Source organism: Eschrichtius robustus, chromosome 2 (genome assembly GCF_028021215.1).
Source record: "Eschrichtius robustus isolate mEscRob2 chromosome 2, mEscRob2.pri, whole genome shotgun sequence".
In the NCBI taxonomy this organism is placed as follows: domain Eukaryota; kingdom Metazoa; phylum Chordata; class Mammalia; order Artiodactyla; family Eschrichtiidae; genus Eschrichtius; species Eschrichtius robustus.
Window position 1 is genome coordinate 100,699,381 of NC_090825.1, and position 245,194 is coordinate 100,944,574.

Here is a 245,194-nt window from a genome sequence, read left to right on the forward strand (position 1 = left end):
TGTTTATTTTGAATCACTGTTAAATGCAGGAATTTGTCCTATCACAGAGATTGCAAATGAACTGTGTCAAAAAGTGAGCTCAGTTGATTCCAAACAATTACAAACTTATTACTGAATAGGTGTCCCTAGGTCTACATGTGTCAGGGGCCTACTGCATAACTGGCAGTTCTCCAAACTTACTTTCATATAGAATACAATGTTTATTAAAGTTAATAAAACTTTACTAATTTTGAAGCCTACATATATAATTTTAAAACTTAACAGTAAAACTGAACTAATTATTTATACTTAGACTGATAAAATATTTGTTCAGGGAGGAGAATTTTTATCACTGAATTTTTTTTAGAATTTCTAATGCATGGTGATAATAAAACCAGATTGACTTTTAGTCAGGATTATAACTGGTTTAAAATTCTACACAGGGACTTCCCTGGCGGTCCAGTGGTTAAGACTTCACCTTCCAATGCAGGGGATGTGGGTTTGATCCCTGGTCAGGGAGCTAAGATCCCACATGCCTCATGGCCAAAAAACCAAAAAAACATAAACCAGAAGCAATATTGTACCAAATTCAGTAAAGACTTTAAAAATGGTCCACATCAAAAAATATTCTATACAGACCAATCCCAGCACCCTCCCTCATTTCTTGTACCCAGACCTGACCTCTCCCACAGCCTGGCCCTTGGTACTTCACCGCACTATAAAATGGATTGTTACAGACATGAACATAGATTAGCAGCTCTCAGTCTCAGCACTAGTGACATTTGGGCTGGGTAATTCTTTGTTGAATCAATAGTGTTCATATGGCTAGGGTCAGGTATAAAAAAGTCTGGTATGAAGTGCCACTACATAGGTAAATCTATCTGGCAAGATTTCTAGCTTGGACAATGATACATGTGGGGGGACGAAAGAGGAAAGGAGTCACTGGCTCAGCCAACACGTTCAGGTGAGTCAATGCTGGCAAAGAAAAGAGGTGATATCTTGTACCCCAAGGTCAGTTGAGTACCTGGGAGGTTACTGGTGACTCTGACCAGCAGAGCTTCAGTGGGTTTTAAAAGGGGATTCCAAAACTATGCAACAGCTAAAAAGTGAAGAAGCAGAGACAGCACTTTGAAGAACCTTGAGTATGAGTTGGGGAAAATAATGGAATTTCTTTCTTTAACCTTAATCCTTGCCAGAGAAAAGGCATTGAATTCCTTCTAGGAGAAGCTATATGACCTGCTAAATTTAACTCCCAAGCTACATATTTTCTCTCTCTCTTGGTCTTGATGGACATGTAACCAGAAATATTTGCTATAAATACCTTGCTCTTGATGGTATGTTCAATTAAAAACGTTTTCTCTGAACTGGCTTTTACATCATTCACTTCATTCTATCTCGAATTTCCATCTTTATGTTTAAATATAACTGCAGCAAAATTCCCTTTAAATATTACTCATTTACAAATCTGCAAATTCCCAGGTATTTTAAAACCCACCTCCTTCCAGTCTATTATGATTCATGAAGTTTGGTTTTTGCCTCAAAAGATTTTGCTTCACTTTTTAAAAATTTCAATAACTTAAGAGAGCTTTCTTTTTCAGAGATATGTGTAGGGGAGCTATATTTAAGAAACTTAAAAGGTTTTAATTTCTACGTCTGTCTAACAATGTTTTTGGAAACTTTAAGAGTATATAAAAAATCTTTTAGATGCTTTACATTATTTATGAAATAGAGTGCCTTTTATTACTTTGCTTTTATTTAACTAATTTCCTCTGCTGGGGAATTTTCTCCCTATTCTACAGCTGCCTATTGAAGTCCCACCCTTCTTTCAAAACAGAACTCAAAACCCACCTCCTCTAGGAAGCCTTCTAATCAAATTGCTCTCACTTCCCTGTAATATTCTTTCTCTGGCACTTAATGTATTGAGTTGGCCTTGGTGTTAGAATTATTAAAGTTATTACTCTGTAAGTCTATGGTGAACGTGGACAAGGACAATGTCTTAATCATTTTTCAAAATCTCCATGCTTTGCAAAACAGATGGTCAAAAATGTTGATTTAAGTGAATCAAAGCCAATCACTTTATTGAAAATGAATCCGAATTGGGCTTTAATAATGTTTTTATATTTTTTATTTGATATATTTTATATATATATAATATATATATTATATTTATATTATGTTTAATAATGTTTTCTGAACTTAGCTTTAAAATATTATAGGCTTTGTTGCATAATCTTGAGCCTACCTTGGGCTAATTGGCAAATAATTAAAAAAAATAAATCATATATATGTTAAGATTTATAGTTTATAAAGTACCTTAGCTCATTAATTGCTAAACAATCAATAAATAATTAGGTGAATGGGAAAGAATAGTGGTCATAAATTATGAATGTAATTTACACATTCATATCATAGAGTTGTTGTAAAACTGCCACCAGTGATTTTATGTCAAGATACTTGGATTGCCCTCTTATTACCTCTGTGACCTCAGGCATATTTGTTATTCGTAAGACATGCATCCTTCATATGTACCATGCCTATCTCCCAAAGTTACTGTCAAGATCAAATTAGATAATGGAAAATAATAGCAGATTAAATTATTGAGAGGTAAATATTCAAGAACTCTACATTGTGTTTTCATTTAATCATCACAACTATCCTATCAGGGTGATTACCATTCCCATTTTTATAAAAAAAAGAAGGCTTACCACGGAGAGTTAATATAATTTGCCCAAGGGCACATAGTTATTAAAAGATAGAATTAGAATTTGATATCCGTCTGATTCCAGAGCCAAAGCTCTAGGCCAAAATGCTAAATTGCTAAGTGTCAGCTCCATCCCTTCAGATTTTATAAAACTTGACTATGTAATATTAACTAGCTATTTCAAAAATTTTTAAGATCTAAAATTCCTACAATAGAAACTTTTCTTTAAATTTCCTAGAGATATAAAGTAACAAATCTAACCAAAACACTCCATAAACATTGACATGAAATTTAGGCAAAAAATAATCTGTTAGAAGATTGATTTAGGAAACATATTAGCCTAGTAACTTGCCAACTACTTGTCTCCTATACAGTAACTAGTTACACTCTTCGGTATGTTATATATATAAAACATTGAATCTTACATAAATCCATTAGTAGCTCAATTAGAGGGTTTATTATTGTTTAGGAATTCACTTCAAGTCAGAAATTGAAACCTGAGGAGTTAATCTTAGACATTAAAAATATAAAGTCTGTACACTGATGTGTATAAAACTGATGACTAATAAGAACCTGCTGTATAAAAAAATAAAAAGATAAAATTCAAAAATCAAAATAAAAAACTAATACTAAACTTTCTTTGGGTTATTTGTATGGAAATATGTTAATATAAATGTTTCAGACATTACATGAAATTCCTAAAAATCTTATATGTTCTGGTATAATGTTATAAGTCATAATTCTAGTTATTACTTTAAAATGTATATCTCAGAAATAACTAAATTTCCTTGTCAATTGCATTATTATGAACTTTCATCAAATCTTTAACCATGGTCATTTTCAAGTCTTTTGTCATTTACAGACAGTTCTGGGTGTACTCTGATGCTTTTGCAAAAATGTTCCTATAAAAGGGTTTCATGTTCAAGGAATTCATGGAAAAGACTCTGACAAGTACAGGTTTCTGGTAACTGACTATACTGCTGAACTGAATGAATAAGCACTTTCAGAACTCTAATCGAAAACTGATGAATTCATAAAAGTGCTAACAAAAGATCAAGATGAAAAAAAATTAATTACATGGGACTGAGTGAACTGATGAGGATGATTATAATTTTTGTGACTTTCTGTTTGAATTAAAAAAAATATATAAAGTCTGATAGATCCATCTATTTTCCTTCTAATTCAAAAATGCTATCGTAAGCCATTCATTCAGATTGATTTCTTTAAGATGCCAAGTTTCAACTGTAATGTGAAATGTGGAGAACAACACTGCCATCCAGGGGATAGAGGATTGAAAATGCAGAGCCAATGTATGGACACCAAGGAGGGAAAGAGGCTGGGCGTTGGTGGTGGGGGGGGGGGGGGGGTTGGCAGGGAGTGATGAATTGGGAGATTGGGATTGACATATGACATATATACACTAATATGTATAAAATGGATAACTAATAAGAACTTGCTGTATAAAAAAATAAATAAAATAAGATTCAAAAATTCAAAAAAGTATATATATAATAAAAAAAAAAAAAAGAAAGAAAATGCAGAGCCAGAATAACCGAGAAACTTAATGCAGTGGTTCTTAGCTGGGATTGAAAACAGTTGTGTTGGAATCTGTTGTGAGGTGAATTACTAATAATAGCTCAAGTACTAAAGATTGTAAATGACATGCTGAAAAAAAATGACAGGTTTGCCAATAATAATTTCTCCTTAGCACTTATTCAAGTATGAGAAAGGTGTAACATTTCTGTTTTTTTAAACCCCATAGCTTTCTTTTTAAAAAAAAAAAAAAACATTTTACTGTGGTATAATTGACATACAAAAAGCTGTAAATAATTAATATTTTCAACTTGATGACTTTGGAGATAAGCATACACCGTGAAACCATCACCACAATCTGTGCCATTAGCATATCCATCACCTCCAAAAGTTTCTTCCTGCCCCCTCTATCATTATTTGTGTGATGATATAAACACTTAAATGCTTTTAAGATTTGTCTTCTTAGCAAATTTTTAAGTATACAATAAAGCTTTGTTAACTATGAGAACTATGCTGTACAGTAAATCCATAGCACTTACTTATTTTGTATAACTAAAACTGTGCCTTTTGACAAATACTTTCCCATTTTCCCCTCCCTCGGGCCTCTGACAACCACCACTCTATTCTTTGCTTCTATGAGTTTGACAGCTTTTGATTCCTGATATAAGTGGTATCATGTAGTATTTGTCTGTCTGTGTCTGGCTTATTTCACTTAGCATAATGTCCTTCAGGTTCATTAATGTAGTTACAAATGGCAGAATTTCCTTCTTTTTAAAAGTTGAATAACAATCTATTGTTTGTGTATAACACATTTTCTTTATCCAGTCATCCACAGATGAACATTTAGATTGCTTCCATGTCTTGGATACTGTGAATAATGCTGCAGTGGGCTCAGTTACCAGGTGATCCTACCATTCTATATTCCCACAAATGATGCTTGAGAGTTCCAGTTGTTCCAAATCCTCACTAGCACTTGTTATGATCACTTTTTAACTATTCTAATAGGTGTGTAATTGTATCATATTGTGGTTTTAACTTGCTTTTCCCTGATGATGTTGAACATACTTTCATGTGCTTATTTGCTATCTACATATCTTTTTTTTTAATATACCATTTTAGCCATTTTAAACTATTTATTTATTTATTTATATTTGGCTGCATTGGGTCTTCATTGCTGCATGCAGGCTATCTCTAGTTGCGGTGAGCAGGGGCTACTCTTTGTTGTGGTGGGCGGGCTTCTCATTGCAGCGGCTTCTCTTGTTGTGGAGCACAGGCTCTAGGCGTGCAGGCTTCAGTAGTTGTGGCATGCAAGCTCAGTAGTTGTGGCTCACAGGCTCTAGAGTGCAGGCTCAGTAGTTGTGGTGCACAGACTTAGTTGCTCTGCGGTATGTGGGATCTTCCCGGACCAGGGCTCGAACGCTTGTCCCCTGCATTGGCAGGCAGATTCTTAACCACTGCACCACCAGGGAAGTCCCACATATCTTTTTAAGTGTATTTTATGTCCGGATCTTTTGGCCACTTATTTTATTGGGTTCTTTTTACCCTTATTGAGTTTGGAGAGTTCTTTACATATTCTAGATAAAAGTCCTTTATAAAATATGTTAGTTGCAAAATTTTCCTCTCCATGTAGAGCTTATCTTTTTACTATCTTAACAGTGCATTTTGAAGAGAAGTTTTAATGTTGATTCAGTCCAGTTTATCAGTGCATTTTTATATGGATTCTGCATTTGTTCTGATATCCAAGAAATATTTGCCTAACCCTAGGTCACAACGTCTTTGTCCTATCTTTTATTCTAGAAGTTTTACAGTTTTGTGCTTTACATTTAGGTGTATAATACATTTTACATTTTTTTTTTTTTTGTATTTGGTGTGAGATGTGGGTCAAAGTTAATTTTTTATATGAGTATCCAATTGTTTCAGCACAATTTTTGAAAAGGCTACCTTTCCTCCACTGAATTATCTTTACAACTTTGTTGAAAATCAGTTGTCCATATATGCATGGGTTTATTCCTCAATTCTATTCTGAATGCTAAACATCCATGAGTTTAGCTGTAATCTAGAAATGTATGATTATAATTTTTGAAAGTGCAAAATGATAGAAATGTCAGTCATCAGGCATGTTAGATAAAGAGACTATTACTTTTGAGGTAATTTCCTTTTTTCAAAGAACGTGGGTGTTATAGACTGAATTGTGTCTCCATATATTGAAACTCTAATCCCCAATATAATGATGTTTGGAGATAAAGTCTTTAGGAAGTCAATTAAGGTGAAATGAGGTCATAAGGGTGGAGCCCTAATACAATAGGATTGGCATCCTTATAAGAAGAGGGAAAGACATCAGAGAAGGTGCTTCCGGGTATGCACATTGGAAAGGCCATGTGAGGACACAGCAAGAAGGCTGTTTCTGCAAGCCAGGAAGAGAACTCTCAGGAGAAACAACCATGATAGAAACAACCATCAAGTCCAACTTTGATCTTGGACTTCTAGCCTCCAGAACTGTATGAAAATAAATTTCTGTTGTTTAAGCCACCCATTCTGTGGTATTTTGTTGTAGCCTGAGTAGACAAATACAGTGGGATTTGAGAAAGTCTTAAGAAGTTTGAATTTGGAAAACCTGAGTCCCCATTGTATATGCTTGTGAATCCTTACTTCCACTAAATGTAACACTGCAATAAAGAGGAAAAAGATCTTATACCAGTTGCTTTTAATGATAGTAGTTTTGTTGTTTCATATCTCTGACAGAAGAAGTTTGAATTTGGAAAACTTGAGTCCCCCATTGTATATGCTTGTGAATCCTTACTTCCACTAAATGTAACACTGCAATAAAGAGGAAAAAGATCTTATACCAGTTGCTTTTAATGATAATAGTTTTGTTGTTTCATATCTCTGACAGCATTTAAATGATCCAGGACCAGCCCTTCAGGAATAAAAGGGGCAGGTGTTGCTTTCTAGAGAAACTTGTAGCCTGATGAACACAAATGCATTATTATTACTAGAGGACATGTGTATAGCTTAATGAAAGCAGGTTAGTTAGTAGAATCACCTCTGTAAAGAATCAAAATGGGGCTTCCCTGGTGGCGCAGTGGTTGAGAGTCTGCCTGCCAATGCAGGGGACACGGGTTCGAGCCCTGGTCTGGGAAGATCCCACATGCCACGGAGCAACTGGGCCCGTGAGCCACAATTGCTGAGCCTGCACGTCTGGAGCCTGTGCTCTGCAACAAGAGAGGCCGCGATGGTGAGAGGCCCGCGCACCGCGATGAAGAGTGGCCCCCGCTTGCCACAACTGGAGAAAGCCCTCGCACAGAAACGAAGACCCAACACAGCCAAAAATAAATAAATAAATAAAATTAAAAAAAAAAAAAAAGTAATCAGCATAAAAAAAAAAAAAAAAAAGAATCAAAATGATTTTTGAGGTTGTAACATCAAAAGATAGAGATGGATTGATATTGAAGTGATATATCAGGTACAATGAAAAACTATGAGTCACTTTAAAAATGAATGTCTTAGGTTGCTGAGAGCTTATCATGTAAAAGAGTAGACAGTACATAAGAAATTTCAAGTTAAAGTAGAATATTGTAAATAATATAAGAATGAACTGCAGATGAGAAAAATTAACTTCTGTTGGGGGGCTATGAAAATAATTCTTAAAAAAGCATGTATAGGGCTTCCCTAGTGGCGCAGTGGTTGAGAATCTGCCTGCTAGTGCAAGGGACATGGGTTCGAGCCCTGGTCTGGGAGGATCCCACCTGCCGTGGAGCAACTGCGCCCATGAGCCACAACTACTAAGCCTGCGCGTCTGGAGCCTGTGCTCCGCAACAAGAGAGGCCGCGATGGTGAGAGGCCCGCGCACCGCGATGAAGAGTGGCCCCCGCTTGCCACAGCTAGAGAAAGCCCTCGCACAGAAACGAAGACCCAACACAGCCATAAAGAAAGAAAGAAAGAAAGAAAGAAAGAAAGAAAGAAAGAAAGAAAGAAAGAAAGAAGGAAGGAAGGAAGGAAGGAAGGAAGGAAGGAAGGAAGGAAGGAAGGAAAGAAAGAAAGAAAGAAAGAAAGAAAGAAAGAAAGAAAAAGAAAGTAGTAGTTACAGGGAAGTAGTAGTTACAGGTTTACCAGGGGGCGAGCCCAAGTCGGTCTGTTACTCTACACCTAGGAAGCATATTTAAAAAAAAAAAAAGCATGTATAGAATGTGAACCTGTCTTGAAAAGTAGCACTTGAGAAAACCGATCTGGCAGAGGGAGCATCATAAGCAAAGGAGAGAGCTTCTGCTAAGAGAAGGTAGAAAACAAATGCTGAGGCTGAAGAGACTGTGGTGGCTAGAGAAATGAGATGTTGGAGAACAAGAGGAGTGGTCAAGAGAAAACACTACAGAGACTTTAAGAGCTACAGACAAACTTCATATTAATACATTTTTTGAAGCATTATGGAATCATACTAACACCTCTCTCCTAAATTAGAAGACACATTTTCCATAAAGCTCTACATTTATCTTTAAAACAACCTTTCCTGAGTATTTATGTATGAAGTGCCTACTAGCCACCTGGGGTGAAAAACCCCTGCACTCCAGGAGATCAGTTTTGATGAGGAGAAGTAGCTGAATAAGGAGACAATTAAAATTCAGCATATGATTTATGAATGCAAAAACTACCTTTATGCAACGCTAGTCAAACAGGAAGTCACACATTAATCCGATTGTGCCCAAATCACACACTGAAGAATACCAATCCAAGCACAAGACTGAGTTATTGTAAATTGAGTACAGAATCAGGAGTCAAGAGCATTGGCCCTGCACAGGACTGTCTTCCTGGACAGAAGCTCAGAAGTGGGCCTGGCTTAAATTTTCTTTCAACACAGTCTTGAAATACTTAATAAGTTTATCTGTGAATTTGAGTTTTGTAAGTGAAACCCAGTGGGACAATGAAACATATGTCAAGGGCTTAGTCTCAGGTCAAGTGTGGTCTTCCCTGCCACATACTTCCATTTGGGTTCTCTGGCTTCCTACTTCCCTGTCTCTGCCCAGCAACTACTGCCATCTTGGTGCAGTACAGGCACTCCTCCCTGAGTCCTCAAGCATGGGTCCCAGGCACCTGTGAAGATGTGCACTAACCCCATGGCATCCCTGTGCTTGAGGGAGCATCACATTAAATACCAAATAGAAAGCACATGACAGGTCAAAAGACACCACGGAAGAAAAGGAGAAACTTTTTCCTACTTTTTGAATGGGGGGGGGGGGTCCGGCATTTTCATTTTGCACTGGGCCCCTTAAATTATGTAACCAGGCTTGGAATCCTGTAGCAGTGGTCGGCTCCAGCTGGGCAACTCTTGACAAGACACTTGGCTCCTCGAAAGTTCGTTTCCAAACCTGTAAAATAAGAATAATATTTCCTATCTCATTGGATTTGACTATTTTGGAGATAATTCACGCAAAGGGTTTGTCCCAGCACTTGACCCAATTTAAAGCTTTATACTACCAGGTGTTAACTATTAATATGTTATTTAACTCCGTCCCAGTCCCTCATGTGTCCTCTACACGCAGCCTAATACTTCAAAACAGCCAATCTCACAGGCAGCATGAAATGTGCATCCTGGTTTTGCTTTATAAGTTCATTAGACCTTCTTACAGTGTGCAGAAAAATATGTCCATGCTTGAGCTATAAAGTGAGGCTGGTAAAAAAGCTGAATCTAACAGATGTGTTTGTTAGAAGCGCAAAAATCTTCACAAACGCTAGATAAAAATTCGGAGCAAAATTGGTCGCTCAAGTGATCATTTCATAAAGGCTTTCACCCCCATTGAGACACGAAAAACAAGGTCCTTACACAGCTGGACCCACTCTGCGAACGAATATAAGAAAATCAGCATCTTGAAAAACTTCTAAACAAGGCAACGGCTTCTGGAGCGCCCTCTTTGCCACCGGCCCCAGCCTGGTTTCCATAGGAACGCGCAAATCAGACGAGGAGCCCTCCACGCAGGAAGTTGTTCTCCGTCACTTCCGTCCTTCACCTCAGAGTAGGTGTACCTTTTACTCGCGCTTCGGCTGAAGCAGTCGGCGGATGAATTTTGGGCCAACGAGGCCGCCGTTGGAGGGGCGTGGCAACGCACCAGCGTTCTGGCCGTTGCAGTTCACGTGCGGGCAGCAGGGGATCTTCTTGGAGCTACAATGGCCCAGCCGGGGACTTTGAACCTCAATAACGAGGTGAGCACCGAGTTCTAGAAACCTGTGGGACTGACCTTTAGGGCCCTCAGAACAGCTCTGCTGCGTCTTTTTGAAGGGCCTGGGCGAGGCGGGAGTCAGGCGAGTTTTCCGGAACTCCGAGACTGACAACCGTAACTTCCCACCCCCTTGTTTCTAGGTGAAGCGTCTCTGGCCCTCAGTCCTCGTGAGTTTTTATTTGTGGTACTTTGGGAAGATCATTTAATCTCTTTATTTAGTGTCCATCTGTAAAACGAAGCTCATGATAGTACCTTCCCCAACAAGGCTGGAGTGAGAATTAAATTAACTGCAGTATGTAGTGTTTGCACAGTGCCTGACAGTAAACTCTCAGTATATATTTCCTGCCTTTTGTTGACTGCAGAAAATTAAAGGGAGAGATTGAGAGCTGTAGCTTTTCCTAAGAAATTGTTCATCTTGAATGAGACCGTATCATTTATAAGGATGTACGCTCGCTCAGTACCTCATTTCTTCTTTCAGCTACTGTCCTATTTCTCTGCTTCCATTTACAGCAAAACTTTAATACTTGCTGTCCACAAGTTTTCATGTCTCCTTCTCTCTTAAGTCCAGTCTCATCAGACGTTTGCCCTCATCACCTCCACAATTACGTGTCACCAGGTTACCATTTCTGTCATTACCCCCTTTCTAGTTTCTATATCTATTCAAGGAAGTCGTAGTCATCAATGACTTAAAGTAAGCTGGAAAAGCGGGGATCAAATGAGGACCTCACAGCTACAGCAAAGGAAATTATTCGCCGTTTTTATTCAGTGGATATATGAGTCTGCTGTGAGCAAGCCACTGTTCATATTACACAGTTCTGTAAGCAACCTGTAGTCAGGTAGGAAAGGGCAAGCAACATCCATCAATGATACAGGATAATGCTCATCACAGAAAAAAGTTACGTAGTGCAGAAAAGTTTCCAAAGAGGGCAAGATGAAATGAGTGATACTTGTTCTTGGTCTTTAAGGGTCCTACACAGGATTGCATTCAGGAATTCAATGATGGAGAAAGAAGGTGTTCTAACCAGAGGGACCAGTATAAGGGAGGAAAGAATGGGAGTGGGAAGCCCCTTGGATTGTATAGGAGTAGATAACTCTCTACTGATGAGAACTTGTGAGATAAAGTAGGAAATAAAACTGAAATGTATTATTGCCTTACTACCAGGTTAGTAAGTCTGGATTTCACTTGACAGTGGAGAACGGGGTATATTGAAGAGAACTCTTCAAGGTGTTTATATTGATAAACATATGTTAAGCTTGTGCTAGTTACAGAAAGCATTTGGTGTGTTTTTTTTTCCATTAGATTCCCTAGGAGGTATAAAAGATCTTAATCGGAGTGATGTCCTTGGAAATTCACTGGAAATACTAGTGAACTTCCTGTTCAATTTCGAAATTACTGTGAAAGGAGTGGTGACGGTCATTTACCCCACTCTTCACTTAAGGCTCTTTCTTTTTCCACTTAGTTTCCAGGCCTCTTCAAAACAGTTAAAATTTGACCTTTAGGAAGTCTTCACTAATTCACCTCAGTCTGGGCTAGGTGTCTATTCTTTATGCCACCAGGATGCTTTCTACTCTGAAAACACTTGTTTACCTGTTTCTCTCTTTTGGTGTGTATGTCTGTCACCTGCAACATATGTGGTCTGTAACTGTTTGCTGGATGATTGAATGAACTTATCCAATTAGGAAGTTTATACATCCCACACTGAAGTAAACCTTACATGTTCTAATATGAAAGTAGGAAAAGACAGAAGAAAGTGGAGATGGTGGAAGAAAAGTGTTATAATTTAAAATTAATGGGAGAAACACTACTAAGGGGAAAACCTTTGTTTACATAAAATTTGAAAAACAAAGGGGGAAAAACGGGACAACCAATTAGAAAAAAAAATACAGCAAATATGACAGATAAATGGCTAATGTCATTGCTATAAAATAGCTCATGGAACTTAAGAAAAGTCATCTCATAGAAAATTGGTAAAAGAAATGAATTAAAACTTCTTCATGGAAGAAATATATATGAAAAAGAGTTTAAATTCACTGTTATCTCATATCTTTCCATTACTTTTCCATCATCACCCCATCTTAGTCCAAGTTATATCTCCCAGCAGAACTGCTATCCTAGCCTCCCAACTACTTTGACTTGTTTTCTCATCTCATCTCTCTAGTATAGCTGGAGTGCTCTCTTCAAAACAAATCTAATCATGTGTTTCCTTGCTTAGAACTGATTTGGTGGCTTCCTGTTGCTTTTGGTCAAGACCAATCTACACAAAGCCAGTCTCCACTGTTATACCACTACCCTCACCGCCCTCAGGCTGTGTACTTCAGCCACACTGGCTTTCCTCCACTATCTAGCATAGCCTTCTACAGATCTTTTGCACTTGCTGTTCCTTTTACCCACAGCTCCTTTTCCTCTCAGTACATTTTATACTTCTACTTAGTCACTTTCTCAGGGAAATGCTTCTTGACTTTCATTTACTCCTTTTGTAAGCTTTTGTAGCACTGTTTACTTCTTTTTAGCATGTGTAAGAATTGCTTAATGTGTGGGGCATGTGAATGTGAGAGAGAGATTTCTTGTGCCCTCAGCCTGACTAAATTTTCGCTCACCATCATATCCTCAGTGCCTGTCTGTTAAATGAGTAACTTGAGGCATCATTTTTATGATCCTTAATAACTTAAATTAGGTCTCCTTAACTGAGATTCAGGAATGAATTTCAGGGATCGTATAACTGCCTGAAATTATGTGTAATTTGTTGTATTTAGCCTGTCTCTGGGGGAGGGGGAAATATTTCATAGGTTTTATCACATTTGCAAAAATTTGTAAATCTCTGGTATTAGCTTTGGAATATTGGTACTCATATCTGTGATTAATTTGATTGGAATCCTTTTTCCATAATTTTTAATTATAGTCTTTTCTTTTAAAAAGTTATGTGGCCAGCTAATTTACAGTATATTTAATTTCCCAAAATGTCTTTTGTGAAAATAAAAGCGAGCTTGCAGACACAACTATTATATTATGCTAACTTTCAGTGTCTTCAGCTCTAATTCTATTTTTTTCAATAATTTTCCAGGGCTAAAGGCTGACATTTATAAAACACTTCCTGGCTGTAGGTTCTTAAAATACATGTAGTCTTCTGAGATAATGTAAAATTCTACCTTTACTTTTTTTTTAAATAAAGTATTACTTTTTACTTTACCTTATGTTTATTTATTGCATATTTTGTCTTCACAAGCACTCATGTGGACTTTGAAGAGAGAATATTTAATTGATTTATTATAGCAGCTTCCCTAATCTTTAACATAGTACCTTGTGTATAATAAGTACCATATACTTGCTGGGCATACAAAACTATGGCTAACTCAACTTGAATCACCTAATGTTCAGATGAGGGGGAGAAATCTGCTAAATGAAGACTTTTTTCTCCCTTTCCATTAGAACCAGAGAAGGGATGTACAATTGAAAACAACAGTAAGCGTTTAGTGAGTAAAGAATTTGCAAAACTAGAGCTGGGTTTCCTCCAGTCATTTGTTTCTTTAGGCAGCAGTGATATATAAAATCAGAATTAGGAGGTGAAACATTCTGATCTGGTACTCTAATTCCACAGTAGGGCCAACGGCTACTGTATGAAACTTACATTATTTTATTCTTGATAGCAAATTATTAAGAAGCTCATTAGAAAATTGCTTTCCATGTCCTGCAAGATAGTAAAGGTAGAAACTAAAATGCCAGAGAACAAAATGATTTGCCTTTACTTATTTGTAAAAGATAAGAATGTCAAGAATTGTGTTTGTATGTGCTTCTGAAGTTTCAAAGCTCCAGTTTCATAATTAAATATGTGATAGTTTTAATAATTCTTTACTGAACTAGTAAACTAGGGTCCATCCTTAAGAAGAGAACCATTTTCTGTTTGGTTGTTAAACAATTCTGGGAAGTTTTGCTAGGTGGCAGCATATACTCAAGTTGTAGATAATCACCAAGCACTCTAGAATTTTAAAATTGTTGCTCATCAGAAACAAAAAGTATAATTCAGTAGTAAATTATCATCCAAATGGCCAAATTAGAAGTCCTCTGTATAAAGCTGTAATTAATATTGTTAACTATACAATAGTTCAAACATATGGAAAATGATGTAACAAATGTCCTTATAATCTATTTTCTATATTAGCAAGTGTCAATATTTTGCCATATTGTAATGCTTAATTCCACCCATCTTCTTTTCCACCTTAGAAGTATTACTCATTCAGTGTGTTTTCTCATATGCATTTTTTATAATTTTCATAACATATACCCATATTCATACCCAGGGTATAGTATTGTGTTGTGTATTTTTACATTTTGCATGTGTGGTATTATACTGTATAAATGCAGTATCATACGTATCATTCTAAAAGTTACTTTTTTCACCAAACAGTATTTTCAGGGTTTGTCCATAATACATGCAGATTTCCTGCATTGATCTAAAATGGTACATTGCTTATGCTTTATTTATATACAATATTTTATCTCTTATGCAACATTTTGTAAAAATGCTGCATTGAATAGTCTTGTGCGTAGCCTTTTGCTATAGCTGGAGGTTGTCTTCTGGACAGATTCCTAGAAGTAGAATTTTTGTTAGGTGTTACCAGAGTTTCCTTCAGAAGGAGTATACCAATTTGCATTCCTACCAGCAATGTATGAGAGTGCCTGTTTCCTCACAGTCTCACAAACAGAATGTGTTGTCATATTTTTTTGTATTTGCCAGTCTGACAGGTGGGTAATGAATAAGCAGAAGTTTTAATATATTCTAAGAAAAAGAGATATACTCAGATTTTCCTTAGCACTGCAGGCTTCTCTAGAGCAACTAGCTCTTAGAATAATTGTTTTTAATAACCATGGGTTTTTGTTATAAGTTAATTCATATGTGTAGCAAAGTTAGTCCATTACCAAAAAAGGTTGGCTAATTGACTGGCTAGCAGATAGCCAACTACGAGTCATTTCAAGGTAACATTTATGTTTACTTTTGTCTGTGAACCAAAGTTTGCTCTCAGCTTTGTAGATCGGAAACTTGCTATTGTTGTCACCCCAAAAGTATTCTCAAAAAAGTATTCTCTCAAAAGCAAATTCACATCAACCATAAACTTACAAGAGACCATATAAATAACAAAGCTAGTTTATTGAGAAAAATATCTAATGCGGATACTAATGCTCACATTGTAAGACACATTCTTTTCCTGTCTACTGATCCACATCAGCTACTTGAAATACAGAACCACAAAAAGGGTTTCAGGTGCATGATTCAGTGTTGGGTTGTGATACATCTGTCCCCATAATTGAGTTATTCCAGTACAAATTGGAGTTCCCAGGTCTTTGAGCTGGGGAACCTTTCTTTGGAATCTTCTTGATTCGGACACTGCCAGCTTTTGCTCTTTGTGGTTCTTTGTGTGTTTAAGTTGACTCTTGCCCATATGTTCACATGGTCTTTTCCCAGTCAGGTATATTAGTTTTTTATTTATTTATGATTGTATTTTTGTACTGTCTACCTAAGAGTTGATCCAGGTTACATTACTGTGTTCAGATTTCACCAGGTTAACTGAGGGCATCTCTATGCCTAGGTTCTAGGCGACACCTCATTTTCAGTGCGTGTATTTTGTGTGGATGTGTGTGTCTTACCTCTTTTTCTTGTGCTCTTATAGATTATTAAATGCATTCTTTTGCAGCTTGGAAGCACTCAGCTTGGGCTTATCAGTCTTGGTAATGATGACCTACAGAGTTTTGTCCTTCAATTTTTGACTTCAAACTCTTCCCTTCCACTTCTTTTTCATTTTGACTTCAAACTCTTCCCTTCCACTTCTTTTTCATTTTGTCTCTTCTCTTTCAGCACTTTTCATTATTCTGCCTGTTTTGTCCTTGCTTACTTTATTTCTCTTTCCTTCTTTTCCTCCTGAACAATATTATACTCTTTTCACATTTCTAACAATGACAGTTCTATTTGCTTTTGGTTGAAGAATTCACCAAAGCATGTTTCCCTTAAGCAGTACATTGGCCTTCTGACAATACTGAGTGTTTTAGGCCTATTTGTTGACATCTGGGTTATCTGTCAACCAGCTTCATAATTCCTGGGTGACAAATGAATTGACAACCTTTTAAATCCTAACTAAAAGGCTACTGGTAGCTGTTTGTCAGTTTTACAAAAATAAATTTAAATGCTTGGAGAAAGCTAGGTGTTTGGGGCAGGCAGTGTGAGGAAAATAAAAGTAATAGTTCCATTTTTACATGAAGTGAATATACTTTTTTTTTAGTATATTAAACTTAACAAATACTGGAAAAGTTAATAAGCTAGAAAAGCATTTTTTAGCATTCACATGAAACTAAGTACATGGCGCATTCCCTTTGCTTTTCAGAATTCCCTTATGCAGTAATGACAAACATAGTACTTCTTAAATTGGAATTTTAAAATTGGAGTCTAGCTTTCCCAAGATTGAAATGTAACTGAGGACCAGTTCTGCCCACTGCAATTTATTAATTAAGTTTGGTTAAGAGCAGTTAGCAAATAGTATATAATCATCTCATGCACCTACAGGGAACAGCAATTAGCAATATTTGTTACTATATTTTAATGCATAATTTATTACTTGCTATTTATTTTATGAATGACTTAACTTTCAAAAAATGTATCATAACCCCCTATTATGCTGCTTATGAAATGTAGCAATTCTTTTTTCCACTTAAACCTGCTCTAAATGGCTTTTGTTTATGCAAGTATGATTTTTTTTCTAAATAGATCTAACTTTGAAACAAATTTCAGAGAGGTTAACATATCTAGTGGAAATCTGATTACATTCTGTTATTATATTATTCTTTTGAAACAGTGAATGAACAAGTGAGTATTGCTCCCTTTTTGGTCATTTACTTAACAAATATTTATTGAACATGCTTATTGTATGCCATCTACCATGCTGGGTGTTAAGATGCAATGTTGAATAAAACCAGATATTTGACCTTCGTGGAATTTATAACCTAGTGGGAGAAAAACACATTAAGCATAATCAGATTAAAAGTAAAATATTAAACTTAAAATAAGTGTCATGATAATTCTAGAAGCATTTTTGACCCCTGAGGGAGGCCAGGAGACACTTTACTGAGAAATGACAGTTGGGCCAAAATCAGAAAGATAAGATGTTAAGCTAACATGGAGAGAAAGCAGTCCTATCAGAGAAAACAGCAGGTGTAAAGATTTGGTGGTAGTTGTAAGCATGGTGAGGATGGAGTAAAAGATGGCCCATGTGGCCATTCTAAGAGCAATTGGAAACCAGTGAAGAGAGTTAAGTAAAGGTGTTACATCAGATCTAAGCGTTAAAAAATGTATTCTGATTGAGTTGTGGGTAACTGATTGGAGAAGGGCAGGAATGGATATTGAGAAAACAGTTGCCAGTAACTCAGCCAAGAGAGCCAAGAAGTCAAGATAGAAGAAAAATGGTACAATTTGAGAGGTAATTAGGAGATAAAATTATCAGGACTTGATAATAGATTCATTGTGAGGGATTTAGAAAAGAAAGCTACCTATAATGAGCCTAGGTTTATAACTGAAAGGATTGTTCTATTCCCTTAAATATGAAACACCAAAAAAGGGATCCAGTTGGGAGTGAAGAACATGGGTTCAGGTGTGAGTTGGAGGTGATTTTAAGCATACTTGAAATGTCAAGTAGGCAGTTACGGATTTAGGTCTGGAGCTAAAGTGGAGATCTCATGTGAAGGTAGGAATTTTCGAGTCATCTTTGTTTAGGTAGCAAATTAAAACTGTATACACACATAAGATCACTTAGGGCTAAAAAGTATATCTTGAAAAGAAGAGCTGGCCTAATCAGTTGAAGACTGATTAGAGGTGGATGTGCCTTCACAGAAGACCAAAGTGAAGTAGCTAGAGAGAAAGCAGGAAAACCAGGATAGTATTCTGTTACGGAAACCAAAGGGAGAGTATTTCAAGAAGGAGAAAGTGTTCAACAGTATCAAATGCTGCTGAGATTTCAAGCAAAATGAAGTCTGAAAAATTCTTGTTGGATTCAGGGAATTTTAGACATCATTGGTAACTTCTAGAAATCATTGTGACAGCTTTTAGTAGACTGATGAGAATGGAAATTAAACTGGAATTATGTGGCATGCAGATAAGGAGATGGTGAGTTTGAACATCTCTAAAAGCTTGACTCTGGGGCAGTTGAAGAGAGCGGGTGCTCCTAGTGAACTTTGTAGTGAGATGTTTTGTTTGTCTTTTCTTTAATGAAAATGACTCAAACATGATTAAAGATTAGTGGAAAACATCCATTTAAGAGATTGACAATGCTAGAGTAAATGGACAGTTTGTAGTAAGGGTTATAGGAAGGTAGAAGATGGGATCCAAAATACAGTTAAAAGATTAACCTCAGAGAAGTTCAGGGATATTTCTTATATTGTAACTTTATTAATAGAGGAGGATGGGTGATGCAAGTAAATTTACATTCATGGTAGTAGAAAGACGATGTTTCCCATCTGATGTTTATTTTCTCCATGAAATTGAAAAAGAGAGAAGAGAAAGGTTAGATGTTTTAGGAAAGCAGACACAGATTTAAAATAGTCATTATAAAGTGAATTGACCAAAATACATATGTATATTAGGATTGCTAGGAAGTGTAAGGACCCATTTGAGGTTAGTTATGATGAATATCTAGTAGATAGAATGCCTCAAATATTTCCTGGCTCTTGGGGTACTGTGATAAAAGAACTCAGAATGTTGTTTTTATCCAGGATTCACTAGAGGGATTGCTAACCAGAGGGATGAGTTTAAGGTATTGGCAAGTGTTGATTATGTACCTAAACTGGATAAGAGAAGGAAAATTAAAAAGAAAAGGACTAATCATTTGAGAGAATGTATAGGGGTCAGTGAACTAGTGGTTCCAGTAAAGTCGAAGACCATTTTGGTGGGTGGGGTTGAACAAGCAAGCTGAAAGAAGTTGTGATCTCAGTGCAGAGTATTTGAATTGATGGTTTTAGAAATGGAATAGTTAATGAGCAATGACTAGAACTACAGTGTGACCATGGAAGTGGGTGGCTATGATAGAATAGATTAGGTCATTAGAAAGGAGGAAGTCAAGAAGTGAGGATATAATATTGGGGTGGGTTATTCAAGTAGACACCTACATCACCCAGAATAATGGCAAAACTTAGGGTGGAGAGAAATCGTAAGTTGGTTGCCAATATTGTCAATGATAAGGGGGTGAAAGATATTAATGAAGGGTAAGAGGTAACAGCTAAATGCAAGAGCCTTGTAAAAACAGAATGATGTTGATACTGTTATTTTGGCAAGAAGAATTTGAGGATTATGTGTGCCAAGCACTCTTGCAAGGCACAGAAAACATGTAAATATTGCAAGGCCCCTGCCCTTCAGGAGATTATAGACAATAGAAAAAGACAGCCTCATGAGCAGTTAGTGACAGTACAGTGATAGGTGCTATCTACAGGTATAGTGGGAACTCCAAGGATGGAATGGTTATCTAACTGAAGAAGTCATTGAAGGTTTCACCGGAGCGATTATCTCTGAACTGAATTTCATGTAATTCCTGAAGTGGAGGAGGGGTGAAGGACATTACAGGACGAATTATAAGATGTATGCCTCTTAACAATGATAGATAAAACATAAACTCAATAGCATCCCATTGCACTAAGTATTATTATAACATGTAGTTCTTTATCATTGGAATATTTCTATCTCTTGGCCAATAATTCTATTTCTTTGTTCTTAGACCTCAGCATTGTTCTGTAATGGGGCGATTTAAAGTGTGTGCGTGTGTGTGTGTGTGTGCGCACCTGCGTGTGTGCCCTTGTGTTTTTTGAGTTATGCTTGAAATAATTTATTACTGAATATAAATGAAAGGGGTGTGCTAAAAACAAGTAAAATAAAATCACTTTCATGCATTTGCTTTTGTTAATACAAATGCCCATTCAGTAAATTAAATTCCTACGATTGTTGGTGAAGCTTTGTTTTAAACCACAAGGATTCAAAGATAAACGTGGTGGTCTCTGATGTCAGGGAGCTCACAATTTATTATGTTCCAAGCCCAACAAGATATAAGTGTAATTTAAAATACTAGCCACTGGGAATGCTGTGGTTTTTTTTTTTTTTTTTTTTTTAATAAGTTGTTTCTCCTAAGTCCTCAGACGCATATTTAGAATGTTGATTTCTTATTCCTTCACTGTTTATGGAAGAAGTTTGATTTCATCATACTATGAATATAGTTAAATAAAGCTTTGATTAAAGTGGTAAACTTATTCTATAATATTAATACTCAAAATAAGGTAAGTTTCTTCTTGAATTAAGAACCTCTCTAATTTTGGCTTTATTCCTTGAAGGTTGTGAAGATGAGAAAAGAAGTGAAGAGAATCCGAGTTTTGGTAATCCGAAAACTTGTCAGGAGTGTTGGCAGACTGAAGTCAAAAAAGTTAGTCATTTAAAGTAATGGTCCTATGACTAATAAAATGTCAAAAGTTGTCTTTATTCAGTATTTACAAAATTTGAGGGTAGGACCTAGAGGAGTAATTAAATGTCTTACTCATACAGCACTTTGTTTTATATGTAGATAGGATCTGAGTGAGATAAAATGTGCTCTGTCAGCATGTCCTTACATAGTTTGGACCATATTCAATTAAGATATATGATAAATTCTGTTTTTTCAAAACTCTTCTTGTGGCTTTTTCAAAGTGAAAATCCTTTGGGGTTACTTATGTATTTTATGTTATTAGAAGTTATTTTTTTAAGATGTTGATATAGTTTAACAAATCAAGTGATACCTTGAATCAGTTATAAAGATTTCATATCACCTTATTCCTTGAATTGATAATTAATTTGAAATCTTTAGTACCTTTTGGAAGTGTTTATCAAAACATTGTGTTCCATTTAATTTTTTTGAAAGAATAATGTTTTGTATTTTTGGTATCACTAGTATTAAAGAAAAAGTATGTTGTTTATAGTTCTTATGCTTTAAGCATGAATACTTACAAAGTCTTCAAATGTGTCTTGTTTCTGATTAATTTCTTGTTTTTTCTTTTGTAAATGTTTCATAAGATAGCCCTTCTCTCTGATATAATCGTGTATTTAACATCTTTATGTATTTATTTAATTCCAGAGAACAGTTGTCATTTAATAAAATTATATCCAACCTTGTAGCTTATGAAACTTAACTGTAGCTTATAAAACTTACATGAAATACAATGTGCTATTAATCGATTGATTAGAAAGTATTATTTGGCTTTCCCATTAAGGAATTAGAAGGCAAACTGTCTATCAGTGGTAATAATCATTAATATAATACCTGGACAGTGCTTATTTTTGCCAGAAGCTTGGGTTTGTTGATGGAATTGGGGTATGTGTTGGATGGGGGAGAGGGCAGTGCAGGATAACAGAATGTTTGTTACTTAGAGATTTATTAAGCTCTTCTAAAAAAAATGGAGAGACTTTTCATTATGATACTAGTCTAAAATAAATGGTTTTTCTGGCTACATATTGTAATGTGTCTTTTGCAGGGGTACCAAAGATGCACTGTTGAAAAACCAAAGACGAGCACAACGATTGCTCGAAGAAATTCATGCCATGAAGGTAAGAAATTGTGTGGATGTGTATATATGTGTGTTTCCATGTCTCCTGTCAGCCTGCATTCTGTGTGTGTTTGGTGTTACTTATTTGAATATAATTGTGAGTTTACCAAGACTTATTTGTGTGGGTCTGTTTGGTGAAGAATGTAGCACGTTTAGAAAATTGTAATATGTTTGTTTGCATTATTCTATGTTTTTTACTGAAGTTGTTAAAGTGCTAGACTAATTTGAGTCAAAACTATGCCAAACTAAACTCATCTATGTTTAATAATGCTTCATACCTAAGATTTTTATTTTTACTGTAACTTTAGGCATGAAGTCTAAGTTAAGATCAAGTCTAAGTTAAGTTCATGCTGTTTGGTAATGTGGATGGTGATATTGGTGGCTGACATCATGCTTTGCCTATTGCCAACTCAATAAATTTTTGTGTGGTGGTGTCAGCATTTTATTCAGCTCTGTAGTAACTTGAAATAAAATTAGTATTGGACCAAAATGATCCGTATTTTTGTTTTTCTTCAACCAGACTCTTCACTAGCATAATTTTTAGGTCTTCTCTCTGTTCTTACTTTGTGGAAACTTTCATTTACCAAATGACATACTATTAAATGTCTAGGAGACTGTTTTATTGCAGAACTGAAAAACAACATTTGGTACCAGCAATTACCTTAATTGCAGGGTCATTTTGCATGTATGTTTGACTATTACATTTTGGTAGAACTTCTAAGTTTTGAGATAGATAAAAGAGCAAGAGAAATCTCTAACAATATTTTAATTGAGTTAGATTATCAAAGCTTCTCACAATTTTTTCCTTTTGAAGGATGATAAAGTGTCCTATAAGACAAAGTTATCATAGTTAATCTGAATAGAAACCGATGTAGGACATGATTCTTTGGTGTGAGGTATGGTTTTTGTGGGGGTTTTTTAAATTTGTTTTATTTTCACAGGACTGTAAAATTCATGGAATCCATTTGATATGTCATAAGTTTTAATACCCTTGTTGCCCAGTCATTCATTCAAAATACTCTGTATTTGACTCTTAATTATTATTTGTATCACTTTGTATTACACATCATTTAGACTTTTTCTTTTTCCATAAAATTCCTGTGAGAAATAAAATCTTTAGAGATTTTTGTTTTTGAGGATAACACTAAGGTAGGAAGTTATGGTTTATGCCGTTGTCTTTCACTTTCTCTTAACCAAGCTCCTTACTAAATTACATTCCTTACCTAAATTTTTCCCTGTAATTTCTTCTGAATAGTCATTTTTGTAGTCCTAAATTATTCAGAGGCTTTGAGCTACTATATAATTGCTGATTTTATTTTACCATGGAAAGGATGGCTTATATATAATAAGTCTGTGTACAGTATATCAGGAGTTTGGTAACAAAAGGTATTCATTAATCTTTAAAATACTTCCCTCCCATAACTCTCAATAATGAATTTAATTTAGTTAATTAGAAAGAAAAGTTGTCCTATTTTATCTGTATGTGAAACTTATTTTCTGTAATTCGTAAACCTCATCAGCAATAGAAAATCAGACTCAGTGATAATTAAAGTTCATAGGTTTACAAGATTACTATGTCATGATCATAGTTTTTGTTTGTTTTGTTTCTGTTTTTCCTTGTGTTTATGAAAGACCACTATGGAATTGTTGCCTCATAGAAAGCTAAAATTCCTAACCTGCTATAGTCCTTGAATTCATAAAATTAATAGTATATATATTCCTTGAGTTAATGTCAGTGGTTAGCGTGGTTTAGTTTGGATACTCTGCCTTCAACTCCTTTTGTAATGGTATTTAAAAACTGGATTAAATCTAAGTATAAAAACCAGAAAAAGAGTAAGTCTATATGTTTGCTCTCCTTACACGTCAAATTTCGTTCTTCATCCATGGTTCTTTTACAAAATTGGTCTACTTTTCTAAAAGAAGCAAATACATAAAGCATTTTTTTAAATTGAAAGGTCATTTGTAATTTCTTAAGGGAGTGTTTATCGTGTACATGGGGGTATCAAAGAAATAGTCACAAAACAGAAAGCTCACAGTCTCAATTAAATTTGGTGAAAAACCTCTTCTTACTCATTTTTCCAAATGAATTTTTTCCTTGGCTCATATACCATTACATTTTTAGTCTTGTTCTTGACATACTGTCCTATACTTGCTTTATATGATAATAGGGTATTTTGTTTCAAGAGGACTTCCTTAAGAAGAAAACCTGATATATTTTTAGAAATAGGAGTTTGTTTTTTCTGGCCAAGGGGAAGAAAATGGCCTGATCTTTATGATACTATAAAATGATAGATTCCAGTTTTATAGACTGTAATGTATGAATACGAAAGAAATCTTTGCTACCTTTTCTAATAGTATTCACACTTTTAACTTTGATACTAGTATATACACTGGCTTTTGAAACAGTTCCTTTTTCTTTGGATATTAAAGTAGCTTATTGACTTTTACAGATCCCTAAGTTATTTAGCTAGAGAAGGAGATGGTAAAATTAAAGCATACAGTGAAATTAATCAAAATGTACAAGAAATCTTTTTCTCAACAATAAAGGTAATATAACTAGCTTTTATTATTTACTATGTGCCAGGCACTATACCGTATGTTTTATATTCACTATCTCATGAAATAGATATTATTACCCCTATCTTACAGAATAGGAAACTGAGGCTTAGAGAAGTTCAGCAGCTTGTTCAAAGTCAAATAGTTGTTAGGTGATGAACTAACTGTAACTAATTATAAAGCTGATACTGTTAGCCATTTCACTGTACTGCTTCATTAAGATGAGAACTTCTGAAATATATCCAGTCTCTACTCTCCTAAAGATTGGATTAAGTAATATAATAAGCATGAGACTTTCCCTCTAGGAAAAAAAAGCCCAAAGATGTGTAACAAGTTTTCAGATTCTTTAATTCCTCACAGCTAAATATACCCAGTTACCTCTTTTTTGTATTTTTTACTTTCTCCTCTCTGAGGCCATTAATTTTCCTTATGCTGAATATTCCTATGCAATGATCATTTGTATATCCTGTGAGATCTTGCTCTGCCTGCTACCTTTTACTTCTCTATTTTACACCTGTTTCACCTTTTGTTGCATTTTGTTTTTCTGTTTTTACATGTTCTACTCTCTGTTATTAAAAGCATCCTTTGAGCTTTATCAGCTGTTAGGATTGCCTTGTCTCATGCTCCATCATGGCCTGTTTCTAAGTGGTTGTCATTAGTGGATCACAGATAGGAAAATGGTGTAGATTATGATCTTTAGAAGCATTATGTAAAATAAAGTAAAGTAATACATTATCAAAATAATATGATAACTACAGTTGACCCTTGAACACATGGGGTTTGGGGCTCTGACCCTCTGTACAGTTGAAAATCTGGGTAATAATTGGGTATAACTTAGTATGGGACCTCAGTATCTGTGGTTCTGCATCTGCAGATTCAACCAACCTTGGATTGTGTAGTACTATAGTATTTACTCTTGAAAAAAATCCTCGTGTATGTGGACCCATGCAGTTCAAACCCATGTTGTTCAAGGGTCGACTATATATCATATCATTTGAACTTCACAACTCTAAAGTGGGCAAAATCTTAATTTAAAGGACATATTTAGACATGTTCTAGACTGCACACACCCCTTGGTTGCGTGTTTGTCATATATAGTCATATATTCGAATTTTATGGTATTTCAGGTTATATATGCTTTTTAAAAATTTATTGAGATTTTTCTCTGTAATTTCACATACTATGATTTTGTTAAGTTTTTTCCATTATGAATGCTTAAAAAGAAATTTGCCAAAGGGTAAAAGATGCCTTATTTGTCCTGAAAGTATACTGTGTTAATTATTTGTGTCAAATTAACATTTAATTCACTTATTCTACTAAAGTAATAGTATTAATACTATTGTTATTCTGAGATTGTAATTATTTTTGATAGTTTCATCTTTTATTTGTAAGCCAATCCAAAGAATCATATCATCAAATCAGACTCATATATTAGAGATCTTACCTAGAATCCAGCTTTACTAATAGTTTCAAAGATAGATGCAATCAGAAGGCATAGGTGAACATAGGAGAGATTTAGGACTCTCCGTGATTCCATAGGTCCTTCCTTTCTGCATCAGACATGTACTTTCTGGCACAGAGTAGATGAGATCTTTAAATGAGGAAGTTTAGGTATTACTTAATAGCAGCGAGCATTTAGATTTTGAAACTTATGCATTCTGTACCCCAAGGTTGTGTAGCTTACATGATATTCTCCAATGTGCCATCCCTCATAAATTCATAGATTCTGGGTTAGTTTACTGTAAGCATCCTTAACAACAGGACATCCCACTGAGAGCATTCATTAGATAAGGACTTTCCTCCTAACAAAAATCATTAGCATATTTACCAGGAGAACCAGTTATCAGCATATTAACAAGTAGATTAAACTCCATGACCTACTTTTCCCTGAGTTTCTTCCTTGTAAGGGACGTGAATAGATCCCAAGACAGCTGTTTTAATTCTTCCCCTCTCTGATTTATAATAGTATGCCTTTTGGCATTTTTTCCTTTTGTTTGTATTTCCCTCTAACTTTTTGGAAAATATTTCAAACCTATAGAAAAATTGTAATGTTACAGTATAATAATAATACATTGTATCACATACATGTTTGTCCCTTTACTGGTAATGGTGAGTTCCAGTCACTTGGTTTAGATGTTGTCTGCCAGATTCCTCCCTTTTAAAGGTACCTTTTTCTGTTTGCATTTGTTAAGTAATCTATGAGATGATAACTTTGAGACTATGTGAATATCCTGTGGTCTTTTCACGCAGTGACTGATGTTCTTTGGCTGAATCAGTTAAAAATTTTTTATTGTTTCTGTTTCTCTGCTGGGATTTTTTATTTCTCTGATAAGATTTTAATCCATTGAGAGGAATTTTTTTTTTTTAATATAATCGAGGATAGTGATAATAGCCCTTTTGTGCTTGTGGAGAAGAAAAGATATTTCTTTTTCTTGGTTCTTCATCTGCTGGGTAATTTTGTTTGTTTTTTTGTTTTTGGCCATGCCGCGCAGCATGTGGGATCTTAATTATTCCTCAACCAGAGATCGAACCTGTGCCCCCTGCAGTGGAAACACGGAATCCTAACCACTGGACTGCCAGGGAATTCCCATATGCTAGGTAATTTTGAATTGTGCTCTGGACATTATGAAGATTAAGCAGAGATTCTGTGTTTGGTTATTTTTCTCCAGTGAGTGGTGGCTTTATCAGTTAACTTTTGGAATAGGCTTTAATTTCAAACAATGTTTCTTGGACAGCACATCTGGCCTCAGTTCAGATCTTTTGCCTTTTAGTGAGATGCTTTGAATCTGTTCCTTGGATGAGTTATTTAAGTTTAGGGACTCCTTGTGTGGTTCTTTCCCTCCTGGGTTTCCCCTGCTCTCTAAGTGGATAATGGACCCAGGCTTCACTGTTCCATATGTTCCTCAGCCACTGCTCCTGAACCATGCCGACTGCAGTTAGTCTTAGGTTGCACTCTGAAGAGATGATGTCTTAGTTGTATAGCTTCCCATCTTTACTCCTAGTTTGCTTAGACTCTACATCAGAGCCTGTCTTCTTTCATTTACTCTGCTTTACCTTCAGGTAGGTTTTTTTGTAGTGTGTCCAGGTTTCATGTTTTGCTTTATTTTGTTTTTTTGGAGGAAGGGTTAATCATATTATCTGTTAGTACCTTAGTCTGTTATACCCAGAAATGGAAGTAGCGAAAGTTAAAAGTAATTGTAAATAGCTGAAAAAGAGGACTGAGCACCCACGACACTGACACTGTAAATTTAGGTCTTAGAGAGATGGAATAAGTAAAAGAGACTGAGAAAGTGTAGGCAGACAAAGAGAACCAAGAGAGTATGGTATCTAGGAAACCAAGTGAAGAGACTATTTCAAGAGGACGGAGTGATGAACTAGGTGTTTATGTTAATATTGTTGTTCTTGTTTTCAAAATTAGCAATATTATTTTTAAAGTGTAAACTCATTTATTAGATCATAATTATTGATGAATTTTTCAAGTTGTCGTTCTTCTGTGGTCTAGAATACTTTGCAGAACTGTGCTGATAGAATTAGAAACGGTTTTGCTCTTGCTCATGTGATCCTAAGCATGCCTTCTCTCCTTCTTCCCCTTCCCTGTCCTATTTCTTTCTGTTAAAGTATATTTAAATCTCAAAAGTCTGAAATTGTTTCCACATTCATATTTTCTTCCTTTACGTCTGAAACCTAAAAGCTGCAAACACTGTTCCAAGTATGAAAGAGGCATAATGTTTCTCTTTCTTGTTTGCTTCCCCATACTCATTGAGCATACCCACATTATGGTCTTTTATAGCTACAAGATCAGCACTATAACCTGTAATTCTCTTTTATAAATCTGCACTTTTAATTTAGATTATTTTTCTCTAATGCATTATAGAAATCAAGTAATAAAGAATTTCTTTAAACCTTTAGGTAACTTTAAAGATCCTCAATAAAAATTTTCAACTTAGGGTAGTATGTCTCGTTTGTTGGTTTTAAATTTAATTATCAGAAACAGAAGAATGAATAGGCTCTCCATTTTACAGCCAGCTTAGCCGGTGCTCTAAGAGCGGTTAACTTCTAATTCAGTTTTCTTTAAGGGAGAATTTTTATTGCCTCTGAAGGCAAAGCAAGATGCCCTGATTTAATATCCTTCTATACTCAACTTGTGACATTTGAAATGATAAACAGGAAGTCATAGTGGTGTTTTAAAAGGGCAAGGGGTCAGTATATACCGCTCTCTTCACACTCATGCAACAGTGTTTAGAAACAGATCATCACATTGGAATTCTAGTTTGCTTTCCTGGCATGTGGTTTCTGCAGCTTTAAGCCAGTGTTTTGAATAGCTCATAATCCTGAAATCCTTAGCAGTGTTGCACTTTTAATGTGTAGGGGTCATGATTTTCATTGTAAGCTGTGTTGATATAAAGATGTTATATCAAGTCTATGATGGCCTTAAAATATTTTTGTCTTTTAAATAAGAGCAGTGGTAGCAAATAAAAGTGGTATCCATTCTCTGCTTTTTAACCTTATTGCGTCTATTTGAAAACAAAGGAAAAGGTACAGGTCCTTGTTGGTAAAAGTGAAGTGCTATTACCATTTACTGAGTCATTATATACATTTAATTTTAAAATAAAAAACTGACTTTGGAATTGCTTCAGTCCAGATAAGCCTAGTTCAAAGGCTACTGAGTGTGTAAACAGGATTTAGGGGTAGGAAGGAAGGAGTATCACATGAGCCTTTTTTCCAAAAATTTTTTTTTTTATTGCTTTCTGTTTTGTTTTGATTTGATTTTTTAAGTTTTGTAATTTTGGAAATTTGAACTTACAACCTTGGCAGGACATTCCTACTAACTGTGAAAGTATCCAAAGCCCTTTTCAACTATTAATTTTAAAAAATTTGGACAACTAATAGTACTATCCTAATTCCAATATGGAATAATGTGGTGATTAAGAAAAGGGGCAAATATTACAACATATTTTGTTGGAAACACACAGTGGGAGACAAAGGGCCCCAAAGAAAAGCAGCAATAAGAACAGTAAATAACTTTTTTTTAAATGAGATTTTCTTTTTATTCAACTGCGATATCACCTGAATTTTGGGTTAAATGGAGACAGATTATTTTTAAACATTTACACTCCTTAACTTGAACATATGTTGTATGTTGTTAGATTTCTGTTGTAATGGAAACTCTGTATTCTTTATGTTTTTTTCCCCTATATGTTAGAATAACTCATGTTAGTGTTTTGCTACTCAATTAGTATTTTGTGACGAGAAAAACTCAGTAAATGTCCTGTTTTTTTCTTGGCTGTGAAGAATTTTATTTTTTTCTCTACCTGCCACTAAATTATGTAAACTATGTAGGCTTCTAAGAAATAAAAATAATCCCAAGGGTAGTGATTGCTCCAATTAAAAGTGCTTTTTTAGCAATTTACATTGAAAATGTGTAGTTCTTTTATTCTCCCCTTCTATAAAAACTGAACTCTTTACAAGGCATATTAATTTTATGTATGGGTGAGGTAGGGAGAGAAATTCTCACTTGTTTAATTCTTGATTTTTGTTGAAACTCAGTATATTAAAGTAGAACTTATGAGTTTTGGTGGTAGTGAATCAATAACTACAGTTATTCTTCTGTTCATCACAATCTAAGATAGCCTCCTAGTTTATTAATGATCATATATCTTCTAAGACCCATAAAATTTGCAACCAGAAAAGAAAAATGTACAAATAAAAAAATGATTAAGAATTTACAGTACAGCTATTATAAATTCATATCATATACTCAGGTTAGTTAAATACATTTTAAATTAGAACCTATTATGTATGTAAATTAATAGGTTTGTGCTGTCAGGGAACATACTGTTCTGTGGGAAACAAGCGTATGAGTCTCTGTATGATATATACCATACCGTGTTACAGTCAAAGATTTGTAGGAACCTCGAGAAGGGATCGATTTATTTCATTACTTATAGAATTTAGGGAAGATCTTGCAGAATGCGTGGCACTGAGTTGGAACTTGAAGAATAAATATGATTCTGTTTTAGAAAAGGTAGTCTAGGTAAATAGAGCACAAGAACAAAGCATACAGGTCTGCAAGTACATTGTGTGATTTGGAAGGGCTGCTTAGGACTCTGTTGCTATTATAGTATTCATTAGCACATTGAACTGTAATAATTTCTTTATATGACTCCTTTTTTACGGATAGAATATTATCTTTCTGTTTCCAGTGCTTAGTGCACTAATTGACATAAAACAGACATTCAGCAAGTATTTCATTAATGAATTGTAAGCTGGAATGTTGTGGCTGGAATATAGATTGAGAGGAAGAACAAATAGCTGAAGATAGTGGCTAGATAGTGGCTAGATGGAAGATGTGATTACAACTGAAAGCCTTTTGAGAAATGTGGGTAATCAAAGGTTTTTGAATAATCATATGTGTTTTCTTGAAAGAGAAATTTGGAGGAGAGTGGAAGATTGATTAAAAGGAAACAAGATTGGAGGTGAGATCCCTGATTAGAAAGCAATTACTGGCTTAATTTTTTCATTCATTAAGGAGACATTTATTAAGGTTATCTTTATGGAAGCTAATATGCCATGTGATTCATTGATCCTGCTCTGCAAAAATCGTACACTATCAGAGAAAGGAGCTGGTATGCGCAGTTTTAAAAACTGGGTAAGTTATGATAGGGTCTTTGAAAGTCTTAAAAGAGCAAAAGGTTGCTTCTAGCTAGTAATTAGGGAAGGTTTCTTGGAAAAGTTTAATAAAAAATTTTAATGTTACTGATTTATCAAATTGATATGATTTCCTTGATAGTATTTAATTGAATCCCAATTAGATAGCAAGGATACTGTGTCATGTAACAACTTTACTTCCCAGACTTAAATATTATTTATAGCACTAGGAAGCTCAATTTCAGATATAAGAACACTGCTCATAAATAACTTAATAATTTTAGTTTTTATGGAGCACCTACTCTATGTCATGTTCTTTGCTACAGCCTACATATATGATCTCTAATCTTCATAGTAGCTCTTCACGGTTCCTAATTAGCCGCGTTGTACTGAAGTGGAAACTGGGGATCTACGTGTTAATTGCCTTGCTCAGAGTTACAGTTACACTACTAGAGCATGGCAAAGCCAGGATTCAGTCCAAATCTATCTGAATCAATAACCCATGTTCTTAACACTCTACTAACCTAACCTCTCTTAAGAATTAAGTGCACAATTTTATCAGGAATAATTAGGTATGATCAATGTGCTTTTGCATTGTGCTTTTAATGATCACTATTAATTGAAAAGTGAAAATAATAGTGAAATAATATATCATCATTGCTTCTTTTGGAAAAAAATAGGATTTATTTTTAATTTGATATAATTAGAAAAGTTGGGCCTCCCTAAAGATACAGAGCGTCTTGTTATCCATAAAGGATTTTGTGTGTGCATTTAACATTTAGAAATAACATCTGGAAGCTAAATACCAAAATAATCAGTTCCCTTGGGACTGTGAATTGGTAACTGATTATATTTCAAAACATTTTTGTTCCTTACTCAGTTTGGCGCTATATTTTAAAAACATTTGAATGTAACGTTCTAGAATTACTTGATGCAGGTTCTTTAAATTATTAACACATAGAAATATATTTAAGAAATAAGTATGTATTTTATTATCATATATGCCCTTGAAAAAGATTACTGAAAACTTGAAGGTTCTAGAGAAAATACTTTGAAGGAATTAGAACTTATAATAACAAATAGTTTGACTTTCTTGAGACTTTGAAAGATTGTTCCTTATTCTTTCAGTTAAAGACTGCTCTCTTTTAACACATACCTATACCCTTTAGAGTACCTCCCTATATCTTAGTCATAATTCTAAAATTATAGGGAAAATCTGCCTCAGTCACCTAATACAATTTTCCTAAGGCCTTTTGATGAGTTTCCTAGGTACTACACTCTTGGGGGGAAAATGTGCTATGAGCTTATGTAATTGTTCATTAAATTTGAGATTTTGTTTCTTTTTTTGTTTCCTTAACTCTTTGTGGTTGGCTAAGGAAACCTAAACTTGCATGGGTATGTAGATATAAAAAATTCAGGAGTAAAAAAGTGAATATAATATATTCATACCAAGCGGTAATTTTTGTCATTTTTTAAATTTGATATACTAAATAATAAAAAATAATACCTATATATATCTCACCTCTTCTAATTATTCTTATTCTTAACACTTTATTCCAAATAAAGTGGTTTTAAGTATTTTATTTACTCCTTATAAATTTGCCACGAAATAATGCCCTTTTAAACAAATGTTTGGATTCCACTTCAAAATGGTTAACTTTTATCCCCAAAGCCAGCCATTTTGTTAGAAGAGAATCTCTAGAATGATGAAAGAATCTGTCCACTCTGACTTATTCCTTAGAGTGCAGAAGTGTTCTGTGTAGAATCTTTGGGTTGACATAATTGCTCTGTCTCATTTTCTCTGCCTGCCTCTTTGAACATGACAGAAGTGGGTCATTTTATGTGCCAAGAACAGTTTAGATCAGGGGAGGGGAGGATAAAAATGTTTTGTTCTGTTTTCTAAAAGGTATTTCTATTGTGAGAGATAGGAGTATATCGTGACAAGGTGGTTTTGGAGCTTCATTTGACCAAATTATTTGACGATGTTTATGCTTAGTTAATATCTATTTTTAAGTGAAATGTAAATCTTTGGACTATTGAATTATGCAAGTTGTTTTTAGCACACTGATATTGTAATTATTTTTGTGTCAGTAATTATTTTCATATCTTGATGAAAATAATTTATAGTTGAAAGATGAATTCCGTTTAGTTTTTAGAATATGAAGATTCAACTTTAAACATGAAAGTCAAGTTGGAAGTAAAATGAGACAGTATAGTAGTCCCTTATCTGCAGGCATGCCAAGACCCTCAGTGGATGCATAAAATGGCAGATAGTACTCAATCTTATAAGTACTATGTTTTATCCTAAATGTAAATACCTGTGATAAAGTTTAATTAATAAATTAGGCACAATAAGAGATTAATAATAAAATGGAACAATTTTAACAATATACTGTAATAAAAGTTATGTGAATGTGGTCTCTCTGTTTAATCAACCCCTTTAACTCTGCCAAAAATGTGGCAGAGGCTTCATCATTGGCAAATGCAGCTTTTCCAGTAATTTTTATATTTTTCAGTCCAAACCTATTACTGAATCTGTGTAGTCATCCCTTACTTGCAGTAAAGCTAGTGTCACTTGTTTCAGTGGATCCCTGGCTGCAGTCTTCCTATAGGCTCAGTGCTTTCTGGTGCAGCACGTGGCCGTCAGTTGGAACGCGTTTTGTGTTCATGTCTTCCATCCACAGATTTAATGCCTTTTCCATTTTAACTGAGCACTTATCCGTGATTTTTGCAGTTTGAGGTGCAGCAGCAAAACTAGCCTGAATTTCTTTTTCTTCTTTAGCACCCGCAGCTTAGGATTTTTTTCTTACTAAGTCGAGAACTTCCACCTTTTCACTTAAAGAAAGCACGTTATCGCTTCTTTTTGGCATATTCGAATTGCCAGTGTCACTACTCTGAGGCTCTGTGATACCTCAACAGTCAATTTGGTAGGAGATGGCTTCTGAGTGACTAACGGGCAAGAAACCTGGGCAAAGGGATGATTGATTTACCAGGCAGGACAGGTCAGAATGGCACAAGATTTCATCGCACTACCCAGAATGGTGGTGCACAATTTAAAACTTATGAATTGTTTATTTCTGGAATTTTTTATTTTCGATCTGCCATTTATCATGGGTAACTGAAACCACAGAGAGCAAAACTGCAGATAAGGGGAGACTACTGTACTATTTGTTGATATTTAGTAATTCTTTTAACTGGCTGCCAGCAAAAACCTGACACTGGTAAAATTTCCTAATAGTAAACCTACTTTGTTTTATTATATCATCCTCATAATCAGCAACCTAAGTTAGCTTTTCCTGTTGTCTGCCAGACCAGTTCTAATTCCTTGTGGGTATTAAAAGCTTTTTTATCAGTTGGCCTCTCTCTTCCTGACCATTTCTGTCTGCATGTTACAATCAATATTATATCCCCTCCACATACTTCGTGCGTTCCTGTTGTTAAGTTTCTGTAGCTTTATCTGATAACAAGGCAGAATTCACCACCTCGTACATGCTCTTAACAAAACCAGAGTGAATCATTTTCACAGCCTTCACCATCCTCCAAAACAGTGATTTTGTTGGGGGAGGCAGAGGATAAATGCGCGAAGATTCATGCCTGGAGACATATATCATAGTGAATGGGATGTTTGTGCGATTTGAGAAAGGTCCCCCAGTGATTCTGGGTATCGTTTTATTTTTCCCGCCATTGAGAGCGACAGCACTGAGGAGAAGTTGCCCTGCTACTTCATCTTCATATGTATAGTACTTGGGTGATCAGTTTTTAACAGTCTATTGCAGTGCTTGCTCCTTTGTGTTATGTCAAGTCATTTGTATGTTATTTTGAAAATTAAACTCTACTCTTTCTGGTTATTTGTATTTTTAAACAATGCCTGATATTCTGCACAATAGAAGACTCTCTGTACCATATTTCAAATATTAATGTGCACATCTATTATAAATAGATATTTAAAGAGGTTATAGCAAAGTACCATTAAATTTTTCTAATCAAAATGAAGATAAATCTCTATCAAAGTTGTTTGGTAATTTTTTTGTTTCTTTTTCTTATACTCCATCTAATACTAATGCTAGAGACTTTATTATTAGTTCATTTTTAATTTCAGATTTAAGAATTTGAGTTTCAAATAGTGAGTTTTTTGAACTAAAATCAACAGTATGTTGATAACTTTTAAGATGAGGAAGGGTATAATTACAACAGCAAAGAAGAATAAAGCCATTTGTGTTATTTCTTGAAATTTTTAACAAGTTGGGTTGATACTGTTTTTGTACCATTAACTAATTGTGTGTCGTTGAGTCTGTTTCTTCATTTTAAAACTGGAAATAATTCCTGTCTGACTTCTTTTCTGTGGGGATTAAATAAAATATGCAATATCAGTGTTCCTAGTATAGTACTCTTTTAATAAACTTTTTAAGATTTTGAATCTCTGTAGTCTTTCACTCCATATAAATAGCACAGATGAAATATTATTCAAGATAGCCATTGCCTTCAATACCATTTTTTTTAAGGTAGGCCAAAACTATTCAACGACAGAGTTCGTGAACAGAGATCTTTTGGAGATGTACTATACCACGCAGTCCATCATCATTGTCCGTGTTGCATTGTGAATTTAGACCAGTGCTGAAATCATTCTTATTATTTTAGTTTGTACTGTAGGATCCAAGAAATGAAAGTTTTACCTGATATTGTTTAGTTCTATACTTCGCCAGAAAAGTTTGCACATTTTTATAATGTCGTTTCAGAACCATCCTCATGACCAAAGTACTTTATTTCAGCTCAACAAAAATATACTAGGTCTGTACTTTGTATGACAAATACTGTGCTAGTTTATAGGTATATAGAAATTAATATGGCGATTGCCCTTGAGAAGCTTATAGTCTAATGAGAGACATGGACATGTAAACAGTTTCACTACAGTGTATAGTACACTGATAGATGTATTGGAGGAGCACCACTTAGTACTGCTTTGAGGATTCAAGGAAAGCTTCCCGTAGCATGAAGCTGAGTCTTAAAAAGTGACTGACTATAACTTCACAATGTAAGAATGTATCGTGTTTGTTTTGTAAAGGAAATACTAGCAGGATCAAGAGATACAAAGTTTGTAGATTATTTTACTAGTTTACCTAAATGAAGTTATGTGTTAGGTGTGATAGCAATTTAGATTCACATATCAACCTGGTCAAGGATAAAGATTAACAGGGTTTTTTGTTTGTTTTTAATTTAGAAAATTAAAAAATAATAAACTTGGATGAAAGACAGTTATTAAATGTACTCTCTTGTAGTTCATTCAGCTCCTGAACAGGAGCAGTGTTTACTGGCGGGTCTGATTTATGCTATACCCAATACTGAGATAACTGAGATACTCAGTTTAACAATTTATAATGTCTAACAAGTAAAAATAACTTCAGTATCTATTCTGTTAACAAGTATTTTTGAACATTTACCAAATGACATGTTCTTTTCTAGGCACTTAATGATACACCTGAGGGGGGAAAAATAGAATTTCCTGGTCTTTTGTAATTTATTTTTCTGGGGGATTGGGGAAGATGACATAATAAATAAGTTAATTATGTATTATGTTAGTGGATGATATACTGTGGAAAAAATAGAGCAGGGTACGAAGGGTTAGGAGAGATGATATGAAGTAGTTTGATATATAAGTCTGGAGTGCAGAAGAGAGGTTTCGTCTGGAAAGAGACTTCTGGGAGTTGTTGACATGTATGTGATCTTTAAAGTCATGAAACTGGATGAAATCACTAAATATTAGATAATAGTGAAGAGAAGAATACCAAGGACAGAATCGTGGTCTACTGTTAAGGTATTTAGTTAGAGGAGGAACTAGCAAAGAAAGCTAAGGAAGAACTAGCAAAGAAAGCTAAGAAAGAACAGCCAATAGCATGGGTCCTGTAAGTCAAATAAAGAAAGTATATCAAGGAAAAAGGAGCAGTTAACTTACTGAAAGTTGGTAATAGGCCAAGGAAGGTAAGAGTCAGATGTCGAGTAAGAGGAGCGCTGAGATCTGCTCATTAGATTTAGCAACGTGAAGATTGGTCAGTTTAACGAGAATAGCATTGGTGGGGTAAAAGCCTGCTTGAAGTGGCTTTAAGAGAAAATAAAGAGAATCTGGAGGTAGCAAGAATTGTCAAGTGTTATAATTAGGGTGACCATACGACTAGATTTCCCTGGTGTTGTGGTAATCATCACTTGTCCCAGCATTATTTTTAATAGAGCCTCATTTCACTCTCAAATGGGTCCTGGTTTGAACAACAAATGATATGGTCAGTGTGGTTATAATTTGCTGTCATTACTCTTTTGGACACCCAAATTTGACCAGTAGTATCCTTTCTAAGCCAGCTTTTATGACTTTTTGAGAGAACTCAATTAGTTCTTCCTTTTCTGGCATAACAAAATTTTGCAGGGATTATACTTTTTCTGCCTCAGATCCATAATCAGCCATTTCTCTAAGAAGCCTTGCTTCATTTTAGTGACATTCAGAAACCAAGAATTGAATAGATCTTGACTGGGGAGAAGGGGAGTGAGAAAGGTAGGTGACCAGTTAGAGAAAGGCATTTCACGATAAAAATTTTAAAAGCAGACGGCCAGCCAAAGATACTGAGGTGGGAGAGTAGGAAATTTATTCAGGGAATTCTGTGTAAAACTGAATGAATGGCATATGAGACTCCTAGAAAAAGTGTATTATGTAATATTAGAAAGAGGCATTGAGACCAGGTAATGAAAGACCAGACTTAAGTTCTTTGGCTTCATTCTGTATTCAAGACGGTGACATAATGGGCCTTGGAGTTAACTGGTTCTGGAAGCAGGAAACCCAGTTACGCTATTATAATCCACACAATCAATAATGAAGTTCTGAAGCTGTGGGTAGGATAATGGTAATCCAAAGGAGGGAACTAAATTCAACACACACTACAGCAGAGAAAGTGGAAAGGGGGATGGGAGCATAACAGAAGCATGACGAAGAGGCCCACAGTGTCAGATGACTCTGAGCTGTCTAACCTGAGTAGCAGAGGCTGGAGATGCCATTAATTACCATAGATAACACAGGAATAGGTGAAGGAGTAAGACAAAGATTTTATTTGGAAAAATCCCTTGGCAATATGATGACAGAGTATAACCTTATTGAAGTTCCATCTGGTACTGTATTTAGGAGACAGTAGAACAATATTTAGGAAATAAGGTTCTTGTTGTCACTGAAGGGTAACCATAATGAGATTCCCATCTGTGGAAAAGCATGAATTTGGATGTCAATAGGTCTCTCACGAGTTATTTCAGTTTCTTTATTTCAGAGAAGTGCATTTCTTGCCTCATTTCCAAATAGACAAGAAAAACCTCCAAGAATCCAGACTTTTCTTGTCACCTTGTAATTCCCTGGTATTGGGATTAACCCTTCATAATCTAAATATCATATTCCAATTTAAATCACATTTTGGAAACTACAAACATGTTTTATATTTTACTGCGTTAAAAGCCCAATCTTAGAGCCTCTTGGAATTAATGTCAGCTTGATTACTGCCTCCAAGTTACTTTTTGTCTTTACCCAGTGTCCCTTCCCACTGCCTGATATAGAATAGTTTGGTTGCAAACATACTTTACCCACTCAGCCAGAGACAGCATTACACTGGTTATATAGTTATGAGTCAGTATTTTCATTTGTTCAAACGAAAGCCTCTGGAGAGAAGAAAGACAAGGAGACAGCCAAATAATCAAAATTGGGATTAACTAATTTCAATTAAATTTGCTCTTTTGAATATAAGCAAAGCAATAGCATCTGGCACAATGTGAAATAAAGGAACTGAAATATTCTGATGGATCTGGTTATTAGTGAATGGCTATCTTTAATGCAGGAAACTTGAGCAATGTTAGTTTAACATGATGAAGAAGGAATTTCTACTTTATCACCACTGACAACAGGTTATGGCAAAAAGCAAAATGTGGGGATTCTAGTTTGAGCCCTGTTGTAATACCTTGAATGAGTCTCTTAAACTTTATTGGGTTATCATTTTCTCTTCTATAAAGTTGAGTGGTTGAGGGTCCCCAAGGTTAAGTGATTCACTAGAAGGATTCACAGGACTTAAGGAAAAGAAAAAACTTTTATACTCAGAGCAACAGTTTATTTCTGTTCAAGGATACAGATTAAAATCGGCAAAAGGAAAAGGCACATGGGGGGAAGTCCAGGAGAAATCAAGCGTAAGCTTGCAGATGCCCTCTCCCAGTATAGTCGCATGGACACACTCCTAGCAGTGATGTGTGACAACACTTGCAGAGTGTTGCCTACCAGGGAAGCTCAGTTGAGCCTTGGTGTCAGGGGTTTTTTCGGGAGCCAGTCACATGGCCATGAATCACCTACGTGACTCACCTTAACTACTCAGACTCCAGCTCCCCAGAGCAGAGACTTGATCACCATAAATCACATTGTTAGGGTAAACTGCCTCATCAAATTGGTAAGCCTGTGGCCCAAGGGCTCAGAACTTATTTCCTAGGAACTGGCCAAAGGTCAGTCCTGAAGATAGGCCTTCTCAGGAATGTGCAGAGTTTGAGCAGCCCAGGCCTGCTGAGTTAACCCTTTCCTACACAGGTGTAGAATTATGTGAGAGCTGAAGTCCCTTATAATTCTGATGTTTTATGAATGGATTAGTAACTCATAGCATATATATTGTAAAGAAGTTAATGCTTTATTTCATCTTTAAGATGGATTGGATAGTTATAAATTTGAAACCTTAAATAAAAGAAACGAGTTATACTGATGCTAGAAATAAAGCTGGATTGAATGTCTAAAATAAAAGAATGTATGTTTTATACAGGTCAGCACGGAGCCCTGCTCACTGATGAATAAGCTTGCAAGTGGGAAGATGAAGATTTTCAGACTTGAGTTATTTTAAGGAAATCTAAGGGAAAAAAACTACTTAAGCTCAGTTTCAGAAACTAAGTTCAGTTAGCATTTGATTGGTGGCAAATTAATGTTATTTTTAATTTCCCTTTGATGATAAATTTAAACATCTTTTTTCCTGAAAAATCTTTGCAGCATTTTTGTAAAATAGCTCGTTTTACTTGTCTAATGTGTCTCTCTTACACTCATTTTAAAGTTGTTTAGTGCAGTATTCCATATTTAGCATGTTACATAACTCAGGTATCTTCATTTTCCCATTTTTTTTTCTTGATCCGTGGTTTTCTAATTGAGAATGGTTTTGTGTTTTTACTTTTGTCATTTTACTCTCTGTCAAATTTTAAGTGTTTAAAATTTTCTTTTTTAAGTTGAAATCTAGGTAGGTATTTTTTTCCAAAGTCCATAACATATGACTTTGGTATAAAATTTGCAAATTACCATATGGAATAATGCATCTTATTCTGCATTAGAAATTGCAGAATTATTTGAAATGGTTAAATTCAATTTAAAGTACAGAAAACTCTAAAATTTAAGAGAAATATTTTATCTGAAAAAAGGCATTGGAATTAGTTTTGTATAAAAGAAAGCCAAGTGTTCCTGTCTTATTCATTTTACTTAGAATTAACCCCATATACTAGGAATAGCATAGTGTAAAATTATCATATAAGCACTGAACTGGTGTCTTTTCTTTCACATTTTTATTGGTATTTTCTTAACCATGTTTAAGTCTACCTTTCTGCATTGAGTATGTTTAATGTCTTTGGAATAGGAACAGAGCTGCTGTGTAAAAATGTCTTTTGCTGGGTCTAGAAGTGGATCTTAGTTTTCCAGTTGGTAATGAAATATTTTCTCAGAAAGAGCAGTCTTGTCTTTTATGGCACCTGCCTGGCTTATTAGCTAATGCGGTTTCCCAGCCATTCACAATATAATATCTACGTTTCAGTGAGTTCTTAAGTAGTATTTGGCCTTCTCCCACTATGAATAAAAATTATGGTAATGTAGAATACTTTTGAGCAGTTAAGTCTTCTGTTTTGCAACACTCTAGTAGTCCTAGCTATTTTTTCTAGTATTTTATCTCTTCATCTTCGCTTTTCTAAAGAAAAAACCCACATTGGCAACTAAAAATTCTTTGGAAATTCTGAATTTGACTTGTCTATTGGTAAGAGACTTTACTGACCTATCGCTAAGAAATAGGCATTTAAAATTTTTTCACTCTGGTCCATTTCTGTTGAACAAATGTATTGATACCATTATACTAGGATCAAATAGTCAAAGGTGGATAAGAGACCATTCTCACCCTTGAAGAACTTACACTCTGGGCTCTTCGTTCCATTTTCCCATCAAGAAAATGAAAGATTAAGCTTAGTATAAGCATAAATTATTCCCTGACTGTTTTATGTAGTTCCTCAGACCTTTTGACCAGATGGCTTACTACCTAACCATGTTCAAACTAGCTTAAGCAGAAGTGTTCCCAACAAGCTGGTTCCAACTACTTCCTCTTCTGAGTAGTTAGCCAGAAACCTGGCATTGTTGCAACTCTTTCTTGTCCAAGCCTCTAAATACCATTTGTCTTTTAGAGTTCTCTACGTTTTACCTAAATGAGGGCTTTTTGGAGTTTTATCCACAAAGCTTGCAATCTTATGTGCTTTTCAAGCTCTTGTGGGAAGCCATTCGTTTATAATGAAGAGAGTAGATGTATTGTCAGGTAAGGTACCGCAGCCTCAAATCCAGTAAAACATCCATCATCCAAGGCATTCTTTGAAAACTGTGAATTACTTCAGATCTTTAAAAAAAAAATAAATTCCCACTATCCCCTGCAGTTTATATTACTGATCTATTAGACCCTAGTGAATTTTGCTGTAGCAACCGACTTTCATAATCAGTTTGAAGGGTAATTTATTCTTACAATATGAGTAAATTAAATTTTGTGGCGAAATTATAACCTATCATTAGAACTACTAAATCCAATCCAAGAATAATGAAAATAGTTGTTTAAGACTTCTTCCTTTAAACGTGTATTAGATATTCTGAGTCAGAATGTATATAAATTTAGAATTTGGAGCAATTAAGAGATGATTTGAAAGTCCTGGCAATTTACCACGAACTTGTCAAGTAGACTGCATAGCAGACTCTTAGAAGGATTGAGAAAGGCTGTGGGTTAAATTTCGTCTTACCTGCTGAAGGGAATACTAACATTTGAGGTGCTGTCTATCCATTTGGAATAACACATCAAAGAGTCTTATTCTGAAAGGCAATTCCTGATCTCTTCTGAATAGAAGTGTAGGGAGGGAAGAATAACTTCATAATATATATTTTATTGCAATTTTTGCATTGTCTGATAAACTGCTTGATTTATTAAATTCCTCAGTGTCTAATTAGGATAGTTCTGAACCAAAATTCTAGTTATGGCACAGCATTCCTGTCCATACAGTTTTGTTATTTAAGCACCATTTAAAAATTTTATATGAACTATGTCATAGGAGATAGCATTCCCTTTTAATGACACATACGTTTATATTTAAAATTAAGGTAAAAATGAGTTGACCCAAAATACTGAAGTATGAGTGGGGTGATGAGGAAAGTTTAAGCCATCTAAATGCATCTAGATTTTACTTTTATAGTTTTAAGGTAAGTATTTAATTCTAGGCATTATTTATGGTATATGATGCTGTCCAAATAATATGGTGTAATGAATTATTTTATAATATGAAGATTGGTGGGAGATAAAACGTATGTATATTAGTTTTCTAGTGCTGTTGCAACAAGTTAACACAAACTTAGCGGCTAAAAACAACACAGATTTATTATCTTACAGTTCTGGAAGTCAGAAGTTTTAAACCAAGATGTTGACAGAATTGTATCCCTTGTGGAGACTCTTTCAGGTTTTAGAGGTCACCTGTGTTCATTGACTCATGGCCTCTTCCTCCATCTTCAAGGTCAACAGCACAGCATCTTTAGATCTCAGTACCTCAGTATCTCTCCCTTTTTCTCCTCTTTCTCTAACTCATACCCTTCTGCTTCCCTCTTAGGAGGAGCCTTGTGGTTACATTAGGCCCACTCTGGGTAATCCAGGATCTTCATTTTAGGATCCTTAACTTAAATACATAATAAAGTCTCTTTGGCCATGTAAGGTAACTTATTCACAGGCTCTGAGCATGAGGACAAAGTTTATGTGTTATTCTTTCTCCTGTGCCCCCACATTTCTTTTAATTCTAGCTCTGCAGATACATACTCACCATCAGTTCTTTTACCAAAATTATCTCTTGCTGGCTGAACTCCTTCCTCCTCTAGAAGATTCCTCTGGAGACAAACACATGTATACTGTATTTCCTGAATTCTTGCAAGTTCAAAACTATTTTCTCTAGACCTGATTCTTTAGAGCTATTTGACTGTAAAATTCTTGGCTTACACTTGCTTATATTGAAAATGCTGCTGCATACTTATGTTTATTTTGTTCTTGATATCTGATACCAGCTCAGTTTTTTCACCCTTATAACTAAATTGATCTTTTTGGCCACAAGCTCTGAAGATTTTTTCCTTTGTCTTTAAAATCTAATAGTTTTACCAGAATAAGTTTCATTATTGATTGTTCCAGGTCTCTTTAAGCTAGGTACGTAGTAAACCATTTTGTTAAATTTTTTGGTTGTTTTTTTCCAGAAAGTTGTTTTAGAACTATAGTTTTAAGTACTGGCTTTTGTCTATTGTTTTTCTTCTTCAGAGACTCCGATTACACGTATGTGGGATCATCCTTTGCCACTTTCTTTCTGTCCCTTTTTCTTTATCTTATTTTCATTTTCTTGGTAGTTTTCTTGACTTTCTTCAGTGTTCCTTATTGAATTTTTCTTTAAATCTGTTCTCTCTTTCTGAGATTGTTTTTCTTTTCTTGCATTTTATTTCCTAAGCTTTATCAACTGTTGATGCACTTCTGTGTTTTACCTATTTCTCTTCTTCAGTGTTTTAATTTCTCATTTTGCAAATTTTTTTGTATAGGCCCCAACTACTTGTTTGAGGCTCCCCAATGAAGTTTGCAGGGAGGGTTATGTTACAGTTGTCTTTTTGACGTTTAGTTTTTAGGAGAGAATCAGATAAAATATTTTGATTTACATTTTCCTTTTTATTCTTAAATAATTTTATAGGAATTTGACTTTTTTTCTTTTCCGAACTGTAGACGTTTCTTATACAGGGCCCACCTTATGTCAGTATGGCAAAGTGACATTTTTTTAGTGGATAATGAGAAGGAGGACTTGGTTTACATGTATTTTCTTTCGTCTCTGTAGGGTCCTTAATTTCTCTTTCTTTCCTTTACCTACACTGTCATCACTAAAGGGAAGTGCACAACCCCTGTTTATCTAATTCTCCTCAAAGCAGTGCTTCTTGAGGCTGTCGCCTTCAAATTCACTCGCTTTCAAGCCCTTCCTTCTCTGTAGTGCTGTGAATTACCAAATCTGAGACTTGTGTTCAATACTTTGACCTTTGGTAGTACTTTTTGCTTTCTTGTGGTGCTTTTTGTCTGTCATTAATGCATGTCCTTCACTCCACTCTCTTCTTTTCCTCCTAGTATCTTAGTCTTTCATTCTCTGGCTCTGTATATTCATAAGCTTGTAGCAGCAGTGAGAGCTGTTGAATTTGGTGTTAGTTTCTCTGCTTATAGGTATTTATCTACTAATAACGCTGAGGGCACGGTTCATGTTTGGTTTTATTTGTACTCCTTGTTGAATTTATTGTTTTGGAGGGAATATGTGGGTGGGTTGAGATTTAGGTAGTATCATTACCTTCTGCACTTACTTAAGTTCATTTTAGCAATAAAATTTAACCAATTCTCTCTTTAGGCTGATTTTTGTCTTACAGAGTAAAAAAAGGTGCTTGTAGCCAGCCATTGACAAACGTGGGGCAAGTCTTAAAATCTGGATTTTTAACTGTAATTTAAATAGCTTTATTAACTTGAAACTGCTTAAGGGAGGCCATCTCCTAAATTAGCTCATCAAACTTAAGACATTTTCAGCCAAAATATGTCACATAATGAATTTTTTTATATATACACACATATACAATTTAAAAGGAGTCCATTATTTATGTACTTTTTATATGGATTTGTTTTACGTACACATTTTTCACATTTATATTAGTGTACACAAAATGAAATTGAGTTTTTACTCTCAGAAACAGTGCTTTCTGATCTTTTTGACATTGGATCATCATTATCAATATTTGATTTTTTTTTCCCATTCTACTCTTCTTCCAAAACTCCAATATAGCTCTTTAATATAGAATCTGTGGTAATTTTTCAGAAGGAGTTACACAAACCAGTATGTACAAGGGTAGTCATCACATTCCTATTTATAAAAAGATCAAAAATCAGAAAATGTATTAATGTCCAGTAGTAAGAATTTGGTTAAATAAATAAGAGCAAAAAAACCAAAAATAGACATTTGCCCTGTTATTAAATAAAGCTAGTTTACAAAATACTATGGTCCTGTTTTTGTTTAAAGTATAATTTAAATATCATTTTCACTTAATGTTTGCACAGTTTTTGTCACATCACATATACAATACACCTTAGTGTCACTCAGTGTTGTTTTAAAATCAACTGATTTTTCTATTTAGCTTTCTTCTAGACAATAATAAAAAAAAAATGTTCATTTTTTTCATGCGTATTAGAATAACTTGATAACTATTAATGTAGAAAAATTGCATTTTCATATGATCTAAAGTCATCCTTCATTCCCTTAGTGGAATGCATATCAAACTTAAATTCTTTTAAAGAAGCTTGTAGAAGGGTGTATAATAAAATTATAACCATGTAAACATTGCTGGTAATTTTACTTATTTTTCTTTCTGTTTTTCTGTGTTTTTTAATTTTCTAAAATAAATCTGGATTAATTCCTTCCATAATAGAAAAGTGTTTAGTGGGTTAGATTTTTTTTTTTAATCGAGAATTAAGAGACTTCCCTGGTGGCGCAGTGGTTAGGAGTCCACCTGCCAATGCAGGGGACACGGGTTCAGGCCCTGGTCTGGGAGATCCCACAGGCTGCGGAGCAACTAAGCCCATGTGCCACAACTACTGAGCCTGCGCTCTGGAGCCTGCAAGCCACAACTACTGAGCCCACGTGCCACAACTGCTGAGGCCCACATGCCTAGAGCCCGTTCTCTGCAACAAGAGAAGCCACCGCAACGAGAAGCCCACACACTGCAACGAAGAGTGGCCCCCACTCATCACAACTAGAGAAAGCCCGCATGCAGCCATAAATAAATAAATATATATATTTTTTTTTTAAAGTAAGAATTAAAATTAAGTGTTTCTCTGTAAATCTCTACATTTCTTTATAAATTGATAGAATTGCCAATGTCCTGAAATGTCATTAAAATAAGTAGTAGTTTCTTTAAATAATGGATTTCTTAAAAGCAAAACATGGGAATTTCTCATATAATAATGACAGTTTAAAATAAAGCTCATAACTAAAATTAGTTTGTTTTATTCTTTTACAGGAGTTGAAACCTGATATAGTAACTAAATCTGCTCTTGGTGATGATATCAACTTTGAAAAAACCTGCAAAAAGGTACTTCTGCAAGGGGTTGTATTTCTTTTAGGAAAAGTTCCTTATTTGTATTGTTGACCTACTTTTTTCCTTTCACTTTTTTCCTTGAAGAGAAAACTTAGCAAAAGCCAGTTACTAAAAAATCAGTCAGTCAGTCAATCAATCACCTGGTGTGATTATTTTTTAAAAAAGCCAATTACTATTAGTGTACAATGATTTTTCCCCATTTGAGCTCTACTACTGCCAGCAAAAAATATTTTGATGGTAATTTATGAATTTTGCTTTGCTGTGATACCACACCCTCAAGGACCTTACAGGTATGTTGAAGTTAATGTGGCATTTGTGTGTTAGATAGCAGTTAGTCTGTTAATCTTACAAATTAGAATAAAGACTCTTTATTTTTATTCTTTCCAAATAGTTTTTATGAATATTTTATTTAATCCCTGCATTTACCCTGTGAAAATTATTTTTACCCCCTTTTTGTAAGTAAGGAAACTGAAGCTCAGAAAGAATGAAGTGAGCTAATTAAGGGTATGCCACTGTTAGGTGCACAGTTAGGACTTTTACCCAGATCTTCTGCTCCTTGCATTTGCGTCACTTGCTTCATCCTTAGTATTTCCTCTTTTTCATTTCTACCCACTTTGCTAAAGGCTACGTGACAGTTCCACCAGAGAACAGATTTTTGGATTAATTGATTTTTATAACTCTATTACATTTCTTTTTTCACTTTTATTCACATTTGCTCTAATCTGTATTATTTCTTCCTCTTGCATTTGTGCTTACTTTGCTCTTTCTCTAGTTTCTTAACGTGGAAGCTTAAATTACTGATTTAGACCTTTCTTTTTTCCTAATATAAGCATTTAATGCTATAAATATCCCTCTAAGCACTGCTTTAGCTACATCTTATAAATATGATATATTTTATTTTCTTTGAGTTTAAAATGTTTTAAATTTCCCTTGAAATTTCACCTTTAACCTATGGTTTAATTAGAAGTACATTGTTTAATTTCTGAACAATTGGGGGTTTCCAGGTATCTTTTTGTTAGTTTTCTTTATGATCCATGTGCACACTCTTTATGATTTTTATTCTTTTAACTTTATTATTTGTGTTATTTGTCCAGAGTATGGCTTATCTTGGTGAATATTTCATGTGCACCTGAAAACAATATTATTATATTGGGATCAGTGTCCTATAAATGTCATTTAGGTCAAACTGATTGATGGTGTTGTTCAGGTGATTTACATCTTTACTGACTTTCTACCTACTTGTTTTATTGTTGACTAAGAGACGTGTGTTGGAATCTCCAACTGTAAATATCAATTTTCCTATTCCAGCCTTAAGGAAAAAAATACTCTGATCCTACATTTATGTACACTAACACTCACCTCTCTGCAATTCACTGATTTTAGCCATGTTAAATTTTAAAGCATTTTATTGTAAGAAGGCCAGAACATGAACGTTTTTGTACGTTTGAGGGGAGGGAAGATTTGTTGTTGTCACGGTCCTTGTCAGGAAGGCAACACCAAAGTCATGAGCATAATTTTACAAACAGCTTCCTTATTTTATACTAACATGATTTTACAGTAAATATTCTTATTTCATAGCATTCATTCATAGAGAGGAAAAATTTTAGTTCTGTTATAGTTTTTAACTTGTGTCTTGGTCTATCTATATTTCTGACAAAATAATGACATGTTAAATAGAATAGTGGTAATTGTATAAAAATATGGTAGAACATATTTGTTTCCTCTTGAGAGTTTAAAAAAATAATAATTTAAGGTTTTTACCAGAAAAATTTTTTTGAATTTTCTGGTTGCTGCATTCTAAAAGTATTTCAATAATATTTAATTTGTGATGAGAATAAAAAGCAATTTATTTTTAGTTGGCTAATACTATGTTTCCATTTAAATTTCAACACTAAAACTTGACAGTATTATTTAATTTTAACTTGAAAATATCCAAAATAAAATATCCTTTCTTTTTTTTTAACTTTTCAGTCAGATTTTTTTCACTTTGGAAGGTTACTATTAGTTGATGTATGTGTAATATTTGTAGCATCAGGTTTTTTTAGGGTATCTTCTTTCATTTACAACCCTTTGTTAAACCTTCCATTGTGTGAAATGTCATCCTAAAAACAGGGAAATGTGTCTATATTCACTTATCCATTTTTATTTTGTAATAGTAAATTCATTTGCATATTACTATATTTGTAGTCATGAGATTTATAATATTCACATAGAAAGTTTAGGATCTAACTGAAATATTGTCAAGCGAAACCTGATTGCATTTCTGCCCTTTTGGTATCTTCCTCCAAACAGAAGGAAGGAAAGGGAGGTGGAGAAGGAGAAAAGGAAAACAGTTGTTTCATCAGAGTTCTTGATGGAACCCTTGAGGATTTAGAGCCAAGGGAAATTGTCTTGCTTAAAATGATTTCAGATTCCTCCCAAGCTATTTGATTTCAACTATTTTGCTACTGTTTTATGTCATTTGTGATATTCTTTGATTGGATTCATGTTCTGTATCAAAATATGTTAATAAATTAAACTTCTGGAATAAAAATGAGGCAAGTAGCAGTGTCATGGAGAGAAGACTGATTAGTTTGCCATAGGAAGGGAGGTTAGTGAAAGATGACCAAAGAGGAAATAAGGCTATTACACAGAGCTCTGTACATTTGAAGCTGTCTGACCATCAGAATAGAGCAGAACAAACTAATTTGTGTAACTTCTTAGAGCTTGCACAGTTCATGCATATACATTATTACCTCAATTGATCTTACAACAATGATCTCATATAGAAAACATTCATGTGTGCACATGTGTGTGTGTACATGTGTGTGTAGTAATACTAGTAGTGTCTTCATTTTCCAGATTCAGAAAGGGGTTAGAAAGATTAAGTAGCCAGTTAATATTTGTACGAGAGTTTTAAAGCTAGAGAGTTTGGGGACTAGAACTGTGACATTTCCAGACAATTATTGCCAGAATTTCAAGGGCTTCGCAATTCAAAACATCTGTTATATGCAGAGCAATCGGCTAAGCACTATGGAAGAAAGGAAGGAAATAGAACACAGTTATATTAAACAGCTACAGGATGAGAGGAAGCAAATTAATATTTGTTAACATCTACCAGTTGCCTGACTCGTTAGATGCTTTATATACGTTAGCTTTCTCCGGGAAGATGATGATAATCTCATTTAACAGATGAGACAACGGGCCTAGAAAGGTAAAATATACCTATGGTCATAGGTAGTCAGTAGGAAATGTCAGATCCAAGTTCTAAACCCAGGTCTCTGCCTACAAAATGAAAGTTTAGGACAAAAGGATGGAATAAGTCCCATATATGTAAGACTGCATTTTGGAAATCATGGTGTTGTAGGGATTTTAAGAGTTCATTGAATACAGAAAAGTCTCCCATTCTCTTAAATGTGGACTCTAAGCCGTATTTTGCTTTGTTTGCCACAGTTCTTCTGATCCAGCTGAATAGACTGTTTCTTATTATATCTCTAAATGTTTTTAATAAATACAAATATGAATGTGTTGGTTTATATCATTAGGTAAAACCTGGAATTGAATATAAGTCCAGTTAATGTTAAAAGTATGCTACTAGCATTCTACCTGTACTAGTTCATTTAGCGTCAGTTTGTTTTAAGGCAACATTTCAAAGGAATGAACATGGTGTGTAAGAGAGCTTTTTCATTTTTAGACTCTTGTTTATATTTACATGTACATTCTCAAAATTCTTTTCAAACTTGAACACCAAATGCTTTGTGTTCACAGTAAATACCCATATGCCAAAATAAAATGTGTCCATTAAAAAGTGAGGTGTTTTCCTTTTTTAATTTAATTTATTTGAAATGGAAGAAACTGGAGGTGTATGAAAACCACAGTTTCCTGAGAATTTTCCAAGGCAAACACTGTGTCAACTTCAAGTAATGAAAGCTGTGGTTTCCTTCATATCCCCCAATATTGTGAAGACTGTTCCATGCATGTGTAAAAACTATTTGTTAATCGTGATTACTTAGCCTTTTAAGCTTCAAAATAATTCTATTTAAATTTAAGAAGTGTGGCTGTATTTGAATTCTTTTATAAACCTCCACATTTTCAGTCTCTCCTATGAAGTTTATCACATTCTACCTTGGGTTAGTTATTTGTGCATTTGTTTTAACCTTTTAAATTAGTGCAAGATCATGAACCTCAAAAGATGGTGTTTGTGTCCTTATGTGTAAGACTGTGCCTTCACATAATAAGGCATATTTATGTAAATATAAATATCTGTAAATATAAAGAGGGAGAAACTAAGTGAGGAAGGAAGATGGACAGGAAAGAAGTAAGGAAGGATAAAGAATTTGAAGTCCCTCATGACAGGGACTGTCGTACTGACTCTTTGAGTTCCTACACTTAGGCTCAGTGCCTTAAGCAAAATGTAGACGTCTCACATTGCAGCAGAGACCCAAAACACTGCCAAAGGTATGAACCTGAGCCCTCTTGATTAACAAGCCTCTTTTCTTATGTTTATATTTAATTTCTTTACAAAAAGATTTGAGGGAGGCTTGGAGTTGGGTCACAAAATGAGGGAAAGTTATCTCAGATAGTTTAGAAGAAAACTTGTTGAGAATACTAGACTGAATTCAGAAACCTGACTTTGAATTCTAGCTTGTTCCTAACTGGCTAAGTGGTCTTGAGATCAAGTCAATACTGTTAGTCTAATTGTTAGATAAAATCTTTGGTCTATATTCCCTTTACCTCTTTAACCTCTTGTTAAAATTTGAACTTAAAAAATTAAATGAATGATTTCTAATTGCTTTCTTAAGAATAAAATTAAAGAAAGGTTTAAAGTGTTAAATTTGACAAATTTTTATTAGAGAAATTTAAACATTTATTTAAATGATTGCTGTAATTTATAAAATTTGGTATTTTTAACTAAGACTTTTTCCAAATCAAACATTTTAAGAACTACAGGCATACCTCAGAGATACCGGGGGCTCAATTTCAGACCACCTCAGTAAAGCAAATAACCGCAATAAAGCAAGTGATAAATTTTTGGTTTCTCAGTGCATATAAAAGTTATGTTTACACTGTACTGTAGACTGTTAAGTGTGCAATAGCATTATGTCTAAAAAAATGTACGTACCTAAATTTAAAAATACTTCATTGCCAACCGTCATGAGTCTTCAGCAAGTTGTATTCTTTTTGCTGGTGGAGGGTCTTGCCTTGAAGTTGATGGCTGCAGACGGATCAGGGTGGCGGTTGCTGAAGTTTGGGTGGCTGTGGTGATTTCTTAAAATAATACAACAATGAAGTGTGCTGCATCGATTGCCTCTTCCTTTCAGAAACGATTTCTCTGTAGCAGGCAGTGCTGTTTGATAGCATTTTACCCGCAATAGAACTTCTTTCAAAATTGGTGTCAGTCCTCTCAAACACTGCTGCTGTTTTATCAACTAAGTTTATATAATATTCTGAGTCCTTTGTGGTCATTTCAGCAATCTTCACAGCATCTGCACCAGGAGTAGTTTCCATCTCAGGAAACCACTTTCTTTGCTCATCCATAAGAAGCAATCCCCATATATTCAGCTTTTATCATGAGATTGCAACAATTCAGTCACATCTTCACTTCCAATTCTAGTTCTCTTGCTGGTTTCACCACATCTGCAGTTACTTCCTTCACTGAAGTCTTGAACCTCTCAAAGTCATTCATGAGGGTTAGAATCAACTTCTTCCAAACTCCTGTTACTGCTACTATTTTGACCTTTTCCCATGAATCATGAATGTTTTTAATGGCATGTAGAATGGTGAATTCTTTCCAGAAGGTTTTCAACTTACTTTGCCTAGTTCCATAGGAGGAATCGCTGGCTATGGCAACTATAGCCTTATGAAGTGTATTTCTTAAAGATGACTTGAAGGTTGAAATGACTCTTTGATCCGTGGGGCTGCAGAATGTGTGTTGTGTTAGGAGGCATGAGAACAACATGAATCTCGTTGTACCCCTCCATCAGAGCCCTGATGACCAGGTGCATTGTCAATGAGCAGTAATATTTTGAAAGGAATCTTTTTCTCTGAGCAGTAAGTCTCAACAATGGGCTTAAAATATTCAATTCAGCAAGCCCTGTTATAAACAGATGTGCTGTCTCCAGACTTTATTGTTCCATTTAGAGAGCCTGGGCAGAGTAGATTTAGCATAATTCTCAAGGGCCCTAGGGTTTTCGGAGTGGTAAATGAGTACTGGTTTTAGCTTCAGTCACCAGCTGCGTTAGCTTCTAACAAGAGTTGTCAGCCTGTCCTTTGAGGCCAGGCATTAACTTCTCCTCTCTAGCTATAAAAGGCATCTTCTTCCCAAAAAGGGTGTTTCTACATTGAAAATCTGTTGTTTAGTGTAGCCACCTGCATTGTTTATCTTAGCCAAATCTTCTGGATAATATGCTACAGCTTCTACATCAGCACTTGCTGCTTTACCTTGCCCTTTGATGTTGTGGAGACAGCTTCTGTCCTTAAACCTCATGAACCAAACTCTGCTAGCTTTCCTTCTGCAGCTTCCTCACCTCTCTCAGCCTTCAAAGAGCTGAAGAGAATTAGGGTCTTGCTCTGGATTAGGCTTTGGTTTAAGGAAATGTTGTGGCTTGGTTTAACCCTCTATCTAGACCACTATAGCTTTCTCTGTTAGCAGCAGTGAGGCTGTTTTGCTTTCTAATCATTTGTGTGCTCACTGGAGTAGCCCTTTTAGTTTCCTTCAAGAACTTTTCCTTTGCATTTACATCTTGGCTAACTGTTTGGGGCAAGAGGCCTAGCATTCAGCCTATCTTGGCTTTCAGCATACCTTCCCCACTAAGCTTAGTCCTTTCTAGCTTTTGATTTAAAGTTAGAGACATGTGACTCTTCCATTCACTTGAATACTTACAGGCCATTGTAGGGTTATTAATTGGCCTAATTTCAATATTGTTTTGTCTCAGGGAATAGGGAGGCCCAAAGAGAGAGAGAGACAGGGGAACATCTCAGTGTTCAGTGGAGCAGTCAGAACATCAGTTGTTTGTTTTCTTATATGAGCATGGTTTTTGGCGCCCCAAACAATTACAGTAGTAACATCAAAGATCAGTGGTCAGAGATTGCCATAACAAATATAATAATAATGAAAAAGTTGAAATATTGCAAGAATTACCAAAATGTGATACAGAGACACAAAGTGAGCAAATGCTGTTGGAAGAATGGTGCCAATAGACTTGATAGACACAGGGTTGCTACAAACCTTCAATTTGTAAAAAAAACATAATATCTGTGAAGTGCAATAAAACAAAGCACAATAAAACAAGGTATGCATGTACATGTATAACACCTTTTATTCGTCTTAAAAGAATGAAAATTTAAACCCTGAGTATTTATAAAGCATATAACTAATGTGTATGTCATTAACAGTTTTTCCATTTGCACAGTTTTTTCCCCATTAGAATATTTCTTCTACTCCCCAAATCATGAGCTACTCAGATTTGCAAATCAGTAACAGACCATCAAGAACAGATATGAATTAATTAAATACAGCTAGCAAATAAATAAAAGGAATTTTTTGTCTACCATGCTTCTATTTGCAAAGATTCCTTTACAAAGGGAAGAGGCTTACATTTTTAGGCGTTTTTGCATTCCAGCTATCATTGCCTGCCTCTAACTGCATGACTTCAGGCAGGTCACTTACCATCTCTGGCTTTTGTTTTTTCTCTTCCAGATCAAACATTCTGGTAATGCATTTCAGTCCCCCTTCAAAATTCTTACTGCATCAGATATGAAAATGACGGGGCTGTCCTCTCTGTGTGTGGTTTTGTTTTGCCAAAAAAAAAAAAAATTAAATATTTTGTATCCCTCACACAATCTTAGCAAGATTTTTGTGGTATTTCTGCACTGTATTATTTTTTTTTAAATATTCTTAAACAACTCTGACATTGTCATATTTCATTATAACAGGAATAGTTCATATTTCATTATAACAAGAATAGTTCATTCCCTAAGATATTTAGCAGTGGTGTCGTGTAGCTAGCTTTATCAAAATTCCACTTTATAAAAATTAGAAGCAGTAGGGACATATTGAAATGTTCATACACAAATACCATTGTGGTACAAAGTGGGTATGGCACATACCTACAAGACAACATTTTTGTTAAATAGATTCCAGCTAAGTGAGAACTTGAGAAACCATTTCTTTTTTCTTTCTCTTTTTTTTTCTTTTATTCTAAAGATGCTGATATATTTAAATATTTTGGTAAAAAAGTTTTTTGTTTCTAGCTTTATTGAGATATAAATTGACATAACATTGTATAAGTTTAAGGTAAACAACGTGATGGTTTGATATACATATATAGTATGAAATGATTACCATAATAAAGTTAGTTAATACATCCAACACCTTACGTAATTTGTGTGTGTGTGTGTGTGTGTGGTGAGAACATTTAAGATTGACTCTTAGCAACTTTCAAATATTTGATAAAGTATTGTTATCTGTAGTCACCATGCTGAATATTAGATCCCCATAACTTACTCATCTTGTAACTAAAAGTTCATACCTTTGACTAACTTCTCCCAGTCCCTGACAACCACCATTCCGCTCTCTGCTTCTATCAGTTTGGCTTTTTGTAGATTCCACATATAAGTGATACTGTGCTGGATTTGTCTTTCTGTATCTGACTTATTTCACTTAGCATAATGCCAGATCCATCCATGTTGTCACAAATGGAAGGATTTTCTTCTCTCACATGGCTGAATAATATTCTGTTGTATATATACTATACCTTCTTCATCCATTCATCCCTCAATTGGCACTCTGGAGGAATTTTGATAGGGATTGAGTTGAATCTTTAGATGGCTTTTGATAGTAGAGACATTTTAACCGTATTAATTCTTCCATTCCATGAACATGGGGTATCTTTGCATTTATTTGTGTCTTCCTCAATTTCTTTAATCAAAGTCTTATAGTTTTCAGTGTACAGATCATTTACCTCCTGGTATTTTGCTGTTTTCGATGGTAGTGTAAATAGGATTGTTTTCTTTATTTTTCTTTCAGATATTTTGTTGTTATTGTGTAGAAGTGCAGCTGATTTGTGTATGTTGGTTTTGTATCTTGTAACTTCACTGAATTTGTTTTATTATTTCTAACAATTTTCTAGTGGAGTATTTAGGGTTTGCTGTGTATAAGATCATGTCATGTGTATTCAGAGACCATTTTACTTCTTCCTTTCCAATTTGGATGCCTTTTATTTCTTCTTCTTTCCTAATTGCTCTGGCTAAGACTTCCAGTACCATGTTGAATAAAAGTGGTGAGAGTAGGCACCCTTGTCTTGTTCCTGACTTTAGAGGAAAACCTTTCAGCTTTTCATTGTTGAGAATGATGTCAGCTCTGTGTTTGTTATACATGATCTTTGTTAAACTGAGGTATGTTCCTTTTATACCCAATTTGTTGAGAGCTTTTATCATGAAAGGATGTTGAATTTTGTCTTTTTGTCCATCTATTGAGAGGATCATGTGATATTTCAGCCTTCATTCTATTAATGTGGTACATCATGTACATTAATTGGTGGATATTGAACCATCTTTGCATCCCATGGTTAAATCCCACTTGATTATGGTGTATTATCTTTTGAATGTGCTGTTGAATTTGATTTGCTAGAATTTTGTCTAGAATTTTGCATCTTTATTTATCAGGGGTAAATAGTTTATCCTGTAGTTTTCTTTTCCTGTAGTGTCCTTATATGGCTTTGATGTCAGGGCAATGCTGGCTCATAAAATGAGTTTAGTGATGTTCCCCCCTCTATGTTTTCTTTGGAAGAGTTTGAAAAGGATTGGCATTAATTAGAGAAGCCGTTTATTTTCAACCCATTCTTCTTCTTATGTTCTTTTAAACAGTTGCATTCCTACCAATGGAGTAGTGTCTATCCTAGCCACTGTTAAGGACAGGGATACTGCCTCATACTATAAACTGGATTTTGTATTTATAGCTATTCAAAACTTGCCCAGAGATATAAAATTGTTCTCTGGTACGGAGTGATTACAGGAAGTTAAATGCCCACACCTCTTAGATTTCCTAAGTAAGCCACACTGTCATCACATACTAGCTGTCAAGCTGAGAAGCATAAAGAATGAGAATATGTTTTATATCTTATGTTAAAGTACCTACTTTTATCAACAAAGTACGTTCAAGAGAATAATACTTTTATTTGCTGATACCGTTATCTGTTTTCTTTAAAAACACAAATTACTTATAATCACAGAACCTAAAGCTGTGGTATACATAATTCTGCTTATTAAATTGTTATGTAATCATACCTGATTAGTAACTACTTAATTTTATAGACCTATATAGCTTGTAGACTCAAGCCTTCATGTTCTTCTTTGAACTCACTGCTGTTACATATGAGTGCATAAGCAATATGCTGTACAACTCCAGGTGTGACAACTACAGTGTGAATGCCAACCCTGGGATTAGGCAACGCAATGGCTATTTTTTAACCAATCTCACTTCTTATTAACCTGTATTCTCCCCACATAAGTCCACCACAGTTATAGAGGATGACATGTAAGAATAACATCTTCATTTATTAGACTAATACATAATTGTACAATTTTAAATCTTATTCTAGAGCCCCCACCCCACCTCTTTTTTTTTTAAGAGAATTTACTGAAATTAGATCACTAAGTCACACTTAACTCTGGGATGTCTTCCAGGGCAGAGAAATAGCATTGCTAAGTAAATTCAAAGATAAAATGATTCCTATCAAAGCAGTATTACTTTGAGTCAACACTAGACACAACACACAAGTATTACCACTGTTCTTCTAAAACTTTATAACTAAGATGGAAAGATATAGCTAACTCTGGAAAGAAAAATACCCGGTTCATTAAAGCTTTTAGCAAGTTGTCAAAACAGGGATTTGGTAACAGTAGTAAATATGGTTTTGAACAATTATACATGAATACCTTCAGTCAAAATCTATTTCGTATTCCCAGAACTTCTTATCTAAAACGTGAAATTAACTCACATGATAAAAATAATTACTTTCTAGCTTATCTGCCTTACAGATACAGTTGTTCATATATCAGGAATTTTCTTTGAAGTGAATTGAATTTTTAGTAGCTACTCGGGAAATATACTGACAGAAACAGTTAAAGAAAAAACAGATGCTATTGGAATGTCTTTTTCCCTTGTAACCTGAGGAAAGATTCCTGGGGTGTGTATAACATTTGTCAGGACTAGTTGTTTTTGTCGTCACTGTTATTGTTTTTACATATAAATGTTCTAGAATTAGTCCTGAAGATTAAGACATACTGCTTCTGCACTGAATACCGAATTGTTTCTACTAAGCCGGAATCTCTTATTATGTCAGCGTTCAGGAAGCACATTTATTGCACTTAGTGCTATAACCTGTTGCCTCGATTTGGCAACAAAAGTCTGTCGTGGCAGTGTTTTTGTTTTAAATTCAACTTTTAAACATGATGAGCCTGCTAAAAAAAATTGTTTTTCTGTTTTCCTCAGTTTTTAGTTTACTTCCACTGAGGATTCTACTTGCATGTAATGTAGAGCAACATTACACTCTTTCTGTAAAGGACAGTACTGTACATATTTTAGGCTTTCTAGGCCTTACAGTCTTTGTCACAACTACTCAACAATGCCATTGTGACATAGTGCAGCCACAGATGGTATGTGAATGAATGAATTTGGCTGTATTCCCATAAAACTTTATTTTTAAAAACAGACAGCAGGTGAGAAGTTGGCCCATGGGCCAGTTTGAAAATCAAATAGTTCTACAAGATTTTTTTGTGAAAATGACAGTTCTCTCTCTTGGTCTTTCCCCACTTTCAAGTTCAGTTGATTCTGACAGGATTTACCCCCACATAAGTATGTTTCTATTAGTACACTTGAAGCATTAGTGACTTCCTGCTGTGGTTTATAAGGATTTAGATCTCTTTCCTCCTTCAGCCCCTGTGTCGTATATGTACCCTCCTTATCCCTTCTATCTTCCTAATATACTTGGGTTAGATTTAGATTAGATGAACATTTAGTGATTATGTTATTTTGGCTGTGAGTCATGTAGTGAGTGATTATTACTTTTCTTTTTCTGTATAATATTTCTACTTATAGTTTGTAATTATTATGTTTATTTTGTTGTTTTCTGTGTACTCTCTATATAACACCAAACTCCTCATCAGTTATTGAAATCTCCTCTCAAGATAGTTAATAACAGTAGGTATTGTAAATCTAAATCTAAATCTCCTGTTACCATACTGGGCATTCCTTTTGCCTGGATCTTCTGTTTCTTTTATCCCATGCCTACCTCATTCTTTGTTTCCTTCCTCATTTTAGTGGAGCCAGTAGCTTCTAGGGAGAAAGGTTCAAAGAATGTAAACTTTTAAAAACTTCCATGTCTGAAAGTATTTTTATTCTTCTCTAGTTTGGAAATCATTTTCCTACAAATTTATTGTCCTGACCTCTAATTCTGATTCTTGAATTTTGTGCGTGTGATTTCATTTTTTCTTTCTGAAAGTTGTAGACCCCAGCATTGTGATGTGACTCTATTTTCATCTATTGTGTTGAGCCTTTTCAGCCTGAAAAAGCATGTTCTTCATTGAGGTTTCTGTGTTAATAGCTTTTCTACAAAACTCAAGCCAGTGTGTTTGACCCATACTTTCAGCAGCCCAGCCGGTCACTGAGTAACACAGGATACCAGCAATAGGCTTTCTTGCCAGATTCTCTCATGTTTCTCCTAGGTAGATAACATGAGTAGGAAGTCCTGTATTACTTCAGGAAACCCAACAAGGAGTTAAAGAAGCAGAGATATACCATGTTTTTGGATTGGAATAATCAATATTGTCAAAATGACCATACTACCCAAGGCAATCTATAGATTCAGTGCAATCCCTATCAAATTACTAATGGCATTTTTCACAGAACTAGAACGAAAACATTTTTAATTTGTATGGAAACACAAGAGACCCTGAATAGCCAAAACAATCTTGAGAAAGAAGAATGGAGCTGGAGGAATCATGCTCCCTGACTTCAGACTATACTACAAAGCAACAGTAATCAAAACAGTATAGTACCGGTACCAAAACAGACATATAGATCAATGGAACAGTATAGAAAGCCCAGAAATAAACCCATGCACTTATGGTCAATTAATCTGTGACAAAGGAGGCAGGAATATACAATGGAGAAAAGACAGTCTCTTTTCAGTAAGTGGTGTTGGGGAAACTGGACAGCCTCATGTAAAAGACTGAAATTAGAGCATTCTCTAACACTCTATACAAAAATAAACTCAAAATGGATTAAAGGCCTAAATGTAAGACCAGGTACTATAAAACTCCTAGAGGAAAACATAAGCAGAACACTCTTTGATGTAAATCACAGTAATAATTTTTTGGATCTGTCTCCTAGAGTAATGGAAATAAAAATGAAAATAAACAAATGGGACCTAATTAAACTTAAAAGCTTTTACACAGCAAAGGAAACCATAAACAAAATTAAAAGACAACCTACTGACTGGGAGAAAATATTTGCAAACAGTGTGGTTAATTAACTAACAAGGGGTTAATTTCCAAAATATACAAATAGGTCATACAGCTCAATATCAAAAAAAACAAATAACCCAATTAAAAAATGGGCAGAAGAGCTAAGTAGACATTTCTCCAAAGAAGACATGCAGGTCACCAACAAGTACATGAAAAGATGCTCAGTATTGCTAATTATTAGAGAAATGGAAATCAAAACTACAATGGAGTATTGCCTCACACCAGTCAGAATGGCCATCATCAAAAAGTCAACAAATAATAAATGCTGGAGAGGTGTGGAGAAAAAGGAACCCTCCTACACTGTTGGTGGGAATGTAAATTGTTGTAGCCACTATGGAGAACGTGTAGAGCTTCCTTAAAAAACTAAAAACACATAGCATAGGTGACCTATGCTGTGTGGAATACAATATAGTTAGAACCTTTTAAGCTGAAAGAACACAGTATGTTGCTTATTGAACATTCTAGGGAAATGAGCATATCATTCTGAATATTCTCTTTTTTGCTCATTCATTATCTTATAGAGGAATAAACTGCTTGGACAACTTAAAGTAATGAGTTGTTATTTGTCATTTGAATAAGCAGTAAAGGTTTCTTCAAAGTAAAAAAAACAAAAAAACAAAAAAACTAAAAACAGAGTTATCATATGATCCTGCAATCCCACTCCTGGGCATATATCCAGGGAAAATTCTAATCCGAAAAGATACATGCACCCCCAGTGTTCATAACAGCACTATTTACAATAGCCAAGACATGGAAGCGTCCTAAATGTCCATTGACAGATGAATGGGTAAAGAAGATGTGATAAACACACACACACACACACACACACACACACACACACACACACACACAATGGAATATTACTCAGCCATAAAAAGGATGAAATAATGCCATTTTCAGTAACATGGATGGACCTAGAGATTATCGTATTAAGTGAAGTAGACAGAGAAGGATAAATATCAAATGATATCACTTATATGTGGAATCTAAAAAAATGATACAAATGAACTTATTTACAAACAGACTCACAGACATAGAAAACAAACTTATCGTTACCAAAGAGGGAAAAAAAAAAAGGAAACCCAGCAAGGAGTTGAAGAAACAGGATTGGCTTAACACCGTACTTAATGAATAGTCTCCAAATGGACTATATTTCTTGGAGAAGGCTGAACAGAGACAGTGTCTAAGAGTCAGAATCAAGGTGTATTAGTTTCCCTAAGGCTGCTGTAACAAAGTACCAAAAACTAGATGGTATATAACAACAGAAATTTATAACAAAATACCAAAAGTTAAATGTTATATGACAACAGAAGTTTATAATATTTTCTTGGCGTTTCAGGAGACTAGAAATCTGAAATCAAGGCATCAGTAGGGCTGTACTTCCTCAGAAGGTTCTAGGGAAGACCCCTTCCTTGCTTCTTCCAACTTGGCTTGTGGCAGGGTAATTGCAGCCTTTGCCTCAGTGGTGTTCCCTTTCTGTCTCCCTGTGCCTCTGTATCCAAGGGCCCTCCTTATAAAGACACCAGTCATATTAGATTTAGGGCCCACCCTAAACCAGTATGCTCTCCTCTTAATTAATTATATCTGCAATGACCTTGTTTCCAAGTAGGATCACATTCTCAGTTTCTAGTTGGATATAAAATTTGGGGAGGATACCATTTGACCCAGGACAGAAGGTAATTAGGCAGCAAATCGTCCTGGCACAGGATTTGCACCAGGTCTAATTTAAAGGAGTTGTTCTCTGAGGGACTCTACCTAGATAAGTTCTCCAAACAGAATAGATTTCAAACTGTTATCATCTTGCTTTTACTTAGGTACTCATAAGTGTTTATTACTGGGAAGGAAAAGGCCTTATTGGGCTGTTAACAATGAAGGGTAAATTTAAAGTAAAGATGTTTAAAGCTGATAGCTCTACTTTCACACACTAGTGAAATTTTTACTTGCTTCATGGAATATTTATTGAATGCCAACTATTATCAGTTATTGTCCTAGGCACTAGGTCTACAGGAATGTGGAAGACAAAAGTCCCTGCCTCACAGATATGAAAATATCTGCACTGGCGTGCCGTGTTGAGTGATGTGAAGTAAATAGTGATGGAAAGTGTTTTAGTTCAGATAACATTTGAGCAGAGACCTGAATACAATGAGATGATCAGCCCGTGTGTATTTGGGAGTAGAGTATTCCAAGTAGAGAAGAGCTTGCAAAGGAAGAGCCTAAGCATCAGAAGGCAGTGAAGCTTTAAAAAGAACAGATAGGGAAATAACATGATCTGGTTATGTTTAAAAGCTTGCTGTGACTGCTATATGAAAATTGACTGTGAGAGAACAAGAGGCAATGGAGAATGACCAGGTGTGAGCTTATTACATTGGTCCAGGTGAGAGGTATTGGTGATTTGGTCAAAGGTAGTAAGTAGAAATGGTGTAAGTGACTGGTTCATGGGATAGATTTTGCAGATGAAACCACAGGATTTGCTGAAGGATTTATTTGAGCTGTGAAGAAAGGAGAAATGTAATGGAAGAATCATTTGAGTTTTAGGCCTGAGCAACCAGAAAAATTAAAATTACATACAATAAGATGGGAAAGACTATAGCAGAAGTAGGTTTAAGAAGAAAGTTACAGCATTCTCTTTTAACATGTCAAGTAGGTGGTTGGATATATGAGTCTGGAACTCAAGTTAGAGCTTGAGGTAGAAATTTGGAAGTTTTCAGCCTACAGGTGATATTTAAAGCAGTCTGAATTATGAATTTTCTAAATGTATAAATATTAATGTATGTATGTGTATATATATATATATGTATATAGTCCCATTCAGTCATCATCAAACATCTATAAAGTGTTGGCTATAAGCCAGGCACTGGTGGAAGGTTGTGAGAATACAGTAATGGTACTAGTCATTCAAAATAAAAATATATAGCATTTGATAATTCTAGGTCTCTAGTAAATGGAACTTCAAGCATTATAGTAGTCATGGATTATATCACCCAGCTTAGTACTACTATGTTACTTGATTCTTTCATATTATTTTAGTTTTCTTAACTAGATCTTTTAAACTCTGAATACAGGAGCTATATTACTTTTTTTTTTTAATATCACACACGATGCTTACCACAATTCTGGAAAGATATTAAGTACCCAAAGAATATTTATTAATTGATTACATGATAATTTTAACTGTTAAGAACAGTAGTATTTTTGTCAGTGTGTTATCTTTAGCATGGATTACAGGTGAGTTGTCTAATTAGAATATTAACAAATTCCTGTTCCCTAACTCTTAACTTTTAAAAATTATAATGGATTGCATTTTATTCACTTCTTAGTAGTGTTACGTAGTTTTTATTCCCATGTGCTTGTTACTTCAATTTGCAGCCTGATTCTACTGCAACTGAAAGAGCAGTTGCCAGACTAGCAGTGCACCCTCTTCTGAAGAAAAAAATAGATGTGCTAAAAGGTATGAATTAAATGACTTTTAAGCCATTTATGGTACATGATTTGAATAAACGGCCATTCATTTATTTACTTTTATGGTGCTTTTCTCCTTTTGAGGATCTTTTATATTATAAATGTCTCTTTCAAATATTTCCAAATGTGGGAAGCTACCTGACAATATAGAAGTTATCTGATGTCTGAAAATATTTTGTATTTTTCCTAAATTCCTATTTCCTAAATTTCTAAAATATATATTCATGATAATATTGAATATAATTGATTTTCTAAATATTGGTATAATTCATATTATTACTTATGATATTGCCACTTAGTCACATAATTTCTATTTATGTATGTACATTTTAAAAGGTATTGAAGGAATTAAATGCTTCTGTCACAGATTAGAAGATACCTATTTTTATGTCTGAAAACACAATTTATGGTATTTACAATTGTATTAATACATTATTATTACAGATATTAATGTTGCCATTTTATTCTATTTATTTGTATTTAGTGACGTTTTTACTGTTCTTCTTAACATCCATACATGAAGGAATAAATTTTCTTTTAATTTTAGAGATTTAAAATGGATACCTCTGAGCATTTTGTATATGTTTGGTTTTGTAAAAGTCAATAGATTTCTTTGTAAATTCATACCCATTATATATATATGTAATATAGATTCCAGTCATTCTCTTAAGTATTTCCAAATAATTTAAGAAATACTGTACTAAAACAATAATGTTTTGTATTATTTGTTTCAATGCTGAAACAAGGCATATGCTGTTTCTCTTGCAGCTGCTGTCAAAGCCTTTAAAGATGCAAGACAAAATGTTGTTGAAGTTAAGTCATCAAAGAATGCTTCAGAAGAAAATGATTCCAAGGACACTTTGTGTTCAAACGACGATGCCAGTAAGTTACAGCATGAAGGAACTATTATCAGTGAGCAAAAAGAGAAAGAAGCCAAAATATTGGCAAAGAAACCAATAAATAATTCAAAAGAAAATATAGCCAAGATGGAACATGGACCCAAAACAGTGGACATTCCAAATTCTCTATCAAAGCCTTCTGAAAAAGATTCTGCAGTACCCTCTGAACCCCAGAAGATACCTGCTGACCCCAAAATGAAAACATTTAGTCAAACCAAAAAAGAGAAAGAGTCCAGTAGCTCACTTGGTGTTAACAGTGATGGAGAAGAATTACATGAAGAAGAGAAGGAATATTTTGATGATAGCACAGAAGAAAGGTTTTACAAACAGTCTTCCATGTCTGAGGATAGTGATAGTGGTGATGACTTCTTCATTGGGAAAGTCAAACGGACACGGAAGAAGGAAAGTAGTTGTCATTTTTCAGTTAAGGAACAAAACCCCCCCAAAAAATTGTTGCCTGAAGAAGATATACTTGAAACCCATCAGGATATGAGAAGTGATAAAAACAAGCCATGTACAGAAGCAAGGAAGTTTGAATCAGTGTTTTTCCATTCTTTATCTGGATCTAAAAGCTCTGGAAGGTAAGAGTATTTTTTCATCCTGAAAGAATTATTAGTTCTTAATTTTTCAAAAGATATGAAATAACCACACATCCTGACATTGAGATACTATCTCTCATACATAATTCTAGTTTGTACAATACATCCTATAAAGTTTAGACTTGGCCCTCTCCAAGTTTATATTGGATAATATATACAAATACACGTATGATAATGCCACATTTTTCCAAGCTCATCAGAAAATGAGACAATATAGATAAATAATTTGTCTAATTTAATTGTCTAGCTAATTTAAGTTTATTCCTTTGATTATCAAAGTTTTGAAACTTTTAGTTAGCTTTTGGTGAAAACTTTTGAAAATTTCTCACATATCTCACTTTTTAAACAGAGCTTTCTGAAAAGAATGTGGTGAGTTTTTTTGTTTTTTTTTTTTTTCTCTTGTTGACCCAGGGCATTATTGTAAAACTCAACCGTTTTATTATGTATTTCTGTTTCAGTAGATAAGGCTGCTTGCCCTAACTCTGAGTTTCTCCAGACTGCTTTGTATTTGGTGATGCTGTCATCCTTATCCCTTCTGTTAATCACTACTTTTCATAGCTGTTTTGTTATAAATCAATAAGTTTAACTTCATTTGTAATTCTAATCTGGTAGGGGATATCTTCACATTTTAGAATAAAAATCATGGTTAGCTATTTTCTTCCATAAACTTCTTCTATAATTTATAGGTCAGGCATAATTTTTAGTAGAATAGAAAAATATGATGTTGAAATTTTCCAAAAAAGTCAGAGTATGGAAAAGACACACAAACCATCTTTGGAGCCTTGAAAATTATTACATTATTTCATATATCTCCCAACTGTGCCTAAAAAAGCTACAGTTTTTCCCTCACTTGAAAATTAAGCACCACTATCCCTTCCCTCTCCCCGAAAAATGTTAATCTTAATTTTTGTTATATGTGATTGTTATATGGGACTCATTCCCCCTGTAAGATTTTTGAAATTCTTTGTCTAGATAGTTCTCAAAGGTACAAGGTAACCAAGACAGGATATTTTATGGCCAGAAATCCCTATACGGGTGGTGAGAGGAAAATTCCTACATGTTTCTGTAGTAATATTGGGGTCTAACAAACCGTTGATGTAGCTAAAACATGGGGTTTTCATAATTTTTTTATTCGTTTCTGGGGGGGTAAAGGAGTATGATGGTTTTTTTTAATGAGTTTTATCAACATTTTTATTATGTTATCTTCTTAAAGTCAGAGGATTTGTTTATCTTTTAAATGTCCTAATGGTATTTTTCTTCTTTTAGAAATTACAGAGAACAGGCTCCAAGAAGCAAAACCCCAGGTACGTATTAATGACTGTCTGACTTCCATATGCAGTTGAGCAATGCTTTGCCAAAGAGGGAAGATGAAAAATTCTGGTTGCTTAGTAGCCTGAATCAATTATGTACCCACAGAAATGTAAATAGAGCATCTTATAATTAATCAGAATAATTTTTAAATTTTAATTATTTTTTTTTACCCTCTATGTCCTGCCAGTAGGAAATGTGTTAGACAAAAGTTATCAGGAAATATCGGGTCTATTTAATTTATCTTGAACTAATCGACATATTCTTTAAGTATATTGCTATGTAAGTTCCATCTTAGTCAACGCCATGCCATTAAACATTCAGTACTAAGTATGTTACTTTCAGGGTTAAGAGTGAAACCAGATTTTCAGATTAATTCGTAACAAATCAAATTTAATATATTTGGGTGGTCTGACTTCTGTACATAATCCCAAACTCTCACTGATTTAAAATAATAAAAATTTATTTCTCACATTACAATCTACTATGAATCAGCACAGGGGCTGTGTTTCACATAGTCATTCAAGGATCAGGCTCCTTCCATCTTTGGCTCCTTTCTACTCCTGTTCCCAGGTATTCTCCATTTGACCAACAAAAGGGAATAGAGTACATGGAGAATTTTGTAAGAAGTTTTCATGGGCCAGGCCTGAAAGTGTTAGGGATCAGTTCTGCTCACATTTCATTAGCCAGAATTTAGTTACATGACCCCATCCTAGCCAAAAGGGAGCTAAGAAATGCAGTCTAACTATGCGGCTGGGTGGAAAAAGAAAGTGGAATTTCTTGAACACATAACTGTCTGCTGCTGACCATCCTTTTGATCATCAGATGGTAATTTCACTTTTTTCTCTGGTAATTTCTCAACACATAGAGCGCACTATGTGCTTCCTTCCTGAGGAAGCCAACCCAAAGTCCCATCCAGTCATTGTATCCAGTTGAAAGCCTAGAATCCCTGAGTGATGATGCAGTGCTTTCCATCAGATCTCATGATGCAACTGCTCAAAATTTGGTGACCTGTACACTAAAAAGACACACTGCCTGCCCACAACTCAGACCAGATATTTAGTGGCAGAGCAGGAACAAGGTAACCACAATAAAAACTCTCAATCAGTTAAGGGAAACATGGGAGGTGTGCAACATGTCTACTACCTGAGCAAAGATTGTGAAGAATCTATGAGGAATTTTCTTATCCACTGTTCTCCATGGTCTCTGACTGTGTTCTTGGGAGGGTCTTTGTTCCATGGCCACAGCTGAAGTAGACAGTTAGTATGATCTTCTTGGGAGTTGCCCCAAGTGATTAGTAAAAATATATGATCGTGAAGATGGTTTAAAGTTTTAACAGTCAGGTTTTTTCCAGCCTAGGTTTGTGATTTCTTTCACAATAAAAATTCCCTCCAAAACTTACTGGATTTCTGACCTCTTTATTTCCAATCAGTCCATCAATGAGCTAGTCACCGCACCAAAAATTCTTTCCTAGAGCTATTTTTCAAACTTGCCTTATTTATGTTGGTGAGTCATTCCCCGCCCCCCGCCCTCCGCCACTGTCCCAGTCATTCAGTGTCTGTTGCATTCAGATTCTCAGGTTTGGTTGAGATGGCCATACCTTTGCTCTTATCTCTGCTCCAGGGCTAAAATCTCTTCGGGCCTTTACTGCTTAAAATCTTTCTCAGTCTTATCTCTTACTGTTAGGAGTCCAAAGGCTTTTCTAAACCTTTAGGTCCCAAATATCTGAACCCTCTCTTCCCTTTTGATTCTGCTTGTGAGCTGGCCAGTTCTTTCCTGAACTTTTCTCTTTTTTTTGTAGTACTTTGCCAAAGAGCCATCAGTACACTAATCTTTTTATTCTTTCCAGCCACTTACCCTTGTGCTGCAATTCCATAGGCATGTAGCCTACTTCCCAAGTTTTCACTGGCAACAATTTTACCTTTTCCTTAACATATACATAGGATGCTCACTTTTCAGCCTCAGGTATCCATTTCCTTACTACCTACCACTGAACTGCAAAGCCCGTGCCAAATTTTTATGATATTTTAATGGCTGTATTAAAATACTAGGTTTGGCAAATACGTGGCCTTATATTCACAAATACAGAATAACTATAAATTTAAGACACTCCCACATTTTCCCGATGAGGAAACCCAAGTAAAACATGTTTTTGTTTTTAGTTTATAAATTTATAATACTTAATTTATCCATTTGTTTGCTCATGCAAATATGCTTTACATAATTATGTAAAATATGTATCAGTTTAGAAATATTGCCTTATTCAAATTTCAGTTTACATGAAACAATTTCATTTAACATTTAAATTCATCACTCTTTATCACTAGAGGCATTCTTTGAGTATTACAGATTTCTAGAGCACATGTGATTTGTACAAGATATGGGACATTTTGAATCTGTATGCAGTGATGTTTTGGAAATGTTATCCCAACTGTACACTTGCTTGTATAACATTATGACATTTGCTTTTTAAGATCTTTAAAAGGCTTCTGACAATGATGGCTAACTTGCAGTGGAGAAATTATACACCCCTAGGACTGATTAATAAATCTGTATTAAATTTTTTACCTCTCTTTTTCTTTCTGATTCTATAAATATGCATTGATTCAGTCTTTTCAGGCCAGCATGTCTCCCAGTACTTTGTTCAAAATAATATAATTGAAGTTTCTCATAATAAAAGAGGTTGTAAGGACTAGAATACAAGTTGCCACCCTCATATCTGGTGGATAACTTTATGGTTAAAAAAGAGCTTAGTCTTAAATTTGAGCAGATACGGCAGTTTACCTTGCAATCACAACTTTTTGTTCAATAACAGAAGGGAGTGGAATCAATTAACAGCCCTTACAACAGCTCACCCATCAACACTGTTGGATTCAATATTTTAGTTAAAACATGTGAATTTTCTGGCTGCATTTCTCCACACACAGGTATCATATGATAATGAATCATATTCCTTTAAAAATACAAAATGCCCCTCCTTTTTAAATTTTTTTGCCTTGTATGTTGTCTGGACTATGTTTCTTAATGTCAGTGTAAATAAGACAGCACAGCATGTACTAGGAGGCGTGCAACAGACATCTATTTACAACGATTAGAAAGCATGTGTCCCCAAATTGACTGCTCATATGTGTATTTCAACTTCAAACTTCCCTGTAGGACTTAGATTTTACACTGTGAGGTATTCCATTTAAGTAAAACTAAATTTCTTCCTTAAACACTGATTTGAGAAGATAAAATGTATTTGTTTTCTATGCTATTTATGTATAGACTTAGTTTTCATTAATTTTGCTTTCTCCTCCAGATTTTCAGCGAATTGAACCTCAGATCAATAATCAGTTTAATAAGAGTGCACAAAGAGGATCTGAAAATACAAAACAGAAATCACAGCTGCCTCTTCATCCTTCATGGGAAGCAAGCCGGAGGCGAAAAGAACAGCAATCCAAAATTGCTGTGTTTCAGGGGAAAAAAATTACCTTTGATGATTGATTAGTACTATTTTTTTGTGAACTTCTCTATCTAAAATTTGTTTTTCTTTTTTTAACTTTTCTTCTTTTTTTTTAACCAGCCCATTATTTAAATATGTATTTGAAGAAGTCTCTTTGAGTTTGGTTTTGTCTTTTTTTTTTTTTAAGTGTGTTCAAGTTATGTTTAAGCTTCCACAAATCAAGTGGATACTTAAATTAATTTTAAATATGTCTAGACTATTCCCTCTATAAAAGAATATTGAGATGTTGGCTGTCCCAGATTTTCTCATTTGTGCTAATCATGAAGCATATTTCACTAGTTTAGCTGTATGTTTCTTTACTTTGAAAATAAATGTTGAGGTATATTTAAAATAATAATGGAAAAATATGAGGAAATTGTAGCTATCTAAAATAGATCATTTTTGCTGAAAATTGTTCTTGTTAGCAAAACTAAGATGGTAACTTTTATTATGGGTATACAGATAATAAATTATATAAGTAAATATTAACTTGTTATAGTTTTAATTATTTGTAATTTTTTGGTTTTTAACTGTTTTAAAATAGGTTCCCAGGAAAATTTTGGATTTCTGAATTATGCTTCACTTAGTTGGACAACATTCATATTTAAATGTAGCAACACAACCAAAAATGTGTTTTATATTTTACTGCATATAAAATTTCTGTCAAATCAAGAATGTGTAATATCTTGACCATGTGTTCTTATTTTTTTTTCAGGCAGGGCTTTATTGGGATCCCTGCTGCAGCAGGGGGCAGCGAGAACCAACAACAGGTTCCCTTGCTTGCTCTCTCCCATGTGTTCTTACAGAAACCGTTTTTGAGGAATCATAGATTGGAATTTATAAGAACAAATTCTGAAGGAGATGTGATTAAAGGAGCATTTGTACTGATAGCTGAGCAGAGGTTATGAGATAACTCACTGAAGAAGGGTCTGCTTTATACTTCATAGTACTGTTATTTAAAAGGAAAACAGGACTTTAAAAATCCCTTCAAATGTTTCACTTTTTGCTGCTCTGAGAAATTAAGGTTCTTGGTTAACTAAGTAACGCTAACTAAATTCTCTGTTTTCTATGCATTGGTGCTGTTAATGACAGAAAAAACCTTCTGGTTAACAGGAATTCAGAAGCTCTGGAAAGTCATTTTTATCTTTTTCAAGAGCTTAAGAATTTAGATAACTAGAGCAATAGAATTCAAGAGATCATACAGAAAGAAAATTATTTCTGCTGTATTAAATGCAAAATTTGGTTTTTTCTCCTTTTTTAAATTTTTATTTTTACATAATTCCAATTATGTCAAATTGAAATTAATTTCAATTGAAATTTTAATTATGAAGAATTACTGCAGGAAAAGTTAAAAAATAATGTCTCTATCCCTACCCAGATTTAGCCGAACTGTGAGGTTGAGAGCACTGTCTGTCGGCTCAAGACGTCTAACCCCAACTTCAAGGAATTAGGGTTTGCCTACAAAGTTAGAGGAAAGAGCCCATACAAGACCACTCTCACTTCTGACACCAACTGCAGGTTCGGAGATTGCAGGGGAGGGTTCCCCAAATACACTCAGGTTCAAAAATTTGCTTGCAGAACTCACTGAAACCTATTATATTCCCAGTTATAGTTTATTACAGGGAAAGGGTACAGATTATAACCAGCCAAAGGAAGAGGATGCTTAGGGCAAAGTCTATGAGGGTTCTAAAAGCAAAGTTTCTGTTGTCCTCAGGTTGCATTACCATCGTGGCATCAATATGCACAGAGTATTGCCAATCAGAGAAACTCACTTGAGCTTTAGTGTCCCGAATTTTTATTGTGGCTTTGATTTGAAGACATGATCAGTTGATTGCCCGCATGATTGTTGCAGATGGATTAAGAATACCGAAGTCCCCATCCTAAATTACATGGTAGGTCTTTTTTAGTGCAGCCAGCTCCTGCCCTAAACAAAGACACTCCTATCAGGTATGACATAGAGTGCATCCACGAAGCTGAAGGCAAAGGCACTTTCTCTCTTTGGGCAAGGCCAGGTTCTTTACTACACAATATCCTTCACCCAAATTTCCCAAATATTAACATTTTCCTATATTTACTCTGTCCTTGGCTGTCATCCTCCCGTCTCTCCTCTCCTTTTTTCCTTCCTTTTCCCCTTTCTCTTCTTCCTTTTTTTATCTTTCTCCCTTTCTCTTGTCTCGTCTCTTCCCTTCTTCCCTCTCTCCCTCTCTGCCTACTCTCTACCTCTCACCCTTTTATCATTTCCATCTTTTTCTCTCTCCCGTTTATATTCTCTCTTTAAAAACAAAGTCATTCTCTATTCTTTTGTATTACCACACTCCAGTTATCAAATATTCGGATTTTGACAATTTCCCAATGTCTTTTTACAGCAACAGAAAGTGCAGCATCATGCCTTACATACAGTTGTCACCTTACATTCACTTGTCATCTCTTCGGTTGAGAACAGTACCTCAGTCTGTCTTAGGATTTCATGACATTGACGTTTTTCAAAAGTACAGATCTATTTTGCAGTGTCCCTTTATTTGGGTTTGTCTAATATTCCCATTATCAAATTCAAGTTCTGCACTTTTGGCAGGAATGTTAGAGAAGGAATGTTGTATTTGTCCTAGTGCATCATATCTGGAGTTAGGTGACAATGTTGATATGGCTGGCCCATCACTGGTAGTATTAACTTTACTTACTTGTTTCAAGTGGTATCTATAAGGTTTCTCCACTGCAAAGTTACTGTTTTTCTCTTTGTAATTAATAATTATCTTGTGAGGAGATACTTTGAGACTATGTTTAATTCTGTCCTGAAACGTTCATGCACTAGTTTTAACATTCATTCATAATTCTTACCTGAAACAACTATTGCTATAGTAATTGTAAATGATGATTTTTTAATTTCATCTTTTTACTACACTTTTTAGATGGCTTTTTAGAATAAGGAAGCGTCTTCCATTTTCTCCTGTTTATTGAGTTTTTAAATGTATTTCAGTATTATCTCATGGGGACCTCTTTTTTCTACTTTTCTATTTATTTTTTATTAATAAGGTATTTTTTATTACTTCATTTTATCTATTATTGGCTTAAGAGGTTTACTATAGTATACATCTTTAATTTATCACAGCCTAACCTCAGGTAGTATTTATACCACTTTACGTATGGTCCAAGTACCTTTTACTACAGTACACTTCAGTTTTTCCCCCCAGCTTTTGTACTGTTGTTTATATAGTTTTTGCTTCTACATTTAACCGTATAGTACATTGTTACTGATTTTGCTGTAATGTTCCACTTGTCTTTGTATCATGTCCATGTTTTTCTCTACTTCCTGGAACATACAGAACATTCATAGCTATTTTAATGATCTTGTCTGGAGCAGTTCCCAACTTGGGACAGTTTTTACCCACAAGGTATATTTGGCAATGTCTAGAGATATTTTCTGTGTCACAACTGGGGAGAAAGATGTTGCATCTAGTGGATATAGGCCAGAGATGCTGCTCAATATTCTACAATATATACAACAAAGAATTATCATGCCCAGAATTTCAGTAGTACTAAGGTTGTGAAATCTTGGTCTAGGACTCATTTGGCGCCACTACTGAGGCATTACAGTTCTAAGAACTCTGCCTAATTCTTTGTTAGGAAATGTTTCTGTTGTGTCTGGTGAGAACACAAACTATACCTGGACCTGTATTAGCTCCTAGGATGTTTCCGCTAACTCTTTTCTAGTGACTTTTTCCCCCCTGGCCTTGTTAGATTCTTTATATACGTTGCACAGATCAGTATAATACAGTTAACTTGAGGGGACCGTTGTACAGATCTCCAGAGCACTTTTTCCTCTTCTGTGCATCTCCTTCCTCTCTATTTTTTTACCTCACAAATTCTAGTCACATTAACCTATGTAAACTTTGAACTGTCTCTTCAGAAAGGCCATTGGGCTATTTTGGGTTTCCTTCCCCCGGCACTGTAATTTGGAAACTCTTCAAACAGTGAGCTGGTGTACTTATAGCACTCAACTCATTTGAGTTCTTTCTCTCAGGTATTAATATCCTGTACTGCTTTTTGTCCATTGTCTGAAACCTTTGTTTCATCCACTTTGTCCAGTTTTCTAGTCGTTTAATATAGAAGAACAAATCTAATCCCTGTTATTTCATAGTGGTGGGAAATAGAAGTTCTTTATTTTGATGGTCAAATTATCCTTAATTTGGTTGTGGAAGCCCCCCTCAAGCTGTCTCCTCTGTCCTTTTGGCATGTAAATCCTTTTCTGTAGTAGTGAGGAAGGTGGTTTCTTATTTTTCACAACATATTTACTTATTTTCTCAACCCCAGAGTACACAGAAGTTAACTTCAGAATTGCTGACTGATACCTTTGCAAAATACAAGTCTACCAACCAAACTTTAATTTATGTTTAGAGTTCTTTTTTCTTTAGCCTGAGGGCATATGGTCTCAAAACTAAGTTTGCAAGTTACCTGGGATAATGTCAGCAAAAATGGCTGAGTAAGGACATCCAGAAATTCTTTTTCTCCATTAAAAACAATGAGAAAACTGTCCATATTGTCAGAATCAGTGTTTTCAGAACTGTGGAATTAACCAAAAGCTTACCGCAATCCAGGGAATGTTATTTATTAAAAAATGGCTGAATCTTGATAGGAACAGTATCTTTGTGACACTCTAACTTGCCCTATTTTCATCCCCCACTCCCCAAATCCATGGTGTCTTGAAAATCAACAACCCACAGTCATGATGAAAACCTGCAGCCTGGCAGACACTGGAGGGGCCAGAACAGGGTTGGAGCTTATTCAAAGACACATTCCCCGAGAACTATCATTATTTGGCCAGTATGGTAGTTCACTGGGAGACCCCATGGCAATTCTGTTTTTATCTAACTTGACGAAGAGCTTTCCCAGTGTGAAAAGCGTTTTTCCTGAGATCACTTTTTGAAATCAATTAGAGGCAATTGTTAACATCACAGCTGCCTGAGGCAGTTGGGGAAAACAAGAAGTTAATCAAATTAAAAGGAAATCTGGAAAACTCAATATCTTTAGGGAATTTGATAAGTTTTGACAAATTTCCTGGAATTAAGGAAAAGTCACATGAATGACAGGGCTATGTGCATGTTCAGGAAAGTGCTGAGAAGGCCCTAAACCCTCACTTCTGGTTGACTTTGGGGGCTCTGCATAAGCAGGAAGTGAAGGCTGATGTGGAATTGTCAACTTCCTGGCCAAGTGTTGAAGGTGTACCGCAACACACATACCGACTCTCAGCAAAATGAGAGAAATATCAATTGCAAGCATTAAGGAAATCTTTGTCCAGTTATTAGTGTACCACTAAGCTAATGAAGCAGAGACTTTAGTGGCCATATACAACAAAGAATACAGACTTCACAAAGATAGTTCAAAGAAGTCACTGGACAACAACAAAAAACAGCAACAACAACAAGCCCTGAGGAGAAGAGAATATCTGATTTTGGAGTTGCAACATTATATTATTTAAAATGTCTAGTTTTCAACAGAATGTTGTAAGACATACACAGAAATAAATTGTGGCTCATATATAGGGTGGGGAAGCAATCAATAGAAACTGTCCCAAACAGGTCCAAACTTTGGATATATTTGACAAAAACATTAAGCTATTTTAAATGTGTTCAAAGAACAAAAGGAAACCATATCTAAAAAACTAAGAGAAAGTTTGAGAACAATGTCTCATCAAATAGAGAATATCAGTAATGAGAAAAATTATAAAGAAGTTTAGGAATTGAGAAGTACATTACTGTGAAACAAAACTTTCAACAGATGGGTTCAACAGTACGTTGGAGCAGACAGAAGAAAGATTGGGTAAACCTAACAATTGATCAATTGAGATTATCCAGTTAGAGGGAAAAAAAATAACAAAAATTTCAAAGACTTGTGGGGATACCATCAAATGTACCAACATAGGCATAATGGGAGTCTCATATGACCCCACATTTCCAATCATAGCTGTATACCTGCAAAAGAATTGAAAACTTGTTTAAAAAAAAAAAAACCTGAATATGAATTTCATAGGAGCATTATTCGTAATAGGTAAAAAGAAGAAAGAACCCAAATACCCATCAACTGATGACTAGATAATTAAAAGTGGTTTGTACATGCAATGGAATATTATTCAGCCGTAAAAAGGAATGAAGTATTGATACATATTGTGATATGGATGAACTTTGAAAACATCATGCTGGGCTTCCCTGGTGGTGCAGTGGTTGAGAATCTGCCTGCCAATGCAGGGGACATGGGTTCGAGCCGTGGTCTCGGAAGATCCCACATGCCGCGGAGCAACTAGGCCCGTGAGCCACAATTACTGAGCCTGCGCGTCTGGAGCCTGTGCTCTGCAACAAGAGAGGCCACGATAATGAGAGGCCCGCGCACCGCAACGAAGAGTGGCCCCCACTTGCCACAACTAGAGAAAGCCCTCGCACAGAAACGAAGACCCAACACAGCCATAAATAAATAAATAAATAAATAAATAAACCAACCCAAAAGTTTAAAAAAAAAAGACAAAACATCATGCTTAGAAAGAAGCCAAACATAAAACAGGGTTCCATTTATATGAAATGTCTAGAATACGTAAACCCATTGAGATCAAAAGTAGATTAGTGATTGCTAAGGGCTGGGAGAAGGAGGAATAGTGAATGACTGCTAATGGGTGTGGCATTTCTTTTAGGATTGAATGTGTTCTGGAATTGGATTGTAGTTTGGTTGCACAACTTTGTGAATACAAAAATCCACTGAATTGTGCACTTTATAAGGATGCACATTATTGTATGTGAATTGTATCTCAGTTTTTTTAAATAATAATAATAAAAAGTTACCTGGGTTAGTGGTTTTTTTTTTCCCCTCTCCTTCCTTCCATATAGTACTTCACTGGAAATGCATTTTAGTTCATATATTTATGATGGTATTTAATTTGAAGTATTCTTTTCTCCATCCTTGGTAATTTTATTGATTTTTTTCTTTATGTATGTGAAACGTTAACATTGTTCCATATGTTAGAGCTGCACAAAACAGTATACTCAGAGAAGTGCCAACTCTGCCCTTCCAATTGTTTCTTTCCTTTCCACCCCAATCCCACCCACCCCATGTAGCTAGTCAATCTCATTGGTCCTTGGTGTATTTTTCCTGTGTTTCTGTTTGCACAGATTAACAAACATGTATATATTCTTATTTCCCCTTCTTTCTTACATAAAAATTGACATTTCCTAGATACTTTTATGATCTTTGCTCTCTTCATTTAAAAATGTATTCTGGAAATCACTACAAATCTGTCAATAGAGATCTTCCTTGTTTAAAATAAAACAAATGAACGAATATAACAAAACAGAAATAGACACAGATACAGAGAACAAACTAGTGGTTACCAGAAGGGAGAGGCTTAGGGGGAGGGAATTAAGAGGTACAAACTACTAGGTATAAAAAAGTTATAAGGATGTAATATACAGCACAAGGAATATAGCCAATTTTATAACTTTATATGGAGTATAATCTATAAAAATAACAATTCACTATGTTGTACACCTGAAGTTAATGTTGTAAGTCAACTATGCTTCAATTAAAATTAAAAAAAAAAAATGTGTGAGAGGGACAGCACCCGCTATTGCTGGCTTCGAAGATAGAGAAAAAGGATCACAAGCCAAGCAATGCAGGTGGCCTCTAGAAGCCTTCAGTTTACATCCAGTAAGAAAATGGGTATCTCAGGCCTACCCCTTCAAGAAACTGAATTCTGCCAACAACCTGAACGACCAACGAAAAGGATCCTCCCCGAGAGCCTCTAGAGAGGAACACAGCCCTGCTGACACCCTGATTTTAGCCCAGTGAGACCCATGTCAGAACTACATGGGTCTAAACTACAGAACTATTAGATAATAAATTTTTGTTGTTTAAGCCATTACAGAATATAAATAAATAAAAAATGACATTGCACCTATCAATTTATTCACTCATCTATGTAGGAGCCTATAGATTATTTTTCATATTTTACAGCTACAAACAGTGTTTCAAACAAAATATGAACCAGCAGTATGTATTTTCATATTGTTGGAGGTATGCCTTTGGGGTAAGTTCCCAGAGGTAACACTGTTATGTCAGAAGGTAAATGTATATGTAGTTAAAAATTGCCAGATTTTTTTTCCATGAGGGTTGTAACAATTTGTATTTTCACCAGCAGCATATAAGACAGACTTGTTTCCAACACCTCTCCAGTAGAGTATGGTGTTTTACATTTTTAATTTTGCTAATTGGATAGGTGAGAAATGTCACTTCAGTGTAATTTTCCTATACATTTCTCTGATTATGGGCATAGTTGAGTACTTTTTTAAATTTTGGGGGACAATTTTATATGAATTTTTGTGAATATTTTCTGTCTTGCCCATTTTCCCATTGGTGAGGAGTTGGTTTTTCTTTTTGTCCTTTTCCCCAAATTTTTAAGATTTATTTATGTTTTAGGGATATTAGCCCTTTATCTGTTATATGTATTGCAAATATTTTTTCCTGTTTTGTCAATTGTCTTTTTATTTGCTTATAAGCTATTTTTGTTTTGTCTGCCTTTTTCTAATTGATTTTTTTATTTTTTATTTTATATTGGAGTATAGTTGATTTACAATGTTGTGTTAGTTTCAGGTGTACAGCTAAGTGATTCAGCTATACATATACATATATCTCTTCTTTTTCAAATTCCTTTCCCATTTAGGTTATTACAGAATATCGAGTAGAGTTCCCTGTGCTAAACAGTAGGTCCTTGTTGGTTATCTATTTTATATATAGAAGTTTGTATCTGCTAATCGCAAACTTTTAATTTATCCCTCTCTCACCCCTTTTCTCCTTTGGTAGCCATAAGTTTGTTTCCAAAGTATGTGAGTTTGTTTCTGTTTTGTAAATAAATTCATTTGTATCATTTTTTTAGATTCCACATATAAGTGATATCATATGATATTTGTCTTTTTCTCTCTGATTTACTTCACTTAGTATGATAATCTCTAGGTCCATCCATTGTCAGTTGTCTTTTGATTTTATTTATGTCATTTACATTTCTATCATGTTGTTTGTCTGCCACTTATATGTAATCAGATGTACTGGTTTCTCTTTTTATTTCCTATTATTTCATTTTTGCATATAGATTTGGGATCATAGTTAGAAAATCTTACCCTACTATTTGTTTTCTACTTGGATACAAATATTGCTGTCCCTGCTTTCTTTGTGTTTCCATTTGTCTGGAATACCTTTGACTATCCTTTCATTTTTAGTCTTTCTGAATCATTCTGTTTCAGATGTGTCTCTTGAATAGAGCATTTTGTTGGGTCTTTATGAGCCAGGTTGAAAATCTTTCCATATAATAAACCTTTTCACATTTGTTGATAAGATGATTATGATTGCTTTCAATTCTGTCAGATTATCTTATACTGTAATTATTATATTTATTTTGTTCCTCTTCATAATGTTTGCTGCGTTCTCTTTTTAAAAAAGAAATTCCTAAATTTGGCACTTAGGAAGGTTAGTATTTCTGGTGGTTATCTTTGTGCTTATACCTTTATTTAATGGCTTTAGTCCCTTATTCTTTTATTCACAATCTGTATTGTCCATTTTTAATGACATCCCTTAAGTATCGCTTGTTGCCTAAATCACAGCTAATGGGTTTATTCTACTTTCCTTCTTCCATCTGCATTCCCTTCCAATTTTTAATTGCATTAATATAACGTCATTGGAACATACAACACGTAACATTGAACATTATTATATAACATATTATTCTGCCCTTATCCCCACCTTAGTTTTAGCCTTAGATTTGCAGTTAAGTATATTAAAGCTAAATTGCTGAAGTTTTCCCAGTTATGTTTTGTTTGGATGAAGTTCATTTTCTAGTACATTCCTCAAAAAAGGACTCATGGAAGGAATTATTTGAGCTCTTGATATTTAAATATTTTTTCTGTAGTTTTCATACTTTAAAATTTTTTCTGTGGTTTTCATTATTAAACATTATGACTGGATCTTGGTATTGTGGCTTTCTGAACAAAGATCCTGCCCCTCTTCCTTGTGGCAGCTAAACTTTCATTGCATCCATGGTGAATCTTGTTTGGGAGAGTTTCTTGCTCCTTCCCAAGTTAGGAGATCTGGATGAAGGATGGCTTCTTGACCTTTCCCAGGGATACAGAGTTGTTTTTGTTTTTTGTTTTCCCTTTTACACTTCCAAGCCACAGTGAGTCTTTATACCTGTGTCCTGGCTAATTGTTTGATGACCTTACCGTGGCTTAAGGCTTTTTTCTTAGTAGGGAAGAAGGATCCTGGTGGGTATTTGTGTCCTTCCTGTAACAGTAACCTCTCCTCTTTCAGGTCTGCACCATCAAGGAAAGTTTTCTCTTATCTTTGCTCTGTCCCCCATCTTTCTCCTGAGTGCCCAGTGAAGGCCCATGGAACTCCCATACCCTTTTGAGTACTTGACAGCCCTAAATAATTCTACTATATTTTCCTCTAGTACTTGTATAGGTTTATGTTTACCTTTAGGCCTTAATCTTTCTGGAATTTACCCCAATTGGCAAACTGCTTAAACCAATTAGTTACAATGAATCTGCATTTCTCAGCCTCTCCTGAAGTTAGGTTGGTGTCATGTGACAAGAATTACTTATTGGAATATGGGTGAAAATTACGTAAACCACTTCCAGGTCTGGCCCATGAAATCCTCTTCTCTCCTCCACCCTTCTTTTGTCCCTCAGCTGGGTGTCAGTTCCCAGGGAGACAGTAGAGGACCCCGTTTTTAAGATGAAGAAAGAACCATCAATGTGGGAACGTCAATCACTGTGAAAACCATAGTTATCCACCTTTTCCTCCACTTAAGCCAACTGGACTTAAGTTATCATCAAACAAGCATCTATTGTGTAAAACCACTGAGAATTTGGGCTTTTTTGTTTGTTTGTTTGTTTTTTGATAGTACAAGGTATTACTCTGATGCAGAAATTGTTGCTAGAAGAAGGATGCTACTGTAACAAAAATCCAAAATTCTTGGCATTGGTCCACCATACAGTCAAGATGGAAACTAATATCCAGGGCTATAAAACTGGAGATTTCTGCATGCAGTAACAAAACAATATTTTAAATGGTCATTTACAATTACTTGGAAGGTGGACCACATGCTTACTGACATCATAGTACGGAGAGAGGCTGGAGAATGGAATGTTGGTAGTGAATGTTGATTGTTACTACCTGCATTTATCAAAGTGCTACAAAAAACAAGAAATGGGATGTAGCAAAAACTTGTTAGTTTGAAAGCAGAAAAAAAGAAAAAAAAGTAAAAGGATGAGAAAGCCATGGCTTCTAGCCCCAAATAATAAGAGATTATGGACAAATGCCCACTAAGACTTCTGGCTCCACACAGTTCTAAGTAAGGGTGTGGCATTTCCTCCTAAACATGATGACTTTAAGCCATGTTGGCAAATGAGGGAAAAAATAAGGCAGGCTTGAGAATTATATTTAGGAAAGACCTTTGGGGGTGCTATCAGCATATGTGACTGAATAGATACCTTTCCCTCAAAAACAGTAATCTGCTTTTTTTGTAATACCAAAGAAATTGCAAGACTGGACTTCAATAGCCTTCAAATGTTCTATCATTACTAGTATTTTGGGGCTCCCAAACTTGCTCAGGAAAGAAATGGGTTGCAAAAACTGTAAAGGCCCCCAGAGAGGGCAAGATCCCCATCATTTGTATCAAATGTAATAATGAACCAAAAAACCTCCAAAAAGGTAGATCCAGAGCTTTGAAGAACATTGAATAAGTAGTTTCTTCCAGATAGAAAAACTGAAATCAGGAAAATGTCCCACTGCCAGATAAGAGGGACCTCAAAACACCTGCCAGAAGGATGTCATAACTACTATAGACCATCGCCTTCTGTGTGTCTCCCATGTTCCCTTTACCAGATGGCAGTTTTTATTACAACTGTCCTGTCCTTGCTTCACCACGATAAATTGGGCCTGCTGGCAGTAGAGAGATTTCTAACATCTGTTGCTGGTGCAAGTGTCACTGGAACCTCAAGTGGCCATATCCGGAACTGGTGGAAAGAACCATGCATTATTCAGAGATCCTGGGCATTGAGCTGGTTGCAATAACTGGATGGAATTTTGGCTTGTCTCACTTAGGGAAGGAGGGAATGTGCTCTATGTGGTAGGGCACCTGGTAACCACAAGGACATACTATGTTAGAAATTGGCTATAAGGTGTTCACTTAATCTATTTCTTCTTTTACTTAGGTAACCAAATATGGCTAAAAGTGATTATATGATTTTCACATGCCCCACAGAACTTTCCAGGCAATCTCCACGTTTCTTTCTTTGTTTTCCAGCTAGATGTTGACATCTTGGGCAACGTTGCAAGATAGATTTTGAAGATGGTGAAATTTCTGTCAGCCAGGGTTCCTGCATGGTGGCATGGAACAGATCCCCACAACCCTACCCAGCCACCTGTTGAACTTCACATGAGTAAGAAATAAGTATTTGGTTATGTCACTGAGATTTAGAGTGTTATCTGTTACTGCAGCTAATAAGTATATGATATGTTGTTGGGATCTAACTATTCTAGTTTTTCTGAAATGAATATGGTTTTAATGCTATTTTTGAGTAGTTGGGTCATCCCTTCTCTACTGATTTGAAATGTCACCATATAAGCACAGCATTGTTCCTAGGCTCTCTCTCTTTTCTGCTTATCTGTTTCTCTGATCAGATATTACATTTTAAATTATTATAGCTTTGTATTTTCCTTAGATACCCAGTAGCCCTGTTTACGCATAATTTTTTTTCTCAGAATTTTCTTGGCAAGTCTTTTGTCTTTTCTTTAGAAACAAATTTTAAAATCAGCTTCTAAGTTTTATTTTAAAAAATTGTCTTGGGATATTAATTCTGATTATTCTTAGAATTTTTTTGTAACCTGGGAGGTATTTGTGTTTCAAACATGTTCTTACTGTTGTTCTCTAGTTGTATAAAATGATGGGTCTGCTTCTATGGATGGGCCTAAAATATAGAACTGTAGAAGAAATGATATGAACAGGAGCAAGTTCAGTAGTCTAAGTATGACATCATCATGCAGAAATTAAGTAGCCTTAAGTTGAATACTGGAATGTTGTTTGTACTTTGAACATGTGTTTCTCCTCAAGGGAAAACTTGTTTTGAAAGAAAGTCATTCTCCATGCTGTCTTCAGGATATAATTGAAAGGATGTTTTTCAGTAAAGACAGCCAAAACTTAGAGGGTCAATGAATGGAGGAGGATTATTTGTGTTTATTTTTAAACTAAACATGGTATGAATATTCAGTGTTTAGCTTAGCGCTCTCTGTAATGGACGGGAGTTCGTAGTCTTCACATATACCAACAACAACCAGTTTAACTTAGGTCTAAAATAGGTGTGAACTAGTTCTGATTTTGTTTTTGTTTTTTTTTGAATCATAGGTACCACCTGTGATAAAGGAGAGGTTTGCAAGCCCTATCAAATTTTTAAGGCCTGTAATGCTATAATTGCCTTATCAATGCTTAGAATTTTTTTACTTTAGTGAGTTCTATAATTACATTACTAATGCTTAGAATTTTCTTACTTTAGTGCTTGAATTTATTTTCTCCGCTTTGATATCTGCAAGGCTCCCTCCCTCAGTTTTGCAGGTCTCTGTTCAAATGTCAGCTTATTAGGGAGAGCTTCTCTGATTTCCCTTAGAAACCAAGTGATTATTCCTTCCTCTTTGCTTGGTTTTTCTTCTGTGACATTCATAGAAGTGCATGGTAGTGCTCAGTTAAATATTTGCTTTTAAAATACATATTCTATAAATATTTGAATAAATATTATTATTGAATAACTAATCATGGATATATACAAGTTTTTTCAGCATATCAATGACTCATATAGTTGAATACCTGAAGCTGCCAGTTAGGAGGCTATTAGAATAATCCAGGTAAGAGATAGAATGGCTTGGACTTGGATGGTAGCAGTGGAGATGAGAATGGGAGAGAAGGTAATGTTTGATTATAGAGGAGAAAGTATGAATTAATGCTGGAGAAAAAGTATGAAAATAATTGAAATAAGAAACAGTATGATTACTAGGCAGCATTAGAAGCTCATTTGAAGTTTACTGTAATTAATTTAAAATGAAAACAATTAGCACAGCCATTTGTATTTTCATTTTCTGTGACCTATTTTTTGACCATATTTATTTGGGGTTCTTAGTCTTTTTGCTACTGGTTTGTAGGAGTTCTTCATATGTTAGTGAAATAAGCCCTGTGCCTACCATGATTTGCAAAGAATTTCCATTTTGTCATTTGTCTTTTGACTTTGATTTTTTTTTTCCAAATAAGGTATTTGATTTTGTTCATGTTATAAATGATATCTAATTTTTAACCTCCTAACTGGTTATTGTTGGTATATATGAAGGCTAAAACTTTCTCAGCTACCTTACAAAACTCTCACTGTTTTTTTAATAGTTACTCCACTGTTTCTCCTCCATCTTCCCAGGTTCAGAATTATACCTTCTTCAGATAATGATCATTTTACTTGCTCCTAATTTTTGTAACTCTATTTCTCTTACCTAAGTAGAATGGCTAGTACCTCCAATACAACATAAAATAATAACACTGAAAGTGGACCTCTTTGTCTATTCCTGACATTAATGGAAATGCTTTTAGTGCTTTCACTTAAGCATGAAGTTGACTTTTAGATTTAGAAAGATATGTTTTATGAAGTTATGATCTATTCCTCTTATTAAAACATATTTTTTTTAAATCAAGAATGGATGTTGAGTTTTAACACATGCCTTTTAAGCATTTTTGAAAGTTACTATGTGATTTTTCTCTTTTGTTCTTTAAAGATTTAGTGGAATAATTCTAAAAAAACCATTTCTGCCTGGTGTATTTCTCTATTTTTTCTATATTAATTTATCTATTTAGATTTTCACCTGAACTCAATTTTATATTTTTCTTAAAAAGTAACCTTTTCAGGAATTACCTGGCGGTCCAGTGGTTAGGACTCAGTGCTGTCACTGCAGGGCCCTGGCTTCCATCTCTGGCTGGGGAACTAAGATCTGCAAGCCACACAGTGTGGCACCCACAAAAAAAAAAAGTAACCATTTCATCCATGATATATATTTTATTTGCAGAGCTAAACAATGTAATCTCTTGATTTTTAAAATTACCTCTACAAATTTGGGTGAGTTCAGTCTTTTATTTTGTGTATTTATGTTTTATACTTTTTTCTAGATTAGTTAATGGTTTACCTAAGTAAGGTATTCAGTTTTTTCTTTGTGTGGTCTTTTAGCCGTATACCAAAGATTCTGATACATTGTGATTTCTAGGCTACTTGTTTTCTCTTTTCCTACCTTTTTCCAATTGCATTTCAGATGTTTTTCCTATTTTCCTTCTCTGCTATTTTGGAATTTCTTTTGGTAATTACCCTTTAAAATTTAAAGTGAATATTTTTAAAAATTAAAATTAACCTCAGTAACTCTACCAGCCTACTAAACAATACATAAGCTTCCTAACTCTTTGATCACTTTTTTATCTTGCATGCATTTGTGTCAAAAATTTCAGTTCTGCCTTTTAACTTTATCTCCAAATTAGACATTATCATTATTGTTTTATACAGTTAATGTTTATATAGATTTACTCACATGTTTACCAATTTCTTTGTTGACCAATTTTTTTTTTTTGTCTTTGACCTTCTTTCTGGTATCATTTTCCTGCTTTCCTAGGTACACGTTTTTCAACATTGTATAGTGAAGATCGGTTAGTGGTAAGCCCTCTTAGTTTTTGTCTATTAGAATAATGTCTTTATTTCAGTCTCATTCTCAACTGACATTCTAGCAGGGTAACTAATCTTGGTTAATAATTATTTTCTTCATTAGTATGAAAATATCTCATTGTTTTCTGACTTTGTTTCTATTGAGAAGTCAGCTGTCAGTTACATTGTCATTCTTTCTAGGCAACTTTCGTGCATGTCAATGATTCTTGTATGATATGAAATATTTGAATTTTTTTAATAGAGGCTATCTTTATCATTGTAATCGTATATGTACACAGACATACTTAATACTCTATTGCTTTAGAACATGGGTCATCAAACACTTTCTGTAACAAGTGAGAGAGTAAATATTCTAGGCCTTGCAGCCCATAAAGTCTCTGGTGGCCACTTGACTCTGGTGTTGTAGCACAAAAGCAGCCATAGATAATATGTGAACAAATGGGTGTGGCTGTATTTCACTAAACTGTATCTACAAAAACAGGTGGTGTATTTGATTTAGCCAATTGTCCATATTTGTTGACTTGCTTTAGACAGTATATTCTGAATAATGATTAAATTAAATTGTTCTTCTTCCTTTCAGCATTCTTTCCTCCATTACTGACTATTAGTCAGTGATATTATCTTTCTTAGGGTTTATCTTTATACTAATAAATCTAAGAATAGGCAGATGGATATATTTATCTGATTTCAATTACATATTTTGACCCAGCTATAAAAATATGAAAAACTAGCAAATTTTTCTTTGCTTTTTCTTCCCTTCTCACTGTTTGTTATTTATACCATTTCTACCTTATGAAGGTTTATAGAATTTACATTCTGTTCTATCACCCTAATCTTTGTTGGTCACTTGACTTGTTGAAGGTCACACAGCCAGTAAGTGGTGAAGCTAAGATGTGAACTGAATAGCCTGTGTTGTTAACAACTACATCATGCTGCCATATTTTTTGGAAGATTGGATAATCTTGGTAATAAAATTAACAAAGATTATATTATGGGGAGTGGGAGGAGCTGAATCATTTATAAATGTGAATGGGAAAATGTCAAATAATACTACAAACCAACTTCTCTATATTTTTTAGTGTTGTTCAGTATTACCATGGTTAATCAAATGATAGGAACTGAATTTGACTAAAAGCATCATTCCAGTAAGACCAATAAAAAATCTTTTTTCATCCCATTAAAACCCCAAGAGATTCATTAATCTGTCCATTTCTAAACAAAGCACTTAAAAAATCTAGAAATAGAAGTTTAATTTCTTAATGTGAAAATGGGTATCTTAGACCAATAGCCAATATTACATTTAATGGAGAAATATTGGAAGTTAGAAACGTAACAAGGATGGCTGTCATTATACTATTATTACATTTTCACTTCACATTGTTTTAGAAAGTTGAAGCCAGTGTAGTTAGAAATAAAAGAAATACAATAGGTATAGCTAACAGGAAAGGAAGAAATAAAATTAACATTGATTCTGCCTCTGCCTCATTTATAGTGGAATTTCCCATTCATTTTATTCCAATTTTATTGCGGTTACAGTAAGGGTGTTTTTTGTTTGTTTTTTCTCCTCATCTTCATGTAAGGTATCCAAGTTCCCTCACCCCTTTCTCCAGGAGGACCCACAAGTATTCAGGACTGTTGAATGACAGGTTACCTGTAGGTAAAAAATCAGAGAAACTTTCATTCTGCTCCCCGAAACTCTGAAAGTTCTAATCCTTCCTCTTTCTAACCATCTTCCTCATCAGGTTGAATTCCCACTCTACCTTTCTTTTTCTTTTTCCAGTTGCAGTTTTATTTGTTCTTTTGAAGCCAGAGAAAACAGTCCTACAAGTACGCCTATAAGAACGATCTGGAGATTGGTTCAAGATGGAGTAGAAGGACATGCGCTCACTCCCTCTTGCGAGAACACTGGAATCAGAACTAACTGCTGAACAATCACTGACAGGAAGACACTGGAACTCACCAAAAAAGATACCCCACATCCAAAGACAAAGGAAAAGCCACGATGAGCTGGTAGGTGGGGTGCAATCACAATAAAATTAAATCCCATAATCGCTGGGTGGGTGACTCACAAACAGGAGAACAGTTATACCACAGAAGTCCACCAACTGGAGTGAAGGTTCTGAGCCCCACCTCAGGCTTCCCAACCTGGGAGTCCAGCAACAGGAGGAGGAATTCCCAGAGAATCAGACTTTGAAGGCTAGTGGGAATTGACTGCAGGACTTTGACAGGACTGGGGGAAACAGAGACTCCACTCTTGGAGGGCACACACAAAGTAGTGTGCGCGTCAGGACCCAGGGGGAAGGAGCAGTGACCCCATAGGAGACTGAACCAGACCTACCTTCTAGTGTTGGGGGGTCTCCTGCAGAGACGGGGGGTGTCTTTGGCTCACTGCGGGGACAAAGACACTGGCAGCAGAAGTTCTGGGAAGTACTCCTTGGTGTGAGCCCTCCCAAAGACCACCATTAGCCCCACCAAAGAGCCGGGTAGTCTCCATTGCTGGGTCGCCTCAGGCCACACAACCAACAAGGAGGGAACTCAGCCCCAACCATCAGCAGATAAGTGGATTAAAGTCTGACTGAACTCTGCCCACCAGAGCAACACCCAGCTCTACCCACCACCAGTCCCTCCCATCAGGAAGCTCGCACAAGCCTCTTAGATAGCCTCATCCACCAGAGGGCAGACAGCAGAAGAAAGAAGAATGACAATCCTGCAGCGTATGGAACAAAAACCACATTCACAGAAAGATAGACAAAATAAAAAGGCAGAGAACTATGTGCCAGATGAAGGAACAAGATAAAACCCCAGAAAAACAACTAAATGAAGTGGAAATAGGCAACCTCTAGAAAAAGAATTCAGAATAATAGTGAAGATGATCCAGGACCTCGGAAAAAGAATGGAGCCAAAGATCGAGATGATGCAAGAAATGTTTAACAAAGATCTAGAAGAATTAAAGAACAAACGCCTAGAAATAAAGAACAAACAAACAGAGATGAGCAATACAATAACTGAAATGAAAAATACACTAGAAGGAATCAATAGCAGAATATATGAGGCAGAAGAATGGATAAGTGACCTGGAAGACAGAATGGTGGAATTCACTGCCATGGAACAGAATAAAGAAAAAAGAATAAAAAGAAACGAAGACAGCCTAAGAGATCTCTGAGACAACATTAAACGCACCAACATTCTCATTATAGGGGTCCCAGAAGGAGAAGAGAGAAAGAAAAGATGTGAGAAAATATTTGAAGAGATTATAGTCAAAAACTTCCCTAACATGGGAAAGGAAATAGCCACCCAAGTCTAGGAAGTTCAGATAGTCCCAGGCAGGACAAACCCAAGGAGAAACATGCCAAGACACATAGTAATCAAACTGACAAAAATTAAAGACACAGAAAAATTATTAAAAGCAACAAAGGAAAAATGACAAATAACATACAACGGAATTCCCATAAGGTTAACAGCTGATTTCTCAGCAGAAACTCTGCAAGCCAGAAGGGAGTGGCACGATATATTTAAAGTGATGAAAGGGAAGAACCTACAGCCAAGATTACTCTACCCAGCAAGGATCTCATTCAGATTCGACAGAGAAATCAAAAGCTTTACAGAGAAGCAAAAGCTAAGAGAATTCAGCACCACCAAATCAGCTCCACAACAAATGCTAAACGAACTTCTCTAAGTGGGAAACACAAGAGAAGAAAAGGACCTAGAAAAACAAACCCAAAACAATTAAGAAAATGGTAATACGAACATACATATTGATAATTACCTTAAATGTGAATGGATTAAATGCTCCAACCAAAAGACACAGGCTTGCTGAATGGATACAAAAACAATATCCACATATATGCTGTCTACAAGAGAACCACTTCAGACCTAGGGACACATACAGACTGAAAATGAGGGGATGGAAAAAGATATTCCATGCAAACGGAAATCAAAAGAAAGCTGGAGTAGCAATACTCATATCAGATAAAATAGACTTTAAAATAAAGAATGCTATAAGAGACAAAGAAGGGCACTACATAATGATCAAGGGATCAATTCAAGAAGAAGATATAACAATTATAAACATACATGCACCCAACATAGGGGCACCTCAATACATAAGGCAACTGCTAACAGCTAGAAAAGAGGAAATCAACAGTACCACAGTAATAGTGGGGGACTTTAACACCTCACTTACACCAATGGATAGATCATCCAGATAGAAAATTAATAAGGAAACACAAGCTTTAAATGACACAATAGACCAGATAGATTTAATTGATATTTATGGGACATTCCATCTGCAAACAGCAGATTACACTTTCTTCTCAAGTGCACACAGAACATTCTGCAAGATAGATCACATCTTGGGTCACAAATCAAGCCCCAGTAAATTTAAGAAAATTGAAATTTTATCAAGCATCTTTTCTGACCACAACGCTGTGACATTAGAAATCAATTGCAGGAAAAAAAATAGTAAAAAACACAAACACATGGAGGCTAAACAATATGCTACAAAATAACCAAGAGATCACTGAAGAAATCAAAGAGGAAATTAAAAAATACATAGAGACAAATAACAAAGAAAACACAGCAAACCAAAACCTATGGGATGTAGCAAAAGCAGTTCTAAGAGGGAAGTTTATAGCAGTACAGTCCTACCTCAAGAAACAAGAAAAATCTGAAGTAAACAATCTAACCTTACAGCTAAAGGAACTAGAGAAAGAAGAACAAAGAAAACCCAAAGTTAGTAGCAGGAAAGAAATCATACAGATCAGAGCAGAAATAAATGAAATACAAACAAAGAAAATAATAGTAAAGATCGATAAAACTAAAAGCTGGTTCTTTAAGAAGGTAAACAAAATTGGTAAACCTTAAGCCAGATTCATCAAGAAAAAGAGGGAGAGGACTCAAATCAATAAAATTAGAAATGAAAAAGGAGAAGTTACAATGGAAACTGCAGAAATACAAAGCATCATAAGAGACTACTACGAGCAACTCTACGCCAATAAAATGGACAACCTGGAAGAAATGGACAAATTCTTAGACAGGTATAACCTTCCAAGACTGAACCAGGAAGAAATAGAAAATATGAACAGACCACTCACAGGCACTGAAATTGAAACTGTGATTAAAAATCTTCCAACAAACAAAAGTCCAGGACCAGATGGTTTCACAGGTGAATTCTATCAAACATTTAGAGAAGAGCTAACACCTATCCTTCTCAAACTCTTCCAAAAAATTGCAGAGGAAGGAACACTCCCAAACTCATTCTATGAGGCCACCATCACCCTGATACCAAAACCAGACAGAGATGCTACTAAAAAAGAAAATTACAGACCAATATCACTGATGAATATAGATGCAAAAATCCTCAACAAAATACTAGCAAACAGAATCCAACGAAACATTAAAAGGATCATACACTATAATAAAGTGGGATTTATCCCAGTGATGTAAGAATTCTTCAGTATATGTAAATCAATCAATGTGGTATATCATATTAGCAAATTGAAGAATAAAAACCATATGATCATCTCAATAGATGCAGAAAAAGCTTTTGACAAAATTCAACATCCATTTATGATAAAAACTCTCCAGAAAGTGGGTATAGAGGGAATCTACCTCAATATAATAAAGGCCATATATGGCAAACCCACAGCAAACATAATTCTCAATGGTGGAAAACTGAAAGCATCTACTCTAAGATCAGGAACAAGACAAGGATGTCCACTCTCACCACTATTATTCAACATAGCTTTGGAAGTCCTAGCCATGGCAATCAGAGAAGAAAAAGAAAGAAAAGGAATACAAACTGGAAAAGAAGAAGTAAAACTGTCACTGTTTGCAGATGACATGATACTATACGTAGAGAATCCTAAAGATGCTACCAGAAGACTACTAGAGCTAATCAATGAATTTGGTAAAGTTGCAGGATACAAAATTAATGCACAGAAATCTCTTGCATTCCTATACACTAACAACAACAGATCAGAAAGAGAAATTAAGGAAACAATCCCATTCACCACTGCAACAAAAAGAATAAAATACCTAGGAATAAACCTACCTAAGGAGGTAAAATACCTGTACTCAGAAAACTATAAGACACTGATGAAAGAAATCAAAGATGACACAAACAGATGGAGAGATATACTATGTTTTTGGCTTGGAAGAATCAATATTGTGAAAATGACTATACTACCCAAAGCAATCTACAGATTCAATGCAATCCCTATCAAATTACCAATGGCATTTTTTACAGAACTAGAACAAAAAATCTTAAAATTTGTATGGAGACACAAAAGACCCCAAATAGCCAAAGCAATCTTGAGGGAAAAAAATAGAGCTGGAAGAATCAGACTCCCTGACTTTAGACTATACTACAAAGCTACAGTAAACAAGACAATATGGTACTGGCACAGAAACAGAAATATAGATCAATGGAACAGGATAGAAAACCCAGAGATAAACTCATGCACCTATGGTCAACTAATCTATGACAAAGCAGACAAGGATATACAATCCAGAAGACAGTCTCTTCAACAAGCAATGCTGGGAAAACTGGACAGCTATATGTAAAAGAATGAAATTAGAACACTCCCTAACACCATACACAAAAATAAACTCAAAGTGGATTAAAGACCTAAATGTAAGGCCAGACACTGTTAAACTCTTAGAGGGAAACATAGGAAGAACACTCTTTGATGTAAATCACAGCAAGATCTTTTTTGACCCACCTCCTACAGTAATAGAAATAAAAACAAAAATAAACAAATGGGACCTAATGAAATTTAAAAGCTTTTGCACAGCAAAGGAAACTATAAAGACGAAAAGACAACTCTCAGAATGGGAGAAAATATTTGCAAACGAATCAACAGACAAAGGATTAATCTCCAAATTATATAAACAGCTCATGCAGCTCAATATTAAAAAAGCAAACAACCTAATCAAAAAATGGGCAGAATATCTAAATAGACATTTCTCCAAGGAAGACATACAGATGGCCAAGAGGCACATGAAGAGCTGCTCAATGAGCAGCTAATTATTAGAGAAATGCAAATCAAAACTACAATGAGGTATCACCTCACACCAGTTAGAATGGGCATTATTAGAAAATCTACAAACAACAAATGCTGGAGAGGGTGTGTAGAAAAGGGAACCCTCTTGCACTGTCGGAATGTAAATTGATACAGCCACTATGGAGAACAGTATGGAGGTTCCTTAAAAAACTAAAAATAGAATTACCATATGACCTAGCAATCCCACTACTGGGCATATACCCAGAGAAAACCTTAATTCAAAAAGACACTTGCACCCCACTGTTCATTGCAGCACTATTTACAATAGCCAGGTCATGGAAGCAGCCTAAATGCCCATCAACAAACGAATGGATAAAGAAGAAGTGATACATATATGCAATGGAATATTACTCAGCCATTAAAATGAACGAAATTGGGTCATTTGTAGAGACATGGATGGACCTAGAGACTGTCATGCAGAGTGAAGTAAGTCAGAAAGAGAAAAACAAATATCATATATTAGCACATATATGTGGAATCTAGAAAAATGGTACTGATGAACTGGTTTGCAAGGCAGAAATAGAGACACAGATGTAGAGAACAAACGTATAGGCACCAAGGGGGGAAAACAGGGGGAGGTGGGTGGTGTGATGAACTGGGAGATTGGGATTGACATATATACACTAATATGTATAAAATAGATAATCAGAACCTGCTGTATAAAAAAATAAATAAAATTCAGAAAAAGAAAAACCTTTGAGTGACTGATTGTTTGCTGATTTTCAGAAGTGTTTTGTGTGTGTTTTATGGGGGAAAGAGAAGGAACTCTTACATAAATCTCTGTAATTCATTAAAAAAAATAAAAAAGAAAGAAAAGAAAAGAACTCATCTGGCACTTCAGGGGTAAGTTTTTTTTGAATCTTTGTTCCTGAGTGAATATGAACTGGGAGTAGAGAAATGACAAATTGAGGATAAGTGAGAAAGAAAAGAGAGTAAGAAATACCCTGAAAACAACAAAATAAATACTAAGACCTAGCCCTGCTATATTTGCAAATAGGAGTCTATACATAGTATATAGGGTTCTTTGGCAAGCACTCAGTAAATAATAGCTATTAGTTCGTGAGAAACTCATCTGGCTGCCAGTTAATCCTTTATAACCATTATCAGTCTTTTAGTCACTTTGCTGATAATTAAAATTTTAGGGAGAAAGTCTCCTTTAATTCATCGAGCTTGGGACCTGGAGCTGTGTCCTGCTTGGTGTAGGATACCGTCATTAACAATGCAGTGTGGGAGAAGTATTCCCCCAAAAGGAAATCAGGGTGCTAATTTCTTTTAAATAGTAGGAAGACATGGTGTTAGCCAAGAAAGAGTAGCTGTCCACTACAAGTCTAGTAAGAGAGCATGAATATATGTGAATCTATCAAAAAAAACCAAACACCTTAATAGAGAAGTGAAGTCCCTGTGTGTACCCCAGGAAGTACTTAACTCCTGGAGAGACAAGAGGGGTAAGGAGAATAGTCAGTTGTCTAGTTTGGCCAGAGAAGACAATGCACAAAAGTAGTAGATATGAAACCAATAAAGTGGAGAATTAGGGTGAGATAAAGGTAGGCCTTGAATGTCATTTAAAGTTCTTGAAATTTAGTTTACAGGAAATTGAGAAACCAAATTTAAAATTTGAAAAATTTGAGGAAGGAGAAAGCTATGTACTTGTGTAGAGATTTGAAGCAAGTAATATAACCTCCTTGCCAAGTGTCCTTAGCTTTTTTGTATTTCCAGTAACTATCCTCTTTGAAAATGTTCTAGGTCAAAGTTTTCCCATGATATTTCAAGTCAACAGATCACTTGTGTAAGGTTAAAATTACCTTTGACATTAAGGGGAGAAAAATATACACGCACATGAGAAAAACAGCTCCAAAAACAACATTTTGGCCTTTCTTGTGAAAGAGCACAGCACCTTGAATGTCTTTTATAAGGTTCCAAAACTATCTCAAATTACTAAAAGAAAAAGAAAAAAAAGATCAGTTATCAAGTTTCATGTTAAATGTTATTTAATTTAATAAAGTGCATTAATGAAAGAAACAAACAGTTCAATTCAAATGAAAAAGCAGGGCTTCCTTGGTGGCGCAGTGGTTGAGAATCTGCCTGCCAATGCAGGGTACATGGGTTCGAGCCCTGGTCTGGGAAGATGCCGCATGCCGTGGAGTGACTGGGCCCGTGAGCCACAATTGCTGAGCCTGCGCGTCTGGAGCCTGTGCTCCGCAACAGGAGAGGCTGCGATAGTGAGAGGCCCGCGCACCACGATGAAGAGTGGCCCCCACTTGCCGCAGCTAGAGAGAGGCCTCGCACAGGGGCGAAGACCCAACACAGCCGTGGATAAATAAATAAATTAATTAAAAAAAAAAAAAAGCATATATACCATTATGGAATACTCACTGTTCTTTTTTTAAGAAAATCACTTATTTTGACCTAAATGAGAAGGAAATCCAAAAAAGAGGGGATATATGTGTATATATATATTATATATATATATTTTATATATATATACATACATATATATATATATAGCTCATTCACTTTGCTGTACAGTATAAACTAACACAATATTGTAAAGCAACTGTACTCCAATAAAATTTTTTTAAAAAGAAGGAATAAGTAAAAAAAGTTAAAAAAAAAATTTAAAAATCACCTATTTTGAAAATTTGATAATGGATCTAGCAGTGATCAATAATGGCTGCTAAAATGAGTAGGTGAAAATCTGATGGGAACTTCTATATTGGATGGATCAGACTGACAACACTGAACCCACTAGTCATTCTTAACATCACCAAAAGATAGATGGTAGAGACATCCTGGGCTTCCTCATATGATGCAGTTATGAAGGACACACCACCATGTATCATGTCTTCTTGCTCTCCCAATTCAAACCTAAACTACATCTGGACAAGCCTCTAGATTTGACTTTTCATAGGAAATACAAGGAACAGAAGAATGTATTAAGTGACACCACCAGGATACAGTCTGCAAAATCTAGAATGTGGAAAATTCTATGAGACAGTAGGTATTCTATAAAAATACCTATTTTTTCACACACATTAAGAGCAAGATAAAGAATGATAAAAGGGAAATATATATATTTTAAAGAGACTTAAAACACATAATAACCAAGCCAATGTGTGGTTCTTGTTTGCTCCTGAATCAAACAAATAAAAGTAAAAAAATTATGAGATGGTGAAATTTGAATGCTAACTAGATATCTGATGATATTAAGGAACTGTTACCTTAGTAATTACTGCAGGGAAATGAAAATTATTTATTGATGACAACTAACTTAAAGGATTTCAGTGGAACCAGGATGGAAGTATTGATTTTGAGTGAAGATCTAAAATACTCTGATAGGGCAAAGTCTAACTCTTAGATTTTTTTCTAAGTACATTCAAGTGAGACCAGTGTTTGAGGTTAAAGCACTGTTATTGGCCTCTTGTTGATCATTAAGAGAGGACCCCCTGTTGCTAAATTGTGAAATCCTGTACATGATGAGAGAGAAGGGGAGAATGTCATTTTTTTCCATGTCTCTAATACTCAAAAGTATTCCTTTTAGAAAATTGGGGAGAAGGGGGCAGGAAATAAGGTTATGTGTGCCTAGCTCCTGATAAACCTTCTCAAACTCTGAAAGAGTAACAGAATAACTCCCTGCGGATGAAAAGGCAACTCTGGTCAGCCTAGGCCTTGGAGAATATCTTGACTTTGTAGGTCACTTTCCAGAGAGCTAGTTGCCTAAATTAGTGAAGAGGTTGCACCATGTATGTTTTCCATCCCATTCCTCTGACCTCATCCTCATCTGCAAAGCAAATTTAACCCAGTTGCTGATGCTCTTGGACTCAGGTTCAGAAATATCTGGGATGAGTTGTCATACCTGTGCACCACTCCTGCCTCACCCCAGCATCAACCCCATGTAAATTTTTCTACACTGTGGATTAAAAAGAACGGTGAAAACACTAAGATAATATTGGGAGAGGGATGGGTATAGCTGACTACTTATTACTGTCACCCAAGCCTCTCATTACAGCTGCAGTTCTTCCAGAACACTAATATTTTGCTGTGCTTTTCTCTGAGGTTTTCATTCCCCACTTTCCCTGCCATTGAATTATACCTACTCTACAGGGACTGTAAATGTGTTAGAAGCATAATGCAACTAACAGAAATAAAGAAGGAAATGTTCCCTCTCTAAGATATCCCTTCCAGATGGAGTCTCTCACTGATGGTCAAAGACAAACAACAGGGAAGAGGGATAGTAGATGGGTCAGTGAGAATGGGTAGCATTTGGAGGAGCAAAATCTTAAAACAATGGCTCTTTTTCTTATTTGTTTTCCTCTTTGGATGGATTTTTTTTTTCTTTCTTTTTTTTTTTTTTTTTTGCAACTTCAAGGTGACTGGTTGAATAAAAAGGAACTAGGATCTTCTCGCACTTGTAAAGATGAGCTTCCCTCCTGAAATGCCCTACTAAAGACTTCGTGAAATGGAAGGCAGGGTGAGAGTGATCATGCTGTTCAGACTTGCCAATAGGGGAGGTGAATAATCTTGAAAGGGAGAGCAAGATGGCATTACTTCTTTCTGGGTGAATTAGTCAGCCCTTAGATACAGAGAATATTGGGTTCTCTTAACAGAAATCAGGTGGGTGAGTATTTTGGAAGGAAACGTTATGAGTTGAATTTTATAGATACTGATTTTATTAGTCTTTTTGCTGGACATAAATTGAGTGACTTGCTGGCTCCCAGTAATCTTTTCATTGACAATACCCATCATAACTCACCCCCTTCCTCTGGAGTTATCATTGTCCATGCCCCACCTTCCCCTTATACCCACACATGAAGCCAAAAATGCAGTCACGTGCTTTGGATGGGAGCAGCCATCCTCTTACTTGACTCTGTCTCCTTGACTTTGGTGACTTAATAGGGTAAAGAACTTGACTCAATTGGACCTGTCATAGTATCCACAATGACTGGAACTGACATTGGCACATGACCCGGACTGAGCCTATGAAATGCCTTCCCTTAGAATTTTCACACTTGAGTAACAGGCTAATGCCATTTTCTTTCTGATCAACAAGCTATGTTGGTGTGTACCCAGATCTGCAGTCAATAAGGTTTCCATCCTTATTGAGAAACTAAACTAAGAGAATGAAGTTGACACACAAACAGAGAAAAGGTAGCAATAATGTGGTCTTGATAGTATTTGATTTCCTGGTTCCATCTCTGCTCCTGAGGCAAACCCTAACTTGCCCCTCTTCTGTTTGGTTACATAAGCCTAAAAATTCCTCTTTGGAGTAATCAAGTTTAAAATATATTCCTGTTACCAGAAACCAAAGAGCCCTAAAACAAAAGTGAAGTGATCACAACTATCAGATTGTTTATATATCCATGAATCTTAGCCCCAGCATCAACCCAACTATAGATTGTTATAAAAGTTTTTTTCCTAAAACCATCTCACTGAAAAACTCGTAATAATTGAAAATGGTTGATTCTAATGGTTTGCTATATGACAATGGTATAATTCACTAGTTTGCAAAAGACTGGTTGGCAATATTGGCTCCAAATTTTTCAAGCTCCAAATGTATGCATTAGTTCAGTAAAGATACATGAATAAACATCCAGCATTATTGATTCATTTTTAAGAGGAGTTATCTCTTAATAGTTTCTATCATTGCATTTGTCCTTAGTCCCTGTTATATACAGTTGTGTCATGAACTCTGGCTTGACTTGGTATTTAAAGGAATTAGGAACTGGAAATATTGTATTTCTAACATTGGCAAAGACATGTTCTTGGTCATTGTATTGATGGTTCACCTTGTGGTTTGTGGCTATTTTTTCTCTCTCCAAAGTTGGTGCCTCTTATCAACAGTTTAAACAGCAAATTATTGGGAGCAAATTGTAAATACATGCATATATCCTTCCAAGTCATTCATTACCAGTTTTGTTTTTCCCTGCCCACTGTGAGTACTAAGATTTAATTGAAATTTACTTAAGCTATGCTATTATGTATAACATAATAATTTCAATTATACAAAATGAATGAACCATGAAGAAAATGACTGGTTCATCCTGAATGTTATAAACAACTAATATGTAGGAGAGGAGAGATTTTAATTAGGGGTATATAAAGCTTTCAAGTTACTTAACAAATAAGAAAGATCTCTGTTTCCTTCTGAAAGAGAACATGATTTAGAAGCTGAAATAATCGTTTCCTTTGAAAGGACCCTATTTAACCATGCAATTTTTTGGAAGCAAGGCAGGCAGTAAATTGGTGGGTTTCAGGTATTCCTGTGTCCTACAGCACAAATGCTACCACTATCATACTTTAAGTAATTTGTAAATGATCTTATTTTTATGAATTGATAATTACTTAATATGTCATATTCCAGAGTTTTCCAAGAAGACAAAAAAGCTTAACAGGATAAAAAGTGCTATTTAAAATTTTTTAAAAAAAGACTTTTGTGGCAAAATAAATTTGAGAAACACTGGCTAACAAACTGGTTTCTTTCCTGCAGGACTTCTCAGAATCTTTAACATGGTAATATGTATTGTGAATCGCCACCATAAAGATAACATTTCCCATAGTTATTTTACTGTGGGGTTCTTTTTGAGTAGAGTATTTGTGAAACTAGAATTCCTTAATACATGCTTTAAGTGATTTATTCAACCTGTGTGTTAATTCCCTACTAATATCTGTGGCAAGGATTAGAAATATTAATAAATGAGTAACTTAAGGCAGTCAAAGTTTCTGACAGAAGGAAAAACCTGCCTTCTCCTATCTTTGGTTAACGAGCTAATAATAATGAACAGTGTCTGAAACTCAACACTGATGAAAGGTAAACATCTTTAACACTAATAACATATTTTGCCTTGAGCAGGTGAGGAAAGCAGGAAATTGGTGGTTTCCAGTGTCACTAATGTCCTGCTAATGTCAAATCTGAAAATTGCCAGACACAAGCCTACGTCTACTTTACCTCAAGAGCTCCTTAAAGGTGAATTGTTCGTGGGTTAATTTTTCAAATTGTCCTCCCGAAACACTTGCCCACAGTTTGGGGCCTGTTCGTCCTCTCAGGTTACCAGCTTCCAGGCTAATCTGGTAAATGTTTAAATAAGGATTACTATGATAGCAATGTTTTTCTTCATATAAATAATTTGTATCTAGAGCTGGATGTGTCCCCTGGGTGTATATATGCTCTTGTATATTTCTAAGAAATGCTAATCAAAATAGAGAGTGGTTATTCTTACAATGCTTGCCCTGCATCCTTGGAAGTGGTTGGTAATGATAACAAAAGTTAGAATCTGTTCATGTATGATAGTTTCTTTTTAAAACATCAGCTAGATTTTTATCCATCACAGACAAGTTTCAAGTCATGTGAGCTTGTTAAACAATTTGTTAATACAAAAGGCAATTAAGCAAAACCACCAACCATACACATGGCTTTAAGATCTTAATCGAAAGTGAAATTCATATCATTTATTTATATGTAACAATAAATGACCACTCTAGACACTTGAAATCATTTATTCAAGGCATTTTTACATAATCTTGCAATCATAGTGTAGGCATATAATAAAAGAATGTGAGAGTGTAAAGAAGAATATAAAGCCAGTGTCTGGGCATTTAAAATAAGAGCTCTTCAAAAAAGTTAAAAATGTTTTACAACTAGAATTCCTGAAAAATTTGGGAGAAACTAAAACTTCATTAAAAACATTACAATACCAAATCACATGTTACTCAGTTCATAGCAAGCAGTTATATATTAAATGTTTATATCCTGTGAGCTAAGACAACACATTTTACATTCAAGTTGAAATAATTCAGCACCATTTTGGCTAGAAGGATAAATGAAATGCTTTAAGTGTTCAAAAGTGGCCCAGGACTTTTGGTAGCTGGGAATGAAATATGGCTATTGGTTGCGAATATGAATTCTAAACATAAAAAATACAGAAAAGGGTAATTTTTACTTATCAGTTATACTGTTACTATCAAAACAAGCTATTTTTAAAACAAAATATCTTCTGACCAGAAATTCAATATTTTAACAAATTTGGTAAAGATAAATTCTTAGTACCATGATAATTTTAGTGAACTGCATTTCCTCTACAATCTAAGTATTGGGAACGTTTATGAGTTATGATTATCTCCTATGAGGTCAAGGAGAAAAAAAAAATTGTTCATTATTAAAAATAATGCCTAGTGAATAATTAGATGATAGCAATTGTGAATAAAGTCATTATGTAAAAATATAAAGATTTCCTGGAAATAGGCAAGTTATGTGTTTGTGTGTTATGGTACTGTTGCGAGACTGAATCCTAGCCTCAAAGGTCAAGACATCTTTAATACAGACTGTGGTCTGAATAATTATGAGGCCCCTAATATGGCATGTGAAGACTCACTAAGTTATCTTCCCATTTAGCCAACTTTTTCACAGTTCTTATTAGTTTAAAAACCAGTCTCTTTTCAGTACTCAACATTATTTGTATCGTTTCTACTTCCTGTTTAAAAGATTTTTTATTTAGAGTTTGGTAAGACTGGATTATATTTTTTATTTTATTAATGGATAAATTTTACCAGGTAATCATTATCTGTGGGTCTTGGTGGTTATTCAGAGAAGAGATTCCTTGAGGTTCACAAATAGTGAGTGTTAAATCAATACTTGTGAGTTATTTGGGAGTGTTTAGGGGTGGGGAGGAATATTTATATAAGGAATAAGTGAGAATCTTTAGCCTCTTAATCGAAACTTTTTGTTCTAAAATCAATGAAATAGTATGTGTTATATTTAAAAGGCAGACACTTCAGGGATTAGAAACATAGTTTTAACTATTAGTAACACATACATGCATATATCTATTCATTTTTAACTTTTTTTAAATAAAATATGGTCATGAAAAACAATAGTGCTTAAAACAGAAATTTTTTAGACATGTACTTATGATGTTAAAAATGAAATAAGCTGAACCTCATGGGTAATAATGACATTTCAAATACTTATTGAGGTTAGGGACAATCATTTTCATATCCCAATGCCTAGCATGTGAGTGCCTAGTGTATATTAGGCCTTTAAATGATGATAGATGTACAGATAGATGGAAGGCCCATGGAATGATAGTAAATACATCTTCTCATATGTATCCAAAGGCCATGATATTAGCTAGTTTTTAGTACAGGGGTAAGAATCTTAATGAAATGATAGGTCTTAAATCTGTAGATGCCAGTCTGGCTCAGTATTAATACTGACAGTAGTTTTTGTTTTTAAAAAAGCAAGTATATTAAAATATCTCTGTTAGAAAAGATTACAATTTAAAAGGATCATTCTACAATCTTAAAACTAAAAGCAATTTAAGGCAAAGAGGTACATCAAAGAAGCTATTCCATAGCTCAGATACTAGCTCAGTGGAAGTTCTGGGTCTCTATCAAGCTGTCTGTATTGTCTCTTGGTAAGTGTGTGCCCTGGCAGATGAGGATCATGTGGCCCACTCTATCTGCCCTTGATTACTGTCCATCTCTAGCCCCTCTTGCCTTGCTAGGTACTCGTTGAGTGCAGAACGGTTATTTGTAGCTGGTGTTGACATTACAACTCTATGACATATAATGCAGGGATGCCAACTCACTTTTAAATTCTACCTAATGTGTCCTGGCACTGGAAATACCTTGCTTGAGATTTTAATACTGGTTAAAGGAGGAAAACTTCTGCTTAAGCACCACTAACTTAAAAGTGTAATTTGATTTCTTTCTGTACCTTTTGAATCTCGGAAAAATAGAAATTCTCCAAATTCTGTTGTGGCACATGGTTTCACAGTTTAAAATAAAATCACAGCTGTCTCATGCAACACAGTCCTTGGTTTTGCAGAAAGTTGTGTTTTTTTTTCCTTATTCACCAACATCTCAAGTATATAATGCTATGCGCTTCGCTAATTTGTATTATATTTCAGACACACACAAAAAAAACATGTATGACTGATTCCTGGATGACCTAGGATACTGTTCTTGTATCCATATACATTGTCATTTATTCTGGATAATTTAAAATTTTTCAGTCTTATTCTTTTTAAAGCTGATCATTTAAAAAATGTAGAAAAGTTGAAAATCCTAAGGTGTTTTTCATTAATATTTCTAAGTATTTTAGAGACAGTTGTGGTTTGGGGGACTTGTTTGAATGATTTTCATGTAAGCAAGGACACTTTTTTGGCTAATAGTTTAATATACTTAAATGCATACTATCTCTGGATGTATTACATCTATCATCAGAATGACTTCCCATTGACATAGCTGTCCTATGTATAGCAGTCCCCAGAACAGTAATTTTAAGAATGCCAATTAAAAGGTCTCTGCCCGTAGGAAAACTAAAGAATAGAGGGGAGCATCAACAAAGGTCAGACAGGAGTTGGGCAGCTCAATTACTTAATTCATTCCAAAACAAAAGCTGACTTAAGTCAGAATGAAATTTTACACTTGACAGAAAGAAAGGAGTTTATCTACTAATTTTAAAATGTAAACATAAATTTTATATAGGGTGTAACTATCTGAATACATATATTGCCATTTCTCTGCTATATAGTAATATTTCTTGACACCAATGGTAATGTGTTTGTTCCTTCCTCAGCACCAAATGTGTCCATATCTATTTAAACAGTAGGAGCCTCATTTCTAAAGTAATCTATGCTAGGACATATATAAAGCCAGTTATTATTATGGTTCACTAAAGTTTCAGAACTTTAGAAAATTCTCAGTTTAAAATAATTTTGACTTCATTCATTGAAATATTTTTTTTCGTTTTACACTATAATTTCAGAAGGAGCATAAGAAATTTGGATTTCTTTGAAAGAGCCAAGTGTGCAATTACAGACTTGAAACACTGCGTTAATTCACAAAGTAATGTGAATGATAATATTAAAAATTTCCCAAATAATGCCGATTTAAATGTTCAAAATCCAGTTATGTGCTTTGTTACAAAACAGTCCAAACAAAAATTCCTTTGTTGTTTTCTGTTCTCTCTTTCAAAATACATGAATCCTACTGAAGTTAATCTATTTTTTCCCACTTCAGAACACCAGGTACTGATTTATCCATTGGAAGTTTTGGCTTGCTTTCTAATACCTAGATTAAGAAAACAAAATAAGACAAGTTATTAACCTGATAATACTCTGAATGAGTATAGTAGAGAAGTTTAAAGTCACCTTTTTAAAATATGTGTGTGTGTGTGTGTATACAGATAGATGGATAGATAGCAATTTCCCTCCACCAAAGCGATAGTCACCTTCTGAAATTATCCATTAATACATTATTTTAATACTGATTTGAAGAAAGTGACTATGTCAGTAGCAGAAATTGTATGCCTGATACCTACAAACTTGATGTTTAGAGTTAAAAGAAACATCCTCTGAAACAATCAAGGCTAAAGCAGGATTTATAGGAACAGCAGACCTGGCTAGGTGAGTTCACTCCATGCAGCAAGTGTGGCATGTCCACTAAGAAGCAGGTTCATGACCTCTGCACTGTCCTGCATTAGTCCTTTCCCAGCATGGTTCTGGATGTAGAATGTTACATTAACAGGCCGAGACTGGGTCAAAGCCAATAAATCTAATATTGTATTTATGTTGTGATCATAGATCCCCACGTAAATGAAATAAGAATCACTTAGTCCAAATCATAAACCATCAGTTTCCAAATAGTCATTTCTATGAAAAAAGAACTTAATCATGGTATCTTAGAATTGAACTGGGCCACAGAGTCACCTGGTTCATACGTTGGCTTTACAGTGAGGAAAATGAGGGAGATAGGACACATCAAAGGCACACACTTTCTTACTGGGTGGTTTTTACACACCAATAGAATGCTCTCAAATATTTGATTAGCATGAAAAACGATCAGTGAACTAAGAGATGATGTGTCTTTAAGAGTTAAAAAAAAATTACAATAACGTTACCAAGGGAATCACACACACACTTGCTTGCAGAGCCACGGACTGACCACATGGCTTTAGGCAAGATACACACCTTGCTCAAGAAACTTCAAAGACTCCCCGTGGCCACCAGGATGAAGTTCAAACTTTTTAGCTTGCTCTTCAGTGCTCGCTTTGATCTGGTCCCAAATTTTCCATTCTTTTTGCCCATGAAACTTATGCCTTAGCCAGACTAGAAGACTTGCTTTTCCAAACATGCCCTGCAATTTCTTCTTGCCATGCAGTTGCAGGTGATGTTGACTCCTCCCAGCATGCCCTTCCTTAACTCTCTCCAGTGCAGTCCTCCTCAGCCCTCAAGGCCCAATTCAAATGCTGTCCTAAAGCCACTCCTGAATCTCAGCCAGAGAAAATTTCGCCTTCCTCTGAACTCTGACCCCTACCAAGGGAGGCGAAAGTGAAAGTCAAAATATAAGAGGTGAGCATCATTCTAAAGGTGAGGGTTTCTTTCGCAAGTCAAGGTTTCTGTACTTCTCCCATGATTTTCCACTCGTAGAGAAGTATGAGCTCGTTATTTTATTATAAATCACTACCTATGGGTCCTTTCATTTTTTCATATTTTCATCTGATCAATATTGCTCATTAAAATTTTACATCAACCACTCTTGCAATTTATAGTCAGTGACAAGTGGCTAAAAAAAGAGAAAGAAACTATGCTGGAACAAAATAATTTTTATTTGTTCTAAATATCTAGCAATATCCAATTCAATGGATTCTACTGATGACAAGCAAGACACCTTCTATACAACAACAGAATCACCTCACCAGACCTTTTCCTCACGGGAGGGCAGCAGTTGTACCTGAGAGTCACTTAGCTTATTGTAGCAGAGGTCATCCTGTTTTGACTGCATTTTATTTTACCCCCCACCATGGAATTTTCATATTGTATCAAAAATGAAAGTGCCAATGAATACATAATGAGTGAATAAATTAAGGAATTATAAAAATTAAGAGAAATTAATCCACTTATTTTAAATTATTTTACTTTAAGTTACTTCTCTTCTGGGGATTTTCAGTTATACGGTGATCAGCTCCACACAATATGGGCCACAAACAGCCAGGTTTTCTGTATTTTAGGCATGTTCAGAATATATTTGATAATCTTCTTTCAGTGCTACACCTTTGCTGTCATAGACTACATCTGTCTCTAATGCTATGATGACACTTAAAAAGCACAGGCTTTGCTCCTCTATGGAAATAAGGAAAAGGCTCCCCTCCAAGGTGAATGTAGCCCAATCCACTTTAAGCTCCACCTTCCTTCTGGCTAGGATCCCCAGTAGTGGGCAAAATATGCACAACCAGATAGGTTTATCTGTACTTTGGAAAGCCCACAAACTACAGGTTCATCTGCAGCAACCACTGTCCTGGTTTGTGTAGCAGGGAGAAATTTCTATAAATTTTAAGTTTCTAGTGTAGCTCTGTTATGACACCTTTCTGCATGATCCATGGGCACTGACTGGTGCCTCTCACGTCACAGCAAAGCTGACATGTGTTCAGTATCACTCTAATGATGTTCTTCTGTTGGGAAGGTATCACTCACAGGTGGCATATGTAGTTAGAATCTATAACCCAGCATCACTAGAGCAGGCAGTGCTTAAGGGGTCAGGGTGGGACAGAGAGACAAGAACGCAAAACTACCCTTTAATTCCTCTCATCAAAGCACCACACCTGCAATATTTACGTGCTGGGATTCCTTCTAAGATTTCATTCAAAGAAGGGTTTCGGGACTAGGAAAATTATGCAGGCACTTCCATACAGCCCACCTTTTGCAGGGTATTTCCCTATTACTTGTGTTTGTAGAACTCAAATATGTGAAATCTTGATTTCTACAGAACAGGTGGTCTGACCTCTTCAGCTGCATACTTTAAGACAGTCACTTTCAAAGTGTACTTTGAAGAACTCTAGGAATTTCTTCAGGGCTCCTTCATGGACTATGGGGAAGAGGCAGGAAAGCCAACTCTCTGGGCTCCCACAAGGTTATCCACCCTGCATATTGCATATTTTACAGACTCAGCTGCCACAGGCTTTGAGGGTAAACAGTGTGTTCTGTGTCTTGTCTTAAAAGCTAAGTTTCAGGGTGATAAAAACCTGAGTACATCCCCTCCTCCATTCTCTAGCATTATCAAAAAAAGATCAGCTCTAATTATGTCATAGTACAGACTCTACCGTTTTCTACCTTTGGTCTATTTTACAAGGAAGCTGCAGTAGTAGTGAAAACAGACGTGTATAATGCCTATCAATGAACTAAAGCTCATTGTCAGGAGAATTACTTAGCTAGGCAAATAGGACTCACGGTGAAATTGTGCAGCCCGAGGCATACGCATGATGTCCTGTGTAGCGAATCTCACAGCGGACGACATTGTTGGTATAGTCTGACTCAGGCACCAGGTAGCTGGGGTTCACACTGACCTAGGCAACACAAGCATCATCTGTGTTTCAGATTTGATCAACAGTGTTTACTGGTTAATTTCTTCCTATTTTCACAGGGCTAGAACGGAGGCAATGTGCTCCAACTAAATCAAGCAGGGAGGGGGTGTAAGTTAGGCACGTGGTTCAACTCTGGAGAAGTTATCGAAGGAGGCTGTATATTTTTCCCTGAAGTTCTTTCAAATAAGAATTTTTAAAATATAGCTAGGTTGGTTTAGAAGTACTTCTGGAAGATGTATAATTGCTTGAAGGACCATGATTATTTAACATTGGAATCCAGAGAAGAGGCCCATGAGTTGCAACTGAAATAAATTATGGGTACATATCATATTCAAAGGTCTCTACCTTTAGAATATAGTTTCCGGGTTTTACATCTGTAATATCAATCCACTGGCAGTCTATGTCTGCATTATAGGTATCATAGCAGCCAGGACTCAGCCCCTGAAACAAATAAAATGCAAAAATTAAAAAGATGGTATATGGCTAGAATGTGCTAAAGAATATGCTTATTATTTGCAAATTAAATTTTAAGTTAGTACTTACAAGAGTTTGACATAAAACTATACTTTATATTGCATCTCCTTTGAGAAGTATATATTACTCAGCCTTATAGCACCTCCAGCTAAAAAAAATACAGGACTAATATAAGTAGTAGTACATCTCGCTTCTTAAAATTGTCATAAATCACTAGTGATAAGTACAATCTTAAGTGACAAAATAGGCCTCTACCAAAATTCTTGAATACTACCAGTTTAGGAATAAAGGCCATGTAATAATCAACTTGACTCAAATATCTTGTTATCAGTGGAACTCTCTCCAATTTCTCTTCTTGGAAATTACCTTCCTATACTCTGAATACCCAAGATACTCTGTGTATAGATTTTATGGTATTTATCCTTCTCTCCTCTATATTAAAATCATACTATATAAGAATATATCTAACTAGAGATTGTAAGCTCCACAAGGACAGAGTCTATATTGCATTTTTGAATAGTTAACACTTATGAAGTATGTATTATATGCCAGGATCAATTAAACATGTTAAATATATAAATTTAATTCTCACAACTACACGAGGCAGGAGGTAGTATTAACCCATTTTACAAATAAAGGAACTGAGGCACTATAAGGTCAAATAGCTCACCCAAGAATATACAGCTAGTTAATGGCTGAGCTGGTTTTGAGTTTAAGCATTTGGGGTCCAGGGTCCCTGATTGTAACCACCACACTATGTTCTTTTTCACATCATCGTTGAATATTTTGTTGTATTAAAGGGATGATTGCCACATCAACTCTACTTGCAAAGATATTCACTTCCATAAGTAAATGAGTGCCTTCTACAGGCTGAGAAGAGAAAAACACCACTAAGATATGGTCCTTGCTCTCCAGAAAGTTATAGCCTGGTGAAATTTGCTCAAATTGGAGTCCATAGGTATATTCTTGATTCCACTGGTTCTTCATCAGACGTGTTAACTGTCGTATTTGCAGCCTAATAGTAGTCAAAATGAATGAAAAAGTATAGGCTAGAATCATTTAAACTCAATACCACGATTTAATTTCAGCACCCAAAATTGTTTGGTGCTTAAGATCACCTTGGTCACCAGAGAGATGGCAGAATCATCTAAAGCGTGTTCTACCAGTGCTGGTTTGCCTGTGGTTTGATTTGGGAAGAATGGGGGAGAATTGTGCTCTCATACAGCACACAATAGTACAGATAGGCCAAACTCAAAAAGTACCTTTGCCACAGCAGTGACAACCATTTTCCCACTTTGGTCCATACCAACTTGTGATCATTCGTTAACCTTATGTTGAGTAGTAAATATATTATGAAGAATTTTCCGTTTCTGATTTCCAGCACATAATTCTGATTCTGGCACATAATATATATTCAGTAAGTGTTAGCTATCATTGTTGCTACTACTACTACTACTACTACTGCCACCACCACCTTCATGGCACTGTAAGGGATTCACTGGATTAGATGCCCATTTAAGACTCATTTAAATAATGCTACAATGCTTATCTTACCTTCAAGTGAACAAAAGAGCTTTAAAGAATGCTGAAATTGCCACTCTACCTTACTCAAGTGGCAGAATTTAAGTATAAGCTTTGATTATTGGAACTGGCAAACAAAAGAGTTTTTCAGGGCAGTAAGCAAACAGGCATTTCCTGTATTCAAACTTTTAAAACTTTTAAAAAAATGTAGAACCTTAGCCAAGGCTGTAGAGATTAACTATTTGGTTTTAGCAAAACATAACTGTTTGTTACATAAATTAATGAGGTTAATGTAACTTTCCAGTTTCATATATATTTAATATGTAAATTTGTTATCTAAGAACTTATATGAAAGTATAAATGTAAAGAAGTCACATCTAGTATTACTTTTGGATACATTTAAAAACTTTATAATACAACTAATCTAAGTCAGTACTGGGACTTTGTGAGAATTTTTTTTTCCCTTTAAATGAAGCCCATGTTCAAGAAACACCAGTCTAGTGGAAAACACAAATACATTAGTCATTTGTAGTGTAAGACCTAGTGAATAATGGTTAAATAGGACACAAACAGAGGATAATTAACAAGAAAGCTACCTAGCTGATTCACTTCCTTATAAACAGAAACTAACACACCATTGTAAAGCAATTATACTCCAATAAAGATGTTAAAAAAAAAAGAAAGCTACCACATAAAAAGAAGTAGGGTCACCCCCCACGGAGCTGGGGGACTCATATGCTATAAACACCTATAGTCTTAGATTCAAATATTTCAGCAGTGAGCTGTCCAGAGTGCCTCTTTGTCTAAAGGAAGAGAATAAACTCCAGGTCCGCTGCACAGGCCGGGTGCTGGGGGACTTGGAGATCACTGAGTGAAAAGGGGACCTCTATATACACATATGTGTAATGTGTGGGTAGGTTACATCTCTTTTGCTTAAAGACTAAGTGCTGCCCCAGGGCGGGAGGAATTGAAGCCTTACCCCTCCAATTGCTATGATGTTCTAAGCTGAGACAAAGAAGCAACGATAACATTTAGGTCACCAGAAAGCTTCCTGCCACAGCCCTGGAATTTGCTTCCCAAGATGCCAGCTGCTGATCCTTTTGTGCCCTGAGTTATGTACATTCACTACTCCCTGCCAAGATTTCCGCTGGAGTAAAATTATAATGTCCTTTTACAAATTAGGGTTTCTTATGGAAATACTGGCACAGCTTTTAAATGACACACATTTTCCCATTATAAGACATACAAACTGCTTAGGACAGCACTCTTTTTAAAAATCCATCCAAAGGACATCTGACATCAATTATACTGTAGGTTTAAATATATATGCATGGAGAAAGAAACTGTGTTCTTCTGCTCTTCTTCAGATGATTAAAAGAGACATTTTTAAAAGTACTTTTTAAGAAACTTATTTTCTGGCCTTTTGCTAATCCCAATCACCATTCTATTTTTAGTTTAATAGGTAGAGGGAGGAATAGTTTTGCAGGTGACAAAACAGAGATATCTTTTCTACAATTGCTTACCAATCAAGTTAAAGAATACAGAATGAGTGCAGAAACTGGAAACCATTAGGATTTTTTCAGATAATAAACTACTGCTTTTCACTGTAGAACATAACAGGTAGGCACGCTGACTTTCTGTGATGATGAAATACTTTAAAAGTAATTTTGGATCATCAAGCCATCTCTTTCCTTTTCCCAATAATTTACCATATGGACTAGATGACCCCCTAAATAAAATAGTTTTTTTACAAAGACAGGCTGCAGGAAAGAAAATAGAAGACTGTTTTCTCTCTCAAGCCTGTGGGTTCTTGATTCCAGGTTACCATCCTACCTGTGTGTGTGCAGTACATGCAAATCGCCTATGGTAGCCGTAGTCACAGGACGTGTCCTCAAGACAGAAACTTGCTTTGTGGCCTTCAGCCACTCTCCTCTGGGTGCTGGCATCAAGCAGGTCATAGTGGCTGAATTCATCCATGCTGTGGTAATGTCTAATGTCCCACACAACACAGAGACAGTGGTCAGTAACATACAGAGAAAGCAACGAGGATTCTAGATGACATCCCCACTGCTTCCCGCACTTGTTTTCACATCAGAATTGAGATCAAGTTGATCTTCTTAAAGGTAGATTCATGCTAGATTTTTTTTCCAGGACAAAAAATCTATCAAAATTGTAAGGCTTTAACTCTGCTACTAGGAAAAAAAGATCTACTTTGAGTATTTTGCTTTTCTATTTCACCCTGTTTTATCTTTGAATATTAAATAGAGATAGATAGTAAATTATCTTTGTTTAAGTGAAACTTGCCATATGTTCTCTAGTATATCTCCTTTGGCTGCCACTACCGATGCTTCATTCCAAAAAAGAAGGGCACTTGTCTCTTGGGAGGTTTCTGTGAAATTTTAAAAAACTGTGTTCTCACACATTTAAAATCCTTACTAAAATGCAAAGGAGAAATAAAGGCATGTTTTATCCACCATTATTATTTAACTAGTATAAACTTTTATTTAGAAATAATTCTATTTTATCAGGAAATTAGGTGCTCACATCTATTCTCCTCCTTTCATTAAAGTGAAGGTGCGGAGCTGTTCATCTTCTCACATAAGGAAAGAACAAGAAGAAATGGCTTGAACTATAGAAAGTTTAAGGGCACAAAACAGGATTTCCTGGCAATAAACACCTAGGCAAGTTACCAAGTCAAACTATAGAATTACCTTATGTGAAAATATTTAAATTTAGGATAAAACAAGCAACTACCTTGGGGTTGATACAGGCCTTTTAAAAGATTGAGGTAGGCCCTTCTCAGTTCATGAAGTAAATCATCTCCATCTTTCTTTGAGAACGGTATCGGAATCCTTTTCATAATGTGTGATCTTTATTAAACGCTATGAAATGCTACCTAACTGTAGATGATCTTGACTGTAATAGGCTTTTTTAGAACTCTTACCTGTAGTGTATTGGGATAAAATTCTAGTGAAGCTAATTGCTGCATCCTATCAACAGTTTTAATAAGCTGGGCTTGGAGTTTCCAGTTTAAAAGATAACAGGATATAGTAGTTGACGTATTATCTTAAAGATAGATTTCCTTGATTATGTCAAATTACATAGAGAGAAATTCTAAGTGTAAATAACAGCAATTTTCTCCCTTTGTGTAAGAATTTGTCATATCAAGAATCACCTGTAGGGCTTCCCTGGTGGCACAGTGGTTGAGAATCTGCCTGCCAATGCAGGGGACACGGGTTCGAGCCCTGGTCTGGGAAGATCCCACATGCCGCGGAGCAACTAGGCCCGTGAGCCACAACTACTGAGCCTGAGCATCTGGAGCCTGTGCTCCACAACAAGAGAGGCCGCGATAGTGAGAGGCCCGTGCACCGCGATTAAGAGTGGCCCCCGCTCTCTGCAACTGGAGAAAGCCCTTGCACAGAAACGAAGACCCAACACAGCCAAAAATAAATAAATAAATAATTAATTTAAAAAAAAAAAAAAACCCATATGGACCCCGCCCGTGTGGAGTTACAGTCCAGTGGGAGACAGACAATTAATTAAACAACTAAATATATAATTAGAATTCACCCTTATTTAAAAAAAAAAAAAAAAAAAAAAGAATCACCTGTAAAATGAAAAAGCAACTCAAAAGTACCCAAGAGGCCCATCCACTTACTGGTGACAACTGTGCCATTCCCAGGAATATCTCGGTCGGCTTGGTAAGAAATCTGATGTCCCTTGGTTTTTCACTCTTTGGGGAAATCTTAGCAGCACCCTGTGATCATAATCTCTGACATCTGCCCTGTATGCTGAGCTGTGATTTTGAAAACAGAAACATTATTATTTTCACAGAATATTAACTAAAGACAAAATTACAAGCAAAACCTTTCCATTCTATAATGGTCACTACCCTCTTCCCCCAACTAGGCTATCAGTTCCAAGAGACCAGGGCATTTTGCATACATTTTTTTCTTAAACAGTTAACTAAGATGTAAAGTGGGGAAGTAACTCTAATAAAAGAGTATTCCCAGATTAGATAAATAATTTAGTAACTATCTTTAAAACAACGGCATTACTGTAGTAATATCATAGGGAATGCAATGGTGTGTGGTGCAAGACTCAAGAATGAAGATGATGAGCTTGGATTTCTTCTCTTCTTTTAGCTGGACAGTTATAAAGGAAGTGGAAGAAATTTACAAAATATTTTTTTTCTTATTTATCTTGTGTGAATATATATATTTAAATACTATTGATGACCTTATTTTACATTACAAAATATTTTTATGCGTCTTATCAAATCATCTTTTGCTCCCTCTGCTGGTTTCCCAGCAGCAAACTCAGGGAATTCCATTCCCCAAATTGCTAAGATTTTATTTTAGGACTAATGCAAAAACAAAGCTCTTGCTCATGCTCTTATTCTGGCTGAAGTAATACCAAAATAACTAAGTTAATTGTGGCTTCAAATAAAAGAAGAAAACTACGACGCCCAATAAGGGGCGCCGTACTGGCAAAGTGGCTCCCAATCTTTTAAAGGGGTATTGACAAGCTCTTCCATTACAGTATTTTTTCCACGTTATAGTAGTTTAATAAAACCTTATTGGAAACAGTTGGCTCCAGAGTTTAAGGATCTTGGAAAAAGAATAGGAGACATCCCCCCCCCACCCCCGCTCCACACACACACACACACACACACACACACACACACACTCTTCAGGATAAGGGTTTGTTTCATCTCCCTGACTTGTGCCACAGTTTGAAAGTCAGAACCCACAGAAATCTTCACAATTAACTCTCCATCCAGGTCAGCATGCTCAGGAGAACACGTTCCACTTCCCAGCTCTTGTCTGCACGGAACAAGAGTGGTCAGAGCCAGGCACTTGAGCAGCACCCCCCGAACCAAGACGGAGGAGCTGGGCCGAGGAGATTCAGCGGGTACCTGGCCAAGCAGTTTTCCTCCGCAGCGCATCTCAGGTTGTACATGGCCGTCTTTTGCACGTACGTGGACGCCTGGATGTAGTAGGGGTCAGGCACCAGGTCCGGAAGACCTAAACGTCAGCCAGGCGATAGGCAAAACAGTGAGACAACTCAGCGGCCCTCACCCTGGCTCCGGGTCCCTCCAGGTCCCTTACTCCTCACCCTTCACCCAGCCGGACTGCGGTTGTAGGGCTGCGGCTAGCAGAAGAATGGGGACGCCCAGGGCTGCAAAGCAATGTGGAAAGAAAGCAGGAGGGGCCAGGCGCGCGGTTTGCACCAGATTCCAGGGCTGCCTCTGCAGGAGCAGGGGGAGGGATGGGATCTGCATGGACTGAGGCCTGCCGCGCCCAGGCAGCCACGTCGGGGAGCCACAGAGTTGGGGAAAGGGTGCGCGGGTGTTTCCGGCGACTTGGGGGTGCTTACCATACTGGAAGTAGCCGGTGCCATATCCGGGCCGGTACCTGCTCCCAGGCCTGGGCCTTTCGTACGTGTCGTAGTAGTTGTAATAGGGGTTGTCGTCGGTGTACTTGTAGGGGTTGTACGGGTCGTCGCCCACCATGCCGTCCACGTCCACGCGGTTGGGCGGCCGCAGGTTACTGAGCGCCGGGAGCTCTCCTGGCGCCGTCTGGTTACCGGTGCGCTGGGCCCCAGACATCGAGTAGCCAGCTTGGAACCAGTGGCGGGCGGCGGGCCTGGGGCGGCCAGCTGCGGCTCCGGACGAGCCGGCCGTCCGCGCCCGCGCCGCCACGGTGCGGTTGTTGCGGAGCAGCAAGATTGGCGTGCGCAGCTGCGGGGCGGTGGCGTTGGCGGCGCCCGGGGCGGTGGCGCCCGGGTCCCGTCGGCGCTGTGGCTGGTACTGCGCGCCCAGGCTCAGCAAGCTGAACACCTGCCCGTTGTTCTCCCATTGGATCTTCTGGCGCCAGGCGCCCGGAGCCGGCGGCTGGTCGCGCGGGGGCTGCTGGTGGCCGGCGGACGGCGGGGCGCAGTGCACGAGTGCGCAGAGCTGCAGCGGCCCGAGCAGGAGTGCGGTCCAGGCGTAGCGCATCGCTCCCTTTGCTGGATTGTCCCCGCTCCGGGAGGACGTAGCTCGGAGAAAAAAAAAAAAGACGGGGCTCAAATCACGCGAGGGAGGGAGAAATCTTCAACTAGGGAGGCGGACTGGGCTCGCGTGTATCTCAGTCCCCACCAAGCAGTGCCAAGGGTGGGCTGCAGACCCTCTCCAGTAAAGGCGGCTGCTGGGACGTGGCACTCGCCTCTCTCCTCTTTCTCAGTCCTTCTGGAAGGCGACGGGGAGCGGCGTGGCGGCCCCGGCGAACGGGCAGTGTCTGGAGTGAAGGAAGGAGGAGAGATTTTAAACTTTCTGGCACATTTGCAAAGTTACACAAGCCGTTCTGGCCCGGCCGCCCCTCCGCTATTTGTTCACGTAATGTGATTGGAAACGTGCAAGGCGGACAGCTCCTCGCCTCTGCCCCTCCCTCCCCTCCCCGTCTTGTCCTCCTCCCCCCAGACACGTTGCACAGGGAGCGTTAAGGGGAAAGAACAAAACGGAACACACATCCTGAGACACACTCGGCTTAATCTGGGGCGAACATGCAGGAATTTCAAAAGACTCAGACAGGCAAAGCCAGCCAGGCCATGGGGCGACGCCAAAATATGCACGAAGAAAAATGCTATTAGGTCACCAGCCCTGCAGAGGCGGGAAGTCGGGAGGTGGGGAGGGTGCTGGGGGCGAGAGTCGGGGATGGGGGAAGGGGGGAGGGGTGGGCGGAGGAATGATTGTGACTAACTTATCCATAAGGAGTTAACCACACAAATTTCCCAATGCACACGCGTCGCTTTTATGGGAAGCGCCTTCAGCAAATAAACCCCAAGATATCAAATTTTGTTTTTCTGTGTGTAGGTAATATGAGAAATGGGTTACAAATTTATTTCCTCCAGTGAATATTTTAATAACCAAAAGTAAAATTTTACAGGGAACAAAGCCAGCTAACGCTGAAGTGATGAATAAACCTGTCTCTTTCAAAATGCCGGCCTGAATTGTGCTTTAAGTGGAAGTGAAGAACCATCTTTCATTTCCACAGTGTCTCTCAGGAAGTTTCAGTAAAGGGGGCTAGAGCAAGTCTGCCTTAGCACTCAGAAGGCAGTTTCAAATATGCATTTCATCTGATTTTTTTCTCTTTATATGTTTAATAAGGAGGTTTGACTTTGGATTAAAAAAAAAAACTTAAATAACCATTTGTTAAATGTTGAAAAGTCAGTAAAGAATCCTTTGGTGTTTGATTGATCTTCCAAGCTAAACAAAGAGGTTGATGAAGAAACCGCATAGCACAGGGAGATCAGCTTTGTGCTTTGTGACCACCTAGAGGGATGGGATAGGGAGGGTGGGAGGGAGGGAGATGCAAGAGGGAAGAGATATGGGAACATATGTATATGTATAACTGATTCACTTTGTTATAAAGCAGAAACTAACACACCATTGTAAAGCAATTATACTCCAATAAAGATGTTAAAAAAAAAAAAAAAGAAACAGCCTTGGGTTTCAGATTTTGGTAAAGAGAAGGGAATGGGAGTGGCCAGAGGAGAATGTGTAGGAGGATGTGGGTAGGAGGTAGGTAATTCTGACTGGAAAGGGATGCTTAATGGACGAGTTGTTCACATGCCACTCAGGGTTTGGGCAGTGCTGGAAGCATTTCAAAGAAAAATATTTAACGGCTTGATTTAACACTACAGTCGGAACCAGGTTTTATTAACCTTTTAATTGGACTCATCATTGATTGGGCCGTTGTCTAGATACACTTCAATATTCACCTATCACTGTTGGTCTCTGTCTCTTGATGATTAACCACCACATTTGGGTTGTGTTGTGGACCTCTGCTGATTTGACTGCCCAACACACATTTCACTTGTTTTCTGGTCAGAACGACTGTATTTTCCTTTTGGAAACTTCCCCTACCCAGTTGCATGGTGGGACTGACTGAGCATTCATGAGACTGCCCCCACTTCAAGCGGTGGTCATTAGACTCAAGCATGGCTAATCAAACCATCTCCCTAGAATTCAAATCTTGAGCAGAAGTACACAAAGGTCAGAAATGTGGGAGCCCTCTCTTCCCGCTAGTAAAGAAAGTTTCTGTGAGTTGTTGCTACACAGATCCCCCTTAAGGTGTCTTAGGCCAGTACCTTGGTTCTTCAGCTTTTCCTTCCATTTTTCCACTGCATTCCTTTGTGGCTTAATGTGGTCAGAATCAATTTCTGTTGTTTACCACTCAAGAACCCTGACTGACACTAAGGTGAGGGTTGGCTGGTTCTCTCAGGTAATCAGATCTCATGATTTTGAACCCAAGGTGATGCGTTTTGCTTTTACTGAGTCAAGTTAGATTTGATCTGCCATGTCCACACACCATCCTTGATCACAAACGGGTGTCAGGTGGAAGCTTGCCTATGGATTGCCAGATCTCTTACTTAAATGTTGAAGATAAAAATTCAAGTGCAAATCCCATGGATGATGGCAGGTCAGCAGTGCTATCCCTCTGTATGAAGTTCAGAGACATCTCTAGCTATCATGTTATAGACTTGCGGCAGAACTTAAACTACTCAATTCCCCAAACGCACTAAGAGAAGGAGTAAAAAGAAGAAGCAGGTGTATATAATTTGGATGGATGGGCCAAATTATAGGAGAATCAGGAAGGGAGAGAGTGTAATTATCTCTCATCAGAAAAATGTTCTGTGTTCACCCGTGAAGAGCTCATTCGCCAGGAAAGAGAAGCCCACAACTGCTAGGGCTTGACCACACATTGCTGAGGGAAGACCTCTGTTATGGAGTTCAGACTGTCAGAGTGGCAGACCAGAGTGTCCCTTAATGGGAGGGTAGAAAATTTTTCCTGGATCTTGGATAAAATACTCTTGCTTCCAATCCTGGTGTTTACATAAAAAAGCTGTGTATCTTTGGACAGCTGACTTACTTTCCCTGGCTCTTAGTTTTATGTAGGATTCAAGGATTAACTCAAATCCTTTCTAAAGTATTTTCCCTCTTTTAAAATCACTGATTTTTGTGAATAGCCAAGTAACTCCAGTTACTTTCAATTCATTCACTATAATGTTTCATTATGATTATTAATATTTAATTGAATAACTCCTTTAGTTGGACTTTAAAGCTTTGGATGTATTTTATGTGTGAGAGTGTGCAGACTGCCATTTTCCCTTTTTACATATTTCCCATCAGAAATTCAGTGTACATTTGTTTTACAAATATTTCTTGAATACAGTTATACTGTGAAGTGTAGTATACCGTAATGGTGATTTGCACACCTGGGCACTCAATGAACGTCAATTGATTAACTCATTATCAAAATTTATGGCTGAATGAAGTTCATCATTTTTTTCAAATTTGCTCCAACAGACTTAAAAATTTCTTGTCAGAATAAAATAACTAGAATAGTAATGTGTGCACTATATATTTTCTTTTAAACACACAACACTACTTTAGGGGGGAAAACACATTACCCTTTGTTTTACTTCCTAATGAGATGTTTAGTTGCTTTTCTTTCTCTTGCCCTTTCTCTAAACTCTCTCTGCCTTACGACTCAGCCAGCTGAAAACAACATGTGGCTAGCACATTGGGGACAAATGAAAGTGTTTGCAACCCCTACAAGAGACAGTCTAGCCACACATTGTGCCTTCTGTTCAATGACAAAGCTATTATTCACAAAATTGGAGAAACTACAGTTCCTTCTACTCAACACTGAAATAATCATGAATAATGACAATAATAACTGCAGCTACATCAAGATACCTTTGCTTTTAGCTTTAGTAAGATCCATAGCTGATTCCACTTTGACTCTGAGATCTTCTTTTGTTGACAATTCTACAGTATATAGCATAAGAGGAAAAGAGATGGAATGACGCTATTTTTTTCAAGGTTCTAGAATATTGATATCAAGAATTTAAACTGCAGTGTCTGTCACATTGCTTAAGAAGTGAAAGTTGTTGGGACTTCCCTGGTGGTGCAGTGGTTAAGAATCCGCCTGCCAACACAGAGGACACGGGTTCAAGCCCTGGTCCAGGAAGATCCCACATGCCACGAAACAACTAAGCCCATGCGCCACCACTGAGCCTGCACGCTAGAGCCCGCGAGCCACAACTACTGAGCCCACATGCCACAACTACTGAAGCCCGTGTGCCTAGAGCCCGTGCTTCGCAACAAGAGAAGTCACCGCAATGAGAAGCCCACGCACCGCAACGAAGAGTAGCCCCGCTCGCCACAACTAGAGAAAGCCCGTGGACAGCAACGAAGACCCAACGCAGCCAAGAATAAATAAATAAATAAATATTTTAAAAAATTTTTTTAAAAAGTGAAAGTTGCTATAAGACTGTTCTGATATTTGTAAACTGTATTCATATATGTGGGATAATTCATATAAATGGAAAGTAGAGTTACACAGAAAGCCAGAACACTAATGCCTTGGTGGAAGGACTCTGGGTTGAGCACAGATTCTTTAGTTTGGGGTTCAGGAAGCTCATACAAATGTCGTTCATTGGTAGACTAATGTTCATATGTGCTTTGGTGCCATGCAGTTTGAAAACATCACAGAGAATAAAACCAACAAAGAAAGTGGGAAGTTGGAGATGTGTAAGTGAGAAATGATTGAGAAAAAAGGTAGGCATGATATCCAACACAAGGGAGATGAATTGAGAGGTGAATGAAGACACTAAGCACATTTTTGTAGGTAATTTAGAAAGGAGTACAGCGTGAACCAGAAGTCTTTAAACCAGAAATCATCTTACTTAGGGTAAAATGGAGGAGAAGAGCAAGTTAGTTTTGAAGTTAACAATGTGCTTGTGTTCCCTTCACCTCGTTCATTTTTTTTTTTTTTTTTTTTTATTTTTAGCTGTGTTGGGTCTTCGTTTCTGTGCGAGGGCTTTCTCTAGTTGCAGCGAGCAGGGTCCACTCTTCATTGCAGTGCGTGGGCCTCTCACTATCGCAGCCTCTCTTGTTGCAGAGCAGAGGCTCCAGACGCGCAGGCTCAGTACTTGTGGCTCATGGGCCCAGTTGCTCCGCGGCATGTGGGATCTTCCCAGACCAGGGCTCGAACCCATGTCCCCTGCATTGGCAGGCAGATTCTCAACCACTGCACCACCAGGGAAGCCCTCACCTCGTTCTTATCTTCTGCCACATACCACTTCCAGGTACTCACTCAAATATAAAAAGTGGACTGTTGGTACACACTTGTCTCTGTGTCAAGGCTGAAATGAAAAAAAAACTGTAAACAGACCGGATAGAAGAATTCCAGAAATAATGAATTTTAAATATATCTTGTTTGGTTACTTATCCCCTTGGGCTACCTAGGGAATGGAAAAGTGGAGCTTAACCCTAGGGAATGGAAAAGTATTTTTTTCTAGTGTCTTTAATGCATATTCATATGTGATTAAGTGAATAATGTTAGTCACTATAACAAAATGGGAAGATGAGAAGGGGTGAAGTTATGATAGGAGAATGAGTCTTTGAAATTCAGTTAATCAGAGTTCAAAGTAATTTTGTTACAATGACCACAAAAATAAGGGGTCAGCCTTATTTTTGGCAAAACTGCCTACAAATGAAGTCCAAGTGATTCGATTGGACGTGATGGACTGTCCATGACAAATAATCCACTGTTCTTCATGCCATGAGTTGTACTAGGGTCATTCTTGTTTTTAATTGATATAATGAAGTGTGTCCTTTGGTTCATGTCCTGCCTTATTTGCTGCTTCTCAGCTCTTCCTGGATTCAGCTTCACTGTCTCAGAACCCTAAAAGTTATTTAATACAACCTGGATATGATCCTCTGAGATGGTGGGATAGAGGTCAGGAGAACATTTATGCTTAACTAAGGTGTCCCCATCTACTTGTCACATGCTATGACTGCAGTCCACCATCAGATTGTCTTCCCTCTGCTTTAACTTAACCCAAAGTGCCCTGCCTTCATTTAGTGTCCAGGAGGACTAAGACCACAGATTACTAACAACCTATTGCAAATTATATGGAGTTGTATTTTTTTCTCTCTCTCCTGTAAGACAGTAGTTCTCAGAACATTTGAGGGTGTTATGGATGTTTGGAGTAGAGACGGAGTGAAGAAAGATTTTGTTAGGACTCTAGAGGTGAAAACCTGTTTACTAATTGTTGCTCGAGATGAGCTTTGAGAATCATTGTTCTTTCTCTTTCTGTTATTATTAGAAAATTGCTTATTTCACCATCTCACTTCTTCTTGATTATATAGCACCTTAAGCAAAGAATCAAAGACTTTTATATCATGGCTCTTAAAGCTATGAGAGTCTTTTAAAGCAGGTCCAGTTAGTTATATAGTTAGTACATTGTTGTAAACATGGGTTTCTTTGGCTTCTATGTATTTTCTTTTCCTACTTTTCAGCTATTTCATGGATTACAGCCATCCCTTCCAGAAAGGGGCAGATAAAAAGAGAAAAATTGAAGCTCATAAAGTCTGTGGGAACTCTGTCTCCTATAGATCACATAATGGCACTGAACAGTTTGGCCACTATTCTGGGCTACTTATGGGAACAAGACAGGCTTTTCTGCCAGTGACACATCTCTTATACTTTATTCTCAACAGTCTATATAAGTTTTTGCAAATAATTAATACAAGAGCCTATGATACAATGGCATATTTGAAAACATTAAATTAATTGACTAAATGAAAATATTAAATGAATATTAAGTGAAACTTGTAAATGAATGTATACAACCTCAAAATGATCCGTGACGAAGGAATCTCTCATGACCAAATAATGAGTTGAATACACAGGGCCTTTTCAAACTTGCTAAATGGATTCTCAGTAGAAGAAGGAAATAATAAGGAAATGAATAGTAATAAAAATAAGCAACTTAATCACTCTCTTTAAAGGACACTACCGGTCCTCTCATTAACAATAAGCATTTCTATTTCTTGTCATTTGCAATGCTTCTGGCACAGTGTAAAGTGCTTAAATGTATTACCTCATTTTATTCTCACAACAACCCTGTGAGCTGGTTATTAATACTTCCATTTTATGAATAGAAAACAGAAGCTTAGATAGATTAAGCAACAAGCTCAGTTAAAAATGGACAAAACTAGATCTTGAACCTCAGGTTTTATCCTGTTATAAACACTATATTACTCTTGCCACGTGAAGTAGAATAAAGGTAAGTAATAGTCTCTTTCATTTTCTTTCTTTGTTTTAATTATTGGAAAATTAGGCTTAGTGACTCACTGAAGGAGATTGTGGTCAGGTCAATTAAATGACTAGCAATGACTATTTACCTAGTGCCTAAGGGTAAATGGCTTTGGGATAACTGGTTGATGGAGACAGACAGTCCTTGGATAACTATTACCTCTACTATTTACTAACAGGGAGTTCTTGGACGAATTAACTATTCTGAGACTCAGGTTTCTCAACCAAAAATAAAGATAATAAGACTTATCTTGCAGGAATTGTTGTGAGGATGAAACATTTGTAAGTATATGGCAGAGAATCTAGCTTACATTAGGCAGTAAGTAGATGATAACTGTTGTTAATGCTTGGTGCTTGGACATTACAATTTAAAAGTCAACAAGACTATTTGTATATAAACAATTATGCAGAAAGAAGTTTTCTCTAAACATGGAAAAAGAGACATTATTTAATTTTTAAAGTGCCTGTTTTGTTACTTTGAGGCAAGAAGATTCTTTAAAAAATAAGTCAGCTTTATTTAACTATAATTTACATAAAATAAGATGTATAACTTGCAAGTACACAGTTTGATGAGTTTTAACAAATGCATATGTCTTTGTAATCAGCACCACAATCAGGATATAGACTATTTCCATCATTCCATGAAGTCCCCATGAGCCCACCCCACCCCTGCCCCAGGAAACCACAGATCTGATTTTTTTTCACCTAGATTAGTTTTATCTGCTCTAGGACTTCATGTAAGTAGGAATTATACAGCAGATATCCGTTTGTGTCTGTTCTTTTGCTCAGCATGTCTAAGATTCATCCATGTTGTCGCTCAATCTGCAGTTCATTTATCTTTCATAATGAGTAGTGTTTCATGCTATGAACATACCATAATTTGTTTATTTGCTTGTTTGTTTTCCAGACTAGAGCTATTATGAATAAAGCTGCTATGAGTATTCATCTACAAGTTATTCAGTGGATGTATTTTTTATTTATTTTTGGTAAATACTTAGGGGTAGAATTGCTGCATCTTTAGAGTTAGGTATGTGTCTACTTTTATAAGAAACTATCAAATCTTTTTATAAGTAGTTGTATTATTTTACGTTCACACCAGCCGCATACAGAGATTCCGGTGTTCCACATCCTTGCCAACCCCTGATATTTCAGTCTTTTTCCATTTTAGCCATTGGGTGTGAAGTGGTATTTGATTGTTATTTTAATTTGCATTTCCTTAATGATTTATGATTTTAAGCATTACTTTCATGTGATACTTTTTTGTGTGCTATACATTTGTGAAATATATATTCAATTTTTTGCCCAATTTTTTTCTTATATTCTTATTAAGGTGTAAGCATTTTTTATACATTCTGGAAACAAAACTTATGTGAGACAAATGTATTACAAATATTTTCTCCATCCATGGGCTTACCTTTTCATTTTCTTAATGTCTTTTGAAGAACAGGAGTTTGTAGTTTTGATAAAATCCAGATGATCGATTTATTTTCCTTTTGTATCCTAAGAAATCTTTTTCTAACCCAAATTGACAAGATTTTCTTCCAGAAGTTTTATAATTTTAGCTTTATGTTTAGGCCTATGATCCATTTTAAAATACTTTTGAGTATAGTATGAGGCAGGCGTTGAGGTTTTCTTCATATGGATATCCAGTTGATTCAGCAAAATTTGTTGAAAAGACTATTTCTCCAAGACACCCCTTTGCACCTTTGTCAAAAATCAGTTTGCCTCTATGTGCAGATCTATTTCTGGACTTCCTATGCTTTTTTACTAACATGTTTATTCTCATGTCATTACCACATTGTCATGATTATTATAGCTTTATACTAAGTCTTGCAATCAGATAGTGAAAGTCCTCCAAAAATATTTTGACTGTTTTTGGTTCTTTGCATTTCCATATACATTTTAGAAACAGCCTGACAATTTCTGCCCAAAAAACTGCTGGAATTCTGATTGAAGCTTCACTGAATCTATATATCAGTTTGGGGACAATTTATACTTTAACAATATGAGTCTTCCAGTCCATGAACATGGTATACACTCCACTTATTCAGGTCTTTAATTTCTTTCAGCAGTGTTTTGTAATTTTCAGTGTAGAAACTTTGCATCTCTTTTGTTAAATTTATAAGTATTTTATGTGTTTTGCAATTATTATAATGAAAATATTTAAACTTAATTTTCTTATTGTTTGTTGCTAGTTTATAGAAACACAGTAGATTTTATAAATTGACTTTATATCCTCTTTAAAACTTTGTTTTAGTTAAGATTTAAGGAGGAGAATAATAAGAGACTGTGAAAGAAACCTGATGGATGTAAATAAGAGAACAACAAGGAATGATTCTATATGATCACAAGGAATGATTGTATATGAACAATTTTAGAGGGTAGGTAATGAAAAAATAGTACCATATCTGCTAACTATTGCTATGTAACAAATCATCTCAAAACCTGGTGCCTCAAAATAATACACATAGTATTATTTCACAACCCTTTGGGTCAGCTGAGTGGTTATTCTGTTTTCAGCTGGGCTCACTCATACAGATACATTCAACTGTACCTTTGTCTCAGAAACATATCTGGTACATACTTTATTCTATCTGTGAATGAGTCAATTTATTGGGGAAAACAATTTTGTCCATAAAAAATCTATTGAAAAGAACATGAATAATTCATTTCACATACCCACAATATTGGAAATAATAAGATACCAAAAATATTCACCTATTAATTAATATAAAATATTAATACTTCTAAACTAATTATGGTGATTCATAAAAAATCATAATCAAAAATCAAAAAGAAAGTATAAAGTATTTTATTTACTTATTAAATAAATTTAACCCATCACAGAATCAATAAAAGAGTTGCATAAGAGGAATCAGGAGTAGTATTTGTATATATGAAAGTTTGTTTAATCATGGATAGAAAGGAAATGATTTTTAAATTAATGTTAATAATGCATTAATATACATATATGTCTAGTCCAATACTTTTAATATATAATATAACATGTCCCAAACTGATTATTTTTCTGCAGCAAATTTTTTCTTTATTCTCCTCTATCTTAGTAACCATAACCCCAGATGGCTAGTCCAGAAACCTGGGAGTCATCCCTCAGGTCACCCTGTCCTTTACCCCAACATCCAATCCATTTTAGAATATGGTCCATTGGACCTCTTTTAACATTTCTGCTTTTCCCCATCTCCATTTCAAACACCCCTAACAAAGTCACCAATTATCTCTCTCTTAGTCAATAACTTCCTAGCCAATTTCCCCACATTCATTGACCCATGCCCACCCTCACATAGTCCATACTGTAGCTAGGGTGATTATTTTTACAAACACACATATGACGATGTCATTCCTGTCATCAAAACAATTTAGGAGAAGCTCACTTCCCTTAGAGTGAAGTAGAAAATTCCTCCTATGGCCTAATGGACTCTGCTCTTGCCAATTTATGTAGGTTCAATGCCACCACCACCCCCACATCCCCACAGCCCCACCTCCTCTACACTGCTACTGTTCATTGCAGTTTCCAGACCAAACTGTCATACGCTCTCCCATCAGAGTCTTTTTTGCATGAATCGCTATTTCTTCTACTCTTTAGCTAGCCAACTTTATCGCATTCTTCAAGTCTCAGCACAAATGTCATTTCTTTCTGGAGACTTTCCTTTCACCCCAAAACAAGGTCAACTCCTTCTTTTTTGCACATACATAGTGTACTGCACTTGTTTGTAAAACTAGCCTCACCTGTAATTATGTGCTCAATGCCCGTCTTCTCAATTGAACTATAGTTTCCATAAGGATATAAATTTCATCCATATATATTCATCCAAGTTGTTTATTTCCATCTGTAGGAATGAGGACTTCCTTTATGCATTGTATGTGGACCAAGTACAATATCTATTCTCAATACATGTTAATAAGTAGTAATAATAAAAATACTTTGCCCTAACTTAGCATGGATTCAACAAATATGTATTGCACTCCCAGAATCAGTGTGCCAAGTGAAAAGTCACTTCAGCTGTCTCAGCATGGGAACTTAAGTATTTACTCACTTGGGAGAGAAACGGGCTTAATTTAACCAGAGTAGCAGAGCGTCTGCTCCAGAGAGGTCTTGGGCTGAAGCAATTGGAACCTTAATCTCACCAAAATGGCAAGGTTTTGGTGGAGGTGAATGGGGAATCTTGCCCAATACTTGACCACACCAAACTGGCTTTAGTCAGGCCCTCACATTTCATGTACCAAAATCTACTTGTTTCTTAATTTAAAAAGGATAAAGGTAACTTAATTGTAAACAATGCAGTTTTATAGTAGACTAAATAGTTTTAGAGTTATCCCATTTAAATTTTCATTTGTAAATTGAATAATTCATTTAACTGAGTATTCACATTTTCTTAGGACTCTGGTTATTTTATGAGCTGCCCTTTGTTGAGAATGGTGTTTGGGCATCTCAACAATGACTGCATGGTGAATTGTGAATGAGATGAGGAGAAGAAATAATTTAAGGTGATCTAACACTAAATTGCAAGGTTTATGAGGCAGAAAGCATGCATGAGCATTGAAACGGGGCTCTTAAAAATGCCGTGACTTGTTCTTGGAAGTAACAGGACCCCAGCTAAGAGCAACTCCAGCTGCAATCCAAATGGTGATATTTTCATATGAGAAGTGCTAAATGATCATTTCGTGATCTTTCAAGCAAACCACAGAGGAAATTCACAAATTACTACAGCAGACTTTGCTTGTGTTGACACTTATGTACACAATCAAAGAGGCTGTTCTCTAAGTGTCTCCATTAAAGGCTCGCTTTCACAAAAGAAAAATATCCCTTACAACTAGCTATAGGAACAAAGAATAAAGAAACAGAAGTTAGTGTTTTATTTATCAATACATTTTTACTATGCTATAACTCTGTACTAATAATCAGCTATATAAACAAGTGATTTGTAAGAAAAATTGACACAGTTTACCCATTTCCTTATGAATAAATGGATATTATCAAGATGATTATTTCTGGAAGTAAATAATACATTTTTTGTATGTGATACTAAGGGACCACTAAATAAACTACTGCTATATCTGCTACAGTATATTTAATCATCTTTCACAAAAAGATATGTCGGGGCTTCCCTGGTGGCGCAGTGGTTGAGAATCTGCCTGCCAATGCAGGGGACACAGGTTCGAGCCCTGGTCTGGGAAGATCCCACATGCCGCGGAGCAACTAGGCCCGTGAGCCACAATTACTGAGCCTGCGCGTCTGGAGCCTGTGCTCTACAACAAGCGAGGTCGTGATAATGAGAGGCCCGCGCACCACGATGAAGAGTGGTCCCCACTTGCCACAACTAGAGAAAGCCCTTGCACAGAAACGAAGACCCAACACAGCCATAAATAAAATAAATAAATAAATAAATATTAAAAAAAAAAAAGATACGTCTTTCATGATGGTACTCCAACTTAATTTCTGAGCAGCTCTGCCATAACACTTTGTAAGAGAATGGAGATATATCTTAAATATTCAATGTTTATTTCATATTGACTAGATATTGAGACTAAATGTGATGTCTGAAGAAATTTTTTTTTAAAGAAAACTGGCTGTCGTAAGTATGTGCTCTCTGTTTTGGCATTTTCCTTGGAGACTGAGTAAAGTTTCTAATTGCTTAATTACCTGTTAGGATGACTGGCCATTGTTTATTGAATTGACATCCTGCTGGGCTGGTATGGAGCCCAAGTTCTATTTGAGTTACAAGTTAGGGACTATTTTTTTGTGATTTTGAGCCTAGTGCATAATAATTGCTAGAACTAAACACTTACCCTATGTCTGCCAAACTATTAACAGAATAGATATAAAAGAGGAAATGGTCTGAGAACAAGTGCCAATGGGTTTTAGAATAATACTGAAAGCCAATGAAATGCTGTGGAGATGTACTGAAGCAAAATGTCAATTTTGGGAACTGGATGCTCGAAAAATAGGACTAGAGTTATGCAGCATTGTATTGGGGGTTATCTATGAGCTTGATTTATAATCTTTTCTCAACAGACTCTCAATTTCTTGGAATTTTTCTCAATTTTTGGTAATAGTTCCTGAAAGGAAAAAAAAAAAAAAAAAAGATTATAGCAGACATGTGCTTATAATGTCTCTACTCCTCTTCCAAATACTTCATGTCCTCAGAACATGGCTTCCGCTGAGAGATTTGAAATCAGTTTCTGGATTTACTGATACAGGCTACTTGCTACTAGGAATTTGAGAAATTCATGGGAGGTGTCTCACCAGGAACCCAAGAAATGGAATTTTAGGTGTGGCTAGCAAATGACTTAAAACTGCTTTAGTAGACTTCCCTGGAGACAGAAAAACACGGTCTATAGGTCTAGTGGATTCAAAGCCACACAGTTTTTTCCTTTCTGTAGTGGACTTCCTCACTGCTCTAGAATGAGTGTATGGCAGGATGGAGTTTTTTGGAATTCGTATGTCAAGTTCATAGCTATGAGTGGGTATAAACTCTGCTTTTGCATTCCTACAGAAAACCACTAAAATGAGTCATCCTCTAGGGGGCAATAGAGCATGGTACAGGCTCAGAATTGTCTGGATCAAGTTCCTGAGGGAATGATTGATCATGAAGAACGATTAGTCTTAGACTTGAGAGAACCTTAAATAGGCTTTACCTTTATTATAGTGCCCAAGAATCCCCTCAAATTTTTGTGGCTAGTGAAGCTAAACAGTGCTGAGGTAGACCAATTGATGAATGCAGCTGCCTTGAAGGAGAATCACAGATGAATGAACTTAAACCCCAGATGTGCAGAAGACTTGAAGAGGAAGGGACAGGGCAAGACTGACTGAGCCTCTTGAAGTGCAATGCTCTACAGTGAGACTTCTGACCCTGAGGAGCCCCTGTCTTGCCAAAGGAGTTCCAGTTTGGGGAGTGTCCCTCCTTATTTAACTCCAGTATGATTTTTCAGCTATCTAACTCCCTTCATTTTATAGTATCCAGGGTGGGAAGAAATTTTTTCTAGACAACTTCTGATTTCTCAAAACTTTGATTATTCAGCTTGGTCCATACTGCCTCAGTTATGTTGCTACAGTTCATCTAATAGTCAATTGCCCGTGTAATAGAAAGAATTCTGTGAAATTACCTTCATCCTCATGTTATGAAAACAAGGACCCCAGGAGGGTGGGTAGGCATTAAAATCCTAATGCTGATGCATTTCCTTTCCAATTTTCTAGGAGAAACTTAGACAGACACAGGTATGGTACACTTTCCAGAGTGCCTGATGGGAAGCCTGTCTGACCCAAGTGAAGAAGGAGAAAAGCACGTTGGAGTGTGATGAGTGGTGGTGGTGAGTTGTACAAACACATATGGCATTCTCCTCTTGATCGTGGGTGCATAAATATCTGATGGGAGAAAGGGTAACAGAGAAATAGAATTACTTTGAAAGTATCTATAGCCTCCCTCACCACTTTGTTTTCTTCCAAGAAGAAAAAAGTATTACTGATTGGATCTCATTTTCTATGCAGAATTTTAGTGATGGGATAATTCTTATGAGAAAAGCAATCAAAGCACAGGGTGAGAATAAGTTTGACAGAGGGCTGCATGCAGCAGGGAAAGTCTCTGTAGGCAGCTAGAGCTATTGGTAAGGGACTGATAGGAGGGTCCCTCCTCTGGAAGGAGGAAAATGAGAGAGAAAGGGTGGCAGTGGGAGAACCATGTTAAGTGACTGAGTTGAATATTGAAAAGTGATGAGGAACAAGAAAACTATCCAAAAAAATAAAAAAGTTAAGTCATGTGGCTTGTATTAAAAACACGCCATCCGTTTTCAGGCATTTTTCCCCCACCAAGAGACTTCGCAAAGATTCCAATTGCTTTTATTTACTATTTGAGAATAGGCTATTTGGGGACAGGGATTCAATTATATTTAGGTTACAATTAAAAGGTATATTGACTTGGAATATTATTATATATTTATTAGCCTAAGTTACTTCTTTTAGCTCTTTCTTCACTTTATATTTTGATGATACACTTTCCTAAGTAGCAATAAATCTGAAAAATATTTTTTAAATCAACAACAACAAAGTTCTAGCTGGGTATTACCAGGCTTCCTGCCAAGTACAGTAATTGTTACTTGTGGAATTTTCTTAGAATGGCCAAGGCATTTGACTCAATAACTATAACTCTGGAATGAGTAGCTGGGTGGAGACATTAGTCTGTTGGAATGTTGGTGGGTTAGTTCAAGCACATATGCTGGAAGAAGAGATTTATCGATGGATTCACTCAGGAAATCCAAGAAATACATGGTCTATGTTTTCTTCAAATCAAACACTGAATTTCATTAACCTATGCTGTTGGTTCCCCTTTTCTCTTAACAGATTGTTTGCTTCTTTTTTTCCTACTCTTCTTGCCTTTTGTGTTTTTTATACCATACTAATAATCCATTTATTAAATGATACTCTTTTTTGGATATATAAGTACAAAGGCCACAGTTAGGTCATGTTAAGAAGGGTGGGTTCAATTATTTAAGAGCACACATTGACTGGAAATAACCACAAAGTATGAGGAACTAGGGCAAAATAGGAACCAGAGGACAACTACACCACTTCTCAGCCAAGCAACACAGAACGCTCAGTTCCCAGCCACGATGTCCAGATCTGGATTTTGACATCCTTCTTTCACTGAATTTGAGTTGAAACTGAATTTCCTTGTCGTTCTATCCAAGTTGGCAACGTGTGGAGCAAATTTATAGAAACTCAGAATATAAATGTAAGCAAATAAATTGCAAATGGTACACCCTAAGTGCAACAGTTAATTCAAAAACATTCATCTGTGAATGGGCTGGTTTATCTGCAAAGTATTAGTTAGGATGTGCCCAGTGCAGAGAACAATTAAGGAACAGTTTTGAATTTTGAATGGTTTTTCATCGCTGCACATTTATTACGTCCTGAAAGTGATTACACTACCTTTAGTTTCCTCCCCCTTTCTATTTCAGTTTGTTGAACATATCTGTACACAATTCATTTTTGCTTTTAAACTTCCAGCCATTAACATAAACAATTAAATAGTATAAAGTTGTTCTCCTCTTTGATTTGTCCGTATGTTAAAAACACTAAACCATGAGATGTGGTTGTGCAGATCTCATCTGAGAATTTGCAATTATGTGGCTCCATTTGCAATGGGTCTGCTGCTGTATAGGGATGTCCATGTGCCTCAGGGCTCTCATCCATTGTTTTTCCCTTGCACATGTCACTTTAATATTCATTATTTTAGGAAATTACTGTACCTAATCAGCATATAATTTGCCTTTCTTGTCAATTAATGTAAATAAAAAGATCATTGTATTTTCTAAGAAACAGATAAAAAAAGCTACTCAAGGAGATAATATTCCTCTGTTATACCTATATAACAGGAAATGTTTCCCTACCCCTTGCACTGAGACATATGAAACTTTACCCCAGAACTTCTTTAAATAAATTTAAACATTGTTTAAAGGGATGTTTACAGAACCTTTCAGTTCACAAATCCCTAGAAGTTAATTTGCTTTGCTTAGAATTCAGCCCTTGACCACATAGAGAAGGAAGTTCGAGAAGTAGTACAGTCCCAACTCACTGGAAGTCAGCGGGGAAAAACATTGTGCTTAAGCTGATTTTAGACTCAGAATGTAGCTCATTAACATTTTGTAAATATGACACATCCAAGAACCACATTTATTACAAATCCAAGAATAAGTGAGGTCATCTGTTTCAAGCTTGTTAGAATTTTGCTTTGGGACTTTATGGGGGATGTGGCCCCTCTTGTGTGACTTCCTGAACTGCAGGAGTGAGAAAGCTAAAATCTACACCTCTCAGAGTCTGCTGAAGCTAGGGCTGAAGGATAAGTTTCTGCAGTCAGATGGGATGCCCAAAATTTGAAACTTACTTAAGGCATAGGTTTCCCTTCTTCAGTTTCTGCTGATTTTGCTGGTAAGCATGATTGCGCAGGAATTAGGATTCCCTGCTTCAGATGAAGGCCCCAGGTCTATTCAGTAGCTTTGCAGGGCCAGGTTATAGTACAGAGCCTAGGAGGTGCAGAATGGTTCTAGAGCTAACAGCTACACCTTCCAGATCCCTGGATTGCACAGTTAAGGTAAGTGTTCCCAGAGGAACAGTTCCAGGGACAGCTTCCAGATTTCCAGCTTCCCTAAATGTGGTCAAGGTAGCAGCTGCCTTAGCGGGCCAGAATCATTCTGAAATTATTTCTAGAGTCCAATTCTCCGCCTCTTTAAATGATTTTATAAGTGTCTAATTCCCTGATTTAAATTACTTCCGGCTTGAAATAGAGTGTTTTCTGTTATCTGTGACTGAATTCTGATTGATAATAGTGTTTGAGGTAGTAGGTTAGGTATCTAACCTACTTGGGTTTGAAGGAAGTGAGGATTGACCTACCATTAAACAATGGAACAATAATAATCTGTGGAAGCTAGTGGTGAAATAGGTAAATTATCACCTGTATTCACCTGGCTTGAGGTGTCTAGAGGAAACATGACTTTGATAACTGAGTGATAAGGTGGCATAGTATGAAGACATGATGGGTAGGGGTAAACTGGCTGCTGCATACTGCGTTAGAGAGATTAAAAAGAGAAATGAAAAACTCAGGGCTTTAAATTATCCACTCAATGTGGTTAGAGAACTAGGAAATTTTTAGCTTTAAAAAAATCTTCTTTCTTGTGGCTGCTGGTTGCCGGAAACCAGAGTCTGACCCTACGGCTTGTTAAATTACAACATGGGTTGAATTCAAAGACTTGCCAGGTTTCTTACGTGAAAATGCATATCTTGGGAAAAAGTAAGATTCTGGAATTTGGAGAGGTGATCCTTGGAAGAATTTGGAAAATTCTGTTTACCCCAAAACTAAACCCATTGACCTTCCAATGACAGCAAATGTAGCCCCTTCTATCCTGGGTTCTAGTCTTTCCTTGCTTTAAAAAGCTGTGGTGACTTTTGTTGAAGTTGTCACCTAACCAGGGGATACTAATTTGCCTCATGTTCCATTCTACTTAAAGCAGTCCTTCTGGACCTATAAGTAGAATCTGATCCCACAGGGACCCAATTTCAAAGCCACACATGAAAGGAAAATACGTTGCACTTCAAAACACTGCAAAATTTTGCCAAAAGCAGTAAAGAAATGTGCTGATTCTCACAAGATTTATAGATCTTACTGTGTAGCTCACTGCACAGAAGCAGCCGGCCTCATAGAAGAATGAAATGGCTTATTGAAGACAGCAATTATGATGGTAGGTAGAAGTCGGATCCTTGTGAATTGGGGTCCACAGAGAACATGAAATCTTGTCTCAACCAGTGACCAATGTATATATGGGTCTGGGAAGAAAGAGGTGCAATTGGGAATATCACTGTTCACGGTATGCTGATGACAGTCTTCCCAAATTGTTGCTTCTACCTTACTATGACTAGGAATGCAAAGCTCTCATTGGCCAGGTCTAAGTTCCATGTCAACCCTCAGTATCAAGCATCGGGTCCACTCAAAACAAATGGTTTGAGAAGTGGGCAGATGGTAGTTCTCCAAACGAATAATATGATTGCCAGAAGAAGGGAAGGGAATTCTGGGTAGCAAAACAACTGTCATGCCACCTAGGTAGCCATTGTCCCATGTATCCCTTATACCATCATAATGACTGAAAATCTACTACAAGCAAATAATTACTGTTGTTTAAAATTTGCCCTTTTAAAAATGGCAGGGACTTCCCTGGTGGCACAGTGGTTAAGAATCTGCCTGCCAATGCAGGGGACACGGGTTCGGTCCCTGGTCCGGGAAGATCCCACATGCTGCGGAGCAACTAAGCCCGCATGCCACAACTACTGAGCCTGCGCTCTAGAGCCCACGAGCCACAACCACTGAGCCTGTGTGCCACAACTACTGAAGCCCATGCGCCTAGAGCCCGAGCTCCACAACAAGAGAAGCCACTGCGATGAGAAGCCCGTGCAGCGCAACGAAAAGTAGCCCCTGCTCGCCGCATCTAGAGAAAGCCCGCACGCAGCAGCGAAGACCCGACACAGCCAAAATAATTAATTAATTAATTAATTTTAGAAAAAGACACACACACACACAAAAAACTGGCAAACACTTTCTACTTAGTGGATTATCCTCACTGTAAAGATGAGAGATGAAGTAATCTGTCTAGAGTGGTAGAAATGGGACTTCATACAAAGCTGTTTGACCACAAAGCCCCTACTCTTAAAGAAAACAAAGTAAGCAAATCACACATATGCTATAAAATTTAAAAAGTGCAGTTAAGGAATATATAGTAAAAAATAAATTTCCCCTTCACCCCTGCCCCTCAGATATCAGTTTACCTGGAGTGTCTGTTACCAATTTCTTATTTAATCCCCTATGTATATGTACATACATATACAAGCATATACAAATATTTATCCTAAAAACACAAAAAGATAGCACCATAAGATTATTTTATGCTTTTTAAAAAATATATCCATCTGACTGTCTTGGTGACAATTACATATTAGTAAAGCAGTATGGCCTTGTTGATTTTGCTAATATCTACACAGTGTTTATTGTCTATATAGAGCTTTATTTGTGTAACTAGCCTTACTTATACATCTTTAAGTTCTTTCCAAGCTTTTGCTATTTTTAAAAAATGCTGCAATGAATATCTTTGTACAGATAGCTTTTTGCTCATATTTAAATATATTTGCAAGATATAGTCCTAAAAAGAGACTTTTTGAATAAAAGGGTATGTGTGTTTTTAATTTGTTAGTCACTGCCAAATTGCCTTCCAAAAGGATGATTTCAGTTTTTACTCCCATCAGCAGTATTTGAGAGCACCTATTTTCCTGTACTATCCTGCTCAACTCAGGGTACTGTCAATCATTTTGATCTTTATCAATCTGATAAATGGAAATGGTTATTTTTCTTATAGGTTTAATTTGCTTTTCTTTTACTATGGGTGATTTTGAACATCTTTTCTTAAGTCTAAAAGTAATTTGTATTTCCAGTCATGTTAAGCGTTCATATCCTTTATCTCCTGGGTTGTTAGTCCTTTCACTTTGATTTATGGTAGTTAACTGTAGATTAATGAAATAAGCTTTATTTTGCTCTGTTACCAATATTACCCTCATTTGTTCACAGTACTGTTACTCTAGGCAGAATCTTATTTTCACTTCACTTATGGTTTCTATTGCTGTATTTTAAAATATGGTAGTCTTTTTGGTGTAAAGAGTAAGATTGGGATTCCATTTTCCTTTCCTTTCTAGATAAAAAAAAACCTTCCCATTTCTGCAACTTATGCAATGTTGCTTTCTTGAGACGATAACAGCTTAACAGTTCTGTCTGCCTTGTGTCCCTCGCGGTCCAGTAATTTATCAGTGCTTTTCAAGCTGCTTCCTCAGAGTTGAGCTTTATTTTCTTTTATTATTAATTTATTATTTCTATTGAGACATAAATGTTGATTTGATATGTTGTATAAGTTAAACTTCCACAATGTCACATGTCATTTGTATCCTGCAATAAGTGTGAAGCTCAGCCAAGAGGGGAAGTCATTTCCAATGTCACACAGGCAGAAAGTGCAGAAGCTGGGGTTGGATCAGCTCTACCGTGCTGACTACAGAAAGGGTGAAGACTGGAGGTAGTGGTTGGAGCTGCCGAAATCACAGGCCTCAGAGGTGAGCAGGCGGGGATGGAAGGAGCAAGTGAGGACAGAGGGAGCGCTGCCGCTCAGGTGCCTGGGAGCCTGGGCTGGGCCCTCGGAGGGCACATCTCCCCACAGCCACCCCCCGGGCAACCCCCGTATAGAGGACAGAGCTGGGGTGGGTCCAGCAGACAAAGTGTGGTGGATTCCTTCCCTTAAGGCACTGGGGTAGTCATCTGAATAGAACAAGTGGGCTGACTGGTCAGAGGGAATGCAAGTTCCCACCATGCCCCCCAGCTAGGCAGCTCCTGGGCCAACTCCCCGCTGAAAGAGCAGGACTTGATCCAGGTCCACAAGGAGGGAGGGAGACGTTTAGGGAAGGCTGGCCCCTGCCTCTGCTCAACAGACTAGCGCTCTGACCACACAGCAGCCCCATACACAGTCTTCAACACATGGATCAGGCTGGGGTCTTTGCCTACAACCCACGGGAGAGGGACAGAACCAGAGGCAGGGGTTAGTCTGAGATGGCTTGGAGCTCCCAGAAATCTATCTTCTGGGTATTTTCCCCAAGGCTCAGCTGGTCTTGAGCACTCCTGCCAAGGAATGGCTCAGGCAACCAGGGACCACGTGGAAAACCTTGCCTGTTGTTTTGATACTGATGGCTCTCAGGAAGATGGCAGCTATTCAAAAGGATTGTACACACCTCTGAGATTTTATGTGCCTGACCCTTTAAAAATAAGCCCTAGATTTTCTAAAGCCTGTTATATGACCTAGCTTGAACTTGGTAAAGTGTGTGAAACTGATTTAAAAAAATTGTGTGGGCCTCTGGGAGTAAGCACATGAACAGATTTCTGAGGGAATCTACTTAAACCTTCTGAAATCTGTATTTTTTCAGATAACTGTATATTGTTGTTTCAAGAACTTGACTATTAGATTATTAAGTATTGTATCCAACAGCAAGATTTTTACCTTGGTTTAAAATGAAATAAATAAGTAGACAAAGTACCTTAATATTGATTGAAAACAAGATCTCTTAGAAAATGCATGTAGTACTGTGTACTCGGCCTAGTCATATAGGTATACTTTTTATAGTAAGAATTCATAGTACTTTCTGGATTCTTACCAGATGCAATAAAAAATTAATTCACTTTGTAATGCCTTTCTGCCCAAAATTGAAAAATAGAAAGTCAAGAAAGTAGTTACTGTTGCTATTAACAGAAAATGACATTTGTGTTTCAATTTGGTAAAATAATTTATGCAATTAAGAAGAAGTGAGGCATGGTGGAGACAGCAAGGGTTAGGAGTCAGATACAGCTGGTACCAATTCTGCCTCTGCCACTAATGGCTCTGTATTCAGGGACAGTTACTTAACATCTCTGAGCTCCCTTAGTTTTTTCTTTTGTAAATGGGGATAATAAAAACTATCTTAGAGGATAGTTGAGAGGATGATGGCACAAAACAGTCACTCAGTAATGTTATTGTTTATTATTATTAGTGACATGGAAAGTGAATTGTCAACCAAGAGCAAAATGTACTTCCTTTGAATCAGAAAGAATTAGGTTCCCAAACTAAAGCTGGTTATAGTAACTAAATGTAAATTAAACCATAATCTCTTTGGATTATTGACATTTCTTTATATCTAATAGGACAGAAACAGTTTGGAATTTGTAGGTGACTTCATAGCAAAAACTCAATGCCTCGTGGGTGGAAATATTACTCCCAAATTTGGAAACATTAGGTGTCCACAAGCAAGTCTCTCAGCTACTCTCTGCCACAGTGTTATTATTTCTAAAATACTTACAACGAGGAGCCACTTTCAGGCTAAAATTAAAAGACAAAATGGCTTTGTTTTGGAAAAACCGATTCATCGATATTTTTTTCCCATTGCTATAAAAAGTATTTGAAAATGAATCAAAACAAAGTAGTAAAAAATCTTACTGGTATGTATTTTTTCCTTGGATACTGAGGTACTCATTCAAGTCCTCTTGGAAAAAATTATTTTGTGCTGTGGTCAAGGTGGCCTACTTTCTTCTTGTGTTTAAGGACTTTGAAATTAGAAGTTATCTGTATTTTCCCAGGGAGTGTTCACTTTGGGAAGAAAGAAAATTATATGCCTGAAGAACATGGTTGGCCAATTTATTGTTGTTTGTCTATGGTAGGCCTAAAAGGAAATACATAGAATTCAAGGGTTTTTTTTTTTCCCTAGGAAATGCAGTGTCTCATTTTGTTTTATGATAGAATAGTATTCTTTCCCTTGTTTTAGTGTGTTCAAAGGTGAATTCTTTGAGCTCACAATCTGAACCAAACCACGTATATATATATAAGAAATGGAGGAAAGAGAGCATATCAGAAGTCTTTCCTTACAGGAAGGTTTCAGTAAATGTGTTTTCCCTCTTCTGAAAGATTGCTCAAACACATTTTAATTCCTCTAAAGTGCTCATTTTGAGAAATGGTCTACCAAAATAAATTCTTCCCTCAGAAATTTTTTCATATTCATATGGACTTGTTCCTGTGTTCTGCATGGAAAAATGAGTATCTCAACCACTTGGGATATTATATAGTTGAGGACAGTCATCAAGAGGAATGTGTAATTGCAATTATCCTTAGCTCCAAAGGAGTTTGCAATGGACACATAAAATAAATTGATTTGTACAAATGGTAGAGCCAAAGAGGAAGCTTTAGAACCAGGTGTTGGCAGAATTATTTCATTCATTTGTGCTAAGTGCCCTCTCCTGGTCACTGTGAGTAACGTGCAGGAGCTTATTCTTTTTCTAGATCTGCTTTGCTATGAAACCTGGTATGTGCAACTATACATGTACTCCATGCTGGGCTTCCTATATGAGGAAAGAAATCTGGAGAAAAGTGACTCTCAACCTTACAAGAGTTAGAGTCTTATTTCCCTCCCTCACCCTAGTACCTTTGACCATCAAGCGATATTTAATTAGCCTTGTATGGGAGGGTAATACTTTTGTTTGTTACCTAGCGTGCTCTTCTCTTTTTCTCATGACTTCACCATCAATCCAAGGGAATTCTGCATATGACCTGTTTGTACATGACAAGAGTGATGTGTGGAACAGGAAGCCAGCCTAGAACTTGAACAGATAAGGAAATGAACATCCTCCCCTTCTCCCATGCTCACTCATACAACAGCAGCATTTGTGTAAGCCCTAGGAGCAACAGAACTCAGGGAAAGGGAGCAGCCCAATGTGACTGAGTGTTAAACCTAAATATCTGTGAAATCACTGAATTTTACTTTAAGTTTTTGGCATCAGGCAGAATGGGGGGTGGTCTCAGCATGAGAAATTATGTGAAATTTATTACTGAAAAATTTTATCTTCTATACCTGTTTAAAAATTGTGATGGAACGAGGGATTCTTCTGCCTAATGACTTCAACAGAAAAACACAATTTTTGATCAGAGAGATTAGCATATCAGAGTTGGGAGTGACTGCATATGTCACCTAACCTAGGTTCTAGTCTAAGATATAATTAGACTTTCGATCTCTTCTGATAGAAGAGGTAAGTGTATTTCCCCACACAAAGAATAGGCTTGCTTACTGTTTGTTAAAAAAGCAGTAGATTCCTCAAGGTCAGTGTACTTTAGCTGTGATGCAAACCCACTGTGTGCATCAAATCCAAATCGACCTGAGCATATTGGTTCATGTTGATGGGACCTGGGGGCAGGAGAACCCGTGTAAATATGCAGATACTCATACTCTTTGCTGTGCCATGAGTAATGGAGTTCTGTGTTCCTAATCAAAGTCTGGTGTCTTCAGCCAGCACCCATGAAACAGTAACAGGCTAATATCTTACTTTGTAAGTAGAGCAAAATCAAATCCCAGACCTGACAGTAGCCTCCCACCCAGCTGAAAATATTTTTTCGCTGTAGCATTCTATAATTAATATTCTTACCTTCTTTATATGTTAGAAATGAGAGCAGTTCCAAAAGCTAATTCATTTATCTTATTCATCTATCCCACTGTGATAATAAACTATTTATAGAAATCAAATTTTAAAACACTCAGAATATGTTATTGGCAGAAAAGCAGACACATAAATCAATGGAACAGAACAGAGAGCCCAGAAATAAACCTACAAACTTAAGATGAATTTATCTACAACAAAGGAGGTAAGAATATACAATGGCGAAAAGACAGTCTTTTCAATACGTGCTGCTGGGAAAACTGGACAGCTACATGTAAAAGAATGAAATTAGAACATTTTCTCACACCATATACAAAAATAAATTCAAAATGGATTAAAGGTATAAATGTAAGACCAGAAACCATAAAACTCCTAGAAGAGAAAATAGGCAGAACACTCTTCGACATAAATCGTAGCAATATTTTTTTGAATCAGTCTCCTAAGGAAAAAGAAACAAAAGCAAAAATAAATAAATGGGACCTAATTAAACTTAAAGTCTTTCCCACAGCAAAGGAAATCATTGACAAAATAAACAGACAGCCTACTGAGTGGGAGAAAATATTTGCCAATGATATGACTGATAATGGGTTAATATCCAAAATATATAAACAATTTATACAACTCGATATCAAAAAATGAATAACTCGATTAAAAATGGGCAGAAAACCTGAAGAGACATTTTTCCAAAGAAAATATAAGATGGCTAACAGGCACATGAAAAGATGCTCAACATCACTAATCATCAGAGAAATGCAGATCAAAACCACAGTGAGATATCACCTCACACCTGTCAGAATGGTCATCATCAAAAAGGCTACAAATGACTTAAGTGTTGGCAAGGATGTGGAGGAAAGGGAACCCTGATGCACTGTTGTTGGGAATGTAAATTGGTGCAGCCACTATGGACAACAATATAGAGGTTCCTCAAGAAACTAAAAATAGAGCTACCATATGATTCGGTAATTTCATTTCTTGGTATATATCCAAAGAAAGTGAAAACACTAGTTCAAAAAGATACATGTACCCCAATGTTCATAGCAGCCTTATTTACAATTGCCAAGATATGGAAGCAACCTAAGTGTATATCAACAGATGAATGGATAAAGAGGTGATATATATATATTATATATATATATTATATATATATATATAATATATATATATAATATATATATACACACACACACACACACACACACACACACACATATACATACACAATGGAATATTACTCAGCCATAAAGGGAATGAAATTCTGCCATTTGCAACAACATAGATGGACCTAGAGAGTGTTATACTTAGTGAAATAAGTCAGACAAAGAAAGACAAATACTGTATGTTATCACTTATATGTGGAATCTGAAAAAAATTAATATAATGAAACAGAAACATTGTTTTGTTAACAATGTTTACAAAACAAACAAACTAGTGGGTACCAGTGGGGAAAGGAGAGGGTAAAGGGGCAAAATAGGGGTCGGGAATTAAGAGATACAAACTACTATGTATAAAATAAATAAGCAACAAGGATGTATTGTACAGCACAGGGAAATATAGCCATTATTTTGTAATAATTTTAAATAGAGTATAATCTATAAATATACTGTATCACTATGTTGTATACTTGAAACTAATATAATATTGTAAATCAACTATACTTCAATATGAAAGATAAGATAAATAAAATTAAAATAATCAGAATGTAAAAATATGTTACTCTTATAAATAGTATATTTCTTCTTAGAAAGCAAAACTTTAGCAAAATTTTAATGAGGCATACTGTACACCTGGCTCCCCTAAACAGGAAAATAGCTAAAATCCAGCACAGATTTGATAATTCTCTGTTTCCCTCACCAAAATTTTAAAGAGGGAATACACATATTCAGTCACCACAGATAACCCTAGAGGCTACCACACTGTTCCTGGTACATAGAAGGTGTTCAATTAACATTTTTAAATGAATAAATAGCAATACTCTAAATTTTGTTAACTCTGTAATGATGAGCCCAGGATAATGTCTCTAATTACCATAAAAATGGCCATCATGAGTAAGTTACAAACGATGGCTGGAATGGTTATGGTAAAGACTCATTACTTTAAGATTGATTTTATATTAATTGGATACATACTTTTCCAATGATCTTTCTTTTCCATTTTAAAAAATGAATTAGAAACATAAGTATAATAATGCCTAAAGTAATAAACAGAAAATGGAAGAGAAAAAAGCTTTCTATTATGGAAAATTTCAAACATATATAAAAGTAGAGAGAATAGTATAATGAGCCTCCAGGTACCCACCAACCAGTTTCAACAATTATCAAACATGGCCAATCTCATTTCATCTATAACCCCTATTCCTCCACTCCTCCATTGAATTCTTTTGAAACAAATCATGAGAGCATGAGAGTTTATTTATAAATACCTGAAAACAAACACATTTTTAAGTGAAAAGAATAAAACTTTCCAGAAATGAGAGAGGACTGTCATGAACTTAATATTTCTAGTCAAGTGAAACATGACCAGAAGTGGTGTTTCACACTTTTTAGTACTTTTTAGTACTTTTATTTCTTTGGTATGGTCAGCTCTAATATCCGCTCAAGCAGAGAGATATATTAAAGCTCTCCTTGTTTTTTTTTTTTTGGCCACACAGCATGGCTTGAGAGATCTTAGTTCCCCAACCAGGGATTGAACCCAGGCCCTGGTAGTGAAAGTGCCTGAGTCCCAACTACTGGACAACCAGGGAATTCCCTAATTATTATCACTGCATTTAGAATGTATTGATTTAACTAGATCAATATTAATGGAAACAAAATAAAACCATTTCAATCCTAAATAAAGTTTTCCATCAGAAAAAAGAATATTTTCCAGTTACCACCATTTTCAGGGTAGAATTGTTAATACTTGACTTCTATGATAGGAGGTCGAAAAATACTTATTTTTCTCTATTAAAATGGCCAAATTGATTTTTTTCAAAACTCCTGATATTATAATTTGGCAATAGAAACATTTTTTTAAACATCTTTATTGGAGTATAATTCCTTTACAATGTGTTAGTTGCTGGTGTATAACAAAGTGAATCAGCTATATGTATACATATATCCCCATATCTCCTCCCTCTTGTGTCTCCCTCCCACTCTCCCTACCCCACCTCTCTAGGTGGTCACAAAGCACCAAGCTGATCTCCCTGTGCTATGTGGCTGCTTCCCGCTAGCTATCTATTTTACATTTAGTATTGTATATATGTCTATGCCACTCTCTCACTTCGTCCCAGCTTACCCTTCTCCCTCCCCATGTCCTCAAGTCCATTCTCTACGTCTGCGTCTTTATTCCTGTCCTGCCCCTAGGTTCTTCAGAACGATTATTATTTTTTCTTTAGATTCCATATATATGTGTTAGCATACTGTATTTGTTTTCATCTTTCTGACTTACTTCACTCTGTATGACAGTCTCTAGGTCCGTCCACCTCACTACAAAAAACTCAATTTCGTTTCTTTTTATGGCTGAGTAATATCCCATTGTATATATGTGCCACATCTTCTTTATCCATACATCTGTCAATGGACACTTAGGTTGCTTCCATATCCTGGCTATTGTAATAGAGCTGCAATGAACATTGTGGTACATGACTCTTTTTGAATTATGGTTTTCTCAGGGTATGTGCCCAGTAGTGGGATTGCTAGGTCATATGGTAGTTCTATTTTTAGTTTTTTAAGGAACCTCCATACTGTTCTCCATAGTGGCTGTATCAATTTACATTTCCACCAACAGTGCAAGAGGGTTCCCTTTTCTCCACACCCTCTCCAGCATTTATTGTTTCTAGATTTTTGATGATGGCCATTCTGACTGGTGTGAGGTAATACCTCACTGCAGTTTTGATTTGCATTTCTCTAATGATTAGTGATGTTGAGCATCCTTTCATGTGTTTATTGGCAATCTGTATATCTTCTTTGGAGAAATGTCTATTTAGGTCTTCTGCCCATTTGTGGATTGGGTTGTTTGTTTTTTTGATATTGAGCTGCGTGAGCTGCTTGTAAATTTTGGAGATTAATCCTTTGTCAGTTGCTTCATTTGCAAATATTTTCTCCCATTCTGAGGGTTGTCTTTTCGTCTTGTTTATGGTTTCCTTTGCTGTGCAAAAGCTTTTAAGTTTCATTAGGTCCCATTTGTTTATTTTTGTTTTTATTTCCATTTCTCTAGGAGGTGGGTCAAAAAGGATCTTGCTGTGATTTATGTCATAGAGTGTTCTGCCTATGTTTTCCTCTAAGAGTTTTATAGTGTCTGGCCTTACATTTAGGTCTTTAATCCATTTTGAATTTATTTGTGTGTATGGTGTTAAGGAGTGTTCTAATTTCATTCTTTTACATGAAGCTGTCCAGTTGGCAGTAGAAACATTTTTTGCGAGTTATATTAGTGTGCCTATGTATCAATATTTTTGTGTTTGCATAAACACACAGTGAAAATGCCTTAGAGTTGTGAGAAAATTCTGTAGTTTGTTGGCTTATATTCTGTAAACACACACAGGTTTAGCTGTACTTGCTAAAATAATAAAATAACAATACTTCTAGGTAAATAGCTGCTGTTCTAAACCTCCTGACTGTGTTTCTGCTGAATAGGCCACCTGGATCTCCCCATGATCCAGCATCTAAAAGGTTAAAATTTAGCCCAGCCGAGAACCTGGATGACCCTGTCCTAGCAATAAGCAGCCCTCAATCTGATAGATAGGTGCCCCTGCCTTACTGATTGTTAAACATTTTGAAAAACTGATCAAGTTTAGAAGATGGTATAGTACTGATCCAGGGAGTAGATGAAAGGTGGGATAAACAGTGACAGGAAAATAAGGAATAGTCCCAGAAAAGCGAGCTGGAGATAACTAAAAAACTTGGCTAAAAGTTCCCTATGTACATAAAAGGAACAGAACTTAGTATTTCAACGCTAGACTAATGCTAAATAAAAAATAAAGACAGCAATAAAAAATCACAATAGGATTGTATATACTGTGCCTGAACTGAACACTACAAAGCAAGTAAATGAAAACAGAGTTGACTTTGTTGATAAAGGATGCTGCTGGTAGGCACCGTAAAAAAAAAAAAAAAAAAATGCTCCTATGATACAATGAATTTGCTGTGAATGATTTTGTAAGAAGCTCTATTAACTTATGACTATTTGATCAAACTTGCCATACTAGCCACTCTTTTCCACTCCTCTCCATAAAGCACAGATTGGTGCCCACAGTTAGCCAAAGGTGGACAATCATCAGGCTTTTCTCCAGGCGGGTGAGCTCCTACCAGTTGAGGTATGTTTATACCCATATAAGAGTCAGTTGCTGACAGTGCAGAAATACAAAGGTTCATGAGAGATTACTACAAGCAACTCTATGCCAATAAAATGGACAACCTGGAAGAAATGGACAAATTCTTAGGAAAGCACAACTTTCCAAGACTGAACCAGGAAGAAAGAGAAAATATAAACAGACCAATCATAAGTACTGAAATTGAGACTGTGATTAAAAATCTTCCAACAAACAAAAGCCCAGAACCAGATGGCTTCACAGGCGAATTCTATCAAACATTCAGAGAAGAGCTAACACCTCAAACTCTTCCAAAATATAGCAGAGGGAGGAACACTCCCAAACTCATTCTACGAGGCCACCATCACCCTGATACCAAAACCAGACAAAGATGTCACAAAGAAAGAAAACTACAGGTCAATATCATGGATGAACATAGATGCAAAAATCCTCAACAAAATACTAGCAAACAGAATCCAACAGCACATTAAAAGGATCATACACCATGATCAAGTGGGGTTTATCCCAGGAATGCAAGGATTCTTCAACATATGCAAATCAATTAATGTGATACCCCATATTAACAAATTGAAGGAGAAAAACCATATGATCATCTCAATAGATGCAGAAAAAGCTTTTGACAAAATTCAACACCCATTTATGGTAAAAACCCTCCAGAAAACAAACATAGAGGGAACTTACCTCAACATAATAGAGACCATATATGACAAACCCACAGCCAACAACGTTCTCAATGGTGAAAAACTGAAACCATTTCCTCTAAGATCACAAACAAGACAAGGTTGTCCACTCTCACCAGTAGTATTCAACATAGTTTTGGAAGTTTTAGCCACAGCAATCAGAGAAGAAAAAGAAATAAAAGGAATCCAAATTGGAAAAGAAGAAGTAAAGCTGTCATTGTTTGCAGATGACATGATACTATACACAGAGAATCCTAAAGATGCTACCAAAAAACTACTAGAGCTAATCAATGAATTTGGTAAAGTAGCAAGATACAAAATTAATGCCCAGAAATCTCTTGCATTCCTATACACTAAAGATGAAAAATCTGAAAGAGGAATCAAGGAACCACTCCAATTTACCATTTTACCATTGCATCAAAAAGAATAAAATACCTAGGAATAAACCTACCTAAGGAGACAAAAGACCTGTATGCAGAAAACTATAAGACACTGATGAAGGAAATTAAAGATGATACAAAGAGATGGAGAGTTATATCATGCTCTTGGATTGGAAGAATCAACATTGTGAAAATGACTCTACTACCCAAAGCAATCTACAGATTCAGCGCAATCCTTATCAAACTACCAATGGCATTTTTTACAGAACTAGAACAAAAAATCTCACAATTTGTATGGAAACACAAAAGACCCTGAATAGCCAAAGCAATAGTGAGAAAGAAAAACGGAACTGAAAGAATCAATCCCACTACTGATTCCTATACTATATGACAAAGCTACAGTAATCATGACAGTATGATACTGACACAAAAACAGAAATATAGATCAATGGAACAGGATAGAAAGCCCAGAGATAAACCCATGCACATTTGGTCACCTTATTTTTGATAAAGGAGGCAAAAATATACAATGGAGAAAAGACAGCCTCTTCAATAAGTGGTGCTAAGAAAACTGGACAGCTACATGTAAAAGAGTGAAATTAGAACACTCCCTAACACCATACAGACAATAAACTCAAAATGGATTAAAGACCTAAATGTAAGGCCAGACACTATAAAACTCTTAGAGGAAAACATAGGTAGAACACTCTATGACATAAATCACAGCAAGATCCTTTTTGACTCCCCTCGTAGAGAAGTGGAAATAAAAACAAAAATAAGCAAATGGGACCTAATGAAACTTAAAAGCTTTTGCACAGCAAAGGAAACCATAAACAAGACGAAAAGACAACCCTCAGAATGGGAGAAAATATTTGCAAATGAAGCAACTGACAAAGGATTAATCTCCAAAATTTACAAGCAGCTCATGCAGCTCAATATCAAAAAAACAAACAACCCAATCCACAAATGGGCAGAAGACCTAAATAGACATTTGTCCAAAGAAGATATACAGATTGCCAGAAAATACATGATAGGATGCTCAACATCACTAATCATTAGAGAAATGCAAATCAAAACTACAATGAGGTATCACCTCACACCAGTCAGAATGGCCATCATCAAAAATCTAGAAACAATAAATGCTGGAGAGGGTGTGGAGAAAAGGGAACCCTCCTGCACTGTTGGTGGAAATGTAAATTGATACAGCCACTATGGAGAACAGTATGGAGGTTCCTTAAAAAACTAAAACAAGAACTACCATGCAACCCAGCAATCCCACTACTGTGCATGTACCCTGAGAAAACCATAATTCAAAAAGAGTCATGTACCACAATGTTCATTGCAGCCCTATTTACAATAGCCAGGGCATGGAAGCAACCTAAGTGTCCATCAGCAGATGAATGGATAAAGAAGATGTGGCACATATACATAATGGAATATTACTCAGCCATAAAAGAAATGAAGTTGAGTTCTTTGTAGTGAGGTGGATGGACCTAGAGACTGTCATACAGAGTGAAGTAAGTCAGAAAGAGAAAAACAAATACAGTATGCTAACACATATATATGGAATCTAAAAATAAAAAAAGACAATGGTTCTGAAGAACCTAGGGGCAGGACAGGTATAAAGACGCAGACGTAGAGAATGGACTTGAGGACACGGGGAAGGGGAAGGGTAAGCTGGGCTGAAGTGAGATAGTGGCATGGACATATATACACTATCAAAAGTAAAATAGATAGCTAGTGGGAAGCAGCCGCATAGCACAGGGAGATCAGCTCCGTGCTTTGTGACCACCTAGAGGTGTGGAATAGGGACGGTGGGAGGGAGACACAAGACGGAGTAGATATGGAGATATATGTATACGTATAGTTGATTCACGTTATTATAAAGCAGAAAGTAACACACAATTGTAAAGGAATTATACTCCAATAAAGATGTTAAATCAATCAATCAATCAATCAATCACACACACACACACACACACAAATAATAGTCAGTTGTGTTTGTTCCTAAATATGTTTATGTCAATTGTACTTATAACTTTGAATGGACATATTATTACATAAATTAATAAAATATGAGTGAAAGGGGGGAATGTGGTTGTTTCTATGAAAATTAAGTTGAAGCTTTTAAAAGATTTGAGAGATGAGTCACAAAAAATTGCTGTTGAATTACATGTGGATAATTAGTGTAAAAAACAGGGAGAGGGGAGATTCATTTTACTCTAGAAGGATTTTATGCTCAGATTGCTTTATAAGTATCTTCAAAATCTCAATCTACCTTAAGGAAATAAAAATTAGAAATTCGAGATAATGCATGATGAAGTGGTTTATTTCTTTGAAAAACAGCATGTATTTAATCATTTGACCTATTGGCTGTACATAAAAAGAGTGTGACTCAGTGTGCATTCTTTTGCACAATGGTGAATAAATGTATATTTTTAGGTTGAAATAAAAAGTTAAAGGTATGTATAATTTTTTATGGGTAAGCATTTTAATGGATGTTTTGATTAATGACCAACTATTGACCCAGATTGCAACAGGATTTCTACTGCATGTGACTATTAGAACCAATTAAAAGTTAAAAATTAAGTACAAATTCCGTTGTTTCAATAAATATTCTACATAGAATTATTTATAGGACTAACAGTGGTATAAAAGTTTTATATAAACTTTCTTAGGGTCTCTCTTTCATGTATACTTTTCATGTTTGAAGAAGAGTCAGAACAAGGATCTCATTCTCTTGCCTTTCCCCTATGTGAGAAAAAGTTTGAGAAAAGGGTGAACCGATTCAACAAAGCATCACTATCTGTGTTTAGTAGTTCCAGTAGATTCTTGTTGTGTACAAGGCAGCAGCATCTGTTGCTCAGAGAGGGGAGTAACCCTGGTGCTCCAGGCTCTGACCCTGGGAAACTGGAGGCATCTGCATCACCATGAGGCTCTCTCCCTGCAGAATTCTGCCTTAGAGGTGACTGCTAACACTTAGGAATGTGTAGTGCAGTGAGGGGAGGGGTTGAAAAACATACACCAAGATTCAAGTCTGCAACAAAATGTGGTTTCTATATTTTCTAAAATTGATCTCATCCTGCCTTGGAAATCCTTTTCCTGCTGATGGCAGAAAAATAATTGCACTTGTCAATTAAAGGCAAGTTATTCTCTTAAAATTCAAATTTATTATGAAGGTTAATTTTTACTTTCAAGATTTTTACTCCCTTTCTTTCCGCTCAGACTGGCATCTGGGTATAAGGGGAAGCTGATGCAGCCTTAGAGCTTTGGAGGAGGGCAGTCTGTTTCTCACTAGCCTTTGATGAGATGCTCTCATTTTGCCTTGTTCCTGGGAGGCTGTGCACTGGTGTCTGCTCATTTGTGGCCGGTCTTATCTGGACTGGTGACATAGTGTTGTGCAGGCATTCACAGGTCAATGATCATAGGTTTAGCCATTGCCTTTATGTACAGTGACCCTGTACCACAGGCCTCCTTGGTCTACTGGTCCTGTACATGAGTGCTCCACTGGGAAGCTCCAGAACTTTTGCCTGCTTTCTCCACACCTCGCTGAAGGATACAGGATTCTGTGAGAAAGCTCAAGACCCCTCACTCAGCCATTGCTATTCTGTTCATATGAGCCCTGTTGCTTCAACACCAAACTGGATATGGGGCTTTGCTAAGGGATATAGTCTCCCTGTCTGGTTTTATGAACATAGACCACTAGCTCCTATGCTTTTGAAGTATCCCTCAACCTGTTTGATATCTGCCCTCCTCTTACCCCAGGGACATTGAACGTGAGAGAGGAGCTAGAATACTTGCATATGACCACTTGCCCAACTCTAATCCTTCTTGTCTCTGCTCCACAAAAATTAGAAGAATCTTTCCTTATTTCTATTGGATGGAATCTTCCTTTACAACTATCTTCATTCTTCTCTTTGCTGTGGTTTACACTAAATATTCTCAGACCCTCCTGTTTTGTTCTTGATATATAAAGGGAAGTTTAGAATTTTTTTTTAAAAACTTTGTTTCAATGAGGCCTGGATTTCAATGCTATTACTTCACAAAGGAGTCAGAAGAGTCTGTTTTTATACTCAAATCTGAGCAATGACATTTTTGATCTAAGGAATATCTGTCTATTCCTCCTTCCATGGGGCAATAAAACTTTGGGTCTAGCCTTAATTGCTAAAGGACAATAGTGGAAGGTGGAAAACTGGACTACTGTGAGAAAAAAATACATTAAGTAGTATTTTAAAAATTTCTATTCTTCCCAGGTAAAATATTACCTCCTGCCTTCTATAAACCCTATTGTTTCTATCTGGGTGCATGCCTTCCCAAAGCCATTCCTTGTTCTTATCCAAGGAATAGCAATCAAAGATCTCTGGGAAGCTGGGTTCCAGTGAACTAAAGGGAGATGGAAAAATTGAGTAATAAAAACACCAAAAAGTAGGATATATCCAATATCTGATACAGCCCATTGATTCTGAGAGAGATATGACTCACATAAGCCCTCTGGTTCTAAGACTGGGAAAACAGGGTAACATGTTTCCCTTTGATTCTCAGCTTGCCCTCCACCCACTGCCACACTAACCCCATGCATCTCTTTCAAGTGTCAAGCACAAAGTAGCTTTAATAATCTCTTCTTGGTCTCCCTTACCCATTAAAGCACAGATATAAAGAAAATAGTGCCACAGACAGGTGTTTCCTCATAAAATAAGACAGCCACTTCATTGAGTCTTTTCCAAAGAGAAACTGATAGAAGCACTAGTGAGCCAGTATTCTCTCAACTACACAGACACCATGAAGCCAACAAGATGATAGGAACTTCTAGCTATACTGCTTAACACTGAGAGGATGGCTAATAAAAGAAAGTAAAGGAAATTGTGTTTTCTTAGAACATTGGCTTTGGTGACTATATGCTTTATTTTCAAACTGGGAGATTTTTAATAGTGAAAAGGAGTATACTAATAATTAGCTCAAAACAATGGGCATTAACAAGGAATGTCCCAGTCAAACTAGAACATATGGTTATCCTAATAATAACACAGAAATTATGCTATAAAAGGTGGTCAACACCAGCAAGAAAAAGGTTTCTTCATCTTATGGATGCTCTACTCTGAGGATTAGGAAACATGATATCCCCTCTTAGGATGCCTAAAAATGCCTGTCACAGCTTCTGTAAGATGGAGCTGGAGGGAGTGCAGATTAGATATTGCAGAAGAGAAGATTAATGACTTCAAGACATAGCAATAGAAACAATCCAAAATAAAACACACAGAGGAAAAAAAACTTTAAAAATATATAAAGTGAGCATAAAGGAGCCATGAGCAATCTTCAAGCAGCCTAATATACACATAATTGGAGTCTCTAAAGGAGGGAAGACCAAAAAAAATTTTTCTTTGTAGAGATAATACCTGAAAATTTTCAAATTTGGTGAGAATTATAAATCCACAGGTCCAAGGATTTCAAACCAAACCACAAAAAAACATGATGAAAACCACATAATCATAATCAGAACCTAATTGTACCAAACCTATTATTTAAAAAAAAATTTTTTTAAGAGCCAGAAGAAAAAAAGAAAACTTTCCTACCAAGGGATAAAGATAAGAATTACATCAGATTTCTTAATGAAGCAATACAAGTGAGAAGACAGTGGAATGTCTTTCAAGTACTGAAAGAAAGAAAAATTGGTCAATTTAGAATTCTATACCCAGTCAAAATAGTTTTTAAAAAATGAAGGCAAAATAAAGACTTTCTAAAATGTACAAAAGCTGAAAGACTTCATCACAAACAGGCCTACATTACATAAAATTTTAAAGGAAGCCTCTCAGAAAGAAAATAACAGCAGTGGAAATATGGAATACACAAAAGAAGAGCACCAGAAAAATGCAAATATGTACGGACAAATATACAAGATTTTTTCTTATGATTTGAATTTCTTTACAAGATAATGATAATTACTTTAAAAGTAATATTTATGTAAGAAAAATGTATGAAAACAATAGTATAAAGACCCTAGTGGAAAAATGAAGTATATTATTTTAAGGTTATTAAATTATACACAAAGTGGTGTAATGTCACTTGAGAGTAGACTGATAAGTTTTATACATAAACCTGAAACCACTAAAATAGCAAAACAAAAGTTATATGTAATCTAATATCTTAATGGTGAAATTCTGAATGTTTTCTTTTTTTAAATTAATTTATTTATTTATGGCTGTGTTTGGTCTTCGTTTCTGTGTGAGGGCTTTCTCTAGTTGCGGCAAGCGGGGGCCACTCTTCATCGCGGTGCGCGGGCCTGTCACTGTCGCGGCCTCTCTTGTTGCGGAGCACAGGCTCCAGACGCGGAGGCTCAGCAACTGTGGCTCACAGGCCTAGTTGCTCCGCGGCATGTGGGATCTTCCCAGACCAGGGCTCGAACCCGTGTCCCCTGCATTGGCAGGCAGATTCTCAACCACTGCGCCACCAGGGAAGCCCTGAATGTTTTCTTAAAGATCAGCAACAAGAAAAGGATGTCTGCTCTCACCATGTCTATTTACCATTATACTAGAGGATCTAGCCAGTTCAATAAAGCAAGAAAAACAATGGCATCCAGTTTGGAAAGAAATAAACAAAACTGTATTCACAGACAACATGATTGTCTTTGTCGAAAATCTATTGGAATGCACAAAAAAGTTCATAGAGCTAATAAGTGAGTTTAACAAGGCTGTAGGATACTGAATCAATATACAAAAATCAACTGTATTTTTATGCTAGCAACAATCAGTCAGCAACTGAAAGTAAAAAAACAATATCGTTTCCAATATCCTTAGATAATATGAGATACTTAGAGATAAATCTGACAACATATATACAAGTCCCTCCCATTCACTGGAAACTATACAAGAGTATTGAGTGAAATTAAAGAAGACCTAAAGTAATGGACAGACATTGCTTGTTCATTGGTCAGAAGATGTTAAGATATTGTTAAGATGTTAATTCTCCCCAATTGATCTATATGTTCAGCTCAATCTGAAAAAAAAAAAAAAAATCCCAGAAGGCTGTTTTGTAGAAATTGGCAATCTGATTCTAAAATTCATATGGAAATAAAAAAAGACTTAATATAGCCACAACAATTTTGAAAAAATAGAACAAGTCAGGAGACCAAACACAACCTGATTTGAAGATTTATAAAGCTACAGAAAGCAAGGCAATGTGGTATTGCTTTTAAGGTAGACAAATTTATCAGTGTAACAGAGTACAGAGTCCAGAAGCAGACCCAAAAGTATATGGTCAATTGATTTTCAATAATATGCAAAGGTAATTGAGTGAAGATAGGATGTTTTTTCCACAGATGGTGCTGGAACAAATAGCTATTCATATGCAAACAAATAAATTTCAACCCATATCTCACATCACATACAAAAATGAACTCAAATGTAGATTCTAAAACTATAAAATTTCCAGAAGAAAACACAGGAGAAAATGTTTTTTATCTTGGTTTAGGCAGAGATCATAAATACAACACCAAAAGCAGGACCCCCCCACACACAAAAAAATGATAAATTGGACTCCATCAAAATTAAAACTTCTGAGAATTAAGACAAGTCAGAGATGGGGAAAACTATTTGTAAATCATATATCTGATAAAGGGCTTCTATGCAAATTATGTAACAAACTCTTAAAATTCAAAAATGGGTAAACAATCAAAAATTTTAACTGGGAAAAATATCTTAACAGACTCTTCACTAAAAAGACCTATGAATAGCAAATGAGCATCTGAACAGATGTCAAAAATCCTTAGTCATTAGGAAATGCAAGCTACACCACAAATATGGGATACAACTATACACCTATTAGAGTGGCTGGGATTAAAGGACTAATCATATCATGTGTTGGCAAGGATGTGGAGGATCTTTAACACTCATATATTGCTGTTGGCAATATAAAATGATACAACTGCTTTAGAAAGCAAGTTGGTAGTCTCTTAAGAAGTTAAATATACACCTATCACGATCCAGCCTTTATACTTCTAGGCATTTACTCAAGAGACATGAAAGTGTATGTCCATACAAAGACTTATAGACAAACATTCATAGCAGCTTTATTTGTGATAGTAAAAAACTGGAAACGACCCAAATATCTATGAAATGTGAATAGATTAACAAAATTTGGTGTACCCATACAATGGAATACTACTCAGCAATAAAAAGAACTGAGCTATTTATGAACACACAACATGGGTGAATCTCAAAATCATTATGTTGAGTGAAAGAGGCTAAATGCAAGAACATATGTTCTATATGATTCCATTTATATAAAATTCCAGAAAATGAAGACTAATCTATAGTGTCAGAAGGTTAGCACTGGTTGTCTGGGGATGGTAGATTCAGGTTGAATGGGGGGCAGGAAGGAGGGATACAAAGGGGACAAGGAAACTTTTAGCAGTGATAACATGTTCACTATTTTGATTATGGTATTGATTTTCATGTGTATATATATGTTTGATGTGCCATTATGATTTAAAAAATCAACAAAAATGTATTAAGGTCTATTAGGTACAACCTATCATACTAAGAATTATTTAGCAAACAAATAAATATAAAAAGCTATCTTTGCCATTAAAGAGTATGAAGGGTAGCTAGAAGAAAGTTTTAAATGAGAGAAATTAAATAGAATAAAATTTTTAAATAACTTTTATTACAAGTGGAAGCGGTGCCTCTCACAAGGCAGTACATGGTTAAGTGTCCAATGAACCTCCCAGACAATGGTTGCCATGGGAAATCAGAGGCTCATCAAAATCTGGGCTACTTGGGGAAGATTTTCTTCAAAGAAGTACGACTGAAGTTTGGTCTTGGAGGGTTGTATAACATGCACCAAATGTTTGGCTAGACCTAAGAAACACACAATTGCTTTTAATAAATCGTTGGGCTGATGTTCTCTGTTCAGAGAGTCAATATGTTCAGGAATGCACTCTGCCAGTAAAAAGTCAGTCCCTTTCGATGATAATGCTGACAGCCATGCCAGTAGGTCACCCTTCTCCCAGGCCAAATGCACAGTGTGACTGAAGTCTTAAGAGGTCGGTCGGAAACAGCCCACTTGTCAGAACTGGGATGTGTTTGTGGAACTGTGTGTTGAAGCACCTGTACCCACCCATGTCTGGATGTAGTTATTAGTCCTTCATTTTCCCAAGTGGTAAACTTGTTCACAGATGTTACTGGAGGGAAAGAAAATGTTCAGTGTTTACGCAGCAAATCTGTTCTGAAGAAACCATTCTGCTCAACTGAGGAAATGCCACAGTTATTTTGGTATTCCTTTAACTTTGGAAGTCTGCATTATTTGCAGGGCTGACCAAAAGACTTTTTAAAAAAGCCACAAATAAACATCAAATTCCTGTTTAATATGGTGGATGTTACTGGTTTTTGAAAAACAAAAAAACAGTCAGTCACGCTTGCACCCAACCCCAAAAGCTAGCGGACTTTCTGGTATTGATAACCCAGAAACCTCATGACATAAACCTTATTTTATTTCTGCGTTGGAACATCTACCTCAAAAAGTAGGCTCTGCAGGAAGGCCCTTTCTATTCTTAACGTTTCTGAAACTGGTAGCAAAGAGCAGACAGAGATAAAATAAAGCTAAGAGGAAAGTTTCCAAAATTGATCTCTCACCAACAAACAAGGAATTCCCACCTCAAAAAAGAATTATCTTTCTATCTTTTTAACTTAAGCCTTTTCTCAGCTGAATAAATGGAGAAAAGTGCATTTCGGTTCTTTATTTTATCCTTCTTATTGCCTAAGAAAATGTTTATTGTCTCTCAGGAAATAAAGACAAAGGAACGGTAATTTATAATTTTTTTCCCCTCATGTGTAATAACCTGTGTCATTTGGCAAACTGAAGTAATTCTAGGATCAGTTGGGATTGCCTATCCTTTGATTAGTTTAAATAAAACTTGATGTAAGGGCTTCCCTGGTGGCGCAGTGGTTGAGAATCTGCCTGCCAATACAGGAGACACGGGTTCGAGCCCTGGTCTGGGAAGATCCCACATGCCGCAGAGCAACTGGGCCCGTGAGCCACAATTACTGAGCCTGCGCGTCTGGAGCCTGTGCTCCGCAACAAGAGAGGCCGCAACAGTGAGAGGTCCGCGCACCGCGATGAAGAGTGGCCCCCGCTCGCCGCAACTAGAGAAAGCCCTGGCACAGAAACGAAGACCCAACACAGCCAAAAATAAATAAATAAATAAATAAATTTAAAAAAAAAACAAACAAAAAAAACAACGTACCGATGACTGAGCCACACCCTGCAGCAATTAAATCTGAATGTCTACAGATAGGACCCAGTCCAGACACTATAATTTGAAAAAAAAAAAAACAAAAAACTTGATGTAAGCCCTCTGAAGGTTCTCACTTGGGGGTGGTCGAAGTAAGGGGAGGAGGGGGAATGTCTTCATTTTTTCCTGGCTTTCATCTTTCATCTTAAGCTCCTGTTTCTATTGAATTTCTAATCTCCACTTTTCATTTCACCTACAGTCTATGACACTGACTCATACTCCCCTAAATAATACTGCTGTGTGTGTGGGAGAATTTCCTGAAGATTTGGAACAAAGGGTATGGATAGGATGAGGTGGAACACTTCACACTGCGTATTAGCTGTGTTTGTTTTTGTTTTTTTTTAAAATAAATTTATTTATTTATTTATTTATTTTTGGTTGTGTTGGGTCTTCGTTTCTGTGCGAGGGCTTTCTCTAGTTGCGGCGAGCAGGGGCCACTCTTCATCGGGGTGTGCGGGCCTCTCAGTATCGCAGCCTCTCTTGTTGGGGAACACAGGCTCCAGACGCACAGGCTCAGTAGTTGTGGCTCACGGGCCCAGTTGCTCCGTGGCATGTGGGATCTTCCCAGACCAGGGCTCGAAGCCACGTCCCCTGCATTGGCAGGCAGATTCTCAACCACTGCGCCACCAGGAAAGCCCTGTGTTTGTAAAAATACTCCAGACATTTCTATAACCAACAGGCCCCCTTTTCTAATAAGAACCTTGCCTCTCCCACACTGCAGCTTTCATCCCCACCCTTCACATCTCCTTGCCACTTCTTTAGAGTTTTACTGGTCCCTCGAATCTAAGATTCCTATAGAGTAGTTCCTCTCTCAGGCTTTCCCTAGATCAGCACTCTCCAACTGTGGTGATGGAAATGTTCGATAATCTGCTCTATACAACATGGTAGCCACATGTGCCTACTGAGCACTAGAAATGAATTAAATGTCACATTTAATTTTAATTTATTTACATTTACATTCAATAGCTACATGTGGCGATTATAATGGTTGTTATATTGGATACCACAGCTCCCAACCATCCAACATTGACCGAGAGGCCACTCTTTCCGAACTGGACAGGCTTATTAAAGTGTGTTTCTCAACACAGATATTTAAAAACAGGAACAGTTAAAAAACAGGAGTATAAAAAACAGGAGTTTTTTTTTCTTTCCACTTGCTAAGTATCTAATATGGTCTGTGTCCATGTGCATGAAACCTAGCCATAAAAATACTGAAAAACGGAAAAAACCCTCAATTTAAACCTTTAGTATTCTATTGCCCCAGCCTTGCCCTCTCAAATACATCCTTTTAAACATGCTTATACATTCATTTAATGCTAGTGTCCAAATGTAAATTAGTAAATCATGATTCTGTGTTGAAGCTCCTGACAAATAACTTCTTAGGGTAGCCAAACAATTTAATATATCTAAGTCATGGTTTTAAGATGTGCAATTTGTGTTTCTAATTTTTAGGATACACTCCAGTTACATATTTTTTTCTTTTGTCAGTTACATCTAAGGAAGTTTGGCATACTAAACAATGGAATCATGTGCTTGAGTCTCAGCTTAATAGTCTTTCCTCTCAAAGAACTAAATATGCCTCTGTTAACACTGTGCATCTAATTGTTACTTCTTCTGGTATAAAGAATAAGCTCTGGAGCACTGCAGTTCTTTTGAAGGAAATATTACTTATCCCAAGAGTGTAGATTTTGTTTTACAATATATATTTGCCTTCTACATTTCTTCCTTTAAAATGTTTATTGCAAATGTTAATTTTAAACAGATGGGGTTTGTTTTGTGATGGAGAGGATCGAGTGTGCATTTAATAGATGCTGTGAACACTTCTTTTCGCAAGTCCATTTACTTTTGGGCCAAGTCCTGACATGATTATTTCCTCGCTGAAACACTCCCTTGTTTAGCTATTTGCTTGTTCTACCTTTGCATTTCTTCTGCATTTCCTCCCTGCTTGGTAAGCAAGGCAGCTGCCTTCATTCTATTGGGCAAAAAGAGCTCTGCCAAAGAAACAGTTGTTATCAAACTAGTAATTTATTTCCTTTTAATTTGTCACACTAAGTAAAATCTCTGCTTTTATCCAGTCAACATTAGTTTCCATTATTAGCATTGTGTCTTTCAAACTTTGAATCATAATGGTTAGTCAAACTCTTATTTTGTCACCCATAATGTATATTAATTTGCTTTTAAAGTCATGAACATCTTTATTACATACCTTAGTTATAAAAGTAACATAGTCACATGAATTAAAATATGAACCGAAGGAAAATATAATGTATTTTCCCACAATCCACCACTTTAATGCAATCACTAATTTATTTATTTTCCCATGCATGTTTTCACATAGCTATAATAATGATGTCCATACAATTTAGTGTCTTATTTTGTAATTATTTAACATTTTATCATAAGGCTTTTCCAAGTTATGACATAGTCCCTTCAACCCTCTTTTTTATAATCATCATTTCAGTGACTATATATTATTCTATTCAGAGGCACACTATAATTTATTTAAATAATTCCCTATTGGTGACCATATGAAATACATCTGGTATTTAAGTTTGATAAACGAGACTCTTAAGAGCGTCTTTGTGCTTATAGCTTTTTACATATTTTGCTTAACTTAATGGGGGATTATTTATCTATTTATAGACTATCTATTAATTTGTCTAGATCTAAATCTAATAGAGTATATCTGTGTATATCTATTTATTATTGATTTACTACGATAGTTAAAATTTGAAACCCTAACATCAGGCAAGGGTACAGCCAATTAGTATATTAGGAAGAGATAATATTTTACAATTTAAATATATTAATTAATTTACTCAAAATATCCTTTTTGAGCAGTATGTCAAGTACTATTCCTGACATATTAGGAAGGCAACAGTGACCAAGGGAGACACCATCCCTGTCCAGATAAAGCTTTCCTTATTATGGGTGGTACAGACTAGTCTACAGAAGAGACAGTACTTTGATGGGGGACATAGATATCCTATAGAAACGCATAGATGGGGCTCAACCTTCTAATTACAGAAACTTCTAGGGCCTCCTAGAAGAAGTAACTTTTAAATAAAGTGTAAAGAATAAAGAACTAGTCAGCAAAAATGTCGGGTGGGATAGGGAAAGAGGGTAATGCACTTCAGGCACTACTAATGGCATGTGAAAGACCACAAAGCAAGGGAATGTGTGTGGTGAAAAAAAAAACAAAAAGAAAGCAGTGTGCCTGCAGAGGGGATCGTGTGTAGGAATATTTGAAGGTTTCTTTTGCATTTTGCTTAACATTCATCAACAATCAGATTTAAACCTTGACATATCTGTTGATCAGATAATCCAAGCTTCCTTTTCAACAAAAGTCATCCTATCCTAATACCAAGCAAAGTATTAGAGGGTCAGTTAAACTGCACACTTACCAGCATCAGATGGTATCATTTAGGTTATTTTAATAGCAGGAGAATGAAAAAGATATTATTTATGTTTTAAGTATCATTTCAAGATCTATGGAGTGAGTTGAGGGAAACCCTCAAAGGAAGCTGTATTCAGCAAGGTATCCCATAATTCTTTTCCTGAACACTGAAATTCCTATTGTTTCTCTCTCCTTTGGCTTCAAGTATTGAAAGCCCATGTTAATTTGTAAATTTGTTAGTGGAAAGGATCATGTATTCTATTCCTTTTGGCCATGAACACTTTATAATAAATTATCTTTTCATATTGATTAACAAAGAGCTGTGTCCTTAAAGAATGTGTCACAGTAGAGTTAAATTTTGATTGTGAATATTTCAATAAATTAGTTCCTAAAAAGGGTTTCTCTTTAGAAAAATGAAAACTTAAGTGTGGATCGTAGACTTGTAGAAGACTTGGAAAGCAGGAGTAGAGAGTGGAAAGAAGGTATTACCTCCAAACAATAATGAAATGGCTCCAAATCATACCCTATTCACAAATTTGCCTCGTCTGAGCCCTGTCCACAATAGCCATTCTAGGGGAAACTGGAAAGTACTTTTGAAATGTAACTTCTTATAAACATCAGATGTGAGACCTTTTTTGTTACATGGCCAATTTTTCAATGTAATATACACCAGAAGAATCATGGTTTCCTTCATACTCTTTGGCTATTAGGTCATACATTAGTAGGCACAACCTGTATCTTAGGGAGTCGTGAAGAGCTGAGCTAGGTGAGGAGGATGGTAATTAATGCAGTTGTTACCCCCAAAATTAGGTGGAGTAATTTAATTTTGATTTGGTTATAAAAATCATCATAACTAATATTTCCAGTCCTAGCATATGACATTTGATAGTCACTGTTTAAGTAATTAAACAGTAATTCACTGTTTAAGTACTGTGGCAGTCATTTTACTGTTAACTGTTTACTGATTTTCTTCCTTCTGGGCATATGGTAGTTATCTTCATTCCCTGCCCTCCTTAAGGCTGTACTTGCTTTGGCCAATGGAATGGGAACAAAAGTGATGTGTGCCTTTTTCAGATGGGAGCAATAGCTGGTGGAAGATGGAATCAAACAGGCTTGATTTGAACCATATCCATACAACAGCCATTGGGAAATGTGGAATTGTGAGAACTATTGAATGAAGAATGAACTTCTATAATCATAACAAGAAGAAAATGGACGATTACAAATCAGTCTTTTTCTAGCCACATGTCACCTGTTTTGTGGAAAAGCTAGTAACCCTCAAATTCTTCCAAAGTAGTCCTGAAAGTTCGAGGAAACTCTTCCTGTGCTCTGCAGCCAAATCTTTTGGCTGCAATGTACCATCTGTGATCTTCTCTTTTGCTCCAAATCACTATGGCAATGGCAATGAACAAAGTAGTCGCTCTTTTAACAATGCACAGCCGAGGTGTTTCTACCACAATACAGCAATTGCTGAGCCAAGATGGCAGTGCCCTAAGCCAATGACAGTGGCACCTAAACCAAAGCTCTGACTGTTGCATTTAATACAAATGCCCCCTTACATTGTCATGTAAGCTTCTAGCATCAATATAGCAATGCCATATACACTCAAAAATCTTATTTGTATTAGTTTTTATTCATTTTTTAAATTACAATCCTCTTTGTCTCTGAGCTCAAATATGAGATCTTGGTGGCTAGACCACAGTTACAGACATAAATGGGGCTATGCTCAGAATCATCCTTACCCTCTGTCCTGGCAATGAGTACCCCAAATAAAGCAATGCATCTAAAAGTTTCCTTCTCTTCAGATAATTTCTCTTCTGGGAGTCTCCATAGGCCCTTTTGCATGTAATGATTTAATAGATGCAGTCTATCCATCCTCCACACTTGTCTTAGGGTGATCATTGGTTAGCCCCAAGTTGTGTACCCACCTACAGATACTTTTCAAGCTTGCTGAGTTTCTTTGATCATATTAACAAGAATGTTGCAGATATAAGAAGATACTGAACTAGAATTGAATTAGAGTGAAATGGAGAAAAAGAAAATAATTACAGTACCTGGACACTTTCTATTCTCCTACTTTGCTGTTCTCAGTTTGTTGGTTTCCATCCCTCTTGATGCAAGATAGCTGACACAGCCCCATACCTACCTCCTTCTTCAATCCTATTCAAAGCAGGAAGCCGAAGGAAAGGACAGGAAGCAGCTTTCTCTTTGCACACCTCTGTCCAAATCAAGGTGGAAAATCCTTGCCAGAAGCCCTCTGACATCTTGCTACTCAAATTGTGGTCCTCAGACAACAGCATGGTCCATCACCTAGGAATATAAAATGCAGCATTCGAGGCCCGATCCTGATTACTGACTCAGATTCTGCATTTTAGCGAGATCCCCAGGTAATTCTCATACACAGTAAAGCTTGAGAAGCACTGCCCTTATAAACTTTTTCTAATGTCTTTTTAGCCAGAACTTGGTGACATAGCTATCCCCAGGTGGAAGGGAGGATGGGAAAGTAATCTTCCTTTTCTTAGCCTCTTTAGTGGGAAAGAGGAAAGGGAAAATGAGGTAGCGAATGACTGTTGGCGGAACAACTCCCAGGATCTGTCATAGTATTTCTCTGGAGAAAGCGTGTTGCAGAATGCCATGCTCCCTGCTGTTCAGTGTTACCCACTGTGGCTCTCTGGGTTCATGTAATCTATGAAACCCACCCAGAGAAGGAAGCACTGACCTCATCAGTAGTATTTTTAACAGCAGGTTGAGACTTTACCTGTGTGATTTTGGAATGGTTTCTTGTTTTTATAATCTTGAGGTTTAAGAGCACTGTCTAACCCAGGAGAATTCAAAGGAAAAATATTAAAGCTAGTATAATTGAAGGGAAGGTGAAAATTGTAAAATAGCAGGTTTCTTTTCTGCTCTGGTTGGTATGCAACATTTTTTCACTGAAAGCCGCAAATAAAATTTATTTTCATGTACATTTTTTTTCCTTGCTATGCATTAGTTTTCTGGCCTTATTGAAAATTTGTTAAGAAAGTTGTTTATAAATATGAAATAACTGGCTTAGAGGTTTTTAGTTTAATTTTTTAAATGAGAATTATGTTGTTTCAATGTTGAGCCATTAATAAGCTAAGCCTTCTTAAGTATTTCATAAAGTAAAATTCTAACAAGTTTTCCAATCATACAAAGTAATAACACAAGGATAAAATGGCATATAGAAAAAAATAATAAAGGAAAAGTGTGGGGGACCTCTCAATCATGGAACAAGGACCTTGTAAACTCCAATTTAAGCCAACTTTGGTTTGACTTCCTGGTGATTATGTGATGATTTACCTGTGGTAGTATAGAAATAACAGATGTCTTTTTTTGTCTCAAAATACCTCTACATATTTGTTTGAAGCCTCCTAAATCAGTGATCTTTCCCACTGGTTGTTTAAAGGACATTTTGAGAGTGGGTTTGGGGCTACATTCCTATCCTTCCCAACCAAATCTTTATTTTGTTTAATTCTAGGGAAAATGTATGTTCCCAATGAACCCATCTTGCTATTGCCTTACCTGTTTGATATGATAGAATAAATTGGGTGTAACTCCAGAGAAACAGAAATCTTTGCAGAAAAAAAAAACAAAAACAAAAACAGAAGAATCTTCAGTATAGAGATGGCTGTTTGATTTTGGAAATGCTGCAGACACACTCAAGAGCGTGTCCTTAAATCCAAAGTACAAATGAGTCAGTGGTCGTGTACATACGAGCAAAGAGTTGGAGGGCAGGTCAGTCCTTACAACACTTGGCATGTTTTAGGTGCACATAGTTCTCATCAAGTTGGCTGAGAGGCCTCTACAGAGATCTCTTGGGAAACTGTGGTGCCCACTAAAACAACTGTGACTTTCAGTAAAAATTTATGCCATGGATGCCAAAACAAACTTGTGAAAATTGTTCACTTTCAGGCAACCTGGACAAAATCCTTAGGAGGGCTGAAGTCACCATTTAAAAGGCTCCCTATAAAAGCCAAGAGAAATGTACCTTTGATTTATTCGAATACAGGTTCTAGTAAATGACAAATCCACAGTCAGCCAAATTTGCATTTCATACCTGGAGTCTGGATTTGGCTCAACCTAATCTGGCCAGTGAAAACAGTGAGTCTCCTTGGTCCTTGCTCTCTGAGCTGCTAAATGGAGATTTCAGGAATGTGGTCAAACTAGATCTTAAATTTAAAGATTTGGTGATTAATTGGAGGTTTGGGGGAGGTCTTGTTTTCATTCCTTCAGATAGACCATATTCATTGAACCAAAAGGAAAATAATATTTTCAACAAAGCAAAAAAGCAAGTTCGATTATGAAACTCAAGGAAATATTTTTTTTTCTTTTTTTTCTTTGAATTTCAGATTCTCATCAAATGTGAGTTGTATTCAGTCTGCTTAGTAGTAAATCAGAATGTCACCACTTGACCTTGGCAAAGTTACCTGGTAATGAGGATGAAAGGTGTACGGAACAATTTGTGTCTGAATCACCAAGTTTTCCTTCAACAGGACAAATGTGTCATGGCTGGTCTTGAGCAATAGAAGCTGTGGTGGCCATAGAGAGGAATGGGAAGGGCATCAACCTGCAGGTCAGAAGGGGATATTCACACATAAGTATACTTCTGTAAATGCATAGACTTCCTGGAAGAATGCACAAGAAACTGGTAACAGAGGTTGCTGCTGCAGTAGGTCCTGAAGTGGGAACCTGGTGAGTCTAGGGTGGGAAAAAAAGTTATTCTTTGTGTATACCCTTTTTTCATTTTTAAACTTTTCTGCATGTTTATATATATATATACGTATATATATATATATACATATATATATATATGTATATATATATGTATATATATGTATATATATATATATCCCATTCAAGAAAATGAATAATGATATCAAAAGACAGAGTGAGAAAGAATACATATGAGTATATATATATATATGTGTGTGTGTGTGTGTGTGTGTGTATTTGACTCCACATTAAACTGGATGGATCATTTTCTTCCTCTAGACCTTAGAAACCTCTTTTCTAAAATGAAGTGGCCTAGAGTTTAGACTAGAGAAATAGCTAATATTTGTTAAATCAGGGACTCCACAATTATAGAAAATAAAAATTTTCATCTGAGTCTGATGTTGGAGAGATACAACATATATAGTTAATAATAACAATATGAACCAAAAGCCATATCTTACTAGCCATAAAGTTCAAAATTCATTGTTTGTATATTGAGCAGCTGCTCTGAGAAGGAACATTCGGGAAGTGAGAGGGGAAGAGAGAAGTTGCTTCTTATTGGGTGGAAGCAGTGGTGGACAGGGGAGCAGGGTGGCTAGCGGCCCAAAGGACAATACGAAACAGGGCACATTCATGGGCAGAATGGCTTAAGACCATGTTCGTCTAACTGGGGTCATCGCTTCACAAGAGCCTCTGCCCGTCTTTGCTTTATCTGGAAACAAACTTCGGTGTGGCTGCCTTTGACCAGCCCAGTTGACCTTGTCTTAGCAGTTTCCTGTAACCGGGCTCTGTCCTCATACCTCAGTGTACGCACTTGCCCACAATTCAGACATCTCCTAACTTTATTCTCACCCACTCTAGTTCCATTATAGCTTTCACTGGGGAAGACAGCTCAGTTCTCTGTACCTTGCACTTTCTCTAGCTGGCTTTTGAGTTGCAGAAGTGAGTTCACCCTTAGTCACCTAAGACTGAATGTCTGCCGCCTAGTTTGGGGCAGATAATGTGGAAAAGAGACTAAGCTCCAAAGCCCATCGGGCAGGGCCTATGTTCACATTTCAAAGGTTTCCTCACTTGGCTGTAGAAATATGACTAAGCTGCTTAAAATCTCCATGCCTGCTGCTTCATTTGTAATGTAGTCCCTTAGTTATGCACCATGAATCTGGAAAGAACTGTTAACACAAGCTATTCTGGAAAGGCAACATTCTCATTTGAACACTCGGAGAATCCAGAGCACAAGCCTCAACCATGGCACTATCGACATTTTGAACCAGATAATTCTTTGCTGTGGAGGGCTGTTGTTGTGTGTTGTAGAATGTTTAGCAACATCCCTAGCCTGTACCCACTAGGTGCCAGTAGCACTTCCCCAAACCCATATGTGACAACCAAAAATAACTTTAGACATGGCCAAATGTAATGTCTCTGAAGGTGGAGGGGGAAATCGCCACCAGTTGAAAACTACTGATTCAGAGGATGATCTTCCTATCAAGTTTCATTTTGGTTCGTACAGAGTCAGACTAGGGGGGGTATCTGGACAATATTGTCTTTTTTCTGATGTTCCTTACCTTGTGCCTTCAATCCAGCTTCATCAGGCAGCTCTGTAGGGCGACAGGAACATGTTGCCCCAAGAGTTAAGGCTTTCAGAGTTTAGGGAGAGCTCCTACAAGGCAAACAAACTTGGTCTTGCTGATATTGACCAACTCTTAGGTAAAGCTTTCACATGTTATTACCGTAATCAAGTTTCTATCTCAGCAAAGCTCTGTAGGAAATCAGGGAGTGAGGAAAGACAGAAAATTCCATAAAAAGGGAGAACTCAGTAGCAAACTGCCTGCCTCAAGAACTGGCAAACTACAAGAGTAATCTCTCTCCTTTCTTTCTTTCTAGGTCTCAGAATACAGCGCTCCCTGCCAACCAACTGCCATCTCTCCCCTCTCAGTCAGGCTGGTGACCAACAGCATCCACGTCAGGAACTGCAGGCTGTGACTTAGGTTTTGAACTCTTCTTGGATGGATATTTATATTTATCAGGTCTTGAAGTCAAGCCGAGGAATTTGTACTCTCAATGGGATGGTTAAGAGAGCAGAACATTTCTAATAGGTGGGAGGGTGACAGTGTTAGATGCATCAGAGTCATTTTGGGTGATGGGAACTGAGAAATACTCCAGGGTGAGTTGATCAGGATGGCACTCATGATGTTGTAAGATGATGCTTCAGTGAGAGAAGAGGATAGGAACCAGAAGATAGGCAAAGAGAATGTTTAAAATGAAGGGAGATATGAGGAGAATGGGGGCAGTGGCTTAGACGCCTCTTTATGAAGAAGAGGGTGGGTGCACACAGCGTATACAGATTGTTTTTAAGACAGAGGACACCTGAGACTCTGATAGTTGAGGGGAAGCCAGTAGAATAGAAGAGGTGCTAGAGAGGAGGGACCAACCAAGGAAGCAAAATACCAGAAAAGAAACATCCCTCCCCTTGAGACTTGTGGAAAGAAGTAGAATAAGAGGAAATTCCCCTAAAATTTACTGTTTTCAATTAAAAAGTTGAAATGCCCTTCATAAAATGCACATGAAAAAGTAAAATATGAGACTGTTATCAGCCAGGAACACTCTAATTTAAACCAGCTTTAGAAATCTGTGGGTAATAAACTAGTGATTAAGTATTTATTAAACTTTTATTGTTCACATGCCCTAAGCGTTTGGACTTCTGCCAATTCTCTGAAAAGAAAGACAAAATTATTTCAAAATGTTTACATTATATTAAATAGAAAACTTTGAATATTAATCTGGACTTAACATCTTGTAACTTTTAGTCATCTTCAACCAAGCTGGTCACTATTATCTCTTATAACGAAAAAGGTGTGTGCCCAATTAAGTGGTTGAATATTGACTAAGCACCTACAATTTACAAGTACTGTGTTCAGTCCTGGTTTAGTGGCTGTCAGAAAAAAGGTGGAGGAACAGGGTGGAGAGCTGTGCCAGGATGGCCTGGAGAGCCAGAACTGTGATGAGTGGTCCAGACACACAGCAAATATTTAAAGCCTAGACTCTCAGGCCCTTGAAACAGGAGGTTTTATAGCACAGTATATACAAAATATTTTATTATCAGTGGAGTAGTGGATATAATACTGAAGAAACATCCTCTGTCCGTAGGAAGGGAGATCAAAAGAAAGAAATCCTTCTCTTTGCCTTGGCAATATTTTCATCGTGCCAAAGATAAAGCAAGGGAGTCCTTTGACGAACTTTTTATTGGAGTCTGAGTTTAAATCTGTGGCACATAAACAAATAACAATCTCCTCAGCTTAGACGCCTCCTCAGTTTAAAATAGACCAATAATATCTTCTTGCCTGAAGACAGTTGGCTGGGCTGGATGCTATTTTTAAAGTCCACTTGAGCTCCAAGAGTTCTATTTCTATGATAAAATCACTCTGATGCATAGAAAATATAATGCATTTATTGTTCCTTTTCAAACAAATCCATTTTTATCTTGAACACCGTTAGGGACAATTTACAGTGCTTTTTTGTTTTGGCAATTTAGGAAGGGTTTCCATGGTTTCTGTGGCCTCTTGCTCAGTTTTTCTGTGCATCAGCTTGATCATAAGATTATCTGAGGCCAACATTGTCAGCTCTTTGGATATATGTCTGCTGGGCATGCATTCCCCCTGGGGGCAGTAAAAATTGGTTTGGGGGGTGATGTAATCTTAGATAATACGTTGGTTTATAGGCCACCAAAGGGCCACGATACATAAACAGATATAAGGTATATCTGTGGTAATTAAATTTCACGGTGATGGTGTGGGGGAGAATTAGAAAAAAAAAAATGTAAAAATACTTGGAAGGGGAGCAATAATAAAATAAATGGAGAAACACTGCCCTGGGCAAAGAGTCCTGAGAGAGGGTAGGGGTGTAAGATCTTTTGGGTAGGACTTTAACCCATCAAATACAACAGTTTGTTTTTTTTTTTCTTTAAGTTTTAGAAGCCTATATTTAAAGTATATCTTCCCCCTTTCTTTCTAATCTACTACAGGACACATTTTGCAATGTTTTAAATTTAGACATTTTCAAATTTACTTTACGTAAAGACTTTCCTTGTGACAAAAGGCATATCTTGAAAAACGACTGTCTCTTTTGAGGTCAGACTGTTCTGTGTGGCAGTCTGGAAGAGAGGTCTTGCAGGAGGCAGTGGAAGGAGAGTCGTTGAGCACGCGAAAGACATACGTTTCAATCCCAGATTCGCTTTGGATGAGCCTTGCAATTAGGGGCAAGCCGAGTAAAGCGGCGGAGCCCCTGTTTCCTCATTTGTAAAACAAGGCTGCTAATGCTTCCTGTGGCAGGGTTCTAAAGGATTTGAGACAACTGATGTCAGGTGGCTGGCGCTGGCTCTTTCTGAGTTAGGTGGTAAGGCAAGGGGTAGAAGAGGCCAATAACTGGGTAGAAGAGGCCAAGATGCCCAGTGGACCTATTTTGCCAAATTCCGCAAACATCCTATTTGAGTTCCTGCTGCTGCTGTTAAAAAAAAAAAAAAAAATTCTTCCACCCAGAATGTAGCCCCTGCACAGTTTAAATAAATTCAAAAGGACTATCAGTAACTTTCAGAGTAAGATTTGGGCTTTTCATCAATGAAGAGACATCAGGACAATCAGAGATACCATCAAGGAGCAGCATTTCGCCTGCTCCATAAAATCACCATGATTTAGTCCTTTAATGAAAAAAGGGGCTTGTGCAGGCACAACAGCTGTGGTTTTATGAGGGGAAAATAAGCCAGAATTCCTTGTGGTGGGGCTGTTGCCACAAGGGGTCAGATCTGGATTATTGGTGGAGGCTGGCATATCCTACAGTGACACAAACATGATTGGAAGTCAAATAGCTTGAAATAACTTGCAATTGTTTTAGGGGAGAATAGCTCAAGCAATACCAAACCTGACTAGCTCTGTTTAAGTAAGGGCTTCAGTGTTTTTGATCTGAGGTTGAGCTGAGTGTCTGGAGTGGGAACGGAAGGAGAAATACCGTTATCTTTAAGCTTGCCCTGGTTGCTGGTTGCCCACTTAGCACATGTGAGCAGTTTAACTGTCACCATGAATAAAGGCTTTTTTTCCCCCAAGGTTATAAACAGAGATGCATAAATATTTTGGATCCATCAGCCTCCAAGTATTCTTCAGATGTTTTGAGTTCAACAAAACAGAATATACTGTGCTGAGTACATTCTCCCTTGCTTTTTGAGGATCATGTGTGATTTATAGGAAATGGAATCCATATGTTTCTGCTTCATTTACACTTAACTCATCAAAAGACTGTGTTGTAAAGCTATATGATGTCCAAGATGGCTTTTTGAGCTTGGTGTTTTTTTTTTAAATAAGCTGCTTAAAAGTTTTTGTTCCTTTAAAAGTTAGAGAGAGAGAGAGAGAGAAGAGAAAGATACCTAGGAAGGCCTGTTTTGCCAAGATGAAATAAATTTGAACACCAGGAAGTTCAATTTAAGCTGAAGCTACAAACCAAAGAATTTCAAATGGGTCCAGAATTTGGAAGAAAACAAAGGTAGCTCTCCAGTCACTTTCCGAAGCATCTCTGATGAATGCAGAAAAGCAGCTGGCAACTCAGCAACCCCACTAAAGGAAGAGCGGGCTGTGAATGCACCATTAGTGACCCAGCTAACACATGTGCCCACTGCTGGAAGAGCTGTTATTCTCAGGCCTCCTGAGAGCAGTCACTCTAGTCCAGATAAAGAACTTCTTGCCCTATTTTAGCAGGGAAATATCTGCTCTCCTGTTGTTTTCCCGGGGTTGTCCTGTCCTAGGCCAGCATTTCCTATTTGTTCTTCTGCCATCTGGCCCAAATAGCTGGCCACTAGACTGAATACTGTGTGTGCATTTGGGATGGTGTTTATTTATTGGACAATTTCTTTAGAGAAATATCTTGTTTAGCTCACAATAGGGCCAAAGAAGCATGCAGTTTGTATAAAGTAAGAAATATGTGAAGTAGGGACCCACAAGTTTGTAAGAAGCCAAATGTAAAACTAAGTTTTCTTTCGCCATCTCAATATTTAGTCACTCTCATAGCAGCTCTTTAATCATTTTAGACATGCTTTATCATCTATATATGGCATCTTATGAAAGTTTTCAGGAGAAAAGCACCCAAATTAGAACTATTTAATGTGATAGTATAATTGAGATAACTGTAAATCTCTATAGCGGACTTATCTGCTCATCTCTAGAACAATATATAGTGTTCGATGTGAAACTTCATTATCCAGTGAGGTCTTTTAGATTGTGTGGTCTGAAGTCATTTCAACAGAATTAATAGTCCTGTGAATTACTTATATATACCAATTCAGTTATCTGGGGGTGAGGGGCAGGATTTTGGAATTTTTTTTTTTTTTTATGTGCAGTTTATTTTTATTTATTGGCTGCGTTGGGTCTTTGTTGCTGCATGTGGGCTTTCTCTACTTGCAGCAAGCAGGGGCTACTCTTTGTTGCGTTGCACAGGTTTCTCTTTCTTGTGGCACCGGCTCTAGGCACGTGGGCTTCAGTAGTAGTGGCATGCAGGCTTCAGTAGTTGTGGCGCACGGGCTCTAGACTGCAGGCTCAGTAATTGTGGTGCATGGCCTTAGTTGCTCTGCTCCACATTTGGGATCTTCCCAGAACAGGGATCGAACCCATGTCCCCTGCATTGGCAGGCGGATTCTTTTTTTTTTTCCTTAACATCTTTATTGAAGTATAATTGCTTTACAATGTTGTGTTAGTTTCTGCTGTATAACAAAGTGAATCAGTTATATGCATACATATATGCCCATATCCCCACCCTCCTGTGTCTCCGCCCACCCTCCATATCCCACCCCTCTAGGTGGTCGCAAAGTACCGAGCTGATCTCCCTGTGCTGTGCAGCTGCTTCCCCCAAGCTATCTATTTTACATTTGGTAGTATATATATGTCAGTGTTATTCTCTCACTTCATCCCAGCTTACACTTCCCCCTCCCCGTGTCCTCAAGTCCATTCTCTACATCTGTGTCTTTATTCCTGTCCTGCTCCTAGGTTCATCAGAACCATTTTTTTTTTTTAGATTTCATATATATGTGTTAGCATATGGTATTTATTTTTCTCTTTCTGACTTACTTCACTCTATGTGACAGTCCCTAGGTCGATCAACTTCACTAAAAATAATTCAATTTTGTTTCTTTTTATGGCTGAGTAATATTCCATTGTATATATGTGCCACATCTTCTTTATCCATTCATCTGTCAATGGACACTTAGGTTGCGTCCATGTCCTGGCTATTGTAACTAGAGCTGCAAAGAACATAGTGGTACATGTCTCTTTTTGAATTATGACTTTCCCAGGGTATATGCCCAGTAGTGGGATTGCTGGGTCATATGATAGTGCTATTTGTAGTTTTTTAAGGAACCTCCATGCTGTTCTCCATAGCGGCTATATCAGTTTACATTCCCACCACCAGTGCAAGAGGGTTCCCTTTTCTCCACACCCTCTCCAGCATTTACTGTTTCTAGATTTTTTTGATGATGGCCATTCTGATTGGTGTGAGGTGATACCTCATTGTAGTTTTGATTTGCATTTCTCTAATAATTAGTGACGTTGAGCAGCTTTTCATGTGCTTCTTGGCCATCTGTATGTCTTCTTTGGAGAAATGTCTATTTAGGTCTTCTGCCCATTTGTGGATTGCATTGTTTGTTTTTTTGATATTGAGCTGCATGAGCTGCTTGTATATTTTGCATATTAATCCTTCTTTGTTTGCAAATACTTTCTCCCATTCTGAGGGCTGTCTTTTCATCTTGTTTATGGTTTCCTTTGCTGTGCAAAAGCTTTTAAGTTTCATTAGGTTCCATTTGTTTATTTTTGTTTTTATTTCCATTACTCTAGGAGCTGGGTCAAAAAGGATCTTGCTGTGATTTATGTCATAGGTGTTCTGCCTATGTTTTTGTCTAAGAGTTTTATAGTGTCTGGCCTTACATTTAGGTCTTTAATCCATTTTGAGTTTATTTTCATGTACGGTGTTAGGAAGTTTTATCATTTCATTCTTTTACATGTAGCTGTCCAGTTTTCCCAGCACCACTTATTGAAGAGGCTGTCTTTTCTCCATTGTATACTCTTGCCTCCTTTATCAAAGATAAGGTGACCATATGTGCATGGGTTTATCTCTGGGCTTTCTATCCTGTTCCATTGATCTATATTTCTGTTTTTGTGCCAGTACCATGCTGTCTCGATTACTGTAGCTTTGCAGCGTATTCTCAAGTCCAGGAGCCTGATTCCTCCAGCTCCGTTTTTCTTTCTCAAGATTGCTTTGGCTATTCAGGGTCTTTTGCGTTTCCATAAAAATTGTGCAATTTTTTGTTCTAGTTCTGTGAAAAAGCCATTGGTAGTTTGAGAGGGATTTCATTGAATCTGTAGATTGCTTTGGGTAGTATAGTCATTTTCACAATGTTGATTCTTCCAATCCAAGAACATGATATATCTCTCCATCTGTTTGTATCATCTTTAATTTCTTTCATCAGTGTCTTATAGTTTTCTGCATACAGGTTTTTTGTCTCCTTAGGTAGGCTTATTCCTAGGTATTTTATTCTTTTTGTTGTAATGGTAAATTAGAGTGTTTCCTTAATTTCTCTTTCGGATTATTCATCGTTACTATATAGGCATGCAAGAGATTTCTGTGCATTAATTTATATCCTGCTAGTATACCAAATAAATTGATTAGCTTTAGTAGTTTTCTGGTAGCATCTTTAGGATTCTCTATGTATAGTATCATGTCATCTGCAAATAGTGACAGTTTTACTTCTTCTTTTCCGATTTGGATTCCTTTTTTTCTTTTTCTTCTCTGATTGCTGTGGCTAAAACTTCCAAAACTATGTTGAATAATAGTGGTGAGACTGGGCAACATTGTCCTGTTCCTGATCTTAGAGGAAATGGTTTCAGTTTTTCACCATTGAGAACGATGTTGGCTGTGGGTTTGTCATATATGGCCTTTATTATGTTGAGGTAGGTTCCCTCTATGCCTACTTTCTGGAGAGTTTTTATCATAAATGGGTGTTGAATTTTGTTGAACGCTTTTTCTGCATCTACTGAGATGATCTTATGGTTTTTATTCTTCTGTTTGCTAATATGGTGAATCACACTGATTGATTTGCATATATTGAAGGATCCTTGCTTCCTGGGCTAAACCCCACTTGATCATGGTGTATGATCCTTTTAATGTCTGTTGGATTCTGTTTGCTAGTATTTTTTTGAGGATTTTTGCATCTATGTTCATCAGAGATATTGGCCTATAGTTTTCTTTTTTTGTGACATCTTTGTCTGGTTTGGTATCAGGGTGATGGTGGCCTCAGAGAATGAGTTTGGTAGTGTTCCTTTTTCTTCAATTTTTTGGGAAGATTTTGAGAAGGATAGGTGTTAGCTCTTCTCTAAATGTTTGTTAGAATTCACCTGTGAAACTGTCTGGTCCTGGGCTTTTGTTGTTGGAAGATATTTAATCACAGTTTCAATTTCAGTGCTTTTGATTGATCTCTTCATATTTTCTATTTCTTCCTGCTTTCAGTCTCAGAAGGTTGTGCTTTTCTCAGAATTTGTCCATTACTTCCAGGTTGTCCATTTTATTGCCATACAGTTGCTTGTAGTAATCTCTTATGATCCTTTGTATTTCTGCAGTGTCAGTTGTTACTTTTCCTTTTTCATTTCTAATTCTGTTGAATTGAGTCTTCCCCCTTTTTTTCTTGATGAGTCTGGCTAATGGTTTATCAATTTTATTTATCTTCTCAAAGAACCAGCTTTCAGTTTTGTGGATTTTTGCTATTGTTTCCTTCATTTCTTCTTCATTTATTTGTGATCTGATCTTTATTATTTCTTTCCTTCTGCTAACTTTAAGGTTTTCTTTTTTTCTTCTTTCTCTAATTGCTTTAGGTGTAAAGTTAGGTTGTTTATTTGAGATTTTTCTTGTTTCTTGTAGTAGGATCCATATTGCTATAAACTTCCCTCTTAGAACAGCTTTTGCTGCATCCCATAGGTTTTGGGTCATCATGTTTTTATTGTCATTTGTTTCTAGGTATTTTTTGATTTCCTCTTTGATTTCTTCAGTGATCTCTTGGTTATTTAGTAGTGTATTGTTTAGTCTCCATGTGTTTGTATGTTTTACAGTTTTTTTCCTGTAATTGATTTCTAATCTCACAGCGTTGTGGTCAGAAAAGGTATTTGATATGATTTCAATTTTCTTAAATTTACCAAGGTTTGTTTTGTGACCCAAGATATGGTCTATCCTGGAGAATATTCCATGAGCACTTGAGAAGAAAGTGTATTCTGTTGTTTTTGGATAGAATGTCCTTTAAATATCAATTAAGCCCATCTTGTTTAATGTGTCATTTAAAGCTTGTGTTTCCTTATTTATTTTCATTTTGGATGATCTGTCCATTGGTGAAAGTGGAGTGTTAAAGTCCCCTATTATGATTGTGTTATTGTCGATTTCCTCTTTTATGGCTGTTAACATCTGCCTTATGTATTGAAGTGCTCCGATGTTGGGTGCATAAATATTTACAATTGTTACATCTTCTTCTTGGATTGATCCCTGGATCATTATGTAGTGTCCTTCTTTGTCTCTTGTAGTAGTCTTTATTTTAAAGTCTATTTTGTCTGATATGAGAGTTGCTACTCCAGCTTTCTTTTGATTTCCATTTGCATGGAATATCTTTTTCCATCCCCTCACTTTCAGTCTGTATGTGTCCCTAGGTCTGAAGTGGGTCTCTTGGAGACAGCCTATATACAGGTCTTGTTTTTGTAACCATTCAGCCAGTTTATGTCTTTTGGCTGGAGCATTTAATCCATTTGCATTTAAGGTAATTATCGATATGTATGTTCTTATTACCATTTTCTTAATTGTTTTGTGTTTGTTTTTGTAGGTCTTTTCCTTCTTTTGTGTTTCCCGCCTAGTGAAGTTCCTTTAGCATTTGTTGTAGAACTGGTTTGGTGGTGCTGAATTCTCTTAACTTTTACTTGTCTGGAAAGGTTTTAATTTCTCCATCGAATCTGAATGAGATCCTTGCTGGGTAGAGTAATCTTGGTTGTAGGTTTTTCCCTCTCATCACTTTAAATATGTCCTGCCACTCCCTTCTGGCTTACAGAGTTTCTGCTGATAGATCAGCTGTTAACCTTATGGGGATTCCCTTGTATGTTATTTGTTGCTTTTCCCTTGCTGCTTTTAATATTTTTCCTTGTATTTAATTTTTGATAGTTTGATTAATATGTGTCTCAGCATGTTTCTCTTTGGGTTTATCCTGCATGGTACTCTCAGCCCTTCCTGGACTTGATTGACTATTTCCTTTAGGGAAGTTTTTGACTATAATCTCTCGAAATATTTTCTCAGACCCTTTCTTTTTCTCTTCCTCTGGGACCCTTATAATTCGAATGTTGGTGCATTTAATGTTGTCACAGAGGTCTCTGAGACTGTCCTCAATTCTTTTCATTATTTTTTCTTTATTCTGGCAGGCCAATGCTTAACCACTGTGCCACCAGGGAAGTCCAGGATTTTGGAATCTTGAAAGTTAGAGTTGTTCCCTTAATTCCTAGCCCTAAAGAACATTTAATAAAATGTTTCTTAATTTCATCATCCAGTGCTAACTGCTGTTGCATTTTAGTATATGTTCTTTCAGCTCATGCACGTGGGCATGTGCATGCATACACAGACACACACACGCACATTTTAATGAGATCATATTATTTATTCTGCTTTGTAGCTTCTCTTTTTCATTTAGAAATATATTATGGACTTTTTCCTATGTTAGTAAACTTTTTTACCTCATCAGGTTTAGTACTACAGAATTTAAAAAATAATTTTTTTAGGATTGTACTATGATTAGCTTAATATCTCAGAGTCTTTTTAAATGTAGGGTTTTAAAAAAATCTTTATTTTAGATACAGTTTTAAATGTTGACCTTAGTTTTTAAAAATGTTTTCTATATTTTAAGACACATTAGAAAATAAACTAATTATCTTCTGCATCTTGCATTTCATTATATTTTGGACCAACGCACACTTTGAGAACCATGGAGAATATCCATCTCCCTCTTTTAGAAGAGGCCAAGCTCTCCTATATAGATGATACTTTTTAAAGACCCTAGAAAAAATCAATAGGACAATCAGTAATTTTTTTTCTTCCTTAGGAAAAAAAAAAAGTGTTTCCACCCCATTCCATTGCCAAGAGGAGCCTTGTGACTTAAATTAATCTGCCTCCCTTTCTGTGATGTTTAGTCCACTGCTAAAACTCCCAGAGTCAACTTCAAAGAAAGTTGAGATCCATACCTATTTTGCTGTCTGTTTCTGAGTTTCTTCACCCCTTGTTTTGGAGTTTTCCAATCTGTTACTATAGAACTCAGTCCTGTCCCTTTTGTTGACAGGTTGCCAGGATACATCCTGGCAACAAAGGCTGGGGTTCCTGTTCCAGGCAGCCAGCCTCACATACTACATGAACTCTTGCAAGAGGGGATGTGAATCGTGGAGCTCCCAGCTATTCTGCTCCTGTTTCCACCAGCTCCCTCACTGAGGGGTTCAGCAGGCCATGACAAAAGCCAAAATAGAAAGATAAAGAACAAATATTACAAGGTGAGTCTCCCAGAAGGTGTTCTTTCTTGGTTGTCTGTCTCAAATCTTACCTTTCAACTAGCAATAATAATCTTGATCTCTTCCACTTCCTTCTTACCACTATGTAGTAACATTTCCTTGCTATAGAAAAGGAATCCAAAGAAAAGTAACCAGTTCTTAAGTTAAAAAAAAAACCTCAAATACTACTAAACAAATGAACAAATATCGTTTTACTTCATTGGATGATTCTGACAATAATTGAACTACGGATTAAATGTTTTAATGGCTGAAAGAATCAAATTCCATTTAAAGGGATGATTTTTAAAATTTTCTTAAGAAAAGTTGATAAAATATATTTTTAACATAAATTCAGAATTATATGTTTATAAGCCAGATTACCCATGAAAGAAAAGGGGTGATAAAGGCTATAGTTACTCAGTTGACTTGGTAGTTTTTTTTCAACTGGGATAAAATTCACATGCAGTGAAATGTAACTGATCTTAAGTTTAAATTCAAGTTCCTAAAAAACAATGAATTTGATACATATATATACAACCATGTAAACCATCACCTTAATCAAGACATAGGACATTTCTATCACTCAGAAAGTTTCCTCACATCCCTTCCAGTCAGTCTCCCCTCCATAGGCAACCACTGTTGTGATTTCTATTACTAGAGAATAATTTGGCTGTTCATGAATTCTATATGAGTAGAATCATACAGTATGTATTCTTGTATCTGACTTCATTGGCTCAGCAGAATGTTTTTGAGATTGTTCCTGTTGCTGTGTATATAAGTAGTTCAATTCCTTTTATAGGTGAGTATTAATGCAGTATAGAATTATTCCACATCTGTTTATCTATTTTCCTATTGATTGATATTTGGTTTGTTTCCAGTTTGGGTCTCCTATAACTAAAGCTGATCTAAACATTCTTGCACAAGTCTTTTGGTGGACATATGTTTTCATTTATCTTGGGTTCAGACCTAGGACTAAAACTGTTGGATGATAGGGTAGACATATGTTTAACTTTATAAGGAGCATGAAATGATATGTCACTGTTGTTATAATTTGCATTTCCTTCATGACTAATGAAGTTAAGCATTTTTACACGAGCTTGTTGGAGATTTGCATTTCTTTTTTGTTAAGTACCTATTCATATTTCTTGCCCGTTTTAAATGTGTTTTTCTTTTTATATCATCTTTATTGATACATAATTCACATACAATAAAATGCACCCATTTTAAGTACACAGTCTGATGAGTTTTGACAAGTGATTACATCCATTTTACCACCAATGGTAAAATATAAGAACATGTCTATTAACTTTGTATTTCATTCTCCACCCACCTACCCACCAAGTAATCACTGATCTACTTTCTGTCACAGATTAGCTTTGCCTGTTTAGAATTTCATATAAATGAAATAATTCAGTATATTCTCTTTTGCATATTATTTCTTTTATTCAGTATAATATTTTTGAAAGAGATCTATGTCATTGTGTGTAATTTGTTCATTTTTATTGTGGAGTAATATTCTGTTGTATGAATGTGCCATAATTGGTTTATCCATTTACCTGTTAATGTGTATTTATGTTGTTTCCAGTTTTTCACTGTTAAGAGCTGTTATGAACATTTGTTTTATATTCTATTTGTGGACATATATTTTCATTTATCTAGGATAATTATTTAGAGACAGAATGTCCATGTCATTAGGTAGGTATATATTTAACTTTATGAGAAATTGCCAAATGGTTCTCCAGAGTGGTTGTAATGTTTCACATGCCCACCAGGCATATATGGGAGTTTTGGTCTTTTCACATCCTAACACTTGGTACTGGCAATTTTTAAAAATTTATCCATCCTAGTGTGTGTACAGTGGTATCTCTGTGGTTTTAATTTGCATTTTCCTGACGAACAACTAATGATATTTACTATTGTTTCATGAGCTTATTTATATTTTATACATTTTCTGTTGTGAATAATCTATTCAAAGCTTTTGCCCAAATTAGACAACCCATATTGGGTTGTTTGCCATATATGTGTCATATATATGTATTGAAAACATTTCTTCCCAATCTGTGGCTTATCTTTTAATTTTCTTAATGGTATTTTTTAAAGAGTAGAAGTTTCTAATTTATATGAAGTAAAATTTTAAATTCTTTTTCTTTTATGTTTAGTGCTTTTTGTGTTTTGTCTAAGAAATCTTTGAAAATATTGAGGTCATAAAGTATTTTCCTATACTTTCTTCTAGAAGCTTTATAGTTTTAATTATTATATGTAGTTCTATGATCCACCTCGAGTTAATTTTTGTGTTTGGTGACAGTAGATGGTTGATATTCATTTTTCCGCTACATGAATCCAGTGGTTCCACCATCATTTGTTTAAAAGATTTTCCTCACTCTATTGAAGTGTCTTGGCATCTTTGTCAAAAAAGAATTGATCACATATGTGAATCAGCCATATTTCTGGACTCTATTCCGCTACATTAATCTATTTATTTGTCTTTATTGGCATCATTAATTTTTAATAAGCCAGCTCATCTTGGCTTGTATGTAATGAAACAAATATTCAAAACAGATACACAAGTTGAGTCCTTCCATGACTGCTTGCCAATGGAGCCATGCACAAGTGTTTGAATCAGGTTGGGCATTCTGTCTTGTATGTTGTCCAAATCTTTACCTAGGCAGTAATCTGATTTTAAGCGATTCTATAATAAGCAAAAGCCAAAAATATACAGTTATAAATTTAATCAAGAATGATAATACCAGTAAAAGGGATGCATTTTTCAAACCCATTTATACAGAATGTAGCTTGAACTTAATTTTCATTCGTTCAATAATTTATTGAGTGTCTACTGTATTCCAAACACTGTTCTAGACAAGGAAAGTGGGAGGAAAATATTTCTTTGTTCATAATTTCTGTAAGGAAACAATATTTATAATCTCTACTCTATTGCCTGTTTAACAGTGTATGTCTCACAATTACAGAGAAAAACACCCCTATGCCTGATAAAATAAGCATCAGATTAAAAGTTTTTATGCATTCCTATGAATTGACAGAAAATTATCAGCACTCAAATGCTTAATAAGGAAAAACATTTCCTCAGTCTTTCCAGGTTTGCTATCACTGTCATAAATATCCATTTCTTTTGTGCCTGAGAATGTAAGTTATCATTTCTGTCAGTTGCATTTTCCAACTTGTTTTAGAAATTGAATCTTATATATTATTTCTAAGAGAACTTTGTTCACAAACTGGACCTTAATATGGCTGTTTCTTCTCTGGATCTATATAATTTAAATGAATATTATTTTCTTCTAATATTTTTTTTTAATTTTTGAATTTTACTTTATTTATTCTTTTATACATCAGGTTCTTATTAGTCATCAATTTTATACACATCAGTGTATACATGTCAATTCCAATCACCCAATTCATCACACCACCATCCCCACACCCTGTGGCTTTCCCCCCTTGGTGTCCATACGTTTGTTCTCTACATCTGTATCTCAACTTCTGCCCTGCAAACCGGTTCATCTGTACCTTTTTTCTAGGTTCCACACACATGCGTTAATATACGATATTTGTTTTTCTCTTTCTGACCTACTTCACTCTGTATGACAGTCTCTAGATACATCCACGTCTCAACAAATGACCCAATTTCGTTCCTTTTTATGGCTGAGTAATATTCCATTGTATATATGTACCACAACTTCTTTATCCATTAGTCTGTAGATGGGCATTTTGGTTGCTTCCATGACCTGGCTATTGTAAATAGTGTTGCAATGAACATTGGGGTGCATGTGTCTTTTTGAATTATGGTTTTCTCTGGGTATTTGCCCAGTAGTGGGATTGCTGAATCATATGGTAATTCTATTTTTAGTTTTTTAAGGAACCTCCATATTGTTCTCCATAGTGGCTGTATCAATTTACATTCCCACCAACAGTGCAAGAGGGTTCCCTTTTCTCCACACCCACTCCAGCATTTGTTGTTTGTAGATTTTCTGATGATGCCCATTCTAACTGGTGTGAGGTGATACCTCATTGTAGTTTTCATTTGCATTTCTCTAATAATTAGTGATGTTGAGCAGCTTTTCATGTTCTTCTTGGCCATCTGTAGGTCTTCTTTGGAGAAATGTCTATTTAGGTCTTCTGCCCATTTGTGGATTGGGTTGCTTGTTTTTTGATATTGAGCTGCATGAGCTGCTTGTAAATTTTGGAGATTAATCCTTTGTCAGTTGCTTCATTTGCAAATATTTTCTCCCATTCTGAGGGTTGTCTTTTCATCTTGTTTATGGTTTCCTTTGCTGTGGCAAAGCTTTTAAGTTTCATCAGGTTCCATTTGTTTATTTTTGATTTTATTTCCATTACTCTAGGAGCGGGGTCAAAAAGGATCTTGCTGTGATTTACGTCATAGAGTGTTCTTCCTATGTTTTCCTCTAAGAGTTTTATAGTGTCCGGTTTTACATTTAGGTCTCGAATCCATTTTGAGTTTATTGTTGTGTATGGTATTAGGGAGTGTTCTAATTTCATTCTTTTACATGTAGCTGTCCAGTTTTTCCAGCACCACTTATTGAAGAGACTGTCTTTTCTCCATTGTATATTCTTGCCTCCTTTGTCATAGATTAGTTGACCATAGGTGCGTGGGTTTATCTCTGGGCTTTCTATCTTGTTCCATTGATCTATGCTTCTGTTTTTGTGCCAGTACCATATTGTCTTGATTACTGTGGCCTTGTTGTATAGTCTGAAGTCAGGGAGTCTGATTCCTCCCGCTCTGTATTTTTCCCTCAAGACTGCTTTGGCTATTCGGGGTCTTTTTTGTCTCCATACAAATTTTAAGATTTTTTGCTCTAGTTCTGTAAAAAATGCCATTTATAATTTGATAGGGATTGCATTGAATCTGTAGATTGCTTTGGGTAGTATAGTCATTTTCACAATATTGATTCTTCCAATCCAAGAACATGGTATATCTCTCCATCTGTTTTTATCATCTTTAATATCTTTCATCAGTGTCTTATAGTTTTCTGCATACAGGTCTTTTGTCTCCCTAGGTAGGTTTATTCCTAGGTATTTTATTCTTTTTGTTGGCATGATAAATGGAAGTGTTTCCTTAATTTCTCTTTCAGATTTTTCATCATTAGTGTATAGGAATACAAGAGATTTCTGTGCATTAATTTTGTATCCTGCAACTTTACCAAATTCATTGATTAGCTCTAGTAGTTTTCTGGTGGCATTTTTAGGATTATCTATGTATAGTATCATGTCATCTGCAAACAGTGACAGTTTTACTTCTTCTTTTCTGATTTGTATTCCTTTTATTTCTTTTTCTTCTCTGATTGTCGTGGCTAGGGCTTCCAAAATTATGTTGAATAACAGTGGCAAGATTGGACATTCTTGTCTTGTTCCTGATCTTAGAGGAAATGCTTTCAGTTTTTCACCATTGAGAATTATGTTTGCTGTGGGTTTGTCATATATGGCCTTTATTATGTTGAGGTAGGTTCCCTCTATGCCCACTTTCTGGAGAGTTTTTATCATAAATCGGTGTTAAATTTTGTTGAAAGCTTTTTCTGCATCTATTGAGATGATCATATAGTTTTTATTCTTCAATTTGTTAATATGGTGTATCACTTTGTTTGATTTGCGTATATTGAAGAATCCTTACATCCCTGGGATAAATCCCACTTGATCATGCTGTATGATCCTTTTAATTTGCTTTTGGATTCTGTTTGCTAGTATTTTGTTGAGGATTTTTGCATTTATATTCATCAGTGATATTGGTCTGTAATTTTCTTTTTTTGTAGTATCTTTGTCTCGTTTTGGTATCAGGGTGATGGTGGCCTCATAGAATGAGTTTGGGAATGTTCCTTCCTCTGCAATGTTTTGGAAGAGTTTGAGAAGAATGGGTGTTAGCTCTTCTCTAAATGTTTGATAGAATTCACCTGTGAAGCCATCTGGTCCTGGGCTTTTATTTGTTGGAAGATTTTTAATCACAGTTTCAATTTCAGTGCTTGTGATTGGTCTGTTCATATTTTCTATTTCTTCCTGGTTCAGTCTTGGAAGGTTATACCTTTCTAAGAATTTGTCCATTTCTTCTGGGTTATCCATTTTATTGGCATAGAGTTGCTTGTAGTAGTCTCTTAAGATGCTTTGTATTTCTGCAGTGTCTGTTGTAACCTGTCCTTTTTCATTTCTAATTTTATTGACTTGAGTCCCCTCCCTTTTTTTCTTGATGAGTCTGGCTAATGGTTTATCAATTTTGTTTATATTTTCAAAGAACCAGCTTTTAATTTTATTGTTCTTTGCTATTGTTTTCTTTGTTTCTATTTCATTTATTTCTGCTCTGATCTTTATGATTTCTTTCCTTCTGCTAACTTTGGGTTTTGTTTGTTCTTCTTTCTCTAGTTCCTTTAGGTGTAAGGTTAGGCTGTTTATTGGAGATTTTTCTTGTTTCTTGAGGTAGGCTTGTATAGCTATAAACTTCCTTCTTAGAACTGCTTTTGCTGCATCCCATAGATTTTGGATCGTCGTGTTTTCATTGTCATCTGTCTCTAGGTATTTTTTGATTTCCTCTTTGATTTCTTCAGTGATCTCTTGGTTATTTAGTAACGTATTGTTTAGCCTCTATGTGTTTGTGTTTTTTACGTTTTTTTCCCTGTAATTCATTTCTAATCTCATAGCGTTGTGGTCAGAAAAAATGCTTGATATGATTTCAATTTTCTTAAATTTACTGTGGCTTGATTTGTGACCCAAGATGTGATCTATCCTGGAGAATCTTCCATGCACACTTGAGAAGAAAATGTAATCTGTTTTTGGATGGCATGTCCTATATATATCAATTAAATCTATCTGGTCTATTGTGTCATTGAAAGCTTCTGTTTCCTTATTTATTTTCATTTTGGATGATCTGTCCATTGGTGTAAGTGAGGTGTTAAAGGCCCCCACTATTATTGTGTTACTGTCGATTTGCTCTTTTATGGCTGTTAGTAGTTGCCTTATGTATCGAGGTGCTGCTATGTTGGGTGCATATATATTTATAATTGTTATATCTTTTCTTGGATTGATCCCTTGATCATTATGTAGTGTCCTTCCTTGTCTCTTGTAACATTTTTTATTTTAAAGTCTATTTTGTCTGATATGAGTATTGTTACTCCAGCTTTCTTTTGATTTCCATCTGCATGGAATATCTTTTTCCATCCCCTCACTTTCAGTCTGTATGTGTCCCTAGGTCTGAAGTGGGTCTCTTGCAGACAGCATATATATGGGTCTTGTTTTTGTATCCATTCAGCAAGCCTGTGTCTTTTGGTTGGAACATTTAATCCATTCACGTTTAAGGTATGTTCCTATGACCATTTTCTTAATTGTTTTGGGTTTGTTTTTGTAGGTCCTTTTCTTCTCTTGTGTTTCCCAGTTAGGGAAGTTCCTTTAGTATTTGTTGTAGAGCTGGTTTGGTGGTGCTGAATTCTCTTAGCTTTTGCTTGTCTGTAAAGCTTTTGATTTCTCCATCAAATCTGAATGAAATCCTTGCCGGGTAGAGTAATCTTGGTTGTAGGTTCTTCCCTTTCATCACTTTAAATATATCATGCCACTCCCTTCTGGGTTGTAGAGTTTCTGCTGAGAAATCAGCTGTTAACCTTATGGGAGTTCCCTTGTATGTTATTTGTCCTTTTTCCCTTGCTGCTTTCAATAATTTTTCTTTGTCTTTAATTTTTGCCAATTTGATTACTATGTGTCTTGACGTGTTTCTCCTTGGGTTTATCCTGTATGGGACTCTCTGTGCTTCCTGGACTTGGGTGGCTATTTCCTTTCCCATGTTAGGGAAGTTTTCGACTATAGTCTCTCCAAATATTTTCTCAGGTCCTTTCTCTCTCTCTTCTCCTACTAGGACCCCTATAATGCAAATGTTGCTGCGTTTAATGTTGTCCCAGAGGTCTCTTAGGCTGTCTTCATTTCTTTTCATTCTTTTTTCTTTATTCTGTTCTGCAGCAGTGAATTCCACCATTCTGTCTTCCAGGTCACTTATCCGTTCTTCTGCCTCAGTTATTCTGCTATTGATTCCTTCTAGTGTAGTTTTCATTTCAGTTATTGTATTGTTCATCTCTGTTTGTTTGTTCTTTAATTATTCTAGGTCTTTGTTAAACATTTCTTGCATCTTGTCGATCTTTGCCTCCATTCTTTTTCTGAGGTCCTGGATCATCTTCACTATCATTATTCTGAATTCTTTTTCTAGAGGTTGCCTATCTTCACTTCATTTAGTTGTTTTTCTGGGGTTTTATCTTGTTCCTTCATCTGGTACATAGCTCTCTGACTTTTCATCTTGTCTATTTTTCTGTGAATGTGGTTTTTCATCCACAGGCTGCAGGACTGTTGTTCTTCTTGCTTCTGCTGTCTGCCCTCTGGTGGATGAGGCTATCTAAGAGGCTTGTGTAGGTTTCCTGATCAATATTATTATTTTAAGTAATTTCCCCAAACTCTCTGGTGAATGAAACATTTTCAGGAGTACATGCAATTCAAGAAATAAGTTGTGAGTGGTGAAGAATGTAAATGATTCCAGAGCACCCTTCCTGAGGCAGCAGTGGAGATTCCCATGGAGTCTTAAAAACATAGAGAAAGCTTTTCTAAATATTACAGTATACAAATACAGCAGGAGGCACACACAGTGTTGGGGGCAACAGGAAAGGAAAATGTAAAAGAGGCAAGTTGTTAACAGTTCAAAAGTGATGACAAACTGAAAATAGAATTTTCACAGTGCAGTGCAACCAAACATTTATTTCAGAGAAGCCTCTACGAGGAGGCTAATGGAGTTCTCTGCAAACAAAATTTAGTAGGATTCTGGTTGCGCTGTGTGCTATTTTGTAGATTCACATTGATTAATAATTGGATGTTTCACTGTTAAAATAAAATGGAGTCTCATTTGTATGCTCTAATTCAGGGGTTAGGAAACTTTTCCTATAAATGGCCACGTAGTAAATAATTTAGCCCTCGTAGGCAAAAGCAGTCAAGACAAATACATAAATGAATAAGCATGGCTCTGTTCCAGTAAAACCTGATTTGCAAAAAGAGTTGGATGGCTGGCCAGGTTTGACCCGTGAGCCCTAGTTTGTCGACACTTGTTCTAATCTTCAAGAAATTCTGATAAAATATCTTCCAAAATTATACATTGACATTTAAAGAACTGTGACCTCGAAACTGTTCTTCCTTGGAGTGCCTGGTACCTTGGGGGGCTCTCTTCAGAAGAAATATGACTTCCGAGGAGAATTAAACTTTGAAAGTAATATGCATTCAGAATGCATGTGGTCAAGAAAGACAATATATGAATAAGCTTAGCTCAAGAAAGCCTAACTCTCTCTGTGTTTTTCCTTCAGTTTTCTACCTAGTCATACAGCACCCGATACATGTGTCTACCTAATCATAAGGCTACCTCTGGTGTGCTTGTCTAGCTCTGTTCTTGGGGGGAGATCTATGCCATAGATGCTCATTGCTCATTTCTTGATGAGCAGTCTTTACCATAAGGTACAGGGCTTGGTCCAAGCCAATGACTGGGTTCTCATTTCTCTTAGATTTGGTATACAGACAGTCTTCCTTCAGTATCCTTGGGCATTTGGATCCAGGACCTCCAGTGGGAACCAAAATTCATGGATGCTAAAGTCCCATATACAAAATGGTGTAATATTTGCATATGACCTATGCACATCCTCCAGTATACTTTTAAATCCTCTCTAGATTACTTGTAATACCTAATACAAAGTAAATGCTATGTAAATAGTTGTAAATACAATGTAAATAATATATAAATAGTTCCCAGTGTATGGCAAATTCAAGTTTTTTTTTTTAACTTTCTGGACGTTTAAAAAATATTTTCAATCTGATGTTGGTTGATTCTGCAGATGCAAAACCCACAGATATGAGTGACTGACTATAGTTATGCTTCTAAATCTAGAATGATAATCCCTTTTTTAAAAATTATTGGAATATAGTTTATTTACAATGTTGTGTTAGTTTCAAGTGTACAGCAAAGTGATTCAGTTATTCATATACATATATTCATTCTTTTTCAGATTCTTTACCCATATAGGTTATTACAGAATATTGAGTAGAGTTCCCTGTGCTATACAGTAGGTCCTTGTTGGTTATCTATTTTATATATAGTAGGTGTATATGTTAATCCCAAGCTCCTAGTTTATTCCTCACCCCATCCCAGCGTTTCCCCTTTGGTAACCGTGAGTTTGTTTTCGAAATCTGTTAATCTGTTTCTGTTTTATAAATACGTGCATTTGTATCATTTTTTAAAATTAGATTCCACATATGAGTGATATATTTGTCTTTCTCTGTCTGACATACTTCACTTAGTATGATAATCTCTAGGTCCATCCATGTTGCTGCAAATGGCATTGTTTCATTCTTTTTTATGTCTGAGTAATATTCTATTGTATATATGTACCACATTCACTTTATCCATTCATCTCTCAATAGTCATTTAGGTTGCTTGCATGTCTTGACTATTGTAAATAGTGCTGCTATGAACACTGGCATGCACGTATCTTTTCAAAGCATGGTTTTCTCCAGATGTGTGCCCAGGGTTGGGATTGCTGTATCATATGGTAACTCTATTTTTAGTTTTTTAAGGAACCTGCATACTGTTCTCTATAGTGGTTGTACCAGTTTACATTCCCACCAATGGTGTAGGTGGGGTCCCTTTTCTCCACGCTCTCCAGCATTTATTGTTTGTAGATTTTTGATGATGGCCATTCTGACCAGGGTGAGGTGGTACCTCATTGTAGTTTTGATTTGCATTTCTCTGATAATTAGTGATGTTGAGCATCTTTTCATGTGTTTTTTGGCCATCGTATGTCTTCTTTGGAGAAATGTCTATTTAGATCTTCTGCCCATTTTTTGATTAGGTTGTTTGTTTTTTTGATATTGAGCTGCATGAGCTGTCTGTATATTTTGGAGATTAAACCCTTTCAGTCACTTTGTTTGCAAATATTTTCTCTCATTCTGTTGGTTGTCTTTTCATTTTGTTTATTATTTCCTTTGCTGTGCAAAAGCTTTTAATTTCATTAGGTCCCATTTGTTTATTTTTGTTTTTATTTTCATTACTCTAGAAGGTGGATCCAAAAAGATATTGCTGCAGATTACTAATCCCTTGAGTTTGTATTGTTAGGAATATTAAACAAGGGTTAGATGGTCAGATATTCCTAAGACTTGAGAAAATACCACAAAACTAGCTTTTAATCCTTTCTTTCCAAAAGTCCTTTTCTGTGTTTATTCATCTATTTAATTAATGAGCTTGATTCTTGTTTAAAAATTTAGTTTAAAATTAAGCTAATCTTACTCAGCTCATTCAACATTCAACATATTTTGTCAGTGCCTACAACGTGCCTGGCACTGGACTAGGTGCTGGGCATCTAACTATGTAGAGAGCAAATGAGCCCCTAATGTTCATGGAGGTTACATCCAAGTGAAGGAAACGAATACTACACAAGTAAACAAACAAACAAGGTAAAAACATGCTGTAAGATCTGTGAAGAAAATAAACAGCCTTGTCATAACTGTGCGCATAACTGTGATAGTGGTGGTGGCAGTGGTACATGTGTGCATGTGTATGTTCATGTGTGTGCATGTGGGCACACGTGTTTCTGTATGTTGCATGTGTGTCTACATGTGTGTGTGTTTCTGTGTGTGTGTGTTTTAGGAAGAAACAAAGAAATTACTTGGGAAAGAGTAGTCAGGAAGGGTCTGTCTGTTTGAGTCAATGATATTTTAACAGAGATCTGGAAAATGAAATGAGAAAGCTATGCCAAGTTGGGGAAGATTCTAGGCAGTGGCAAGAGCATGTGCAAAGCTCCTTTTCAGTCTCTCCCCTAACCTACCCCAGAGTGAGAACGAGTTTGGTTTATTTGAGGAACCAAAAGATGAACACAGATGAAGCACAGTACAGGTGGGAGAGAGTAAAGGGAGACCAAAGCAGAGGCTTAGGGACACACCAGGTTTCAGAGGTTCAAGAGTTTGGATTTTGTTTTGAGAATAGTGCAACAACCATGGAACATTTAGTCAGGGGAGGTATAGGATTTGTTTCATAACTTAAGTAGGTGAATATGACTGCTCTGAAAAAAGAAAGATTAGGCTGTGGGAGTGGTTATTCACCCACTATGCCTGAAACAGCATGTGGATGGCGAGGCACACCCATTCACCTGCGTGGCAGTAAACTTAGGAGGGTAGGCAAAACATCACAAGAAGTTTTCCAACATCACTGGAAGAATGGAGACAGGTGTGAAAGAATACAGGAAAGGAGAGGCATTAAGATGCAAAAAGCAAAAAGACAGGAGAGGAGAAAGTGAGCAGAAAGAAAATATAAGAAGATGACTAGTGTAAAATAAAATGTTTACTTTTCTGTGGAATCATTAAAATGCACTTATACAGGGATAAAAAATACTAAATCTTTTTTTTAGAGTGTCTACTAGTCCCTTTTACCTTTTCTCCTGCTCTCCTCTCCCAACCCCACGTCTCCCATGCAAGCCCACAAGAAGATCAAGAACTTAGTTGGAGAGCTGGGGCAAAGGAAGGCACCCTCATGATCATCTCACCTGCCTTCACTATCAGTATGACTTCTCCCAAGTCAAAAGATGCGGTCAAAGTTTATTTTAGTAAAATTACCGTGAAATGAACAAAGAACAAAGTGAAAAGTAGTGAGGATTGGAGATAGAAGAAATACACGGTTGGAGAAAGACTCAGAATTCAATGTTTAGCCAACAGTTGTCCTTATCAGTACCATCTGACCTAGTTACAATCCAGCATATCATTACCAAATACATGCTAGACGGACTGGAATCCTGGCATGGATTCACTGCCAAATGAAGATTTTGACAATGATTGTCAGTCTGTTCTCTTGACCTAGAAGGAATATGGAGAGAAATGTGTAGAGATGTGTGTGTGTGTGTGTGTGTGTGCAGTTAGAAGCAGAGTGTTCACCAAAGTGATAATAAATATAGCTAATAAGATTCCAGCCTCTCGCCAAGTATATATATTCATTGAAAGGATGGAAATACATATAGTTTGTGAAAAATTATTTATATTGTGGCTCATTTTAGAATCAGAAATGTGTAGTAAGTAATTAGTTTTTATATTATTTGAATCACTTCAAGGCATTTTCTCTCAAAAATACCAAATGATTGTGCAATATTAAAATAAGATAAATCTTGGATTTCTTTATCTGTTCAGTTCCAAGTGAACAATATTATATATGAAACACATAACATTTCAATCAACAAAAATTGAAACCACGTTTTCCTCTTCAGTTAGCCTATTTCCTATGTCAAATGCCATGTCAAGTGGAGTTTAATAATTTTAACTATTGGTGTGGTTATGGGTAACAAGAAATTTCCAAATAAACTTTTACACAGAGACTCTCAGGAAATGCTTACTGATAAGTAGCACAGGAACACTGTTCTAGCTGTAATTACTGAAATGGACACTATCCAATGTGTGACTAAATAAAATAGGTTATGTTGTGATTCACCAACAGTTTAATAACATATAGTGTAACTGAATCTATTTCAATCTTAATTTTGTAACTGGAATTTTATAATTAATCAAGAGAGATACAAATTTGTAGCCTAAAATTGTGTCATCCTTCCATATGTCTTCCATACAAGACAGATTTAAAATCTATACATTTTCAAATAGTGATTTCATAATGTCTTAAGATATTTCAGCTTATTCTATTTCTCCCATATAATTGTGGTATTATAAGATTCTGGTATTCAAAAAATCAGAAAACTAGAAACACTATGAACAAATAGTTACAACACTTAAATGGAAGCTTCAGAAGACAACTGTGAGAAAAGAACAGTGAACAGAAAAAGTGAAAACAAGAAATTTATAAAGCCCACTGAAAGTAAATGGGGACTTACTAAATGCGTCTCATCTGCACCTTCCCACCCTGGGATCCAGAGTAATGAAATAATTCTTAAGACAGAGAGGAAGGAAAAGCCTTTTTAGTCACCTTAACAGTTAATTGCCATATATGTCTTTTAGTGGAGTAGCCTTTGCAGATGGGACTTCTGGGCCTAAAAGGACAGGAAAGGTAAAGGAGGAGAATGAAAGGAAGAGGATGCTCACGATGACTCTTGTTGGTGTCCCATGGACCTTGGCTGATGGCATTCTCTGAAACGTTCACCTGGAGGCTAGGATAACCACAAACCTTCACAGAAAAACTACAAAGGAAAAGAGCTCTGCTAGACCCTAGGATTGGTCCATCTGTCCTATATGAAGATAGTAGGATCACATAATTCAAATAATGCCACAGTAATAGTACAGTAGTTGCATCCATGAAGGAAAGGCCAAGACCATCACTGAAGCTTTACTATTATTGAGAATCTGATTGCTTTTTTTCAAAAAAGACTTCTTATTTTGATAAAAAGATATGCCTCTGTTTCTTTAAGTGACTAGAGTAGGATTCTTTTTATTTGTAGTGACACACAACCTTAACAGATACATATGTGAAGTAAACATACTGTAATAGCCTATTAAGTCATAGATGGAAGGATTGGATTATTTGGAAATATCTCTAATGGTGGTCGTGATAATGGAAACTCAAAAATTATGTCCAAAATATCTGTTCCAGGCTCCACTGCCAGAGGCAGCATTCTGGGCTGAATGAATTATTAAATAATTCCAGCTCCAGCCAGGCCTTCTTAGTGGACTCAAGTGTACTTAGGGCATTTATTATAAGTATACATGTGCATGGAAACACAGGGGAATCAAACAGCCAGGCCTCAGGAAGCTCAAGAACTACCTGTTCCAGGGGAATTCCTAGCCAAAAAGTTGAGCGGACTCTTGTTCTCCAGGCCAAACACCAAAATAATTAATAGGTAATTTTTATAAAAGCTTCAGAATTCTAGAGGGAAATCAAAGGAATTTTCAACCAAGTTCTTTTCATTTCTGCTGATTATTCAGTGTTAATAATCAGGTATTATCCCCATTGGCTTTTCAGCTCTATACTCATTGGCTCGCTTTCTTGAATTGTTTCAAAAGCCTGAGTAGAACTAGAGACCCCAACCTGCTTTCCTTTTTGGGGAGGTGAAGAAAGAGCCCTATCCACAATCAAGTTCTGCAAGCCTGACCCGGTCACTGCTTTTCCACCTGTGAGGTGGCCTTCTTCCTCTTTTATATCTGACATTACAAACATTAGTAACATCTGAATATAATTTCTCATTTCTTATTTGGAACATTGTGACAAGCTTCTTCCATTCTCTAATAGAATTATCACAAATTTCCAGGAGTGCAGATATTCTCTAGAAATAGTGCAAGATATAAAGACTAAAGAACATTATATGTCTTCTGCACCCAGGCAGCAGTGACAGCCCCTCATGGTTGCTCACCTGAGTGTTCCAACATTGGCCTGTTCCCATGCTCTACCCTGTTTCACCCACAGTCACTCCATCTCCTTCTTTTCTATCTTCTTTTTTTTTAATTTTTAAAAATTGAAGTGTAGTTGATTTACAATGTTGTGTTAGTTTCAGGTGTACAGCAAGGTGATTTGTGTGTGTGTGTGTGTGTGTATGTATATATACATATATATATATATACACAAGTATATATATTCTTTTTCAGATACTTTTCCATTAGGTTATTACAAGATATTGAATATAGTTCTCTGTGATATGCGGTAGGTCCTTATTGTTTATCTATTTTATATAGAATAGTTTATATCTGTTAATCCCAAACTCCTAATTTATCCACCATCTCCCTCCCCACCTTTCCTCTTTGGTAACCATAAGTTTGTTTTCTATGTCTGTGGGTCTATTTCTGTTTTGTAAATAAGTTCATTTGTATCATTTTTTTGTAGATTCCACATGCAAGTGATATCATATGATATTTGTCTTTGTCTGACTTACTTCACTTAGTATGATAATCTCTAGGTCCATCCATGTTGCTGCAAATGCCATTATTTCATTCTTTTTATGGCTGAGTAATATCCCATTGTATATATATTTCACATCTCCTTTTTTATTTTATTTTATTTTATTTTTTATTAATTTTTATTGGAGTATGGTTGCTTTACAATGTTGTGTTAGCCTCCACTGCACAACAAAATGAATCAGCCATACACATACAGATATCCCCTCCCTTTTGGACTTCCCTCCCATTTAGGTTACCACAGTGCATTAGGTAGAGTTCCCTGTGCTATACAGTATGTTCCCATCAGTTGTCTGTTTTATACATAGTATCAATAATGTATATGTGTCAATCCCAGTCTCCCAATTCCTCCCACCCCACCTCTTTCCCCCTTGGTATCCATGCAATTGTTCTCTACGTCTTTGTCTCTGTTTCTGCTTTGCAAATAAAATCATCTGTACCATTTTTCTAGATTCCACATATATGCATTATTATACACTATTAGCTTTTCTCTTTCTGGCGTACTTCACTCTGTATGACACTCTCTAGGTCCATCCACATCTACATCTACCCAATGTAGATCCATTGGGTCTACAAATGACCCAATTTTGTTCCTTTTTATGGCTGAGTAATATTCCATTGTATATATGTACCACATCTTCTTTATCCTTATCCATTCATCTGTCTGTGGACATTTAGGTTGCTTCCATGTCTGGCTATTGTAAATAATGCTGTTATGATCACTGGGGTACACATATCTTTTCAAATTAGAGTTTTCTCTGGGTATATGATCAGGAGTGGTATTGCAGGATCATATGGTAACTCTATTTTAATTTTTTTAGAGAACCTCCATACTGTTCTCCACAGTGGCTGCATCAATATACATTCCCACCAATGGTGTAGGAGGGTTCCCTTTTCTCCACACCCTCTTTAGCATTTATTATTTGTGCTCTTTTTGATGATGGCCATTCTTATTTGTGTGAGGTGATACCTCATTGTAGTTTTGATTTGCATTCCTCTAATAATTTGTGATGTTGAACATCTTTTCATGTGCCTTTTGGCCATCTGTGTAGGTCTTCTTTGGAGAAATATTTAGCTCTTCTACATAGTCTGTCTTCTTCTTAGTCATAAATTATTTGTTGTGATGTTTCATGCTGCTGTTCTTCAGCTTCACAACTCTTTCTCAGTGTCCTTTCTGCTTTAGCAACCATTGCTGTTATCTTTTCCAAGAGAGGAATTGTGATTGAACCAGTTCATCTGTTCATGTCCAGCCGTGTCATAGACTACTGGTGAGCCTATGATGGATAGCCCTTGTCCAATGCCCGAGTTCTGACACAATCAACTTGGGTTGGGGATCAGGAGTTAAATAATATGCTACAATACATGACCACCCAAGGCCACCTATCCGGTGAGGGGGTGGGGCAGGTTTCCTTAGCAGAGGCTGAGTATGACAAGCACCATAATTATAATATTTCATACTGCTTTGAGCTGATAATTTTAGAAAATGTACTCATATTTCCCATAACTTTTCAGTATTTTTTTTCCTTTTCAGGACTACAGGTCGGATTGTCTTTTAATGAAATATGAATAAAATGTTATTTGAATTAGCTGCAGAATGAAAACTTTGGAATTCGTCAGAATATTTTTAAAAAGGAAGAATAATTTTAAAAATCTATAGTTAGTCTTCTAATTACATTTTTCAGCCTGCAGGATTATTTATGAAAATATGGGGCAGAAGACCTATTAGAACCATATAATAACAATTATGATATCATACTTACCACCTACCAGACAGTGTGCTAAGCATTTTATCTTACTTTTAATCCTCATAGTAACTCTGCAAGGTGTTACCATCCTACCAAACATAAGGTGAAATTGAGGCACAGAGAGGTTACATATCCCACGATTCCATAGCTGATAGACATTTTGGAGCAAGTGTTTAAAATAGACCTGAGTTTATTGCAGAAGTACTTTAAAGTGGAGACTAACAGAGTATTACTGGGTTCTTGGTGTAAGCTACTTTTTCTGCTTTTACTTAGCAAATTAGACTGAACCAATGTATTTGAGAGCTTGCTTGAACTTGGACTCTATTTCCCAGATGTGTTAGTGAAATCTTGATTAAGATTTTAATGACCTGAGCCCATGACACACAGAAAGAGGCATGGGAATTGATTTAGCATCCAAAGGGAAGATGCTGTTGTAAATAAACTCTTTCATTCTTGAAGCTCTGTCTAAATGCAGCAAAATTCTACAGCAGAAGTTCACTTTCTAGTCCAGAAGTATTTGTCAAGATTTTTAGCAAAAATGTTTAGACATATGTCAGCTACTAGTAACATAAGATGGGACATGGAGCTAACTGCCTGAAGCAACATTAAACAGGATTTCAGAATTGGAAGGAGCATACAAGTCTGGCTCTGTGTAGTATACATAGTCTCAAGAAGTTAGGTACAAATTGCATTTAATAAATCAGAGGGATCTATTTTCCTACTAAATGTTTACTTGCAGAGTAAACTCTGCAATGGATCCTTTTAGGAAACCAAAGAACTTCCTTTGCCTAGTCTTTAAATGTTAAATGTTGATGTTCTCCAGATTTCCTCACTCATGATCTTTTTTCAGTTGTATGTTATATATAAGAAACTCTATAAAAGTTCCCCATTTCCTATAGGGAAATCAAAATTCTTGAGATTAGTTATAAGGCTTTTCATAATTTGTTCCCAGTATACCTTCCCAATTACTTATATAAGTTATTCACCATTCTTTTCCGTTTCTCACTTTACCTACTACCCACCTTACTGCCCATCTACACACACGCACACACACACAAAACCACTCACATCCATCTACAAACTCATATATACACATCCATTTACATACTCATATCCATCTACACACTCACACCCACACACCCATATACATACACACTCACACTCTTCCACTCACACCTATTCACACCCCCCAATCACTGACACCCATGTACATATACACATTCACTTACATCCATACACACACCACATCTAACAATTCACACATCTATCCATATGCTCATATCACACCCATCCACTCACAGTCATGTACATACCCACACCTATCCACTCACCATCTACACACTCACATATACATACGCTCACACTCATACACATACATTCATATATATACCTATAATCTCACCCATCTGCCTTCCCATTTGCTCAAAGTAATCCTTATGTCAAAGTGGCATATTCTGATTCCTACAATTCTAAATAGGAAATGACTCTACAAAATGGAAATGTGTTTTCAGCTCAGACTCGAAACTGGAAGTAACCCTTTCCATCCAGGAAGGGTTTAAACATCCACCTCCAATTGTTAGAGAAAGCTGACTGAGGTCCTGAGGACAGAGTCAAAAGGAGAGAAGGAAAATATTATGCATGCAGCACTTTGACAAGAAATAGAGTCAGTTAACCAAGAGCGGAGTGTATTAAAGTCAAGTTTCTGAAGATAATAGTTAATAAAGACTCTACCAGTTGTAAATATGCAGATACAGAAACAAAGAATACAGTCAAAGAGGACAGGGGAGAGCAAGCTTGAAGTGTGTACAGGAAAGACACACAGACCACACAGAGGAGAATGCAAAATCTGAAGGATTATTTCTTCAGTCACACTGGTTGAGGATTCTCACAAGAGCTAGAGAGAGATACTGGAACCCATTCTATAACGTTATGTGAATATTTATGTTTTCGTTACTATAGAGTAAATTGAATTATAATTCTCATTGTAGAGAGCTGAGTGGGGCTTCTCAGCAAGGCCCCTGGGATGGAGTCACTGTGGTGGGGTTTCCAATGGAGATTAGAGCTGGGTGGCCCTGAGCTGACTATTAAGAGTCTAGGTCACAGGGGGGCCAAAACTAGTTGAGCAACATCTTTGCAGAAGGCTCCATTCACAATGCTGATCTCTTTCTTTTGGGGTCTTCTATTACTGCCTTAGCAAAATACCATAAAATAAGCAGCTTAAAAGAACCCCAATCCATTATCTTATTATTCTGTAAGTCAGTAGTCCAACATAGGTGTCCTGGGGTAAAATCAAGGTGTCAGCAGACTGTGTCCCTTTTCGAAGACCCTGTGTTTGTTTCCTTGTCCTTCCCAGCTTCTAGAGCCACCCACATTGCTTGCACACAGCCTCTTCCCTCCACTTCTTTTAAAGTCAGCAATGACTACTTGAATCCCTTTTTCCTTCAGCTGTCCCATCTCTTTCACTAGATGGGGGAAAGTTTCTCTACTTTTGAGAACTCATGTGATTAGATTGGTTCCGTCACTTCTCACCCTGCTTTCTCCAGAATATAATGGAGTTGAAATATAAGACACACTTTTCTAGTGGTGAGCTGGTCTGTGTCTTCAGAGCAAATTAGCAGTGGGGTCAACCACAGGATGCTGCATTCTTCACTCCCTTGCAGATGGCACCTTGTCCTTAATGTGCTGGGTTGTCCTTCTAGACTTAAAGTGGAGACAGACAGACAATGGGAACAATGAAACAAAGAGAAAAAGAGCACAGGCAGTGGGAGAAAAGAAGCCTGCTGAAAACACAAGAAACAGTAAAAAACAGCATTCACAGAATTGATTTTAAATTGAATTCTTCCAATCAAATGTTCCAATCTTTCTGATCCTAAGTGTGACTTAAAACACACAGAGATCTTCCTTTTGTTTATTAAAGGAAAAGAGAACAAAGCAGTTGATAGTCTCACTGACTTCCTTGCTATTTGATACTTATTGGGCATGGGGTGGAAGGAGGTTTTCAGTAAACTTTAAACCACAAAAAATTTAAACTACAAACTAAGAACGTTTGCAAATAAAGAGCTGTCACCACATTTTATGTTTGGCCTGGGCTCTGGGGATGTGGAGAATGAACAAGTTTCTCCTAGACACCAAGAGACTCCTTTTAGTGGTTTTCTCCAGCAGGGGATAGCCTTTGTAAGATTTCCTGAGCAATGAGAGGTTGTAGTCGGGGATTCTAACCATCGACAAGTTCAAACCATCTGGCCTGTGAAAGAATTCCTTGTTCACAAAGTTCAGAGATGTTGAATGAATGACAATAGCTTTTTAATGACTTATTCACATAAGAGGATGAGAGATGTGGGGAGAAGAGCAACAGAAAGCCCCTGTTCAGAAACAGCCTTCAGCTGGTGGGCGTACCCAAACGACTGAGACTCCAGGGTCACCACCAGAGAAGACATGCTAAACGTATCAGGAAATAAGAGGCACATTCATTTACACAAAGCAGAAACCCAGCCTTGCCTTATGGGCTCCACCTTGGTTTTGACTTTCTTCCCAGGGACTTTCCTCAGAAACAGCTTTGCGTAGAGAGAGCATTATTAACAAAGGGTGTTGATGTCTGTAACGAATGGTAACGATGATCAGTTTAAGTGTTAACCAGGCTTTGGGAGGCACCGACCTCCTGGAGGTGGGTAGAGCTAAGGCACAACTTTGAGGCTCTTGTAGAACAAGTGGGTGATGTGGTTAAAAAAGGTTCCTTCAGAATACAGTGAGGCCCATCTGTCTTATGCCAATCTATCTTGGCCAAGAAGATCCCATCAAGGGCAGCTATATTCTTCATTGTGTTTGTTTCAGCCTGGAGGCACTAGTCTAGTAACTGCACTTCTGACACTAATACTCTGTGGCTTGGAAGTCTTTGCCAAAGATATTGCACTGAGTTAGCTCTCTGAGACAGTAAATCAAGAGTGTGAAGACGGTGGGAACTCTGTGCAAGCATATCACATGATGGGAACTGGTAAACAATGAATCTATTTGTAATTCTTTTTAAAATTTAATACTGAAACAAAGGTATCTGTAGTTTTTTCCCCCATTATTTTTGATCATAATACATCAAATTTAGACACTTAATAGATATTGGATATCTCATTCTTTATGAGAAGGAATTACTGTACTGTGCTGTTCTATACATTTTCAGTTTAAACTAACATAGATGATACTTGAGAAAATGGTCAGCTTGGCAGAAAGAAAAAGTTCACTGAATTCTATAATCCCTGCAAGGAAGAATAAGTCTCTTAGGAAGTATTTCCAGCCCAAATCTTGGAAATGTAACAATAGTCTATATTATTAATAGCCTATTTATGGTTCTTTTTATTGACTGGTTCTTTCTTAATCTAATAACTTAAGATATCCAACATTCTTCATCTGGGAAATCATTTAATGGTAAATCAAAGGCCACTGACTAAAGCAGAAGAGTAGCTCTTATTATATCAATGGATAACTAAATAATTATGGGAATGCTTCCAAAAAGTTCAGATGGTTTCCAAAACACAGTTCTTGCCTGTTTGTGTTTTTCTTTTTCCTTTCTTTCTTTCTTCCTTTTTTTTTTTTTTTTTTTCCTTCTATCATCTCTCCTGTGGCTGATCTAAACACAGGCTGCTTGATTTTTTTTTTTTTCTTTCTGAAATTAGGTTCATCATTTCCTATGACCCTTTAATAATGTACGAAAATTCCTTCTCAGGTCACTGGTTCTTTTCTTTTTTGCCTTGGATATTTCCCTCCTTCCTTGAACCAAGTATTTCATCCTGACTCAACTTTCATTAGGAAGTTTCCCTTCTGTATTTTTACCAATAAGTACGTCATGTTTTTAGTAGTTATCTCCCATAGAAAAGACTTCAACTGGGTTCTCAGTTTTCCGAGGGCAAGTGCTCCTTATAGTGATTTTCAAATATTTAACTGAGGGGAAAAATGGAGGAAAAGGGCATTTTAAAGCTAGAATCACAAAAGGTCACAAACTCAAATGAGTTTGAGAATCAAGCATGAATTGTGAATTGAACAAGGGACTGATGAGAAACTTTGCAAGAGTGAAGATTGGCTGTCCGATCTATAGGTTCAGCCCTTACTCAATATCCCAGCTTATGTTCGATGTTGCCACGTTGGAAGATGGGCTCTAGGCCTGATCTTCCAATTTTTCAAAAGAAACCAAAAATCTCAATTTTGTGTGACATCTCTCAATTTTAAAATAATGGCAACTAATTCAAACATTTTTAACTCTATGCAGGCCAAAAGGGGCATATCTATGAGCCAGGTCTGGCTTATGAAACATTTCTTTAAAGTCTTGAAAAAGAGCTATTGGAATAGAGTTATTTTATTGGAATCGAACTATCCCAGATGTCAGAAAATATGGCATGTAGATTTGTTTGTTATTCAATGGCCTGACTCTCCCAGTTTTTTGTCCATCCTTTGAATTTCTATACAGTATAGGCCTCTAATGAGACTATCCTGGTGGTTTCCATAACCAGTTCTCCATCACTCCAAATGTCAATATTACAATTACACAGCCATACCTGTGTGGCATTTATGACTCTTGAGTACTCTGTGATTTGGATACTCAATATAGAGTGAAAATTACAGGCTCGGTCTAATAATAGCTTTCATAGGGTGATATTATGAGCCTTAACATAAAATGCCCTTGCAGAAGGCTCTACTTAGAAGCATAAAGAGTGCATTTCTCCCATTTTTGGTTTTCATAGCTTTCCTAACACCATAGACTATTATGTCTACACCTGACAATTAGATGGAATAAAAGTGAAAGAACTTATATCTTGGTTTAAAATTCTTCACAGTGAAGGAGAGACAAGGAAGGGGAAAATTTTCATTAGCTATTCAAAATCAGCCTGGGAATGTCAGTATGGACACCCAGATTCCCTAGAAGTCATGCCTCAGGCTAAATGGCTTTTCTGAAAGTGTTTCCATTTTTTACCTTTCAAACACCCTCTCCTGTCTTTCCCAAGCCCTACCACCTCCAGTTCCCAGTTGCTCTTTTGTCCACGCATATCAGAATTACTGAGGACTGCAAATGCCACTGGCCCAGGAGCTACCCAGAAGGGAGTACAGAGAACCAACCAGGGTGACTGGACCAGCTCCCCTCAACACTTCCTGGTCATCTCTGATCTATGAACGGGATTGTCTTACTCTGACTCCCTCTGTGGCTGCGGTGGCCTTATGGCTGGGTAGTCAGTACAGGAAGAGTATCATATAAAATTAAGAAGAATATGAATATGCCTAAAATGGCAGGTTTCCCCTTATGATATAATTCAGTTGATCACAATGGAAGAGCAACATTTTCTAGCTCTTGAAGGCTAGTGATGGTGTAAACATTATAAAGATATGTTTTCAGTGGTCTGAATGAGTTGAGGTCTGAATATTAAGCATCATATTATTTTCTAAGATGCTATGAAATAATTCATTTGAGTTTATTGCAATAGTAAGGTAATATGCAGCTTGAATATCACAGATTTTTATTGCTTATATTCTGAGAGTGGCTGTATCAGTCAAGAGACAGAAACCATACCAGTTACTTAAACAGAGAGAATATAAAGAGTTGTTAACCAGGAAGGAAGTTGTTACCTAGGTAACTAGCAGAGTAAAAAGAGAGAACTATTGTATAAGGGAGGTGGCAGCTACCATTCCTAGGGCTGAAGGATCAGAGGGAAGAGGTTTGAATTATTACGATTTAGCAACTTAGAAGAAGCACCCTATGGAGCTGAAAATCCGATTTCCAAAGAGGAAGAACAGACTGGCTGATGGTGCTGTCTGCTGGGGGAGGGGAAATCAATCTGATTTGCAAATGTTGCAAAAACTGTAAACTGGTTTCAGCTACTGCTACAGGAAAGAACTGCTTTTGGTGAGATAAAGAAGTATTGCTGGGGTGATACTCACAAGAACCAAAAGCAGGCAAGAAACCCTTTAAAAAGACACAAGTCTTCTCTCTCCTCTAACCTCACATTTTCCCCCCATTACCAGTATTGGTAAATCGTAATGCAAGGCTGGCTGGCAAAACAGACATGGGGTGTGCAGAGTCTCAGTGCCAGCATCACAAAGATGGATATAGGAAAGAGAGTATGGAATACAGAGACAATGCATTAATAACTAGCACAACAATGATGCCTCCTAGCTCTTTCAAACTCTCATGGAAAAAAAATAGGATTCTATCCTTCTGAAGCAAAATGTCAATTATTTTTTTTCTTAAAAAAAAAATTTCCAGAAAAGGAAGTATTGTGAATCAGTTCCTTAAGAACCATTGGCTCAGTATTTAAAGTTTCAAGCTTTTTTATTTCTGATTTTTAGGAAAAAGTGTATATTTAATGTCAATTTTGCCTCATAAAACCTCTCAGTTTTTTTCCTCATCAAAAAAAGGTCCTGAAATTTGAAATGTCACTATTAGAATTCATTTCGTGCCTAGATAAGGACAACTATTAAACTATAACTCAGTGTTAGGTTTTCGCATGAGTAAAAGACTCTTAAAAATTGGCTAAAATACAAATACACATTTATTTCTCTTATGTAAATAAGGCCCAAGGAAGGCACTCCAGAGCTTCTATGATGGCTCTAATATTATCAGGGACCGAAGTTCATCAACATCTCTACTCTGTCATGTCAAGGGTTACACGAATGTAATCTGGCCCAAGATGGCTGCTAGAGCTCCAGCCATCAGTTATCAGCATGAAGGAAGGGCAGAGGAGCAGGTTGTGTCCCCTACTTTTCAATAAGAGTTTTTACAAGTGCCACATAATATTTCCACTAGCTACAAAGAAACCTGTAGGCTTTTGGCTGGGAAATCATGTGCCCAGCCAGAAAGTGGGGCTCTGTTAACTTGAGAGAATTTGCACAGAGTAACTATTGGTAGGGAAATAGCTGTCTCTGCCAGACTCTGGGAGGGATATTACCTCATCGATCATAATTCTTGGTGTAAAAGAGTCTATTAGCTCTTTTCTGAAAGCAAGATTTCATTGGTAAGGAAGACTGGAGTGTATATGAGGGTACCAGGCAGGGGAGGCTACTGAATGGGGTGGATGGGGGATATTGAAGACAAACCTCCTCTATTTTATAATTTTACTCAGAGCCAGCATAAGTCCCAACTCCACCTTTCTTATTTATTCATTTGTCCATTTAAAGAATTTGGATTCTATACTAACAGAGAAAAGGTCATGTAGCACATGCTTATTTTGTTTCAAAGAGCTAAATTATTTTTCAAAAGACTTCATCACACTTCTGCTTGTGTTCTTTCCCCTCTCTTTTAGAGAAACACCTCCTAATGCTAAGATGGGTTTTGGATTTTCATGGTTATTATATTCATCTTTGTGAGTTTGTCTCTCCCTTCCCATGAACACCAAAGGGCATGGAAAAATGGCATCATATTGATAAAACGTGATGCCTTCCAAGACATTCTTTAAACAGTCTATTTGCAAATATGGTCAAAATGAATAATTCAGGCCAGTTGGAGTGAACATTTCTCCATGGATGCTTGGGGTGAAACTGGCTGGCTTTGCAAAGTGGTTCTCTTTATAAACTAGCAACATTGCTTTACGATGTATCTGGGTGACAGGCCAAATTCTCAAGTGATTTAAGTGTATGTATTTAGTATTTTCGAGCACTCTCACTTTTAGAACTAACTTATAGCATAGAGCAGCTGACTATGCTGTGCCTTGTCACATTGCCTTAGCAGAATCACTGGCAGAAACATCATAAATTTCTCCAGTTCCCCAAAATTTCACTCGCTTCTAGCTACCTCATCTTCCATACATTGATACATTTCATCACAATAAGACAATTTTCAGGAGGACACTGGAGGAAGAAAGAGGATGATTAAAAAAGAAAAGATGAAGATTCAATAGGAATTTTATGATGCTTTGTCATTTTTGCTGCAGAGAAAATATTTGTAGTGTACAAGCACCTGCATGCATAAAGATCCATCCCTAATCAAAATAGTGACAGGGCTGAAAACTGAATGCCACCTGACCTCTTTGGGAAGCCTTCACTTTCACCCTGAAGCCAATTCCCCTCACCCACCACCTGCAGCTAGTAGTATAGATTTTTATTAAGGATATTGGTGAGATCAGGAAAAGATTATGTATTGCACACCACACAGAGAAAAACTTCATCTAGAAAACCATTCACAGCAAAATAAAATGAACCCTATCACTTAAGGAAAAACGCTGTCTTCAGTAACCTCAGTTTCTCACCTGCTTTTTCCATCTTGGAGATTTCTCTTCTTCTGTGCCCTATTCCCCTCCTCCCTTTCACCTCTTCCTTCTTCTGAAAGGGATCATAAAAGCAGGTGAGAGCTTAGTTACCTTCCCATGGGGCATATGAATTGTACATTAAAACAGGGATAAAAAACCTAGGAGAAGAAGCTCTGCCGGTGGAATTTTAGGCAGAATGAATAATGGAAAGAGTCGAGCATTGGAGCCAAAGAGAGCTGGAATTGATTCCCAGTTCTGTCATTTAGAAACTGACTGTCTTGGGCAAGTTACTTGTCTTTTCTGAGTCACAGTTTCTTCATTTGTAAAAAGAAAATAATAATACCTGCCTCATAATCTTTTGAGAATTAAATGAAATTATGTAAATAAAAATTAGTACAATATCTGATGCATAGTTGGCACGCAATAAATATTAGTTCTCTTACTTTATGATTAGGGAGATGGAGGAGGTGTTGGGGCAAGTCATGGGGCTTTCTCAGAATTCTCATCTCCAGGGAGCAGTGTGGGGAGGGGGGAAGACTGCAAGCAAGTTTAGGGAAGTAAGCTCATTTGATCGCATTGATTTTTCCAATCTGTCTCCTTAAGTACTTTTACTGTCTGCAACTTCCTGGTATCAAGGAAAATGGGAAACTGAACCAGGAGATCCTTGGTGAACAAGAAATCAGAACCAAAAAAGCAGAGTGGTTTGGAGGATTATTTCAGTCATGTGCTGTTTAAAACCTGATGAAATAATTTTACTGGATTCTTTGTGTTCTCTAGAGCCATTTTCTCTTTGGATGGTGATGATCAAGTGATAAATTTTGTTTCTTCAAGCTTCATTTTCTGTGTTGGTCATTCTGTTTGGGGCCAACACATTCTTCTGTCACATGTGTTAACATCACTGTCTTAGGATCTGTCAAAATGAAGAATAACTTCCTTTTCTGTGCCAGACCCGATTTGATAGCCTTAATTGCAAAGATTTAGACCTTTCTTGGCACCAAAATATGGGAACTGGGTGCATATCTCACAGCTCTTTTTGTCCCTTATCAACCGCAATGCCCAAACAGTGTTTTGATATTACCAGCATGGCTGTCCTTGCTGTGCCTGAAGCCGTGTCTGCTGTGGTCTGCAGGGTCCAGCCTCAGAACAGGTGTTGCTCCCTCTGTGAATAGGAGCCTTTAATCCAGAGTGAGGTCATCCTTCAGGAAATGAAGAAGGTCCTAAGACTTTTGAAAATTATCTTTCTTGAGCTAGATTGTAGACCTGGGATAAAACTGACTCATGCCTTTACCCAAGGTAAAAACTCCTTTGGCTTCTGACCATAATGAGATCTTATCCGCCCTTTCTTCTGGTTTAATAAAATTGTTGGCCATGTTTTTTACAAAAGGTGTTTTGAAGATGATAGATAGATAATATCTGTACAGAAATATATCTATATAAAACAAGAACGTGAACACAATAGCTATAAAAAGAGCATCAAGTGAAGTCTGAGCATTTTCATCCCAGGAAAGAGGTACAGATATACTACCAGGAAGAGTATAGCCCTGGGTTGCATCCTTGGCTTGACAGTTATGACCACAATTTAATAATACTCCAGTGCCATGATGAAGAAGAGTGGATACCTGGTAGGTTACAAGAAGTTTACCTCTCTCTGATGGTTTCCCTGATAATCCTCCTATTCACTATTGTATTACTTCTTCTGCCGGTTCTTAACCCTAGGCCCATGGACACTCAAACATTTTAGCATATTACTATAGCTCAAGTAAAAGATAAATCACAACTAAAAATATTTGATAAATTATTTCAATAAAATTAGTTTCACTTGTACTAGTAAGAATTTTATTTTTTGCTTTTAAAATTATTATTCTGGGAAGAGGTCCCTAGGCTTCAAAGAACTGACAAAGGATTCCATGGCACTAAAAAGAATCCCTAAAGTAGTGGAAGGAGGTCTTTTTACATGATCTGCAGTTTCATTAATCTAATTTTCAGAGGCCTTGGTTCTCTCCTCCATGATCTCACCACCATGCCTCTTGGATTGTGCCATATATGTCTGTGATGTGCTATTAATGTCCATCTTCCTTTGGGCAGAACACTACTTTCAACACAATAACAGTGCAATTCATAATGGAAATTTCTTTCGTATTTATTTCAACATTTACTGAACAAATCCTAAGTGCTAGTTATTATGCTAGCCAAAGAGGATACTAGGTCAAAAAAAAAAAAAAATCACGGTTCTTTATCAACTTAAAATCTAAGTGTGTGTGTGTGTGCGCGCGTGTGTGTGTGTGTTTGTATGTAATAACTTCTTGATTTATGCTTCCCCTGCAGATCTTGGAGGCATCTGAGGTTTCATGGGGACTTTCCAGCATTCCAGACTGCTGCCCTGCAATGAAGCTCTGAGTCACTGTCTTTGGGTCTAAGGTACTGGCTACAATGTGGAACCCCAGAACAGCCAACCTGACTAACCTTCACTCTAAGCAGAAGCCCAAAATATGTCTGGCCTGAAATCAGAGCAAGCACTCGAGAAAGACTTCTTTGTTAATGGAAAGAGGAAAGGAGAAAAGGGTTTCCAACACGTTGCAACAGTCTTTCCACCCTTCTAAAGAGCCCACCTCCCTTATAAACCAAGCTGTTCTATCTGGTGCATCCCATTCTAGCTTTTTGCCAGAAATAGAGCATGTCAATCCTGGTGAAAAAATAAAGACGAACCCTCAGAAAAATAGACCTGGAACTGTAATACTCCTAAAACGGTCCAGTAGGAGGATTATGTCGGAAAGTCAACCCAGCCCCCCTGTGATCCCACCCCGCAGGCCCGGGTTCCAGGTGTGCTATATTTGTGGCCGAGAATTTGGGTCCCAATCGCTTGGCATTCACGAGCCCCAGTGCTTGGAGAAGTGGCGTACTGAAAACAGCAAGTTGCCCAAGCACCTGAGGAGGCCAGAACCTTCCAAACCACTGCCTCTCAGTGGAAGTGGATCCTACAATCTTCAGGCAGCATTCCAGAGTTCCCAGGCTCAGCTGCTGCCCTGTGAATCCTGTGGCCGCAAGTTCTTGCCAGATCGGCTTCTTGTTCATCAGAGAAGCTGCAAGCTGAAGGGTGAGGGGCCCAGGGCACCAAATCCCAACAGTTCTGATAATCTTGCTGCTCTCAAGAAAGCTTCTGTTGGCATCCCAACCCGACCAAGGGCTCTCATCTGCTGCGTTTGTGGTAGGGAATTTGGCACTCTGTCCCTTCCTATACATCAGCCCAAATGCCTGGAAAAGTGGAAAATAGAAAATGACCGGCTCCCCAGGGAGTTCTGCCAGCCACTACCGCAGAAGCCTCAGCCCCTTCCAACTGGACAGTCCAACCAAGAGGGGCCGAGTCAAGCTCAGCTCGTACCCTGCCCAAATTGTAGCCGTACCTTTGCCCCTGACAGCCTTCTGGTACACCAGAGAAGTTGTACAGCTCAACCTAGTGGGCCAAAAGTTCAGGATTTGACATTATGGAGTAAAGGTGGCCTCAAACAGTCCACTAATTCCAAGCAGCAAAGGAACATGGCAGTACCCACTGTGACTGATAAGGTAATTCGTGCCACATGATACACACTGGGTGGGTCTAGGGGATACATTCTGCCTCCAGGGGAATGAGAGAAAAATGTCCCCAGAATCAGCTCCCTCAGCTCCTAGGATGGTTTCTTTCAATGCCTTATTTCTGCCTCAGTGCAGCCTAAGTTGACCCCCTGTCAGACTCCAGGGCTATATCTCTGTTGGCAAAGTAGATATAAAAACACCCTTGCCTGGTGGATTCATAGTCCTCTTCCATTCTGCTGCCTAAAAGAGAGATGGACTTCTTTCTTCCTTGATCCCTCATACCAATAATCCTTGGGAGAGACTGTTATTTGAAAATGAGTCAGTAATGCTCTGTCTACATTACAGAGATATAATTCCCATTCCAACAGCCAATATTTATTACTGGTTTATTTTAGTCATCTACCTTAGGAATTCATTTTTGGCAATGTTGGTTATACTGAGTTTATCGTACTAAAATAAAATCTGTGTCAAAAACCCCAAATGACTTTAGCAGTAATTAAACACTGGAGCACTTGCAGAAATAAACATGCTCTAAAATGCAGCATGTTTTCTTTGAACACTTATATGGTTGTAGTATCTGGGGAATTAACCCCAGTGCAGACCCAAAGCCAACTAGATGTGTTCATGGATCTAGGAAGTGCTCAGTTTCCTCTGCTTCTCTGTACCCTGTGTTTGGGTCAGACACCAGGCCATGACTTGGGCAGTTGTAAACAAGCATGACCCCAGGGATCCCCAACCTGTATGGTGAAATGTTGTTGGGCCTTCACCTGAAATTTCATCATCAACCAGGACTGGGGAAGGATGCAAGATAGGGTGTGGTCCATGTGTTTTGTCCTTCCATGAAGCCAGGGAAGTGGTTGTGCTGCCATGTGTCACACCTTACAGAACATCAAGTCGTGAGAAATAGGGGGTGGTCAAAGTCTTTTCTCAGTGACTTGCTACTTGAAATGTCCCACCTGCAGGGTTCTTTAAACGAACTGTTCTCAGGAAACTAAGGTTACTCAAGCTATTGCAAAAATTAAACCAGAGGGATTGGGGGATGGGTAGCCATACTTCATTTTTTACCCAATTTTTCTTTGTTACTTCTTTTATTGCATTACTTTGGCAAATGTCGGGTACTTTTTCCTAACTTCTATGTTTAAAATGAAATCTTTGAATGAGATCTTTCACTTACTGGTTTAGAAGTTTCCAAGACAGTGATCCTAAAGCTGAAGAGTCAGACTAATGGGCATATTTTCCGATGAACTTGAAAAAGAACAGCTAGTTTCTTTGCCGAATGAAAACCCAAACTCGTAAGTGTGGCATAGGCTTCAGGCTGGTCTCATAAACATGAACTGTTTTTCTCATCTTCTGGCTGTTGCTTTTCTTCCAAAACGTGTGGGGTCTGGATTCAGTGAGCAAAAGAATCCACGTCTTAGAGCCACAAATCTGAAACTCCGTTAGTATTCTGACTTTCAGCCCTGTTTCCTGATTGTATGCATTTGCTTTAAATGTTCTCTTTGCAGATCTCAAGATAGGAAAGAGTGGGGTCAGAATTCTTGTGCTTGTTGCTGTAACACGTACTTTGTGCTCCCAAGAGTGGAGCCAGCAGGCTGAGCATAGCATGTTCTCACTCAGTCATGACTGCTGAGAGAAGCTGGCCTGGGCCCCCGGCTTCACAAGAGGACACCCCTGACTCACTCAGTCATCTGGAGGGGAGACTGTCAGGAGGAGAGGCCAGTGAGGGCTGTCGGTGTCTTGCACTTTTAGATCAGAGTAGAGGGAGTCCTTTGGAACAGGGGCATCTAGAGGACACGGCTCTGTCAGAGTTTGACCAACTCTGCTCCCAACCTGAAAAGGTGCATGTCAGTGAGAAACTGGCACCCACTGCCATCACATATGTGCTGGCCCTTTTGGGGACCACACAGGCTTTAGTGGAGGGCATAGAAATGTCATCCAACATAGGGTCCCTTTAGCTGCCAGATTTGGAGCAAGCTTGGGTTCATTAAAATGGAGAAAACTCCTAGTCTTCTGAGAGGCATAAGATCTCTTGAACCAACAGACTTTATCCCTTCCCTTGAAAAGACATTTGCCACTGCACGGTGCTTTCAGCAGAAAGCCTCTCCTGGGTAGTATAGTTTTCTCTTTTCGTTGCATTTTGACCCTGTCTATTGCTGTTTTTCTATCTTTGTATCATTTAAGATTTAGATAGTGCAGTGAATCATTCATTTCCATAAAGATCACTGCCTTGTGCATTATTAGATTTCAGAATTTCATCTGCCTGTGGCGGCCAGCTTTTGGCTGACTGTGAGACACACGCATTGTTTTTTCAATTCAGATGTTCGCTTCCTCTCTTCTCATGTCAATCAGAACAATTTCCCTCTAGAATCCTTGATCTGACTTCAGATTAGAATCAGCGATCTTGCCCAATGTTCTCAGGGGGCTCAATCTTGTACTGAACTCAGGTGAGAAAAATATTTTCAGAATCATGATCACAGAACTTGGAAACAACTCATTGCAGTTGGGCAACAATGACTGTTTCACTGGCAGAGTGGATTACCCTCCGCTCGGAATGTTCCTCCTACATAGATTGGCTCAGTTCTCTGATGACACAGATGCTCCTGTTACCCTTCAATCAAATCTAAACAAACAAACGCTGCTAAGACGATCCTCCTCCAAGTCGTCGATGGGCATTCTGTGCCAGCTCTGCTTTGCCCTCTCACCACTGAATGGACTTGAATTGTTCCGTTGCTTCTCATCCAAAATGCAGGGCTGAATTCACTCTCTCTGATCTCACAGTGAAGTTGTGAAGGATCCCAAGCAGCATGTAAGAGGAATAAAACCCTTGATGCGGATTTTTATTTAAAAGGACCTAGAGTTGGTCATACAGAGTGAAGTAAGTCAGAAAGAGAAAAACAAGTACCGTATGCTAACACATATATATGGAATCAAAAAAAAAAAAAAATTGTTCTGAAGAACCTAGGGGCAGGACAGGAATGAAGATGCAGATGTAGAGAATGGACTTGAGGACAGGGGGAGGGGGAAGGGTAAGCTGGGACGAAGTGAGAGAGTGTCATGGACATATATATATTACCAAATGTAAAATAGATAGCTAGCGGGAAGCAGCCACATAGCACAGGGAGATCAACTCGGTGCTTTGTGACCACCTAGAGGGGTGGGATAGGGAGGGTGGGAGGGATACCCAAGAGGGAGGAGATATGGGGATACATGTATACGTATAGCTGATTCACTTTGTTATACAGCAGCAACTAACACACCATTGTAAAGCAATTATACTCAAATAAAGATTTTTAAAAATAAAAAAATAAAAAATAAATAAAAGGTGTGACTGCCTGGGGTGTTGTTCTCCCATTATATGGTGTCAGAGCAACATCAAACTCCCCTTTTTGCCTCTAAAAGAAGGAAAGCCTGAACAAGCAATATCCAATTAAGCAAGATTTTAAAAGTAGTGTTAATTCCAGGTGAAATTTGATGCATAATATGGAAAACTATAGATTATCATTTTAAATTTTAATATTGCATTTATTTAATGCAACCCTTTGATGTCTGTTTTAGCAAGCAATGGTCTAAGTAATGCTAGAAGTATACAAGAATAGAGACCACTATTGCCTCTTATTTTAATATGAGTGAATACATTTTAATATTTGCATTTAATATTCGGGAAAAATTTTCCCTTTTCTATAAGCTGATAGTATTTCATTCTTTGACTTAAGGTCTTTCTGGCTAATTGGAACACAGATTGGCAGAGTTAATTAAATATAACTACAACCTAAAATGAAGCATTTGTTTAATTACCTTTTATTAGTTACATAATGCTTAGGGTTATTTTCTTAGTATTTTTCTGGTAACATGTGAAACACTGTTTCTAAAAACCCTACACTATAGTACAAAACAGGCATTATTTTTCTTTAGGGAATGTCTTTTTTTTTTTTTTTTAATAAAAGATTGTCTCTCTGAATGTAGTTTTAAGCTACCTTTGGCATCCTTGATGCTCAGGTTTGAGCTAAAATCCCATCAGACACATCTCTAGCATCGGGTGCTGCCATCTGGTGTTTTCTTTTAATGTAATGTCTTCTGCACTCAAAAATATTATTGCCTTTCTCTTTGTGTTACCTTCATATTTGAGAACGTGCCCTTATAATACAAACTCAAATTATTTAGGGCTACAGTTATATATTTGGTTTAATATCATCAATGCTGTTCCATAGCTGAATATCTCATTCTCTAAAGGCAAACCTCTCAGTGGGAAGGTCACGATCAGAAAGACTCAGAAGGGCAGGATGGATGTTCTCACATTGTCAAATGTTGTGTGTGTGTGTGTGTCTATTAGGTAAAAAGTATTTGGAGTTTATTAGGAGGCATGGAATAAAGGGAAGTAACTTTTATTAACTATCTTTATGATCAGTACTTCATAAACATGTTCTCATTTTAATCCTCGTAATATTACTATATGACAGATATTACTTCCCTACTTTCCAGGTGGGGAAACTGAGATTAAGCAACTAGCCCAAAGTCACACAGTGGGCTTGGTAGTGGTGTCAGAGCCAGATCTGTCCAATTCCAAAGAACAATACCTTTTTATGTCACTAAAGAGAGAGGCATATGTGTGGTACAAAAAGGGTATGGCTATGCTGTCAGGCTTATAAGTGCTAATTAAGCAGGACAAAGAGGACAGAAGTTTGTTCATTCAATAAATATTTATTGTTAGGCACTGGACTAAGTACTAAATATAGAGTCATAAAAAAGGTAGACACAGGGCTTCCTTGGTGGCGCAGTGGTTGAGAATCTGCCTGCCAATGCAGGGGACACGGGTTCGAGCCCTGGTCTGGGAAGATCCCACATGCCGCGGAGCAACTAAGCCCGTGAGCCACAATTACTGAACCTGTGCGTCTGGAGCCTGTGCTCCGTAACAAGAGAGGCCGCAACAGTGAGAGGCCCGCACACCGCGATGAAGAGTGGCCCCCATTTGCCTCAACTAGAGAGAGCCCTCGCACAGGGGCGAAGACCCAACACAGCCATAAGTAAATAAATAAAATAAAATTAAAAAAAGTAGACACAGTTCTTGATCTCCTGGAGTTTTTAGTCTTATGGAGGAAATAGGAAATAAATAAAAATAAATATAAAAATTCAAATTGTAATGTGACAGTGTCTAATGGTGGGAGGTGGACATTTAAGTTATTGGTTAGAGACAACCTCGTGACGTTTCAGCTGAGACATGAAAGGTATGAAAGCATTAGCCAATAGTCAGGATGTGAGGGGATGGTAACGACAGGAGGAGGAGACATGCTGGCTAAAGGTAGCATGTATGAAGGCCTTGAGGTAAGAAAGATCTTAAAGTGGAACTAAAAAGTCTACATATGGCCAGAGTGTGATGAAGGGAGGGGACAGGCACACAAGATAAAGCCGTGGAAACAGCACAGTTTCCGCCAGCTGCCCAGTGGGCATGGGGACATCAGTTATTTGGCTATTGCAGGAATCCAGGTGAAAGCAGATGAAAGCTTGGCCTAGGGTGTTGGTAGCAGAGATGGAGATAAGGTATAATGGGCAGAACCTGGTAATAGTTGGGATGTGGAGGAGTAAGGAAGGGGGTCAAGGATGACTCTAAGATTTCTAGCTTCAGCAACTGCACTGGTTGTGTCACTTTCTAAAATGGAAAAATCTTGAGAAACGGGTAGGCTCTTGGGGATAAAGGCCAATTGTTTCATTCTGGACATACCAAATTCAAAATGCTTGTGAGGTATCTAAGTAGGTAAGTCAGGCTGAATATATAAGTATGGATCTCAAAAGAGGAATTGGGCTGGGATATACATTTGTGCATTGTTAATATATATTTAAAGTCATCAGAATGCGTATAAGGCTAGAAAAATCAACCCAGGGCTGAGCCCTGAAGCATTACAGTATTTAGGGGTTAGAGGAGAAGGAGCTGGAGAATGAGTGACTGGAAACGCTGGAGGAACGACTTGAGAGTGTGGTGCCCTGAAAGTTGTGACAGGAGAAAATGTGAAGAATAAGGGTGTGGAAAACGGTACGCAGTGCACAGAGGTAGGATGAAGGATGGAGTAGGATGAAGGCCAAAAAATCTATTTGATTTGGCAATGTGGATTTAGTTTGACAAACTTGGAGAGAACACATTCAGGGTCGTGACGGGGGTTGCAGACTGTATGGATGATAAAGATAGGAGGTGTTTTGAGAAGTTTGGCTTAGAGACTAGAAGAGAAATAACGGGTAGGCTAGAAATAGAGATTTTAGGTTAAGAGAGGTTCCCTTAGAAGATGGGAGCTTGTAGACTACATTTGAATATTCTGGATAGTGATCCAGTAGAGAGCAGGAGAGGTGATAAGAGCAAATGTAAAACCTGGAGGAGAAATGGGCACCAAGTTGGGATCCCAGCCTGTGCAAAGGGAGAAGATTAACAAGAGGGGACATTTCTCCATTTCAGGCGGAAACTGTGCTGTTTCCACAGCTTTATCTTGTGTGCCTGTCCCCTCCCTTCATCACACTCTGGCCACATGTAGACTTTTTAGTTCCATTTTAAGATCTTTCTTACCTCAAGGCCTTCATACATGCTACCTTTAGCCAGCATGTCTCCTCCTCCTGTCGTTGCCATCCCCTCACATCCTGACTATTGGCTAATGCTTTCATACCTTTCATGTCTCAGCTGAAACGTCACGAGGTTGTCTCTAACCAAGAACTTAAATGTCCACCTCTCACCATTAGACACTGTCACATTACAATTTGAATTTTTATATTTATTTTTATTTATTTCCTATCATTTCCTCCGTAAGACTGAAAACTCCAGGAGATCAAGAACTGTGTCTACCTTTTTATGACTCTATATTTAACACTTATTCCAATGCTTAACAATAAATATTTATTGAATGAACAAACTTCTGTCCTCTTTGTCCTGCTTAATGAACACTTATAAGCCTGGCAGCATAGCCATACCCTTTTCAACCCTTTTCAGGTTGAATGCAGGTGAAGGTAAGATTGTAGGTTGTTAGTGGGAAGATGAAGGAGTTACAGTCTGTTAGCTTATATTTTATATTTTCTAAGTGAAATACCAGGCAAGCTGATCAGGCCTATCAGATGAGAAAGAGAGACATATAAAGAGAGAGGGAAAAGCGAATCTTAAGGGTCTACTTAGTCCTTGGTCTCTTCATGCCTTCAGTTAAACTGAGTTTCTGAAATAAAGACAGGCTCCTAGAACCGTTTGCCTCTTTAATCCCCAAACACAAGAATGACTTGGAACTCTTTGGAGGTGGTAGATAAAAAGTCCAGTGTGATCCACCTGCGGGTTCTCATTCTTATAACCATCTTCAGTGGCCCGAGCTCACCTCCTCATGGTCGTCAGTGCCGATGTCATGAGAACCAGGCTCGACCTCACAAACCACCCCCTGATGATGCTGCCAGCTGGACCACTAATATCCAGCTCCATGTGCCATTTCTTCGTCTTTCCTTGGTGCCAACCATGCCTGAATATCAGGGCAGCGTTCTAGGATCCCACGGCTCTCAGGTGTACCAAGCGCAACTTTAAGGTAACGAGAGCATTCCCCCTGCCCTGTTGGCTCCAGAAACCAACCCAAAGGAATCTGTGTGTATATAGCGTGTGTGAAATACGTGCTGAGGGTGAGGGAGGGTTCCACATCTGATGTGACAGCAACAGCAACCCCAATGAAATTGATATATATTACTTCCTAAGATAAAAATGTGAAGAATAATACTCATCTGTACAAATTACACTCTAACATATTCATTTTTAAAAATCAGCCTCAAATGATAATTATCCGTATGTCCTACATATCCGTAATGAGAGAGACCATAGTAGATATAGCTACCTCTCTCAGAGCCCAAAGATGAAAGCAAAAATAGGTGGTCCTTGCATTGGTATTCCAATACGTGGATTTCTGCTTCTCTGAAAAGAAAAATACTGATGGTAACCTCTGTGAGAAGAGAGGATCACATATTATAAATTCAGGTATTATTCAGGCCTAAAATGAACAGAACTACAACATGCTGTACCCTCAAATAATCTTTCTAGCTTAAATGATTTCATGTGTCTTCCTAAGCCTGCTTCTCCATGTCACCCCCATCTCGCTCCTTCCAGCCCCAAACACACAGACATCCACATGTTCTAGTGATAGATGCTTAGGAAATCTTTATGTAATGACTGAATGGATATACATAGTTCTTAGAAACCTAAATTCCAAGGTCAACAATTAAAATCTCTCCCAAAATTCTTAGAACTCCACCAAAGGCAGTGCAACACAACCTTGAAAAAGTTCCTCTTGAAACGGAGGTGATTATCCTATGAACAGACTCTCACTGCTAGATGTGAGGACAAGTTCAGCTTTATGAATAGGTGGATATTGAGAGAATTTGACTTAGGGCTCACCTCTTGCTTTCCCTTTATACTGTGTAATTCATCTCCTTCTTACATCCACTGTCTCTTTCACATATTTACCTCTGTGAGGCTGTCTTATAGGGAGAGAGATGTCCTACAAATTAAAGAAGGGTCAAATAAATGGAGGAACTCAATAAATTTCCAATAATCCTGCTCCAAGCACCAACTCTGATGCCATAATGCTGTCATTAAAAGTCCCCAAGCAGCTCTCACATCCAGGCTACCTTTGTTTAAGCAGAAAAGGTAAAAACATTAAGATATCACTGGTCCCAACCTAAAGCTTCAGGAAATCAGAGGCAGAGGGTAGAGAGACAGAGAGGAAAGGGAGAGATTGGGACCAAAAACTCTGATAAGAAAAGAAAAGGAAAAGACAACAACCAAAGAACAAAACTATCTCCTAAGGTTAGAATCCTTTCTGTCCTATATCCAAGATGATATCTTCTTTTCATTGGAAAACTTCTTTCCTGCGCCTCCCCCCAGAGCTGGGGGCCCTTTAGCATACAAGTGCCTATGCTTTACTCTTTTTCTCTCTAACTATAGAAGCTGGAAAAACTGTGTCTGCCACAGTTTTTAGGTTTTTCCTTTCTTGTCCCCATTGCTTCATTTTACCCTGTGACCCAGAGCCATCTGACCATGAAGGTCAGGCCTGGTGCCAAACTGAGGATCACAGGAACCAGACACCAGGGACACATCCGTTTTCTTCAAGGAAAGTCATTCTTACAAGCATTTGCCAAGAGGTTGACTCAATATCTCAAACACCTCACTTTCTAACCAATATCCTTCCAAGGGATCAGAAAAGAACGCTTCTATCTCAAATGTGAAAAGAAAAAAGAAAAAGAAAAACCTTCAGCTAAGAAACTGTATTTCTTTCATAAACAGAAACTAATTTGGAATTTGTTCTTTGACTTAGATTTTTCAGCCTTTGTATGTCAGGACAAGGAAGTAAATAGCTAAAATGCCAAACATATATTCAAAATACCAATAGTTTGTTTTAAATAATCAGGTACATGAAAATACTTTAATGTTAACAGCATTTCCAAATGAATGATCAAGTCTTTCTTATTGTTAAAAGGAGCAAAACAAAACTCCAAATCACAAATAGCAGACTCTCTAATAGTTGGCCAATAGACAGGCTGGATTGGAAAATTCCTTTACGTGGCATCCAGTGATTTCCAAAAACAATTTAATTTCAAACAACGATCCTTCCAGATGTGACATTTGGGTAGGATTGTTTGAAAACACCAGAAATGTGAAATACCAGTGGTTTTGAGACAATCAAACTCTGCGATTGTTGAGGTTTGAGACTGAACTACACAGTTACTCCTATATATTAAAACGCTATTAATACTGTGTCTGCATGTGTAGGACATGCCTGGGGGAATGGAAACTTAATTATACACTTTCAATCTCAGTCAAGTTTGTTGAAATTGTGTTTTAAATGGCTATAGGCAAAATTCTGACTTCGGGAATGGCTTTGGGTGACCTGGATCTCCTTTCCCTTCCAGCACCTTCTTCATCTCCCCTGCTCCTACCAACCCCCATCTTTTGATATTGTTGGAAGGGGGTTGGGAAAATCTGATAAAATTCTTCATAGAAAAATCTCTCTAATAGGACTATTTGCGTTTTGAAAGAGGATCTGGGGAGAAAGGATTTTAATCCAAAGGAATGAACTTTGGAGGTAGTCGAGAGAGCAGAAGTAGGAATTTTGCAGGTTTCTCTCAAATCCCATGCAAAGGCTGACTGTGGACACGTAAGGCAGAGCATGATACTCTGCCAACGACGGACGACTTTACACCCCATGTTTCTAGAAGCCGCTGAAATCAAACAGACCTGGAATCAGTTGACAGATGCACGACAAAATCACATATCTCTGAACAAATTACTTCCCTCAGCCTCAGTTCTGCAGGCAAGAGCTTAAATGTGAGAATACCCGCGAAAGACCTGGGATCGTGTCTGACAAACTGCCACATGTCATCTCCTCCGTGCTCCCTTCACAGAGGCAGTGCAGTGACAGGCAGTCTGAAGATCCACTGTCTGGGTGAAAAGCAACTTCACCATTTACTAACAGCTCTGTACCTCAGTTTCCTGGTTTGTAAAATGGAGGTATTACATTTTATCCAGAGGATTATTATGAGAAGTATTGAGATAAAGCATGTTAAATGCTTAGTACAGGGCCTGGCACATAGGAAGTGCCTCGTAATTGTTAGCTGCTACGTGGTCAGACATTTTCAATATTGGAATACGCACATGGATTTCTAAAAGAGGTTTTACTCTTTTTTCCACAAGTACAGGGAAGAAAAACTTTCCCTCATATTTCCCCATCTAACCTTACTGCATTCTATGACATGCCTTGTGTGCTTACCACAGACATTTCAATTATTTGGCCTAACAGAAGAGATCAAGAATGTGGAAAATCTAAAACAGCAGCTATGGCCCAGATTCTTTATGTTTAATTTTGTCATGCAGAAAGAGGAACACTATTGATGGAATGATACCCATTCAAAAGCTGCACAGTCACATAACAATTCCCTCAGACCCTGGCAGGATTGGCCCTGTTTTTGACAACCTGGGATCCAGCTAGAAGTGAGGGAAGCAAAAAATCCTCTAGCAAGTAAATGACTTAAAGATTATGCACAGTTACTGTGTGGAGGTGCTGTTGGACCCTCCTCCCTTCATGGAGGGTTTTCTTTTGCCTAAGGATAGGTTTCCAGCCTCCTGTCAAGTTCAAAGTGCCTAAGTGCTTATACTCAAAGGGAGCAGGTAATTTTCAGTGTGACAACTGCTAATGTACCACTGCCCATTTGTTTTCTAAAATACCTCCCCTACTTTTTAAATTCCAGAGCCAGAGATTCAGTCCTTTGACTCAAAACACTGACTCCATAGGAAATCCCAGCTAAAATGCAAAGATCCCCTAGCTAGGTAGCAAACCATGTCTAGCTATTGGCATATTAATACAGATTAACCATAAGTTTAGCTCATTTCTTAGAATTGAGATATAAGGCAAATACCTTTTATTGGGGGGCTAAATGGGGAGAGGGAGGGAAAGAACAGGCTGCTCTGAGTCACAAGCTCATATGCTTTCAGGGTTTGGGCAGCTGCATATAGGACCATAGGGAGTGGTGGAGCCTATGGTATCCTGGAGAGTAAGTCCCACCTAAGGATATTCACACTGGAAACTTTTAAGAACGTTGCGCCAGTCAAATAAAACATGGAAGTCCATTGGCTGAAATGGTGGCGAGTCCATCAGTTTACAATCTGAGATCCAGAGTGTAAAGCAGAGGGGACATAGTTCCACAGGGTAGCCTGGGTGAGATGCTGTAAAGAGGACAGCTTGGGTCATGAAGGACCCATGAGGGGACCCACACAGTTGTGTAGTAGTTGAGTACAGTGTCCGCTGGCACACACGCTTCATACCGGGGAAAAGGGTAGCTCACCCTAGCTGCCAAACACCATTTGGATCACGTGTGGGTGACTCCAGAACAATGAGGCGATTCTTGTGGGTCAGATATCTGGGATCCAAAGCTTCTAAGACTTTTACAAGGCCACAAAAAGTCCAGGACCCTAGAGAGGTTTCCCATCTGGAGAGTAGTCTTCAGAACTAATCAGTCTGACTGAGTTCAAACATATCAATGGGCAAAGAAGCCAAGAATGTTTACTCCACTCAGCAAGCCCCTTTCTCCCCCTGCCCCTGTTCCTTGACTGATTTCAGGGGGAATGGGCTCTGTGCACACCAAATAGGGATCTGTCAACTAGACTTATTGCCTCAGACAAAGAGCTTAGGAAAAAATAAAAAATATTCCCAAATAAAGGTGGTGAATTTAAATACGATCATTCCCACAGTCAGGGCCAATTCCCGGTTCTGTCCCTAGCATAGTGCCTTGCACATTGCCTGTAATCAGAACATTCTTCTGAGCAACGGCATCTGGGCTACACTTGAACCACCTCCTGGGAGACAGCCCTTTCCTCCAAACGCATTTCCATTTAGGGCCGAATCAGTCTCAGCTGTGTTTTCAGCAGATGTCTCTGGTTTCTTTCCGCTCGCAGTGCAACTTCAGTATCAATATTTAGAATCCAAGTGCTTTATTGGCATTCACGAAGTTGAAAAATCTCTGATTCAACCCAGATATTTACAGACTGGCTCGTTACCAGTCATGCTCTATCTGAGAAACAAAGTACACGTCCACCTATAGGGCCAATTCTAGGCCGTGTCCTGAGACAGGGCAAGGATTGTCCTGTGTATTCTTTTCCACGGCCACCATATTTAAACTTTGTATCTTGTGACTTGTGTCATTACAGATGATTGATCACAACCAGATGTTTTGAAAGTGTCTTAAGGTGGGGCATCTTTTTCTAATTTACTCAAAGTGGTGGTGCAGGCCACGGGAACAGTTTCCCTTTCAGGACGTTCTCACACCTCTGGGTTCTTTGATTTCTCTTTGACTCTTAGGTTAATGAACGTCCCCAAATGAACACAGGGCATGTGGCTGTTTTGTTACAGGGATGTTATGATGCAACCTAAAAGGAAGAAAAAGGACCATTAAACTTTCAGCAGTGTTTGTTTGTTTCTAAGTAATGTGTGAAGCATGTTACCTGGGGGAAAGAGCGAGGCATTTTATTTACATACATAATTTGGTAATAAAAGAGACATCTTTTACATTTTGATATAGCTGCTTTGGCCCAGCCCCACTAAAATAGCCTCTTCGAAAAGAACAGGCCAACTACTTCAATGACAGCAAACAAATCCAGGTAACTATGGCCTTACAATGTGCAAATGTGCGAGGCTTCCTTTGTTCCCTGGTAGCAGGGAGGTAATTGTACGTGTGACCTTTTAGAGGCAAAGCTCTCAGCTCTCTTTCTTCCTGAGGGGATTGAGTCTGGAAATGATCATTGGAGGCTGAAAGGAGGGCGAAGGCAAAGCCAGGGAAAATGTAGTGGAATGACTAGTGTGATACAAAGGAAGCCTCACAGTACCCCTGAGATTAACTGAGGAAAACGACTAACTTAACTTACTTGTCTTTTGTGCACACGTACTCATGTTCGCGCACGCGCGCACACACACACACACACACACACACTCATATACTAAAGGACCTTGAACTTTCTCTTACTAGAAGATGAGAAACTGGTGTCAGTTATGTTTCAAATGCCAGATGCCATACACATGGGCACAGAGGGCTAGCCCTGCTTTTAATCTGTCCATCCCTTGTGCAGGGGCTCAGGCCCTGACATTCTAAAATTGGATTTTCTGGATGAAATTGTATGTGAATGGAGTTGTTACCCAGTGCACTTACTCTGGCAAAAATGTTAATGTCCTGGAAAAGAAACTCAATAAAACACTTTATAATTTTCTCTAGTTCTTTTTTTTTTCTTTTTTCAACTGGAGAATTTCTTGGGTGACAAATTAAAGGGTTTAGAATTTAGATCACTAAAAAATATTCTCCAGTTTCTAGTAAAAGTAACCCTAAAACACATTATTTGATTTTGGAATTTCATCTGACAATGTGTATTGCTGACTTTGAACTGACTGCATTGCGTGAGCAGGGTGATGCAAAAATACTCCACTAAACTAGGTCTGCATGAGTGATGTTTAATCAGCTTCACTGAGGAATGACATACAAACAATAAACTCCATCCATTAAACACACGCAATACAATGAGTTTTGAAAGTTTTATATACCTATCACCACCATAACCCCTGATTTGATTTTTAGCCATTACAGCTTAGTTTGGATGTTATATAAATGAAATCAGGCAGAAATGTAGTCTTTTATGTCTGACTTCTTTCAGCATAATGATTCTGAGTTTCATCCATGTTGGTGTGGGTAGCAGTAGTTATTTTTTATTGCTGAGTAATAGTCCATTGAATGGTGGAATTACACTTTGTTTATCTATTCATGGATGCTTCCAGTTGCATTAGAGTTTTTATTATCACTTAACAGTGCTGTCTACTTCAGTGCAGACACAACCAGTTTACATTTCTTCAATATGGAAGAATCAAGGTGTTTTAATATGTGAAAAGTATAAATTGCCTCATCTGGCCCATTCCTTGATCTGATTCTGTCTCAAAGGTCCTCATCTTTGAACTCAGGTCTCAACACAGTCAAGACAGTTTCCATTACTGTTTTTCATTGCCCAGTCTCTGCCTGACTCCCAAATAATACAATGCCTTCACATGGCCAAGGCAGCTCTCTTGGTGTAGGAGGTACTTGCTTCTAGTGCTGTCTGTCAAATCCCTCCCCAGCTACTGAAGCATGGCCACCTTCTAATGACAAGAGGTTGGAGTCTGGGGTCAGGACCAAGGTGGGAAGCCAGGGAGACCCTTAGAAAAGGTGCCGATCTTTGACTGCATTCTTGAGGTCTGATACTCATGTTTTAGTCCTGTATTGAATACCCCGATTCCTGCTTTCACACTTCCTCTGGTCAGTTATTCCACTATGGACTTTAAAACTTTCATGTTAACACACTACAGTACTATTAAGCCGTTTTTGAATAGGTCATGTTGTTGGGCAATTTGTTTGAGGGAGTTCTGCCCACATCAGTACAATTCCACCCATTCAACAAACCCATTTCTATTATCACCCTCTTCACTGGTTTCTGGTCAAGACTCTTCCCTTTCTTCCTACTTCAGGCTCCTATAGCACTCTGTCTCTGTATCATGACACATGAATTTTGCCTTCTAATTTAGTTTACATGTTTGTCTCCATTACTAAGGAAAGCTAAGGATTGGGGTTCCCCATAACCTCCAGCAGGGTGAAGGTATATACTCAATTTAAATGCTTGTTGGAAGGAGCAGATGAATAAATCCAGGGAGGCAATAAAATAGAGGACTAGTGGCCTCTACCTTGGGGAATAATGTTGAGTTTGGTGTGGCTGGCAGACCTGTTTCATGGGGCTTAACGCTGGGCCTGAATGAAATCAGTCTGAAGTGTTTGGACTTTATTCTGTAGTCATAGAGAACCACAGAAATTCCTTATATCAAATCAGACCAGCCAAGTTTGCACAAAACTTAGTCAAGTGCTCAGGGTGAGGAAGCAGTTGGGAGGCTGAATATTATACGATGATTTTTCAGTCCAGCCACAGTGGGTGACACAGGACCCAAGGGGATGGTTCAGTCCATCCATCTCCCAAATCACCTTTTTGGCTGTCACTTTTCAACATAAGATGGCTCATACCCTACAATCCCATCTAGTTATTTGTGAATTCACTTTTTGGTGAATGCAGCCAAGCTAGGGAAACAAGCCTGAACAAAATGAATATATTAGGAAGAGCTATACTTAGATCATCTTATGGTGGAAACAGACTCATGCTAAATCCTGTCCTCAGATTATTTTTCCAGGCCTTTGTTACTGCTTTTTAAAGTAATAGAGCTGAATTCTAAGACTTCAGTTGTGTTACATCATGCAAGCATTTAACTAATGTATTTTCAACTATAAACCATTGACAAAATAAAATAGTATTGGAATAATGTAATTTAAGATATTGCCAATATTTTCATTTTGCATTGTACTTTTATGCTATGGAAAGATGTATTCATTCTTAATGTTATTTTAATTCCAGTTACTAACTGGTTGCATTACTAAACTGTATTATATACAGTACCTTGAATATCATCTTTTATCAGTTATTTAAGGAATTTTCAGAAAGTAATTGGGGCTCCACTTGATTTTTCCTTTTAGGACTGATTTTATTACCTAATCTCTGCTTAAGTTTTGACTCGGGAGTTGACATTCTTTTTTATTACTTTATTATTCTTATAAAAATGACACAAGTTCATTACAAAAGTTCAAGCTGTTATAAAAGTATAAAATTAGCATAACAGTTACTCCAGCTTAGTTTGACCTTAGTGAGTATCATTCCAGACATCTATGTAAATAACATATAAATAAATAGACATGCAGGTTTTCATAGAAATGAGATCATCACATTCAAGTTATTATTGATAGAGGTAATATACTTAATTTTACTTGAATTCAGCAAAAAGAAACCAAAGTGAAACTGATGATATTGCTGAACTTCAGAAAAATATTTCTTCACTAAAAGAACATTAGTTTTTAAAGGACCCACTAATGTTAAAAAACAAAGATATGTTATTAAAGAATATGAAAAAAATTTTAACTCCATGTTTCAATTTTATACTGCTTTTTTTTTTTTAATTTTTTATAGCTACTTTATTTATTTATTTATTTATTTTTGGCTGTGTTGGGTCTTCGGTTCGTGCGAGGGCTTTCTCTAGTTGCGGCAAGCGGGGGCCACTCTTCATCGCAGTGCGCGGGCCTTTCACTATCGCGGCCCCTCCCGTTGCGGGGCACAGGCTCCAGACGCGCAGGCTCAGTAGTTGTGGCTCACGGGCCCAGCTGCTCCGTGGCATGTGGGATCTTCCCAGACCGGGGCTCGAACCCGTGTCCCCTGCATTAGCAGGCAGATTCTCAACCACTGCGCCACCAGGGAAGCCCTATGCTGCTTTAATTGACTGTTTGCCATGAAAGGTGGAGAATTTAGTACCATTAACATCCTTGTACCTACCTCTCCTTCTGTGGCCAATTTTTGTAAGTAAGGTATTTTTATTTGTCAAGGTGTGTTGCTTTTCTATTCTCTTCCCTAACCATAATTTCTATAGTCATTTTACCTTAGTTCTGTGTTTAAATGGATTCATTGCCATTCTTATAAATCTATATTTCTCCATATGGATTACAGCTTCAATATTTCTGAGCTTTTTTTTTGTTTGCTGTTTTTGTTTCATCTCATGATTGCTTATATTTTATGGATTGATGTTTTTCAAAAGTGTGTAATTTATTGACTAAACCGGGACATTTTAGCGAGTAAAAGAAGGAACTATTAATACTTAGTCAAGACAACAGGTGCATTAGGGACTGTTTTACACAAAGCAGAACTTAAGATCTTCCTAAAGCCAGAGGTGGTATATTTCATAAGTTCTTGCAGGCTTCAGTTCAGTACTTTTAGAGGCATTTAAATGGTGCCAAATGGCTCCTTACACAAAGGAACATCTATTTGAAAGAAAAGGTTTGGCTCCGACTAAAGGCCCAACACCTCACTTCCTGGGGTTAATGGATGGGTTTTAGTGAGTCCCCCAATCATTCCAAATCATATCCACTGTTCTCTGTACATGTGCATTTTTCTGGGGAGATGGCCATTGCAACCATTAGATTTTCAAAGGGGCTTATGGCTCCATATACATTACTAATTGATATTTCACAACATAGCTCCCAAAAGCTACATCACTGCAGCATGTTCTCCTAAGTCTCCTATAAATAATATCACACAACTATAATTTCACACTATTATTACTTAGTATTTATTGTGGGATTAATATAAGAAATGACCAAATGTACTAGTCATAACTTCCACTTTAGTTTTTAATGTCTCTTTCATTAGGATTCATGCAACAGTATTTAATGTTAGGAATATCTTTTCCTTCTGACCAATGACTATACTTCCTTCTATAAGCTCTGTTACCTATTGAGTTGTGTGGTTCACTGTGGTTTTCTTTCTGCCTGAGCACTCAGGGAGGTCATCAAAAGCTATCTGAAGCTATTTGAAATAGGTCTCCTAGTCTAGGTTTTCTGGAACTATGTCCATTCCTCTTCAATCAACACCTCTCTTAAGGTTCTCCACTAAACCACCCTCTTTCCTTGGTCCTTATTCTTTCCCCTTTGATACAATGGTGATATTACAAATTGTAAAAAAAGAATGGATGGATGACAGGTCATCTACACTGATTAGGAGAAAAGTTGTTAAATGTCCACTTCCCTTTGCATTGCACAGTCCTGGCCTAAAAGATTGAACATGAGGCATTCCTGACAGAGAAGAGACATTAACAGAAAGAAAAAAAAAATGCTGCATGGAAAATAGAATAATAATTCCAATGGTGGCCAGAAAAATGATTGAAAACATATGAAAGTTAGTGGATTCAACTTGAAAGAAATATACACATATGAAAACTTCCCCTGAAGTGTTCAAGTGCCTCTGGCTACATCCAACCTAAACAGACTTTCCCAGGAAACTGAAAGAACAAGGGCAAAATGTGATGAGCCCTAATAAACTTGCTGTGTAGGGGCATTTAGCTGCCCCCCTAAAACAGTTCACATCAGAAATAGTGCTTATGTAGATTCAGAGATGAATTTTTTAAAAATCTTTTACCCTGATGTGAAAAAAGTAAAGCCCCAACCCCAAAATATTATCTGAGATGTTGACAGGAAAACTGTTGATCTAACCCTTTGCAGAAACTTTAGACTGACTGGCTTCCTCTTTGCCTTCCTTTGATTACGCTTCCTGGAGTTGGCTTGCCCTGGCAGGCCCCGTGTAGACAAGCCCCCTGGGCACACCTTCCGCCACCCCGCCTTGCTCAGTTATTCGAGTCCCAGTAGCACACTAGCCAAGAAGCGGCCTTCTACCCTTTCCACCTGGAATATGGTCTCTTCTTCCTGTTCCTCCTCTCCATCCCCCACTCATCCACTTCCATCTGAAAACACTGAAAAGGCTAAAGAGTAAAACCTTGGCAGTGGCCGTAACCACAAGTTGGAGATGGTTCAGCTTTCTCTGGAAGTTTCAGACTGACAGTTGTGAAATTAATGGACAATAAAAGAGGTTCTCTTATCTCTGTTCAGACCCATGGGGATGCATTTTTCTCTTCAGCTGTGTGTCTGGGTTGCTTGCACTTCGCTAGAGCGTGGCTTAGGAGCGAGATGCTCAAAACCTAAGAATATGGAGTATGTTGAAAGTTCAACTGCAGTTCACCCACAAATATAGAGCATGGGGCAGGCTTTGGAAAATATAACGTAGAATATCTTAGCCTTTTTATGGTATTAATTTTCTCCCACATCCCTGTAAGTTATTTTGTGCCTGTCTTCTAGCCTCTGTGTCTGCCTATTTTCTTCTAATTTTTCCTTCCAGAAGAAGCCTTATGACAACGTGACATGAATGTCTTCATTTATGACCCATACCAATTATTTTGCTTACATGCTTGGTTAAATACTACATTTGGCTCATACTTTCCATATGGAGTTTTAAGAAATTCATTATTCTCAAAGTAAAAAGAATAACTTCTTATTTTTAAACTTCAAAAACCTGCATCTAATTAATCTTTCAAGTAAATAAACATATAAAAATAAGAAGGAACTTTTGGATACTTTGAAGATTATTACTTCTGCTTTACTCTTTCTCTTAGGTCTTGAATTCCCTAAATATTTATAAAGTCACTTTTCAAGTGTTAGACATTGCTACATGGCTAATAAGAAGGAAGGATAAAGAACTATTTCATCATTTTGATTAAGGTAGTATATTGACATAGGTCAGTATAGAAAAATAGAATAAAAATATTTTTCCTCAAACAATGTGCTTTTTGAAAGACTTGCCTCATCCCGGAAGTAACTCCACTTTCCATCTTGCTTGGTCTGCATTAATTGTGGATTTACTCATCGAGAATCTGTTATTTCTGCTCGGGCATGCAGAAATCACAAAACTGTTTCCTTCTGATTTTGATCTTGCCCTGTGCTTTTTCCACTGCAGATGTAACCCCCAAGTGTCTTCGTTAAAAGCAAGCTGATTCTAAAACATGCACACATTTCACCATGTTTTATTTCCCCAGTGGAGATCACACGACCAACTTAATTTGGTTCTGCTTTCATGCCACCCCAGTGTTACTTCAGAAATATTGGAAAAGGTCATTTAATTCCCCTGCAATTTCTTGCAGCTCAACTTAACTGGGCCTTTTCCATTATTCTGTGAGTATTCTTCCCTAATTGAATCACTATTTTCCACAGTGCTTAATCCCAGTATTTTTCACTGTTCTATTTCCCAGAATCAGAAACTCGTCATTCTCTAAAGATCACTTTACCTCATACTTACAAGACTAAATTCATTTTATATTAGCTTCACTAGTGCCTCGCTTCTCTACAATAATCTTTCTCTAACTCCACCTATTTTATTTTTCTTCCTTTTCCCCTTCCCATTTCCAGTTACACCCTTGACCCCATCTTCTCTTGCCTCCTCAGAGACTTTTTCTATTGATTATCCCTTTTCTCTTATCTTAGTTCCCCAGCCAGGGATTGAACCCAGGCCCTCGTCAGTGGAAGCTCAGAGTCCCAACCACTGGACTTCCCGGGAATTCCCAGGCCTACAGTTTCTTAGTCTCCATCCCAAACACTCCTATCCCCAAAACAGCAAAAAAACAAATCTTTCTTAACTCTACTTATCTCTCAAATTTTCTTTCTGCAAACTTTTGGAAAGTGTATTCCTCTTCTTCTTGACCTAATCTTTAACTCCAAACAATTTAGTTTTTATTCTTATCACTCTTTTGAAACTAAACTATCCAAAGTCACTGGCTTACAACCTACTGGTAACCAGATCTACCTGCCTTCCTCAGCCACCCATTACTCTCTGTAGCATTCGACAGAGTTGATGACACCAACTTTCTGGAACCAGAAGTGTTTCCAGAATTCTGAAGGGAGTCTTTTTTCTCCATGCCCAAGTTTCTTTAACTTCAAACTTGAACCTTTATCTTTTTAGGCTGCAATTTCCCTTGCTCGATCTCCTTATTGTAGCTATTCTCCTGGGAATTTTTCTCCATACACTCTCTATATATGCCTCTTCTAGAATTTTTATGGTTTTAAACCTCTTTTCTGTGCAAACAGTTCTGAATCCCACTAATCCTGAATTACAGGCCTCTGTTTCTTATTTTGCCTGGACTAATTTGTGTTTAAGTTCTACTAATACATCAAACTCAGCAGGTCCAGAACAGAATCCCTTTATTCTCCTCCACCAACCTGTCTTTCCAGATTTCTCCCTTTCTGTAAGTGACATCACCATCTTCCCTGTTATTTAGAATAAAACATTGGTGTTCTCTTGGACCCATGATTTACTTACCCCCCCGAGCCATGAATGCTCAAGCTCTCATAGATACTCTGCCCTGCTACTCCTTTTATATACAGCCAAACAGACTTTCCTGCAGTGAAGTTATAGGTTATTTCCCTGTCTAACAGCTTCCTATCACTTACAAAACAAAAGCCAGGTCTTAGCCTGGCATTCATGGTTGCTCACAGCATGGCCACCGCCTACCTGTTTGATTCTAGTTCTCAGTGCTACACTGAGCGCCAGGCAAGCTGAATTATTTGCTATTCTCTGTACTAACCTTCAGATTCCTGTCCATGGGGCTTTGCTCATGCTGTCTTTGCTCAGCCTCCAAAATCTTTCTCCATCCTTCCCAGCCCTTGTGGTCTAAATTTTACCCATTCTTCAAATGCTACCTCCTTAAAGCTTTCCCTGATCTTCACAACTGGAAGAAACATTTCCAACCTCTGAATTTAATTACATTTTAATAATATAGCCATACTATTTTCTTTAGCTTCATGTTTATATGAATTTTTTCCCTTCCTTTTACTTGTAATCTGTTTGTGTCTTTATGTTCATAAAGTGTGTTTCTTTTTTTTTTTTTTTTTAATAAATTTATTTATTTATTTTTGGCTGTGTTGGGTCTTCGTTTCTGTGCGAGGGCTTTCTCTAGTTGCGGCAAGCGGGGGTCACTCTTCATCGCGGTGCACGGGCCTCTCACTGTCGCGGCCTCTCTTGTTGCGGAGCACAGGATCCAGATGTGCAGGCTCGGTAGTTGTGGCTCACGGGCCACAACTAGTTGCTCTGTGGCATGTGGGATCTTCCCAGACCAGGGCTCGAACCTGTGTCCCCTGCATTGGCAGGCAGATTCTCAACCATTGCACCACCAGGGAAGTCCCAATAAAGTGTGTTTCTTAAAAGCAACATATAATTGGGTCTTGCTTTTTTTTTAATCTAGTCTGTCAATCCATGGCTTTTAATTGTGTTCTTTGGTCAGTTTATATTTACCCCAATTATAAATATACATAGAATAATGTCTACCACCTTGGTGTTTTAATCATACTTGTTCCTCCTGCCTTTATTTTTCGTTTTTTAAATTTTTTAATTTTTTTCAGTTTTGTTTTCATTTTATTTTTTTAAATTGTATTGAAGTATAGTTGATTTATAATGTGTTAATGTCTGCTGTATAGCAAAGTGATTTAGTTATACATATACATATTATTTTTCATATCCTTTTCCACTATGGTTTATCAAAGGATACTGAATATAGTGTGTTATACAGCAGGACCTTGTTGTTTATCCATCCTATATATAATAATTTGCATCTGCTAACCCCAAAATCCCAACCCTCCCCTCCTCTACCCCCTCTCCCCTTGACAAACACAAGTCTGTTCTGTATGTCTGTGAGTCTGTTTCTGTTTCATAGATAAGGTCATTTGTGTTGTATTTTAGATTCCACATATAAGTGATATCATATGGTATTTGTCTTTCTCTTTCTGACTTACTTTGCTTACTACAATAATCTCTAAGTCCATCCATGTTGCTGTAAATGGTATTATTTCATTCTTTTTTATGGCTGAGTAATATTCCATTGTGTATGTGTGTGTGTGTGTGTGTGCACACGCACGTGCGTGTATGTGTGTGTGTGTGTGTGTATATATATATATATATATATATATATATATATATATATATATATATATATATACCACATTTTCTTTATCCATTCTTCTGTCGATGAACATTAAGGTTGTTTCTGTGTCTTGGTTATTGAAAATAGTGCTGTTATGAACATAGGGGTGCATGTATCTTTTCAAATTATAGAGTTATTTTCTGGATATATGACCAGGAGTGGGATTGCTGGATCATATGGCAACTCTATTTTTAGTTTTCTGAGGAACCTCCATACTGTTCTCCATAGTGACTGCACCAATGCACATTCCCATCAACAGGGTAGGAGGGTTCCTATTCTCCACACCCTCTTCAGCATTTGTTATTTGTAGACTTTTTAATGATGGCCATTTTGACCGGTGTAAGGTGTGGTACCTCATTGTGGGTTTTTTTTTTTTAACATCTTTATTGGAGTATAATTGCTTTACAATGGTGTGTTAGTTTCTGCTGTATAACAAAGTGAGTCAGCTATACATATACATATATCTCCATATACACTCCCTCTTGCGTCTACCTCCCACCCTCCCTATCCCACCCCTCTAGGTGGCACAAAGCACTGAGCTGATCTCCCTATGCTATGTGGCTACTTCCCACTAGCTATCTATTTTACATTTGGTAGTGTGTATGTGTCCATGCCACTCTCTCACTTCGTTCCAGATTCCCCTTCCCCTTCCCCGTGTCCTCAAGTCCATTCTCTACATCTGCGTCTTTATTCCTGTCCTGCCCCCTAGGTTCTTCAGAAGTTTTTTTTTCTTTTTCTTTTTTTTAGATTCCATATATATGTGTTAGCATATGGTATTCGTTTTTCTCTTTCTGACTTACTTCACTCTGTATGACAGACACTAGGTCCATCCACTTCACTACAAATAACTCAATTTTGTTTCTTTTTATGGCTGAGTAATAGTCCATTGTATATATGTGCCACATCTTCTTTATCCATTCATCTGTCAATGAACACTTAGGTTGCTTCCATGTCCTGGCTATTGTAAATACAGCTGCAATGAACACTGTGGTACATGACTCTTTTTGAATTATGGTTTTCTCAGGGTATATGCCCAGTAGTGGGATTCCTGGGTCGTAGGGTAGTTCTATTTTTAGTTTTTTAAGGAACCTCCATACTATTCTCCATAGTGGCTGTATCAATTTACATTCCCACCAACAGTGCAAGAGGGTTCCCTTTTCTCCACACCCTCTCCAGCATTTATTGTTTGTAGATTTTTTGATGATGGCCATTCTGACTGGTGTAAGGTGATACCTCATTGTACTTTTGATTTGCATTTCTCTAATGGTTAGTGATGTTGAGCATCCTTTCATGTGTTTGTTGGCAATCTGTATATCTTCTTTGGAGAAATATCTATTTAGGTCTTCTGCCCATTTTGGGATTGGGTTGTTTGTTTTTTTTGGTATTGAGCTGCATGTGCTGCTTGTATATTTTGGAGATTAGTTCTTTGTCAGTTGCTTCATTAGCAAATATCTTCTCCCATTCTAAGCGTTGTTTTTTTGTCTTGCTTATGGTTTCCTTTGTTGTTGCAAAGCTTTTAAGTTTCATTAGGTCCCATTTATTTAATTTTATTTTTATTTCCATTTCTCTAGGAGGTGGGTCAAAACGGATCTTGCTGTGATTTATGCTATAGAGTGTTCTGCCTATGCTTTCCTCTAAGAGTTTTATAGTATCTGGCCTTACATTTAGGTCTTTAATCCATTGTAAGTTTATTTTTGTGTATGGTGTTAGGGAGTGTTCTAATTTCATTCTCTTACATGTAGCTGTCCAGTTTTCCCAGCACCACTTATTGAAGAGACTGTCTTTTCTCCATTGTATATTCTTGCCTTTATCAAAGATAAGGTGACATATGTGCATGGTAGATCTCTGGGCTTTATATCCTGTTCCATTGATTGATATTTCTGTTTTGGTGCCAGTACTATACTGTCGTGATTACTGTAGCTTTGAAGTATAGTCTGAGGTCAGGGCGCCTGGTTCCTCCAGCTCAGTTTTGCTTTCTCAAGATTGCATGGCTATTCGGGGTCTTTTGTGTTTCCATACAAATTGTGCAATTTTTTGTTCTAGTTCTGTGAAAAATGTCATTGGTAGTTTGATAGGGATTGCCTTGAATCTGTAGATTGCTTTGGGAAGTATAGTCATTTTCACAATGTTGATTCTTCCAATCCAAGAACATGGTATATCTCTCTATCTGTTCGTATCATCTGTAATTTCTTTCATCAGTGTCTTACAGTTTTCTGCATACAGGTCTTTTGTCTCCTTAGGTAGGTTTATTCCTAAGTATTTTATTCTTTTTGTTGCAATGGTAAATGGGAGTGTTTCCTTAATTTCTCTTTCAAATAGTGTATAGGAATCTCTTACGGAAAGAGATTTCTGTGCATTAATTCTGTATCCTATTACTTTACCAAATTCACTGATTAGCTCTAGTAGTTTTCTGGTAGCATCTTCAGGATTCTCTCTGTATAGTATCATGTCATCTGCAAACAGTGACAGCTTTACTTCTTTTCCGATTTGGATTCCTTTTATTTCTTTTTCTTCTATGATTGCTGTGGCTAAAAATTCCAAAACTATGTTGAATAATACTGGTGAGGGTAGGTAACCTTGTCTTATTCCTGATCTTAGGGAAAATGGTTTCAGTTTTTCACCATTGAGAACGATGTTGGCTGTGGGTTTGTCATATATGGCCTTTATTATGTTGAGGTAAGCTCCCTCTATGCCTACTTTCTGGAGAGTTTTTATCATAAATGGGTGTTGAATTTTGTTGAACGCTTTTTCTGCATCTATTGCGATGATCTTACGGTTTTTATTCTTCTGTTTGTTAATATGGTGTATCACACTGATTGATTTGCATATATTGAAGAATCCTTGCGTTCCTGGGATAAATGCCACTTGATCATAGTGTATGATCCTTTTAATGTCTGTTGGATTCTGTTTGCTAGTATTTTTTTGAGGATTTTTGCATCTATGCTCATCAGAGATATTGGCCTATAGTTTTATTTTTTTGTGACATCTTTGTCTGATTTGGTATCAGGGTGATGGTGGCCTCGGAGAATGAGTTTGGGAGTGTTCCTCCAAACTTTTGGAAGAGTTTGAGAAAGGTTGGTGTTAGCTCTTCTCTAAATGTTTGATAGAAGTTGCCTGTGAAGCCATCTGGTCCTGGGCTTTTGTTTGTTGGAAGATTTTTAACCACAGTTTCAATTTCAGTGCTTGTGATTGGTCTGTTTATATTTTCTATTTCTTTTGGGTTCAGTCTCGGAAGGTTGTGCTTTTCTAAGAATTTGTCCATTTCTTCCAGGTTTTCCATTTTATTGGCATACAGTTGCTTGTAGTAATCTCTCGTGAGCCTTTGTATTTCTGCACTATCAGTTGTTGCTTCTCCTTTTTCATTTCTAATTCTATTGATTTGAGTCTTTTCCCTTTTTTTCTCGGTGAGCCTGGCTAATGGTTTATAAATTTTGTTTATTTTCTCAAAGAACCACCTTTAACTTTATTGATCTTTGCTATCGTTTCCTTCATTTCTTTTTCATTTATTTCTGATCTGATCTTTATGATTTCTTTCCTTCTGCTAACTTTGGGAGGTTTTTGTTTTTCTTTCTCTAATTGCTTTAGGTGTAAGGTTAGGTTGTTTATTTGAGATGTTTCTTGTTTCTTGAGGTGGGATTGTATTGCTATGAACTTTCCTCTTAGAACTGCTTTTGCTGCATCCCATCCCAGCTTTTGGGCCTTGTGATTTCATTGTCATTTGTTTGTAGGTATTTTTTGATTTCCTATTTGATGTCTTCAGTGATCTCTTGTTATTTAGTAGTGTATTAGTTAGCCTCCATGTGTTTGTATTTTTTACAGTTTTTTTCCTGTAATTGATATCTAGTCTCATAGCACTGTGGTCGGAAAAGATATTTGATACGATTTCAGTGTTCTTAAATTTACCAAGGCTTGATTTGTGACCCACGATATGATCTATCCTGGAGAATGTTCCATGAGCACTTGAGAAGAAAGTGTATTCTGTTGTTTTTGGATGGAATGTCCTATAAATATCAATTAATCCCATCTTATTAATATATCATTTAAAGCTTTGTTTCCTTATTTATTTTCATTTTGGATGATCTGTCCATTGGTGAAAGTGGAGTGTTAAAGTCCCCTACTATGATTGTGTTACTGTTGATTTCCCCTTTTATGGCTGTTAGCATTTGCCTTATGTATGGAGGTGCTCCTATGTTGGGTGCATAAATATTTACAATTGTTATATCTTCTTCTTGGATTGATCCCTGGATCATCATGTAGTGTCCTTCTTTGTCTCTTGTAATAGTCTTTATTTTAAAGTCTATTTTGTCTGATATGAGAATTGCTACTTCAGCTTTCTTTTGATTTCCATTTGCATGGAATATCTTTTTCCATCCCCTCACTTTCAGTCTGTATGTGTCCCTAGGTCTGCAGTGGGTCTCTTGTAGACAGCATATATACTGGTCTTGTTTCTGTATACATTCAGCCAGTCTATGTCTTTTGGTTGGAGCATTTAATCCATTTGCACTTAAGGTAATTATCAAAATGTATGTTCCTATTACCATTTTCTTAATGGTTTTGGGTTTGTTTTTGTAGGTCTTTTCCGTCTCTTGTGTTTCCTGCCTAGAGAAGATCCTTTAGCATTTGGTGTAAAGCTGGTTTGGTGGTGCTGAATTCTCTTGGCTTTTGCTTCTCTGTAAAGGTTTTAATTTCTCCGTCAAATCTGAATGAGATCCTTGCTTGGTAGAGTAACCTTGCTTGTAGGTTTTTCCGTTTCATCACTTTAAATATGTCCTGCCACTCCCTTCTGGCTTGCAGACTTTCTGCTGAAAGATCAGCTGTTAACCTTATTAGGATTCCCTTGTGTGTTATTTGTTGTTTTTCCCTTGCTGCTTTTAATATTTTTTCTTTATATTTAATTTTTGATAGCTTGATTAATATGTGTCTTGGCATGTTTCTCCTTGGATTTATCCTGGTTGGGACTCTCTGTGCTTCCTGGACTTGGTTGACTATTTCCTTTCCCATATTAGGGAAGTTTTCAACTATAGTCTCTTCAAATATTTTCTCAGTCCCTTTCTTTTTCTTTTCTTCTTCTGGGACCCCTATAATTCGAATGTTGGTGTGTTTAATGTTGTCCCAGAGGTCTCTGAGACTGTCCTCAATTCTTTTCATTCTTTTTTCTTTATTCTGCTGTGTGGTAGTTATTTCCACTCTTTTATCTTCCAGGTCACTTATCCGTTCTTCTGCCTCAGTTATTCTGCTATTGATTCCTTCTAGAGAATTTTTAATTTCATTTATTGTGTTGTTCATCATTGTTTGTTTGCTCTTTAGTTCTTCTAGGTCCTTGTTAAACGTTTCTTGTATTTTCTCCATTCTATTTCCAAGATTTTGGCTCCTCCTTACTATCATTACTCTGAATTCTTCATTTGTTACAAATGAATTCTTCATTTGTTTGTTCTGGTGGGTTTTTACCTTGCTCCTTCATCTGCTCTGTGTTTCTCTGTCTTCTCTTTTTGCTTAGCTTACTGTGTTCGGGGTCTCCTTTTCACATGCTGAGGTTCATAGTTCCCGTTGTTTTTGGTGTCTGCTCCCAGGGGATAAGGTTGGTACAGTGGGTTTTGTAGGCTTCCTGGTGGAGGGGACTGGTGCATGTGTTCTGGTGGATGAGGCTGGATCTTGTCTTTCTGGTGGGCAAGACCACATCCAGTGGTGTGTTTTAGGCTGTCTGTGACCTTATTATGATTTTAGGCAGCCTCTCTGCTAACAGGTTGTGTTGTGTTCCTGTCTTGCTAGTTGTTTGGCATGGGGTGTCCAGCACTGGAGCTTGTTGATCGTTGAGTGGAGCTGGGTCCTAGCGTTGAGATGGAGATCTGTGGGAGAGCTCTCACTGATTGACATTACAAGGGGCTGGGAGGTCTCTGGTGGACCAATGTCCTGAACTTGGCTTCGCCACCTCAGAGGCTCAGGCCTGACACCTGGCTGGAGTACCAAGACCCTGTCAGCCACACAGCCAGGTACGTGGGGAGCTTCTTTCCTTTTGGGAAGTCTGATTTCTTCTGCCAGCGTTCAGTAAGTGTTCTGTAGGAGTTGTTCCACGTGTAGATGTATTTCTGATGTATTTGTGAGGAGGAAGGTCATCTCCACATCATATTCCTCCACCATCTTGAAGGTCCTCTCCCTGCCTTTTCTTTTAATCCTCTGTTCCTCTTTTCCTATCTTTCTTTGGAGGACGGTTAACTCATCAATCTTTTAAAAAATATTCTCTCTTCTCTCTCTTCTCATTGACTTTTTAGTTATTCCTCTTGACATGACTTTGTACTTTAGTGGTTATTATAGAGGCTAAAACATGCATCTTTAGCACATCACATTCTATGTTTAAAAAATTACTTCAAGAAAAATCTAAGAATTCTATGACAATCTATTTCCAGTTTTTAGTCCCTACAATTTGTGCTCTTGTTTACTATAACTTTACACTTTAGAGAACATAAACTCCATTTTCTTTTGTTATTATTTTTCTTTAAAGAGCCCATGGTCTAAAATGATTTTGTCATATATATGTACACAAATTAGAAACATTTTTTAAAATAGTGTTTTAATTTATTGACCTATTTGCATTTTATAGTGTTTTTCCATTCCTTCTTGCAGAACCAGATTTCTAGCTGATATTTTCCTTCAGCATTTATAATGTCTTTTAACATTTCTTGTAAATCAACTCTGCTGAGGAAATTCTTTCACCTTTTGTCTAGATAAAGACATCTTTAGGACTTCCCTGGTGGTCCAGTGGTTAAGACTCTGTGCTTCCACTGCAGGGGGCATGGGTTGGATTCCTGGTCAGGGAAGTTCTGCGTGCCACATGGTGCAGCCAAAAAAAAAAAAAAAAGATGCCTTTATTTCACCTTCATTTTTGAAAGATATTCTTACTGACTATGGAATTTTGAAACGACTTGATAGTTTTTTCCTTTAAGCATTTTTAAAATGTCATTCTCTTGTTTCCTGTTCTTCATTTCTTTTTTTTTCTGATGAGAAGTCACCTGAAATTCTTATCGTTTCCTTATTCCGTTGTATGTATTGTTTCTGTTTGAGAGCTTGCAAGCTTATCTTTGGTTTTTAGCAGTTTTACTAGTATATATCTAGTTCTGTTTTTTTGTTTAGCTTGCTCGGATTTCTCTGAGCTTCTCAGATATGTCATTTTTAGTTATGTTCAATGCATTATAGGCTTTAAATTCCTCTATGGTAAACTGCCCCAGCTTTGTACTTAGTGTAAGGCCTGGAGCCAAAGGTCTCCTCCTAGTTCTTCTACTACACCTTTAGACTCCTGTGGACTCTACATGCCTGTAACAGAGGGGGGTTCCCTCTTAGTGCTCCCAAGCCTCCCCAGAAGTATACTGCTCTTATCTGGGACTAACACATGGCTTAATTCTCCAGCTTTACCATCACATTTAGGCAGGCCCTATGTTCCTGAATTGGTGAGCGTTTCTTTCAATGCTCCTGACTCTCTCCAGTGTTGGACTGTCACCCTCTGTTACTAGGTGCAAGACCCAGTGGGTGGGAAAGTTTCTATAGACAGGACCTGTATGCTGCACCTCTGAAGGGTTCACACTCAGCTGTCCTGCCCTTATCTCTGTGGCCGACAAATGTTGTTTCTAATTCATGTAAAGTTGGAGTGTGGGAGTTGTTCTCTTGTTTCTGCTGATCTACCCTCAAACTGAGGCAGTCCTTTCAGTTCATTAGTTTACCTTGCAACTTTGAGTATCCAATAGGCTCAAAAATTATGTTTCTGCAGGCTATCTGATTTGTTCTCATTGTTTAGGTGGGAGAAGTGTTTCTTGTAATGTTCTATATCCTAGACAGAAGGGTTATAGCCTTAACTCTTCCTTAGATTTGGTTCTCCCAGAAACAAACGTTAAGAAAAGGATTTTAGTTCAAGTAGTCTGAGGGGAGGTGATCCCAGGAACCCCAGTAAAAGTAGTGGGAGGAGAGACAGGGAAAAGAAGGAAGTCTACATAGTGTGTTAATGAGTAACTGTGATACAGTCTCACTGGGGACTTCTGGAGGACTGTATGGAAACAGCCTAAGTGAGCAAGCTGGGTCTTTATCCACCAACTCCTATGTGTAATTGATTAGTTGTCCTGCCTATAAGTGGAGTCTACGGCAGATCAAAAAAGGCAGAGACTCGCAGGTGCAGCAGAAATTTTATACACGAAGGAATGTGAGAGGGCACAACAGTGTCTGTTAAAAACTCTCTCTGTGCCAGTTAGGACATTTATTACTTTATTTCTCAGGCATATTGATGTACTGAGAGGATGATTCATACCTGATTTATCTTTGTATTCTCCCAGCATGGAGAAGAGTCAGAAGACAATCAATCACTATTTATTCAATGAGAAAATACCTTTTATAAAGTATCAATATGTAAAATTCTGGTTAGCTCTTCTTCATTTCCTGTCCTCCTCCCAACCAACATCCTTACCCCCCACCTCAATCACTCAGGTAGTATAGTTTATTCTCTTAACCTGCCAAAAAGTTTAAACTCACCAGAATGGTTAGACTTTTTTAAAAATTTATTGATTTTTCTAGCTAATTTAAATGTATTATAATTTAAAAGTATAGTTTCCAAACCTGAACTTTATCTCACAGATATTTTGTATTACTTGCAGCCAACAATGATAAGGCATCCACCAACAGTTGTTTGCTACATTTGTGGTCGTGAATATGGAACAAAATCAATTTTCATCCATGAGCCACAATGTCTGAAAAAATGGCATAATGAAAACAACTTGTTGCCTAAAGAGCTAAGGAGACCAGAACCGAAAAAGCCAGAAGTCAGGACCATTACTGGTAAGTTTTTGGAAAAAAAAGACTTGAGTGTGTAAGGGAAGACTTTTCTCTCTAAACTTAAAAGAGTAGAGGTATTCTTTTATTACTTGTTCAAGTAACTGAAATCAGCAACATTTACTGTCTAGGCTACAGCCAAATAGAAAAAACAGTTCCAGAATACCCGACCAAAGTGTTGTCTTCAGATGCTGAGACATAAAGATACTATATCCTGGCAAACCGTACAAGGAGAGGGACTCACTGGTATTTGCTATATTTCCCAAAAGTTACTTTGATATATTATCAAACACAAATCTTTAAAATTTTGTAGCTTAAAAAACCTTTGGGGACATCTGGAAACATGTTTTCAAATATGAATGTGTTTTAGTGTTCAAAGAGTGGGGGGACCAAAGCGAAATGCTTATAGGGTCTGCTAGTCAGGATACACAATTGAATAAATTTGTCCATGTGTGGAAAAAGGGAAGGTGGGGACTAGGAGTGGGAGAGCACTGCCTTTCTAAAGGAGACAGCTGCTACCCAGTTCCAGCTGGTGTTACACTTAAGAAATTTAGCCTTAAATTTACTGTGATGTATCTTTCAATAATACAAAAGAAACTGGAAATCTAGACTTCTATATGAAATGTCCAGATTTTAAAAATTTTGCAATGAATACTTTGTAAAACACGGCACAGGCTACATGACACTGGAACATCATAAACTGCCATGTGTGGTCGCATTACAGAGCCTTATGCTTACTCATTTAGGGTGAGAAAGAAGTAGTTCAGAAAGTGTGTTTGCCATACAAGCTCAGGCTTGCTCATCATCTGCCATTGTCATTTTCTCAGCTGATCTCCTGATTCCCCTCAAAGGAAAATTATTCTTGGTTTTAAGAGAATCATTCAATTAATTGATTTTCTTTATGTAACCATAGATTTACATGTCCGGAAGGTACCTTGGAGGTCATTTAGTATCAGTTAGCCCAAAGCACTCTTGTTAGAGATGTGACCCAAAGAGACTTTTTTTAACAACCCACAGAGTGGAATCTAGATTGTCATGATAAAGTTCTAAAGGCTGCCAGAACCCAACTATTTACAGTCCTTGCCTAAAGGAAGACTCTGCAAGAAGGTAGGAAAAGAGCTCAAGATGAAAATATCCATCTACTGAAATTAGAGCATTTGCTCACAAAGAAATTGTTTACCTCTTTGAGACTGTCTTCCCATCATTTCTCATTTGGTGTCAAAAATCTATTTCCTTCACTTCTGATCTTTATCACTTTCTCTGCCTGAGTATGCTTATCACAATTCTAGAAGAGGTGAGAGAAACGACTGGTTTGGAAACCCTGGAGTGTTCGCCATTCTGTTATTGGCTGCAGATGGAAAAGGCAGGTCCTATAATTGCACTTTCTGCAATTTTTCTCTTGGCTCCATGCTTTTGTTATTTCCGAAGGTGCCCTTCCTCTCTAGGCAAAGAGAATTCCCATGAACGTTTCCATCCCATGGACTTACTGTAGTCATAGGATTCAAATAGCTCTCCCTCCAGGTCCAAAGTACAAGCCTTAAAACTTTTAGAAATGTGATGAATCATCTTCAGCTGAGAATCAGTGAATACTCTGGATTTTTTGAGTCCATATTAAAACTCATATGAGGAAGGAGAAAGTCAGTGCCATTCTTTTTTTAACTGTTTTTAAAGCACTCAAAATATACATTCATATCCTGCATAGAAAGTGACACTTCCTTTATCCAAGGGAGAAATTCTAGGTTGTCCTGTTGTGCTGGAATTTAATTTCCCACGGAGAAAAAAAAAAAAAAGAAAAAGAACATGAGTAAGCTTGTTAAAGAATCTAAGGTTTGCTATGTTTGTGTGAACCACTAGATAGAAGTCATATGAGAATTGCCTGGGCTTTAATGAAGAAATATATGCTGTGAAAATAATTTTTTAAAAACTATGTGATATATTTTTGCATGTCTGGATACATTTTGGGGGGCCTATTTTGGGCAATTCTAAGACATAGTCAATTTAATGTACTAAAGCCATTCTATTTAAATAAGGTTTATTAAAGTTAAATCCCACACTGTTTCTCTAAAATAAACCCATATGCCTTTTTTCCTATGCTCTGCCAATGGAGATTATATATCTCTCAGCTGCCTTTGTTGTTTTCTTAAGGACACTTTTTTTCGTCAGATGAACTATTCTGTTTGCATTCTTCACTTTAATTACTTAAAGAATCTCTGAGTTTACGGCCACAAAGAGATGATAAATTTTTAGGATATAATTCATCTTAAATTCACTCTCAGCTGTCAGATGTCCTCTAAAAACATTCCACTGATGGATTACAGAAGAAGAAAATACAAATAAATGTTCTTTTCCTTTTGTAAGTTTATATTTAGAGTCAACTGAAAGAAAGCCAAAAGTTATATTTGCAAGATAATAATGTGTAAGCAAAGATGTTAATAATTAGTGAAGAATGCATATCACAACACATAAAACAATGTCTTCCCCTTTTTAAAATCTGAGGACTGAAAAACCTCTAGTTCAGAGCTAACGGTTCTCAACCCTTAAAAGACTGAGCAGCAATTTTTTTTTTTGGCAAAAGTAATACGATTTGTTTAAAAGCCTCAGTCAACAGGTATTTCCTGAAAATACTTTCCATAAAAAGTAGAGCATGGTTCTCCAGAATGAAAGCTGATCCATTTTCCCATTTTCTTTTTCTTTTATTTTTTGTTCTTCTTTTTTTTTTTCCTCTGTTTTTCTTTAACTTTTCAGCCAAGGGTTTCTATGATCTTGATGCCTTAAACGAAGCTGCTTGGAAAAGTGCCCAGAGCCAGTTGGTTCCCTGTAATATTTGTGGGCGTACCTTCCTGCCAGACAGACTGATTGTTCACCAACGATCCTGTAAACCAAAAGTCGCCAAGTAAAGCCCTTTCTCCCTACGAAATAGTTACAGGAATTAAATCCTTTGGAAAGAGCTGGGATATGATGGGGAGGAGGAAAAGGAGGGGAGGAGAGGAAACAAGGAAAAGTGGAATTGACCAAAGGCACGAGACGCCCAGCTCAGTGCTTTGGTGGCCTGGTGTGACCACTGTGTCACTGCTTTTAGCATGCAGCTGCGTGCGTGTGCCTTGGCACGCCGGGGCCTCGCATGTCACACGGTTGTCAGGCAGAATTACACGTGGCCGCGCCTCATCACAGCTGGCATTTTTATCTCCAGGAAATTTCAGAGCCAGTTGTTGCTGTTTTTCTTCTGGTCTGATTTCCTGAACAAGATTGTGAACCTCACACTTAGGACTATTATTCAGTGAACAGAGGCTTTGGGTGGTGACTTCAGGCAACTCTTTAGTTCCCGAGAAAAACTGGATTCCCTCCCATCCCTGTGCTTTCTGAAATAATGTGCCACTCCCTGCTATTTCTGATCCAGGGAAATGTTTTTAATTGAGTTAGTGACCAGGAACCTTCTTTTCTCTATAAAATTGTTCAACAGGAGACACATACAAAAAAAGAGCTAAGGACTTAAAGTACTAGAAACACACAGAACTCATACTCCCTTACTAATACTGAAAAATGCTACAAGGAAAATTCAGCATCAGTGCCAGCCTCATATGTTGGGAGATTGCTGTGATGTGATTCATCACATGGGTGGAAGCTAGCTCCCTCCTCCTATAGAAGAGGTCCAGCAAGAGTTCTCTCTGCCCTCCTAGGGGCTTATAGGTGTTTTATTGTGGAGATCTAAAAGCCTGCCTGGAAGTCCTCTGCTTCCCCACCCAAGGGCCACGCACAGTACGTGGGTTGTGCAGATGCCCTGGATTTGAGTCCTTGAATGTGTATTCAGAGAGGCAGGCCTCCTGGGAGGAGGCCAGGGCCAGGGAGGTGCTCTGCCCAGGAAATTCTGCTCCCCTGGAGCAGCGCTGCTTTGCCTGGACTCCCAGCAGGTTTGCTTAAGATCTTTGTTCATTTTATGGCTGACTTTCAGGGCCATTTTGGATCCACCAGGTTCCTGCAAACCTTGCATTCATGACCTTACACAGCACAGTTAACTCCAAACTATACAAGCAAATTTATCTGACCTAATAATTTGGTCATAATCTACAGATTATAAAAGGTTAGGTTAGCATAACTGTGCTAATTATTCGGGTTTTCCTGCTTGTTGCAAAGGAAGCAAGAGATGAACTTTTAAAAAAGTCTTTTAGATATCCCCAAATAAGGTTAGCATCTTGTAAAGGATAGCCTTTAATGACTCCTACCTGATGGTTTGTTCTTTTATTTTGTTAACAAAAATGACAACAACATCTAATGTGTAGTGAGTGTACTGGGGGTCAGGCACGGTGCCTAGTGCTTCCTATATATCAGTTTATATAAATCTCACATCAACCCTACAAGTAGATAGTATCCTTATTTTACACGTGCGGAAACTAATACTTAGACTAAAATAGCAAACTCAAGGTCACACTGGGCTTGAGTTAAGGGTTGGAGTCAGGAAGCAAACTCAGGACTGTTGGACTTCCAAGCCCATAATCTTATCCATTGCCATTTGCGTGCTAGATACCACCATTAATCAGATTAATTCCAACACAAATGATCTGACAAATGTCAATTTTGTACACTCTTTAGTAACTAAGGCAAATGGGAATTTTAGCATGCTTGCAGTTTGGCTGCTGGTCTGGGTTTATCTTAAACCGAGGTGAAAACAAAAGTTTGAACTGCATTGTGTTTTAAAAGCTACTTCTGTATTCTGCTGATGTTCGGAAGTCAGACAGCAAGGGAAATAAAGCAAGAGTTCTGGCCTCAACTTTGAAATGAGTGGCCATTTGGGGTCATAAAGAGAGACTCGTGGGCCTTCACTTTCGAAGCATGAGAAAAACAAAACTACTTTATCTGTAGGAATTATTAAATCTGAGTTCTTGAAGCGGTTGAAAAAGATGAGCTCTTGTAAGAACTGTGCTTCCACAGGGAACAGCTTGAGGAATGTCAAGGTGCCGACCGTGGGACTTCCACTTCTGGCCCCAGCTCCAGCTCCATCTGAGCCGGCCTGCAAACGTTACAGGGGATCAAATCTGAAGCAAGTTCAATCACAATGACATCAATCCAAGGGCTCATATCTTTCATCAAGACAAGTCACTGAAGTCTCACCATTAATAGGACAGAGCTCACCTGCTCTCTGCCAACTGCCCTTCCCCCAATTTGTTCACATCTGTGCAGATTTTTGTAGTCTAAAAAGGAAAATGATTTCTTTAATAGTGGTTGGCACATCCATAAGCTTTGAATCTGAATCTTGTAATGGTTCCCATAGATAGTCTCCTAGTCGATGAAGAGCAGATACTAGATGAAGGTACTTGGAGCTCTTACACTGGCTCAGGTAGGTATCGGCTTGGGATGCAATGTTATTAGAGGCATCGGCAACAATACAATTCCCTCTCTGCTCTGGCAACTGGTGCTGCACAATCTTTTATTGAATTCCCCTTTAGTTGAGGTTATGAGAAGAATTCCAGGATTTCTTGATGCTCATTTGCACATTAAATTCACATCAACGTTGCGGGGCATGTCTTACCAGAAGGGAACACTGGAGACAGAACAAGCCTGTCCTACTAAGGGATGTAGACGGGGAGACTCTCCTCCGGTGAGTAAGCATGGAGATCTGTTCGAGCTCCGTTGTGGGAGCTCCTCAGGTTGTGGGAGCTCCTCCTCATCAGGCAGCCTTGGATGTATTTCCAAGTAGGGTCCCAGTATTTCCAAGGATGGCTCCCAGATGACATTGCTTCAGCTTGGGGAATATTGGCCTGAATCTCTTCACAAAAAAAGAAGCTTCTACTGACAAGCACCCATTTGTGAGCAGGGAAGAGAAAGAGGGCAGATATCCAAAGTCTTCCAGCTCCT

The 245,194-nt window shown here is 37.0% G+C and overlaps 3 protein-coding genes across 4 annotated transcripts; 2 read left to right on the forward strand and 1 right to left on the reverse strand.

The window, feature by feature from the left end:
* The first annotated feature begins 10,217 nt into the window (after positions 1-10,217).
* Positions 10,218-70,363, forward strand: SRFBP1 (serum response factor binding protein 1). The gene is made up of 8 exons (XM_068534326.1): positions 10,218-10,405; positions 20,774-20,862; positions 21,944-22,016; positions 46,602-46,673; positions 63,552-63,633; positions 64,413-65,124; positions 66,409-66,446; positions 69,752-70,363. The coding sequence occupies exons 1-8, from the start codon at positions 10,370-10,372 to the stop codon at positions 69,934-69,936; spliced, it is 1,287 nt and encodes a 428-aa protein (XP_068390427.1). The 5' UTR covers positions 10,218-10,369; the 3' UTR covers positions 69,937-70,363.
* A 29,874-nt stretch (positions 70,364-100,237) lies between these two features.
* LOX (lysyl oxidase) lies at positions 100,238-115,505 on the reverse strand. 2 transcript variants are annotated; one of them, XM_068535764.1, is made up of 7 exons: positions 114,493-115,505; positions 114,032-114,140; positions 112,772-112,909; positions 110,947-111,103; positions 107,464-107,559; positions 106,985-107,100; positions 100,238-103,829 (listed from the first exon to the last, which is right to left on the reverse strand). In XM_068535764.1, exons 1-7 carry the CDS (start codon positions 115,112-115,114, stop codon positions 103,823-103,825), a joined length of 1,245 nt encoding a protein of 414 aa, XP_068391865.1. In that variant the 5' UTR covers positions 115,115-115,505; the 3' UTR covers positions 100,238-103,822. The 2 variants fall into 2 exon arrangements, with proteins under 2 accessions (XP_068391865.1, XP_068391866.1); XM_068535765.1 differs by lacking the exon at positions 100,238-103,829 and having other exon boundaries at positions 106,981-107,100.
* A 13,472-nt stretch (positions 115,506-128,977) lies between these two features.
* Positions 128,978-242,241, forward strand: LOC137757708 (zinc finger protein 474-like). The gene is made up of 6 exons (XM_068534339.1): positions 128,978-129,204; positions 129,484-129,596; positions 166,470-166,573; positions 206,352-207,587; positions 239,170-239,350; positions 242,090-242,241. Exons 4-6 carry the CDS (start codon positions 206,565-206,567, stop codon positions 242,239-242,241), a joined length of 1,356 nt encoding a protein of 451 aa, XP_068390440.1. The 5' UTR covers positions 128,978-129,204; positions 129,484-129,596; positions 166,470-166,573; positions 206,352-206,564.
* Positions 242,242-245,194: the final 2,953 nt, after the last annotated feature.

Excerpts from the sequence above, each read along its gene's own strand:
- SRFBP1 (XM_068534326.1), top strand. The coding sequence starts at position 10,370 with ATGGCCCAGCCGGGGACTTTGAACCTCAATAACGAG. Across the intron at positions 20,863-21,943 it reads GGCAGACTGAAGTCAAAAAA|GGGTACCAAAGATGCACTGT; the intron begins GTTAGTCATTTA and ends TGTCTTTTGCAG. Across the intron at positions 63,634-64,412 it reads AAAAATAGATGTGCTAAAAG|CTGCTGTCAAAGCCTTTAAA; the intron begins GTATGAATTAAA and ends TTTCTCTTGCAG.
- LOX (XM_068535764.1), bottom strand. The coding sequence starts at position 115,114 with ATGCGCTACGCCTGGACCGCACTCCTGCTCGGGCCGCTGCAGCTCTGC. Across the intron at positions 112,910-114,031 it reads GAGGAAAACTGCTTGGCCAG|CTCAGCATACAGGGCAGATG; the intron begins GTACCCGCTGAA and ends TCAAAATCACAG. Across the intron at positions 111,104-112,771 it reads GAATGGCACAGTTGTCACCA|ACATTACCACAGCATGGATG; the intron begins GTAAGTGGATGG and ends GTGGGACATTAG.
- LOC137757708 (XM_068534339.1), top strand. The coding sequence starts at position 206,565 with ATGGAAAGAGGAAAGGAGAAAAGGGTTTCCAACACGTTGCAACAGTCT. Across the intron at positions 207,588-239,169 it reads TACCCACTGTGACTGATAAG|CCAACAATGATAAGGCATCC; the intron begins GTAATTCGTGCC and ends TATTACTTGCAG. Across the intron at positions 239,351-242,089 it reads AGAAGTCAGGACCATTACTG|CCAAGGGTTTCTATGATCTT; the intron begins GTAAGTTTTTGG and ends TTAACTTTTCAG.